This window comes from Canis lupus, chromosome 11, assembly GCF_003254725.2.
Source record: "Canis lupus dingo isolate Sandy chromosome 11, ASM325472v2, whole genome shotgun sequence".
NCBI classification, from domain to species: domain Eukaryota; kingdom Metazoa; phylum Chordata; class Mammalia; order Carnivora; family Canidae; genus Canis; species Canis lupus.
The window spans coordinates 525,719-763,745 of record NC_064253.1 but is presented as its reverse complement, the minus strand read 5'-3'; the positions used below and the strand labels follow the sequence as shown (position 1 = coordinate 763,745).

Below are 238,027 nucleotides of genomic sequence, written 5' to 3'. Positions count from 1 at the left end.
TAGGAAAATTCTTTATTTCTTTTATTTCCAAGTTCATAAGCCAATTTTGGGATGTAAAAACGCATAATAATGTCATGGGTTAATAGTTCCAGAGGTAAAAATTCTAAGGAATTTTGTATAGATCAGCATTCACATATTAGTTCACAGTAGTCAGAATGCTTGCTGACTGAATTTTCGGAATAAAAGAAATTTATAAATAATAATTATAATTCTATAACTTATTGAAAATTTATTATTGCTATACACTTGCAGGTGCTGTGCAATTTATCCCACTTAATCCTCAAAGCAGCCCTACGAAGAAAGAGGATTATATTCTCTTTCAGAAATGAAAAGATTGCTGCAGAGGAAGTTTATAATCTCAGTCTGAGTACTGACAAGTCCTGGTTCAAACTTTGAGCTCCTTGGGTAGATTCCAGAATGTACAGTCCTGAGTATTACTCAATTCTGTGGTTGTGCTTGGATGGCCAGAAATCTCTTGTCTTCAGTCCTGAGGTTGAAAATTTCTGTAAAATGACTTGATTTTCATCCTTGATTTTTTGTGTATAACTCAATTTTGCCTCCATGGAAGCATTTCAGTGTGGTAAAGTTCATGTCCAGGTATTGTTCTTATTCCAGAAGACCACACATATAGGAAATTAGGTTGAATTTGTAATTATACCAACATCTGGAAATTTGTTAATAAATAAATATTTATCCTAATATTTTCCCCTAAGAGTATAGTTCATAAAAAACAATATTTGAGAACAGTTTTATTTAGATGGGTCCTGGCCAATGTGCTTTAATTCAATGCAGTGTGCCCTGCAATCCTAAAAGGATTTCAAATGACCAGTAACAATTTACATTTGGTAATCTGCTACAGTGTGAAGATAGTGGAATACATTTTTGCCTGGGAAGCATTTGGGAAAATCAGTCAACTCCATGCAACTCAGGAAATACTACTTTTTAATTTAAGACACTTGCTAGAATGTGGAAATCCCTACAAAAAGAACAGAAGGAATGAGAGGGAACTTGAAAAATTAATAGAATTACAATTTTGAGGCTTCATTAAACTCTCACTAAAATATACTTTTTGGCATTTTTTCTGGTTAGGCTCTAACAGTACCTTTATTGATTTTAAGTTTGTAGCATAATACTTAGAAATTATGACTGGAGGCAAAATACTCATTGGATAAATTTACCTTTAAGAATGGCTAACCATATAAATTTAAATGTTTGTAAACTAAATTGAAATGGAAATGGGTGGGTAAAATGGGAATCAGATGAGATGCATGCATGAACTACAGTACTACAGTGTGGATTGCTTACTTAGACTAGTAAGTGTGGGGTCTTACACAGCTTATGTAGTTACATGCAGTAACAACTGGAATAATAAACCTATTGAGTCTGTGGGTCCTTGGAAAAGCAAAAGGAAATAAAGTAATTACTGTGACTTATACATGAAGCAGTTAACAGAAGGCTCATGATGATGTCTTTCTCTGATAGTACTTCACATTTGGGGAAAAACTGTCAATTATAGCAGTCGCTACAAGTGGCCATTATCGTAGTATGTTTTCAGTGATATGTTTCATCCAGCAGTGTGGGAATATCAAAGGCTCATATTAAAGGGAAACATCTTAAGCATCACATTAGCTACTTAATTAATGCAACAGCTTTGAGTGATGATTAAATAGATGCCTGAATCAAGAATGTGTATTGTTAATAATTAAAGTAGCCATATCTCTCCATCCTGACCATTCATGATTTAAAAGTCAGTTTATGGTTCTCCAGAGCAGTTGCTGAGGCAATGAATCTAGTCTGTGTCTTTTGTTTTCACTGGGCATTTGCTTTTAAATATCATAGCATTTGCAGCAGGGAGTGCTTCCTGTTGTAATATATGGAGAAAGTAATAGATGATTGCAGGATTATGGCTAGAAATAATTAAAATGACACTACTAAGCTCTGTCCTTTCATGGAGAGAAGTCCAATTAAGCCATATCTCCTTTCCATTATCACCCTACTGCCAATTAAAATCTGATCTATTTTGTCAGTTTTATACAGACGAAGCTTTTAGTCTTTCATACACTCAGAATTTACATTCTGGCAGGATTATAAAGGGCTCTGTCATTTAAATTTTATATGTCTATAAAAGACTCCACTCAGACCTTCCTTTTTCCCACTTCCCAAACTTCTCTCATTGTCACCAATATCAAAAAATGTCTTTTATTGTCACAGCAATGTGATGCTTGTTAATGTTTAACATTTACATTTTCTCAGAATGCAATTATGTAAGGAAGATAAATTAAGAGTAGTTAAACAAAAAGTACATCGTATACTATAGAACACTAATTTATATATTCTTTTAGGCATCACAGTTTTGTGTGAGTCAAGTGTGAGGCAGAGCTGCCTTTAGTCTGTATTCTTCAAGGCAGCAGTGAATGAGAAGGACATACTTATTCTTAGGGGCTGGTGTATTTGTTTGTTATCTACAATAATGGTAGGATAGTTTTTAGGGGACTATGGATAGTAGAAAAGAACATGAAGGGAGAGAGCTCTTTTAGAATTGTAGATAGGCTTAATCTACCTGCAGAAAATTCGTGGCAGAGAAACACCCCAGCACGTTGGAATGAGGTATGTTCTGGAACTGAGCAGTTCTGAATTTGAATCTCCAGCTCTTATCTTACTAAATTAGGAGGCATTTGTCAGGTTATATATTTTCTCCAAGGATCAGTTTCCTCATTTTTGGTATGAAGGTGATAATATGCCATCAGAGGCTTTTGTGAAAGAATAGACAATGCTTGGAAAGCACCAAGCACAGCAAGGAACAGATATCAGATATCTGGTAACTGGTAATTGTGGGGTTACGGTTGGCATTACGTAGTTCTATGTCTCTTTTTGCTTCTTGCCCTTATTCCTAGAAGAAGCAGAGTATGGGCTCTCAGAGAAACATTTCTACTGATAATTCATATCAAAATTTTAAGCTAATTACTAAGAAATCAATTGGAAGAATACTATACTTGATCTCAGCCTAAAAGTTGAGAAGTGATCAGCTGCTTGGAAGAATAAAGCATTATGCAACCAAAGATAAACAGATATTCATATCTCTGTTCTCCTTGTCCACTGATCTCTTTTTCTCCCCAATTTATTGATGTAGATAATAAAAAATTCACCGGAAGACCAAAGAAAATACAGTGCATCTTTTCATTCAACTCTAAAGAGAATTGTGGCAGACATGAAATCTACAAATATATTGCCTTTAATATTTGAAAATGAACTATTTTAATCCTTGTGTTGATAATACAGATACAAATGTTTGAAATTATTCATAGGTTGGTGGTCTCTTTGTTGTTTGTTTTACTGTTGTTTTGCAAATGAAACCTTTTGTACTTGACCATTGATTGCAGAATGTTCCTGCATTTTTGGCATACCAGAGAATATTGGATACTAGTAGCCCTATGGCAAATATTGTAAATGATCCTGTGGCTACAGAATAGTCATTCATTTATTCCACTTAGCACACAAATAAGTCTCTTATTTAAAGAGAAACCCTCTTGAATCCACTTTTTTTTTTCTAGTCATGCTGTTCTTGTCTCTATGGCTCTTTGTAGAAAACTTTCTTTGAAAAGTTGGTCAACACTCAGTGACTCTACTTCCTTTGTTCTTTCCAAAATTCTGTATAATTGTGTTTTGATCCTATGTTTCCATCAAAATATCCCTTATAAGTATCAGCAATGACCTCCATGTTGCCATATTAAGTGATTAATCCTTAGTGTTACCTTACTTGACTTGTCAGCTTCATTGGGCAAAGTGATCGCCCTCTCCTACTTAGAACACATTCTTCATTATCTTTCAGAATATCGCTTTCTGTTTATATTTATTTTTTCACTCCTGTCTTTTCAGTTTTTTTTTTGGGGGGGGGGGGTTAAATTTTTATTTCAAGAGCTTGGATAGCTTCAATATCCAGATCGTGGCAAAATCAGGACACGTAAAATACCTTACAATATATTAGATCCCCAAAAGGTACCAAAAAGTACAGTAAAATTAACACTTCCATTAACAGGAAATGTATGACACAAATAATATAAAACTAAAAGGTGAAAAAAAGGTGACACTGGTTTTCTAGAATACAGTTTACTCTTTACAACCAGGGTCCACAGGTGCAGGCTGCAGCGCGGCAGCAGGAAGCAGACCCTCCAATCTGGCTCTGGGAACCCGGGAATAAAATGAGCCCATGATGCCGCTCTGGCCTCAGAGACCCCACACGCTGCCTACAAACTAGAGCTCTGGAAATAGCAGGAGGTTGATTTCCAGGGGGGAGATTTAAATAAGATGCCCATGGGATAGATGCACATGGGCCAGGCCACAGGAAGTACGCCAAGTCGGATTTGGTACCGAACTGTGTTCGCTCGATACCCAACCAAAGCGTCCCGACGGCCGTCGGGCGTCCTGCTGCATCGAAGAAGCCTCAGTATGGCTTGTAGGCGTCGCGGTGGCCGCGGGGCTGCTCTCCCGCCGTGCGGACTACCCCGACTGCGCTTGTAGCCGGGCCGCGGCCCCGCGGGTGGCCGTCGCCCTGGTTCCCGGTGCCTGGACTCTGGCCTCCGCCGCGCCCAAGCGCCGCCGCCGGGTCCTGGGCTGCGGTTCCCACGGCCCCCAGAGCCGCCCGAGGCTGCGCACAGCCCTCCGCGTGGGCCCCCTGGATTGCACACTTGCTTCCGCTGATGGTACGGGACCTTTTCTCCAGAACCTTCTTCACAGGTCCTTCTTCTTTAAAGGCGACGGAGACAAAACCTCGTCTTTTATTCGACTTTGGATCCTTTGGAAGCTCAATGGCCTCGATCTCCCCAAACTCGCCGAAGTATTCTCTGACCTTCTCCTCAGTGGCTCCGGGATTCAGACCCCCTACAAACGATTTTCTTTACCGGGTCCTTTTCCATGGCCATGGCCTTCTTGGGGTCAGCGACGCGGCCAGGCAGCCTGTGTTCCTTCTGCTCTAGGACCTTCTCCACACTGGCCGCATCTTTGAGACGATAAACCCAACCCTCTTGGCCGGCCAGTGTGTGGGTCCGATTTTATGGGACAGTCAACGACCTCCCCAAATTTGGTAAAATGATCCTTTAGGTCCTCTTGGCTGGTATCCCAGCGCACGCCTCCAAGAACATTCTTCCCGCGCCCTCCGCGCCCCCCGCGCCCCCGCCGCCCCCGCGCCCCCCGCCACCCCCGCGCCCCCCGCGCCCCTCGCGCCCCCCGCGCCCCCCGCGCCCCCCGCCGCCCCCGCCGCCCCCGCGCCCCCCGCCGCCCCCGCCGCCCCCGCGCCCCCCGCTGCAGCCGCCCCGCGCCGCACAGACCCACCGACCGACAAGCCCACTCGGGCCCCGGCGGTGCCGCCGCCTCTTTTCAGTTTCTTTTGCTAGTTTTTCTCCATCTTCCCAAATGAGAACTTGGTCCTGGGGCTTCATCTGTTTTGCTTCTTCTCGCGCCCTAGGCGTCTTATTGAGGGTGTCAGTGACTCACCCATGAATACCTACATTCTGAATCTTTCCTGCCTTCTCCCAAACGGCAGATTGGTTATACACCTGCTTAAACGACGTCATCACTTGAATGATTCTAGTGTATGCTGCTTTACTTTCTGTGTCTTTCCCATGCTTCTTTCTTCTTTTGCACTGTTCCTGATGTTAGTAGCACTCATCTAGTTACTTAGATTAAAAAAATAAAAAAAAACTTGGAGGCATTCTTGATTTTTGTCTTTTACATCCCATCTGTTATAGATTCTGTTGGTCCTACCTTCAAAATATACCCGAAATTTGACACTCCTTGCTATTTGGAGTCAAGTCTAAGCCACCATCACCCCTCATCCTGTGGATTACAACAGCCTAGCAGGTGTCCTTGCTTTGACAGCTGCCCCTGCCCCCCTACTCTTAGCACACAAATTTGGGTAGGTAGCCTGCATATGCTTTCCTCAAAGCTTCCTTTGGCTTTCCATCTCATGTAGTGAAGTAACTAAAGGCCTTGCAATGCTTGCTTCCGAGGCCCCATTTGCTCACTAACCTCACCTCTCCTCTTTTCCTTACTCTACTTCAGCCTTACTAGCTTTCTTGCTGTCCCTTCAGTAGGGCAAGCTGTGGGGTGCCTGGGTGGCTCAGTGGGTTAAGTGTCTGATTCTTAATTTCAGCTCAAGTCATGACCTCAGAGTCCCATTGTTGGGCTCTGTAGGGGGTCTGCTTGTCCCTCTCTCTCTCTCTGCTCCTCCCCACATCCACATGCTTTCTCTCTCAAATCAATCAATCAATTATTTAAGTAGGACAAGCAGCTAAACTCGACCATCTGAGGGCCTTGCCATAAGATCTTTTCACTGTGTGTGGCTCCCTTTCTTTCACTTTGCTCATGCCCTCATTTATTTCAAGTCTGTGTTCAAATGCCATCTTCTCTATGAACTACGTTCCCTGACATCCCATCAGAAAATATCACATCTTGGGATCCCTGGGTGGCGCAGCGGTTTGGCGCCTGCCTTTGGCCCAGGGCGCGATCCTGGAGACCTGGGATGGAATCCCACATCGGGCTCCCGGTGCATGGAGCCTGCCTCTCCCTCTGCCTATGTCTGTGCCTCTCTCTTTTTCTCTCTCTGTGACTATCATAAATAAATTTTTAAAAAAATTAAAAAAAAAGAAAATATCGCATCTTGATTTGACACATCCTATTCCCCTTATTCTAATTTCTTTTTTCTCCAAGGCACTTATTCTTACTTGATATATTATATGTATTACCATTAATAGATGTTAATTATTATTAAATTTTCTGCCTATTCCATTATGACATAAATTCTTGGGGAGCTTGGGCTTTATCTGTATTACTGAATCTCAATGCCTAGAACAGAGCGCTGTAGGCACTCAACAATTCTTGAGAGAATAAATGAAATGTAGATTACTATTTTCATTTGTAAGAAAGGACCTGATCCAAATTTAGGGAATCTGGAGAAATTTTTTAAAAGAAAAAGTGACTTTAGCCTAGACCTAAAAGATGTGTGGGAGTTAACCAGATGACGAAGAAGAAAAAGAGTGCTCCAGATGGAGGAAATGAATGTGCTAGAAAGAATGGTGTGCTTGAGGAATTAAGGCAGTTTATTCTAACTGGGGATGCATTTGTATTTGGGGCAGGGAGTGGGAGAGTGGCAGTTGGATATGTTTGAAGATATAACTACAGAGCAGCTCACCGGGAAGGCTTTATGTCCATGCTAATATCTTGGGAGTTTTATCTGAAGGAAATGGCTGCCTCTAGAGTTTTAAGGAGAGAAGTGACATGCATTTTGGAAAGATGACACCAGCTGCCATGTATAAAATTGATATGGGAGAGAGAAATGGGAGAGGGAAGAGAGATAGAAGGCCAGTCTGGAAATCTAGGTGAGAAATCATGGCTTCTGACCTGGGAAGTGGTGTTGGGGTTAAAGAGCAGGAGTGGAGTCTGAGAACTTACAGGGACTGGATGTGAGTATGAAGAAGATGGAGAAATCTAGAATGTTTTATAATATCTAAACGTGTATTTATACTTAGATAGTATGATAGAATCTCCAACCTTTCTTTGCATTTCTGAATTTCTAGTAAATTCCTGAGATAACTGTAAAATATATTTTTGCAGTGTCCTCTGCATATTTTCTTTGTAAAAGAGTTATAAATTGTGGAGAAATATTTGCTTATAGAGACCAGATTGAATTATGATTTGTTTGGAATAAAACCCACCCTAGTTTACTGAGCATTTAATTTGTGCAAAGTGTTGTGGCTATTGGACTGCAAAAAAGTATAAGAAATAATAATTTTTCTTAATGCATTTAAATGACAAAAATAGTTGTCTGATCCTTCATATCTTAAATATTTCAGTATTGCAGAGTATGAAGTGGACCTAGAAAGTCTAGTCATCTTCCTGGCTCAGCAGTATTTCTGCAATTTGAAAAAAACCACAAGAATGTAAATTCATAATGGCAGGTACCACTTATTAGCCCTGTGTCTCAAGCATTGTGTAAAGTATCTCACATGCATGTTATTTCATTTAGTCTTTATTACAGTCCAATGAGGGCAGGTACTATTATTATTCCTATTTTGTATGAGAGAAAAAAACCCAAGACTCTGAGAGGGTAAGTAACTTACCTTATATCACACAGTAAGTAAATGTACAGCCAAGCTAGAATTTCCAGTGTCATGTGACTCCAGATCCTGCTCTTTCCTTAAACCTGTGCCTGTCATAATTTCCTGGCTTATTAAAAGAAGCATGGAAACAATGTGGATTTATCAACAGCTCTTAAGAAAAGTCTAGAACTTTGTACTTACCCCTCAGTTCTTGTAATTAGTGCCCTCTTAATGTTACTAATTAGAACTCATCTCACAATAATATTCAATAATGTATTTCATTGAGTTTCGTGTCCGTCACAGATTTATGTGCTCCTTTCAAGTTCCTCAATTGCTGCTGCATAGCTAAGCAATACTCATTTTATTTCTCAAATCTGACAAATGTGTAATGTGAAAATCAGCAATAGTGTGGAGACCCTTAACTTGCTAATGTTCTCTTTGTTAATTTTTTAATGTTTCCAATGCTTACATTTCCATTGCATTTAGTATGCATCATAGAAGTGTCTCTTTGCAAGTTCATTACATATACTCTTTGATTGCAGTTAGAGCCTTTGGAATTGCTGTTAGGCATAGTGGAAATAATTAGCAGTTTAGTTCTATGCTGATTTTAGAACAAATAACTGCAGTCAGTTTCTCAAATAACTTAATTACTGTTAATCAGTATAGTAGTATGATCCTCTATAGCATTGTCATTGGAGGGTAACAACTGTCCACTCTGCACATATTTCCTTTCCTCTGGCAAAGAATAAATTAATATCTTTTAAAGCTCAAAGCAGATAAAGATAAGCTTTTGATGTGTCTGTATTTTTAAAAAGAAGTATTTAGAAATTTTACAGAAAACATTAAAGGAAATTGCTGAAATCTTTTTGTGACCATCCAGAGTTACTGGATAATAGAGAACTTAAGTGACAAATAGCCTATGTAATAAAATTAACTTGAGGCCTTTAAATTCATTCATTCCTTCATTCATTGAAACTATTTCTTTTGAAAAGTGAAGCAGTTAATAAACTTAAGCAAAGGGAACCTGGAAACATCTCTCCCAAACAATCAAGTTAATAAGAAAAAGAAAAGAGCAAAAACCTGTCAATCTTTTTTGTGTTTGGAACAAAAGAAGGTGACCTGTGTAGTGATGCTTAGTTATGGGTGAAGTATGGAGGTTCTCAGTAATGAAGTCATGGGAGGGGCATGGAGATAAGCACTGAGCAGGGCTTTGTGAATTCACATCTCCTATCTCCACTACCTGCACATGGGTTCATGTTTTGGGATACAGATATGTAAGCAGAACTTTCTCTTTACCTGACAGAAATGATGTCTGCTAATAGTGATATATTCTGTGCATATTACTTTTGATACTTTCTAAAAGCTTCATCAGAAGTTAGATATCTATCAGTAGCATTAGTAGCAAATGCTATGTATGCTTTAAAAATGAGTTAATATCATTACTCTATTGGAAAACTTGTCTAATACAAACTATCTTTATACCTTTAAACTTGCCTGGATATTTAGCTCAACAGAGAAATCTAGGCTGAAAAGTATCCTTTAAATTTTTAGTTTTATCCTTTTACTGTTTTTTTTTTTTACAACTTTATTAGGTAAAATTGATGTTCAGTGAACTGCACATTTTAAAATTCTATAATTTGATGGTTTGACATATGTATATGACACCATGACAATCAAGATAATGAATGCATCTATAACCTCAAAATTTTCCTTGTGTCCATTTGTAATCTGTTCTTTATTTCATGCCTTTGTTCGGGCATGTCCCTCTCCTGTCAACGTTACTCTGAACATGAATATTTTAACCTGAACAATTCAAATAGGACTGCTATTCCCGTGCTGCTTTTCAGACCTGTTCAATGTCACGCTACTTTCACAGCTGCCTCTCCCTCGGCTCTGCCCATGAACTCACCTGTGTGAGAGCAGTTACCATATTCAGGGCTTCCCAGCCCGAGGGCCACACAGAACAGGTGTCCATCCAGGGCAGAGTAGCCAGGCTTTTGGGAAATCACCTCAACAGAGAAAAACAGAACAGAACCTGGCCTGTGGTGGTTTGACTTAACACACCACTTCAAGAATGGGAAAGTCCTTGTACTAAAATTCTGGCTGGCTGTAACCTAGCCTTGTGGAAAATGAAGAAACGAGTGGCTTACACTGCAGAATGCTCTTTTCTTAAAAGACAGCCTGGGGAGGTTAGTCGGAAGGATGAGGGGATTAGGTAGTAAAAATGCTGACTCCTGATTGCCACTAAGTGATGTCACCGGCTTCTGTGGCCCTAGTACCTCACCTTCAAAAATATGGTGAGTCTCAGATTTGGCCATTTTTAACTATATGGGATGGATGAGGCATGGCCCCTCTTGAAAGAAAGGAATAAAAAAAAGAAAAAAAAACACATAGTCACATGTTATGTGACTATAAATTAGTTTTCACTTTCTAGAATTTTAGATACATGAAATCATGTATACTCCTTTTGTTTGGTTCCTTTCACTAAGTGTATTTTGAGATTTATACATTTTGTGTCAGTAGTTCACTTTTGCTGTTTACTATTTCATTGTACACATTTTTACTACTGTATGTTTATCCCTTCTGCTGATGACTGCTTGATTTGTTGCCAGTTTTTGGCCATTCCAATAAAACTGGTGTAAATATTCATGTGTCTGTTTGGACCTCTGGTTTTGTGTCTCTTCAGTAAATACTGAGGTGTGGAATGGCTGAGCAACTATTTAACTTTCTCAGGAACTTAAAAAAACTTTCCAGAGTAGTTGGCTTAGTCAGTTGAGGCAGCTATAACAAAGTACTATAGACTGAGTTACTTATAAACAGACATTTATGTATCACATTTCTGGAGGCTAGAAGTCCAAGATCAAGATGCCAGTAAGGCTGTGTTCTGGTGACTACCCTCATCTGGGTTGCACAATGTCTATCCTTTTATCCTCACATGGTAGAAAGAGTAGTGGAGAGCTGGCCTGGGTCCCTTTTAGAAGGGCATTGATCTCATTTATGAAGGCACTGTTCTCATGACCTAATCATCTCCTAGAAGCCCCACCTCCTATTACCATCATATTGCAGGTTAGGATTTTATCATATGAATTTTGGAGGAAGATAGACATTCAGTCCATGATGGTAAGTTGTACAGTTTTAATTCCCACTGGTAGTGCATGAAAGTTCTAGTTGTTGCTCATCTCCTCAACACTTGTTATAGTCAGTCTTTCTAATTTTAGCTTTTCTTGTGTCTGTCATGGTAATTCATGAGGTAACCAGTTGATCCTGTATCATTTGTTGAAAAAACTTTTATTTCCCCATTGAATTGCATTGACACATTATTTTCACATTATTTGAACATATATATTCATGGAACTGTTTGTGAACCTTCTGTTCTGTTCTATTAATGGTATATTTATCTCTTTGGCAGTACCCAAATAGATTGGTTACTGTTGTTTTATAGTTAGTCATGATATCAGGAAGAGTAATTCCTTGCACTTCATTCTTCTATCTTTTTTTTTTTTTTCATTCTTCTATCTTAAAATATCTTTGGTTATTCTAGATCTCTTGCATTTTTATAAAAATTTTAAAACAATTTGTGATTTTCTACACACACAAAAATACTGCTACTGCTGAAATTCTGATTTGGATTATACTGAATCTAAATATCAACTTGGCTAAGTTGGCTTTTAAGCAATATTGAGGCTTATGACATGTCAGCATGATGTATAACTGTTTACTTAGGTTATTTTTATTTTTGCTCAATAGTATGTTTTATTTTTTAGTGTATACATCCATGTATCTTCTGTTTGATCATTATGTATTCTATTGTTTTTCGTTGTCATTGTGTGTGAAGTTGGTTTTTAAGTGTCATTTCTCATTTGCTTTCTTATCAATGTGTAAACTTGCATTCCATGACCTTGCTAAATTCACTTAACTACTTTTAGTAGTCGTTTTGTGGATTCTCTGTTAGTATCTACATAAATAATCATATCTTCTCTAAGCAGAAACAGTTTTTTTCTTTTCATTATCTATGAACTTTTAAGTTATTTTTTGTTGTATTATATTGGTTCTGACCTCCAGTTAGTGTTGAATAGAAGTGGTAATAAAGAAGATCCTTGCCTCATTCACAATCTTAAGGCAAAAGCAACCACTTTCACTGTTAAGTCTGACAGTAGTGTAGGATTTTTTTAGGGATGCTTTTTATCAGCTTGAGGATATTACCTACTATTCATAATTTGTTGAGAGTTTTTATCATTAATGCATCTTGCATTTTGTCAAATGCTCTTTCTGCATGTATTGAAATATAAGTATTTTTTCTTACTATATCAGTTGCTAAATTGTATAGATTGATATTTGAATATTAATCCAAGATTGTATTTGTATCATAAAGCCTACTTGGTTATAGTATATTATCTTTTTAAAAAACAACTTGGATTCTAGTTAGTAACATTTTGTAAGGAATTTTTACATCTATATACATCATGAAAATTGGTTTGTGGTGTTTTTTCTGCCTTTATATTTTGGTTTTGATATCAAGTTGATGCAAAACTCATAAATGAGTTGGGAAATGTTTCCTTTTCTATAATTTGTGTGTGTCTGTGTATGTGAGAATTGATACTGTTTTTTCTTTAACTATTTGATAGAATTCACCAGTAAAGTGATCTGGGTCTGGATTTTTTCTTGTTGGTAGATTTTAACTATAAATCAGTATCTTTAATAGATACTGGGATATTTGGATGTTCTATTTGTTTTTTCTCAAGAAAAAAAAAGTTTGTGTTTTATAAGGAATTTATCCATTTCACCTAAATTTTTGTATTAGAGAAAGTTGTTCTTAATATTCCTTTATTATTCTTTTAATATCTCTAGAATCTGTAGCAGTTTCATCTCTCCCAATTTTGGTAATTTATCTTTTTATTTCTGATGATAAGTTGTTTGTAAATTTTTCTCATCTCAGAAAAACAGCTTTTGATTTTATTGATTTTTTTCCTATTGCCTTAATTTTTTAATTGATTTCTAGTGTAGTCATTATTATGTTCTTTCTTTTACCTCCTTTGGGTTTATTTGCTCATGTCAATTGTATGTCAATAGAACTAGGGAAAAATAAAATCTTTTTTCATTTCTCTTTTCCTATTTTATTTCTTCTTTGATGTGGGTATTATTTAGGCATATATTATTTAGATTCCATATATTTGGTATTTTCCAGATATAATTCTATTACTCATGTCTTAATCAGTTCCACTGGGCAGAGAGCATACTTTGTAGACTCAAATCATTTTCAATTTATTCAAATTTGTTTTTATCTCCAAAAGTATGATCTTTCTTGCTAACTATTCCATGTAAAGCTGAATAGAATGTGTATTCTCTTACCGGATGAGATGTTTTATAACTATCAATTAAGTCAGGCTGGTTGGTAATGCTTTTCAGCTCTTCTGTATACTTAGTGAATTTTTGTATGTTTTCTATCAATTATTGAGAAAAGAAGGTTCAAATATCTGAATATAATTTTGTAGCTTTGTTTGTGTCTCCTTGGTGTTTGGTCAATTTCTGTTGCAAGAATTTGAAACTCCCTTAGGTCTTTTTAATGAACTGACAACTTTATTGTAATGAAAAGACTTTCATTATCCCTGGAAAATATTTTTATCTGAAAATTATTTTGTTATTGCTTTAGCCATGCCAACTTTCTTGATACTAGTGTTACTGTGGTGTATTTTTTTCCAAGTATTTTAATTTTATAACTTAGTGTATCTTGATATTTAAAATGTGTTTCTTATAGTTGGCTATGGTTGAATATTGCTTTTTATCTAATTATAATTTTTAAAAAATCTTTTATTTATTCATTCATGAGAGGCACAGAGAGAGAGAGAGAGAGAGGCAGAGACACAAGCAGAGGGAGAGGTAGGCTCCATGCAGGAGCCTGATGTGGGACTCGATCCCAGGACTCCAGAATCACACCCTGGGCCGAAGGCAGGCACTAAACCGCTGAGCCACCCAGGGATCCCAAATTATAAATCTTTTAATTTGGGTAATTAAGCCATTTATATTTAATGTGATCTTTAATATAATGAGGTTTAAATGTTTAAATCTACCATCTTAATACTTATTATTTGTTTTTATTTTTCCTGTCTTTTCTCCTCAACTGGCCATCCTTTTCTTCTTTTCTGCCTTTTTGTTTGACTTATTGATTATTTTTATGTTTCTGTTTTATCTCTTTTGTTGTCTTAATAGGTATAGTTCTTTTCTGTACTATTGCAAAGTTGCTTTATAGCTTATAGCACACATATAAAACGTATCACAGTCTGCCTCCAGGTGATAGTTATGTCACCTCACATATAGTATAAAAATGTTAAAACATTATTTTTCTGTTTTTCCCTTTTGGAGCTTATGCTATTATTGTCATACATTTCACTGATATATAAATGCTATAAAGCCTTCATTACATTCTTACTGTTTTTGTTTAAATCACTTTCTTTTAAAAATATTTAAATAACAGGAAAAATCATATATCCTCACAAAATTACCATTTCTGGTGTGTTTACATTCCTTTGTATAATTATATATTTTCATCTGATAAAATTTCCTGTGCCTAAAGAGCTTTATTTAACATTTGTTACAGTCAAGTTGTTGCACATGAATTATTTCAGTTTTTGTCTGAATGAAAAGGTATTTATTTCATCTCCTTTTTGAGAGATAGTTTGGGCATAAAATTCTAGGTTGATGGTACTAAAATACTTTAAAGTATTTCTTAAAATACTTCAGAGATATTACACTGTCTCTGATAAGAAATCTGTTGTTATTCTTATCTTTGTTCTTTGTGTAATGTCCCTTTTTCTCCTAGTACTTTTAAGATTTTCTCTTCATCACTGCTTTTGAGCGATTAGATCATGATACATCTTTTTGTAGTTTTCATCATGTTTCTTGTGCTAAGGTTTCTTAAAAATTTTTATTTAAATTCAATTAATTAACATATAATGTATTATCGGTTTCAGAGATCAGTGATTCGTCACATGCCCTCCTTAATGTTTATCACCCAGTTACCCCGTGCCTGCACCCCTCTCCGCTCCAGCGACCCTCAGTTTATATCCTTTGATTAAGAATCTTTTATGGTTTGTTTCCCTCTCTGATTTTATCTTGTTTTATTTTCTCCTCTCTTCCACTATGATCCTCTGTTTTGTTTCTTAACTTTTACATATGAATGAGATCCTATGATAATTGTCTTTCTCTGATTGACTTATTTCACTTAGCATAATATCCTCTAGTTCCATCCATGTCATTGCAAATGGCAAGATTTCATTAGTTCTGATGGTTGAGTAGTATTCCATTGTGATATATATATAGCCATTTATTGAAGAGACTGTCTTTTTTTCTGTTGGATATTCTTTCCTGTTTTGTTGAAGACAAGTTGGCCATATTGTTGAGAGTCCATTTCTCAGTTCTATGTTCTATTCCATTGATCTATATGTCTGTTTTTGTGCTAGTACCATAGTGTCTTGATGATTACAGCTTTGTAATAGTCCAGAATAGTCCAACTTTGAAGTCCAGAATTGTGATGCTACCAGTTTTGGTTTTCTTTTTCAACAATCCTTTGACTATTCAAGGTCTTTTCACATTCCATACAAATTTTAGGATTATTTGTTCCAACTCTGAAATAAGTTGCTGGTATTTTGATAAGAATTGCACTGAATGTATAGATTGCTCTAGGTAGCATAGACATTTTCACAATATTTGTTCTTCAAATCCATGAGCATGGGACATTTTTCCATTTTTTTGTATCTTCCTCAGTTTCTTTCATGAGCGTTCTATAGTTTGTTTTTTTTTTAAAGATTTTATTTATTCATAGAGACACAGAGAGAGAGAGAGAGGCAGAGACACAGGGAGAGGGAGAAGCAGGCTCCACGCAGAGAGCCCGATGTGGGACTCCATCTAGGGTCTCCAGGATCACGCCCTGGGCTGCAGGCAGTGCTAAACCGCTGCACCACCAGGGCTGCCAGAATGTTCTATAGTTTTCTGAGTATAGATCCTTTGCCTCTTTGGTTAGGTTTATTCCTAAGTTTCTTATGGTTTGGGGTGCAATTATAAATGGGATGGACTCCTTAATTTCTCTTTCTTCTGTCTCATTGTTAGTGTATAGAAATGCAACTGAGTTCTGTGCATTGATTTTATATCCTGCTACTTTGCTGAATTTCTGTATGAGTTCTAGCAATATTGGGGTTGAGTCTTTTGGACTTCCCTTATAGAGTATTGTGTCATCTGCGAAGAGTGAGAGTTAGACTTCTTCTTTGCCTTTGTTTTGTCTGATTGCTGAGGCTAGGACTTCTAGCACTATGTTGAACAGCGATGGTTGTGGCAGACATCCCTGCCATGTTCTTGACCTTGGAGAGGAAAAGTTCTCAGTTTTCCCCATTGAGAATGATATTTGCTGTGGGCTTTCTGTATATGGCTTTTATGATAACAAGGTTGTTCTCTCTATCCCTACACTGTGAAGACTTTTAATAAAGAAAGGATGCTATTCTTTGCCAAATGCTTTTTCTGCATTTATTGAAAGAGTCATATGGTTCTTATCCTTTCTTTTATGAATGTAGTGTATTACATTGATTTATTTGTGGATGTTGGACACATAAATTTAAATGTTTGTAAACTAAATTGAAATGGTGGGTAAAATGGGAATGTTCATCAATCTTATTAATTTTTTTCAAAGAACCAGCTCTTAGTTTCTTTGATATGTTCTATTGTTCTTTTGGTTTCTATTTCATTGATTTCTGCTCTAATCTTTATTACTTCTCTTTTCCTGCTTAGTTTGGGCTTAATTTGCTGTTCTTTTTCCCAGCTACTGTAGGTGTAAGGTTAGGTTGTATATTTGAGACCTTTCTTATTTCTTGAGAAAGGCTTGTATTGCTATATACTTCCCTCTTAGGACCACCCTTGCTGCACCCCAAAGGTTTTGAGCAGTGGTGTTTTCATTTTCATTTCATTTCATAGTCATTTCCATGAATTTTTAAATTTTCTTTAATTTCCTGGTTCATCCATTCATTCTTTAGTAGGATGCTATTTAGCCTACATGTATTTCAGTTCTTTCCAAATTTCCTCTTGTGATTGAGTTTCAGTTTCAAAGCATTGTGGTCTGAAATATGTAGGGAATGATGCCAGTCTTTGGTACTGGTTGAGACCAGGTTCGTGATCCAATATGTGATCTATTCTGGAGAATGGTCCATGTACACTCAGGAAGAATGTGTATTCTGTTGCTTCAGGATGGAACGTTCTGAAACTGCTAATCTTTCTTCTGTTGATCCAATTTTATTATGTGGGCTGCCACAGTGAACACTGAGATGATTTATATTGCTTTATCTTCTAGTTCACTAATATTTTCTTCTAGAGTGTGTTTAATTTGCTATGAGTGTATTTTGGTGTATTAGAAGACATCAAGTGTACATCTCTTTTCAGATATAATTTTATTTCATGTCATTAATCTCACTGTAGTTTTAGTCATAAATTCAGTTTGGTCTTTTTTATAGCCTCAAGGTTTTACTTAACATGTCCAATCTTTGGGCTTTTTGAACACAGAGAATACAGTCATAATACCCATTTTAATGTTCTGGTCTGCTAATTCCATCAGTGCTGATGCTGATTGAAAACTATTAGTTTTCATTGATTGGTTTTTCTGCTCATTATATGTGGTTCTTTTCTCACTTCTTATGCCTGCAAATTTTTGATTCAATGCCAGACATTGTGAGTTTTTACCTTGCTGAGTGCATGAACATTTTATATTCTTATAGTTGAATTTTATTCTGGAATGTGGTTAAATTATTTGGATACGTTTTGTTTCTCTGATCTTGTCTTTAATTTTTGTTGGGCAGTACCAGCATAACATTTAGCCTAGGAATAGTTATTTTTTACATCCGAGGCCAGACTCTTTTGAATCTTCTACCCAAAGTCCTGATGAGTTATGAGGTTTTCCATTCCAGCTCTTGGTAACAGGTATTATTCTCAGTCTGTGTGAGTGTCTATTCTTGTTTCCCCTCATTTTTCAGTTACATTTTTCCTCCTACCCTCTGGTAGTCTCATCACAGGAAAACTCTGATTAATACTGAATAGAATCTTTATGAAAATCTTTGGAGTTTCTTCTTTTCATGCCTCTTCTCTTTGATACTCTGCTCTGTGAATTTAGTGTCTTTGTTTTCCTGGTCTATCAGACATGTCTCCTCATCTCAGGCCTACCCCAGGTTCTCCCTGTGTTTCAGCCTGGAAACTCTCTCAAGGAAATCAATAGAGACAGTCACAGATTCTTGTTTCTCATGTCTTCTTTGTTTTGGGATGCCTGGTTGGCTTAGTGCTTGAGTATCTGCCTTCAGATCAGGGCATGATTCCAGGGTTCTAGAATCAAGTCCCACATCAGATTCCCCACAGGGAGCCTGCTTCTCCCTCTGCCTATGTATCTGCCTCTCTCTGTGTGTCTCTTATAAATAAATAAACAAACAAACAAATAAATATTTATTTATTTTATTATTTATTTATTATTTATTATTTATTTTTAAATATTTATTTATTTATTTATTTCAATAAATATAAATAAATATTTATTTATATAAATAAATAAATATCTTTAAAAAGATTAAAAACTTTGTTTCATATCTTTTGCTCAAGTTCTTATCTTTTTAGTTTATACTGTAAATTCAGGCCTCTTCATTTTGGGCAGAATTGGAAGTCACAGATTCAATGAAAAAAATAAGCATCAAGTTGTTTTATAGATTTTGATTATATACAGATTTTATGTTAGAGAGCAGAAGTTATGTGTTCCAAGTAGTTAAATAATTTATGATTATAAATCTAACCAGGAATTGTTCATGAAGGAAGATCTATATGACAAATAACGGAAAAGAGTTAGTTTGCTATTATTGGTTATTGCATTTGTGGGTATCTGTATCTATATTTGTATTACATCTTTAGCCGTAATTGTTTGCTGTCCCAAATGAGAATTTTTATGTGAACAAAATACTTTTGTACATTGAAGTCTGTATAACTTTCAACAGTATATGTAAATTGTATATATAATATACATATAATTTCTTTGTACAAAAAAACCTGTGAAATTAGCAAACATGAAAATTAGTGATAACACCTGACTTAATTAAAAACTTTAAGATAGTAACATTGTGTGAGGACAAAGCACTAAGCTGATTCTTGCAATATTTAACAGAAATCTTTCTGGGCTAAAAATTGGAATATATCATGGGTATGGTAATTAACAGTATAACCTGTAGAGATTCCTCATGCTCAAGACATAGATTGTTTAGCACCTTTGCCAGTGAATGTTTGTCAACTGTCATTTATCCATGTTGTCAGATTTTTTGTACCAGTGGAGAAATGAACTTGTTCATTTTATCCTAGGGCACATCCTTGCCTCATCTTATGTTGAAGGAAAAACTTTGGCTTTTAGTTTGTACTAGAACCCCAACTCAGTAAGTTTGATGTTTCTCTGAACCAGTATTCAAAAACAGTTATTCAAAAACATATGAAATGTATCAAATCAGTTCAACAGTTGTAACAAATATAACATCATAGTGAAGGATGTCAGTAGTGGAAGGGGGTTTGGGGTGTGAGGAAAGGAGGTACATGGGAACTTTTTGTACTTTCCACTGAATGTTGCTATGAACTTAAACATTCTTTAGTGAATTAATTTTGTGAATTAAAAGATGGCACAATTTATAAATTTCTAATAAAACTGTCATTGGGCAAATCATTTGACCCCAAAGAGTTTTGCCGCTTTCCCATGCTCCCAGTCACCAGAAATGAAAGTAATAACCTGCAGTAAATATGCAAAATTTGAAAGTTGTAGTATAGACTCCCCCAAAGGTTCCCTAATATCTCAGCTTATAAAAATGAACTGCATTATTCAGTTAAATTGTTTCAATTTACAGTATTGGGACAAAGGAAGCATGTGAATTAAAACTGAATTGCCATGAAATTTGATACTGAAATTGAATTGAAGAATTTTATAAATTTTTGAGAGATATTGCCTTAATATTAAGACTATTATATATTAACATTTTGAAGTATACATGACAACAAATGCAGTATATTGTTAAGACACTGAATGAAGTAAAATATTGTACATTTAAAGGTCATAAGAACGAATGGTGTGCTGTGCATCACACTGTGAAATACAAGACTAATGTCACCATCTTAGCACATAAAAATTACACATTTTGTTTTTCACATACACAGGAAACAATATTCAATAATCAAAAATAACTGATAAACTATTTTTGTACTTTCCAACGCTTAGTTTTTAGACTTAGATTTGACAATAAAACTAAGGTTGTATATATTTTATATATTGTTTTAGGTCCTAAAACCATATTTTCAGTGGTGTGCTAGAGTCAGTTAATACTGTTTGTTTAGGACAATTTTTAAATATTCAGGGTTTCTTGGAATTGTAGTAAGCATACTTAAAATGAGATCTACCCTCTTAACAGATTTTTAAAGTTCATAATACAGTATTATTGACCATGAGCACAGTGCTCTTACAGCAGATCTCTAGAACTTATCAACTCGTGTAATTGAAGCTTTGCCTATTGACCAGTAGCTCTCCATTTCCACCTTCTCCCAGCACTTGGCAACCTGCATTGTACTTTCTATGAGTTTGAGTTTTTAGATACCTCATGTAAGTTGAAGCATGCAGCATTTGTCCCTGTATTTCACTTAGCATGATGTCCTGACCTAGTTGTTAATTATTGGCAGCTTGAAATAGTCAATGGTAGGAATATTTACACCATGGAAAATGGAAAACGCCGGAAGTCAGATTTTTGTTCATTTGTTTTGTTTTGTTTTCTTTCCAGAGAGCTAGATTACCAGCACATTTCTAAATACTTTAGTGAAAATATCTGATGGTTGATTTTTTTCTTATACATTGTCAGGGTCAGTCATTTTTTATACTCTATCAGATCACTGTAGGCATTTGGGGTTCTGATCTGTGACTAGGGAAAGACACAAACATTTTAGTAGGCAGATCAGAGAATGCTGGGAGCAGTACTCCCAGCAGATTGAGGACCATGAAGATTTGCTTTAATTGGATGGTTTATTGCCTGGTCTCTTCTAGCCTGGAGATCTACCAGTGGATGCATGACACAGAGTTAGGGCAGGCTACCAATCAGGAGAGTAAGAGCTCAGGAGAGTATGAAGTTTAAGATAGTATGAACTAGCATTAAAGATGGTAATTTGAAGTATCATTAAAGAAAGACCCCAACATGTAGTGACTCTAGAACCAACACCTGAGCAAGGCAGATTCAGTTTCCTAAGAGGAAGAGGTTAGTGAAAGCTAAGTTTGCTGAAGAGGAGTATTACTCCATTCTCTGCTGGACACAACTCCTGTGCTTATTTTTGGACACACACGTACCTTTAAGATCTAATCCATTTTATGTGGAACATCTGTTACTCTCCCTAGATGGAGATTGAAGATACATAGCTTATACCATTGAGAAGAAAAAAAAGTCTCTCCTAAAAATTCAAATGAAATGCATCAACTCCCATGATTGGTCCTGAGATAGATCTGTAAAGAGAAGAAATCTCTGAGGCATTGACTGTAGGGGAAGGGTTAGGGCAGGAGAGCATCTCTGAATCAGGTTTCTGGACTCTATGGGAAGAGGAGGTCATGGTAGCAGGAGATTCCAGAGATATCATTCGAGGGTAATTAATTATTCTAGGGGGTTGTTTTTATTCTCTTAGAATAAAGTGCATTGGAAGAAACAGTGTGAAGAAACAGTGTGATGAATCACCAAAGTATGGTTTACTGTGAAGCCAGAAAAGCGTGAGCTTACATTGGAGATGCCCTAGCAGTGATTCAGATGGTGGTCATATGCTTTTGTAGAGCTTAAAATAATAGACTATTTTGACTGTATTTGATTGAGATCACTGTCTCTTTCTACTGTAATTTTTCTTCCACCACATTTCCTGTTCTTGCAGGTAGTGGCCCTTCTAAGGGGAAATTGTATTGCAGATATATTTTTAAAATACAACTTGAAAAGATGTATTCTTATTTGATCTTATCTGATATAAGATCAAAATATTCTTATTTTGAAATGACAGAAAGCAGTTTCACTTGATTATTAATAATTCCCAAGTTTCTTTTTTATTAAGCCAAAATTTATTTTGAAAATTTTTGCCGAAGGATCTTTAACATTCAATATCTATCAGTAAACTCATTTAGAAATAAAATAATATGTTGAAAGTATTATCTAAGTAGCAAAATAACTCCCAGGTAAATGCCTGGCTGTCTTCAGTGAGTGTTGGGATACAGGGCTTCCTCATCTCGTGGGAGGGCTGAGTGTTGACAGAGAGCTACATTTCTCTATATGAAGTGCTTGAGATGATAGGGGTAATAGATGCATATATCTAGTCTAGTTTGATTTGGTTAGTTGAGGAAAAGAGGAAAAAAGACACTATATTGTAATTGAATGAGGAAAGCTTTTACAAAGGCTGGTAATTTGAAAGCTATAAAGGAAAACATATTATGTGAATATGTGGCTGTATGCATTACATATGTGTTTTTTTGCATGCCAAAGATATCATCAACAACATCAAAGCTTAAGGAATATATTAGGAAATTTACCTGCATAATATATGAGAGGCGAATGGACAATATCAATAAAGTACAAAATACAGAATAGTTCTTACAAAATAATGGGAAAAAAGATATATAATCCCATGAAAAACATAAGCAGTGAATATAAAAAATAACAATTTGTGGAAAAGACAATGGCTGGTAAACTTATACTTGGTCTCAGTGTATTTAGAGATATGTGAGCATTCATTTCACTTCCATAACTTTGGCAGGTAGTTAAATTAATGATAATTCCTTTTGTTGGCATGGATACTGGGGGAAACTGTACACTCATGTAATTGTAGTAGAAATATGAGTCATTATATCCTTTTAAATGAGCTATTTGGCAAGATCTATAAAATTTAAATAAACACATAGACTTTGACCCAGCAATAAGGCTCTTGTGAATCTATTCTAAACAAATTAGAACACTAGGGACTCATACATACGTGTTTAGTGCTATACAGTTGACGATGACAACAAATTGGAAATGGAATTAGTGCTAATTAAATAGGTGAATGATTGAATAAACTGTGGTACATCTGTACATTGCACAGAATACATTCATTATAAGGAGTAGGTTAGTGTTTTACCCATTGACCAGCATAAATTTCCATGATGTATTGTTACATGAAGAATGAAAGTTGCAGAAATGTATATAAAATAGGATTACATTAGGGATCCCTGGGTGGCGCAGCGGTTTGGCACCTGCCTTTGGCCCAGGGCGCGATCCTGGAGACCCGGGATCGAATCCCACATCGGGCTCCCGGTGCATGGAGCCTGCTTCTCCCTCTGCCTATGTCTCTGCCTCTCTCTCTCTCTCTCTCTGTGACTATCATAAATAAAAAAAAAAAAAATAGGATTACATTAAACTTAAAGTGTCAAAGAGCTCTTTGATTTTATTATATATGCATGGAAAAATATGGTAATAAACACATAAGGTTATTTGTATTGGTTATTAGACATGTGTTGATTAGGCAAAGGAAAGAAGGGAGGGGTCAAAATAAGACTGTAAGAAACAGGAAGTTCCCAGATTAAAAAAAAAAGGACAAGGGATCCCTGGGTGGCGCAGCGGTTTGGCGCCTGCCTTTGGCCCAGGGCGCGATCCTGGAGACCCGGGATCGAATCCCACATCAGGCTCCCGGTGCATGGAGCCTGCTTCTCCCTCTGCCTGTGTCTCTGCCTCCCTCTCTCTCTCTGTGTGACTATCATAAATAAATAAAAATTTAAAAAAAAAAAAATAAACTAAAAAAAAATAAAAAAATAAAAAAAAAGGACATGATATATGATTCAGTTCAATTTGTACAAAAGTTTAACTGTATGTGTGTAAAAGTGTATACATGTGAGAAAGGAAAGATGTTTTAAAATATGGTCACTATTATGAATTCACTTGTATCTTCCCAAACTTCATATGGGAACCTCCAGCCCTTGGTGTGACACTCTTTGGAAATAGGGTATTTAAGGAGGTACTTAAGGTTAAATGAGTTCACAAATGTAGAGCCTTCATCCAAGAACACGGGAAATCAGGGATGTGTGTACACAGAGAAAGCCATATGAAGGCACAACAAGAAGGTAGCCATCTGCAAGCCGGAGACGCCTCAGGAGAAACCAAACCTACTAATACCTTGATCTTGGAATTCAGCTTCCATGATTCTGAGAAACAAATTTATGTTGTTTAAGTCACCTAATCTGCAGTCTTTTGTTATGGCAGCCCTCACAAACTAGTACTATCAATCAAATTATTCATGTGGTTTACCTCAATATTTCAGGTGATTTTGTATTTTTTTCTTTAGATGTGTCTATGCTATGTGATTTTTTTTTAACAGTGAAAATAAGTTATTTTTAGGGCTATTATTTTTAAAACATTTAATTAATTAACAGAGAGAAAGAGAGAGCTCAAGTGTCACGGGAGGGGCAGAGGGAGAGTGAGAGGGAGAGTCTTAAGCAGGCTCCACGCTGGGCTGGGCATGGAGCTCCTTGTAGGGTTTGATCTCATGACCCTGAGATCATGACCTGAGCCAAAGTTTAGAGGTTGTCACTTAACCGACTGAGCCACGTAGGCATCCCATTTTTAAAACATTTTAAATGAGATAAAAAGGAATAAGAGGTAGTAGGCCCTGGAATTAAAAGGTCATGTTACCTGACCAAATTCAGCAAAATGGAAAATGAAAGGTACGTCTTATATAGTGTTGGAGAGGGGCAGAAACACCCCAAGGGAGCATAGAAAGAATGGGTATAGACAGTGAGAAGATAACAGAATAGCCTCTCAGAGGGAAGCAGAGATGCAGAACAGATAGGCTCAGAGGAAATAAAAGACCTTTTGGCTTCAGTCTCTTTATGGACTGGTAGTACCTTATTATTGTTTTCATATTTCCATGAGATTTCACATATCTTTCTAAAATATTTTTTTCTGATAACTTGAATCAAATCTCTGCCGTGTATCCTAATGTCTACTAGAAAAATATGCAAGACTTCTATTTTGTTACAGAGAAATCTGATTGCCATGGCTTAGAACGTTTCATCCCGAGTGTTGCCCAGCACTGCACTGAAGACCAAGGGCTCTAAGATCTCCGAAGTTTTCACATTTAAGTCTGTATGTCTTCTCTAACATTGCCATACTGTGAAGCTTTCCTTGTCACTTATTTGGTTTTGAGCTTGTGGTAAGAAAAAGGGTGAATGACTCCCCCAGCTGAAAGATAAACCGAAGCCAATCATTATTTGAAAAAAAAAAAAATTAGTTGAAGAAAAGATTTCAGAACGGAAGTATTCTCCTACATTTGTAGAATAAAAGCTTGCTGTTCAGCACCATCACAGTTTCCTTGATGGACTACAATGAGATCAGCATTTGGCTTTGGGTTTGTCATTGCTATTTAGTTTGTTTTTTAAAAGATTTTATTTATTTATTTATTAGAGAGAGAGAGAGAGCACACATGAACAAGGAGAGAGGCAGAAGAAGAGGGGGAAGCAGACTCCCTACTGAGCAGGGAGCCGTACTTGGGGTTCAATATGAGGACCTCAAGATCATGACCTGAGCGGAAGGCAGACACTTAGCCGACTGAGGCACCCAAGTGCCCCTGGGTTGTTTCTGAAGTAAGCTCTTGTTTTCTGCCTCATCTCTAATTTATCTCACCGTCTGTTGGACTGAAGCACCTTTGTCAAGATTTTCTCCCTACCCAAGAGCTTAAAATGGCTCATAGTCCTTGGTGCTCTCTGATGGGTTTGCCAGTTTTTGTGCTTATCTTATCCATTAGTTCTTCAGCAATGTTTAGGAAATTGGGTCACGCTTTGCTATTCTCTTTACATGTCATTAATGTTTTACCTCAAACATTGTATATTCTACAGGCTTCTCTTCCCCCTTTGTCTTTAGTTACTTGAATTCTTTGTGGTTGACTTCATGTCTTTCCCTTATTCTGAAGCATTTTCTGATCAATCTCATGCTAAAAGCGAACACTTACTTTTGACTTTCTCACGTACTTAGAATTTATCCCACACAGGTTAGCTGGACATTTATTTGGCTATGAAAATAAGAGAGCCTGTTTAGAATACTCTCTAAAGTGGGGGAAAAAAAACAAAAAATTCCAAGCCTAAATGAAGGATCCCCATACAGACCTATAGATGAGCTACTCACTGGTCTCAATACCACAGCTTGTGATATACTCAGGTAGTCACACAAGAATGTTAATAAAATCCCTTGTGCCTGAAAGAAGGGAAATGATGGTATTCTGACTACAAACATCCATAATACTAGATCCTTAAGATGGCTCTGGTATATTTACTCTTAAATAAGACTGTGTCCTCAGGACAAATTATGATGACTGTACATCAGGTAGGAGTCCCAAAATGCTTAAAAAGTTCTCTGTTCATTTGACAGGCTTGGATGTGACAGTGCGTATAAGGTTAATTAATTCCCTTCCCTAAAACCCAACTATTAAATATAAAATATTAAAAAACAGGGAAGGATTTTCATCCTCATAAAACTAGCAACTGAAACTTATAGTTTGTGATAAAATTTGGCCAGATACAGAGACATGGCTCCAGTTGAAAAAGGAGGCTGAAATCTGATTATAAGGCTTCATTTTTTTCCTTTACACATATATTTCCCTAAATACAACTTTTTATATGCTAAAGAGAAGAGAAGGGAAGAAACTGGAAATAATAATATGTTAGATAATTTTGGAGATATAAGAAAAGACAAATGAACAAAAATTAAATAATCCTATGTGTCTGAACTTGCTAACAATGGGACTTCCCTGGGAGCTATGGGACCATATACGGACCTGGCTTTTTGCCAAGGAGAGTGGAGAACAGATTGGGGCACAGATATATGTAAGCCATATAGGGCTGTACATCCCAATGCAGCTGCTTGTTTTCCTATAACCTATTATCAAAATGAGGCCCAGCATGGGGAGGCCCTCAATAAGTGCCAGCATATAAACTGAATTCTTATTGTGCGTTTACCAATGGCACATGTGCAAACATATACATGATTGATACTTTACCAGTGTGATTTGATAAGGCTGCATATATTATTTATTTTTGTTCCTTCATTTTTTTCAGTAGTTCATTCTGATTGGTCAGATAGGTTGTACTCTTTGTACTTTTTTTTTTTTTTTTTTTATGTTTCTTCATCAATAGCTTTTGTTTTTTTGTTTTTTTTTTTTTATTTTTTTTTATTGGTGTTCAATTTACTAACATACAGAATAACACCCAGTGCCCGTCACCCATTCACTCCCACCCCCCGCCCTCCTCCCCTTTCTTTGTACTTTTTTACTATGACCTTCATACAAACATTACTCATATACCACACCCACACTTTTCAACCAACTTACTATAACACACATTCTTCTACCTTTTTTTTTCACATTCTTCTACCTTAAGAACAATACTGCCAACCCACACAACATACCACACCCAAAGCCTCTCTTTATTATACCCTTCACCAAAACATGAGCACCCAGCGAAGCCCTAATATAAAACTTCCTCCAACATATTCACCAGTCACAATGATCATAGATTATAGAGCCCATGCAATAACCAAGATCATTCACCTTAAGTAGTTATTGACCATTTACTTTAAATCACATATGCATATGTGTACCTATGTTATTTTAAAAACTGGAAAATATTTTTGTCCTCTGTGCTTGATGGTGTGTGTATGTGTGCGAGAGTCTGTTGGTTGGAGGAGGAAACTGGGGAGACAGATGAAGAGTAGAGAAATTGCTGACTGCCTCTTTAGAGAACATGCATCTTGAGTCCATCACTAACTACTAATGTCCAGGGATCAATACTGTAAATATGGATTCTTGTCGCTTTACAAAAAAGTCATAAAGTCATTTCTGAAATAGGTCTGAGTGAAAGGAACACTGTCTGTCATAGTTCTGATAAAGAATGTGAGTTAAGCTTATGGCCATGCTAATAAATTCTATAGAATTATTCAAAGGGATCCAACATTCTTCATGAACTTTGTGAGCAAAGCATGTTTTTCAAGATTGTCTCTGCTAAAAAGTCTAAAATAGCTTCTTCTTGGTTCTGCTTAATGGCTAATTTCCCTTATTGGTACTCCTTAACCTATTAATATAGTAAAAGTAGACAGATACTTGCCAAAGTGCTCTCTGAAAAGCAAAAATTGATTTTGTTTTGAGGAATGGTTACTGAAGATAATGCAGAGATTTTTGAATTTTTTCAAGGCCATATAGAAACTTTTTAGACTATAGTAAATCTCTGTTGTTTTTGCTTAAGGGCATCCATTTCTCACTCTTCTATTACTAGCACCTCAACCTCTTTTTGGAGATACCATTTCTCTTGAACTGTGAGTACAGGGGAACCATAGCTACCCCAGGATGGGCATGTCACTCAACATAATTTACTCTCATTTCCCTAGAGATACAAATTGTTTTACAGATAACATCAGAAACTAATATTTTGGGGATCCCTGGGTGGCTCAGCAGTTTAGCGCCTGCCTTTGGTCCAGGGTGTGACCCTGGAGTCCCGGGATCGAGCCCCACATCGGGCTCCCTGAATGGAGCCTGCTTCTCCCTCTGCCTATGTCTCTGCCTCTCTCTCTCTCTCTGTCTCTGTCTCTGTCTCTCTGTCTCTCATGAATAAATAAATAAAACCTTAAAAAAAGAAACTAATACTTTGATAGAACTTACTGGCTGCCAAGCACTGCTGCAAGTACTTTAGGTGTATTAAGTAATATAATCCCACAAATCCTCCAGTTGTTTCAGGCAATAAGGACTATTTTAGAGATGACAAGATTAAAACTCACAAAAGTTAAACAACTTGATCAGCGAGACATAATTAGTAAGCCCTGACCCATGATATGAACCAGTTTTTCTAGCTGTAGAGTCTGTCGTCTTAACTCAAAGGCTTGCGTCCTTAGTCAGTCTAATTATGGAAGTTGTGCTGGAATTATTGGGAAGGAGATGTTTTCTTTTTTTTTCTCTCTCTTTTTTTAAAGATTTTTTTATTTTAGAGAGAGAATGAACAAGTTGTGGGGAGGGGCAGAGGGAGAGAGAGAGAGAATCCTGAAAACAGACTCTCTGCTGAGTGCAGAGCTGGATGTGGTGCTTGATCCTAAGACCCCAAGATTGTTACCTGAGCCGAAATCAAGAGTCAACTGTTAAACCAACTGAGCCACCCAACTGCTCAAAAGAGATGCTTTCATATTGTGTGGGCTTACTGGGTTGCTAGGATGCAAACCTAGAGATGCTAGTAGCCATCTTGCCATCTCTTTGAGAGGCTGTTGAGAATGTAGTAATGGAGGCACAGGGACAAGAGATAGATTTCACCACCTCATTCGAAGCTGATATCCCTCTGGAATTTTAGGTACATGAGTTATTTAATCTCTGTTGTCAAACATAAATTATTTAAGCCAGTTTGAACTGGGTTCCTATCACATGTCATTGGGATGTCCTAATCCACAGATATGTACTTAACTTGATTCCTAGGCTATTGAGAATTGAGGGAGGGTTGATGGGAAGAAATGAAAAATAAAAAATGCCTAGTAAACCTGTCCAGGGCCACATAATGGAAGCAGTTGTGCCTGTTCCAGACACACAAGAACATGGGCTGGGGTTCATTTAGTTTGGATTATTTTTTTAAGTTTATTTATTTATTCATTCATTCATTCATAGACACAGAGAGAGAGAGAGAGAGAGAGAGAGAGAGAGAGAGGCAGAGACACAGGAGGGAGAAGCAGGTTCCATGCAGGGAGCCTGCCATGAGACTCAATCCCGGGTCTCCAGGATCACGCCCCGGGCTGCAAGTGGCGCTAAACCGCTGCGCCACCGGGGCTGCCCATTTAGTTTGGATTTTAAACTGTAACAATATGTGAAGTGGTTATTTTCTAAGTTAGAAAAAAGAGGAAAATATGATAAACAAGTATGTTCTCATGCTAATAAGTAACAAATGGGAATTTTAGTTTTGAAAAGAAGGAAAAGTAGTATCTCTCGAGTGTTAAAATATACCAAACACTATTCTAAATGCTTTCTTGTATTTTATTATTTAAGTGTCCCAACACAATGCAGAGGAAGATATTTTCCACGTGTGGAGACTGAGGTTTGGGATGTTAAACTATCCAAAGTGAAGATGAAAGTATTCTATCTATAGCTGATACTTGGTCAGAAAACCAAATGACTTATCCTGATTACCTGTCTCTTTTCTCCCTCCACACAAGAGTCTTGTACAGCTTAATGTCCAATCTCCACAGCAGCTAGAAGTGGGCATATGACATACTTTATGCTAATGAAGTTTAACCAGAGGGACGCCAGGGTGGCTAAGTGGTTGAGCGTCTGTCTTTGGCTCAGGTCATGATCCTGGAGTCCTGGGATCGAGTCCCTCATGAGGCTCCCCGCATGGAGCCTGCTTCTCACTCTGCCTATGTCTCTGCTTCTCTCTTTGTGTCTCATGAATAAATAAGTGAAAATCTTTAAAAAAAAATTTTTTAAGCAGAACTCTTACTGAGGATTCTGGAAAGTACTAAAAGGAACATATGTATCTGATGCCTTGCAGTTCCCTCTTATATTCTGAAGTGAATATGGGCTCAATTCTTGGGGCTTTAGCAGCTATTTTATAACTATGGTGGAAGAAGCAAATTCCTGAAAGGGTGGTAGAATGTAAAGATAGAGGGAACCTGGGATTTGTGGACATCATCAAAGACTGCCTACCTCCAGATTTTTTTCTTAGGCTAGATGATTAAATGTCTTTATTGCTTATCCCATTATTACTTGCAGTCTACCATGTATGCATGATTATTTTCTTATTTGCCACTGAATGTACTTCTGATATATAGACCTTAGATAAACCCATGGCTAATGCCCCTGCTGTTTTTCTTATAATACAACCTTTTTGGCCATTATTTTCTTGCTTCATCAGTGAAAATGGTTGTGGTATTTGGAGTTGGTTATATGTAAAAAAAATCTATATTTAGTATATAAGTACTATATATATGTATATATAATATATATTATATTTTGAACACAAAAAACCATTGCTAGCTAAATGTAAATTACCTTATCCTTTCTTCAAACTCTTTTTTCTTTTTTAAGATTTCATTTATTTATTCATGAGAGACACACAGAGAGAGGTAGAGACATAAGCAGAGGGAGAAGCAGGCTCCATGCAGGGAGCCCGATGTGGGACTTGATCCAAGGACCCCGGGATCACGCCCTGGGCCCAAGGCAGATGCTAAACTGCTGAGACACCGAGGGATCACCTTTCTTCGAACTCTTGCACTTAATTTTTCTCTTTGAATCTCTCCTACTCTTCTCTTTCCACTTGTAGTACAGGAGTTAACAGTAAGGCACAAGAATTAGTAGTAGAACAGGAAGATGATGCTAATTTTCTGTTAGGTTGAAAGAAGATAATGATAAGATTATTTTGTGCCAATATGGTGTTTACATATAAAAACTTTTAACAAGATCCAAAAGAATGCATGAAGCAAAAGACTAATTGCCTGTTTTTAAGACAGGATCAGAAGTCTGTGACTTCCTAGCTTTTCATCACACTCATGTCAGACTTTTATTTTTATTTATTTATTTTTAAAAGATTTTATTTATTTGATAGATAAGCCTCATGTATTTTTTTAGATGTTCCTTTTCATTTCAATTCTTAAAAGCTCAATAGTAATTTAGAATCATCTCTTTTTGAAAATACCTATCAAACAATAGTTGGAAGCAGGTTGTCATGCTTTAACTAATTAATTAATTTATTAATAATTTTGGGTCCCCAACCTGATGGTTGAGCTGCATGTATTTGCAAAAATTGATAACCTGCATGTTTCAGGCAAACAGCTTAGCCAAATTCTCAAGATATAAAATGAGACAAACAAGAGGGACGTAGAAAGGATCAACAACCAGTGGTTACTCCAAAACCAATTCACAGGAGTCTGAATTTGGTAGGTAAGGGAAAATGTGAAATTTTACCTTCTCTCTACTGGGCAATATAGAGATCCGGGAGAGCAGACTCTGGTAAGAATTCTCACCCTTACCAGCATTTTCAAGTTTTTCTAGGATTCTACCTGCAGTCTCTGAAGTGAGTGGGATTTAAAGTAGAGAGTATAGCCATAGTATTTACCAGAATTTGGCAAGAGCTTCACTGATGTTTTTTTAAAGGGCATTTGTGACTTAAAAAAAAAAAACAAACCAGATCGGCTCTACACTCAACGTGGGGCCTGAACTCATGTCCTGAGCTCAAGAGTCCCATGCTCTACTGATTGAGCTAGCCAGATGCCTCAACTTTTCATTAATTTTTAATTTTACCTTTCCCATGGCTGTTTAAGGGAATAACTGGTAGCAGTTTACGGAGAGTCCCTTGGAGTCCCATCAGCCCTGGGAGGGGCCCATATCAGGACCCTTCCTTGAGGCTATGAGAACATTGGAATTGGTGTCAAAAGATGACACAAAACCTTTGAGGACAATCTTTTTTCTAGTTGCAGAGTTGATTATAAAAGAGACATTGATTTCTGGGTCAGTGTTTTAATTATGGACTCCTAGGAGGTTACAACAGGTGAGGCCCAGGTGTTTTAGTTTGCTGGGTTTGGAGCTATTGCAGTTATAAGGCCATTCGTGTGGTGGACTTTTGTTTATGGTCTTGTGGTCTCTTAAGAGTGGAAAGGTCATTAAAGGATTAGTAGATTCTGAATATTCAGGTAAAGAAGGAGAGAGGGGAGTAGTAGGAATCACATCAGTCTTACAGTCTTGTTTTAGGTAACTTTTGTGTCTACCTTTTCATTAGTCTTTTGCAATTAATCCTTCATTGGAGCTATTTTGAATTTTCGAAGACTCTTAGAAGCTTCCGCATACCAGTTAAAATAGTTATCCCATTTTGTTTGTTTGATTTGGGAACTCTTGCTTTCAGGTACACTTCTAAAATGAACAGTCTTGTAGAATTGGAACATTCCCCTAAAAGCTGTCGCAATTCTAGGTTGTCTTAGTAAGATGCTGCCATTTTTGTAGCTATATAGATTTTCTGGGACCACAGTTCTTGACATAAAATAAGCATTTGAGCTGGAAGATGACACGTTCAATTCTTTGAAACTGGAAGATCAGAATTCTTTAGCTAAGCCTTGTCTCTTGAAGCCAAATAAATACTGAAGAAGGATGTGCCAGTGGGTTGGGAGTTTTGTTTTACTCTGTATCTTGTTGCACAGAAATTTTCTTGTGGTTGGTGGGTGACCTAATGTCAATCTAACCCATTCCACGACTAACTTATCCTAGCCAGACATTATAGAGTTAGATAGCGAGTTCTCTAATGGCTTTTAAGTGCTTAACCCAGGCCCGCCAGTTTTGTACCTTTGGGTTTTGAGGTTCCTGTTAGCAAGAGCTCTATTATTTCTTTCACAAAAACATTTCTCTATAGTTAAAACCCTAATGGCTTTAAAACCCTAAATGGCTTTTAATAGTCCAACTTGTGCCTACTTAGATTTTGATGTGCCATTGATCAAAAAATTCTGAATTTCTTGTCTTGTTTTTATAAGTCCTCCAGCAGTTTGTGCTCTGGACTTATTCTGAAATTTCATGAGTCCACTAATGGCTGCCACCTGTTGTGGACTGACAATATAGTTACCTTGGAACCTTTCCAGGATCCCAGAACCTTTCTGGTAACTATAGATTTATATATTTAATATAAATTTATCTATAATATGTCTTCTTGAAACTCATTTTAATAATATTCAATATATATTTATATTTTATGTTGTATAGCCCACATTATATATTTACACATTTATTTATATGTTTAAATAATAATTTATTTTGATATTTACATATTTTATATGCATTTATATAGTGTATTTATTTATTTATTAAATATTTTATTTATTTATTATGAGAGAGACAGAGAGAGAGAGAGAGAGGCAGAGACACAGGCAGAGGGAGAAGCAGGCTCCATTCAGGGAGCCCGATGTGAGACTCGATCTCGGGACCTTGGGATCAGGACCTGAGCTGAAGGCAGACGCTCAACTGCTGAGCCACCCAGGCGTCCCTATAGTATATTTATATAATTGAAAATATTAATTATATTTTATATATTTAAATACTTATTTAAGTATTTAATACTTGAAATACTTTATATATATTAAATATATCAGTATTTTTGATATCAAATAAACATACTGATATTTTTAAGTATATAGTTTCTTTGGATTAGAGAACAGCATGCAGAGCTCAAATTCATGTGTGACTTACTCATGGCCTTTTATATCAACTAGAGAAACAGTGAAATCACACATTCAGCAGGCACCTGTGTGACTTTTCGTCCCATAGGCTGTTAGCAGTTAACTTCAGATCCCATTCTTCACTGCCCCCAACTGTAAAAGAAATGATCAAAGAAGATGATTTAGGAGATAACGAACATACTTTTTAGTTAACACTTCATGAAGGAGACACAAAGAACTGCACAATAGGTCAGAAGGCAGGAAGCTTTTATAGGGTAAAGAATAAAGAACAAGGAAGGGACAAATAGATAGCCTGGGGGCATGTCAACTTGTTTGGGGTGAGAGGGCCCAGGGTTGACTTGGTGTCTGAGGGGATTGGTGGACTGGTTGTACTGCATTTTTGGTCAGAGAGTTTACAGGGACACAAAGTTATCCAAGTTTTGGTTTGCTTCCATGACACCCTGATTGGGAGCAGCTCCATCTTGGGCCTAGAAAATTATTTCAACACTCTCTTTGATTTTCAGCAATTTGACTATGATATGTATAGGTAAGAGTTTCTCTGTGTTTTCCTTTTTTGTTAAACTTTTTGCATTTGTATCATTATGTTTTTCACTAAGTTGTGAAAATTATCACTCTCTTATTTCTTCAAATACTTTTCTGCCTTGTTCTCTCCCTCACCTTCTTGTGGCACTTCAGGTTTGTCTAGGATAATACTTATTAATATTGTTCCAGAGTTTCACTGAGGCTCTGTTAATTTATTTCAATCCGTTTTCTCTCTGTCCTTCAAAATGGGTAATTTCAATTGATTGAACTTCAAATTGATTGATTTTTTCTACTGTTATGCAGTCTTCTATTCAGTTTCTCCAGTGAAGTTTTCATTCCCAGTTATTATACATTTCATTTCTATTATTTCCATTTGTATAGAGTTGTTGAATCAATGTGTTGTGCACTCAAAACTAAGATAAAGTTTTATGTTGATTATTCTTCAATCAAAAACCCGTGTATAGGGGGATAAACTCCAGGCTGGAGGAGGGAGTTGCTATTTGCAGGGATCACAAGAATTTACTAGGCTGATGGTCACTCCCATTTCTTTTTCCTCTTTTCTTAAAATGATAGTTTTATTGAGCTATAGTTCACATAGATTTTATTTCTTGATCTACTTGTCAGTAAAATCGACGTTTGTTTGAAAATACATTAGTAAAAATAATTTTAATGGGAGGAGTTTGGTGACGACTGGGTGGCTCAGCAGTTGAGCTTCTGCCTTCAGATCAGGGCATGATCCCGGAGTGCTAGGATCAAGTCCCACATCAGGATCCCTGCATGGAGCCTGCTTCTCCCTCTGCCTCTCTCTGTGTCTCTCATGAATAAATAAATAAAATCTTAAAGAAAATGGGAGGAGTTTGGTGTGTGCTTATCTAGAACAATTACCAAATAGCAAATGAAGAGCCCACGGTACAGAACACTGTGTAGAAAATGCTGCCATTTTGTAAAAGGTGAAAATAGTTGTGCATCTTTGCTCATAGGTTCATTAAATAGACCTGCTAAGATGACATGATCCCTCTGGTACAGACACTTGATGAATGGTCATTGCATGTGAAGGGAATTATTTTTTTTTTAATTTATTTATGATAGTCATAGTCACAGAGAGAGAGAGAGAGAGAGGCAGAGACACAGGCAGAGGGAGAAGCAGGCTCCATGCACCGGGAGCCCGACGTGGGATTCGATCCCGGGTCTCCAGGATCGCGCCCTGGGCCAAAGGCAGGCGCCAAACCGCTGTGCCACCCAGGGATCCCTGAAGGGAATTATTATTGTATATGTATATAGCCCTTGAATTATAAACTCTATAGAGGATTTCTATTCAACAAATAATAAAAGAAAAATTAAAGCCAAAATATCACTACAAATGATATAGGTCTACTCCTTATTCAGTTTCCACCCTGACTGGGTGTACTTTTACTTCCTGCCCTGACCACCCAGAGTTAGCAAGGACTCCACAGGTTTCAGGGCTCAGTCCTTGAGAAGACTACCCTCACTTCAGTCACCAGCTGCACTTGGGGGAATTCCCAGGTCATCTGGACCCCAACTGTCTACGAATTAGAAGGGCTTGCTAATTGATTAGAATGATTCACATGAGTCAGGAAAATTTTATACTTACACATACAGTTTTATTTAAAAAGAAGACACAAAGGCTGAGGTATGGGAGGGAATACACAGCTTCCATGCCTCTCTTCATTGAGCCAGTGTGTGCACCCTCCCAGAACATCAATGCAAACATCAACCCAAAAGCCCGCTGACCCTTGGTGTTCAGAGTTTTGATGGGAGTTTCATTACATAGACATCATTAGCCACTTGATTGAACTCATTCCCCACTCTCCTTTGCCTTCCCAGAGGTCCAACTGGCCCAAAGTCCCACCGTCTGTTCACATGGTTGGTCTTTTTGGTGGCCAGCCACTAACCTGAAGCTACCTAGGATCCTGCCAGCAATCACTTCATTGTTATATGGATAGATGTCTCTCTGTGATTTGTCCTGCATAACCAACCGGGACTTGCAAGCAAACTAAGAAATGTTGTTTGAGAAACTCATGCTATGTAAATAATCATGGGAACCTTGTTATTTAAAATAGATTATTTGTCCTCCAGGACAGAACTGACCATTCTGTTCTGGACACCAAGAGCTACAAATCTGGTCTTACATGCCCTCCTACTGCAGGCTGGCCAGGCCACATGGAATGAAATCCAGGAGAGGAGATAAGCACACATACTCCAGGCTCCTTGAAAATATAGAAACATAGTCATCAGAGAGGGAGAAAAAAGCATTAGAGACTATTAACTATAGGAAACAAACTGAAGGTTGCTGGAGGAAAGATGGGTAGGGGAATGTATTAATTGGGTGATGGGCATTAAGGAGGGCACATGATAGGATGAGCACTGGGTGTTATACACAACTGATAAATTATTGAACACTAAATCTGAAACTAATGATGTACTCCAGGTTGGTTAATTCAATTTAAATAATAAAAAAAGAAAGAAAATATAGGAACAAAATGACATGGAAATGCAGCTCCCTATAAACTGCACCTAGGCAAATAAATGTTTAATTTCAAACACTGTCATTTGCCCTATAAATATGGCCCTTATGGGGACAGTCAGTTGGAAGTCTCACCTGAGGGAGCACATTCTGCCAAGCCCCTCAATCAGAACTCTAACATGGCTGTTTCCATGGGGCTTCCCCAGATGTATCCAATTTGATGTAACTTTGCCACATTCCTATTTATTGCCTACTATTACCTCAATCTATGTGTAGATTCCTTTCCTCTTCTGTTTCTATTAGGTTTCTATAATAAAAGTAAAGTTTTCTTTTTTATTTTTCAAAACCAAAATATGGTTGCTGTGAATCTTTTGTTCAAGAATAAGCATAACAAAGTAAACTCGGGAAATTCCCATATTTTCTGAAGCTCTGTACCAGGAACCAGGGACAAAGATGAGATACACTCTTTATTCGACTTCACTCTCCATAGAATTTGGGCTGTTCAAGGTTAACAGGGGGGCCATGAGTGTCGTTTTTCCAAAACTCAGGTCTGTGTTCTCTGATTCTGGATTCAATTTCTGTCTGGAGCCTGGGGCCTGGTTGGAGTGTCCTTTTGGGGTCACTGAGAAGCCTCCTGCTGGGGTCCCTGTGTCCAACCCTTACTCATGATGCCCAAAGCATACAAAATAAATAGCCATGATGTCTTTCAGTTTCACTTCCTGGCAATGGCTGTGTTTCTCAGAAAATAAGCCTACTGAACTTTTATTTCACTTTCTGTTCCTGGAAATGCAGGGCTCTACAATGTGCTGGCTGCCTCTTTACTATTGGCCAAATTCCTGTGGGGGTGGAGGAAAGGCCAGACATTATTTAAATCCTGCCAGCTCCTCACACACAATTTAGACGTTTCAAGTCACAGTTGGCTTTTTAATCTGCAGAGGGACCATCGCACCACACAGGACCTGTTCCAGTGCGAGGCCAGTCTTCGCAGAGGAGTGTTTCTGCCTTGGGCTGCAGGGAGCACTTCATCCAGGCTCTACATTTCCTGCCCTGCCAGGGGACACATTCAGAGCTCAACTCCTTTTTTTCAGGAGCTGGTAAGCAATAAACCACTTTGGATTGAGTATGGGTCTAAAAATAGAATTACAGATCTGTAGGTCTAAGGTTGGGAGAGCCTGGATGCTCCATTTTGGGTGCTGTGGACTTAAAAGTCTGAGGCACAGAATGTCTGAGGAAATATTTTTAAAGGAAGAGAAAGTGGGTGGCTTCAGCCAAGTAGAGCACTTAACTATTTGGGACATCTTCAGAGGGCAGTTAACAAATTTTATTCCTGTGAGCTGCAGAAGGATCATGTGAATGTCAGGGGTGTCAGTGCATAGGGGCTTTCCCTAAGAGCTTCTGCCATCCGACATCCCCCATCTCATACCAAAATACTTTTCCCTGGGGAGACAATGCATATTATCTGTTAAAAAATAAAATTCAAATCAATAAATTTTAAACAATGGTTGGCTTTATTAAATGATTCACAAATTAGGCAGCATCTTATCTAGCAAATACAAAGGATTCCACTGAGCTGTAAGAGAGGAAATATTTATAAAGGAAGAGAAGACGGGAAAAAGAAAAATTATTAGCAAAGAATCCATTGTTTTAGTCAGAATTGCTCTCCTAAGTTTAAGGGCAATGGTCTATTAGCAAATTCCCTAGTGCTAACCTGGAAATACCTATGTTCACTGGTTAAAATATGCATTGCTGGGGGACTGAAACTATAGTTAGGTCCAGTATTAGATTTTGGTTTATTAAGTCAAGGCCTTAACGTAAGTGGCTCCTATGGCCCTGTCACCCTGTGACCCTGTGCTACTTCATTTTCACAGTTCCCCTATTTTGATCAGACTCTGCTTAACTTAGAGATGTGATCAAAATGTAAGGCATTGGTGCCACTTTCAGCTACTGTTTAGTGTTGCAGCTTTTGTTGATCCTTTGCATGGTATTCACATGTCATGATGTTTTTGCTTAATCTCTGTAATATTCACAGATGATAACTTCAGGTTCACAATTTTGGTATCTGCTATCCTCTGCCTAATTTTTCTGGTGTTTCAGTCTCAGGAAGATTACTTGTTTTAAAGTTTGATATTGGGATCCCTGGGTGGCGCAGCAGTTTGGCGCCTGCCTTTGGCCCAGGGCGCGATCCTGGAGACCCAGGATCGAATCCCACATCGGGCTCTCGGTGCATGGAGCCTGCTTCTCCCTCTGCCTGTGTCTCTGCCTCTCTCTCTCTCTCTCTCTGTGACTATCATAAATAAATAAAAATTTAAAAAAAAATTAAAAAAAAATAAAGTTTGATATTAGTGAACATGCATTAAAAAATGTTAAGAGTATACAGTATACCAGGCAAATTATTATTATTTTTATAAACAGAATAATTTTCAATGGTTGGAGTGCACATTGAAGCCATGGTACCCAAGACCCAAGCACTCAAAATCAAATAAGTCAAAGAAAGACCCCATTGAAGAAGTCATCTTTTTAAGCCAAGTGGCTTAACTTATGTAGTTGTGTTTCAACTTCCCCAGACGTATTAATCTGGATGCACCTGGAGGTGTTGGTCATAGTATAGACAACTCTTGCTAGGCTAAAAGATAATCAAAGGATATTTTTTTGTCAAGAGAATCTTTGACCAGAGAGTCTAAGGATCTTTGTGGGGCAGCTCCTGCCTTAACAATGCATTCTGCAATATCTTTAGGAATTAAGGGAAGTTTCTGGATCAAATTATTGTGTATATTTACTATTAACTAGAGAAGCCTGGCTCCACCAAAGGAAACAAATCCTATGTCATGAATATCTCATGACTGGCCTTTTTTAACTCAATGATATAAATCCAGGGGAGTCAACCAATGAGATGTCTTTATTTGCTTGAAAAAAAAATTATGAACATAATTAAATTTTCTTTTAGCTTAAAGTAAAAGGTTGCTTTAAATTCTGGAGTTTACTCCCCCTTCTGAGCAATGGGCTGGGACATATAGCTAAGGGTATTATTTTTCTAGGACTCTGCCAGAGTAAAGGAGAGAAAAAGATGGAGAAAGAGTTTCACTTTTGTTAGTCTGAAGACTTGATCTATTGTCTTGGATGAAAGCAGTCAACCTCAATCAATATCAGCTACTTATCTTCCTATTCAATTGATTTAGAGATTTCTAGTATCTGTACAACAGGTATAAGATAAAGCCTTCCTTAGCAGTGAAATATGTACTCAAGATTCAACACCTTCTAGTTTTCTAGGAATGTCAGTGGTTGGGAGCACTTGGTACAATTCCTTTCAATGGAGTTCAGAATGACAATTCCAGAATACCCAGTCACCATGCTCTAGACTATGGCCAGCAGGACCCTTTGAATTGGGATCTGGGGAGACATCTTTAAGCTGCTGATAATAGGCTTAATGGTAAAACATGAGAGACTTTGCCATAGTTGGTCATACTAGCATGATACAAGGGATCAGCAGAAAGTTGTATACCAATAGACATTGGTTTGCCAGTGATTATGTTGTGTGAGGTGAGTTTACATATCTGAAGGGGGTACTGCAAACAGCAAGTCCAAAGGCAACACTTTAGGGCAAGGAAGTATAGTTTAAAGTTTTTAAGTATAAGGATCCAGTTACTTCTTTTAATCTTGCCTGATAGATTGAGGGTGATAAGGCCAGTGATGATTCTAAGAAGTTTGCAAGGTTGTTAAAGCTGGTATGATTTGTCCAATGAAATGACTGCCTCAATCACTGAAGATTGTAGAAGCTAAATTGCAAGTGGGAAACACATTTTCTAACAGATTCTGTGTCACTGTGAGGTCATCAGCCTTCCAGCAGGAGAAATCTTCAACATATGTGAAAAACATACATACAACATCAAGAATATATAAAAACAATCCTCAAGTGCTCAAGGTCCAGAGAGAATAGGTGTGAGGCCTCTGATGGTAAAGCATTTTTTTCTGATTCAGATGCAGAGGGTTGCCATGTTACTTTAGCATCAGAATAGCGAACATCTCACAATGAAGAGACATTTTTGCAGCAGCAGAATGGATTTTGTCCACAGGTGCCACAATCTTTATAGATTCTTTTGCTAGCTGCCTTTGCATGAGAGTCAACTGGGGCATTTCCTGATACTCTGGGGTAGTCCTTTTTTGTGGCCTCAGTTTTGATGATAGCAATTTCAGAAGGTAAAAGAATAATTACAAGTGGTAACATTAGACTAGGACATATTAAATTTCCCATAATTTCACATGTGTTTTGTTTTCTAGGAGTATAACCTAAATAGTAAGGGAACTTTTATAATATTTTAAAAAACATTTTATTTATTTATTCACAAGAAACACAGAGAAAGAGGCAGAGACATGGGCAGAGGGAGAAGCAAGCTCCATGAAGGGAGCCCAACGCGGGACTCAACCCCAAGGACTCCAGGATCACGCCCTGGGCTGAAGGCAGGCACTAAACCCCTGAGCCACCCAGGGATCCCCGAAACTTTTACAATCTATTACCAAAACTAGATCAAATTTAAAAACAAAAACTTTGTCCTCTCAACAGATAGAAAACCAAATTCTAATTTTGCACCAGCTTACTTTTGTATTAGAACATATTCTTTCCACAAATTGAACTCCAATAAAAAGAAATTTAAAAAGAACATATTCTTTCCAATGTGAGTCATTCCTGATTGTGAAAAAAATTCCTTTCCTAAGATTTCTTTTTTACAGTCTTTCTACAACTTGTTCTTCCTCTTTTTTTCTTTCCAAAAGCACATGTTCTATTTTTCTTCATTCAGGGATGTTTCCTTTTTTAATTTTTAGTTGCTTTAACCACAAACATTAATTAGAGTTCTTAACCCTTAGAAACTTTAATTTCTAGGGAAAGTAAGTAGTAAGCACTGGTTAATTGTGTGTTATACCAGTATTCTTTAGATTGCAAATTCATAAATACATTTCATCATTTCTGGTAACATAAGCTTTTTTATACTACAATCTTTTGATACACATGCCAAAAAAGTTATCAGGAGACCTACATTTATCTCTAATTTCCCTGTAATAGAGAACCCAAAATTAGAGAAACGAATGTTTAGTAATTAATGTTTTGTTATTTTATTTCACCTGGAAATGACCTAGATATTTAATGAATTTAACTTAAACTGTTACCTAATCTAACTCAGTGATTATCTTTTTGATAATCAAAAAGATTTGGGGAAAGGGGGGAAAAGGGAGAGAGAAACGAACTTTTTTTTTCAATAGGAAAGGATAACTATATTTACTCATTAAATACCATTTAAGTTTTCTACAGCACAACTTGAAAATACCCAGCATGCACGTTTAATCTCAGTACAATGGATTTAAGACCAAGTTTACAGGTTACAGCATCAAGGCGAGATTACAAATTATCATAGTCATCATCGTCATCATCATCGTCATCATCATCATCTTCTCGTTTTCTTTTCAATGCATTTGATGATTCATTGGAAGTATTTTGTGATGACACCATGTTTGTAGTGATAAGAATGTTTTTGGACCCAATTAATGATGGATTAATCAGAACATTCTGAACTGCGGATGTGGCAGGAATTGATGCTTTTACAGTTGGGGATTGTGATGTGGGCATCTGTACTGTAAACCTCTGCCCTGTGAGGGACATGGGAGTCCCTACTTTAGTTGACACTGACATGGTTTGTGGGGTTGGTGTACCAAGAGTGGGAGTACTTGGTCTGCTAGTAACAGAACCAACACTTAACCGTGGAACTGTAATTCTTCCCGCAGAAGTTGATGCCTTTTTTTGTAGACTTAAGTCTATAGTTTGGAGCCGTCAAGCAATATCTATCAGGTGGCAGCCTGGGGCCTGAATATGGCTTGATTAACGGCAAAGGAGTTTGATTTCTTTGCCTTGCAATATCCAATAAAAAATCTCTTGGGGGAGGAGAGGTAAAAGACTGATCAGCACGACACTGAATGGCCAGCCGCACATCGTCTGCATCAACAGTAGCCTTCTTAGCATGGTTTGAATAAATTTTTGCATCATCTAGGATTGTGGTCACATATCGGAACGCAAACTCCAACATCTGATTTATAACTCTTGGTTCATATTTTGTAATCCCCATATCCTTCAGGATTTGTGCCATCACCTGTGCATCTTTCGGCATGCTCTTGGGAGAAGCCATCTTGCCAGACTCCATGATATCTGTTGATCAGACTTCTTGAGTTTTTTTTTTTTTCTCGCGCGCAATCAATGCAAAGAAAATGAAACAGCCCGAAGAGAAAGTAGAGGAGGAAATCAGTCGGCCAAAGCATGCGGAATTGGGGGTCTGGGTTCCAGTGCAGAACTTGCTTCTAGTATAAAACCCCTTTCAGCTGCAATACGAAGAGAAGAGCTTAGACTATAGACTATAGACTATAGACTCTTGGCTATAGAGAACAAACTGAGGGTTGATAGAGGGAAATGAGTGGGGGGTGGGCTAAATGGGTGATGGATATGAAGAAGAGAACTTCACTTTTTTTATGTAGGCTTAATGCCCAGAATGGGGCTTGAACTCATGACACTGTTGATCAAGACCTGAGTTGATATTAGGAGTCAGATGCTTAACCTACTGTGCCATCCTAGAGCTCCAAGGAGGGCACTTCTTATCATGATTAATGAGTGTTATATGTAAGAGATGAATCATCAGTTTCTACTCCTGTTTTTTAATTTGTCTCTCTCCTTTTTTTTTCTTTTTTCCATTTGCTCATTTGTTTTACTTCTTATGTTCTACATATGAATGAAATTATATGTTGTTGTTGTTGTTTTTTACTGATTGGCTTATATGACTTAGCATTATACTGTCTTGCCCCATCATGTCTTTGCAAAAGGGAATATCTCATTATGTTCATGGTTGAATAATATTCCATTGAGTAGATAGATATAGATATAGATGATATAGATTTAGATAGATATAGATACAGATACAGATATAGATATAGATATAGATATAGATATAGATATAGATATAGAATCTTTTTAATCCATCTCTAGATGGACACTTGGGCAGCTTCCATAATTTGGCTTTTGTAAGTAATGCTGCAATAAACACAGGGGTGCATGTATTCCTTTGAAATAGTATTTTTTTTATTTGTTGAGTAAATAGCCACTAGTGTAATAGTTGGATGGTAATACAGTTCTATTTTTAACTTTTTGGGAATCTTCCATACTGTTTTCTACAGTGGCTGCACCAGTTTGCATTCCCACCAACAGTACACCAGGAGTCTTTTTCCTATACATCCTCCCCAACACTTTTGTTCCTTGTGTTTTTAATTTTAGCCATTCTGAAATATCCGTGAGGTGATATCTCATTGTGGTTTTAATTTACATTTCCTGATGATAAGTGATGATGAGGATTTTTTTATGTGTCTGTTGATCATCTGGATGTTTTTAGAGAAATGATTGTTTATGTCTTCTGCCTATATTTTAGTTGGATTTTTTTTTTGGGGGGGGGGTTGTGTTTTTTAAGATTTGTTTATTTATTTTGAGGGAATGAGGGGCAGACAGAGAGAATCTTTTAAGCAGACTCCCCACTCAGCACAGAGCCTGACATGGGGCTCAATTTCACAACCCATGAAATCATGACCTGAGCAGAAACCAAGAGTTGGATATTCAACTGACTGAGTCACTCAGGTACCCTTGTTTTTAGTTTTAAGCTATATCAGTTACTTATGTATTTTGGATATTAGCTCTTTCTTACATATGTCATTTGTATCTGATCTCATTCGGTAGTTTGTCTTTTAATTTTGTCGATAGTTTACTGTGCATAAGCTTTTCATTTTGATGTGCTTCCAAAAGTTTATTTTTGCTTTTGTTTCCCTTGCTTCATGAGACCTATCTAGAAAAATGTTATGACCAATGTCAGAGATATTACTGCCTGGATTCTCTTCTAGGATTTTTATGGTTTCAGGTTTCACATTTAGGTCTTTCATCCATTTTGAGTATATTTTTTGTGTACGGTGTAAGACAGTGGTCCAGTTTCATTTCATGGCATGAAGTTGTCCAGTTTTCCCAACACCATTTGTTGAAGAGACTGTCTCTTGCCCATTGTATATTCTTTTCTTCTTTGTTGACTATTACTTGACCATATAATTGTGAGTTTATTTCTGGGTTTTTTATACTGTTCCATTCATCTCTGTGTCTATTTTTATGCCAATACCATACAGTTTTGATTACTACAAGTTTGTAATATAGCTTCAAGTCTGGGATTGTGATACCTCCAGTTGTTTTCCTTTCTCAAGAATGCTTTGGCAATTTTGTCTTTTGTGTTTCCATACAAATTTTATATTATTCATTCCCTTTCTGTGAAAAATGCTTTTGGAATGTTTATAAAGCTTGTATTGAATCTGTAGATTTCTTTGGGTAGTAGAGACATTTTAAACAATATTTGTTCTAACCCATCAATATGCAGTGTCTTTACATTTCTTTCCATTGCCTTGAATTTCTTTTATCAGTATTTTATGGTTTTCAGAGTACAGCTCTTTCACCTCTTTAGTTAAGTTTATCCCTAGATATTTTATTGTTTTTGCTGCAATTCATGTTTGTTTTCCTAATTTCCCTTTATGCTACTCATTAAAAGTGTAGTGTAATGCAACAGATTTCTGTACATTGGTTTTGTATTCTATAACTTTATTGAATTCATTTATCAGTTCTAAGATAACTGATCTTTTTGGTGGAATCTTTTGGGCTTTCAGTGTATATTATCAGTTCATCTGTAAATAGTGTAATTTATACTTCTTTCTTACCAATTTGGATGCCTTTGATTTCTTTATGTTGTCTAATTGCTGTGGCTAGGACTTCCAGCACTATGTTGAATTAAAGTGATGAGAATGAACATCCTTGTCTTGTTCCTGACCTTAGGGAAAATGCTCTCATTTTTTTTCTTCAAAGAGTATGTTCACTGAGGGCTTTTCATATATGGCTTTTTTTTCGGGGTGTGTTCCCTCTAGATCTCTTTTGTTGAGGTTTTTAAATCATAAATGGATATCATACTTTGTCAAATACTTTTTATGCATTTTTTAAAATGATCACATGATTTTTATCTTTTCTTTATTGATGTGATATGTCACATTGATTGTTTTGTGACTATTGAACCAACTTTGCATCCTGTAAATTCCACTTGATCATTCTCCTAATCTATTTTTAAAAAACATTTTGTAACAGAGATAACATCAGCATATTTACTTGACTTCAGCTAAACACATGTAGAATAAAAATGTTACTTTTAATGCTTATAATTCTAAACATGTGTTTATTTTATTTAAAGATTTTATTTATTTATTTGAGAGAGAGAAAGAGATAGATGAGTGAGGGGCAGGGTCAAAGGGAGGGGGATAAAGCAGACTCCCCACTGAGCAGGGAGCTTGATATGGGGCTTGATCTCATGATCTGAGCTGAAGGAAGATGCTTAAACTACTGAGCCATGCAGATGCCCAACACATGTTTATTTTAATTAAATCAACAGCCTTAAATTAGCTTTAATACTGAATATTTTTCCAAATCACATGAACTTGAAAAATGTTGAGGTTAATTTCCTTCTTTCTGAGAGTTTTAAAATGCTCAATCCTTAGAAGTTCTTGCTTTCAATGCAACTAATTAGAGATCTTTTACAACAAAATTTTCCAGAGGTAGAAATATCACACACACACACACAAAAATATATCACATATTTACAACATATATATATATGGACACACACACTAACACAGAAAGACCTTATGGTTACCAATATTTGTGGAGAAAGTTTTTAATCTTGAAATTAAACATAAGGACTCTGTGCCAGAGTTTAGGCACAACATGCATCATTTGGCAGTTTGTGTTATAAAGCACAGCTTTCCCTTTTTCCTTGCCTATGTTCCACTGATTGTATGTTTATATTTCAAAGACATGATAAGATGTATAGCTTTAGGGGGCAGAGAAAGAATGCAGCCTCCTTTGTGAAAGATTTAGGTTTCCTAAGACCAATAATTCATAAACCCTTTGAGATGAACAGGGGAAGTTTTGGGGCTGGATAAGGAATAGGTGAACTTTGACTTGCCTCTGGAGTTGACTTTTATGTTTTCTGTAAAGGCAGGTCAGACAAAGGATAACTTAGAATGAGTATTCATATAAAGGAGGATAGTGGAAAGCTGTAAAAATTACATCAGTTTTATAGTCTTTTGTATTGGGTACTTTTGTTGTACATTTATATTTCTCTCTCTTTTTTTTTTACCAGCTTTTTGCAATGACACATCCAATGGAGCTATTTTGGAATTTTGAAGCCTTTGCTTTTAAGTGTACTTCTTTTTAAAAATTTTTATTTTTTAATTTAAATTCAATTAATTAACATATACTGTATTATTGATTTCAGAGATAGAGGTCAGTGATTCATCAGTCTTATATTATCAGTGCTCATTATATTACATGCCCTCCTTAATGCCCATCACCCAGTTACCCCATCCCCTCACCTACCTCCCCTCCAGCAACCCTCAATTGGTTTCCTATGATTAAGAGTCTCTTATGGTTTGTCTCCCTCTCTGATTTCATTTTGTTTTATTTTTTCCTCACTTCCTCTATGATCCTATTTTGTTTATTAAATTCCACATATGATGAGATAATATAATTGTCTCTCTCTGTTTGACTTATTTTGCTTAGCATAATAGCCTCTAGTTCCATCAACATCATTGCAAATGGCAAGATTTCATTTTTTTATGACTGAGTAGTATTCCATTGTATATATGTATCACATCTTCTTTATCCATTCATCTGTTGATGGACATCTGGGCTCTTTCCACAGTTTGACTATTGTGGACATTGCTGCTATAAACACTGGGGTGTAGGTGCCCCTTCAGATCACTACATTTGTATCTTTGAGGTAAATGCCCAGTAATGCAGTTGCTGAGTCATAGGGTAGCTCTATTTTCAACTCTTTGCAGAATCTGAATACTGTTAAAGATAATTAAATACCTAATTGGAATGTTCCTCATAATGGCCATTGTAATTCTAGGTTGTAATTCTCCTGAGTGCTGAAACAGTTTGGTAGGACCCTAGCCATAATTGGTATTTACACATATATCTGTCCAATCATGTCTAGTTACAAATAGGGGAGAATTCACACATTTTTGTCTGACCTTATTTTGTGGCTCCCAACCTGAAAGTTATTAAGCCAGGTTATTTGGGAAACAAAATAGACTTGTAGATTTTTACAGCTTTGAGAACCATATTTTATTTAAGCTTTTATTTAAATTCCAGTTAGTTAAAATACAGTATAATTTTAGTTTCAAGTATAGAATTTAGTGATTCAACACTTACATACAATGCCTGATGTTCATCACAAGTGTCTCCCTTAATACCCATCACCTATTTAATTCATCCTCCTACCCACTTCCCCTCTGGTAATCATTAGTTTGTTCTCTATAGTTAAGGGTCTGTTTCTCAGTTTGCCTCTTATTTTTGATCCCTATGATCATTTTTTTTATTTCTTAAAAAAAACACATATAAGTGAAATCCTATGGTAATTGTCTTTTTCGGATCGACTTATATTATTTAGCATAATACTCTCTAGCTCCATCCATGCCATTGCAAATGGCAAGATTTCATTCTCTTCATGGCTAAGTAATATACTATTGTGTGTGTATGTGTATGTGTGTGTGTATCTCAATATCAATCACATATTCTTTTTCTATTCATCAGTCAATGGACATTTGGGCTCTTCCCATAACTTGGCTATTGTATATAAGGTTGCTATGAACATCAAGGTGCAGTATTTTTGTATACTTTGAGTAATTACCTATTAGTGCAATTGCTGGATCATAGGATAGTTCTATTTTTACCTTTTTGAGTACCCTTCATACTGCTTTCCAGAATGGCTGCCCCAGTCTGTATTCTCACCATGAGGGTGAGGCATATTTTAGATATAAAATAAGCAATGTGCTAGGGGGTAGAGCACTTTACTCTGGATTTTAAGGATCTCACTTACTTATTTGTCTAGTAATTTATTTACTATTTTTCTTTTTCACCTTTACCTCATGTACATATTAACAGAAACCCACAGTAATGAGGTAATGGAACTGTGGACAGCAGCAGTTGCAAAAGAACTAGGGACTGGGGCAAAGATTGAACCAGCAGATCTTGAAGAATGGGGATGGCACCTGATTCCACACACATGGAGAACTGTCGCTGCCACCAACAGTTACCACCTTGGAATCTGAGTTCTGAATCAGGGGCTAGGTTTAGAAGTTACTTTGGACTGTTCAATAGAGAGCCCCCTACACATCACCACCAGTGTCCATCATGGACAAAACCAGAAGGTTTGATTAATGAAGACTGCAGACAGGAAATGGGGAACAGCCTAAGACAGCAAAGAGCAGTGAATATAGACTGTGGACTGGAACTGGGGAAAGAATTCCAATGTGGACTTGTGGATTGAGCCAAGGGCTAAGGACTGGTGCTCTGTCACAGCCTCTGTGTCAGTGACAGAGTGATCGTTACATTTACCCTGGGTTGGAAAGACAATTCAATTAGGAACTCTAATACAAAAAAATAGCAGAACTCAAAGCAAGATGGACTTAAAACGGCCTTGGAAATGTTGAGAAAGATAGTGAACTCCATAGGATTCATAGGGCGCTATGTTTGTATTTTTTTGTCCACAAAAAGAGACAGAAGTTAGCATAGAATCTAGACATTGCCATGAAATCTATTAAAAAATAAAAGTCAACCAAGTGAATTCTTAAAGACCTAATTGACTTTATTAAATAATTTTTGAATTGTATAGTATCCCATCTAAGAAAATAAAAAGGAGCTCCATTGAGCTGTAGAAATGGAAAGGTTTTTAAGTGAAAAGAGAAAGCAGAAAAACAATAATAACAAAGAACCCATTGTTTTAGGCAAGGTTGAAGTCCTAAGGAGAGAGAAGGGGAACTCGTAGTACAGTTTTAGTGCTGATCAGGAATATGCCATGTTGACTGCTGAGAGATTACATCACTGGGGGTTGAACTGCTCTTAGATATTAAGTCTTGATTTATTGACTTGGGGCTTTAACTTAAGTGGCTCCATTATAGCCATGTGGTTTTCTTTGTAACAAATCTCGCCAAAGAAATATAAATCCCATGTGTCTCACACTGACTTTATTTTGAGTCCTAGTTTCACCTCTGCCAACCAAATTTTGTGCCCTCCCTTTGTTTCCTGAGATACAGCTGTGCCCTTGGATGAGGGCCCTCGCCTTGAATCCTAGCTCTGACCTTTGCCAGTGGTAGAACCTCATTATCTGTTTCTCAGTCTCATCATTTATTTTATTCTTAATTCATGGTGGAAATGATTATAGAAGATGAGAATGTATGGAGAGATGCACATCTATGGTTTATTCACATGGATTTCTCACATTCCCTCCCTTTTCTACCCAATTGAAGAAGACACACTGCTAGAAATTAGAATACAAGCTCCCAAGGATAGCATTAAAAGTACTCTGCCACTGCTTCCCCTGCATTGCTGTTTCATTAGAAAATAAAACAGAACTTCACAGGCAACATCAGGTGAGGTACGGAACCTTAAAACTAGGGTATGGCTTTCTGTGTTAGAAATTTACTCAGCACACAGAATTTTGTTCTCCACATCTGCTTGCCATCTAACTTTGTCATTTGGTTCCCTCTTTGTTTGTTCCCTTCTTTAGGACCTATATCTGGGACCCCTGGGTGGCTCAGCGGTTGAGCATCTGCCTTTGGCTCAGGACATGATCCTGGAGTTCCAGGATCGAGTCCCACATCAGGCTCCCTGCGTGGAGCCTACTTCTCCCACTGCCTGTGTCTCTGCCTCTCTCTCTGTGTCTCTCATAAATAAATAAAACCTTAAAAAAAAAAAGGACCTGACTCTCAGAGATTTCCCCAGCCTCTTGTGTATTTTCCCACATCCTCCAAGAATGCACAGGCATGAGCCTACAACTGATAGGGTTGAGATCTCACCTTGTTGGCTCCTCCTTGACACTAGGCTGTATATGCCACTTGCACACTCAGGCTTGCCCATTCTGCTTTGTGTGCTGTCTGCTCCCCAAAGTGGTGGTAGGGTGGTTTGCTCTCCAAACAGCACGATGTTGTCCCTGCACATGCCAGATGCTCAGGATTTCCACTCTTCTGTATGGCAAAATTATTCCTTCTGGGTAGTCAGAAGTGCTGGCACCATGATTCTTAGTTGCTTAATAGTTGCCCTTTGTACATCTGATAAGCTAGATTCCCACACTTCTCTTTTCTAAGGAGAATGTTTGCTTATCCCATTGATATGTGGGACAGTCCAGACCTTGTACACTTGCTCTGAATATTTCCTTCCAAAACATTTTTTGCCATCCTCTCCTGAACTGCAGCCTGTGGCTACCAGGAAGCCCCTGGAGGATGTGTCTGATCCCTCACTTTTAGTCTAAGGACACTTCTCCAGTCTGCATGGTGCCCAGACATCAGTGCTGACTTGAGGTAACTTGTCTCCTGGTCTGAAAACTCTGCACCCAATCTCTGCAGGGGATAGTATACAAATATTTCATGTTACATTTAGTCCTGAGTATATTATTTCTTCTGGTGCCCCATCTCAAGGTACAAGTCTCCAGTGATCAGATTGGTCCAGGATTCCAGAACCAGCTCAGTCTGACTGACAGCAGGAAAGGTGACAGAGGGACCTCCTTTATCATGGCTGATTTCTTACATCCCTTTCAGGGCCTGCTTCAGTCTTTACTAATACCATCTTTTACATCAATGACACTTATACATCAGCAAATCCTCCAGTGGATTATCTCCCTACCTGATTTCTGTTCTCTATTATACACAGGCATGAAACAGGTGATGGGTGGGGTCTCAGGACAGTTGGGGTGGCTCATAGTAAGCCCCACTTGGATAGTCCAACACAGGTTTTTAGAACATGGGAATCCATGACACCTACTGTTTCTACTCCAGGAAAAATTTTAAAAGGCCTTTCAACACCTTGTTTCATGAGCCAGTACATTTTCTAGATAAAAGAAAGCACATTAACAATTATTATAATTTTCTATCACCTAATGAAGATATAAGGCATCTTTTCTGAGAAAGAAAGAAGCCACTCATCCTTATTTAACTGCCTCATAAAGGAACCAAGATTTATGATACGATGATGTTAGAGGTTATCAGAGTGCATATTCTGGGGGTTCTTAAATTACAGGCAGGAAGGGATAGGATGCTATCTTAGATTTGCAAACATGAAGACATTATTTTCATAACGTTACAAATAAAAGAAAAACTAAGGCAAGATTAATAAAGAGTAATGTGGGAAGGAAAGTTTGAATAGAAGATTCAGGCTTTAAATTAGTCTAGAAAAATGAAGAGGATCTTAAAGAAAAAGGGCTTTCCAAGATTAGGGAAGAGACTGAGCAAGGGCAAACCTTGCATCCATATCAGAAGTCCACACAATGCCTGGACAGAAAGAGAAGGGCTCCTGGATACAATGTCGTGGCCAGGACTGATGTTATATCCATCCGTAATGGCACAGTCAAAGCCATTAATTGTAGTACTAACTCTTTTTCCTTCCTTCTTCTCTCCTCCCCATAGTGCCTCCTACTGCTCCAGCCATGGGTCAGTCCTCTTCCACACCCTCTCATAAAACAGGTGGTGATTTGGCCTCCAGTTTTGGCAAGTTTTTTAAGGACTTTAAACTGGAAAGCAAAATCCTTTCTCAGGAGGCCATCACTTCGATTGAAAAATCCTTGAAGGAGGGGAACCTTCAGAAAGCAGTGTCTGATATTAATAAGGCACTGAAAGACATTGACAATGCCCCTCTGAGCATTGCTGTGACTGGGGAGTCTGGGACAGGGAAGTCCAGTTTCATCAATGCCCTGCGGGGAGTAGGGCATGATGAAGAAGGGGCTGCCCCCATTGGGGCAGTGGAGACAACTTTTGACAGAACCGAATACAAACACAGAAAGTTTCCCAATGTGACATTATGGGACCTGCCAGGTGTAGGGACCACTACATTTCACCCACAAGAGTATTTGGAGAAAATGAAATTTCGTGAGTATGATTTCTTTATTATCATCTCTTCCACACGCTTCACAATCAATGATGCACAACTGGCTACAGCAATTAGAAAAATGAAGAAGAATTTCTACTTTGTCCGATCTAAAGTGGACAGTGATTTATATAATCTAAAAAGAACTAAACCCAGTGATTTCAATAAGGATGAAATCCTGCTAAAGATCCGTAATGACTGTATAACTCAGTTGCAGAATGTCAAAGTGTGTGACCCTCAGGTCTTCTTAGTCTCCAACCTTGATTTGTCTAGCTATGATTTCCAAAGCCTAGAGACCACCCTTCTGAAGGAGCTCCCAGCCCACAAACGCCACATCTTCATGCAATATCTACCGAATATTACTGAGTCTGCCATTGACCGGAAGAGGGATTCCCTGAGACAAAAGGTCTGGCTAGAGGCTGTAAAGGCTGGAGCATCGGCCACTATCCCTTTCATGGGCTTGATCAATGATAACGAGGTGGAGAAGCTGGAGGAGACTTTACACCTCTACAGGTCTTACTTTGGGTTGGATGATGCATCCCTGGAAACCATAGCCAAGGACTTGAATGTGTCAGTGGAGAAACTCAAGGCAAACCTTACGTCTCCCCATTTGCTATCAGTTGAGAAGGAGGATGAGTCGTTAGGGGAAAAACTACTGAGATATGTGGAAAAATTCTGTTCTGTTAGTGGAGGACTAATTGCCACTGGTGTTTACTTTAGGAAGATTTTCTACTTGCAAAATTATTTCCTTGAGGCTGTGGTGAGTGATGCAAAAGTTCTCCTTAACAAAGAAGAGATTTTTAAGGAAACTGTAGGGTCTGGGCAAGCTTATCTGCTTCAGGATGTTGGGATTGAAAATAGGAAAAGTGATGCAACCAGTTCCTGAATTATTCTCAGTGCTGGCACTGGTGCCTGGAAAGTGGATTTAGGGCTTCCCTGAAGCAATCCTGACCCACTGCCTTCAAGATGTATCACAAATATTTCTGTAATTCACTCTAGAACAAACCATGATCTTAATGACTGTTTTTTTGAAGTGAGAGTAATCAACTCTAATGAATCCTTTCACATGATCCTTCCTGGGAAAATGAAGGACAGGAATCTGGAGTTTTCTGACCAGTGGAGGGCATAACACTTTGTGTAATGGTTACTACATACTCATATTGACATAGAAGTAAAAAATGGCTGTTCATACAGTAGATACTCAAAACAGATTTTTAAATAAATGCATACATACATAGTCTGGTTTGCATTCCTGTCATTCTGTTATGAATGCATAAATTCTGATCATTAATAGATCATCAAGTAATGTTGAATTACCTCCTTGACCTTTCCGGGATTATCATCTACCAAAAAACATAAAAGATAGCTGAACACATGTCGCGGGAAATGAAAAAGAAACATTAGCTAAGGAAAAATTGTATTTGAAGTACACTGTGAGAAGGACAAGTGTATAAGATGGGAATATAATCCAAGGTTTGCATCTCCAGGTCTAGACACTCCTTGGTTGCTAGCAGCATTTTTTGTGCCTGAACTTGAGAGGTTAGGGAATGAGAGATAAGAGGATTTTGATAAATCTAAGTGGAAATTAAAAAGCTGGGAGGAAGAACAAAAATGCCAGAAAAAAATTTTAAAGATACATCCTTAAAATTATTAATTGCAGCACTTTTGAAGTGGTAAATCCCAAAATTAAATATTCTTCAATAGGATATTACAACCACAAAATAGATGACTTCACAACTATACAAAGGAGCGAGTAATATCCTACATATTGCTATGCTCTCAGCTCCAGGATATACTGTTTGTTCAATCCAAAAAACAAGATGGAGAATTATGTATGTGCATAGTATGTTACTAATATAAAAGATGAATATATATTTGCATATATTCTTCAATTAAACATGAGACAATTTCTGTAATAAAATTCTATTATCTATAGTGGAAGGGATGGTACCACACAGAGAAGCAGTGTAATGGCTGAATTTTAATCAATGCAATTTATTTTACATTGGAACATGCAAATGTTTTACAAAGCTACATAAGTGTGTAATTAAGCAAAAAGACCCAACATTTATAGAAATACAAATCAAAACAAATGAATCTAAGCTTTGTTGATATGACAAAAACAGAAGTTATTATAAGACTTTATTTACTTTTAATTTTTAATTCCAATATGATTAGCATATAGTGCTATATTAGTTTCAGATGTACAATATAATGTTTTAACACTTCTAACCATTACTTGATGCTCATCATGATAAGTGTATTCTTTGATCCCCATCACTCATCCCCTCACCCACCTTACCTCTGATAACCATCAATTTGTTCTCTATAGTTCAGAGTTTATTCTTTTTTCCCTATGATCTGTTTTTGTTCCTTAAATTCCACTTAGGAGTGAAATCCTGTGGTGTTTTTCTTTCTGTGACTGACTTATGTCACTAAGTATTATACTCTCTACCCCCCATCCATGTCCATTGCAAATGGTAAGGTTTTATTCTTTTTGTGGCTGAATAATATTCCATTTCATCTGTCTACCACATATTCTTTATCCAATCATCTCTGGATGGATACCTGACTTGCTTCCATATCTTGGCTACTGTAAATAATGATGCAATAAATGTTAGTGTGCATTTTTCATTTTGAATTAGTGTTTTCATTTTCTTTGGGTAAATACCCATTAGTGGAGTTATAGGACTATATAGTAATTCTACGTATAATTTTTTGGGGAACAACCATACTGTTTTTCACAGTGACTACAACATAGTAGTAGTCACTACTACACTGTTGGTTGCATTCCTACCAACAGTGTGCAGGGGTTCATTTTCTCTAAATCCTCACCATACTTTTGCTTTTTGTGTTTTTTATTTTAGCTGTTCTGAAAGGTATGAGGTGACAACTCATTGTGGTTTTGATTTACGTTTCTTGACAGTTCATGCTATTGAGCATCTTTTCACGTGTCTGTTGGCCATCTGGATGTCTTCCCTGAAGACATGACTGTTCATGTCTTCTGCTCATTTTTAAATCAGATTATTTGGGTTTATTTTCTGCTCAGTTGTATCACCTCATTATACATTTCGATATTAACCCCTCATTGGATATATCATTACAAATATCTTCTATTTAGTAGACTTTTTGTTTTATTGATGATTTTCTTCACTTTACAAATATTTTTATTTTGATGTGGTCCCAATAGGTTTTTGTTTTGTTGTTGTTGTTGTTGTTGTTTGTTTGTTTTTTGCTTTTGTTTCCTTTGCCTTAGGAGACATTTCGAGAAAAATGTTGCAATGGCTGATGTGAGAGACATTACTGTTTATGCTCTCTTTTAAGATTTTTATGATTTCAGGTCTCACATTTAGGTCTTTAACCCAATTTGACTTTACTTTTGTGCGTGGTGTAAGAAAGTGGTCCAGTTTCATTCTTTTGCTTGTTGCTGTCCAGTTTTCCCAACACCATTTGTTGAAGATACTTTATCCCTTTACCTAGATTAATTGAGCATATACTTGTGGGTTTATTTCTGGGCTCTCTATTCCATTGATCCTGTGTTTATTTTTGTGTCAGAACCAAATTGTTTTGATTACTACACTTTCTTGTATACCTTGAAATCTGGAATTGTGATTTCTCTAGTTTTTTCTTTGTTTTCAAGGTTGCTTTTGTTATTCAAGGTCTTTCGTAGTTAGTTCCAATTTAGTTTTTAGGATTACTTTAGGATTCGTGGAGAGGAGGATTACTTATTGGTATTTTAATAGAACTTGTATTGAATCTGTAAATTTCTTTGAGTAGTATGGGTGTTTTAATTACATTAAATTTTCCAGTCCATGAGTGGGTTATTTTTTTTAAGACTTTATTTAATCATGGGAGACCGAGAGAAAGAGAGATAGAGAGAGAGAGGCAGAGACACAAGCAGAGGGAGAAGCAGGCTCCACGCAGGGAGCCCGATGAGGAACTCGATCTCAGGTCTTCAGGATCAGGCCCTGGGCCGAAGGTAGCGCTAAACCGCTGAGCCACCCCGGCTGCCCAAGTGGGTTATATCTTTTCATTTGTTTATGTCATCTTCAATTTCCCTCATCAGTGTTTTATAGTTTTTAGAATATAGGTCTTTTGCCTCCTTGGTTAAGTTTATTTCTAGTTATTTATTCTGTGTGGTGTACTTGCAAATGGTATTAGCTTGTTAATTTCACTTTGATGGTTCATTGTTAGTGCATAGAAATGGGACAGATTTCTGTATGTTAATTTTTTTAATTTTTAAAGATTTTATTTATTTATTTATTCATGAGAGAAAAAAAAAGAGAGAGAGAGAGAGGCAGAGACATAGAGGGAGAAGCAGACTCTCTGCAAGGAGCCTGATGCAGGACTCTATATCCTGACAAGGATCATACCCTGAGCCAAAGGCAGACACTCAACTGCTGACCAACCCAGGTGTTCCTGTATACTAATTTTGTATCTTGTGACTATGGAACTCATGATCAATTTTAGTAGTTTTTGATGGACTCTTCAGGGTTTATTTTAAAGATTTTATCCATTTATTCATGAGAGACACACAGAGAGAGGCAGAGACATAGGCAAAGGGAAAACCAGGCTCCTGGCTGGGAGCCTGATACAGGACTCAATCCCAGGACCCTGGGATCACCACCTGAGTCAAAGGCAGATGCTTAGCCACTGAATCACCCAGGCACCTGGAGGGCCTTTTACATATAGTATCATGTCATCTGCACATAGAAAAAGTTTTACATATTCCTTACCAATTTGGATACCTTTTATTTCTTTTTTTGGTCTTACTACTGTGGCTAGGACTTCCAGGACTATGTTGAATAAAAGTGATGAGAGTGAGCATCCCTGTTTTGTTTCTGATCTTAGAGAGAAAGCTTTCCATTTTTCAGCATTCAGTATGATGTTTATTAGGGTTTTTCATAGATATCCTTTGTTATGTTAAGGTCTCTTCCCTCTAAACCTACTACACTGAGGGTTTTTATCCTGAATGGATATATCAATACTTTGTCAAATGCATTTTCTGCATCTATTGAAATGATCCTATGGCTTTTATCTTTTCTCCTGTACATGTGATGTATCATTGTGATTGATTTGCAAGTGTTGAACCATCTCTGCATCTCCAGAATAAATCCCACTTTGTTGTGGTAAATGATTTTTCAGTGTATTTTTGGATTGGGTTTGTTAATATTTTTTGGGGATTTTGCATCTATGTTTACCAGAGATGTTGGTCTGTAGTTTTCTCTTTTTTTTAGTATTATTTTCTTTTTTCTTTTCTTTTCTTTTTTTTCCTTTCTTTTTCTTTCTTTCTTTCTTCTTCTTTTTTTTCAGTTCTGGATGCTTTATTTTTTTTAATTTTAATTTTAATTTTTAAAGAATTTTTTTTTGGAGTTCAATTTGCCAACATATAGCATAACACCCAGTGCTCATCCTGCCAAATGCCCCCCTCAGTGCCCATCACCCAGTCACCCCAACCCCCTGACCACCTCCCCTTCCACTACCCCTTGTTCATTTCCCAGAGTTAGGTGTCTCTCATGTTTTGTCCACCCTCACTGATATTTTCACTCATTTTCTCTCCTCTCCCTTTATTCCCTTTCACTAATTTTTATATTCCCCAAATAAATGAGACCATATAATGTTTGTCCTTTTCTGATTGACTTATTTCACTCAGCATAATACCCTCCAGGTCCCTCCAGTCGAAGCAAATGGCCGGTATTTGTCGTTTCTAATGGCTGAGTAATATTCCATTGTTTACATAGACCACATCTTCTGCCCTACGACCCAGCAATTGCACTGCTGGGGATTTACTCCAAAGATACAGAGGCAGTGAAACGCCGGGACACCTGCACCCCAATGTTTATAGCAGCAATGTCCACAATAACCAAACTGTGGAAGGAGCCTCAGTGTCCATCGAAAGATGAATGGATAAAGAAGATGTAGTTTTTAGAATTATTTTCAACTGCTTTTGATCTCAGGGTAATGCTGGCCTCTTAGAATAAATTTAGAAATTTTCTTTCCTCTTCTATTTTTTTATTGTTTCAGAAGAATAGGTTATTAACTCTTCTTTAGCTGTTTAACACAATTCACCTATGAAGCCATCTGGTCCTGCACTTTGTTGGGAATGTTTTGATTACTGATCCCATTTCATTGTTAGGTATCAGTCTGTTGAAATTTTCTATTTCCTCTTGAATCAGTTTTGGAAGGTTATGGATGTCTAGGAATTTATCCATTTCTTCTAGGTTATCCAATTTGTTGGCCTGTAATTGTTCATAATATTCTGTTTAACCCTTTAAATTTCTGTGGTATCAGTTGTTATTTCTCTGCTCTCATTTCTGACTTTGATTAGTTGAGTCCTCTTGTCTCTCTCTCTCTGTCTCTGATGAGTCTGGCTAAACATTTGTCAATTTTGTTGAGCTTTTCAAAGAACTAGCTCCTGGTTTCATCTACCTTTCTATTATTTATTCATCTAGGTTTTTAGTTTCTTTTTTAAAATATTTTATTTATTTATGTTAAGAGAGAGAGAAGACTCCCCATGGAGCAGGGAGCCCAATGTGGGGCTCAATCTTAGGACCCTGGGATCATGACCCAAGCCAAAGACAGATGCTTAACTGACTGAACCAGCCAGACACTCTTTTTTTTTTTTTTAGTTTCTATTTTGTTTATTTCCACTCTAACCTCTATCATTTCCTTCCTTGTACTAGTGTTGGGTTTTATTTGTTGTTTTCCTACCTCCTTTATTTGTAAATTTAGGCTGTTTCTTTGAGGGTTTTTTGGCTCTTGACATAGTCCTGTATTGCTGTATCTTCCCTCTTAGAACAGCTCTTGCTTCATCCCAAAGATTTTTGGCCATTGTGTGTTTCTTTTCATTTCTCTCCATACATTTTTTAATTTCCTTTTTGATTTCTTAGTTGACCCATCCATTGTTTATTAGCTTGTTATTTAACCTCCGTGTATTTATGTTCTTTCTATATTGTCCTCTCATACTTGATTTCTAGTTTCACAAGTTTTTGGTCAGAAGAGATGCATATTATGACCTCAATCTTTTTTAATGTATTGAGATTTATTCATGGCCTAATGTGTGATCTATGCAGGAGAAAGCTCCCTGTAAACTTGAAAAGAATGTGTATTTTGTTGTTTTAGGAAGCAACCTTCTGAATATATCCATTACATCCAACTGGTCCAATGTGTCATTCAAAGCCATGGTTTCCTTGTTGGTTGTCTATTTGGATAATCTACCCATTGATGTCAGCAAGGTGTTCAAGTCTTCTACTATTATTGTATTCCTTTGATTTCCTTTATGTCTGTTAATAGCTGGTTTACATACCTGGGTACTGCCATGTTGGGTGCATACAAATGGTGTGCGATTGTTATATCTTCTTGTTGGATTGTTTTCTTTATATTATGTATGTCCTTCTTTGTCTTTTGCTACAGTCTTATATTTAAAGTCATTTTGTAAAAAAAAAAAAAAAAGTCATTTTGTCTGATATAAGTATTGCCACAGGGGTATTCTTCTCATTTCCATTTGCATGATAAAAGTTTCTCCATCTCTTTTGCATTCGATCTTCATGAATTGTTAGGTCTGATGAAATGGGTCTCTTGTAGGTAGCATATAGATAGGCCTTGCTTTCTTATCCATTCAGTCACTTACGTCCTTTGTTTGGAGCATTTAGTCCTCTTACATTCAAAGTAGTTATTGGTAGGTATGTACTTATTATCATTTTCTTAATAGTTTTTGCTTGTTTTTCCAGTTTATTTCTCTCCTTTTTTTCTCTTGCTATCTTCCCTTGTAGCTTGATGGCTTTCCTTATTGATATGTGTGGATTTCTTTCCCCTTATTTTTTGCACACCTATTGCAGGTTTTTGATTTGTGGTTACCATTAGGGTTGCATAAAAATGTTCCACATTTAGCAGCCTATATTAAGTTGCTGGTTAAGTTGACTTAAGTTTCAACCCATTCATTACTCCTCTTGCCACTATGTTTTACATATATATGGAGTCATACTTTAAATCCTTATATTGTGATTCCCTTGAATGATATTATAGATATAATTGATTTTACTTCTTCGTGCTTTAAACTCAAGATTGGGCAGCCCCAGTGGCACAGCGGTTTAGCGCTGCCTGCAGCCCGGAGTGTGATCCTGGAGACCTGGGATCGAGTTCCACATCGGGCTCCCTGCATGGAGCCTGCTTCTCCCTCTGCCTGTGTCAATGCATCTCTCTCTCTCTCTGTCTGTCTGTCTCTCATGAATAAATAAATAAAATCTTAAAAAAATAAAAATAAATAAACTCAAGATTGGTTTTATAAAGGATTATTCCACTACATTTATTATGTTTGCATTTACCTGCGAAATTTCTTTTTTTTACCAATTTTCTTAACCCTGGTTATGGCCTTTACTTTCCACTCAAAGATTTCCCTTTAGACATTTTTTTATAATGCTGGTTTGGTGCTGATGAACTCGTATAAGTTTATTTTGTCTGGGAAACTATCTCCTCTTCTATTCTGAATAATAGCCTTACTCAATAGAATATTCTTGGCTGCACATTCTTTTTCTTTCAGTACTTTGAAAATATTATGCCACTTTCTTCTGCTCTGCAAAGTTTCTGATAAAAAAATCAACTGATGTTCTATGGGGATTCCCTTGTATGCAACTACTTTCTTGTCTCCTATTGCTTTTAAAATTCACCTTTTATCATTATTTTCTGCCATTTTAACTATTTAGGTATCTTGATATGGACCACCTTGGTTTGATTTTGTTGAGGGCTTGCTGGGTCTCCTAGACGTAGATGTCTGTTTCCTTCCTCAGATATGAGAAGTTTTCAGCTATTATTTCTTAAAATAAATTTTCTACCCTCTTTTGTCTCTCTTCTCCCTCTAGGATTCCTAGGTGTGAATGTCATTACACTTGGTGATATCACTGAATTTCCATGACCTATTTTCATTTCTTCTTCTTCCTTTTATCCATCTTCTTTCCTCCTCTTCCTCTTCCTCCTCCACCTTTTCTTCTTCTTCTTCTTCTTCTTCTTCTTCTTCTTCTTCTTCTTCTTCTTCTTCTGTTTCTCCTCCTCCTCCTCCTTTTCCTTCTTTTTCCATTTATCTACTTATTTATTTATGTTTGTTCTTCATTACTCTGTCTTCTGAGTCACTGATCTGTTCTTCTGTTCCTTCTAGTCTACTATTTCTTCCCTCTAGTGAATTTTTAATTTAATATCGAGTTTTCATGTCTGGTTCTTTATGATATTTTCTACCTTTTTATTGAAGGCATCCCTGAGTGAAATCTACATTTTTCTCAAGTTCAGCACCTATATCTATGTCATTACTTTGAATTGTCTATCAGACATATTGCTTAACACTATTTCAGTTAGCTCTTTTGCTGTGATTGTGTCCTGTCTTTCATTTTTCTCCTTCTCCTTATTTCATTAAATACTCTGTGATTCTTTCTATTAGGAAACTCAGCTAGGTCTCCTGACCTTGAAAGCTATGTCCTCATGAAGAATAGGCCCTGCCCTATAGTGCCTTATAGTGCAACGTTCCCTACTCAAACAGAACTAGGTCCATCTGTGGTGTCTCATATGTGTTGTGTGTGCCCTACTTGTGATTGAAATGCATTTGCCTTCATTCTGGTTAGCTGCAGTGGACTCCTTTGCATTTTGTATTGTCCCTGTGCTGCTAAGGAGCCATTCTGGGACTTCCTGGCCCTGTATTTGTGTCAGAGCAGAAGTTTACTCACAGCCCACTTACCAGGACTACTGTCATACCAAACATCAGGGTATTCACCCTAGGTCATCCCCTGAGGCTTTAGTTGCTGTGCATAGCCAGCTGTCAGACCAGGTATCTAGTCTGTCTGTCCTAAAGTTGTAGTGCCCCCCCACCCCATACAAGGCTTTCCCTTTGTGCTGTCACCACTGAGGTTTTTGTTAATGGGCTGGAATAGAAGTCATATCAGATGTCTGTCCCAATCTACTGTTACGTCTGTATTTGAACTTGTATGTTTGATTATCCTCCCTTCTCTGCAGAAGAAAAGTCACTCTGGAGTGGAGTAATGCACTGTTGGGCCTGCTTGCAGAATGATATTCATCAAGAACTTCTTTGGAGGAACTCCTGCTGGGTGGGGTGGATTGATTGAGGCAAGTCCATTAGAATACATGGAGGTGGAGTGCATGGTATTTGTAAGGTAGGTGTTGCTCCATGGTACCTACTGGGGGTAATGTAAAGGATGAGACCTAACTGGGGATACTTTGGAGACACTCCTGCATAAGTGAGGTGTGTTGGATAGGGCAAACACACTACAGCATGTAAGTATGGGTCACGTAGTGTTAGCAAGCTCTGTGGAAAGTGTTCATGCTAGTTCCCTAAAGTGTTCTGGTAACTAGGAGTGGGTGGGGAGAGAGATGTCACTCAGCAGCTCATCTGTTCTTGGAGAAGTCTCCTAGAGATGCCTGTCCCTCCAGTGCACATTCTAATATTAGTAACAAATAACCCAGGGACATTTGAGACCGCTGCTTCTATGCTGTTATCTCCAAAGGGTTTTTTATACTGTTTAAGGTTTGGGGTCAGTATCCTATTGCCCTCTGGCTCTTCCAAAGCTGAGCCAGTTGATTTCTAAAATATCTGATGTTAAACACCACTGATTGTAAAAGCAGAAACAAAAACAAAAACAAAAACCAACAACTCCTGAAGTTAAGCTCCACTAGTTTCAAAGCCAAATGTTATGGGGACTTGACCTTCCAGTGCAGATTCCCCCATGTCTGGATGGATGAGAAATGTGCTACACTTCAGTTTATCTGGAATATATAAAATGTTAACAGTGACCTGACCCACAATTAGCTTTCAATATACAATGGAATATTACTCAGCCATCAGAAAAGACAAGTACCCATTTGCTTCGACATGGATGGAACTACAGCGTATTATGCTGAGTGAAATACATCAATCGGAGAAGGACAATTATATGGTTTCATTCCTATGTGGAATATAAGAAATAGTGAAAGGGATTATAAAGGAAAGGAGGGGAATTGAGTGGGAAAAATTAGAAAGGGAGACAAACCATGAGAGAGTCCTAACTCTGGGAAACAAACAAAGGGTTGTGGAAGGGGAGGTGGGTGGGGGAGGGGGTAACTGGGTGACAGGCACTAAGGAGGGCACTTGATGGGATAAGCACTGGATGTTATACTATATGTTGGCAAATTGAATTTAAATAAATAAAAATTAAAAAAATAAAAGTAATCTGTCATAATTATGCATCCCAACAAAGATCATTAAGTTTACTTCCTCCTTTCTTCATGATGACTCCCAGGAAATGAGTTCATTTGTCCCTTGTATGTAAATTTAGGGCTGATGTGTTAGGAGAGAGGCCTAAGTGGCTTGATAGCTGGAGTTTTCACATGACCATTCTAACAATGCCCTAGTTCTAAGAAGCAATATGTCATCTCACAGCTCCTAAACAGGAGAGAACTTAGGACAATGGTTGGTTTCTGTTTTTTTTTTTTAATATATATTTTATTTATTTATTCATGAGAGATCAGAAAGAGGGGCAGAGACATAAGCAGAGGGAAAAGCAGGCTCCCCACAGGAAGACTAATGCAGGACCTAATCCCAGGACACCCGGGTTATGCCCTGAGCTGAAAGCAGATGCTCAACCACTGAGCCACCCAGGCATCCCGGACAATGGCTGTTTTACCACTGACTCAGCTGGTAAGAAGACTATATGATGCTTTCAGACAGGAGCATTGAGGATTGGGGGTGAGGAGTTTCCACCTACAGCAACTCTCTGGTGATCCAAGCTACTATCCCCAAATTCAGGTCATTAAAAGGAGTTCTGTGTTCAAGAGGAAGTCTCATGGGAAATAAAATATTTCAGGCACAGTGAGATGGTAGTGAAAATGCTGAATGACATGGACTCGCTCCAGATGCCAAAAGTTATGGCCAACAATTACAGCAGCTCTGAAGGAGCTTCAGAAGCCACCTCAGACAGAAACTGGTTGAGTCTTGGATGATGAGCTGATAATGACACCAAATCGCTCACAATCATTGGTCAGCTGGACCTATAGGTCTTGGTCTATAGGTACCTCACAACTCTGTCTCCTCCCCTAGGACCCTAACACTTCTCTACCCTTTTAACAAACCCCTCTTTCACATTATGCATGGCCAGGAGAATCTTTTAGATCTTTCATAAATCCCAGCCAGACACATAAATGCTCTTGTTCACTCTAGGATAAGAATGATAAAACCAAAGCATTAAAACTTATTCCCCTACTTTCACCTTCTACTAAGTTCTTCCTTCTCAAATGGAAGATTCATTTGCCTGTCTCTTCTGGAAACAAGGGAACTTTAAAGAGAACCCCACCACTGTTAAGTATTTGATAACCTTGGTTTTATGATAAATGTTTTCCCAAAGGGACCTATACAAGACTCATTGGATTTTCCTTTTGCTGTTTTAATGAAAACCCATTGGATTGGGAGGGAAAGGCCTAGGGATCTTGAAAAGGTCATAATTTCTAGAGGAAAGGAAGGTTGTATGAGTCCCAGTGATGCCCACATCTGGTTGATGAGGTGAAAAAGGTGGATTTCCTCAGTCCTTACTCTTGTGAGGATAGATGATATCTGGTGGCAAGATGATAAGCAGCCCAGATCATGAGAATGTTAATCCTACATCAGGATGCTTTGAATATCTAAGGCCATTTTAAATGCAATGTGGCCACAAAAATAAGGTCAAGATCTCCCTCCCTTTGAATATTTCACACATTTGTTGTGCATGAGGCAGCACAAACAGTCTTTCATGTTCTGCCTTACTGATTCTCTTCTTTCCTCCTGCAGACCTTTCCTGAGCAGAGGGGCAGCACAGAGTGGTCAGGGAATTGTGGAACACTAGTGCCCTCCAACCTCTGGGGAGAGACTTCAAAGTAATTAGAGGTTTGAAAGACAGCATCCCTATGTGCACCTTTTAAATGATAAAACATCCATTTTATACCAGGAATGGGCAAAGAAGAGGGAACAGTTTCAATCATAGTAACAGCAGGAATAAGAATCCTTCAGCTTTGAGACTGCTATTGCTGATGTTTACCAGCTCCTGTTTCACAGTTTTTTGGAGTATTTGAGTAGAAGTAAAAAACATTATTCTTCCAGCTTACCAAATTCAATTCATCTTTGCTTTCAAATTCCTTCTGAATTTGCCTCCACTTTCATATCTCTTGTCATTGTGCACAGTTCACTGATCTCTCAGCCATTTAATGTTGATAAATTTTTAAAAATATAAACTCTGACTTTGCTCCTTCCCTCTGTTCCTCAGTAGTATCAAACTTTGACATCCTGGTACATTTCCCTAATCCTCTTTCAATTTCCTCTTTCCTGCTGTAGTGTCCTGCTACACACTACATTTCTCACTTAGACATGTTCCCTGACTCATGCATTTCCCTTAGATTGGTGAAGAGGGTATTGATATGAGGTCTGAGGAAAATCATTCATAAAAAAACCAAGGAGAACAATCTCTTGATTGTACCTAACGTTTATTATCTGAGTAAATCAAACAAATGTAAACTACCTCGTAACAGAGATTAAGGAAAAATATGGGTGCAAATAGCTAAGGGAATCCACGAAGAGCCTATGGTGAATTCCCCTTTGCATAGCAATGGATTCTGTATATGGAGCAATGGGTTTTCTCCAATGAAGACATTCTCTCCACTTTAGGGAAGATATGGCCTTGGTGGTAGGTTCTACTCATAGAACACATGTTCTATTCATAGAACACAAGATCTGAGAAGCTTTTCTTATTTATTTATTTATTTATTTATTTACTTAATTTTTAGAGAATCAATTTTTTAAAGATTTTATTTATTTATTTATTCATGAGAGACACACAGAGAGACAGACAGAGAGAGAGAGGCAGAGAGACACAAGCAGAGGGAGAAGCAAGCTCCATGCAGGGAGCTCGAGATGGGACTGGATCCTGGGCCTCCAGGATCACGCCCTGGGCTGAAGGTGGCACTAAATCGCTGAGCCCCTGGGGCTGCCCAGCTTTTTTGTTATTTAGTTAGTCTCTGAACTATGTGTCTGGCATCTTCTGAGACTTATGCTCTCTGAAATCTTATGCAAGAAAATTCTAGCATCATCAATCACTTTGTTCATGAATTTCAAATGTAGAAAATAGATTTTCAAAAGCTGGAAAAGATTGGATGACAGGCTTCCATTCATAAAGCAATGGCCTTCAGTACACTTCATGGCCTTGGCAGCTATGCAGTTATTCTTTAGAAGTAACCAGAAATGTAAGGACTTGATAAAACTCTTAATCTCCTCCACAGACATTACCAGCTTTCTGACAATCCCTTTGACTGATTTCTCATCCAAACCAAAATAGTTCTCATAAACATTCAAACACTTCTCTTGTTGGGACTAATCAAAGTCACTGAAGCAGGCCATAAAGGGGATGGAAGTGAAAGCCAGAGATTTCAGGGAATCCAGCCAAATCCTTTCCTTGAATAAAGTTCTCTCCATCTCAATGGAAGCCTCACCCAAATTGGGCAACAGAATCACAAAGATGTAGCACTTATGAACAGGGAGGTCCTTCAGCAGAGTCTCCTCCAGTATTGGGAAATCAAAGTCATCCAGGTCAAACTTGGAGACCAAGAAGTTGCCTGGCTCATGCACTCTGATGTTGCTGAGAGTAGTCAGGCAGCTGTCTCATATCTGCTGAAGCATTCTCTCCCTTTTCAAGGACCTGGCCTTGTTTTTCCCTTCATTATATAAATCATTATCCACCTTGGTTCTATCAAAGTGGAATTTCTTACCTAGTTCCCTAAAATTTTGGTTCAGCAAAACATCATTAAAGTTATACCATGAAGAAGAAACAATGATGAAGAAATCATAGTTAGCAAATCCCACCATTTTGAGATATGTATGTAGAAGGAAATTGGGGGTTCCAGTTCCAGGCAGGTCCCAGAAGGTCATACTGGGATCCTTTGGATGTTGATAGGGGGGTTTCTTCATGGTGGTCTTAAAAATCCCAACAGTTGCAGAATTCTTCTCTTCATGAATATGACCTCAAAGGGCATTGATGAAACTGTACATCCTAGTTCCAGATTCCTGAATACAGCCATATACAGAGGAGTATTCTCTGCTTCCACAAGTAATTCCTGAGTTATATCAGCCACATCTTTTATATTAACCTCTTGATGACTTGCTTGAATTCTAGAAAGGTTTTCTGAAGAGAGGATCCCCCTGTCTTACTGAGTAATGTGATGAGATAGTCACAGGAGAATTTATATGAAGGAGGTAAGGCTAATCACAGAAAAGGAGATGAGATGTTGGAAGCAGAGTTTGGAATGAAAATCCAGAAATACAGAACATGTAAGAAAGGCCACAAACTAGGGAATTCAGGCACCTTCTAATACAAAGAGAAGACATAGAAATGGATTGTATCCTGGAACTTTTTGAAGGAACCAACCATATGGACACCTTGATTTTAGCACCTGTAAGATTCATTTTAGACAACTCACCTCTAGAACTATAAGCTAATAAACCTGTGTTGCTGTCTTAAGCCAATAAGTGTGTATTAATTTGTTGCACAAAAATGAGAAACTAATGCAGTCTTAATTTTCTTGAAGCCTCAATACAGGAGCCCAATACCTTTCCATTCTATAGGAAAAATCATTCTATAAGAAAAATCAGGCCAGCACATTAGGGAGCACAGAAGAATTGTAGACATAGCTCACTTCCAATCCCCAACAGCAAATAGGGGCATGGATTTTCCTTTGGAGGAGCCTAGAGGCAGAGAAAAGCCCACCAGGATGTATGTTCCACAAGGGGATAGCTCAGCACATAGTCCTTGTGGTAATAATTTCCCTATGGCAGCTTAATATCGATTTACCTCAGCTAATGGGAGAATTTGGGTGGGATTTGGAACATGTGACAGGAAGGACTGAGAAGGTAAATAAGAGCGCTAATTCTCCTGATTCAATTCTGCACTTTGTGAAACATAGGTACCCGATTATATCATGGCAATTCAAGGATGCCATTAGATGTTATTTATGGGGCCTCTTTTCAACTATGAGTGAGGAAACCGTGAATTAAAAATATTTGTAATAGGAGGGGGGGCAAAATTGTGGAGGAGTAGGGGTCCTCAACTCACCTGGTCCCACCAACTTACCTACATAACTTTCAAATCATCCTGAACACCTACAAATTCCACCTGAGATTTAAAGAGAGAACAGCCCAAACACTACAGAGGGTTTTTGCTTCTAGCAAGGTAGAAAGGTAGAAAGGACCAATACCCACTATTTGCTTCAATGTGGGTAGAACTGGAGGGTATTTTTTTTTAATTTATTTTTTATTGGTGTTCAGTTTACCAACATTCAGAATATGTATGGGAGTGTATGTGACGGGGAGTGCCCGTCACCCATTCACTCCCACCCCCCGCCCTCCTCTCTTTCTACCACCCCTAGTTCGTTTCCCAGAGTTAGGAGTCTTTACGTTCTGCCCCCCTTTCTGATATTTCCCACACATTTCTTCTCCCTTCCCTTATATTCCCTTTCACTATTATTTATATTCCCCAAATGAATGAGAACATATAATGTTTGTCCTTCTCCGACTGACTTACTTCACTCAGCATGATACCCTCCAGAGGTATTTCATATTTCATATTCTCCAGAGGGCATCATGCTGAGTGAAGTAAGTCAGTCGGAGAAGGACAATCATCATACGGTTTCACTTATATAGTGAATATTAAAAAATAGTGAAAGGGATCATAGGGGAAAGGAGAGAAAATGAGTGGGGAAAATCAGAGAGGGTGACAGAACATGAGAGACTCCTAACTCTGGGAAATGACAAAGGGGTGGTGGAAGAGGAGGTGGACAGGGGGATGGGGTGACTGGGTGACAGGCAAGGAGGGGGGCACTTGACAGGATGAGCACTGAGTGTTATACTATATGTTGGCAAATAGAACTCCAATTTAAAAAATAGTAAAAAAAAAAAATCCAGAATGAAGCCTTGCCATTTGAAATGACATGGATGGAGCTAGAGTTATGTTAAGTGAAATAAGCCAGGTAGAGAAAGACAAATATCATGTAATTTCATTCATATGTGAAATTTAAGAAATAAAACAAATAAGCAGGGGGAAAAAGAGAAAGAGGCAAACCAAGAAACAGGTAACTATAGAGAAATGATGGTCACCAGAAAGGAGGTGGCTAGGGGGATGAGTTAAGTTGGAGATGGCAATAAAGGAGTGCACTTATTGTGATGTTTATGGGATGTTGTATGGACATGCTGAATCACTATATTGTACATCTGAAACTAATATTTACACTGTATCTTCACTAACTCATTTAAATAAAACTTCCAAGAAAAAGAATTTGTGGATTCATAACAGAATGTCAGGAACACCAAAAATGCACTATGTATGCATTTATTTAAAAATTCATTTTTCAGGACCTACTATATGTATTTTCTACTAGTATTTCAGTTATAAGACCAGGGTTTTGTATGAAGTAACCATAACACTGAGTTATTCTCTCTGCTAACTAAAATATTCCAAATTACTGTCATGCCTTTTCACAAGAAGGATCACATGAGGAAGGATTTTTTAGAGCTGTTTTTCACACTGTCAAATAAATCACTAAATTGATATTTGGTTCAAGAGTGAGTTATGGAAATGTCCCTGAGGACAGTGGGTCAGAATTGCTTTAAGGAAAGCCAAGTCAACTTTCCAGGCACCAGTGCCATGCCAGCACTGAGAATAATTCAGAAGCTAGCTGTCCCACTTTTCCATTTTCATTCTCAACATTCTGATGTAGCTAGGTTTGCCCAGAGCCCTCAGGGTCTTAAAAATCTCTTATTTTTTAAGAAGAACTTTTGCATCACTCACCATGGCCTCAAGGAAATAACTTACCAAAGCAGGATGCCAAATCACCACCCTTGTATCAGAGGATGTGGAAGAGGACATGTATGGAGCAGTAAAAAGCACTAGAAGGAGGAGAGAGGAGGGAAGGAAAAAGAGTTCATACAACAAAGGGTGACTTGAGGTATGCTATTATGAGCAGGGAGAACCTTAGTCCTGGCCACAATGTTGTATCCAGGAGCCTTCCTCTTTCTGTCCAGCCATTGTGTGGACTTCTGACATGGGTGTAAAGTTTGCCCTTGCTCAGGCTATTCCCTTATCTTGGAAAGCCCTTCTTTAAAATGTTCTTCATTCTTCCAGAGTAATTTCAAACCTTGATTATTCTATCCAAACTTTCCTGCTCAGATTATTATTTATCTTGCTTCAGTTTTCTTTATTTGCAATGTTATGAAAATAATACTTCTCCATGGTGGCAAATATACGAAGACAGCACCAGCATTTACCCCCATACCCCTTCCCACCTGTGCTCTGAACCCTCCAGAAATCTCACTTCTGATCCCCTCTGCCTATGTCTCTGCTTCTCTATGTGTCTCTAATTAATTAATTAATCAATTAATTAGTTAATTAATTAAAATCCCACTTCTGATAACCTCCAACCTCATGTCATAGACTGGTTCTCATATGGGGCAGCTAAATAAGGATGTGTGGCTTCTTTCCTCTCAGAAAGATACTGTATATCTTCATGAGGAGACAGAAACTTTTAATGGTTGCAAATGTGTTTTCTACTCTCTAGAAAGTATGCTGGCTCATGAAACAAAGTGTTGAAAGGACTCTTTCTGTTTTTTGAGGAGTAGAAACAGCAGGTGGCATGGATTCCCATGTTCTAAAAAGTAATGCTAGATTATCCACCTGGGACTTGCTATGAGCCACCCCAACTGTCCTGACATTACCCATCACCTGCTTCATACCTGTGTGTAAAAGGGGACAGAAACCAGGTTGGACAAATAAGCCACTTGGAGGACTGACTGGTATATAAGGTGCCATTGATGGAAAAGGTGGTGTGAGCTACTGAAGCAGTACCTGAATGGGATGTCATAAGAAGTAAGCCGTGAAAAGGAGGTCCCTCTGTCGCCTTCCCTGATGTTAATCAAACTGAGTTTTTTCTGGAGTCATGGTCCTATCTTATCATGAAGAATTACAAAAACTTGAGATAGGACACCAGAAGATATTATTTAACCAAGACTAAAGGTAATGTAAAAGATCTGTATACTGTCCCCTACAGAGATTGGGAGTAGAATTTTTATACCAGGAAGCAAGTCACCTCTAGTCCCCACTGATGTCATGCCAGCATGTAGGCTGGAGAGGTATGCTTTGGCAAAATTATGATCTTTTATAATTCTGAATATTTATCTCTTTCCAGCTGCCCCAATGCCAATTTCATACTCATTCCTTGAATGATCACCTGAGTGTCTCCATGGAAAATTATAGGAACTCTTCATTTCTGGGGTTCAGACGTGTCACCAGGGACTAGTGACCTGAAGAATATTCACTCACCATTCAGCATTCAGAAGGTTCCTTAAATGACAGCTGACATGAAAAGACATGGAGGAAACTAAAATGCATATCATATAGAGAAACCAATCCAGAAAGGCTAAATATTACACAATTCCAGCTGTGCAACATTTTGAAAAATGCAAAACTGTAGAATTGATGAAAAGATCAGTCGTTCACAGAGAGTCAGGGGAGGGAGGTTTGAATAGGTGGAGCAAAGGCCTTTAAAAATATACTATTTATTGGACACAAGACAGCAGAAGAGTAGGGGATTTCATCTCATCTGGTCACTTGAATTTAGCTAGGTAACTATCAAATCATTCTAAACACCCATGATTTCAATCGAGATATAAGAAAAGAATTGCTGGAACTCTGAAAGTAGAAAAGTGACCTTTTTGCAAGACAGCTGTGGAAAGCCTTCAAGGAACAAAAGCTACACAGAGAACCAAAAATAGTTTACACTGAACTGGCCCCCTGGCAAGGGGCAGTGCAACTGTATAAAGGCAAAGGCACCTGAGAATCAGCTCAGCAGGCCTCTCCCCGAGAAGACCAACTGGAAGAACAGGTGAACAGGAATTTTCTGGACCATACAGTACTGTAAAAATCCAGCCCTGGGGGAAAATAGTATGTAGAATTTGAGGTTTTTTTTCTAATGATATGTTTATCATTCAGGTTAAAAATTTCCATTTCTTTTTTTCTTTTTCCCTTTCAAGTAGTTTCTTATTTTACCAACCCTCTGTTTTAACTCTTTTTTTAAATTTCATTTTTTACATATACATTTTATAGATATATTCTTCATTTTGGCTTCCTTTCACTCTTTTCAATTTTATTTTTGCACACACACACAGACACAACTTTTTCTTTTTTACAATTTTGGCATTTAGTGTCTTCTAACACACAGACTGAAATACATTCAAGCCAAGTGGATCATCCTGTTTGGTCCACCATGTGAGATTATATTTTCTCTCCCATCCTCTTTATTTTCCTTTTCCTTTTCTTTTTCCTTTTCCTTTCCTTTTCTTCTATGCTTTCCGACTTCTTCTGATTTATCTAGTGTGTATTTCAGGTGGGTCATAGTTAATATTTTTGATTTTGTTCAATTGCTCATTCATTCTTCTCTGGGCAAGATGACCAGAAAGAGGAATTCACAACAAAAGAAAGAATCAGAAGTAATACTCTGCCACACATCTAATCGTTGGGAATATAAGTAAAATGTCAGAGATGAAATTCAGGATAACAATAATAAAAGTATTAGCTGAGCTTGAAAAAATCATTAAAAAATCAAGAAAATCTTAGTGCAGAAATGAGATCTCGGGCAGCCCGGGTGGCTCAGCAGTTTAGCGCCACCTTCGGTCCAGGGCATGATCCCGGAGACCCAGGATGGAGTCCCACGTTGGGCTCCCCGCATGGAGCCTGCTTCTCCCTCTGCCTATGTCTCTGCCTCTCTCTCTCTCTCTCTCTCTCTCTCTATATCTCCCGGGTCTCTATGAAAAAATAAAATCTTTAAAAAAAAGAAATGAGATCTCATAATGATGAAATTAAAAATACTCTAACTGGACTTAGTCTAAAATGGATGCTCTAACTGCAAGGGTATTTGAGGCAGAAGAGAGAGTAAGTGACAAGGAAGACAAGTTGATGGAAATAAAGGATACTGAGGAAAAGAGAAAAGTAACTAATAGAATGTGAGGAGAGGCTCTGAGAGATAAGGGAGGGTATGAAGAAAAAAATCTCAATTATTGGAATTATTGGAGTTCCTGAAGATACAGAGAGAGAGAGAGAGAGAGAGAATTTATATTTGAGCAAATTATAGCTGAGAACTTCCTTAATCTGGGGAAAGAGACAGGCATTCATATCTAAGAGATAGATAGAGAAGACCCCTTCCCAAATCAATAAAAATAGATCAACACCCCAACATATGATACTGAAGCTTGCAAATTCCAGAGACAAAGAGAAAATCCTGAAATCACCTTTAGACCAGTGGTTCCTAAATCTCCTAACCTAGAAACATTAAGCTGGCAAAAGAACTATCCACAGAAACACAACAAGCCAGAAAGTGCTGGCATGATATATTTAGGGTACTAAATGAGAAAAAAATACAGTCAAGAATATTTTCCAGCAAGGCTGTCATTCAGAAGTGGAGAGATAAAGAGATTCCAGGATATAGAGAAACTGAAAGAAAATGTGACCACCAAGCCACTCTGGAAGAAATATTAAAGGGGATCCTGTAAGTGAAGAGAGGGCCAAGGAGTAACCTGGACCAGAAAGGAACAGAGATAATCTGCAGAAACAGGGAAGGTACAGGTAATACAATGGCACTAAATTCATATCTTTCAATAGTTACTGTGAATGTAAATGTGAATGGACTAAATGCTCCAATAAAAAGACACAGGTGGGTCCCTGGGTAGCTCAGTTGGTTAAGCATCTGCCTTTGGCTCAGGTCATGATCCCAGGGTCCTGGGATTAAGTCCCATGATGGGCTTCCTGCTCACCAGGGAGCCTGCTTCTCCCTCTCCCTCTACCCTTCCTCCTTGCTTGATTTATATCTCTCACTGTCAAATACATAAAAAAGATCTAAAGAAAAAGACACAGCATATCAGATTGGACAAAAAAAGTAAGATTCACTGATATGCTATCTGACTCATTTGAAACCTAGATTGAAAGTAAAAAGATGGATCACATTTATCATGCTAATGGTGCTCAAAAGAAAGCTGGAGTAGCAATCCTCATATCAGAATAATTAGATTTCACATAAAAAAACATAAAAATATCTTACATACTAAGAGATGAAGAGGGACACCATATCTTAAAGTGTCTATCGAACAAGAAGATCCAACAGTTATAAATATTTATGCTCCTAATTTGGGAGCAGCCAATTATATTCACCAATTAATACACAAATTAAAGAAACACATTGTTAATTATGCAATAATAGTAGGGGACTTCAACACCTTACTCATAGCAATGGAGAGATCATCTAAGCAGAAGATCAACAAGGACAAAAGGGCCTTGAATGACACACTGGGCCAGATGGATTTCACAGATATATAAAGAGCATTCCATCTGAACAGAACTGAACACACATTCTTCTCAAGTGCACATGGAACTTTCTCCAGAATACCACACACTGGATCACAAATTAGGTCTCAACTGATACCAGAAGCACTATTATAAAGCTACTGGTGGCTCTACAAAAAAGCATAAAGGACTCAAGAGACTTCATGACTGCAGAATTTAGATCTAATCAGGCAGAAATTAAAAATCAATTCAATGAGATGCAATATAAACTTGAGGTCCTAACAACAAGGGTTAACGAGGTGGAAGAACGAGTGAGTGACATAAAAGACAAGTTGATGGCAAAGAGGTAAACTGAGGAAAAAAGAGACAAATAATTAAAAGATCATGAGGATAGATTAAGGGAAATAAATGACAGCCTGAGGAAGAAAAAGCTACGTTTAACTGGGGTTCCCAAGGGCACTGAAAGGGACAGAGGTCCAGAATATGTATTTGAACAAATCATAGCTAAAAACTTCCTAATCTGGGAATGGAAACAAGCATTCAGAACCAAGAAATAGAGATATCCCTCCCTAAAATCAACGAAAACCACCCAACACTTCAACATTTAGTAGTGAAGCATGCAAATTCCAAAGATAAAGAGAAAATCATTAAAGCAGCAAGAGATAAGAAATCCCTGACTTTTATGGGGAGGAGTATTAGGGTCACAGCAGACCTCTCCACAGAGACCTGGCAGGCCAGAAAGGGCTGGCAGGATATATTCAGGGTCCTGAATGAGAAGAACATGCAGCCAAGAATACTTTATCCAGCAAGGCTTTCATTCAGAATGGAAGGAGAGATAAAGAGCTTCCAAGACAGGCAGGAACTTAAAGAATATGTGACCTAAACCAGCTCTGCAAGAAATTTTAAGGGGGACTCTTAAAACTCCTCTTTAAAAAGAAGTCCAATGGAACAATCCACAAAAACAGGGACTACATAGGTATCATGATGACACTAAACTCATATCTTTTAATAGTAACTCTGAACATGAATGGGCTTAATGACCCCATCAAAAGGTGAGGATTTCAGACTGGATAAAAAAGCAGGACCCATCTATTTGCTGTCTACAAGAGACTCATTTGAGACAAAAGGACACCTACAGCCTGAAAATAAAAGGTTGGAGAACCATTTATCATTCAAATGGTCCTCAAAAGAAAGCAGGGGTAGCCATCCTCATATCAGATAAACTAAAATTTACCCCAAAGACTGTACTGAGAGATGAAGACGGACACTATCTCATACGTAATGGATCTATCCAACAAGAGGACTTAACAATCCTCAATATATATGCCCCGAATGTGGGAGTTCCCAAATATTTAAATCAATTAATAACCAAAGTGAGAAAATACTTAATAATAATACACTTATACTTGGTGACTTCAATCAAGCTCTTTCTATGCTAGATAGGTCTCCTAAGCACAACATCTCCAAAGAAACGAGAGCTTTACACTGGACCAGATGGATTTCACAGATATCTACAGAACTTTACATCCAAACTCAACTGAATACACATTCTTCTCAAGTGCACATGGAACTTTCTCCAAATAGACCACAAACTGGGTCGCAAAACGGGTCTGAACCGATACCAAAAGATTGGGATCGTCCCCTGCATATTCTCAGACCATAATGCCTCGAAATTAGAACTAAATCACAACAAGAAGTTTGGAAGGACCTCAAACACATGGAGGTTAAGGACCATCCTGCTAAAAGATGAAAGGGTCAACCAGGAAATTAAGGAAGAATTAAAAAGATTCATGGAAACTAACGAGTATGAAGATAAAACCATTCAAATCTTTGGGATGCAGCAAAAGCAGTCCTGAGGGGGAAATCCATCGCAATAGAAGCATCCATCCAAAAACTGGAAAGAACTCAAATACAACACCTAACGTTACACATAAAGGAGCTAGAGAAAAAACAGCAGATGGACCCCACGCCCAGCAGAAGAAGAGAGTTAATTAAAATTCGAGCAGAACTCAATAAAATCGAGACCAGAAGAACTGTGGAACAGATCAACAGAACCAGGAGTTGGTTCTTTGAAAGAATTAATAAGATAGATAAACCATTAGCCAACCTTATTAAAAAGAAGAGAGAGGAGACTCAAATTAATAAAATCACGAATGAGAAAGGAGAGATCACTACCAACACCAAGGAAATACAAACGATTTTAAAACATATTATGAACAGCTATACGCCAATAAATTAGGCAATCTCGAAGAAATGGACGCATTCCTGGAAAGCCACAATCTACCAAAACTGGAACAGGAGAAATAGAAAACCTGAGCAGGCCAATAACCAGGGAGGAAATTGAAGCAGTCATCAAAAACCTCCCAAGACACAAGAGTCCAGAGCCAGATGGCTTCGCAGGGAAATTCTATCAAAGGTTTAAAGAAGAAACCATACCTATCCTACTAAAGCTGTTTGGAAAGATAGAAAGAGATGGAGTACTTCCAAATTCATTCTATGAGTCCAGCATCACCTTAATTCCAAAACCAGACAAAGACCCCACCAAAATGGAGAATTACAGACCAATATCCCTGATGAACATAGATGCAAAAATTCTCAACAAGATACTAGCCAATAGCATCCAACAGCACATTAAGAAAATTATTCACCATGACCAAGTAGGATTTATCCCTGGGACACAAGGCTGGTTCAACACTTGTCAAACAATCAATGTGATCCATCATATCAGCAAGAGAAAAACCAAGAACCATATGATCCTCTCATTAGATGCAGAGAAAGCATTTGACAAAATACAGCATCCATTCCTGATCAAAACTCTTCAGAGTGTAGGGATAGAGGGAACATTCCTCGACATCTTAAAAGCCATCTATGAAAAGCCCACAGCAAATATCATTCTCAATGGGGAAGCACTGGGAGCCTTTCCCCTAAGATCAGAAACAAGACAGGGATGTCCACTCTCACCACTGCTATTCAACATAGTACTGGAAGTCCTAGCCTCAGCAATCAGACAATAAAAAGATATTAAAGGCATTCAAATTGGCCAAGAAGAAGTCAAACTCTCCCTCTTCACCGATGACATGATACTCTACATAGAAAACCCAAAAGCCTCCACCCCAAGATTGCTAGAACTCATACAGCAATTTGGCGGCGTGGCAGGATACAAAATCAATGCCCAGAAATCAATGGCATTTCTATACACTAACAATGAGACTGAAGAAAGAGTAACTAAGGAGTCAATCCCATTTACAATTGCACCCAAAAGCATAAGATACCTAGGAATAAACCTAACCAAGGAGGTAAAGGATCTATACCCTAAAAACTATAGAACACTTCTGAAAGAAATTGAGGAAGACACAAAGAGATGGAAAAATAGTCCATGCTCATGGATTGGCAGAATTAATATTGTGAAAATGTCAATGTTACCCAAGGCAATGTACACGTTTAATGCAATCCCTATCAAAATACCATGGACTTTCTTCAGAGAGGTAGAACAAATTATTTTAAGATTTGTGTGGAATCAGAGAAGACCCCGAATAGCCAGGGGAATTTTAAAAAAGAAAACCATATCTGGGGGCATCACAATGCCAGATTTCAGGTTGTACTACAAAGCTGTGGTCATCAAGACTGTGTGGTACTGGCACAAAAACAGACACATAGATCAGTGGAACAGAATAGAGAACCCAGAAGTGGACCCTGAACTTTATGGTCAACTAATATTCGATAAAGGAGGAAAGACTATCCATTGGAAGAAAGACAGTCTCTTCAATAAATGGTACTGAGAAAATTGGACATCCACATGCAGAAGAATGAAACTAGACCACTCCCTTGCACCAGACACAAAGATAAACTCAAAATGGATGAAAGATCTAAATGTGAGACAAGATTCCATCAAAATCCCAGAGGAGAACACAGGCAACACCCTTTTTGAACTCGGCCACAGTAACTTCTTGCAAGATACATCCACGAAGGCAAAAGAAACAAAAGCAAAAATGAACTATTGGGACTTCTTCAAGATAAGAAGCTTTTGCACAGCAAAGGATACAGTCAACAAAACTAAAAGACAACCTACAGAATGGGAGAAGATATTTGCAAATGACATATCAGATAAAGGGCTAGTTTCCAAGATCTATAAAGAACTTCTAAAACTCAACAGCAAAGAAACAAACAATCCAATCATGAAATGGGCAAAAGACATGAAGAGAAATCTCACAGAGGAAGACATAGACATGGCCAACATGCACTTGAGAAAATGCTCTGCATCACTTGCCATCAGGGAAATACAAATCAAAACCACAATGAGATACCACCTCACACCAGTGAGAATGGGGAAAATTAACAAGGCAGGAAACCGCAAATGTTGGAGAGGATGCGGAGAAAAGGGAACCCTCTTACAATGTTGGTGGGAATGTGAACTGGTGCAGCCACTCTGGAAAACTGTGTGGAGGTTCCTCAAAGAGTTAAAAATAGACCTGCCCTACGACCCAGCAATTGCACTGTTGAGGATTTACCCCAAAGATACAGATGCAGGGAAACGCCGGGAGACCTGCACCCCGATGTTTCTAGCAGCAATGTCCACAATAGCCAAACTGTGGAAGGAGCCTCGGTGTCCATCGAAAGATGAATGGAAAAAGAAGATGTGGTCTATGTATACAATGGAATATTACTCAGCCATTAGTAATGACAAATACCCACCATTTGCTTCGACATGGATGGAACTGGAGGGTATTATGCTGAGTGAAGTAAGTCAATCGGAGAAGGACAGTGTATGTTCTCATTCATTTGGGGAATATAAATAATAGTGAAAGGGAATATAAGGGAAGGGAGAAGAAATGTGTGGGAAATATCAGAAAGGGAGACAGAACATGAAGACTCCTAACTCTGGGAAAGGAACTAGGAGTGGAGGAAGGGGAGGAGGGCTGGGGGTGGGAGTGAATGGGTGATGGCCACTGAGGGGAACACTTGATGGGATGAGCACTGGGTGTTATCCTGTATGTTGGTAAATTGAACACTAATAAAAAATTAATTTATTTAAAAAAAAAAACTCGCAAAAAACAGGAGTGCAGATCCCAATGGTTTCCCAGGGGAATTTTACCAAACATTTTCTTTGTATATTTTTTTATTGGATTTCGATTTTCCAACTTATAGTATAACACCTAGTGCTCATCCCGTCAAGTGCCCCCTTCAGTGCCTGAGAGATAGTCACCCCATCCCCCCACCCACCTCCCCTTCCACTACCCCTTGTTCATTTCCCAGAGTTAGGTGTCTCTCACGTTCTGTAAACTTCACTGATATTTCCCACTCAATTTCTCTCCTTTCCCCTATAATCTCCTTCACTATTTTTTTAATATTTCCCATATGAGTGAAACGATATGATGATTGTCCTTTTCGACTGACTTCACTCAGCATAATACTTTCCAGTTCCATCCACGTTGACGTAAATAGTGGGTATTGGTTGTTTCTAATGGATGAGTAATATTCCCTGTATATATATACCACATTTTCGTTATCCATTCATCTTTCGATGGTAACCGAGGCTCCTTCCACAGTTTACCTATTGTAGACATTGATACTGTAAACATTGGGGTGCCGGTGTTTCGGTTTTTCACTCATCTGTATCTTTGGAGACAATCCCCAGTAGTGCAATTGCTGGATACTAGGGTAGCACTATTTTTATCTCTTTGAGGAACCTCCACACAGTTTTCCAAAGTGGCTGTACCAGTTTGCATTCCCACCAACAGTGCAAGAGGGTTCCCTTTTCTCCACATCCTCTCCAACATTTGTTGTTTCCGGTCTTGTTAATTTTCCCCATTCTCACTAGTGTGAGGTGGTATCTCATTGTGGTTTTGATTTGTATTTCCCTGATGGCAAGTGATGCAGAGCATTTTCTCAAGTGCATGTTGGCCATGTCTATGTCTTCCTCTGTGAGATTTCTCTTCATGTCTTTTGCCCATTTCATGATTGGATTGTTTGTTTCTTTGCTGTTGAGTTTAAGAAGTTCTTTATAGATCTTGGAAACTAGCCCTTTATCTGATATGTCATTTGCAAATATCTTTTCCCATTCTGTAGGTTGTCTTTTAGTTTTGTTGACTGTGTCTTTTGCTGTGCAAAAGCATTTATCTTGATGAAGTCCCAAGAGTTCATTTTTGCTTTTGTTTCCCCTGCCTTCATACATGTCTATTGCAAGAAGTTGCTGTGGTCAAGTTCAAAACGCCTGTTGCCTGTGTTCTCCTCTAGGATTTTTAAAAAATATCTGAAAATTTTATTTTATTTTATTATTTTTTAAGATTTTATTTATTTATTCATGAATGACAGAGAGATAGAGAGAGAGAGAGAGAGAGAGAGAGAGAGGCAGAGACACAGGCAGAGGGAGAAGCAGGCTCCATGCCGGAAGGCTGACGCGGGACTTGATCCCGGGACACTTTCACGGGACTCCAAGATCACGCCCTGGACCAAAGGCAGGCACTAAACCGCTGAGCCCCCAGGGATCGCCTCCTCTAGGATTTTGATGGATTCTAGTCTCACATTTAGATGTTTCATCTATTTTGAGTTTATCTTTGTGTATGGTGTAAGAGAATGGTCCAGTTTCATTCTTCTGCATGTAAATGTCCCATTTTCCCAGAACCATTTATTGAAGTGACTATCCTTTTTCCAGTGGATGTCTTTCCTGCTTTGTCGAGTGTTAGTTGACCATAGAGTTGAGGGTCCATTTCTGGATTCTCTATTCTGTTCCATTGGTCTATGTGTCTGTTTTTGTGCCAGTACCACACTGTCTTGATGACCACAGCTTTGTAGTACAACCTGAAATCTGGCATTGTGATTCCCCTGACTCTGGTGTTCTTTTTAAATATTCCCCTGGCTATTTGGAGTCATTTCTGATTCCACATAAATCTTAAGATGATTTGTTCCAACTCCCTGAAGAAAGTTCATGGTATTTTGATGAGAATTGCATTAAACTTGTAAATTGCCCTGGGTAGCATAGACACTTCCACAATATTAATTCTTCCAATCCATGAGCATGGAATATTTTTTCATCTCTCTGTGTCTTCCTAAATTTCTCTCAGAAGTGTTCTGTAGTTTTTAGGGTATAGATCCTTTACCTCTTTGGTTATCTTTATTCCTAGGTATCTTCTGCTTTTGGGTGCAATTTAAATGGGATTGACTCCCTAATTTCTCTTTCTTCAGTCTCGTTTGTAGTGTATAGAAATGCCACTGACTTCTGGGCATTGATTTTGTTTTCTACCATACTGTCGAATTGCTGTATGAGTTCTAGCAATCTTGGGGTGGAGCCTTTTGGGTTTTCTACATACAGTATCATGTCATCTGCAAAGAGGGAGATTTTGACTTGTTCTTGGCCAATTTGAATGCCGTTTATTTCTTTTTGTTGTCTGATTGCTGAGGCTAGGACTTCTAGTACCTTGTTGAATAAGAGTGGTGAGAGTGGACATCCCTGTTGTGTTCCTGATCTTAGGGGAAAGGCTCCCAGTGTTTCCCTATTGAGAATGATATTTGCTGTGGGCTTCTCATAGGTGGCTTTTAAGATGCTGAGGAATGATCCCTCTATCGCTACACTCTGAAGAGTTTTTATCAGGAATGAATGCTGTATTTTGTCAAATGCTTTGTCCGCATCTATTGAGCCGATCATATGGTTCTTGTTTTTTCTCTTGTTGATGAGACCCATCATGTTGATCATTTTATGAGTGTTGAACGACTCTTGCATCCTGGGGAAAAATCCTACTTGGTCATGGTGAATAATCTTCTTAATGTACTGTTGGATCCTATTAGCTAGTATCTTGTTGAGAATTATTGCATTTGTGTTCATCAGGGGTATTGGTCTATTTTGGTGGGGTCTTTGGTTTTGGAAATAAGGTGATGCTGGCCTCATCAAACAAGTTTGGTAGTTTTCTGTCCCTTTCTATCCTTCTGAACAGTTTTAGTAAAATAGGTATTATTTCTTCTTTAAACATTTGATAGAATTCCCCTAAGAAGCCATCTGGCCCTGGACTTTTACGTCTTAGGAGGTTTTTGATGACTGTTTCAATTTCCTCCCTGGTTATCAACCTGTTGAGGTTTTCTATTTCTTCCTGTTCCAGTTTTGGTAATTTGAGGTTTTCCAGAAATGCATCCATTTCTTCTAGATTGCCTAATTTATTGGCATATAGCTGCTCATAATATGTTTTTAAAATCGTTTGTATTTCCTTGGTGTTGGTAGTGATCTCTCCTTTCTCATTCATGATGTTATTAATTTGAGTCTTCTCTCTCTTCTTTTTAATAAGGCTGGCTAATTGTTTATCTACCTTATTGATTCTTTCAAAGAACCAACTGCTGGTTTTGTTGATCTGTTCCTCAGTTCTTCTGGTCTCTATATCATTAGTTCTGCTTGAATCTTTATTAACTCCCTTCTTCTGCTGGGTGTAGGATCTATTTGCTGTTTTTTCTCTAGGTCTTTTAGGTGTAAGGTGAGCTTTTGTATTTGAGTTCTTTTCAAATCTTGGATGGCTGCTTGTATTGTGATGTATTTCCCCCTCAGCACTGCTTTTGCTGTAACCCAAAGATTTTGAATGGTTGTATCTTCATTCTCATTAGTTTCCATGAATCTTTTTAATTCTTCCTTAATTTCCTGGTTGACCCTTTCATCTTTTAGCAGGATGGCCCTTACCTCCACGTGTTTGAAATCCTTCCAAACTTCTTGTTGTGATTGAGTTCTAATTTCAAGGCATTATGGTCTGAGAATATGCAGGGGATGATCCCAATCTTTTGGTATTTGTTCATACCTGATTTGTGACCCATTACATGGTCTATTCTGGAAAAAGTTCCATGTGCACTTGAGAAGAATGTGTATTCAGTTGCATTTGAATGTAAAGTTCTGTAGATATCTGTGAAATCCATCAGGTCCGGTGTATCATTTAAAGCTAAGAGACTCATTTTGGACCTAAGGACAACTACAGCATGAAAATGAAAGGTTGGAGAACCATTTACCATTCAAATAAACCTCAAAAGAAAGCTGGGGAAGCAATCCTAATATCATATGCTGAGTGAAATAAGTCAATCGGAGAAGGACAAATCAGTCTAATATGTAGTAAATTAGATGGTGATAAGTGCTAAACTAAATTCTTCAGTTAGCTTAGCTAAGCAAAGGAAGGGGTGACAAGGATGCATTTCAGACAGAGAGTGAATATAGATTATGGGGACAGAATTTTAATATGGCTGTAGGTCAAGGATATAAAGGTGGAGAGAAGCCAGAGTCTAGGGAGAACATGGAAGGGTTGAAGCAAGGACTTATATACTACAAAAAATTTAGAATTAACCTCATAAGCACTGAGGAGCCATATAATCCCTAAAAGCAACATTTGGACAGGTGGGAGACTTCCATGGTGCCCACCTCTCAGGGGTTCTTGGGATGTTTTTGATGACTGCTTCAATTTCCTCCCTAGTTATTGGCCTGTTCAGGTTTTCTATTTCTTCCAGTTCCAGTTTTGTTAGTTTGTGGTTTTCCAGAAATGCTTCCATGTCTTCTAGATTGCCTAATTTACTGGCATTTAGCTGCTCCAGTTCGATCCCATTAGAATGTAAGGTCCATAGGGCAGTGATTTTTCTACACAGCTGTACCCTGTACTAATATAGCACCTATTACATCATAGGTTTTTGATAAAATATTCACTGAATAAAGTTCAGCAGATGATAGCCATAAATTCACCTATGTAGTTGGGACTGTAAATACACGTGGTGCTGACGAGCTGATTTATTTTTTTTCTTTGGTACCAAACTGCTTTAATTACTACAGTTTTTTATGGTTGATGTATGGTCCCATACTTCTGACTTGTGTCCTTGCTGTTCCTTCTGCCTGGCATTAGTTTCCCCCTCCCGGTTCAATGTGGGAAACGCTGCTTACTCTTCAAGTCTCATGTCAAGCTCCACCTTTTTGTAAAATTTTTCTGCTTCTGCAGTGCTGAATTAGATGGCCCTCCTCCATTTTCTCATACTCTCTCTGTCATTGTATTTATCACTCTGTGACTTGGTCATCTATTAATACACCTTCTTCCCTTAGTAAATTGTAACTACTTTGAGGGATCAGGATTGATGTTGGTATCCATAGTGCCTAGCACAGTGCCTGGAATTCAGTAGGAGCAGCTGTAATCAGAGCTCAATTTAAATCCAACTATGGAAGGAGCCTCAGTGTCCATCAAAAGATGAATGGATAAAGAAGATGTGGTTTATGTATACAATGGAATATTACTCAGCCATTAGAAATGACAAATATCCACCATTTGCTTCGACGTGGATGGAACTGGAGGGTATTGTGCTGAGTGAACTAAGTCAATCGGAGAAGGACAAACATTATATGGTCTCATTCATTTAGGGAATATAAATAATAGTGAAAGGGAATAGAAGGGAAGGGAGAGGAAATGAGTGGGAAATATCAGAAAGGGAGAGGGAACACGAAGACTCCTAACTCTGGGAAACAAACGAAGGGGGGTGGAAGGGGAGGAGGGCGGGGGGTGGGGGTGACTGGGTGGCAGGCACTGAGGGGGGCACTTGAGGGGATGAGCACTGGGTGTTATTCTGTATGTTGGCAAATTGAACACCAATAAAAAGTAAATTTATTATTTAAAAAAATAAAAATAAAAAAATTCAGAAAATAAAAAATAAATTTATATAAATAAATAAATAAATCTTAGTTTCCTCACTCACAGCCGATGGTGAGAGGCCCCATCAGTAACATAGTAATGACTTCCTTGAATTGCCATGATACATATAGGGGCCTTGATCTGGACCTTCCTATCATCCAGAGCTATGAGTAAAAATTTGCATTTCTAAACCAGCCATCTGTTATATTTTTGCTATAGCTGAATAGAAGAAAAATATGCCCAAAAAAGGTTTATTTTGCCTTACTACTCATGATCAAAACTTATAGGTTTGAAATGGCTCTAGGGTATTGAGGATGGATAGCATTACAATATAGCATAGTTTCCAACATGAGATAATCAGTAAACATTTTGCTTAATTCAAATTTTCTTTTTTTATAATAAATTTATTTTTTATTGGTGTTCAATTTGCCCACATACAGAATAACACCCAATGCTCATCCCGTCAAGTGCCCCCCTCAGTGCCCGTCACCCATTCACCCCCACCCCCCGCCATCCTCCCCTTCTACCACCCCTAGTTCGTTTTCCAGAGTTAGGAGTCTTTATGTTCTGTCTCCCTTTCTGATATTTCCCACACATTTCTTCTCCCTTCCCTTATATTGCACTGTTGGGGATTTACCCCAAAGATACAGATGCAATGAAACGCCAGGACACCTGCACCCCGATGTTTATAGCAGCAATGTCCACAATGGCCAAACTGTGGAATGAGCCTAGGTGTCCTTCGAAAGATGAATGGATAAAGAAGATGTGGTTTATGTATACAATGGAATATTACTCAGCCATTAGAAATGACAAATACCCACCATTTGCTTCAACGTGGATGGAACTGGAGGGTATTATGTTGGGTGAAATAAGTCAGTCAGAGAAGGACAAACATTATATGTTCTCATTCATTTGGGGAATATAAATAATAGTGAAATAATAGTGAAAGGGAATAGAAGGGAAGGGAGAAGAAGTGGGTGGGAAATATCAGAAAGGGAGACAGAACATAAAGACTCCTAATTCTGGGAAAAGAACTAGGGGTGGTGGAAGGGGAGGAGGGCAGGGGGTGGGGGTGAATGGGTGACAGGTACTGAGGGGGGCACTTGACTGGATGAGCACTGTGTGTTATTCTATATGTTGGCAAATTGAACACCAATAAAAAATAAATGTATTATTAAAAAGAAAAAAGACATCAGGGCAAGCCCACACCTCTAGTTTTCTGGGGTTCATGCAGGCCCCACAATGACACCCACTGTGGGGTTCATGCAGGCCCTGAATTCTCCCTGCCATCTAGAATAGATGTGTGTCCAGTGCACACCTTTTTTGAAAACTGGAATCATTTCCAGGAATAGAAGCCAAGCCCTCTCTGAGCTCCTTCCTGCTGGGGCTGGGCCTTGCCATTTTCTTTAACCAGAAATGATGGAGCTCTGCCCAAGAGAGATGCTAGAGCAGTAAAACCTTCAAATTCCACTCTCCTTCCCAGCTTCACTTCCCTCCTTCTCTCTAGGCTCTTCCTCAGGCAACCCCAAGCCAACACAATTCCTTTCCTTCTTTCTAGAGCTACCTGGGGCTAGAACCAGTTTTGGACTATCCCAGAGGGCACTGAGGCTCAGCATTCAATGTGAAAAGGTTCACATTGCCTTGGGCAGAGCTTGCCTATAACCTCAGTGGGAAGGGTGAGTCCAGGCCTTGGGGCTGGTTCAGGCAGAGGAGTCTGGGGGGAAAATGAAGCAAGCAGGATCCATCCCAAAAGAAGTATCTTGGCTGTCCTGAGAAGGAGAGCATGAAGGTGCATGATGAGGCCTACAGATGACTGTTAAATTTTACCACACAGGAAACAATTGGATATGATGGCAGAACAGTGGCAGGTGGGTGTGAGGATGGGTCTCCAGCAGCATCATTGGGCCCCACAGGTTGGCTGAGCAGACAGCCCTTCATGGAACAGAAAGGCCTCATGGGGCTCCCAGGGCAACTCCTCATTCAAGGAGGCAGTCTTGTACTTTAAAAACTTGTATTCATGCATGTAGAAGTGGTAGATTTTTTTTAAGACCTATTAGCTAGTAGGCACTCATAACTTGTGGGATTGTAAAAGCACACAAGGCAAAAGCATTGTGTGTAGCAAGCAGGAGAAGAAACTATTAGGTAATCCCAGCCAATTCTCTTTTCTATTCCTGTCCTAAAAATGCTTGCAATCTCTCTGCAGAGTTCAGCCTACAAGAGAAACTTATACTCATGGAAGACCTTAAGTACTTATAACAACAGACACAATGACAAACAATCATGTGCAAACATGGGTGCTGCTTAAAATAGATGGGAAACTACTTGGGAATTTTGTTGTGACTTAGATGTTCAAGTTAAAAAGGCACAGGCTTTCCTTAGGTATGCACTTTGTATTAAAAGATGTCAGACTGGGATGCCTGGGTAGCTCAATTGTTGAGTATCTGCCTTTGGCTCAGGGTGTGATCCTGGAGTCCTGGGATCCAGTCCCACACTGGACTCCCTGCATGGAGCCTGCTTCTCCCTCTGCCTATGTCTCTGCCTCTCTGTGTGTGTGTCACTCATGAATAAATAAATGAAATCTTTAAAAAAAAAAAAAGATGCCAGACTTTTATGAAGAAATGTCTCAAGAGGAAAGAAAATGCACTTTTCAATATTAATCAAAAGTTTATTCTTGACTCTAAAGACAAATGTAATAAGAACATATAGATCCTAAGCACTGAAGGATGTGGACAGCTGGCACAAAATCATCACTACCCTGCAGGTATCCACCATGTTGTTCTGCTAAATCAGTTTGGGTGGAGGAAGAACCTGTATCTTCTTGAGTCCTGACTGAGTGACCCTCATGATGTTTTGCTGCTTAAATTCTCTCTTGTCTGTAAACTGCTTTGGCACTGACCCTGGCATCACAGCTCAGAGTATTCCTCAATGGTCTCCTTCCTTACATGTGTGCATATTCCTGAATGAGGATTTTACTCACTCTGTACTCAAAACATCTTTGTTAGCAGCGTGGGTGTGGATCTGATGGCCTGAACTTGATGCTGAGGCTGATATTCTTGTTTCTCTGTTCACCCATGCTTCTAACTCCTCTGTTCTTCCTTCTTCAGGTTACTCCACTGGTCAGCAGTGTAATGTAGCCAGTCCTATCCCTTCACACCACATTACCCACATCCTTCACCTCTGCTCTGCCATGCCAGAGGGTGTTATATGCAGCAGGTGCCATGACCATTGAAAAGGCCTTGGGAGAAGGCACACTGCTGAGGGTGGTTTCTGTGGTCAGGGAACCCTGAAGACAGCATCCAGTACCCCAGTGAGCATTGCACTGAGTGGGGACTGTGGCAGCTGCCATATCTCCTTCATCAATCCATTGCAAGGAATTGGGTATGAGGAGGAGGACTCAGCTCCCACTGGGGTGGTGAGGACCACTGACATACTTGCCACTATTCTCATTTCACCAGTGTGGTACTGTGGGATGTGCCCAAGTAGTGGCAGTCATGCAAAACCTGTATAACTGTGAAGGAGATGCAGGTTAGCTGATACGACTTCACCATCATGCCTGCATCCAAGAGTTCCGCATGAATCTCAAGAAGTTTGCCAAAATCATATGTAACCTGGAAAAGTGGTTCCATATCATCAGAGCAAGCTGAACAAGGATCTCAGCACAAGTGCATTCTGAGAGGAATGACTCCTGCAGAATATCTGGGAGATTATCCATGAAAATCCCCCAGAAGAAGTGGGTGTGTGAACCCATCATATCCTAGGTCTCTAGCCTTGACCCTTGATTGCATGACTTCTAAGAACTTAGGAACACCTTGAACAAGGGTCTCTCTGACATCAGGAAACATGTTCCACTAAAAAACCTGTCTACATCAGTGAGAAGATCCTCAATGACAAGGTAATCTCTCTGCAGATGGGAATCACCAGACAGTGTTTGCAGGACACCCTTGGTGTTCAGAATGAAGATGATTTGGAGTAGTGTCTGAATACCTGCTGTTGTTTCTTTGGAATGGGTGATGAATCTCTCTAGAGGGTGGCACAGAGTCTGGGATTCCCATGAAGGAGTACAGCACCATCATGAAATCCTTAGATCTGTACCCTCTCTATAAAATGAACTGGAGACTGACTTCATGACTTCTTCACTAGTGAAGTATTCCTTAGCCTTCTTAGGTACATCCACTTCTTGGGTGACCATGTCATTCTCTGCTTTAGCTGACTGAAGAAATGATGCACCCTTGAATTAGATGCCAAGGAAATGAAGACCATCCTGAGGAAATCCTTTCTTCCAGAGCTAACCACTTGGACATAGTCCAATAAGTTCATTCTCAAGTGGAAGTCAGGTTGCCTTCAGATCCTCTTCCAGGAGGATACAGTTTTTTCTCCACTAGAAAGGAATGGATTTAACCTAACACTTTCTTTTATCTCTAAGAGTATTAGTTTCTTGAAAGCAATTTTTAAAATGATCTGTCTTCCTAAACCCAATCCTAATGCACTGTTCCCTTGAAAAATAACTATTTGTTAAGTCATTAAATAAGTTATCTGGGTTTAGAATATAGAAATTTTGTTTTAAGTTGCAAATTGTCATGTATGTCTGGAGCAGTCTTTTTCATCTCAGAGCCTATGGCAACAGCAAGCACATCAAAACTACTCAGCACTAGTTTCGTGAAGTGCACTCCCCACATGCCACAGAAGATGTCCACCTCCCTAAAGCTAGTTAGAGTTGAGGATCAGACAGGAGGATGGAGAAACTCTACCAGCATCACCCCAGGGTGGGGGAAAAACATGGAATTTCAGGGTAAAGGGGCATGGAGACCTACACAATTGAAGCCAATGATGTATAACAGTGGGAGATAATACATTTTTGTTTGTTTGTTTATTATTAAAATAATAATAATAAAATAAATAATAAAATAAAATAAAATAATTTTTTATAAATTTACTTTTTATTGGTGTTCAATTTGCCAACATATAGAATAACACCCAGTGCTCATCCCGTCAAGTGTCCACCTCAGTGCCTATCACCCAGTCACCCCCACCCCCCTCCCACCTCCCCTTCCACCACCCCTGGTTCATTTCCCAGAGTTAGGAGTCTTTATGTTCTGTCTCCCTTTCTGATATTTCCCACTCATTTTTTCTCCTTTCCCCTTTATTCCCTTTTACTATTTTTTATATTCCCCAAATGAATGAGACCATATAATGTTTGTCCTTCTCCAATTGACTTATTTCACTCAGCATAATACCCTCCAGTTCCATCCACATCGAAGCAAATGGTGGGTATTTGTCATTTCTAATGGCTGAGTAATATTCCACTGTATACATATACCACATCTTCTTTATCCATTCATCTTTCGATGGAAAGAGAAAATCTTAAGCAGGCTCCATACTCAGCACAGAGCCCAATGCAGAAAAAAAATGCTGCAATTCTACAAAGAGAAAAGCCACCACTTTTTCTAAGGAAGGAGGTACAGAGACTTGAATCTGGGCGATATATTTGAGGATATGGTGAGGGGAGAGATTGGCTTAAGGAAGCTACCATAAAGTATTATAAGCATCAGAATGCAAAATTGGAACTTTTAGAAGTCTACTACAGTGAGGGACATCCCTGGCTTAAAGGTGCTCAGGTGATGACGAACTGGGGCAGAATCCCAAGTGGACAGCATGGTCTCAGGATCCCCAGGGTCACAAGAAGAAGGGGGTGTCTGAGTGTAGCAGAGCTCCCAGGCACTGGACTGGGGTAGCTGGCTGAAAACAGCAGATCTAGGCACCGCGTTTCTGCTTGGTGTTACCATAAACTGCAAACAGCTGCGCCGTCCCGGACTGCTTTCCTGGGAGGGGCCCAGCAAAAGGCAGAATCATGGTGAGACCCCCCCTTCCTCCCCCAGGAGGAACTATGCAAGTCTATGCCTCAGGAGTCTGTAAAATTTGGAGACTTGAAACTCAGGTGCCTGAGATAAAAAAAAAAAAAAAAAAGCTCAGTCACAGGGCGTGTGAACAGAGTAGGGATATGACCTCTCACTCACTGGACAGTGGGGATATGACCTTTCAGATACAGGGCTATAGACCCTGGTGCCTCCATATTCCTCCCCTCATCCGTGCTGAAAATCTTCAGGGAGCAAAACAGTGCCACACAGTGGAATCCAGAGCCGATTACATTGAGCCTGGCCTCCTGGCAAGGGAGGTGCATTTCCACAAGTACTGAGGCATTTGAGAATCAGTGCAACAGGCCCCTCCCCCAGAAGACCAGCAGGAACAACTGCTTAGTACCAAGTTTGCCAATCATAGAGAATTGAAAACTTCAGCTCTTGGGGAAAACAGTGTATAGTATTTGTGGGTTTTTTCCTTCTTCCTTTAATCTTTCAGTTTTCTTTTTTTCCCCCAGCTATTTTCTTATTTTTTCAATTTTTTTTTTATTCTTTGTGTTTTTATTTATTGTATTTTATTTTACTTTGGTTTTGTATATATATGCTGTTCTTTCTTTCCTATTTTAGTTTCTAATTTCTTTAAATAAGCAGACCAAAATAAAACCAAGATCTAGTATTTTGTTTTGTTCTGTTTTGTATCTGCCTTGATTTTTCCTATTTTGTTTTGTTTTTGTTTTCTTCTAGTTTGGTTATTTTTTTCTGTTGTTGGTAGTGGTGGTATTGTTTTCTTTTCTTTCTCTTCTTTTTGTACATAATGATCAGACAGAAATTCAACAGAAAGGAAAGAACAGGTGGTAATACTCACAGTCAGGAATTTAATCAATACAGATATAAGTAAGATGTTGGAACTAGAATTCCAAACAATGATTATAAAGTAGCTAGCTGTAGGAAGGAGTCCAAAATGGCAGAGGAGTAAGAGACCTTAGTTTTGTCTGGTCCCAGAAATTCAGCTATTGAATCATTCTGAACACCTGCAAACTCAAGCAGAGATCTAAGAAAAGAATTGCTCCAATTCTACAAATAGAAAACTGACAGAGAAGTGAATCCGAGGTGATATATGGGAAGAAAAACTGTGGGGGAAATGGAGCCTCTATAAGCAGACTACCAGGAAGTGACATAGCACTAGAGCACAAAAGCAGAACTTTTAGAAGTCTGCTCCAGTGAGGGATGTTCCTGCCTGAAAGGTGCTGAGGTGCTGAAAGGAGGCAGAATCTTAGGTGGGACAGTGGTCTCAGGATCCCTGGGATCACAGAAAGAACAGTGGTGCCTGAGTGTGGCAGAATTCCCAGGAATGGGAGCAGGGAGCCTGTCTGTAATCAGTAAGCCCAGGAGTGGGCATTCAGCTAGGTGTTGCCATAAACAAGGAACCGGAGCAGGGTCCAGTGACCGCCCTCCCAGCAGGGGCCCAGCAAGCCTCAAAGATTCTGAGAGACTGCCCACCCTCCCCCCGACTCCCAGGAGGAGCGGCAGGGGTGTGTAATGCAGGAGTCTGCAGGGTTTCCAGAGTTGAGCTAAGTCACATGCCTGAGAAAGAAATGCTCGGTCACAGGCTGTGTGAGCACGGAGTGCTGACCGAGACCAGGGAGATGGGAATGATTGACTGCTTTTCCCTGAGGGTGCTGAGGAGTCTGGGGGCGGGGCGGGGGAGAGTGAGCTTTTGGCTCCAGGGCTGGAGATTGGGAGGCCACCATCTTTATTCTCATCCTCTAAAGTGGCACAGAAAGCCTTCATGGAACAAAGACACGTAGAGCAATAGGAAGCAGATTACCTACCCTGGCCCCCTGGCAAGGGAGGTGCAATTCTGCTTGGGCCAAGACCCCTGAGAATCAGTACAACAGGCTCCTCCCCCAGAAGATCAACAAGACCATCTGGCTAAAACCAAGTTTACTGATTACACAGAACTACAGAACTTCAGCTCTAGGGGTAAATAGTATATAGAATTCATGGGTTTTTTTCCCATGATTCTTTACTCTTTCCATTTTAATTTTTTTTCTCTTTCCTTGTCAACCAACTTCTTATATTATCAACTCTTTTCTTAAGTCTTTTTTAACTTTCATTTTCCAGTTACATGCTATCCTTTCATTGTATTTAATCTTATTTTTGTATATATATAAATTTTTCTTTCTTCAGAATCTTGGGATTCAGTTACTTCTAACAAACAGACCAAAATACACATAGAATCTAGTGTAGTATTCTGTTCTCTTTACCTGTCTTATTATATTCTCATTTCTTTTTAAAGTCTTTTTTGGGATGCTAGGGTGACTCAGTGGTTGAGTGTCTGCCTTTGGCTCAGGGCGTGATCCTGGGATCCAGGATAGAGTCCCACATCAGGCTCCCTGAGCAAGCCTGCTTCTCTCTCAGCCTATGTCTCTGCCTCTCTCTCTCTCTCTCTCTCACACACACACACACAAATAAATAAATCTTTTAAAAAATAATAAAATTAAAAAGGCTTTTTTAATTTTCATCTTTACAGTTACAATCCTTTCAATGCATTTATTTTTATTTTTAGTTTAGTTTTTCTTTCTTTACAATTTTGGAATGTAGTTTCTTCTAACAAACAGACCAAAGTAAGCTCAATATTTAGTGTATTGTTCCATTCTGATAGCCTGTTTATATTCTTTCTTTTTTCTATTTAAATTTTCATTTTTACACTTATATACTATTATATACTATTGTATTGTCCTATGTTCTACTTAGACTCCAAAAGAATATGAATGCCAAATCCTACTGTCCTTTTCCAAACCTGGTCCCATTAGAAGATCCCCAGAGTCCCTTCTGCCATGGGAGGTGACAGGAGGAAATGTTCACCTTGGATATGAGCTCTCAGTAAATACCTAAATCTATAGATGCCTTTAACTGGTTCTTCCTAACTTCCAGAAGTATGAAATATAAATTTCTGTTCATAAGCCTTGAGTCTGTGGAATTTGTTAGGGCCTGAACAGATGAAAAAAGTGTCCAACTAAGGATTGTTTTGCATTGCTATCATTATGAAAACTCAGAGTTTTAAAATAACTCTATGGTATGAATGGCTAATTTCCATGATAACATGACTTAGTTTCCAATTGTAGTCATCTAGTACACATTCTGCTTACTTCAAATTTTCTTACAACATTCACATTTTAAAAATGAAGAAGAAAAGAGACATCTTCAGATAATTGTACTCTCTTCTTCACAGAGGTTGGCATGAGCATCTGGATGAAATCTCTGCTCTCCACTTACCAGCTTTACTGCTCAGTTCTCCAAGTTCAAAGCCAGTATCCCATCATTGCACATGCATAGTTTCTTCACTCACCAGCTCCAAAGAAAAAATAGGTTTCTGATGTCAGAGGTCACACATATTTCCACTAACACAACAGAAAATGCTGAATCTCATGAAGTATCCTCAGAGCCTCGGACACAGAAACATTGCACAGACCTGTCCTCCCTGAAATGCAGGCCCTGGATGCTCCTGAGCTCACCGCACAGACAAGAGGTTGGAGAGCTTAAGTCCTGCCTAGGTAGAGCGTGAAAATAACAGGAAGAATGATAGCTTTTGACTTGGGCCCCTCCCTCCAGAAGAGTTGGCTGATAGTTGTAGGCCCATATTTATAGGATGTGAAAGAGAAACTGTTGTTTCTCAACAGAACAAGCAGTTCCAGGAAAAGAATCATGAAGATCGTGTGACTTCAGTGGCTCAGGCTGCAGGGGAGGGCAAGAGAGACACTGCAGCCATGAGAAGCAGGTCTCTGATGACCCTGTGTGGTCATCTAGCCAAGACTCCCATGGGAGCCCTGGGGATAGACAAGAAAGCTGTGAGCAAGTTTCCAAAGCTTCCAGTGAATGAGAGAATTACTTCCCAACAGGAAGAAGAAGGACTCACTTTTCTGTGTCTTTCTGTTTCTTTCATTTTTAGGGGCCCTGTTGCTGGCTGCCACCTCACCAGACTTGGGCATAGATTTCCCTGGTAGGTTATGGGAACAACTTATGAACAAAATACCAGGAGAGGCTCTGTGGAAACTTGGTAATATACCAAGGAAGGGGACACAAGCAAGGAGAAGGGTGCCTAGATTCTAAGATTTATGTGGAGGATTAAAAGGAACATACCAAAATTTCTTTAGAAGGACAGGAGGAATTGCTGTATCAGACAAGATTTATTTCCATGTTATATAGTATCTAAGACAGTTGGGTGCTAGCACAGGAGTAGACCATCTGACCCACAGAAAAGGACACAGAGCCCTGTATAGGATTCAGACATGTGGGGAGTTCTGAGACATGGGAGAAGCACATGGAATGTCAAGGATATAGAAGGCACCATCTAGTAAATGGAGCAGACTAACCGGTTCTCCATATGGACAGAGGTTACTGAATCTCTGTTTACATCATTTATGATAATCAACTCCTTATCGATTTAAGATCTAAATTTCAAGTGGAAACTGTAGAAAGAAATATAGCTGCTCTTATAGAAAGATTATTTAAATGAGATGATACCTGTATAAAGATAGCAAGACGACAGCTGTATAAAACAGACTGACCAATGTGATACCTTTGACTCTATAAAAATGAAAAGTTTCTCTTTATGGAATCAAATGTAAAAAAAGTCTAAAAATATTCACAAATCTGGAGAAGCTATTTGCACAAATGTAGTCATCTAAGGATCAATGGAAGGAAGGATTTTAAGATTCCAAAAATCACTAGGGAAAAGGGAAAAAATTCGGCTTGGAAGTCGGCAAAAGATGAACAGAACTTTCTCAAAAAAAAAAAAGAAAGAAATATGTTTGGGCCATAAAAATAGAGAAAATACTGCACATTACTACTAAGACAAATGCATCTCTCTTCACTGTGAGATGATATTATTATTAGTTCTATTGCAAAAATTTAAAAGGTAGACAAAATCAGGTATTGGTGAGAATGTAGATTGATAGAAATCTGAAACACGGCTGCTGGGAATGTAAATCAGTACAATCACTTCGAAAAAACCATACGGCTGAATCTTATAAAATGGTACATTCATGCACCTCAGGACTCAGCATTTCCATTCCTAACACTATACCTAGGAATCGCTTTGCAAAAATGTGCAGGAGACATGTAGATGTGTGTGCCTAGCAGCAGTCTTCATGACTGTAAAAAAGGAGAGGATAGGGATCCCTGGGTGGCGCAGCGGTTTGGCGCCTGCCTTTGGCCCAGGGCGCGATCCTGGAGACCCGGGATCGAATCCCACATCGGGCTTCCGGTGCATGGAGCCTGCTTCTCCCTCTGCCTGTGTCTCTTTCTCTCTCTGTGACTATCATAAATAAATAAACATTAAAAAAAAAAAGGAGAGGATAGGCATTTATAGAGAAAAGATAAATAAGTTGAGCTACACAGTATTGAAAAACATGAGCCATACATTCTTTTAGTATAGTGTTGAGATTAAATATTAAGAACCCATAGAATACCCCTTAAATAAAGTTTCAAGAAAACTAAGCAATATATTATATAAACATGCATATGTAAGTGATAACATCACAAATAAAAGAAAGGAATCATAAACATGTACAGCATGAAATTGTTACCCAGGGGCTGTGGACTGTGAACTGGAGTGAATAGGAACACAGAGGGAGGTATATGTTGTTAGAAATGTTCTATTTCTGGGATGATTGTTCAGTGTGTAGTTGGTCATTGTATTACACAAGTAAGTAAAAGATTTAAACTAGAGAAACATCTCAGAAATAAAGAGAAAAATCTCTTTCAGATTATCGTTGCATTATTCTTCTGTGTGGAGTTGGTCCTGAATCTCTCCCTCATGCCATATTTTGGGGACATCAGAGAAATACTGTCGGTCTGACATACAGAGACAATCACTGCTATGATGGGAGAAAGACTGAGAAATCATTCAGAGAGGAAGCAGAGGACAAGAGCCTGAAATTCCAGGTAGAAACAATGGCAAGGCAAAGATGCAAGCTCACACATGAACTTGACACCTAGCTGTGGATGCAGAGGAGCACACACACACATACACACACAATTACAGCTCTCAGTAATAAGGTAGGAAATACCTCTGAGACTCAGGTACCCTGGAAGTGATGGGGCCTTTGTAGTGGGTGACAGAAAGCTCCCACTCGGGGTCTCCCCAGGGCTGGGCTGCTCCCCAGCGGTGTGTGAGAATCACTCTGGGTCTGGTGCTGTTTGGTTGGCTCTGGTCTGCAGTGTCCTCAGAACCCAGTGGGCTGGAGCCCCAGGGTCCAGACTCAGACTTGCTGCTCCTAAGTCAACACTAGGAAATCAGAAAATATGATTTATAAGAATATTGTTATGTTTTCTCTGTTTAGAGAAAAGGGAGATCAATTCTTCTTGGGTATGAATGGCTTAGGAAATCCCTTGTCTCCTAGTCCCACTCAGATAAGTACAAATCCAGTCAGTATAACATACAACCTCCAGACTCTTGTACAATGGAAATCTCCCCTGCCCTGGTGCAGCCTCTCTTCCAACTGAGTGAGACACCTGCAGTAGGGACAGGAAAAAAGTAGATGTCTCTCCTCTTTCTTCCTCCTACTGCCTCCATTACATGGAGGAGCATGGCGTAGGGGAACTACAAGAATAGGAAAGGACTCACTCAGGACGTTTGCAATCCAGTTGAATGTCTCTCAGGTAAGAGTGTCCAATGAAGGCTCATGCTGATGTCTCCATTGGGGTGATGGAGCAGGCATAGTCCAGACCTTCTAGGCTTCTACATCCTCTGTGATGTCAGAAATAGAAGGGCAGCTCCACCTCTTTCTCTTCACCCTACCCAGGAAGACCATGTGCAGCCCTCATTGTTGGGCATGTCCCTTGAAACAAACTCACTAAAATAATCCTTGCCTTCCCTCTCCTCAACCTGTCAGCTGTGTTTTCCTGACCCAGGATGGGAATCCAGGATGGCAATGATGTATTAACAATCTCTTAGCCACAGAGGATTTCATAACTTGTTATGGGCATTTGCAATCTTGGCAGAAACTTTGTAAAACAGATCTTCTTTTTCGCCCTGTCACAGTCACGTAGTCCCCTCCCTTGGGCCCCTCTCCTGAACACAGACACCCTGGGGAGGTATCACTGCTGCTCCCACATGAGAATGAGGACATCATAATCACTGAGAGTTTAAGCAGCTGTTAGAGTCACCAAGTCAGTAGGGAGCTGTGTTGAGTTCAGACCCTCACCTGGTTGGGGCAGGTGCATTAACTCCAGGGAAGGTCACAGCTGGGGTCAGGAAGAGAACTCTACCACAGATGTAACTTCTGCAGTCTGATCTCTGTGGGCAGAAGTGAGTTAGCCCTTGAACTGGGCACTTGGGCAACCCAAGGAGCAGCTTTGCAGGCAGTGTCTGCACCCATCTGAGGGGCCAGCCTCAAGAGGGCTGAATGTGGACTCCTCACTGGTCAGGGCACTGGCCTCCAAGTAAGATTATCAGGTGTGAGGTGGCTGGTCTCAGAGCATTCCCACACACCCCCCTCCCCCGGGGTCTCTGGGCTGAAGGTGCTCAAATAGCCCTGCATAAGTCACAGGCAAATACTGCAGCACCCCACTCACTAGAATGAAGAAATTGAAACTGGTTCAGGCCTATTTTGAGAACTGGAGTCTTTTCCAGGAATAGAAACTGAAAGTAGCCCTCTCTGTGGTCCTTCCTGCTGGGGCTGGGGATCCGGCCACTGGCTTTATTCAGAAATTGCACAGTTCTGAGCAGGAAGGGACTAAAGCAGAAAACACTGTAAGATTGCCTTCTCCTTCCCAGTTCCTCTTCTCCCTCCTGTCTAGGCTCTTCCTAGGCCAACCCCACGCAGCACAACCCCCTTCCTTCCTTCTGGAACAATCTGGGCCTGGAACCAGTTTTGGAGCATCTCAGAGGGAACTGTCTCTGACTGAGGGCTGGATTCATCCCCAGGGAGGGGAAACTTGCCAGGAGGACCACTGACATCTGCCTGATCACGGTCACCCTGTGCTTCCTGGAGCAGGTAAGTGAGAGAGCTCCTATAACCCAACCTGGCTAATAACTCTGCTGCAGTAAAGACATGAAGGATGGAGCCTGAAACCAGGGCAGGGGAGCTCGGGGACTGGCTTACCCAATTTAGTGGTATTCACAGCAGGGCCCCTCTCTGACATTCTTCAGGGACAAAATTCAGCACCCCTACTCTTTGTTTGCTCCAAACCAATTCTACCTTCCGGCATGGAAGCAATGGGCCTTTCATCTCCTTGTTCATGGCAGTGGGGGTCTTTGATGGGACCAGGTTTGGAAAAGGAGAGTAGGATTTGCCATTCATATCCTCTTGGAGTCTAAGTAGAACATAGGACAATGGCAAATTCTGTGCTAATCTGGGATTGGGAGAGTCTATCTGGAGCACCACCTGGACCTCCTGTAGATTAGGGACTAGGGGTGGATTTTCAGGGACAAAGTACCTAACAGACCTTAGACAATGTGTAACAATGCACATGTATATCTGCGTTGGAGAAACTGTCCCTGTTGCTGGACACAAGCTCCATTCTTCACAGATGAAGTCAGTGAGGTGGACTCTTGAATACTCTCTTCCCAGACCAGGTCCTTTTATACTTCATGCCCATTGGTGATGCAGATGTCTATTATACTTTGCTAGAATAAATCAGTATGTAGATTTTTTTTCCTCATCCTTTCCCTATGATGATAAACTGGGAGTGGGGGGTGGAATATGGGGTTTCACATTGGGTTCAAACTCACAAAAATTCCTGATATCTCAGACTTCTAGTCTGGGCCATGGCTGATCCCCACTTCATGGCTCAACATAATTGGGCATGGCATGAACTATCATAGGACCCTGTGTGGGAATTCCACTAATGAGTGCTTTTCATTCTGCTTCTTAAATCATGAAATCCATTTGCTGCATTATAATAAGAGTTAAGAAAAGTGATCCATTGGAATAGATACAGTAGATCAAAATGGAGGGTAGGCAAATTGTTGGTAAAATATTTCTTCATGTGTATGCATGTGTACTAAGTTGATACTTAGTTCCTATGTGAAATGCATCTCTCACTGCTGGTCTCATTCGGAAGAGTTTGAAATATCTGCTCACAGGATCTGGTTCTCCTTGCAAGCACAACTGTCTTTTCTTGTTGAACCTGCTCCCTGGGTTCCCTCCATAAAGGCCTATATTCCTTTATTCAGAGACCTTCAAACTCTGTTCAGAGAGGGGAGATCAGAGGTATAACATGAGTATGATCTGCAAAAAAGTGAGCCTGTGGGCCACTTACATCCCAGGCTGATTTCTGATGGTCTCTCCTCAACTTCTGGGTTAGCCTCAATGCCCTGGAGGCTCTCACACACCCCAACACTTGCACACTGACCATTCCTGGAAGACCTGCATGCTCTCATGGAGTTACCCTTGTCCTAGCCTGGCCTGGCAGCATCACATGGGCATAGTACTGCCTAAAAGGATCCTGACAGGGTCCCACGTTCAGGGTTGTCTAGCATGAGGTGCAGGGCATGAACCAGATGAGCAAGTAGTGAGGGGGGCAGGGAGCTGTGGCTAGTGCTGTGGGGCCTCAGTCACCCCTCCAATAGAGTCCAGCACAGGTGCTCAGGTGAGCAGACATGTGAAAGTCCATGGTTGGGTCGGATATGGTCACAGAAATGGTCTGGAAAAGTGTAGGTTTATGCTCATTTCCCATGCCTACTTTGGGGTGAGGAGGGTCATACTCTTCCCCAGACCCTACTTGTTTTCCAAAGGGATGTGGCAGAGATGGCTACAACATTTCAGATGACAGCTTTAGGAAACAAAGTTAATTCATCCATCAGCCAGTAAGTGGGAGATATGCAATGGTACATTGTGCTTCATTCATCTAACAGAAATGTGTCCCATACCTGTTGGCCACTAAGGGTACCAGGCAGAGCCTAGGGAATTATTTACTGTAAGTGCCAAGACCTGTATGTATATTTTTAAGATACCAAGCATCTAACATGGGATAACAAAATACTTTCTGGGACTTTAACCTTTTGAAAAGACAGGGTTTTTTTTCAATCAATCTAATACACAAGAAGTCAAGGTGAAATGGATACATGTGGAGGTTGAGATGGGATTTAAACAAACCAGGGAAAGGATTGAAGGGCTCTAGCCCAGTTCCTATGTTCTGGATCTCCTAGGCCCCACTGGCGGGCCAATTAGTACATCCAGCTTTCTCTATCCTATACTAGGGGCAAACTTACAGGCAACCAGAATCCAAAGTATGCTCAGGGGCAGAAGAAAGCCCTTCACACAATCAACTCAGTGAGCCTGGGATTCATCCAGAAGATTGTCTCCCTGGAGCCATGATGGCAGTTGAGGCCTCCTGGAACCTCTATGTACTCCATAAACTTGGGCTATTGTTGGGAAAGGTCAAGAGAGGTCTTAAAGTAGGCTTTGAGCATAAGGGCAAGGGAGGGCTACTCTTAGGTATTCTTATTCCAGAATGTTCCTCCAGCCTGTCCCAGGCCAAGGCCCTATCTTTCTAGCTTTTAGCCAGCTTTGTCCATGCATGTTCTGCCCCCACCACCATGTTGTTCACCCCCTCGGCCAGCTCAGGGTGCCTCCACTCCTGCAGGAGTAGACATCACCCTCACCAACCTATTGCATTTCAAATTTGTCCAGGGGCTGCTGGGGAGACCTGAAGACTTTATGGGCACAGACCTCAAGGGATTCTGGTCTCCAACCAGATGAGAAGGTGATCACATCATAATCCATCAGCTTTCCTCCCTCTGAACTCCCAGCATCTCCTTATCATTTCATTAGGGATCTGTCTCCCAAGGAGGGGGCGGGGTTCAAGTTCCTTGCAGCAGTTTCTAAAAATTGGGGACACTTTGTAGGACTTTTCCTCATACTTGTGAGGCAGTAAGTTTCCCTTAACGTGTAGTGAGGATGGGAGGTGACAGAGGACTGTGATTTTCATTCTCTTCCCAAATTAGGAAGGGTGTATTGAGGGAGGGGTAAATGGCAGTTGATAGCAGTTGATAGCAATAAGTGGACACATATCCCCAGGAGAAGCATCTCAGCATCCAGCCAACCCTCAGCCCAAGGCTGGAGATTCAACATTAACTAGGACCATCCTGCCCTATATATAATGTATTATTAATTACAGGGATAGGATTTCATAATTCACCACTTGCATATAATACCCAGTGCTCATCCAAACAAGTGCCCTCCTTAATGCCCATCACAGATTTAGCCCATCCCTCCACTCCCCTCCCTCCAGCAACCTTTAGTTTGTTCCCTATAGTTAAGACTCTTATGGTTTGCCTCCCTCTCTTTTTTATCTTATTTTACTCTATTTTATTCAAATTCAATTAATTAACATATAGTGTATTATTAGTTTCAGAGGTAGAGTTCAGTGATTTATCAGTCTTTTAATAAGACCTAGTGCTCATTACATGCCCCTCTTAATGCCCATCACCCAGTAACTCCATCCCCTTACCCCTCTTCCCTCCAGCAACCCTTAGTTTGTTTTTTATGGCTAAAAGACTTGGTGGGTCTCCCTCTCTGATTACATCTTGTTTTATTTTTTCCCTCCCTTCTTCTATGATCCTTTCTTTTGTTTCTTAAATTCCACATATGAGTGAGATCATATGACAATTGTCTTTCTCTGATTGACTTATTTTACTCAGCATAATACACTCTAGTTCCATCCACGTCATTGCAAATGGCAAGATTTCATTTTTTTGATGACTGAAAAGTAGTCAACTGTGTGTGTGTGTGTGTGTGTGTGTGTGTGTATCACATCTTCTTTATCCATTCATCTGTCCATGGACATCTGTGCTCTTTCCATATTTTGGCAATTGTGAGCATTGCTGCTATAAACATTGTGGTGCAAGATACATCTGTATCTTTGGGATAAGAAACCAGTAATGCAATTGCTGGGTTTTAGGGTAGCACTATTTTTAACTTTTTGAGGAATCTCCATACTGTTATCCAGAGAGGGTGTACCAGCTTGCATTCCCACCAAAAACACAAGAGGGTTCCCCTTTCTGCACATCCTCACCAACATTTGTTGTTTCCTGTTTTGTTCATTTTAGCTATTCTGACTGAGGTGAGGTGGTATCTCATTGTGGTTTTAATTTATAATTCCCTGATGCTCAGTGATGCTGAGCATTTTTTTGTGTCTGTTGGCATTGCTATGTCTTCTTTGGAGAACTGTCTGTTCATGTCTTCTGCCCATTTCTCAACTGGATTACTTGTTTTTTGGCTGTTGAGTTTGCCAAGTTCTTTTTTTTTTCTTATAAATTTATTTTTTATTGGTGTTCAAATGGCCAACATATAGAATAACACGCAGTGCTCATCCCATCTTGGAGAAGATGTGGAGAAAGGGGAACCCTCCTGCACTGTTGTGGGAATGTGAACTGGTGCAGCCACTCTGGAAAACTGTGTGGAGGTTCCTCAAAGAGTTAAAAATAGACCTGCCCTACGACCCAGCAATTGAACTGCTGGGGATTTACCCCAAAGATACAGATGCAATGAAACACCGGGACACGTGCACCCCGATGTTTATAGCCAAGCTTTTTTCTTAATAATAAATTCATTTTTTATTGGTGTTCAAATTACCAACATACAGAACAACATCAGTGCTCATCAGGTCAAGTGCCCCCCTCACTGCCCGCCGCCCACTCACCCTCACCCCCCGCTGCCCTCCTCCCCTTCCACCACCCCCAGTTCGCTTCCCAGTTAGGAGTCTCTCGTGTTCTGTCTTTCCCACCCACTTCTTCTCCCTTCCCTTCTATTCATATTCCCCAAATGAATGAGAACATACACTGTTTGTCCTTCTCCGATTGACTTATTTCACTCAGTAAAATACCCTCCAGTTCCATCCACGTTGAAGCAAAAGGTGGGTATTTGTCGTTTCTAATGGCTGAGTAATATTCCATTGTATACACAAAACACATCTTCTTTATCCATTCATCTGTCGATGGACACCGAGGCTCCTTCCACAGTTTGGCTATTGTGGACATTGCTGCTAGAAACATCGGGGTGCAGGTGTCCCGGCGTTTCATTGTATCTGTATATTTGGGGTAAATCCCCAACAGTGCAATTGCTGGGTCGTAGGGCAGGTCTATTTTTAACACTTTGAGGAACCTCCACACAGTTTTCCAGAGTGGCTGCACCAGTTCACATTCCTACCAACAGTGTAAGAGGGTTCCCTTTTCTCCACATCCTCTCCAACATTTGTTGTTTCCTGCCTTGTTAATTTTTCCCATTCTCACTGGTGTGAGGCGGTATCTCATTGTGGTTTTAATTTGTATTTCCCTGATGGCAAGTGATGCAGAGCATTTTCTCATGTGCGTGTTGGCCATGTCTATGTCTTCCTCTGTGAGATTTCTCTTCATGTCTTTTGCCTATTTCATGATGGGATTGTTTGTTTCTTTGGTGTTGACTTTAAGAAGTCTTTATAGATCTTGGAAACTAGCCCTTTATCTGATACGTCATTTGCAAATATCTTCTCCCATTCTGTAGGTTGTCTTTTAGTTTTGTTGACTGTATCCTTTGATGTGCAAAGCTTCTTATCTTGATGAAGTCCCAATAGTTCATTTTTGCTTTTGTTTCTTTTGCCTTCGTGGATGTATCTTTCAAGAAGTTACTGTGGCCGAGTTCAAAAAGGGTGTTGCCTGTCTTCTCCTCTAGGATTTTGATGGACTCTTGTCTCACATTTAGATCTTTCATCCATTTTGAGTTTATCTTTTGTGTCTGATGCAAGAGAGTGGTCTAGTTTCATTCTTCTGCATGTGGATGTCCAATTTTCTCAGCACCATTTATTGAACAGACTGTCTTCCAGGGAATAGTCTTTCTTCCTATATCGAATATTAGTTGACCATAAAGTTCAGGGTCCACTTCTGGGTTCTCTATTCTGTTCCATTGATCTATGTGTCTGTTTTTGTGCCAGTACCACAATGTCTTGACGACTACAGCTTTGTAGAACAACTGAAATCTGGCATTGTGATGCCCCTAGCTATGGATTTCTTTTGAAAATTCCCCTGGCTATTCGGGGTCTTTTCTGATACCACCCAAATCTTAAAATAATTTGTTCTAACTCTCTGAAGAAAGTCCATGGTATTTTGATAGGGATTGTAATAAACGTGTAAATTTCCCTGGGTAACATTGACATTTTCACAATACTAATTCTGCCAATCCATGAGCATGGACTATTTTTCCATCTCTTTGTGTCTTCCTCAATTTCTTTCAGAAGTGTTCTATAGTTTTTAGGGTATAGATCCTTTACCTCTTTGGTTAGGTTTATTCCTAGGTGTCTTATGCTTTTGGGTGCAATTGTAAATGGGATTGATTCCTTCATTTCTCTTTCTTCAGTCTCATTGTTAGTGTATAGAAATTCCACTGATTTCTGGGCATTGATTTTGTATCCTGCCATGCTGCCAAATTGCTGTATGAGTTCTAGCAATCTTGGGGTGGAGGCTTTTGGGTTTTCTACATAGAGTATCATGTCATCAGCAAAGAGGGAGAGTTTGACTTCTTCTTTGCCAATTTGAATGCCTTTAATGTCTTTTTGTTCTCTGATTGCTGAGGCTAGGACTTCCAGTACTATGATGAATAGCAGTGGTGAGAGTGGACATCCCTGTCTTGTTTCTGATCTTAGGGGAAAGGCTCCCAGTGCTTCCCCATTGAGAATGATATTTGCTGTGGGCTTTGCGTAGATGGCTTTTAAGATGTTGAGGAATGTTCCCTCTGTCCCTACACTCTGAAGAGTTTTGATCAGGAATGGATGCTGTATTTTGTCAAATGCTTTCTCTGCATCTAATGAAAGGATCATATGGTTCTTGGTTTTTCTCTTGCTGATATGATGAATCACACTGATTGTTTTATGAGTGTTGAACCAGCCTTGTGTCCCAGGGATAAATCCTACTTGGTCATGGTGAATAATTTTCTTAATGTACTGTTGGATCCTATTGGCTAGTATCTTGTTGAGAATTTTTACATCCATGTTCATCAGGGATATTGGTCTGTAATTCTCCTTTTTGGTGGGGTCTTTGTCTGCTTTTGGAATTAAGGTGATGCTGGCCTCATAGAATGAATTTGGAAGTACTCCATCTCTTTCTATCTTTCCAAACAGCTTTAGTAGAATAGGTATGGTTTCTTCTTTAAACATTTCATAGAATTCCCCTGGGAAGCCATCTGGCCTTGGACTTTTGTGTCTTGGGAGGTTTTTCATGACTGCTTCAATTTCCTCCCTGGTTAATGGCCTGCTCAGGTTTTCTATTTCTTCCTGTTCCAGTTTTGTTAGTTTATGGCTTTCCAGAAATACGTCCATTTCTTCTAGATTGCCTAATTTATTGGCGTATAGCTGTTCATAATATGTTTTAAAATCGTTTGTATTTCCTTGGTGTTGGTAGTGATCTCTCTTTTCTCATTCATAATTTTATTAATTTGAGTCTCCTCTCTCTTCTTTTTAATAAGTTTGGCTAATGGTTTATCTATCTTATTAATTCTTTCAAAGAACCAACTCCTGGTTTTGTTGATCTGTTCCACAGTTCTTCTGGTCTCGATTTCTTTGAGTTCTGTTAGAATCTTTATTAACTCTCTTCTTCTGCTGGGTGTAGGATCTCTTTGCTGTTTTTTCTCTAGCTCCTAAGGTTAGCTTTTGTATTTGAGTTCTTTCCAGTTTTTGGATGGATTATTGCGATGTATTTCCCCCTCAGGACTGCCTTTGCTGCATCCCAAAGATTTTGAACGGTTGTATCTTCATTCTCATTAGTTTCCATGAATCTTTTTAATTCTTCTCTAATTTCCTGGTTGACCCTTTCATCTTTTAGCAGGATGGTCCTTCACCTCCACGTGTTTGAGGTCCTTCCAAACTTCTTGTTGTGATTTAATTCTAATTTCAAGGCATTATGGTCTGAGAATATGTAGGGGATGATCCCAATCTTTCGGTATCGGTTCAGACCCGATTTGTGACCCAGTATGTGGTCTATTCTGGAGAAAGTTCCATGTGCACTTGGGAAGAATGTGTATTCAGTTGAGTTTGGATGTAAAGTTCTTAGATATCTGTGAAATCCATCTGGTCTAGTGTATCATTTAAAGCTCTCGTTTCTTTGGAGATGTTGTGTTTAGAAGACCTATCGAGTGTAGAAAGCGCTAGATTGAAGTCACCAAGTAAAAGTGTATTATTATCTAAGTATATCTTAGTGTTAGTTATTAATTGATTGATATATTTGGCAGCTCCCACATTCGGGGCATATATATTGAGGATTGTTAAGTCCTCTTGTTGGATAGATACTTTAATTATGATATAGTGTCCCTCTTCATCTCTGAGTACAGTCTTTGGGGTAAATTTTAGTTTATCTGATATAAGGATGGCTACCCCTGCTTTCTTTTGAGGAAACCTTTTATTTTCAGGCTGTAGGTGTCCTTCTGTCTGAAATGAGTCTCTTGTAGACAGCAAATATATGAGTTATAGCCAAGTTCTTTATAGATCTTGGTTACTAGTTCTTTATCTGATATGTCATTTGCAAATATTTTCTCCCATTTTGTAGGTTGTTGCCTGTTAGTTTTGTTGACTGTTCCCTTTGCTGTGTAGAAGCATTTTTTCTTGATGAAGTCTCAATAGTTCATTTTTGCTCTGGTTTCTCTTGCCTTTGGAGATGTGGTTAGCCAGAAGTTGCTGTGACTGAGGTGAAAGAGATTACTGCCTGTGTTCTCTTCTAGGATTTTGATGCATTCTTGTCTCACATTTAGATCTTTCATCCATTTTGAGTTGATCTTTGTGTATGGTGTAAGAGAATGGTCTAGTTTCATTCTTCTGCACATGGCTGTCCAATTTTCCCAACACCATTTATTGAGGAAACTGTCTTTTTTCCAATGGATATACTTTCCTACTCTATCCAAGATTAGTTGACCATAGAGTTGAGGGTCAATTTCTGGGTTTGGTATTCTTTTTTTAAAAGTTATTTATTTAGATTCCTTTGACGAAGATGGCAACGAAGGTGAAGAAGGAAGCCCCTGCCCCTCCCAAAGCCGAAGCCAAAACAAAGGCTTTGAAAGCTAAGAAAGCGGTGCTGAAAGGTGTGCACAGTCACAAAAAAAAGAAGATCCGCACGTCACCTACATTCCGAAGACCCAAGACCCTGCATCTCCGAAGGCAGGCCAAATATCCTCGAAAGAGTGCCCCCAGGAGAAACAAGCTTGATCACTATGCCATCATCAAGTTCCCCCTAATTACTGAGTCAGCCATGAAGAAAATAGAAGACAGCAACACACTTGTGTTCATTGTGGATGTCTAGGCCAACAAGCACCAGATCAAACAGGCTGTGAAGAAGCTCTATGACATTGATGTGGCCAAGGGCAATATCTTGATCAGGCCTGATGGAGAGAAGAAAGCATCTGTTCTACTGGCTCCTGACTATGATGCTTTCGATGTTGCCAACAAAATTAGGATCATCTAAACTGAGTCCAGCCAGCTATAAATCTAAATATAAATTTTTTCACCATAAAAAGTTATTTATTTATTCATTCATTCATTCATTCATTCATGAGAGACATAGGAGAGAGGCAGAGGGAGAAGCAGGCTCCCCACAGGGAGCCCAGTGCAGGACTTGATCTCCAGTCCGGGGGGGTTAAGTCCTGAGCCAAAGACAGATGTTCACCCAGGCATCTTGAGAGGAAAGAAGATGTACTTTTCACTGTTACCAAAAGTAATTAAATTCTTCTTGACTCTGAAGACATATGCAATGAGGATGTGTGGGTCCCCAGGATTGAAGGATAATTAGTATTGTCACAAGCTTACTTAATGCCCTGCTGACTCCCCAGTGGGACATCCTCCTCATTCATTTGGAGCAGAGGAGTACTTGCACCTGCCTGACTCCTGACACAGAGACCCTCATAATGCTCTTCTGTGCAAGGCCACTCACATCTGTAACCTGCTTTGGTGCTACCTACTGGCACCACAGCTGCATGGCATTCCTCCTCTGAGTCACTAACATGTACGAATCTCCTAATATGGGGATATAATTTACACATTCTTCGATTTGGGCCTTTAAAGTTTTCTGTAGCTTTTAATATATTCACAAACTTGCAATGCCATCATAATCAAATTCAGAAGTTTTAAAAAAAAAAAAATTCAGAAGTTTTCATTATCCAAAATATATCCTGCATTTCTTGACTGCTGCCTCTCAAATCAATGCCCTACGTATCTAGGAAATCCCCAATATATTTTCTATGTCTATGGATTTGCCTTTTCTAGACATTTCACATTAATAGAATCATATAATACATGATGCAATGGGCTGTCTGTTTTCACTGAGCTTATAATGTTTCTGGGTTCATCCATGTTGTGGCAGGTATCAGTACTTCATCTTTTTTTCGTTTTTCTTTTTCCAAATGCTGTTCTCTTGTATGGATAGACCACTTTTATTGATCCATTGAACAGTGGGTGGACAGCTGTGCTATTTCCACTTGAGGGCTATTATGAATAATATTGCTATGAACATTTGCATGCAGGTTTTTCATAGATGTATGTTGTCACTGCTCTTGAGTATATATCTAGCAGTGGAATTGCTGCATCATTTGGTGACTCTATTTAAATTATTTTATCAGTTCTATGGGAATATTATTGATATACATCTCTCTGTAAGTTTAAGGCATACATCATGTTGATTTGATTTACATATATTATGAAATGATTACTACAGCAGGTTCACCTAACATCTATCATCTCATAAAAATACAAAAAAAAAAGAAAGAAAAAAGAGAAAAAGTTTTCCTTGTAATGAGAACTCTTAGGGTTTATTCCCTTAACAACCTTCCTATAAATTATCCTATCGTGTTATCTGCAGTCATCAGGTGGTAAATTACATCCCTGGTACTTACTTTTCTTAAAACTGAAATCTTGTACCTTTTGGACACTTCCTACTATCTCCCCTTCTCTCATTCACTTCCTCCACCTCTCCCCAAGTCTGATCTCTTTTTCTATGAATTTATTTTATTTTATTTTACTTTTAGATTCCACACATCAGTTAGATCATTCAGCATATGTCTCTGTCTGATTTATTTTACTTAGTATGATGCTTTCAAAGACCATGTTGTCACAAATGATAGGATGTTTTTCTATGGCTAAATAATATGTTTAGATTTTTGAGACACTATCAAACACTTTTGCAGAGCCTTGCTGTTTCTCATCTGAAGGTCTTTACAATGAGTTAAATATGGAACTGTTACCATCCATTTGGGATACAAAATCTGATGATTCCTCTCTCACCCTGTGTGCCTAGCCCTCCTAACTCCCCTATTTTTCTTATTTCTGCAGGTTACTGCACTCATCAGATACATGGCACAGCCCACCCAGTCCCTTCACACTCCATCACCTACATCCTTCACTTCTACTGTGCCATACCATAAGGGTGGGAGCATCTTATCTGAATCGGGTGCCATGAATATTGAAAAAGCCTTGGGAGAAGGGAAGTTGCTGGACATGGTCTCTGTGGTCAGGGAGACCCTGGAGACAGCATCCAGTGTCCCAGTGAGCATTGCAGTGACTGGGGACTCTGGCAATGGCATGTCCACATTCATCAATGCATTGCGGAAAATTGGGCACAATGAAGAGGACTCAGCTCCCACAGGGGTGGTGAGAACCACCCAGATTCCCACTTGCTACTCTTTCTCTGACATCCCCAATGTGGAGCTGTGGGACCTGCCTGGCACAGGCGCTGCCACCCAAAACCTAGAGACATATCTGGAGGAAATGCAGTTTAGCAAGTATGACCTCTTCATCATCATTGCATCTGAACAGTTCAGCATGAATCTCGTGAAGCTTGTCAAAAGCATCCAGGGACAAGGAAAGAGGTTTTACATCGTCTGGACCAAGTTGGACAGAGACCTCAGTACATGTGTCCTTTCAGAAGAACAACTCCTGCGGAATATCCGGGAGAATATCAGGGAAACTCTCCACAAGGAGGGAGTGTGTGAACCCATCATATTCCTGGTCTCCAGCTTCAACCCCTTCTTGCATGACTTCCCAGAGCTCAGGAAAAGCTTGCACAGAGACATATCTAACATTGGGTACCGTGGTCACCTAGAGAACCTAACTCACACCTGTGAAAAGGTCATTAATGGCAAAGTGACCACTTTGCAGGGGCAAATAGGCTCCAAGTCTTTCCAGGACATCCTTGGCATCCAGAATGCAAATGATCTTGGGGAGTTTTTGAATGCCTACCACAGGCTTTTTGGTGTGGATGATGACTCTCTCCAGGAGGTGGCCCAAAGTATGGGAAAACCCAAGGAGGAGTACAAGGCCATCATGAAGTCTCAGGATCTGCACACTGCCCTAGCCTGGGACTGGGCATTATCATGGATGAATTGTAATGCAGCCTCTTACTTATATTCAGTTCTGAGCTACATCCCAATCTTAGGTACCACTGGTATCCACTACCTTAAATGGTGGAGTCAGGGACACCTCCTTGAAATAGTTGCTGAGGACACCAAGACCATCCTGAAGAAAATTCTGGAAGATGCCATCATCTAAACAGTGAGGTCTCAAGATCCTTCTTGGAGAAAGTCAGGACATCTGAGGTCCTCTCCTCACACTATACCCTTTCTGAATTCTCAGTCAAGCTCAGTTACTTCCACTTTTATCAGTTCTTAGTTCTTTAATGTAAATGAGCTGACTAGATGATTTTGAACCCATATCTCAGCAAACTTTCAAATACACCCTACTTCTTATCATTTATTAAATGAGCTGGGATCCAAAGGTGGAAACAAATTGCACAGTGTGACATACAGTCTCATTCTGACATCCCCATATCACTTAATGTTAGCATCATTTTTCCAAGGCCTCTTGGGTTGCCCCTGTTCCTTCACTTCTCACCTCTCAGTCCATGGACTTATAGAGGCACACCTAGAGGCAGAGGAGAGAACATCCTTTGGGATATTCCCTTTAGGGAAACATGATGGAGAGTATCTGTTTAGCTGTTCTCTGAAAAGTATTGTGTAATGGTGCCAGGATCCAAGGCCAGTCTGGCATTCTGTAAAGCTCTGCCCTTATACCTCCCCTCAGTAGATGCCCATATCACTTTATCCAAAAAAGGATACAGGAGATAGACTGAAGGGTCGCTATTACTGGCATGGGAAAATTGTTGAGTGGAAAAGTAAACCTGACTATTGTAAATACCAAACACTGACCCTCACACCTCTCTGAGAGGTCTCATGCTCTTCACTTACACATGCTGATAGTAGGCTTGTCATAGGAAATAGTACCTGTTAAATTATGTTTGCTAAGGAGAAATGCTTTTTCACTTAAGGTTATCTGTTATGCTGTGTTATTTGCCAAAGTTACCCCCAATTTTGTCAAAGGAAACTAAATTTGGCCATCAGTTTTGAGGGAACTAACCCACGGTCTATGATCTCACTATTTATACAGTTAACCGAAACTATATAGACTCTATGAAAATTCTCCTAATTGGAAACCATTCCAGACCCTAGATCTAGATTTTTCTCCTTGCTGGGCATATATGTAATAAAAATGGCTTTTTATAACAATTTTTTCAGATAAAATTTGAAACCTCATTCTCCACCTCCTGGTGGAGAAGTATCATAACTGGGTTCTCACCACTGTGGGAATTATTCAGTCCTCACAAGAACAACTGTCCTTCCCTGCATCAGTCCCCATCACCACCATCACCTTACTCTATTTACCTGGGAATATTTCCCCTAGTGTGGAGTCCAATCTGGATTTGGTAGACATCTGAACTAGCCTAATGTGTAAAATTTTGGACAATCTTCAGACTTCTGCTCAAAAAGGAGTGTTTATCAGAAGTTATCATAAATATTCACTGGGATGGAGAGTGAAATTAGCATTGAATGGAAGTGAATTGAAAGAGGCATAATGGAGTGGTTAAGAATCCTATGGTCAAATCCTGGCTCCAGCATGCCCTTGCTGTGTGACCTTGGGCAAGTCAGCTGACATTTCATTGTCTTAGTTTCCCAATAGTTAATATGGTGATAATATATCCATCCACATCCAGGCAATGTGAAGATTTAATGAGTTAAAGCATAAAGGACTTAGAATGGTGCTAAGCATGTAATTCTATATATGTTTGGTATTATCATTCCTTCTTTTCATGGCTAAGAAGGGATAACACTGAAAGACAGCTTCACCAGAAAGTGAGTGTCCTCAGATTGTCCATCCAGTGGAAAAGGAAGAGTCTGCTGGGAGAAACCTGCAATCACATTAAAGCCTTGAAGGCATAGTTGCATCTTTCTTTTTCAATTCACCTTGTTCAGTTTTCCTTTAGAGAATTCAGGAAACAGATGACAGTCCTATACACAGCATTATCCTGCATCCTGAGATCACCAGAGAATGAGGGAAGAGGGAGAGAATTGTAGATGAGTGGTCAAAGGATTTTAGAGGTCACAGTGGTTATAGGTGCAGAGTTCTTAGAGTAAACCCAACCCTAACCTGCTTCTCCTGGATGATCATGATGAGAGGGGGTAAAGAAGAACTCAAACCCACTGGAGCCTCCCATAGCTGAGCCAAGAAGAAAACCAGGTCAACACCAAATACTGGAAAGCCTGAGGTCTACTGGGCTACATTTGAGACCATGTATTTTACCACATAAGAAGCTAACATAGAAAAGCAGTCAAAGACAAATTAGGAGAGATAATCAAGAAGACAAAGTGATCAGAACCTCTGATGAAAACTTCCTCCTCAGTGTCACAGGGAATCCCAGCAGGGGTGGGATCAAATAGAAATGGAAAACACAACCTAGACCTGCCCCTAGGTCAGTGAGGGGCATTTTTAGACGACCTCCAACATTATCTCCTATTTTCATGGCTTTGTTTAATCCTTCCCTGGAGTGACTAATGGAATATGGCAGCAAGAATGGAATGTCCAAGAATTCCAAAATTTTGTTATGAAAAGTCTGCAGCTCCTGTCTTATAAATACTCTCTGTTCACACACTCACTTTCTTTTACCCCTGTTCCTACTCTCTATCCCCTAATCTCACCCTTTCTTTCTCCCTCTTCCTCTCCCTCTCTCTGTCCAGTAACCGTAGAAAGTTTAATCACTTGCCATCAGGGAAATACAAATCAAAACCACAATGAGATACCACCTCACACCAGTGAGAATGGGGAAAATTAACAAGGCAGGAAACCACAAATGTTGGAGAGGATGCGGAGAAAGGGGAACCCTCCTGCACTGTTGGTGGGAATGTGAACTGGTGCAGCCACTCTGGAAACTGTGTGGAGGTTCCTCAAAGAGTTAAAAATAGACCTGCCCTACGACCCAGCAATTGCACTCTTGGGGATTTACCCCAAAGATACAGATGCAATGAAACGCCGGGACACCTGCACCCCAATGTTTATCGTAGCAATGGCCACAATAGCCAAACTGTGGAAGGAGCCTCGGTGTCCATCGAAAGATGAATGGATAAAGAAGATGTGGTTTATGTATACAATGGAATATTCCTCAGCCATTAGAAACGACAAATACCCACCATTTGCTTCAATGTGGATGGAACTGGAGGGTGTTATGCTGAGTGAAGTAAGTCCATCGGAGAAGGACAAACATCGTATGTTCTCATTCATTTGGGGAATATAAATAATAGTGAAAGAGGGAAACGAACTAGGGGTGGTGGAAGGGGAGGAGGGTGGGGGTGGGGGTGAATGGGTGACGGGCACTGAGAGGGGCACTTGACGGGATGAGCACTGGGTGTTATTCTGTATGTTGGCAAATTGAACACCAATAAAAAATAAATTTATTATAAAAAAAGAAAGTTTAAACTAATCCCCTAGAGAGGCCCTAAAGAATAGAGACTATGTGGAGGAGAACAGAGGCAGCCTGCATTAACAGCTACCCATGTAAGTCATCTTGAGAGTAAATCATCCAGCCCCAGCAAGACTTCCGAAGATGCAGCCCAGCTAATAGTTTGACTACCAACATTTCAGGAGAGACCCTTATCCAGAGCCACACAACTAAAACCGCTCCTAGATTTCTGACCCCTAGAAACAGTCAGCAAATAAACACTTGTTTTAAGCCACTAAGTTTGAGGGTATTTGTTCCACAACAGATAACAGATAATACCAACAAGAAGCTCCTTACAGAACTGGTAGTTGTGAGTAACATCTTCCCTCTGTGATACTTACTCCTGCATGGACTCAGCATGAAGGAGGACTTCAATCACAGCCCTTCCCTCCTTGACCCCTGGATATGTCCTTCCCTGCTTCCTACTGAAGGAGCAGCCACTGCCAACATTCACAGGCCATTTCATCAAGCTTCAGGCCACACAGAGTTATCTAGTTTGAAGCTCTATATTTAAGAAGAAAAAGCAGGGAAAAAAAGAAAGTGATGCTTTGTAGTGGGAGGGAGAGTAAATGACAGTAGAATCTGAGCACTTCCTTGAGGAAGAGCAGGCTAGGGTTCTTGCTGAAGTTGTTCTGTGTAACACATCCAATTCCCATTCTCACTTGGACTAGTTGCTCTCCCAGCCTGAAGCACAAGCCTCACTCATATCTGTTCATTACTTTGGTGGGGCTGGTGCTTCTTGGATTCCCTGTTCATTTACATTGCATCCATTCTCAAAGTGAGAAAAAAAGTTCTCTGTGTTGTAAACTTTCTGAGTCTTCATATTTCCAATTAATGTCTTTATTTTGTGATCACTTTATCAATAAATAGTTTAACTGACTATAGGATTCTGGATACAACATTATTTTCTCTTAGAACTCTGAAGATCTATCTCTTTCCAGCATGCCCAATGCCAATTCCATATTCATTCCTTGGATGGTCAGAGGGTTCAGAAGTGTCACCAGGGACTAGTGACCTGAAGGACTTCCACTTACCATTAAGCATTCAGAAGGCTCCTTAAATGACAGCTGATGTGAAATGACATGGAGGAAACTGAAATGCATATTACCAAGTGAGCGAAACCAATCTGGAAAGGCTATATACTGCATGATTCTAACTGTATAACATTCTGAAAAAGCCAATAGAGCTTTTATTAGATAGAGTCAATAAAAATACCAATGGTTCCCAAGGGTTCAAGAGAGGGAGGGATAAATTGGTGAAGCACGGAGGCCATTTGGAGCAGTGAAACCACTTTGTGTGACATGATAGTGGTGGATCAGTGGTGGATAAATTATACTTTTGTCAAATCCCATAGAATATACAACACCAAGAGGGAACTTAATGTAAACTATGGGCATAGAGGAATAAAGATGGGTCAGTTTTGATTCATGAATGGTACAATGGTGTGAGTTGTTGACAGTGGGGAGATTGTATTTCTGTGAGGGCGAGGGGTACATAACCTTCTGCTTGATTTTGCTGTTTACCTAAAACTGCTCTAAAATATAGTCTGTTGAAAAAGATAATGTCTGCTGACAATGTTCTTCACCCTTGGCATTGTCTTTTATTACATTTTCTAAGTGTAATACGGATTCAGCAGCTAGCTACAGTAGGATATATATGATATTACTCCCATACATACACACAGAATAAAGCAAGATATAAATACCTGTGAACTCAACTCCCAAATTAGGAAGTAGAGGTTTCTTATATCACTGAATATTCCCACAAGCTTCACCTCATATCCTGTCTCTCTACATCTATTCTCAGAAGTACAAATTCTTCAAATTCCTATGTTGAAGCCCTAACTCTCATTGTGACTGTATTTATAGGAGGTTCTTTAAGGAGATAATGAAAGTTAACTGACCTCAGATGGGTGGGACCCTATTCAATAGGACTGGCATCCTTAGAAAAGGGAGAGACACCAGGGATGCACACATAGAAAGGCCATGTGAGGACACAGCAGAAGGTGGCCATCTACAAGCCAAGGAGAAAGGCTTCAGGAGAGGCAAAAGCTAGTGGTGGGTGACTGGGTGATGGGCACTGAGGGGGGCACTTGGCGGGATGAGCACTGGGTGTTACGATATATGTTGGCAAATTGAACTCCAATTTAAAAAAAAAAAAGGAGTAAGAACAAAACAAAACAAAACAAAAAAGCTAGTGGCACCTTGATCTTAAACTTCCAGCCTCCCTAAGAGTGAGAAAATCCACTTCTGCTGTGTAAGCCCCCCCAGTCCATGGTATTTAGTTGTGGCAGCCCTGGCAAACGAACCTCCTGAAATTAGAAACAGTTTCCAGAATACAGTCTGACTCCCAGTAGGTTTTTATTCCATTTCAGTACCTCCCTTCCCCATTTCATTGGATGTGTGTTTTTACTCAAGTTTGAGGAGGGATCCAAAGAGCTAACTCCCTATTCCTTTGTCATCGAAGCCTTGAAAACTCTCCTTCTCTGCCAGCTAGCACCATGGCCAGTCTTGGGGAGCTGCACTCTTGGGTGTATGGGTTCAAGAGGCACCTGGCTTGCCTCTACCCAACTTCCCACAGAGGCTCTACCATCATTCCTTCACCATCACCATCCAACACTGGTTGGGCTCCTGTGTGTGACAGAGCCAGTGGCCCACTGAGACCCTGAGTGTGCTCTGAGTGCTGAGGCCACAGGGCTGAGTTCATGGCTCTGGGCCATCTCTGGAAGCATGGTGAATGCAAAATACCCTGACAATGGCAGCTATCATTTGATTTGACCAAATAGTTTGTCATTCATGTACCATAAAAGACATTTTATGTCTTTTGCCTTCTGCCAATTTGAGAGAAGCCAAAAGTTGACTACCCAAAAGACATGACATCACCTCATATTGAGTACCATTTTCAAATTTAAATATAGTTAAGTCCCATGAAGTCAGTGATAGGAAAACGAGTGTGTGATCTGAGAAGGAATCTAAATGACTCAAGAAGCCCAGAGAAGCAAATGTTGGTAGTCTAATTGCAAGATAGGTGTGGAGTGGAAATGTTTCCTATCCTTCCTAAGGTCTGAATAGAACTTTATTTCAGACCACCATATTTGCCTTCATTTCATAAACCAGCATGTGACTGTGATCCTCAGCACCTCTGTATAAGGGAAGATGGTGACAATGGAAATGTTTCCTGCCCTCAGTATTCTCAGAGGCCAGTGGGAAGAAGTAGACAATAGAAATGTACACAAAACATTCAGAATGAGGTTACCCAAAGCAAACTCTGCTGTTCAGGGGAGGAACATATCTCTCAGGTTAAAATTGTCTCAGGACTAATAGTAGTTGCACTGTAGGGAAAATGGTCAATGAGATTGTAGTAGTGGTGTATGGTGTCATCTTGTAACTACACTAATAATAAGCACAGCAGAATATATAGAGTTGCCAACTCATTATGTTGTACACCTGAAACTAGTGTAACATTATGCATCAACTATATCAATTATGGAAAAAGTGTATTGCAGCAATTTAATTAAAAAGCAAAATGAGGGAAGACCTGGCTTTGGGGATATGTGAAGTCCAGATGAAGCCTATCTCCTTCCCTGCTCTCTACAGTGATCAATCCTCCAATAATATAGGACCTAGAGGCCTCCTGGCTACCCCCAAAAGCAGCTGCCTCTTACTCTCTTTCCTCTAACACCAGATCTGGCTCAGGTCCTTCACTGACCAGGCCGGTCATAACACCACCCCAGATTTCATTACTTATGCATAAAATAAGGAATTGGAGGATTAAGCTATTTGAGAATTCCTCCTACATCAAAGTTTTTTGTTCTGTGACTCTTGAGACCACAAGAAGACAGTTTCCCTGCACACCTGGGTATAGATTCACATACCTGTTGACAGCAGGCTGGACTCAGTCAAGGGCTTCAGCTGCCCTTAAGGGCTTGACACTTTACAGCTGGAACATACAAATACCTAAGGACTGACTTGAGATTTTCTTTCAAGTCTGTGGATCCAGAGGCCTGCTTCAAACAGAGCAGCCTCCCTCCTAAGGTCAACTATAAGGGCACAGGGAGTGATGACAACCGCTCCCTTCTGTACAAGCAGCAGTAAGACCACCCCCAATTCTTTTCCTCCTTCCTCATTTGCCTCCAAAAATCCTGTGTCCTTGTATAGACATGGTTTAGCTAGTTTCACTCCTACAAGTGGGTTCACCTCAGCCTGATTACCAGACATCAGCACTAGTCCTTTCATCAGTATTATTCCTGTTGCAAGAGCTTTGTCTGCTCAGACTGCCATAACAAAATCTCACAGTTTGGGTAGCTTAAACAACAGAAGTTTATTTTCTCACAGTTCTGAGGCTAGAAGTCCTAGATCAATGTGTTTTCAGGGTTGGATTCTTTGAGGCCTCTCTCTTTGATTTGCAGAGGGCAACATTCTCCCTCTGTTCACATGGTCTTTCCCCTGTGTACCTGCTTGTCTGTGTCCAATTTTCCTCTGATTGTAAGGAGTCATACTGGATTTGGGACCATCCTAAAGATCTCATTTTAACTTCATTGCATCTTTGAAGACCTTATCTCAAATTTTGTTACATTGTTTTGTTTTAAAATATTTTGTTTTTTCAAAGATTTTATTTATTTATTCATGAGAGACACACACACAGAGAGAGAGAGAGACAGAGGGAGAAGCAGGCTCCATGCAGGGAGCCTGATGTTGGACTCGATCCCAGGTCTCCAGGATCAGGCTCTGGGCTGAAGGCGGCACTAAACCGCTGAGCCACCTGAGCTGCCCTAAAGTGTTTTATTTATTTGGTCATGAGAGACACAGAGAGAGAGGCAGAGACACAGGCAGAGGGAGAATCAGGCTCCCTGCAGGGGAACCCCAGGAACCCCAGGATCACATCCTGGGCTGAAGGCAGGTACTGGACCACTGAGCCACGCAGGCATCCCAAAATATAGTTACATTGTAATGTATTGGGGGTTAGGATTTCATCACAGGAGTTGGGTTGGGAGCAGGGACACAATTCAGCCAAGAATGGCCTTCAAGTAACTCCAACGTACTAAAGCACAGAGAAACAAATGGGGCTACCTCATTCTCACGTTAGGGTTTTACTTTCTTAGACTAACTAAATCCCTTACCACTCACTCATCTGTTTCCCAGCTTCCCTCATTGTCTTTTTGCTGTCTTCTCCCCTGGATAGTGTGTGTGTGTGCGCGCGCACACACGTGCACGTGCATGTCCATGTATCACTATTTATTTGGAATGGCTTTGTCTGTATATATAGGAAAGGGAAGTCAAGGATCACAGCCTCTGATTAAAGCCCCTAACAGTGCACAGCCTCTGATTAAAGCCCCTAACAGTGATGGCAGCAACACAGACTGCAAGGCTGTTGCAACTCAAGAGGTATCAGAGGTAAATGAGGGAGCAAGAGGAAAACAAACCTCTCATTAGTGTCAGAGAGATAAGAAATTACTACACTATCCCCACACTGAAGTCATTGTCTGGCACATAGTAGCCATTCAGTAAATACTAGCTGGTTAAAAATTATATCCACAAAAATCAGAGGCCCATACATAAGGAACATTCTGAGAACAAGAAAAAAACCCTTGAAAATACAAAAAGGAGAATCAGAAGGAAAGAAACTGTACAAGGCTTGGAAAATCAGGGAATCCTCTTGAAGGTAAACATAAAGTTTAAAAACAATGGCATTTTCCAGGCCTGCCAAGTCCAGGTTGAGCCTTCAGAGCATTCTTTTGATAACTAATGTTGCATTGATGGGACAACTATGCCTCATACCTCTGACCCATGAAGTGGGATTTCCATGCATTCTTCTGAGTGCTCATCCACTCCTTCCTCCTTCCAACAAAGGTGTTTGGAGGGAAACAGTCATTGGTTCTTTATCTAATGAAAGATCTTTTAATCAAAGGCCTTGGGTTCATGGAACTAAGGGTCTCTTTTCCTTCTCTTTCACCAGGACTGGCAAGAGGCAGGACTTTATCTCAAGAGGACTCTTCCAGTTACACATTGGGAGGCAATGGATAGCAGGTTCTCTTTAATTCTCACATGAACTTACCATCTACAGCCTATTCAGTATCTACAATTACTTAAATGATCTATTTCTACAGAACTAACTACCCCAAAACTTGGTGGCTTAAAATTAGGAACAGGTCATTCATTACATCTTATAATTTTGGGATTAGTAACTCAAACAGGGATGAGCTGCTCCATGCAGCATCAATGGCAGTCACCAGGGGTTCAGCTGCAAACATCTGGTATAGAGAGTCCAAGATATCTGCATTCATGTGTCTGGCTTCTTGGCTGGCATGACCAGAAAGCTTTACTCAGCCAGCACTGTTACAGAGGCATCTACATGTGCCCTCTCCAAAACACCCCACATGGCAGAGCAGGCTCCTAGAGAGACTATGCAAGAGATCCAGGTGGAAATATTTCATGCTCCAACCCCAGAATTCCCAGAACATCACAAACATCACAAATCATTAAGGTGAGACCAGATTCAAGGTGGTGAGAAACAAATAACTTGTTGGCATGTTAGTTGAACCAAAATTTGCTTCGCTTGGAGATCCCAATGAGATAGATGAAAGCTAATGCAACTAATGATCTATCCTATTTTGGTGAATTGAAAGATATATTCCACCATCATGCAAAGCAGATGTCAAGACACATCTGATTATAGAAGAAAAGGATTTACATTCTGTGTTTCTAAATTAATATGCTATAAACATATCTCTGATTTTTAATTTTACAGCTAGAAGTTTTGAGGCTAAGATTTAAGGAATTTCCTGATTACATACTTGATGTAGCCATGATTACATTAAGCTCAGATCACCCAGCGGTCCTGTCACAAAGCTTGGGAGAAAATGTGATTTTTTTGGTCATGCATCAATTATTACATTAAATATAATAGTAAAAATCATCCAAAACTAGAATTAGTGCAGAAACATGATTACATGTCCTTTCAATATCTGCTAGAGTCATCTGACTTGGGAAAGTAACTTACACAGTTAATAAAGGCTCAGATATTTTATGATTCAATTGATGAGGAACAATAAAAAGTAATAAGAGACTCATTTGCTTTACACTCAAGAAAACACAATTCCAGATTTAAAGTTACATATCAAAGCTGTAGTGATCAAAATAGGATGGTACTGGCACAAAAACAGATACACTGATCATTGAAACAGAATAGAAAACCCAGAAATGAACCCACAAGTATATGGTCAACTAATCTTCAACAAAGTAGGAAAAACTACCCAATGGGAAAATGATAGTCCCTTCAATAAATGGTGTTGGGGGGCTGCCCCGGTGGCACAGCGGTTTAGCGCCACCGGCAGCCCAGGGTGTGATCCTGGAGACCCGGGATCGAGTCCCATATCGGGCTTCCTGCATGGAGCCTGCTTCTCTCTCTGCCTGTGTCTCTGCCTATAAATAAATAAATAAATAAATAAATAAATAAATAAATAAATAAATAAATCTTTAATAAATGGTGTTGGGAAAATTGGACAGCAACATGAAAAAAATTAAACAGGATCACTTTCTTACACCATACACAAAAATAAATTCAAAATGGTTTAGAGACCTAAATGTGAGACCTGAAAAAACCTAGAAGAGAACACAGGGAGTAACCTCTTTGACATTGGCCTTAGCAACTTCTTACTAGATACCCTCCTGAGGCAAGGAAAACAAAAGCAGAAATAAACTATTGAAACTTTGTGAAAAAAAAAGGTTTCTGCACAGTGACAGAAATATAATTAACTACTTCAAAAAACAGCCTATGGAATGAGAGAATATATTTACAAATGACATAGCTGATAAAGGGTTAATATCCAAAATATGTAAAGAACATATAAAATTCAAACAATCTGAAAAAAAAATAATCTGATTAAAAATTGGATACAAGACATGAACAGACATTTTTCCGAAGTAGACGACCACATGACTAATAAACAGATGCTCATTATCACTTATCATCAGGGAAATACAAATCAAAACTACAATGAGTTATCACCTCACATTCATCAGAATTGCTAAAATCAACAACACAATAAACAACAGGTGTTGGCAAGGATGTGGAGACAAGGGAACCCTCTTGCACTGTTAGTGAAAAGTCAAACTGGTACAGCCACTATGGAAAACAGTACAGAGATTCTTCAAAAGTTAAAAACTATCTCTATGGTTAGGAACATGAGAGGGATGTCCACTATCACCTCTGCTATTCAATATAGTACTAGAAGTCCTAGCCTCAATAATCAGACAATAAAATAAAAGGCATCCAAATTGGCAAAGAAGTCAAACTACCACTCTTTGCAGATGAAATGATACACTATATGGAAAACCCAAAGACTCAACCCCAGAAATGCTGGAACCTATAAAGCAACATAGCAAAATATAAAATCAATGCACAGTAATCAGCTGCATTTCTATACACTAGTAATGAGACAGAAGAAAAAGAAATTAAGGAATCAATCCTATTTACAATTGCACCAAAAACTATAAGATACCTAGGAATAAACCTAACCAAACAGGTAAAAGATTTGTACTCAGAAAACTATAGAATACTCAAGAAAGAAATTGAGGAAGGCACAAAGAAATGGAAAAATGTTCCATACTCATGGATTAGAAGAACAAATATTGTTAAAATGCCATGCTACCCACAGCAATCTATACATTCAATGCAATCTTTTTTTTCTAAAGATTTCATTTATTTATTCATGAGAGACACGGAGAAAGAGAGGGAGAGGCAGAGACATAGGCAGAGAGAGAAGCAGGCTCCATGCAAGAAGCCTGATATGGGACTCCATCCCGGTACTCTGGGACCATGCCCCGAGCCAAAAGCAGACGCTCAACCACTGAGTCACCCAGGCATCCCTCAATGCAATCTTTATCAAAATACCATCAACTTATTTCACAGAGTTTGAAAAAATAATCCTAAAATTTGTGTGGAACCAGAAGAGACCCGGAATAGCCAAAGAATAATTGAAAAAGAAAACCAAAAAACTCACAACGCCTGACTTCAAGCTATATTACAAAGCTGTAATAATCAAGACAATATAGTACTGGCACAAAAACAGACACATAGATCCACGGAACAGATAGAGAACCCAGAAATGACCTCAATTCTATGGTCAACTCATCTTTTAAAAAGCAGAAAAGAATATCCAATGGAAAACAGTCTTCAACAAATGGTGTTGGGAAAATTGGACAGCCACATACAGAATGAAACTGGACCATTTTCTTACACCATACACTAAAATAAATGCAAAATGGATGAAAGACCTAGGTGTGGGACAGGAATCCATCAAAATCATAGAGCAGAGGGGAGGGGGCAAGACGGCGGAAGAGCAGGGTCCCCAAATTACCTGTCCCCACCAAGTTACCTAGATAACCTTCAAATCATCCTGAAAGTCTACGAATTCGGCCTGAGATTTAAAGAGAGAACAGCTGGAATGCTACAGTGAGAAGAGTTCGCGCTTCTATCAAGGTAGGAAGACGGGGAAAAAGAAATAAAGAAACAAAAGGCCTCCGAGAGGGAGGGGCCCCGCGAGGAGCCGGGCTGAGGCCGGGGCGAGGGTCCCCAGGACAGGAGAGCCCCGTCCCGGAGGAGCAGGAGCTGCACCGACCTTCCCGGGCGGAAAGGGGCTCGCAGGGGGTTGGAGCAGGACCCAGGAGGGCGGGGATGCCCTCGGGCTCCCGGGGACACTAGCAGACACCTGCGCCCCGGGATAGTGCGCTACACCCGGTGCAGAGCTCCCTAAAGGGCTGCAGCGCGCGCCCTGCTGGACCCGGCAGCAGCTCAGCCGCGGCTCCTGGCGGCGGGAGCTGCGCGGCCCGGGAGCGCGATTCCAGCAGTGCAGTTCCGGGAGCCCAGGGCGCCGGAGACACAGCCCAAGAGCCGGAGCTCCCCCCAAGGACAGGCAGAGGCTGGGAGGGCACGGACAGCAAGGACGCTCCTGCCACCGGGAGGCCCCAAGCTGTGCAGATCAGCGGGCCCGCCCCCCGAGCATCCAGGCCCCTGCGGACTGAGAGCTGCGGTAGTTACTGCGGGGGCTGACTCCAGGACTGGAGAGCTGGCCCCGGCCACTGTTGTTCTTCCTAGGGCCTCACTGGATAAACAAACCCCACTGAGCTTCACAGTGGCCTCACAGGATAAACAGGATAAACAACGTACACTGAGCAGGGCACCTTGCAAGGGGCAGAGCAGCTCCCCCAAGTGCTCACACCTGAGAATCAGCACAGCAGGCCCTTCCCCAGAAGACCAGCTAGACGGACAGGGGAAAAGCAAGTTATTGACCAAGCAACACTAGAAAGTTCCAGGGGAAGTCAAGGGATTTACAGTATATAGAATCAGAGGATACTTCCCCCTTGTTTCTTGTTTTCTGTTTGCTTCCCTCCCCCCTTTTTCTTTCTTCTCTCTTTTTTTTAATTTCTTCCTGTTTTTTCTTTTCTTTTTTTTTCTTTTTCTTTTCTTCTTTCTCTTCTCTCTTTTTCTCCTTTTCCCAATACAACTTGTTTTTGGCCACTCTGCGCTGAGCAAAATGACTAGAAGGAAAACCTCACCTCAAAAGAAAGAATCAGAAACAGTCCTCTCTCCCACAGAGTTACAGAATTTGGATTACAATTCAATGTCAGAAAGCCAATTCAGAAGCACTATTATAAAGCTACGGTGGCTCTAGAAAAAAGCATAAAGGACTCAAGGCACTTCAACACTGCAGAATTTAGATATAATCAGGCAGAAATTAAAAATCAATTAAATGAGATACAATACAAACTAGAAGTCCTAACGAGAGGGTTAACAAGGTGGAAAAACGAGTGACATAGAAGACAAGTTGATGGCAAAGAGGGAAACTGAGGAAAAAAGAGAAAAACAAAAGATCCTGAGGATAGATTAAGGGAAATAAATGACAGCCTGAGGAAGAAAAATCTACATTTAACTGGGGTTCCCGAGGGTGCAAAAGAGACAGAGGGCCAGAATATGTATTTGAACAAATCCTAGCTGAAAACTTTCCTAATCTGGGAAGGGAAACAGGCATTCAGATCCAGGAAATAGAGAGATCCCCCCCCTAAAATCAATAAAAACCTTTCAACACGTCGATATTTAATAGTGAAGCTTGCAAATACCAAAGATAAAGAGAAGATCCTTAAAGCAAATTTATTTTAAAAAATAAAATAAAATGAGAAAAAAAAAAGGAAAAAAAAAAAAAAAGAATTCAGTTTCCACCCGGGAGTGAAAGTGCATAAGCTCTGTTTTCTAATGGCCTCTGGCTCCATTTTGGGAGCTCCTCCCCCAACAGTTATAACTCTATTTTGTATTTCTCTGTTCCCACTGTCCTCACAGCAAAATGGACGTAGATAGATCATAAAACTGTGAAGGGGACACTTGACGGGATGAACACTGGGTGTTATTCTGTATGATGATAAATTGAACACCAATAAAAAATTAATTTATTAAAAAATAATAAAATTAAATAAATAAATATTAAAAAATAAAACAGTTATTTTATCAGCAAAAATTGGATATTGAGGCATAGCAAAGAATTACAATTCAGGACAAGCAAAGCTGTGGTAAAACCATAGGTAAGGGATCCCTGGGTGGCGCAGCGGTTTAGCGCCTGCCTTTGGCCCAGGGCGCGATCCTGGAGACCCGGGATCGAATCCCACATCGGGCTCCCAGTGCATGGAGCCTGCTTCTCCCTCTGCCTGTGTCTCTGCCTTTCTCTCTCTCTCTCTCTCTCTCTGTGTGTGTGTGACTATCATAAATAAATAAAAATTAAAAAAAAAAAGAAGACACAAAGAATTCTAGGTAGCCATGTGGAGATGAAGGTAGGCAGGGATTGGGGTGAGGCTGCCACAAACCAAGGAACAACTGCTTAATGGCTACAAGGTTTCCTTTTCAGTTCATGAAAATGTTTTGGCATATTTCCCAAATGTTCATTGCCAGTGAAAATATTTGGAACTAGTAAGAGGTTGCATAACATTGTGAATGTACTAAATGCCACCAAATTGGTCATTTTAAAATGGTAAATTTTATGCTATGTGAATTTCACCTCAATTTTAAAATAGTAATAAGTACCATATGATTTTATTCATATGTGGAATTGAAGAAATGAAAGAGATGAACATAGGGGGAAGAAAAGGATAGAGGCAAACCATAAAATGGGTTCTTAACTATAGAGAACAAAAGAGGGCTGCTGGAGAGAGGTTGGTGGGGGATGGGCTAGATGGGGGATGGGCATCAAGGAGGGCATGTGTAATGATGAGCACTAGGTGTTGTATGTAAGTGATGGGTCACTAAATTCTATTCCTGAAACTAATATTACACTACATGTTAACTGGAATTTAAATTAAAAATTAAAATAAATTAGAAATAATAATTAATAAGTAAATAAATAAATAAATCATGCTGGGGTTTCAATTGGCATTGAACTGAATCCATAGAATAATTGAGGGGAATTAACTATTTGAGACAACATGGACAGACCTAGATGGTATTACGCTAAGTGAAATAAATCAGACTGAGGAAGACATATATCACAGATTCCACTCATAATTAGAATCTTTTAAAAATGAATGGACAAATAAAAAGCAGAATTGAACCTATAAATATGTAGAACACAATGACAGTTACTAGAAAGGAGGGAGGTATGGGGTTGAACAAAATGGATGAAGGGGCATGAGAAATACAGACTTCTAGCTATGAAATGAATAAGTCACAGGAATAAAAGGCACAGTGTAAGGAATATACTCAGTGGTATTGTAATAGCAATGTATGGGAACAGATGGTAGCTATGCTTATGGGGAACATAACATAATATACAAACTTGTCAAATCACTAAATTGTACATTAAAAAATTAAAAAGCATTCTCTGTCAACTACACTCAAAAAGAGTGAAAAAATAAAACTTAAGGATTTTTTTTTAAAGAATAATTGAGAACTGACAGCTTCAACAGTGAAGCTGCTGATCTGGGAATAGGTATAAGTCTTCTATATATGACAGCTTTAATTTGTTACCAGAGTGTTTTTTCTATAATGTCCTTATGCACATACAAGAAAATAAATATGAATTCTTATTTTTCCCCAGAAGAAGTAGCATAATAGACACCTATTCTCACAATAGATAGGAGCACAATCTTTCCACGTTCATACATACGGAGCATTCTCATTTTTTCATGACAAGTAATATTCTACCTACATCCATAATGTATCATCACATATGCAGCCAGCCCCCACAGATGTACGTTGAGTTTGTTTCCATCTATACTGACACAATAATGAATGATGTTGGTTATTCAAGCAGCACGCTCTGACTCCCTACTCCTCTAATCTGGAGTATGGGCCACAGCCTTATAGGGGCCAAGGACTAGAAAACAGTCTGGCTCTGGAAGAGGTTTCTCCTAATCAAGTCTCCTATTTTCCAGCTTATAAGAGTGGGGGTAAAGCTCCAGGGTACAGCCCTTCCAGTCTGTGCTTACCTTAACCCCATTTCCCCTGGTCCACTTCCAGTTTCCCATGAGCACAGGTGATTACACACACATGCATACACTCACCAAGATGCAAAAGAAACCATCTTAAAGCCTGAGCTCTTGGCTCCTTCCCTCAAAATATCATGTTTGGAGGACTACTAAACAGGAAAGAGCTGACCCAAGATCCAGAGCACATGGAGACATGGTCTAGGAGGAGCCTCCAGATACCAGACACACCTGCTAGAAATGAGTGACAGTGGAGGCTGTACCCAAAGAGGAACTGAGATATACCTACCTGATGACATACCCAGGCCTTGTAGGAAATTTTCCCAGAGTGGAGAGTGGGAAGGAATGAAAGAAAAAAAGAAAAAGGAGGAGGGATCTGGGATTGCAGCACAAGGCAAGCAAGAACCTGGGGGCGCTAGGCTCCCTGTCTCTTCCCTTTCTAGAACTGCCAGTGTGCCCTAATGTATACTGCTGTCCCCAGCTGGAAGCAATCAGACCTGTGCTTCCCTGCAAGTCTGAATACATATTCACCTAATGCTGGGGGCACTATACCCCCAGTTCCACTTTCAGGTTAGCATGGGCACAGGGTGTAGCAGGAGTGGCACAAAGGTCCCCTGACCTTTAAAACCAGATGATCCTCATTACCTGAGCTTGATTTTCCCCCATCAAAATACATTTAGCCCCAGCATGGGACCACTCCTCCACCTCAAGGAAGTTTACCCAGCTTCAAATTTCCTACCATACACATGCACACACTGCCACTTTGAAAGCTCCTGCCACTTTGAAAAGCTCCTCCTTTGGACAATCTAGCCCTTTCTTGGCCTCCTCCCAGAAACCACTTGTCCCCGTTATTGCTCTGATGGTGCCATTAAAACTCCATTTCTCCATTCCCATTCTCTTTCTAGCATTTACAGATATTCTTTCCCACAGAAGGGATAAAAACAAGTACTCTGGCACCAAGCCAATGTTGGGGGAGAGAAGGAAAGATCTATGACTAGGGAGCTGTCACACTGCTGTACCAGAAAAAGCTAAAGTTCATTTATTGCTCATTTACTTGGTAGACTAACTGCGGGAGACCAAATAAATATTCCACAAATGAGTAAATTAACAAACATGAATTACACTCTCTTTTTTCTAAACTGTTAGGACCAATCCAACCTGAAAACTGTGATATGTTTATATTTTCCCTAGTGTAATTAGGACTAACCTGCCTGGTAACTGATGATGCATGATCAGTTTGGCTTTTGCCTTTCATTGGACAATGTGGTTCCCACTGGGCCAATCCTTGGGCCCAGAACTGGTTTTTACCCACTGCTGTCACCATGGGGGTATGGGGTGGGTGCACGGAGTTTGGACCTAAGACAGAGTCCAAGGAACCTGAGAGTAATAGAAGGGTTTTACCTCTGCCTGTCCTGAGGGATGCTGAGTCATAGTGCCTACCTTCCCTCTAATTCTCTCCTCTCAGTCTTTGTCTTTCGGTCTCTATGTCCCACCTCTTACTTCCATCTTCTCTTTTCTATCCATGAGATCCCAGAATTGTTTCATTTGAGAGGATTTGGGGCAGCATCCTTCTGAGCCAGTTGTCACCTTTTCTTGGTCAAATATCTTTTGAGAATATTGTTAAATCTTTAACCAATAATATCCCCCCGCCCCCTCAAAAAAAAGCACACATGCAGAGGGTAATCCACTGGAGCCACAGAACCCAGGAGACCTTGTTAGAATCAATTTTCTCTCTTTCTCTTGGGAGACATCCCAGGTTCTGGCCTCAGCTCTTCCAGAGACAAGAATGTTGCCTCTGGTAAGGTATAAACAGCCTCTGAGTAAATAACAACAACAACAACAACAACAAAAGCAATCTTCTTCCATGGCAATAAATTATTAGAAAACAGAAAGCAAAAGTGGACTCCAGAGCTAATTTTCACATGAAGAAAATACAAGAGGTGGAAAAACAAGTTTAATGATCCCTCAGAAAAGCAAACAGCCAAATTTTTAGAACAGCACATCTCCAGGACCACTGGTCCTGGCTGCATTCTCACATGTAAGGGCTCCTTGGGGGGCCCAAGGGGTAGTCATAAGGCACCCTTCCTGGTTGGATAGATTTCCATGAGGCTGGGTCTCCTTCTCTTCAGAAGGACTCTAGGTCGTCCCAGAGCCTGACCACATGGCCAGCCATCTGCCTGATAATACTTTCTGTGGTAAGGACTAGGTTCTAAGGAAGAATCGCTGGCCTGTCCTCCTGCCCTTATAGAAGTCTCTGTGGGACCACTTCCTTTAGCTTCTGGTCAGCATTGGGTCACTCATTCTCCTTTCCTCTTCATCCTCTGACTTTCCTTCCTCCTGTCCTGCTCCTCTTCATCTGCCTGTACTTGTCATTCACCTGTCCTTCAGTCCTCCTGTCCTCTTTGTTCTCCTCTTCCACCTGTTGTGCTGGGGTAATTTAAAATGTAGGAGAAGGAGGGCTCTACCAAAGGAGGAGAGGAGCAGGGTCCTTCTTGCAGAGGAGTGACCTCCTACCATAGATGGTCAATGACCACAATTCTCTTGTCCAGTGCCCCAAGACCATCCCCACATTAGCCGGAAGCACTCTTAACTCTCCCTCTCATCTGCCTCCCAGCTGCCCATCTTCTCCCCATCATTGTGGGAAACCACTGTGAGCTGTATCATGGAATAGCCAGGTAGAGTCACTGTTTAGGGTCAAAGGATCACAGGATGATTTTCCTGGGTTGCAGACACTTAGGCAGGGCTGCCTATAGTTTCTCAGTCCTCCTGTCTCTCTTCTCTAGAGGGTCAGAGATAAGTGCCTGCTTCCCAACACAGGTGTTGAGGGGCAGTATTGTAGTAGAGGTAGGTAGAGGATGGGCCTTCTCCAGCCAGGCCAGGCATGGGGGCAGGAGTGCTGACTCAGACTTTCCCTTCCAAGAGCTTAACCTTCTAAGAGGTCTGTGAGCTTTGAAAGACTGTATGTCCCATCAAGGTTGCAGGGTCCCAGCCATGTCCCTTGCTATCCTGGGATGGCTTGCTGCCATAAAGCATGAGGTTGCCAGAACCATGGTCACTTTAGCTTTTGCATCCTCACCAGCCAGTAACCCTCATCTGCTTCCACTCCTTTCTCTTCCTCCACCCCACCCATCCTCCAGCATCTCTCCTGACTGTGGACCTGGACAACCTTTAGTATTTCTTCTCTTGCTTCTCTTGCCTCATCCTTCTCTAAAGGTGGGCTAAGCAGACCCTGAGAGGTAAGTGAGGCATGAGAAAGGGCAAGGGCTCTGTCCCAAAACACTTTGTGGTTTCCTCCTGCTTTTGGGCAAAAGTAGACAGCCATCCCCCACAGGAGGATACCTCACTCCCTGAAGCCAGCAGACACTACCTAAAAGAAAGGTGTCCTGTTTGCCATCTTCCAAGTTTCTTCCTCCTCTCAAATGTCTCAGGCCAGAGCAGTGAAGATGTTGGCCAAGGAGCCTATTTTTGGTAGATGACACCTTAGTCAAAAGTTGTGAAGGATGAAAGTTTATAACTCTCACATGGAACCACCAGAACCTGTTTTCAAGCTGTGTGATCATTCATTGGTGACAATTTGCCCCAATGATCACTCTTTTTTTTTTTAGTATTTATTTATGATAGTCATACAGAGAGAGAGAGGCAGAGGCACAGGCAGAGGGAGAAGCAGGCTCCATGCACCGGGAGCCCGACGTGGGATTCGATCCCGGTCTCGAGGATCGCGCCTTGGGCCAAAGGCAGGCGCTAAACCGCTGCGCCACCCAGGGATCCCATGATCACACTTCTTAAAGTCAGCTCATCAGCAACGGAAACATATCAACCACCACTCTCAAACTGAACACAAACACTCAACTCTGAAAATCCTCCAATCCCTGAGCATTGTGCTTCTCAAAAATGTACATCAGATCACTTCTGCTTTGCTCAAAGAGACTGTGTCTTACAAGCTCTCTAGCACTTAAACACAAAATAGATTCAGCTTTCCATCTCAGCTTTTGAATGGTCCTTTCTTCCTTCAACAAGGGGTTTTGACAATCAAAAGAAGTCTCAGAGAATCCGGGTCTCTCAGCAGAAGCTGGCATGTGCTGCAGAAGCCTATGAAAGTCATGACCCGAGAAATCTTGGCCCAGTGCACTCTGTTGTCCCTGATTTTATTGCTAATTTCAGGATTGTTAGTTATCTTATTAACTGACTTGTTTTTAGCTTACTGTTTGAGCTATACAGTAACCAATTTTAACAACTTGACTTTGATGATGAGCTTCCCCTGCTAGGAGTGGGCCTAGGATTCTACTCCAGTGTCTGGGCTCTCAGTCTTGAAAGGTGAGCTATGCCACAGGGAGGAATCTGGGATCTGAGAGTCTCAGGCACACCTACAGGAGAATTCAGCCCTTGGCTTCTTGTGGGAAAAACTTGAAGGAGGATCACCCTGAATGTCTGAACAAAAGGAAAGAGTAGAGCCAGGGATAGGGGAGTGTTTGGCCAGTGTCTCTGGAAAGAGAGACCCCAGGGGAAGCAGTGAGTGCACAGCAGGATGCCTGGGTCGGTGCCCAGACCTCTCAGCAAAGCCCTATCCATGAAGATATTGAGTGAGGCTGGCCTCATGGGGTCTTTCTCTTCCCCTCTCAGAAAGCCCCATCCTTCCCTGACAGGAAGACAGCAACCAGGACACCCTTTGTAAACTCCCATTAGATGCTGGCCACTCCCTCCTAGTGTCCCCTCTGAATCTCTATTATAGTACCCAGGGTGCTATATATCCCTTCTCAATTCACAAATAAAATAGTTAACAGCATGATGTCTGGAGCCAGACTGCCTGGGTTCAAATGCTTGGGACCCAGGAAACTTAACAAAAATCCCCTACCCCTGGACAAGCAGAGCAGGACTGATTCCATTTTGTGCTACACCTGCCATCTCCTATATGACCCCCACATGACCTGCTTATTGCTTAAGGTGCTCCCCTACCCTAGTCAAGCCGCTGAGCACACCCTTATCGGAAATCGGCTCATAAAAATGTAACCCCGCCTTGTGCCCGCCAAAACTGCACGCCAATTTTGACCAGAGTGATAGGCCAGTTAAATGGTCACTATAGGGTAAATTGTGAGTCAATTGGCCAACTGCGTGCGGACCGACATGACTGTGCAACTTTTTATGTGTGTTACAATCCCATGGGCCACTGGCCCCTATAAAGCTGCTACGCCCCTTAGCCTCAGGGTCCAAGTCCCTGCTCTGCTGTGTCGGGTATACTTGGACCCAAGCTCGAGCTTGTAAATAAACCCTCGTGTGTTTGCATCGGTGTCGGCTCCTTGGTGGTTTCTCGGATTTGCATCTTGGGCACAACAATGCCAGTCCAGCTTTTAACCAGCTGCCTGACTTTGGGCAGGATACTTAACTTCAGTCTGTTTCACTTTCCCCATCTGTAAAATAGAGATAATGATGGTCCTGTCTCGAGGTATTATCGAGCAGCCTGAATAACGTTTCAGCTATAAGGAAAAGCTTTTTAGAACAGGGCCTGTACAGCCCATCCTCAGTTATCTAAGTGTTGGTGTTGGCTCTTGAGATTAGGATAATTAATGAAAATCTACCTCCTTCCAGACTGTGCACTTTGTACTGTCAGGGACCCCACCCAATTTCTGCCTGTCCCAAGTACCTGATGGGGTACCTGGTGCAGAGCATACACACCTGCCAGATGAATAAATGGGCCTTGAAGCTGGCGTCCAGATCCCTTAGCCTGACACTCAAGGCCCTCTGTGGTTGGGCTCTTACAACCTGCTTGGATGCATGGCCTTCCTTTCCCCATCAGCTACCTCATCTCACCACACACCTCTCTACCTGCCTTGATGTATACCTGTATTTACCTCCCCAAAACTGCTTTTCTTTTTAAAGATGTATTTATTTATTTAAGAGAGAGAGAGAAAGAAAGTACATGAGTGGGGGCGGGAGGGGAGGTGGGGGGTAGAGGGAGAGGGAGAGAGAAATCCTCAAGCAGACTGTGCTGAGCAAGGAGCCCAACTTACGGCTCAGTCTTAGGACGCTAATCATGACCAACTGAACCACCAAGGTGCCCCCCAAAACTGCTTTTCATCCTACCTTTATCTTCCTTACCTTTCTGTGAAGACTGAGGTCAACTGTTACCACCTCTGAGAGGCTTTCCACTACCTGCCCCTCTTCCTGCTCAGAGTTCAAGTTTCACCTGTGGTGAGTATGGGTGTATGTCAGAGCCCCACCAGAAAAGCTCTCCTTATTACAAAGGTTGTGTGGGCACTTGGGTGGCTTCGTTGGTTAAGTATCCGCCTTCAGCTCAGGTCATGATCTCAGGATCCTAGGGCTGAGCCCCATGTTGGGCTCCCTGCTAAGTAGGGAGTCTGCTTGTCCCTCTCCCTCTGCCCATCCCTACCCTGCCCCCACTTTTTCTCTGTCTCTCAAATAAATAAATAAAATATTTTTTAAAATTGGGGGGCGGGGCAAGAAAGTGTTAGAGTCCTCAAGTCACCTGTCCCCACCAACTTACCTAGAAAATGGTCAAATTATCCTGAAAACTTAGGAATTCAGCCCTAGATTTAAAGAGAGAACAGCTGGAACACTACAGAGAGAAGAGTTTGCACTTCTAACAAGGTAGGAATACAGATAAATAGATAAATAAATAAATAAATAAATAAATAAATAAATAAATAAATAAGAATCAAGTAGGGGAGGGACCCCCACGAGGAGCCGGGCTAAAGCCGGACAACGAAAGCCTCCAGGACAGGAAAGCCCAGCCCCGGAGAAGCAGGAACTTTAATATCCACACAGATTCTTCCCGGATGGAAAGGCGCTCACAGGGAACTCGGGCAGGATCCCAGGAGGGGCAGTGGAGCCACCAGGTTACCGGGGTCACTAACAGAGGAAGTGCGCCCCGGGGAAGAGCAAGCCACAGGGCCTCCAGCACGGTAAAGGGCTGCAGCGCGACCTGGCAGGGCCTCGGGAGAAGATCAGGTGGCGGCTCCGGCGGAGGGGGCTGCGCCGCTGGGGAGCGCGATTCCGGCCGCACAGGCCCCAGATCCCAGGATGCTGGGGGACACAGCCAAGGATCCTGCGCTCCTCTAGGGACAGGCGGAGGCCGGGAGGGCACGGGACAGCGAGGACGCTCCTGCTCCCCCAAGGTGTGCAGATCAATGCCTCCCGCCCCTAGGAGCATCCAGGACAGGGCTGACTGGGAGCTGTAGTAGTTACTGTGGGAGCTGACTCCAGGGCTGGAGACCTGGCCACCACCAGTGTGGTTGTTCCTCCTGGAGTAACCTGTGCCTGGGATGGAGCAAGGCCAACAGGGTACAGGGGCCTCACAGGATAAACAGCCCCCACTGAGCCGTGCACCTGGCAGGGGGTAGGGCAGCGCCCCCAGGTACACACGCCTGAGAATTAGCACAGCAGACCCCTTCCCCAGAAGAGCAGCTCGAAGGATAGGGAAGAGCAAGTTCTTGACTGAGCAGATCTGGAAAGCTCCAGGGGAAGTTGAGGGATTTACAGTATATAGAACCAGAGGAGACTCCTCCTAGTTTTTTGGGGTTTTGTGTGTTAGTTGGTTTGTCTTTTCTTTTTTTCTCTCATTTTTTTTTCTTCTTTTTTCTGGTACAACTCGTTTTTAGCCATCCTACACTGAGCAAAACGACTAGAAAGAACTCACCACAAAAGAAAGAATAAGAAACAGTCCTCTCTCCCACAGTTACAGAATTTAGATTACAATTAAATGTCAGAAAGCCAATTCAGAAGCACTATCATACAGCTACTGGTGGCTCTAGAAAAAAGCATAAAGGATTCAAGAGACTTCATGACTGCAGAATTTAGATCTAATCAGGCTGAAATTAAAAATCAATTAACTGAGATGCAATCCAAACTGGAGGTCCTAATGATGAGGGTTAATGAGGTAGAAGAACGAGTGAGTGACATAGAAGACAAGTTGATGGCAAAGAGGGAAACTGAGGAAAAAAGAGAAAAACAATTAAAAGATCCTGAGGATAGATTAAGGGAAATAAATGACAGCCTCAGAAGGAAAAATCTATGTTTAATTGGGGTTCCAGAGGCCGCTGAGAGGGACAGAAGACCAGAAAGTGTATTTGAACAAATCATAGTTGAGAACCTCCCTAACTTGGGAAGGGAAACAGGCATTCAGATCCAGGAGATAGAGAGGTTCCCCACCAAAATCAATAAAAATCATTCAGCACCTCGACATTTAATAGTGAAACTTGCAAATTCCAAAGATAAAGAGAAGATCCTTAAAGCAGCAAGAGACAAGAGATCCCTAATCTTTATGGGGAGAAGTATTAGGGTAACAGCAGACCTCTCCACAGAGACCGGGCAGGCCAGAAAGGGCTAGCAGGATATATTCAGGGTCCTAAATGAGAAGAACCTGCAGCCAAAAATACTTTATGAAGGCTCTCATTCAGAATAGAAGGAGAGATAAAGAGCTTCCAAGATAGGCAGAAACTGAAAGAATATGTGACCACCAAACCAGCTCTGAAAGAAATATTAAGGGGGACCCTATAACAGAAAGAGGAAGCCCAAAGAAACAATCCACAAAAACAAGAACTGAATAGGTATTATGATGACACTAAATTCATATCTTTCAATAATAACTCTGAATATGAATGGGCTTAATAATCCCATCAAAAGACGCAGGGTTTCAGACTGGATAAAAAAGCAAGACCCATCTATATGCTATCTACAAGAGACTCATTTTAGATCTAAGGACACCGACAGCCTGAAAATGAAAGGTTAGAGAACCATTTACCATTCAAATGGTCCTCAAAAGAAAGCAGGGGTAGCAATCCTCATATCAGATGATTTAAAGTTGATCCCAAAGACTGTAATAAGAGATGAAGAGGGACACTATATCATACTTAAAAAATCTATCCAACAGGAAGACCTAATAATCATGAATATTTATGTTCCTAATGTGGGAGCTGCCAAGCATATCAATCAATTAATAACCAAAGTCAACACAAACTTAGATAATAATACACTTATATTGGGGGACTTGAACACAGTGCTTTCTGCAAATGACAGATATTCTAAGCACAACATCTCCAAAGAAACAAGAGCTTTAAATGATACGCTGGACCAGATGGATTTCAGATATTTACAGAACTTTACATTCAAACACAACTCAATACAAATTCTTCTCAAGTGCAGATGGCATTTTCTCTAGAATAGACCACATATTAGGTCATAAATCAGGTCTTAACTGACAGCAAAAGATTGGGATTGTCCCCTGCATATTTTCACACCATAATGCTTTGAAACTAGAACTCAATCAAAAAAAGAATTTTTTTAAAAAAACATTTAATTTATTTATTCATGAGAGACACAAAGAGAGAGAGAGGCAGAGACACAGGCAGAGGGAGAAGCAGGCTCCATGCAGGGAGCCTGACATGGGACTTGATCCCAGGTCTCCAGGACCAGGCCCTGGGCTGAAGGCAGTGCTAAACCACTGAGCAATGCAGGCTGCCCACAAGAAGAAATCTGGAAGAAATTCATACATGTGGAGGTTAAAGACCATCCTGCTAAAAGATGAAGGGTCAACCAGGAAATTAGAGAAGAATTAAAAAGATTCATGGAAACTACTGAGAATGAAGGTACAACCGTTCAAAAATTTGGGGATACAGCAAAAACAGTCCTGAGATGGAAGTACATCGCAATAGAAGCATCCCTCCAAAAATTGGAAAAAACTCAAATACACAAGCTAACCTTGCACCTAAAGGAATTGGAGAAAGAAGAGCAAATAAACCCTACACCAAGCAGAAGAGAGTTAATAAAAGATTCGAGCAGAAATCAATGAAATAGAGACCAGAAGAAATGTACAACAGATCAACAAAACCAGGAGTTGGTTCTTTGAAAGAATTAATAAGATAGATAAACCATTAGCCAGCCTTATGAAAAAGAAAAAGACTTAAATTAATAAAATTATGAATGAAAGGAGAGATTACAACCAATACCAAGGAAATACAAACGATTTTAAAAACATATATGAGCAGCTATACACCAATACTAGGGAATCTAGAAGAAATGGACGCATTTCTGGAAAACCACAAGCTACCAAACTGGAACAGGAAGAAATACAAAACCTGAACAGGACGATAACCAGGCAGGAAATTGAAGCAGTCATGAAAAACCTCCCAAGACACAAAAGTCCAGGGCCAGATGGCTTCCGAGGGGAATGCTGTCAAACTTTAAAGAAGAAAAAATACCTATTATACTAAAGCTGTTCTGAAAAATAGAAAGGGATGGAGTACTTCCAAACTCGTTCACCTTAATTCCAAAACCAGACAAAGACCCCACCAAAGAGGAGAATTATAGACCAATATCCCTGATGAACACAGAGGCAAAAATTCTCAACAAGATACTAGCCAATAGGATCCCACAGGATTTTTAGAATATTATTCACCATGAGCAAGTAGGATTTATCCCCGGGATGCAAGGCTGGTTCAACACTCATAAAGCAATCAAATGACAAATCATATCAACAAGAGAAAAAACAAGAACCATATGATCCTCTCAATAGATGCAGAGAAAGCATTTGACAAAATACAGCATCTATTCCCGATCAAAACTCTTCCGAGTGTAGGGACAGAGGGAACATTCCTCAGCATCTTAAAAGCCATCCATGCATTGGAACAGAATAGAGAATCCAGAAGTGGACCCTCAACTTAGAATGATATTTGCTGTGGGCTTTTCATAGATGGCTTTTTTTTAATAATAAACTTATTTTTTATTGGTGTTCAATTTGCCAACATACAGAATAACACCCAGTGCTCATCTCATCAAGTGCCCCCCTCAGTGCCCATCACCCATTCACCCCCACCCCCCGCCCTCCTCCCCTTCCACCACCCCTAGTTCCTTTCCCAGAGTTAGGAGTCTTCATGTTCTGTTTCCCTTTCTGATATTTCCTACCCATTTCTTCTCCCTTCCCTTCTATTCTCTTTCACTATTATTTATATTCCCCAAATGAATGAGAACATATAATGTTTGTCCTTCTCTGACTCATTTCACTCAGCATAATACCCTCCAGTTCCATCCACGTTGAAGCAAATGGTGGGTATTTGTCGTTTCTAATGGCTGAGGAATATTCCATTGTATACATAAACCACATCTTCTTTATCCATTCATCTTTCAATGTGCACCGAGGCTCCTTCCACAGTTTAGCTATTGTGGACATTGCTGCTAGAAACATCGGGGTGCAGGTGTCCCGGCGTTTCATTGCATCTGTATCTTTGGGGTAAATCCCCAACAGTGCAATGGCTGGGTCATAGGGCAGGTCCAATTTTAACTCTTTGAGGAACCTCCACACAGTTTTCCAGAGTGGCTGCACCAGTTCACATTCCCACCAACAGTGCAGGAGGGTTCCCCTTTCTCCACATCCTCTCCAACATTTGTTGTTTCCTGTCTTGGTAATGTTCCCCATTCTCACTGGTGTGAGGTGGTATCTCATTTTGGTTTTGATATGATTTTCCCTGACGGCAGGTGATGCAGAGCATTTTCTCATGTGCATGTTGGCCATGTCTAGGTTTTCCTCTGTGAGATTTATGTTCATGTCTTTTGCCCATTTCATGATTGGATTGTTTGTTTCTTTGCTGTTGAGTTTCTTTATGGATCTTGGATACTAGCCCTTTATCTGATACGTCATTTGCAAATATCTTCTCCCATTCTGTAGGTTGTCTTTTAGTTTTGTTGACTGTTTCTTTTGCTGTGCAAAAGCTTTTTATCTTGATGAAGTCCCAATAGTTCATTTTTGGTTCTGTTTTCCTTGCCTTCATGGATGTATCTTGCAGGAAGTTGCTGTGGCTTAGTTCAAAGAGGGTGTTGCCTGTGTTCTCCTCTAGGATTTTGATGGATTCTAGTCTCACATTTAGATCTTTCATCCATTTTGAGTTTATCTTTGTGTCTGGTGCAACAGAGTGATGTAGTTTCATTCTTCTGCATGTGGCTGTGCAATTTTCCCAGCACCATTTATTGAAGAGACTGTCCTTTTTCCAGTGGATAGTCTTTCTTTGTTGAATATTAGTTGACCATAGAGTTGAGGGCCCATTTATGGGTAGTCTATTCTTTTCCATTGATCTATGTGTCTGTTTTTGTGCCAGTACCACACTGTCTTGATGATCACAGTTTTGTAGTACAACCTGAAATCTGGCATTGTGGTGCCCCCAGCTCGGTTTTCTTTTTCAAAATTTCCCTGGCTATTCAGGGTCTTTTCTGATTCCACACAAATCTTAGGATGATTTGTTCCAACTCTCTGAAGAAAGTCCATGGTATTATGATAGGGATTGTATTAAGTGGGTAAATTGCCCTGGGTAGCATAGACATTTTCACAATATTAATTCTTCCATTCCATGAGCATGGAATATTATTCCATCTCTTTGTGTCTTCCTCAATTTCTTTCAGAAGTGTTCTGTAGTTTTTGGGGTATAGATCCTTTACCTCTTTGGTTAGGTTTATTCCTAGGTATCTTATGCTTTTGAGTGCAATTATAAATGGGATTGACTCCTTAATTTCTCTTTCTTCAGTCTCATTGTTAGTGTATAGAAATTCCACTGACTTCTGGGCATTGATTTTGTATCCTGCCACACTGCTGAATTGCTGTATGAGTTCTAGCAATCTTGGGGTGGAGTCTTTTGGGTTTTCTATGTATAGTATCATGTCACCTGCAAAGAGGGAGAGCTTGACTTCTTAGCCAATTTGAATGCCTTTTATTTCTTTTTGTTGTCTGATTGCTGAGGCTAGGACTTCTAGTACTATGTTGAACAGCAGTGGTGGGAGTGGACATCCCTGTCTTGTTCCTGATCTTAGTGGATGGAAGTGAAGGGTATTATGCTGAGTGAAGTAAGTCAATCAGAGAAGGGCAAACATTATATGGTCTCATTCATTTGAGGAATATAAAAAATAGTGAAAGGGAATAAAGGGGAAAGGATAGAAAATGAGTGGGAAATATCAGTGAGGGTGACAGGACAGGAGAGACACCTAAGTCTGGGAAACAAACAAGGGGTGGTGGTAAGGGTGGTGTGAAGGGGGTTGGGGTCACTGGGTGATGGGTGCTGATGGGGGCACTTGATGGGATGAGCACTGTTATGCTATATGTTGGCAATTGAGCTCCAATTTAAAAAGAAAGACCTCAAAGTTTTTATAACATCCTTTCCTGTCCTGAAGAAATCCAAAGATAATTTAACCTACACGCCCATAAATTAAAAATTAAAATAAAAAATTTTTAAAAATAAAAATAATAAAAATTAAAAGCAAATTAATGCCCTAATTGTAACAAAAAAGTGTTCAAAATTCAATTATAATACAATCATAACATGTTTTTCAGTATGTACATCTTTGGCTTGACTATATAGAAAATATAATGATTAGTCAGGCACTTGAATGGATATGCAAAACGTCTATAAATACAACAGCTATAAACACCACTGATCGAGTGTGCTGTGTGGGCAATCCAGAGTTCAGCTGTGGGATGACACAATGCAGCAGGAGCTAAGCCACTGTCAGTAAAGTAGCCACAATACAAAGTACCACCTCCCTTCCATCCCCAGCATAGCTGCCTTCCTGGAAGATTCAGTGTATACTGTGAAAGCAAAAATGCCATTTGCCTGCTTCCTTATGACTAGGCCCATCATTCCCCACAGCCAACTGTCCTGGTTTGCTCAGGACTGAAGGGGCTCCCAGGATGTAGAACACTCAGTGCTAAAACCAAGACAAGTTGGTCAACCTGCTTTATACCTTGAAACAAACCAAGACTAATTGGGTTGCTAGAAAAATAACTTTCTCCTTGAGTTTTCAATGCTAATCTGCAGATATTCCACAACTTTTGTGAGTATAATAAGCATATAATGCAAACATTAATTTTACTGCTTTATTCCTTTAAATATTTTTATTTGATTAACCAGACTTTTTGATACCCACCTTCCCTGCAACTCTGCTCTATCCTCTCTGAATGTTCCTTTGACAATTTTAAAACTCAAATGTGTTCTAGACCTGGATCATTACAATCTGGTTTCTTCCTTGGTTAAGGCCTGGCAAGATACCATGTGCATATGGGCTCCAAGACCGGGTAGGGTAGACTTCTGGCATTCCTGGCCTCGAGCTCTGATTTGTGAGGAGATTCCCCCACACATGCCAATCAGGAGGGCCAAAGTCCTCCCCACAACTTTTCAAATACCAGAAACCACCCAGGTGAAAACTATTATCCAGAATATGAGTGTCTCTGGTGAGCATTCAGGGGGTCTGTGAACCTGGATAGGAAAAATAACCTTTATTTTCACTAACCTTTAGCAGAAATTTAGCCATTCTTCCCCTAAGGAATGGAAGTAGCAAAACTCAGCAGTATTAGCAAGATTTGTGTTTTTGTCCCCAGTGAAAACCTCAGGTATTTTTCAGTCACATAATAGTTGCTGCAGACACCTGCCTAAGTTTGCAAATAACAGTAACCTTAGATCCACCTCTGGGTCTCATTCATTAGAAAGTGAAACATCAAGCAGCCTGGGTGGCTCAGCGGTTTAGTGCTGCCTTCAGCCCAGGGCATGATCCTGGAGTCCTGGGATCGAGTCCCACCTCGGGCTCCCTGTATGGAACCTGCTTCTCCCTCTGCCTGTGTCTCTCATGAATAAATAAATAAAATCTTTAAAAAAAAAAAAAGGTGAAACATCATAAAAGCTATATTTGACAATTACCAACAAGTCTGCTTTTCATATATATAAATATATAAAATAGTATATAAATATATAATATATATCTTATTTAATATATTATTATTTATATTATATATATTATTTATATTATTTTTATATTATTTAATCTATACATAATGTATATAGGTATATATAATTTTTCTCTTTTTTTTGGAGAGGGGAGCGGTGTTCTACTTCGGGCCCAGCAAAGGGGACCGTTGAGTAGCTGTGCGGTGGGGTGGGGGAGCCGGAACCCAGAGGGAGCCCGAGCCAGGCGGGGCTGGAACACCAGCGGAGCCTGGGCGGCTGAGGTCGCTGGTACGCCACCTTCGTAACACCGAGCGCTGCCTCTCCGGGTCGGCACCGAGCCACCCCCCACCCCCGGGTCGCCGAGGACCGACTCCGCCGAGACCTACGTCCCGGGGGCTGAGCGCAGGCCGGCTGAGCCCGGCCCGCGGATCCTCGGGAGCGCGCGCGCCTGGACGCCGCTGCCGCAAAGCTGCTGCTCCCGAGGCTGCTCCATCTCGTGCCGGAGCCTCCGCGCAGCAGGTGACAGGGCAGAGGCCCGGGCCCCGCCGCAGAAACCAAGGAGTCGCCCACCAGAGCGCTGGTGGGGCTAGGGGAGGCCAGGAGCCCGGAGGCCACCGCCGGGTTTGGGGAACCAGGATGGTGAGTTGGAGAGCCGACCCAAGACCGCAGGAGGTGCTGAGCCCTCGCTGAGAGCCCCCGTCCCACTGTGGCACCCGGATCTGGCTTAGTCCTGCGGGAAGCCGGCGGGACGGGGAGGGCTGGCGGTGACCCCAGCCGGGATGCAGCCGACGCCGTAGCTTCTCGGGAGTCCTCGGACGCCGCTCAGTTCCTTGGTAGGGGTCTTCCAGGAAAGCCCTGGGGAAGTTCTGTGGGGCAGGAATCTAAGGAGCGGGCAGGTCTCCCGGCATCTGGCTCGGGCAAGCGCCCGCTCCTCACGGTGGGTGTCCCTGGAGCCCTGGCCAGGGTCTCTCGAGTTCCCAGAGCGTCCCCTGGCGTAGTTGCTGGGCGAGGAGGTGCAAAGAGTGCTCTAACCTGGCTCGGAATTTCCATTCTTTCCCGTTTTAAATTCTTTCGGCATTGTAGCCGGTCCTGACCTCACGCGGGATTCCCCCACCGCTGCCACGGGGCACCGCCCCTTCCGGACCCACAGATGCAATAACATTTACTAGCACAGACAGGCAAGTGTCCACCTTCACCTAGTAGCAATTGCTGGTCACTCTCACGCCAATCTCTGTTGTAAGTGCTTCACATACAAGAAGCCAATTCAACTCAGAACAATCCTCAATTTACCATTTATAAATTTAAAATAGGGCCCTGAGAGGACGCTTCGTGGCAGGATCTAAAGTCGGAGTTCTTAACCTTTTCTATGCCTTGGACCCGGTCTCAGAATATTTTTTATTTTATTTTATTTTATTTTATTTTATTTTATTTTATTTTATTTTATTTTATTTATTTTAATTATTTTATTTAGAGGAAGCACAAACAGGGCGGAGCTGCAAAGGCAGAGAAAGAAGCAGGCTCCCCAAGGATCAGGGAGCCTGTTGCTGGGTTCCATCCCTGGACCCTGGGATCATACATGAGCTGAACCAAGGCAGACCCTTAACTGACTGAGCCACCCAGGCGCCCTCAGAATGTTTTTAATACATAAGATGAAATATACAGGGGGGTGCCTGGGTGGCTCAATCGGTAAGCTTCAGACTCTTGATTTCAGCTCAGGTCATGATCATAGGGTCCTGAGATGGAGCCCCTATAGAGCTAATGAGTGTGAGATGGAGCCCCTTAAGATTCTCACTTTCAGAGACTGGGTGGCTCAGTGGTTTATGCCTTGAGACTCATATTTCCCTCAGCTGGTTAAGCATATGCCTTCAGCTCAAGTCATGATCCCAGGGTTCTGGGATTGGTCCACTTCAGCCTGGGGAGTCTGCTTCCCTCTGCCCTTTTTTTTTTTTTTTTTTTAAGATTTTCTTTATTTATTTGAGAGAGAGAGATAACAAGCAGGGGGAGCTGCAGAGGGAGAGGGAGAGGGAGAAGCAGGATCCCCACTGACCAGGGACTCTAATGCAGGTCTCCATTCCAGGACTCTGGGATCATGACGTTAGCTGAAGGCAGACACTTAACTGACTGGGGCACTCAGGCACCCTCCCCCTCTGCTTTTTCTCTCTGCCTGTGCTCTCTCTCAAATAAATAAATAAAATCTTAAAAACAAAAAAAAGATTCTCACTCTCCCTCTCTCTCTGCCCCTCTCCCACTAGTGTGCTCTCTAAATAAACAAACATAAATAAATAGAAATACATAGGATTACAAAGAAATATAATTATGTTTCTATAAAGCTATTAAAAATATTTAACTAGAAATATGAATGTGTGAGATGTAGTATGCATGCTTTTAAGGTAATATTAGATAATGCACTAAATAGCAACAATTCCCAGAATTTGGAAGTAGTAAAGTGTATTTCCAAGTGTCTGCAACAACTGTCATGCAATTCAAAACACCTGTGGCTTCTGTTCAAGTCCAAAGCACAGGTCCTGCTAATTCTGCTGAGCTTTGTTGCTTCATTCATTATAAAAGAAAGGCTAAATTTGAGCCAGAGATTAGTGAAAGTAAAGAGGTTCTTTTTTCCCCCTAAGCTGATGCTCCTGAAGTCAACAGGATGGACCTACAGGAGGATTCAGCTCTCAGCTCCCCATGGAAAACACTTGAAGGAGAATCACCTTGGATGTCTAGAAAGATTGGAGGGGGGTTGGTTCTTGGAACAGGACCCCAGGGGCATGAGCCACTGTATCTCTGGGCCAAGACTGTATTGGTTTTCAGGTTCATACAGCCCCCCCCAACCCTTCCTGGGTGTAATATTGGGGCATATAGGTGATTCTGATTCTGTGTGACAGGGATACTTATGGATGTTTGCACATATGCCCTATAGTCTTGTGGAGAGAATGGCCAGGGTTGACCTAGGGAGTCAGGACCCCAAGCCAAGGAGGGAAGGAGTGGAGAGATAACCCCAGAGCGTACCAAATTATAGAAGAGAGATGGCGCATGGAAAGGAGGTAGCCAGGGGTTTGGGGCAGGCACCATCACAACACTCTTGGATGCCAGGCTTTCCCTTCAGAAGCTAGGGAGTGAGGAAGTGGCTTTCATGGGGCAGTTTGAAGTGGCTCAAACTTCAGAATCACCTAGATGGCTTGTTGAACTACAAAAAGCTGGACCCCACCTCCAGAGCTTCATATTCAATAGGGCTAGTTTTGGTCCTGTGAATTTTCATTTCTAGCAAGTTCCCAGGTGATGCTGATGCAGCTGGTCCTGGAACCACACTAATTTCACTAGCCTAGAATGTTCTTTCTTCCTTACCCACCCCACTGCCTCCTAACTCACAGCTGGTGAGGTCCCTTCCAGGTTTCAGGCCTATAAGGCCCCTGACCCCAACACCTTCTCACCCCAGGGTGTTCCTGGTACCTGGTACTTCCTGCACCACAACACTCATAAACCTTGCTCATCTTATTGGACCTATTTATTTATTTGTTCAATTATGTCCTCCCTATCAGACCTGAGCTTTTTCAGCCCATGACTGTCTTGGTTTCTCTGTCTCCACATACGCCCCCACCTAGCTCAGTGCCTGGCTTGTAGTAGGTGCTCAACAGATGTTTGCCAAATAATATTGCAAGGGCCGGCACAGCTGAGCAAGTGGACAGAGCTGGGCAGGACCAGCAGAACCAAGTGGGCTTGGACTCTCCACCTGGCAGCACATGAGCATTAGCTGGGAGGTTTCAGTGCCTGCTTGTGTCCTCTCCTCTTCCCTCCAAACCAACTAAATCCATGTCATGGTAGTCATGGCTGCCAGGAGGTGCTAGAGCAGCTGGATGGAAAACTCTGACAGAGGTAGGGGCAAACCAGCCCTGGCTTCCCACTTAAATGAAAACAGTCAGGGCCTACCTCACAGGAATGCAATAAAAAGCCATGAATCGATATTTCTAAAGCTCTGGCACCAAGACCCAGAACTCAGCCCTGTTGGTTTTACACCTACATGCTAAAGAAGTTTCCAGTCATTCTTGAGACACTCCCTGGTGGTCTAGTGGTTAGGATTCAGCACTCTCCAGTCATTCTTGAGACAAGGCTCCCATGTCCCTCTTCCGTTCCAACACACCTCTCCTTGTCATTTCATACCATCTGTCCAAGCAGAGATGAGGATGTGTAGGATATTTATACCTTGAGATTCACATTGCCCTCCTCCATTTCCCCCTTACAGGGAGTCCTTGGGGACTGCCTGAGGTAGCCAATGGCTCAGCTTCCTTAGTGAAGGTGGTGATGGCAGAACTAGCCAACCTGAAGCTAGAAGACAAGCCATGCCCTGGAGGTAAGGCACTGCCTATCTTCTGAAAAGGGGGTAAGATGGCAGAGGCCAGGAGCCCCCAGCATACAAGAGGGTACCTCAGTCTGGGAATCTGGTAGACTGTCTTTGCTCAAGTAGGGGACAAAGAGGCCAGACCCTCAGGGGGGTGCCTGGGGGGCTTTACTCAAGTATCTTTCCCCAGCCTCACCCCCCCCACACACACACACACACTCCAATTCTCTTTTTCCCATGCCCACCTCTCCCTTCCAGATAGGAAAGGACTAAAGCTATGCAAATCACGTCTGCTGCACCCTTCCTCCATGCCTATACCTTCTTTATTTTTATTACCTCACTGAATCCTCCAGTGCTGTGGAGCAGGTCAAGTAATTGCCCTCTCTTACAGGTGAAGAAATCAAAGCCTGGAACTGTGGAATAAGTCCACACAGCTAGAAAGTGACAATGCCACATGGAGTGTAGGGAGGTAGATCACAAAAAGGTCTTCTGCACAGGGGTGGGGGGTAGACAGGAAAGGGGTGGGGCACCTCACTTCCCCACCACAGTCAAAGAGAGAAGCTGTGCATAAGAGGGCAGGACTACCCCTTTTTGAGGGGCTGGTGATGTGTGGCTCAGTGACCAGGATGCAGCAGTGAGGAAGGAAAGGGTGGCTGAGGCAGGGCCTGAGACAGCAATGGACATGTGGCTACTTAAGCCATGTCACAACAGGAGCAGATTCCTCTGGACACCTGCCATGTGACCCCTACCTCCCCCTGCTGTGGTCTCACAGTGCCTGGCACTGATCCCAGCCTGGCAGTGGTGTTACCTCCAAAACTACAGAGGTTACCTGATGATGGCTCAGCTGCTTTTACCTCACTCTGGGCTGGAGCGCAAGGCATGAGGATCTCTCTTGGATCTAATTAGCAGGTAGGAATCTAGTCTCAGTTCACAGCTAATGCTCATGTGCTGCCAGGTGAAGAGCCTGGCATCCTGGAGCAAAAAGACAGGTGTGGGAAGCATGTGAGTCCCTACAGAGAGCAAGCTGAGCTCCCAGGATCATCCAGTAGGTAGAGTAGACAGCAGTAGGATTTTCAGGGAAGAAGGAAAGGTGGCCCCCTCACTGGCTATGTGGGAGGCAGTACCTGGAAGCCAGCTGAATGAGGGGCCACAGTCATCAACCTGTCTTTAAATAGTTTCTAACTCCCAGGATGGGCACCAGATGCCAGGGTATAGACCATGGGTGAAACAATCCAAGGCAGAGCAGATGCCTGAAACCAGAGCCCCCATGGTAGGGAGGGGTAGGCCAGAGACTGCATCCAGGCCATCCAGATACCATCTGGACAAGTCTAGGAAGGATTTGGGATTTAACCCTTTCTCTCACCCCTACTGATACCATCTACAGCTACTGAGTCATACTGCCATTTTATTTTTCTCCTATGTTATTGCAAAAGCCTCAGAACACCAGAATACTACTGCCTCAGGACCCTTCCACTGGCTTTCCCTTCTGCAGACCTAGAATGCTCTTTCCTAGACCTTTACATGGATGGCTCCTTCAGATCTTTAGTCAAGAGCTTCCTTAGGGAGGGGGTCTTCCCTGCCAATTCTAAAATTTTAAACTCCACCCCTAACATTTTGTATGTCTCTGCTTTATTTTCTTTCCACTCAGAACTTAGCACTGTCCAGTGCATCATACATTTTATTCATTTACCTTGCTTATCCTATGTTCATATAAACTTCCTAAGAGCAGGCACTTGGGGCTGTTTTGCCTTCCCAGCATCCCAAGAACCTCCAAGAGGGCCAGACAAACAGCAGGGGCTCAGAAAGTCCTTGCTGAGTGGAGCAACAGGGAGGGCCCCACCTGGCCATCTGGGCGAGGGTGGGCTCTGCCCACTTTTGTAAAGTGCTGAGCCCATTTTTTTTTTTTAATTTTCATTTATTTATGATAGTCACACACAGAGAGAGAGAGAGAGAGAGGCAGAGACACAGGCAGAGGGAGAAGCAGGCTCCATGCCCTGGGAGCCCGACGTGGGATTCGATCCTGGGTCTCCAGGATCACGCCCTGGGCCAAAGGCAGGTGTCAAACCGCTGCGCCACCCAGGGATCCCGAGCTGAGCCCATTTAAGCCATGTCCAGGGTGGTGTCTGTGGAGGTCAGAGAGTGGGGAGATGCCATGGGGAGAGGGCTGCTCATGTGTCCCCAGCCAGCCACACAGTGTCAGCCTTTTGTGGCCTCTCATGCCACTTTGGTCACCATGCCAAAGGGCAGGTACAGGCCAAGGGACATCTTGAGAATCTGGGTGTGCACTCTGGCCCTTTTTACTACTGGTGTGAGCTTGGCAGGTGACTCTCCCCTTTTGGGGCTCAGCTTCCCCAACTTGCATAGATTAGCACAATAGTACCAGCCTGATAAAATTGTTGTGAGAGTTAACTGAGCTAAAATTTTGTAAAGTGCTTGAGACAGGGCCTGGCACCTAAGTGCTTTAGAACTATTTTGTAACTTTACAAAATAACACATTGAGAGACTTCCCTTCCTTTTTAACCAAAAGTAACTGGCCATTAAAGCAGCTAACATTAATAGTGATATTACCTAGCAAGCAAACTGTGTACCTGCCCCAACAGAACAACCAGATGTGTGTGTTCCCTTTCCTGCAGGCCCAAACTTGGATTACTTGCTCTCTCCCACCTTCCCACACCAAAGGAAGAACATCTCAGCACCTTCGTGGCCTCTTTGCTTGGGCAGTGGGAATACCAGGGTCCTTGCACCCTTACTCTGCAGCCCTCAGGCCTCAGGCCTCCCTCTTGGTGGCAGCTTGAAGACTGACACAGCTTTCCAAGGACATTGTCCTTCCCAGGCTGTGCATCCTCCTGTCTCAGGATGGCAGGACCTCCAGAACCCATGGGTTAGAACTACCCACCAAACTCACAAGACACAACAATCTCATATGATGTGTATTTGTTTTCAATACCTGCTGTAACAAGAGGATCACAACTTGGTAGCTTAATGATAACATACATTTATTCTCTTACGGTTCTGGAGTTCAGAAGTCCAAAATGGGCTTCTCTGGGCAGAAACTAAGGTACTGTAGGGCAGCTCCCTACAAAGGCTCTTGGGAAGAACCCATTTCCTTGCCTTTTCCAGCTTCTAGAGCTGCATTCCTTGGCTCATGGCACCTTCCTGCCTTTTTCTCTGTTACATGTTCACATCATCTTCTCTGATAGTCATGGAATGTCCCTCTGTTCCCTTTCATAACAACAGATTTAGGGCCTGCCTAAACAATCCAGGATAATCTCCCCATCTCAAGATCTTTAATTTAATCACATCTCCAAAACCCCTATTACCATATAAGGTAACATTCATCCGTTCCAGGGATATCTTGGGGCGGGGGGGGGGACAGAATTCAGCCTACCACACTGTGCTCCCTTAGCTGTGGAGGAGACAGGATAGAAAGTACAACATGCATGGCTTCCCCACCACCCAGGAGGCAACTACCCAAGGACACAGGCCCTTTCCCACCCCCACACCCAGGACAGATAGCTGCCATGGATCAGAGCCAAGGAGCAGGTGGGTCACTTTAGCACAGAGAAGCCACAGCCTCTGTTCCTTTAAAGGCCTTCATGCCTGTTCACAGCTCCCAGTCCAGGAGCACCCCCACTAATCTTAACTCTGTGGTTTACAAGGAAACAGCACCCTGAGCGTCAGTCATTTCCCAGAACACCTATATCAGGTCTGATATCAGCCCTTTAGTCAAACACTTTCAATGTTGATCCCTCTTGCCTCACAGGTTTCACGAGTGCAAGAAGAGAGCTCCTTCTCCTTTTCCTAAGCTTAGAAAAAACAGGCTTTGGGGAGAGAATCCAGGTTCCTTTCTAGTGCATGACTTTGGATGCTTTACTCGTCCTCCCTTGGGCCTCAGTTCCTTCATCTGTGAAATGGGGCCAATTACACACCAACTTCTTAGGTTTATCCTAAGGATCATCTGAGATAGTAAATGAAAAGCACTTAGTACAAGGCACACAATGGTTACTCTCCAAACATGACAGCTGCAATCATCACCATTGCCTTTCATGCTCTTGGGTTTTTTTGTCCAACTTGATAAATGCAGTCAGTGTCCTCTGTGTGCCAAGCATGATCTTCTTCCCAAGACCCATGGAAACAGTGGTGACAGTCAGGTGTATTGCCTGCCCTCACTCAGTCCACAGTTTCCCAGGGAGCACAGAGATTGTTCTGAGGGATATCAGGGTGGAATCAGGAAAGCGTCCTGAAGGAAGGGACACCTGAGCTGCAACCTGAGGGATAAGACAAATTGGTTGAGAGAAGAGGGAGCAGCCTGAGGCAGAAGGAACTGCAGGTACAAAGGGCCTAGGCAGAGTTTGCTGTGGTTACAATGGAGCTTAAACTGAGCTATGAGTGTGGAAATGCATTTGACTCCCCCTTTCACACTTGAATACTCAAATGTTGAGCACCTATTGTGTTCCAGAAGCTGTTCTAGGCTGGGAAGGCACAAGGATCCTTAGAGAAATCTCTGCCCTTAGGGAACTGACATTACAGGAGAGAGACAGAGAAAAACTGGGGAGTGCTGGGGGTGTAAATATTTAATAGAGTGGCCAAGGAAGGCTTCACTGAGAAAAGAGCATTTGAGAAAAAACTTTTTTAAAAAGATTTATTTAGGAGGGGCGGGGCAAGATGGCGGAGTAGGGTCCCCAAGTCACCTGTTCCCACCAACTTACCTAGATAACTTTCAAATCATCCTGAAAACCTATAAATTCGACCTGAGATTTAAAAGGAGAACAGCTGGAACGCTACAGAGAGGAGTTTGCCCTTCCAACAAGGTAGGAAGGTGGAAAAAATAAAATAAAAAAGCAGTGGGGGAGGGGCCGGACTAAGGCCAAGCAGCAAAGGCCTCCCGGGACAGGAAAGCACAGAGAAGCAGGAACTTTAAAAATCCGCACCGAGGGATCCCTGGGTGGCGCAGCGGTTTGGCGCCTGCCTTTGGCCCAGGGCGCGATCCTGGAGACCCGGGATCGAATCCCACATCGGGCTCCCGGTGCATGGAGCCTGTTTCTCCCTCTGCCTGTGTCTCTGCCTCTCTCGCTCTCTCTGTGTGACTATCATAAATAAAAAAAAAAAAAAAAAAAAAAATTTAAAAATCCGCACCGGGTTCTTCCCGGACAGAAAGGCGCTCAGCAGGGAAATCGGGCAAAATCGCAGGAGCGGCAGCGGAGCCTCCAGTCTCCCAGAGTCACTAACAGGAGGAGGGGCAAGATAGCGGAAGAGTAGGGTCCCCAAGTCACCTGTCCCCACCAAATTACCTAGATAACTTTAAAATCATCCTGAAAACCTACGAATTCGGCCTGAGATTTAAAGAGAGAACAGCTGGAATGCTACAGTGAGAAGAGTTCGCGCTTCTATCAAGGTAGGAAGACGGAAAAAAAAAAAAAAGAAAAAGAAATTAAAAAGCATCCAAGGGGGAGGGGCCCCGCGAGGAGCCGGGCTAAGGCCGGGCAGCGACTGCCCCCAGGACAGAAAAGCCCAGTCCCGGAGAAACTTTACCAATCTTCCCAGTCGGAAAAGTGCTCACAGGGAACTCGGGCAGGATCCCAGGAGGGGCAGAGATGCCCTCAGGCTCCCAGGGGCACTACCAGAGGAACTGCGCTCCGGGGGAGAGCGCGCCACACACCACAGGCCGAGCTCCCTAAAGGGCTGGAGCGCGCTCCCCGCGGGGCGGGAGCAGCTCCAGAGCGGCTCAGGCGGCGGCTACGCTGGGAGGGGGCTGCGCGGCCTGGAGTGCAATTCCAGCAGTGCAGGCTCCGGAGCCCAGAGCACTGGGGGATACAACCCAAGATGCGGTGCTCCCCCGGGACTGGCGGGGGCCGGGAGGACACAGGGCAGCAAGGACGCTCCTGCCGCCGGGAGGCCCGAGCTGTGCAAATCGGCGCCCCCCCCCCCCCAACCCCGGAGCATCCAGGCTCCTGCGGACTGGGAACTGCAGTAGTTACTGCGGGAGCTGACTCCAAAGCTGAAGAGCTGGCCGCCGCCACTGTTGTTGTTCCTCCTGGTGTCACCTTGTACCTGGGTCTGAGCAGGGCCGCCAGGGAGCAGGGGCCTCACAGGATAAATAGCTCCCCCTGAGCGGTGCACCTGGCAGGGGGCTGGGCAGCTCCCCCAGGTGCACACACCGGAGAATCAGCACAGCAGGCCCCGCCTCCAGAAGACCAGCTGGAAGGACAGGGAAAGAGCAAGTTCTTGACCAAGCAGCACTGGAAAGTCCCAGGGGAAGCGAGGGATCTACAGTATATAAAATCAGAGGATACTCCCCCTTGTTTTTTGTTTTCTGTTTGTTCCCCCACCCCCACACACCCCGCTTTCTTTCCCTCTATCTCTTTTTCTCCTTTTTCCAGTACAACTTGTTTTTGGCCACTCTGCACTGAACAAAATGACTAGAAGGAAAAACCACAAAAGAAAGAATCAGGAATGGTAATCTCTCCCACAGAGTTACAAAATTTGGATTATAATTCAATGTCAGAAAGTCAATTCAGAAGCACAATTATAAAGCTACTGGTGGCTCTAGAAAAAAGCATAAAGGATTCAAGAGACTTCATGACTGCAGAATTTAGATCTAATCAGGCCGAAATTAAAAATCAATTAACTGAGATGCAGTCCAAACTAACGACAAGAGTTAATGAGGTAGAAGAAAGAGTGAGTGACATAGAAGACAAGTTGATGGCAAAGAAGGAAGCTGAAGAAAAAAGAGAAAAACCATTAAAATACCATGAGGAGAATGGGAGAAGATATTTGCAAATGACATATCAAATAAAGGGCTAGTTTCCAAGATCTATAAAGAACTTATTAAACTCAACACCAAAGAAACAAACAATCCAATCATGAAATGGGCAAAAGACATGAACAGAAATCTCACAGAGGAAGACATAGACATGGCCAACATGCACATGAGAAAATGCTCTGCATCACTTGCCATCAGGGAAATACAAATCAAAACCACAATGAGATACCACCTCACACCAGTGAGAATGGGAAAAATTAACAAGGCAGGAAACAACAAATGTTGGAGAGGATGTGGAGAAAAGGGAACCCTCTTACAATGTTGGTGGGAATGTGAACTGGTGCAGCGACTCTGGAAAACTGTGTGGAGGTTCCTCAAACAGTTAAAAATAGACCTGCCCTACGACCCAGCAATTGCACTGTTGGGGATTTACCCCAAAGATACAAATGCAATGAAACGCCGGGACACCTGCACCCCGATGTTTCTAGCAGCAATGGCCACGATAGCCAAACTGTGGAAGGAGCCTCGGTGCACATCGAAAGATGAATGGATAAAGAAGATGTGGTTTATGTATACAATGGAATATTACTCAGCTATTAGAAATGACAAATACCCACCATTTGCTTCAACGTGGATGGAACTGGAGGGTATTATGCTGAGTGAAGTAAGTCAGTCGGAGAAGGACAAACATTATATGTTCTCATTCATTTGGGGAATATAAATAATAGTGAAAGGGAATATAAGGGAAGGGAGAAGAAATGTGTGGGAAATATCAGAAAGGGAGACAGAACGTAAAGACTGCTAACTCTGGGAAACGAACTAGGGGTGGTAGAAGGGGAGGAGGGCGGGGGGTGGGAGTGAATGGGTGACGGGCACTGGGGGTTATTCTGTATGTTAGTAAATTGAACACCAATAAAAAATAAATTAAAAAAAAAAGAAATATGCTAAGCATCGGTGTTAAAAAGAGAAAATGGAAATTCCAGTCTAGTAGACAAGCTATCCGAACAGTGTTTAGGAAAGATGGGATACTAGGGGAGAGCACTGGAGAGGTGCCCAGGGTCTAAATATTATAGAAAGCTTCTTGGAGAAGATGATATCCACACTGAAACCTGAACAAACTCCTCAGGTGAAGGGTGTAGGCAAGATCTTTGTTGCAGACAAAGAGAATAGAATATGCGAGGGCTCTGTGGCCAATAGAAGCATATGTGGCACATTCCAGTTACACTATATTTAATTTTAGTACAACTAAAAATAAAATAAAGAATATTTCTGACATGTTAATTATAGGAGGGGGACAGAGGAAAAAATAAATAAATAAATAAATAAAAATAAAATACCATGAGGATAGGTTAAGGGAAATAAATGACAGCCTCAGAAGGAAAAATCTATGTTTAATTGGGGTTCCAGAGGCCGCTGAGAGGGACAGAAGACCAGAAAGCATATTTGACAAATCATAGCTGAGAACTTCCCTAACTTGGGGAGGGAAACAGGCATTCAGATCCAGGAGATAGAGAGATCCCCCCAAAATCAATAAAAATCATTCAACACCTCAACATTTAATAGTGAAACTTGCAAATTCCAAAGATAAAGAGAAAATCCTTAAAGCAGCAAGAGACAAGAGATCCCTAACCTTTATGGGGAGAAGTATTAGTTAACAACAGACCTCTCCACAGAGACCTGGCAGGCCAGAAAGGGCTAGCAGGATATATTCAGGGTCCTAAATGAGAAGAACCCACAGCCAAGAATACTTTATGAAGGCTCTCATTCAGAATAGAAGGAGAGATAAAGAGCTTCCAAGATAGGCAGAAACTGAAAGAATATGTGACCACCAAGCCAGCTCTCCAAGAAATATTAAGGGGGACCCTGTAACAGAAAGAGGAAGCCCAAAGAAATAATCCACAAAAACAGGGACTGAATAGGTATTATGATGACACTAAATTCATATATTTCAATAGTAACTCTGAAGGTGAATGGGCTTAATGAGCCCATCAAAAGACGCAGGGTTTCAGACTGGATAAAAAAGCAAGACCCATATATGTGCTGTCTACAAGAGACACATTTTAGACATAAAGACACCTTCAGATAGAAAATGAGGGGGTGGAGAACCATTTAACATACAAATGGACCTCAAAAGAAGGCTGGGGTAGCAATCCTCATATCAATTAGATTTTATACCAAAGACTATAGTAAGAGTTGAAGAGGGATACAATATTATACTTAATCAGTCTATCCAACAAAAAGACCTAATAATTATGAATATTTATGCCCCTAATGTGGGAGCAGCCATTATATCAACCAATTGATAACAAAAGTAAAGAAACACAACTATTAATGTAGTAGGAGACTTCACTCCACTCTCAGAAAAGAACAGATCTTCTAAGCAGAATATCAACAAAGAAACAAGGGCTTGCTTTGAATGATACAGTGGACCAGATGGATTTCACAGATATATACAGAACATTCCATCCTAATGCAACTGAATACACATTCTTCTCAGATGTATATGGAACTTTCTCCTGAATAGACCACATACTGGGTCACAAATCAGGTCTCAACTGATACCAAAAGACTGGGATTATTCCTGCATATTTTCAGTCCACAATGAGTTAAAACTAGAATTCAATCACAAGAAGAAATGTGAACAGAACTCAAATGCTTGAAGATTAAAGAGCATCCTCCTAAAAAATGAATGGGTTAACCAGGATATTAGAGAAGAATTAAAAAGACTAATAGAAACTAACAAAAATGAAATCACAACTGTTCAAAACATTTGGGATACTGCAAAGGCAGTCCTCAGGGGGAAGTACATAGCAATACAAGCCTCTCTCAAAAATTAGAAAAATCTCAAATATGCAAGCTAACCTCTCACCTAAAGGAGCTGGAGAAAGAACAGCAAATAAAGCCTAAACCAAACAGGAGAAGAGAAATAATAAAGATTAGAGCAGAACTCAACAAAATAGAGACCAGAAGAAAAGTAGAATAGATCAACGAAACTAGGAACTGGTTCTTTGAAAGAATTAAGATAGATAAACCCCTAGCTGGACTTATTTAAAAAATACTCAAATTAATAAAATTATGAATGAAAGAGATCACGACCAACACGAGGAAATACAAACAACTTTAAGGACATATTATGAGCAACTATATGCCAACACATTAGGCCATTTGGAAGAAATGGAAGCATTCCTGGAAACTTATAAACTATCAAAACTGAAACAGGAAGAAACAGAAAACCTGAGCAGGGATCCCTGGGTGGCGCAGTGGTTTAGCGCCTGTCTTTGGCCCAGGGCGCGATCCTGGAGACCCGGGATCAAATCCCACATCGGGCTCCCGGTGCATGGAGCCTGCTTCTCCTTCTGCCTGTGTCTCTGCCTCTCTCTCTCTCTCTCTCTCTGTGTGTGTGACTATCATATATAAATAAAAATTTAAAAAAAAAAAAAAGAAAGAAAACCTGAGCAGACCCATAACCAGCAAGAAAATTGAAGCAGTCATCCAAAACCTCCCAAGAAACAAGAGTCCAGGAGCACCTGGATGGGTGGTTCAGTGGTTGAGCATCTGCCTTTGGCTCAGGTCTGATCCTGGGGTCCTTGGATGGAGTCCTGCATTGGGCTCCCCTGCTCCCTCTGCCTATGTCTCTGCTTCTCTCATGAATAAATAAATAAAATCTTTAAAAAAGAAAGAGAGAGAAGAAGAAGAAACAAGAGTCCAGGGCCAGATGGCTTCCCAGGGGAATTCTACCAAACATTTAAAGAAGAAATAATATCTATTTTACTGAAGCTGTTTCAAAAAATAGAAATGAAAAGAAACTTCCAAACTCATCCTATTAGGCCAGCAGTACTTTGATTCCCAAAACCAGACAAAGACTCTATCAAAAAGGAAAGCTACATACCCATATTCCTGGTGAACATGGATATCAAAATTCTCAGCAAGATACTAGCCAATAGGATCCAACAGTACATAAAAAGGATTATTCACCACAACCAAGTGGGATTTATCCCTAGGATGCAAGGGTGGTTCAACATTAGTAAATCAATCAACATGATAGATCACATTAATAAAAGAAAAGACAAAAACCATATGATTCTCTCAATGGATGCAGAAAAAAAATTTGAAAAAATGTGGCATCCTTTCTTGATTAAAACTCTTCAAAGTATAGAAATAAAGGGAACATACTTCAATATCATAAAAGCCATCTACCAAAAGCCCACAGTGAACATCATTCTCAATGGGAAAAAACTGAGATCTTTTCAAAACCCTCTGGTCAGGGACATGACAGGGATGCCCACTCTCACCATTGTTGTATAACATAGTAGTAGAAGTCCTAGCCTCAGCAATCAGACAAAAAAAAAAAAAAAGAAATAAAAGGCATTCAAATTGGCAAAGAAGGAGTCAAACTCTCACTATCACAGGTGACACATTACATATGGAGAACTCAAAAGACTCCACCCCAAAATTGCTGGAACTCATACAGCAATTTGGCAGTGTGGCAGAATACAAAATCAATGCCCAGAAATAAGTTGCATTTCTATACACTAGCAAAGAGACTGAAGAAAGAGCAATAAAGATCCCATTTACTTTTGCATCAAAAACCCTAAGATATCTAGAATAAAACTAACCAAAGAGGTAAAAATCTGTACTCTAAAAACTATAGAACACTTGTTAAAGAAATGGAGGAAGAGGGACACCTGAGTGGCTCAGTGGTTGAGCATCTTCCTTCAGCTTGGGTCATGATCCTGGAGTCCCGGGATCGAGTCCTGCGCCGGGCTCTCTGTGGGGAGCCTGCTTCTCCCTCTGCCTATGTTTCTGCCTCTCTCTGTGTGTGTCTCTCATGAATAAATAAATAAAATCTTTTTTTAAAAAAAAAGAAAGAAATGGAGGAAGACATAAAGAGATAGAAAAACATTATATGCTCATGGGTTGAAACAATAAATATTGTGAAAATGTCTATGCTACCTAGGGCAATTTACATGGTCAATGCAATCCCTATCAAAATACCATCAACTTTCTTCACAGAGTTGGAACAAATAATCCTAAGATTTGTATGGAACCAGAAAAGACCCCGAATAGCCAGAGGAATGTTGAAAAAGACAACCAAAGCTTGAGGCGTCACAATGCTTGACTTCAAGCTATATTACAAAGCTGTGATCATCAAGACAGCATGGAACTGGCACAAAAACCAACACATAGATTAATGGAAAGGAATAGAAAACCCAGAAATGGATCCTCAACTCTATCATCTAGTATTTGACAAAGCAAGAAAGAATATCCAATGGAAAAAAAGATAGCCTCTTCAATAAATGGTGCTGGGGAAATTGAACAGCCACATGCAGAAGAATGAAACTGGACCACTCTCTTATACTATACACAAAGATAAACTCAAAATGGATGAAAGATCGAAATGTGAGACAAGAATCCGTCAAAATCCTAGAGGAGAACACAGTCAACACCTTTTTTGAATCTGGCCACAGCAACTTCTTGCAAGACACATCTCCAAGGCAAGGGAAACAAAGGCAAAAATGGACTATTGGCACTCCATCAAGATAAAATGCTTCTACACAGCAAAAGAAACAGTAAACAAAACTAAAAGGCAATCTATGAATTGGGATAAGATATTTGCAATAACATATCAGATAAAGGGCTAGTATCCAAGATCTATAAAGAATTTAGCAAATCAACACCCAAAAAACAAACAATTCAGTCAAGAAATGAGCAGAACAGACATTTCTGCATAGAAGACATACACATGGCCAACAGACACATGAAAAAATGCGCCACATCACTTGTCATCAGGAAAATACAAATCAACCACCATGAGATACCACTTTACACCAATGAGAATGGCTAAAATTAACAAGAGAGGAAACAAATGTTGGCAAACAAACAAATGTTATACTCTTAAACACTGTTGATGGGAATGCAAGCTGTTGCAGCCACTCAGGAAACAGTGTGGAGGCTCCTCAAGAAGGTAAAAATAGAACTACCCTATGACCCAGTAATTGCACTACTGGGGATTTACCCCCATGGATACAGATGTAGTGAAATGCCGGGACACCTGCACCCCAATGTTCAGAGTAGCACTGTCCACAATAGCCAAACTGGAAGGAGACACACTGTCCTTTGACAGATGAATAAATAAAGAAGATATAGTATATGTATACAATGGAATATTAGCCATCAGAAAGGATGAATATATACCATTTACATTGGCATGGATGGAAGTGGAGGGTATTATAGTGAGTGAAATAAGTCAGTTGGAGAAAACAATTATCATATGGTTTCACTCATATGTGGAATATAAGAAATAGTGAAAGGACCATAAGAGAAGGAGGGGAAACTGAGTGGTGAAAAATCAGGAAGGAAGACAAACCATGAGAAACTCCTAAATCTGGGAAACAAAATTGTGGAAGGGTGGGGGATGGGGTAACTGGGTGATGGGCAGTAAAGACGGCATGTGAAGCAGTGAGCACTGGGTGTTATACTAATGTTTGCAAATGTAATTAAATTAAAAAAAAAAAGAGAGAGAGTATGTCTGGGGATGGTCCAGGTGCCTCACCTCCGAAGTTTCAGTGATTCAGAAACCCCATGTCTCCTTTGTGAACAAGAATCTCCTAGGCACACAGATTATCGTTTATTGAGAAAGCAGTTCCAGTCTCATGGCCACCTGATGTGCGAGGAGAGAAGACTCCAGAACCACAGCAGCAGGGCCACTCCACTCTGGACCCAAGGCTGGAGCCTCTTTTGGGACTTCTAAAACCTACATGTCTGCATCCCTGTAATGCCCCAAGCCCAAGAATATGAAAGATTTGTGATACTAAGAAATAGTTAAACCTGCCCTGGTGGCCTGAATGGCCTCAGCAGTAATCTAACTATATGATTGTACTCAAAATGTGTATTAAATGTCTGTCTGCCAGGCTTCATGAGGCCATCATGATCCATGCATACAAAGCAGCGTTCTTAACACTTTACATGTACTAAGCTTTCAATCATCATGGTACTCCTGTACAGAATAATCCTCTACTATAGGAGAGGAAATTGAAGCCAAAGGTCCTATGGCTGGTTCATGCCAGAGCCAGAACATGAGGTCAGGAAGTCTGGCTACCGTCTGGGCACCTCACCATTGCACCGAAACAGTGTCATTCTGTAAATGGGCATGTAAGTAAGGGTCTGCAATCTCTTATTTCAGTTCTGAAACCCAAAACTCAAAACCAGAAGTTTCTTCCTAATTCTGGAATCAAAACCCAACCATTGTGCCTTTTCACAATTTTCCACGTAAGTCTTTGATTATGGAGTGTCACCCCAGACAACTTCTGGAGATGTTATGTAATGTTCAGCATCTGCACCTTGGCACTTTCTAAAGCCCAAACAATTCTATATTCTTAAATATGTCTGGCCCCAAGGGTTTCAGGTAAAGGCTGTGGACCTGTATTAAGGTTTTGTGGCAATAAAGGTTTTATTTTTACAGTTGTCTGACAGTACAGTGTAAAAGTTGGAGCACAAAGTGGGTCTGGCCCTCACCAATGGAAGGGCATGAGTGCCTGTATTGGTCCCCAAAGATGTACTTAGGGCCTCCTGAGCAAAGGTCAAACTTCCCTGAGGCAGGGTGAAGGCCTAGTCTATTTGTGGAGAAGCAGATGGTGGAGAAGCTGTTCTCCCCTTTCCTGAGTCCTGTTTGTCCTTCCTCTGCTAGAACAGTTCACACCCCTGGCAGAATCTGGTCTTCCTGCTGCCAAAGGGAGGGATCTTCAGGGAGTATCTGCTCTGTAACTGGATTATGAGATCTTGGAAACTGAGCATCCCTATGGCTTTATCTTGTTTCATATTTCCCTTACAGGCTACTTCAGTGTTTTGCCCATGGAACCATAGAATACATTTTAGACCTTAAGGTCTAGATGTAAAGCATCTCTACAAATCCCTGCTAATTTGATACTCTCAGTCCCCTACAACCCCCACCATCATACTGCCTCCCTCTGCCTCTCACATTAGAGTTCCTCCTGTCCAGGATATCCATTCTCTCCACTGCACCTCTCTCCCTCTCACCCTCACCTTCTACCCATACCCCAAGCATAAATTTGTTCAACTGTGGCATCTGCAAAAGCTGAAGCAAAGGAACATCCTTCAATCAGCACTCCACACCCCACAGCCAGATCAGAAGTAAACTTGAGAATACTGAGTCTAATTTCACAGAGAGATGAACAGGCCCAGAAAGTATGGCAGTCTGCTCTAACCCAGGCCTTGCTCCTATCCTGAGCAATGGCTGGTCAGTGATCTCAACCAAAGACAGGGGCCCTTGGCCCAGGGACCAGCCCAGATGCCTGCCTTCCTCAGCACTCCTGCCAGGAGAGAAGCTTATGACAGGACAGAAGGCAAACACAGAGGGAGTTTGTTTTAGCCTTGAGTATTCCTGGAAGCCCCCAGATAGCTGCCACAGTCTTAGCAGTGGACAGAGGCAGGAAGGAAAGTGAGAAGGGCTCTGGGCACCCTTGGAAGCAGTAAAGGGACTTACAAACCTGGCAGGGGCAGGATGGCAGCTTTGCAAAAAATTGCAGACCTGCAGGAAAAGCATCCTTCTCACCCAGAAGGACATCACTTCCACTAGCTGCTCCTGAGAACTGCTTCCCTTTCTCAGCCCACACTGGGCTGGCCTTGGCTCATAACCATGGGATCTCCACCTGCAGACCATCCCCTTGCTCACAGGGACCAGGATGTCTCCCCTGTGGGAGGAATGCTACATCAGACTTCTAGTCCTCAGGCTTCCCTGACATACCCCTACAATGACACAAACCCTACATGCTAACCCTCTGAAGTCTGGTCCCAGACCACAACGTTTTTTAGGCCACCATATTTAGGACAGAATTTATTGTACCCTAGCTGGAACCATGCTTTGTGATGATATGTCAAAGGAATGAATGCATTGATTAATAAATAATTAATATTCAGGGAACCCTGGGTGGCGCAGCGGTTTAGCACCTGCCTTTGGCCCGGGGCGTGATCCTGGAGACCTGGGATCGAATCCCACGTCGGGCTCCCAGTGCATGGAGCCTGCTTCTCCCTCTGCCTGTGTCTCTGCCTCTCTCTCTCTCTCTGACTATCATAAATAAATAAAAATTTTAAAAAATTAAATAAATAAATAAATAAATAAATAAATAATATTCAGTGAATGATATTAGATTCTATGCCCACCAAACACAAGGCTTTCTCTTTTCTTTTTTTAAAGGTTATTTATTTGAGAGAGAGAGAGAGCACATGAGCAGGAGGGGCAGAGAGAGAGAAAATTTGAAACAGACTCCACACTGAGCACAGAGCCCAATGCAGGGCTCAATCCCACAACCCCGAGATCACAACCTCAACAGAATCCAAGAATTAGATGCTTAACCAACTGCACCACCTAGGTGTCCCCAAATATAAGGCTTTCTTACAAGCCATCTCCAATGCAGCCTTAGTCTCCTCAAGTAACTGCACTGCTCCAAACCCAAAATGCTATGCCCATGCCCCTACAGCCTCCAGGAACTCTCTGAAACTTGTGCTCAAGCCACCCTCCTAGAAATCCCTGCTCTGAGGTCCCACAATGCCCACAGCATATGTGTCTGGGGTATCTCCAGAGCATGTCCAGGCAGTCAGGGTCTGGCCAGCAACAAAGGTCAGCAGGAAGGGTTAGTCTTTTTTTTTTCTTCTAACTTCCTGAAGAAGCTCACAGACCAACGTAAATATTGAAGACACAGGCTGTTTCACTGGTGTCTTTTTAGCCTTGTCCCTATATTGCCACACAACTGAATAGAAAGTTCCAGAATGGAATCACAACAGCGTCACCTCAAGGCAAACAGTGGGAGAGAAGGGAATCAGCCTACCAGCTCCCTATGTCAAATGGCTGACCATCAGCCAGGCTTCTCCAGGCCTGCTTGCGGGCTGTGTTGACAAAGTCACATACTAGAGCAAGTCCAGGACAGGAAGAGACTCAGAGAGTCAAAGCATTGCTGTGGGGATGGAAGAGAAGTTGGTCCTGAGTTAAGGAAGAGGAAGGCTGTAACAAAATCCACTTTCTGCCCGCAGCACCAACTCAGAGAGAAGGCAGAATAGATCCTTGCAACCACGTCCTGAGGCTTTTGCCTGGGAAGAAACAGAGAAGACAGACAGTGGGAGGGAGCTGGGGAGTGTCTGGGAATATTGGTGGGGCAAGAATCCTGCAGGCTCCCAGGTGAGTCTTTTACCCAGGTTAGGCCCCTGCCTGACCATGTATCAGATGGGGCTGGGACGGGGGCCAGGGAGGTTCTTCTCAGGAGTTCTCCAGCAGATTCTGACACACAGCCTCCCTGCTTTTCTCTGCCTGAGCACCAGGGAAGAAGGCACAGGGGGAACTGTCCTGAATTACCTGTCCTCCATCCAGCCTTTATCCCCATCAGGAGATGAGGTGCCTGGAACTCATCATCTTCAATTGTGAAGGCTAGCTGGGCAGGAGGTGAGGAGAAGAGAAGGCCCTTGAGAGAAAAGAGTTGGCGGACGGGCTAAATTTGAGGACTCCCCTAAAGTTTCTGATGATGAGAACATGCTGCTCCTGAGATCCTTGAGTCTGCGTGCTGCCTGAGGTATGGTGTCTCATGCCAGCTGGCCTGGCCTACTCTGGGGAAATGTCCAGCAAAGAGAGGCCTGGGGTAGCACTCCAGTGGCCTAGTTATAGCCTCTCACTCAGCCTCAGTGTCCCACTCTTGTCCAGCCCAACCCATCCCAGTGAAACAACCAAAGTGCAGGGGGCTCTAATTCCAAAGTTTAAATAATAGTTAAGTCAGATGTACTAAAAACATATGTATCTCTTTGACTCACTAACTCCACTCCTAAATCTTATGCCCAGGAGAAGAAAATGCAAACTTATGTACACCCAGTGACAGGTTCAAGTGTTCAAAGTACTGTTCATCATAGCCCCAAAATGAAATGCCCATCAATGAAGAACATACAAATCCGCTCTACTTACACAATGGAATGTTTGTAGCAAATTGGAATGAAGAATTTATTACAATGACATGGATGAATCTCCTGGACATTAAGTAAAATGAAAGAAGCCAAGCATAAAAGCATATACTGTATGTTCCATTTCTGTGAAGTTCACAAAAAAGTCAAAATTAATCTGTGGGAGGAGGGGCAGGATGGCGGAAGAGCAGGGTCCCCAAATGAACTGTCCCCACCAAATTACCTAGATAACCTTCAAATCATCCTGAAAATCTACGAATTCGGCCTGAGAATTAAAGAGAGACCAGCTGGAATGCTACAGTGAGAAGAGTTCGCGCTTCTATCAAGGTAGGAAGACGGGGGAAAAAGAAATAAAGAAACAAAAGGCCTCCAAGGGGGAGGGGCCCCACGAGGAGCCGGGCTGAGGCCGGGGCGAGTGTCCCCAGGACAGGAGAGCCCCGTCCCGGAGGAGCAGGAGATGCACCGACCTTCCCGGGCGGAAAGGGGCTCGCAGGGGGTTGGAGCAGGACCCAGGAGGGCGGGGATGCCCTCGGGCTCCCGGGGACACTAACAGACACCTGCGCCCCGGGAGAGTGCGCCGAGCTCCCTAAGGGCTGCAGCGCGCACGGCGGGACCCGGAGCAGCTCGGGGGGCTCGGGCGGAGGAAGAGGCTCCGCGGAGGGGGCTGCAGAGCGGGAGCAGCTGCGGGGGTGGTCTCGGGGGCGGCTCCGCGGAGGGGGCTGCGGGGCGGGAGCAGCTCGGGGGGGCTCGGGGGTGGCTCCGCGGAGGGGGCTGCGGGGCGGGAGCGCGAATCCAACGGCGCAGGCCCCGGAGCACAGGGCGCCGGGACACAGCCCAGGATCCGGCCTCCCCCGGGACAGGCAGAGGCCGGGAGGGCCCAGGACAGCGAGGACGCTCCTGCCCCGCAGATCAGCGGCCCCGCCCCTGTGCCTCCAGGCCCTGTAGACCCAGAGCTCCGGAGTTACTGCGGGAGCTGAATCCAGGGCTCCAGAGCTGCAACAACCAATGGGGTTGTTCCTCCTGGGGCCTCACGGGGTAAACAACCCCCACTGAGCCCTGCACCAGGCAGGGGGCAGAGCGGCTCCCCCAAGTGCTAACACCTGAAAATCAGCACCACAGGCCCCTCCCCCAGAAGACCAACTAGACGGACAAGTTCCAGGGGAAGTCAAAGGACTTAAAGTATACAGAATCAGAATACACTCCCCCGTGGTTGTTTTTTTTTTTTCTTTTTGATTTCTGATTGCTTCCCCCACCCTTTTTTTTTTTTCACCTTTCTTTCTTTTTCTTTCTCTTTTTCTTCTTTTTTCCTTCCTTTTTTCTTTTTTCTTTTTCATTTTTCTTTCCTTCTCTCTCTCCCTTTTTCTCCCTTTCCCAATACAACTTGTTTTTGACCACTCTGCACTGAGTAAAAGGACTAGAAGGAAAACCTCACCTCAAAAGAAAGAATCAGAAACAGTCCTCTCTCCCATAGAGTTACAAAATCTGGATTACAATTCAATGTCAGAAAGCCAATTCAGAAGCACTATTATACAGCTACTGGTGGCTCTAGAAAAAAGCATAAAGGACTCAAGAGACATCATGACTGCAGAATTTAGATCCAATCAGGCAGAAATTAAAAATCAATTGAATGAGATGCAATCCAAACTAGAAGTCCTAACCACGAGTATTAACAAGCTGGAAGAACGAGTAAGTGACATAGAAGACAAGTTGATGGCAAAGAGGGAAACTGAGGAAAAAAGAGACAGACAATTAAAAGACCATGAAGACAGATTAAGGGAAATAAACGACGGCCTGAGGAAGAAAAACCTACATTTAATTGGGGTTCCCGAGGGCGCCGAAAGGGACAGAGGGCCAGAATATGTATTTGAACAAATCCTAGCTGAAAACTTTCCTAATCTGGGAAGGGAAACAGGTATTCAGATCCAGGAAATGGAGAGATCCCCCCTAAAATCAATAAAAACCGTTCAACACCTCGACATTTAATAGTGAAGCCTGCAAATTCCAAAGATAAAGAGAAGATCCTTAAAGCAGCAAGAGACAAGAAAGCCCTGACTTTTATAGGGAGGAATATTAGGGTAACAGCAGACCTCTCCACAGAGACCTGGCAGGCCAGAAAGGGCTGGCAGGATATATTCAGGGTCCTAAATGAGAAGAACATGCAACCAAGAATACTTTATCCAGCAAGGCTCTCATTCACAATGGAAGGAGAGATAAAGAGCTTCCAAGACAGGCAGGAACTGAAAGAATATGTGACCAACAAGCCAGCTCTGCAAGAAATATTAAGGGGGACTCTTAAAATTCCCCTCTAAGAAGTTCAGTGCAACAATCCACAAAAACAAGGACTGAATGGATATCATGATGACACTAAACTCATATCTGTCAATAGTAACTCTGAACGTGAACGGGCTTAATGACCCCATCAAAAGGCGCAGGGTTTCAGACTGGATAAAAAAGCAGGACCCATCTATTTGCTGTCTACAAGAGACTCATTTTAGACAGAAGGACACCTACAACCTGAAAATAAAAGGTTGGAGACCCATTTACCATTCAAATGGTCCTCAAAAGAAAGCAGGGGTAGCCATCCTTATATCAGATAAACTAAAATTTACCCCAAAGACTGTAGTGAGAGATGAAGAGGAACACTATATCATACTTAAAGGATCTCTCCAACAAGAGGACTTAACAATCCTCAATATATATGCCCCGAATGTGGGAGCTGCCAAATATTTAAACCAATTAATAACCAAAGTGAAGAAATACTTAGATAATAATACACTTATACTTGGTGACTTCAATCTAGCTCTTTCTATACTCGATAGGTCTTCTAAGCAAAACATCTCCAAAGAAACGAGAGCTTTAAATGATACACTGGACCAGATGGATTTCACAGATATCTAAGGACTTTACATCCAAACTCAACTGAATACACATTCTTCTCAAGTGCACATGGAACTTTCTCCAGAATAGACCACATACTGGGTCACAAATCGGGTCTGAACCGATACCAAAAGATTGGGATCCTGCATATTCTCAGACCATAATGCCTTGAAATTAGAACTAAATCACAACAAGAAGTTTGGAAGGACCTCAAACACGTGGAGATTAAGGACCAAACTGCTAAAAGATGAAAGGGTCAACCAGGAATATAAGGAAGAATTAAAAAGATTCATGGAAACTAATGAGAATGAAGATACAACCGTTCAAAATCTTTGGGATGCAGCAAAAGCAGTCCTAAGGGGGAAATACATCGCAATACAAGCATCCATTCAAAAACTGGAAAGAAATCAAATACAAAAGCTAACCTTACACATAAAGGAGCTAGAGAAAAAACAGCAGATGGACCCCACGCCCAGCAAAGGAAGAGAGTTAATTAAAATTCGAGCAGAACTCAACGAAATCGAGACCACAAGAACTGTGGAACAGATCAACAGAACCAGGAGTTGGTTCTTTGAAAGAATTAATAAGATAGATAAACCATTAGCCAGCCTTATTAAAAAGAAGAGAGAGGAGACTCAAATTAATAAAATCATGAATGAGAAAGGAGAGATCACTACCAACACCAAGGAAATACAAATGATTTTAAAAACATATTATGAACAGCTATACGCCAATAAATTAGGCAATCTAGAAGAAATAGATGCATTCCTGGAAAGCCACAAACTACCAAAATTGGAACAGGAAGAAATACAAAACCTGAACAGGCCAATAACCAGGGAGGAAATTGAAGCAGTCATCAAAAACCTCCCAAGACACAAGACTCCAGGGCCAGATGGCTTCCCAGGGGAATTTTATCAAACGTTTAAAGAAGAAACCATACCTATTCTACTAAAGCTGTTTGGAAAGATAGAAAGAGATGGAGTACTTCCAAATTCGTTCTATGAGGCCAGCATCACCTTAATTCCAAAACCAGACAAAGACCCCACCAAAAAGGAGAATTACAGACCAATATCCCTGATGAACATGGATGCAAAAATTCTCAACAAGATACTAGCCAATAGGATCCAACAGCACATTAAGAAAATTATTCACCATGACCAAGTAGGATTTATCCCCGGGACACAAGGCTGGTTCAACACTCGTAAAACAATCAATGTGATTCATCATATCAGCAAGAGAAAAACCTAGAACCATATGATCCTCTCATTAGATGCAGAGAAAGCATTTGACAAAATACAGCATCCATTCCTGATCAAAACTCTTCAGAGTGTAGGGATAGAGGGAACTTTCCTCGACATCTTAAAAGCCATCTATAAAAAGCCCACAGGAAATATCATTCTCAATGGGGAAGCACTGGGAGCCTTTCCCCTAAGATCAGGAACAAGACAGAGATGTCCACTCTCACCACTGCTATTCAACATAGTATGGGAAGTCCTAGCCTCAGCAATCAGAGAACAAAAAGACATTAAAGGCATTCAAATTGGCAAAGAAGAAGTCAAACTCTCCCTCTTCGCCGATGACATGATACTCTACATAGAAAACCAAAAAGCCTCCACCCCAAGATTGCAGGAACTCATACAGCAATTTGGTAGCGTGGCAGGATACAAAATCAATGCCCAGAAATCAGTGGAATTTCTATACACTAACAATGAGACTGAAGAAAGAGAAATGAAGGAATCAATCCCATTTACAATTGCACCCAAAAGCATAAGACACCTAGGAATAAACCTAACCAAAGAGGTAAAGGATCTATACCCTCAAAACTATAGAACACTTCTGAAAGAAATTGAGGAAGACACAAAGAGATGGAAAAATATTCCATGCTCATGGATTGGCAGAATTAATATTGTGAAAATGTCAATGTTACCCAGGGCAATTTACACGTTTAATGCAATCCTTATAAAAATACCATGGACTTTCTTCAGAGAGTTAGAACAAATTATTTTAAGATTTGTGTGGAATCAGAAAAGACCCTGAATAGCCAGGGGAATTTTAACAAAGAAAACCATAGCTGGGGGCATCACAATGCCAGATTTCAGGTTGTACTACAAAGCTGTGGTCATCAGGACAGTGTGGTACTGGCACAAAAACAGACACATAGATCAATGGAACAGAATAGAGAACCCAGAAGTAGACCCTCAACTTTATGGCCGACTAATATTCGATAAAGGAGGAAAGACTATCCATTGGAAGAAAGACAATCTCTTCAATAAGTGATGCTGGGAAAATTGGTCATCCACATGCCGAAGAATGAAACTAGACCACTCTTACATCAGACACAAAAGATAAACTCAAAATGGATGAAAGATCTAAATGTGAGACAAGATTCCATCAAAATGCTAGAGGAGAACACAGGCAACACCCTTTTTGAACTCGGCCACAGTAACTTCTTGCAAGATACATCCACAAAGGCAAAGGAAAGAAAAGCAAAAATGAACTATTGGGACTTCATCAAGATAAGAAGCTTTTGCACAGCAAAGGATACAGTCAACAAAACTCAAAGACAACCTACAGAATGGGAGAAGATATTTGCAAATGACGTATCAGATAATGGGCTAGTTTCCAAGATCTATAAAGAACTTCTTAAACTCAACAGCAAAGAAGCAAACAATCCAATCATGAAATGGGCAAAAGACATGAAGAGAAATCTCACAGAGGAAGACATAGACATGGCCAACATGCACATGAGAAAATGCTCTGCATCACTTGCCATCAGGGAAATACAAATCAAAACCACAATGAGAATGGGGAAAATTAACAAAGGCAGGAAACCACAAATGTTGGAGAGGATGTGGAGAATAGGGAACCCTCTTACACTGTTGGTGGGACTGTGAACTGGTGCAGCCACTCTGGAAAACTGTGTGGAGGTTCCTCAAAGGGTTAAAAATAGACCTGCCCTATGGCCCAGCAATTGCACTGTTGGGGATTTACCCCAAAGATTCAGATGCAATGAAACGCCGGGACACCTGCACCCCGATGTTTCTAGCAGCAATGCCCACAATAGCCAAACTGTGGAAGGAGCCTCGGTGTCCATCGAAAGATGAATGGATAAAGAAGATGTGGTTTATGTATACAATGGAATATTACTCAGCCATTAGAAACGACAAATGCCCACCATTTGCTTCAACGTGGATGGTTCTGGAGGGTATTATGCTGAGTGAAGTGAGTCAATCAGAGAAGGACAAACATTATATGTTCTCATTCATTTGGGGAATATAAATAATAGTGAAAGGGAATATAAGGGAAGGGAGAAGAAATGTGTGGGAAATATCAGAAAGGGAGACAGAACATAAAGACTCCTAACTCTGGGAAACAAACTAGGGGTGGTGCAAGGGGAGGAGGGCGGGGGGTGGGGTGAGTGGGTGACGGGCACTGAGGGGGACACTTGACGGGATGAGCACTGGCTGTTATTCTGTATGTTGGTAAATTGAACACCAATAAAATTATTTTATTAAAAAATATTAAAGAAGATGTGGTTTATGTATACAATGGAATATTACTCAGCTATTAGAAATGACAAATACCCACCATTTGCTTCAACGTGGATGGAACTGGAGGGTATTATGCTGAGTGAAGTAAGTCAGTCGGAGAAGGACAAACATTATATGTTCTCATTCATTTGGGGAATATAAATAATAGTGAAAGGGAAAATAAGGGAAGGGAGAAGAAATGTGTGGGAAATATCAGAAAGGGAGACAGAACGTAAAGACTGCTAACTCTGGGAAACGAACTAGGGGTGGTAGAAGGGGAGGAGGGCGGGGGGTGGGAGTGAATGGGTGACGGGCACTGGGTGTTATTCTGTATGTTAGTAAATTGAACACCAATAAAAAAAAATATTAAAAAATAACAAAAACCTAATCTGTGGCTAAAGAAGTGAGGATATTACTTGCCTGCTGTGGAGAATGAGTGGAAATGGACATGGGATTTCTAGGGGTGCTCCATTTCTTGCTCTGGATGTACACTTTGAAACTTTTGAGGGCTACAAATTTATGATTTATGCATTTCTGTATCGATGGTACATTCAAGTGGAGCAGAGAGAAAGAACCAGCAGTTATTTCTGGAGTGTATAACGGGAAAACCACCCACAACTAGACTCAAGGCAGATCCACTGGTTACATTCATCCTGTCCAGCCAGGAATTTTGGAATCTGACTCAAGAGGGGAGTGCTGAGAGTAGAGGAATACCCTGACTCTTGAACCCAGGTGGAAGAAACAAGCCAGAATCCCAACATGAAAAGGCAGTCTGGAGGTCCTCTATTCCATGCCTCCTAGCCCAGACATCAGCAAATTCTTTCTGTAAAGTATGAGATAGTAAATATTTTATATTTTTCTGGCCAGTTACAGTCTCCATTCACATATTCATCTTTATTTTTTTACATCTCCTTTAAAATTTAAAACCATTTTTAACTTCTTAGGACTTACAAAAAGAAACTGAGGGCCAGATTTGCCAACCCCTACACAACTTAGGCAATGCTAAACTGCCTATTACCTCTGACAGATGGTCCCCAGTGTCTGTGTGGCAAGGGCTTTGCCTCATCACCATAAACTAGAATTTAATTGTCTGCAGCTGAACTCATGTGTGCGCTTCTCCAGCCTAAAAAAGCTGATGTGAAGGGTGTCTGGCTGGCTTGGTGAGAAGAGTATACAACTCTTGATCTTGGGGTTGTGAGTTCAAGCCCCACTTTGGGTGTAGAGATTACTTAAAGATAAAATATTAAAAAAAAAAAAAAGCTGATGTGAGTTTCCACGGATAAATTTTCTGAAAGTCCTGTGAAAAATACACAGGCAGCTACCAATATTGCTAAGTTCCAGCTCCTGAGCACCCCCACTGCTGCCATTTCCCCAGTAGCCCAAAGCCCATGGCCTGATGCCCTGGGTGTGCCAGGTGACCTGCTCTGACAACCTACAGCTCCAACTTGGATTCAGGAGATGGCTAGCAGTCCTCCTACAAATAGGAGCATGCTTTGTTGCAGCGATGCTTGGTTCCAAGAGGGCTTAAAACCAAGGCTCTCTTCTATCCTGGAAAAGATCAGATAAGCTTTACAACAACCTGAGGGAATATGAAGAAAGCCCCTTCCAGCTTGTACTTGGATTTGAGGAAGGATCATTTAGAAGAGAAAGAATGGTAAAAGAAATAGGTATTAAAGGTTCTTATACACCTATTCTTCAGAATGGGTGTCCACTATATGCTCCTTTTCAGTCTTACCAGTTCCTCCAAGACACCTCCTCCAGCCTTCTCTCAGCATCCTCTCCCTGTACATGCTCCCCCTTGCTCTTTTCCTCTTTCAGCTCTCCTTCTTCCTGCATAGGTTCAGCCTCCCCCACCCCCAACCCTCACCCCCAGGGCAGGCAAGAATTTGCTTCTGAGCAGAGCCCTCTTTTCTTATTCTGCTCCCCAGCTGCTTCCACTATGGTTCCATCTGTAGGGTAGAACCTGCATTCAGAAATGGGAAAGTATTCCAGCCCTGAAACATAGTTCCAGTTCTTGTTGCTCAGACTTCCCCTCATGGCTCCTCAGACTCAGTCAGGACCTCTAGGAAGGCTCCCAGATTGTATACTGGGAATTTACTTGTTAGTTTCCTAACAAACTCTCCCAATAGGTATGCCCCTGTAGTCAGGTCAGGCCTGGGTTTCAACTTCCTCCCTCTCCAAGAAGGCTCTCAGAACCACTAAACGACAGATACTACTTTTCACCACAGGGTCCTAATCTAGTGATCCTAACAAGAGATGGGGTAAGTTTCTTCTATGGTTCATCTACTACAGGAAAGGAATATTATGGTAGGTGATAGGAATAAAAAGAAAACCCCACTGGGTACTGTTCTAATTACTTTACAGATGTCAACTATTCCAGCTTCACAGCAATCCTAACGTGTGTACTACCGTCTTTATTTTGCAGATGGAGATGTGGCAGCACAGTTATTAAGAAACTAATCCATGGTCACAGAAAAGTGACACAGTTGGGGTGCTAACACAGCCTGGGCCCAGCCCAGATTATGCCTGGGCAGAGACCTGAACGATAAGTAAATCTGAATGAAGGAGTGAGACAAAACCTTTCCAGGTGGGAGAATATGCCCAAAGGTATAGAGGCAACAGCCTGGCACAAATGTATCAAACTTCCATTTCAGGCAGATGGTTCTGGTGGCTGCAGGATGGACTGAAATGAGTGCAAATTACCCTTTAGGAAACTTTGTGTCCAGTTGAAAGCTGATGGGGTCAGATCTGGGATGGCAGGAACAGAGATAGAGAAGGTTGCCTAGATTTAGAGATAAAAATCAGCCGGGGGCAGCCCCGGTGGCTTAGCGGTTTGGCGCCGCCTTCCGCCCGGAGCATGATCTGGAGACCCAGGATCGAGTCCCCCGTCAGACTCTCTGCATGGAGACTGGTTCTCCCTCTGCCTGTGTCTCTCTGCACCACCACCACCCCTCTCTCTCTCTCTCTGTATCTAATAAATAAATAAAATCTTCAAACAAAAATCAGCAGGACTTGATGGTTGCAATTTGTTGGGTTTGTTCATTCGTTATTTACTCAGCAGAGACGTAAGAAGTACTTGCTGTATTCAGCACCATGATAAAAGAGCTGCAAGCACAGTGTTGACAGCACATTTACCATCCTTCCTCTGTGGAATCTATGGTTCAAGTTCAGGACCAGAGAGGGAGAGAAGGGGTTCCATGGTGCCTTGAAGATTCCATTAGGGCAGGTGGTGTTCCTCAGACCAAACAATGACCAATTAATGACGGGTTAATGAGGGTGCAATCACACCAGCAGATCTTGAACAGCATTTTACTGAAGCAAAATAGAACAGAACGTATCGGGGTGCCTCGAATGCCATAAGGGAAAAAACAATTTCCAGAAATTCTGTTATGTATGTATGTGCAAGTCTGTATTGCATTAACACGTGCAAGGCATTTCTTAGTGAGGGCCAAGTACAAACGGAAAAACGAACCTTGTAGAAAGCTTGAGTTAATGATACTACACGCTTATCGCTCTTAACTCCTCCACGGGACTGCGCACGCCTTATTCATGGTTTTGTTCCTGTAAACTGGACGGGTTGTGCATGTACATGACGGATGGATGAATTAAAATGAATGCATGGATAAGTGAGTGGACAGTGAATGACGTTATTCTCGATGAAGGCAACAAGATCTACAGAATAAGTCAGTGTAGGGCACGCGGAGTCTGAGGTACCCGAGAGGTCCCCGGACAGCGCAGATGGACAAAGAAGTAAAAGTCGCGGGAGAGAGGAAGGCGACGAAGCTGAGGCCCTCCCCGCAGCGAGAAAGGGGTTGGCGGGCTTGAGCTGAGGGGTAGGTCGGCAGACGCAGGCGTCCCCTCGCCGGTGCCTCTAACCGCACGCACGGCCACGGCGCGCCCCCGGAAGCCCCGCCCCGCCGCGCCCCGCCCCGCCGCGTCTCCGCAGGCCACGCCCCCGAGCGCCGTCCCGGAGGGGCCCGCGTTCTCGTCCCCACGGGGTCTCTGGCTGGAGGGGCCGGAAGTGCGCGAGGGCGCTAGCGCGGCCGCCGTGGGCCCTTGGTTCGGGCCGGTTCCTGGCTCCTGGCTCCTGGCTCCTGGCTCCTGGCTCGGCTGAGAGACTCCCGGACCTTGTGTCCGGCTGGCTGGAGCGGCGCAAGCACCGCTCCGTGGCTGAAGTGGACTGATTCCCTTTCCACTCCTACCTCTTCTCACCCGCCTTTCCTCTCCTGGCCGGCTAAGTGGCCGGCCGGGCTCCCAGCCGTGTCCCGTCCCGAGGCATCGTGGAGATGTGGCCGTCCGTCAGCTCAGTCTACCCCTTCCCGAGCGGGTTACGGCGCCTACGTCACTTTCTGTTGCCTCAGGCTGGGTGAGAGGCGCCGACACCAGAGGACGCCGCTGGCCGGGCAAACCCGGAGGGAGGCGAGAAACGTGTCTGGACCCGAGTTTGCAAGCTGAGCCTCAGAGGAAAACAGAGGCTGCAGCCTGGTCCTGCCCTCACTGCCCTTGGAGGGCGGCTGAGTCCGGACCGAGGGCTTTCGCGCCTTGAGCTGGGAGAAGCCTGTGGAGGAGAGGAGCAAAGCATCTCTGCGGGCCTGGGGGGAAGGAGCGCGGTTGAGAACAGCCTTGGGTCGCGAGCGTAGCTGGGAGGCCGGCCTGCAAGCCGGCCCCCAGCCCCTCAGCTCCGGGCTGACGCATCCGCATCCTCAGGCTGCGCTTTAAAATGGCTGGCTATGCTGCGACTCCTAACCCCATAAAGACCCTTCAGGAGGAGGCGGTGTGCGCCATCTGCCTCGATTACTTCACGGACCCCGTGTCCATCGGCTGCGGGCACAACTTCTGCCGAGTGTGTGTAACCCAGCTGTGGGGCAAGGAAGACGAGGAGTTGGATGAATGGGAGAACGAGGACGACGACGTGGAGGGGGCCATCGGTGGATGGGACAACTCTATTCGAGAGGTTTTGTACCAGCGTAATGGTGATGAGGCAGTGTTCCAGGACCAAGAAGATGATGAACTCTGGGTTGGTGATGGTGGGGTCAGGAATCGGGACAATATGGACTATGTGTGGGACCAGGAGGAAGAAGAGGAAGACCGGCACTATTACCTGGGAGGCTTGAGACATGACCTGAGAATTGACGTCTACTTAGAAGAGATACTGGAAGAATACAACGAAGACGACCAAGAGCTGTATCCTGACACCCATCTGCCTCCACCCACCCGTCCACGTCAGTTCACCTGCCCCCAGTGCCGAAAGAGCTTTACCCGTCGCAGCTTTCGTCCCAACTTGCAGCTGGCCAACATGGTGCAGATAATTCGCCAAATGTGCCCCACTCCTTATCAAGGAAGCCGGGGGAATGATCAGGGCATCTGCTCTAAACACCAGGAAGCCCTGAAGCTCTTCTGCGAGGTGGATGAAGAGGCCATCTGTGTGGTGTGCCGAGAATCCAGGAGCCACAAACAGCACAGCGTGGTGCCATTGGAGAAGGTGGTGCAGGAGTACAAGGTGAGAGGCAGGAGGAAAAGGCCCTGAGGGGTTGAAGGGAGTGGACTGGGAGAGATAGGTACTCACTAGTTGAACCTTTTTTTTTTTTGTGAGATGAGTGCACAGTAGTGGAGAGACATGGACATATGTCCACCAAAGAGACAAATTGCTCGAGGCTGTTCAGCTTCCCCAGGAGAAACTGAGCAAAAAACACAACAGTCACTAGAAGCTGACTACTTTGGTTATTCCCTTTCAATCTGACTGTATGTAACATATCCCTAGTACTTGATTTCCCTCTGTTGAGTCCTGAGTCTGTACCTAACACCAAGACTCCAGGACCCTTAACACATAGGAATGGAAAGCCATAGTACTTGAAGATAATATGACATTTGGAACCTCAGAGCACAGTGTCAAAACATGACTGGGGAAGAAACACACACGCACACACACACACACACCAAAAAACAGATGACTGTATTGGTAGGGTGAAATGCTAGGTGTGAGTCCTGGACTGACAAGTGCAACTGGCCTCACCCCCTTCCCAAAGTCTGAGGTTGCTTCCTCATTTTTCAGTATGGTTAGTTTTCCCTATAGAGGGAGACTGGCAAAAATTCATCTTTTTGATGGATCAGAATAAACCTCATGTCCTGATCACTCTCCTTTCCTGTATTTTATTACAGTGAAAGGAGTGAGGGATTTAGGTCAGATGACCTAGCTCTGCCACTCACTGTCTAATCTTGGGGAGGTCCCTACCTCTTGGCTTTACTTTTCTCCCAGGTTTAAGATTAAGAGAGCATGTATGTGAAAGTATTTTATAAGCCATAAAGCACTAAACAGATATCTGCTTTTTTTTTTTTTTTCTTAACTTGATTTTCCTCTAACTCGTCTTTTTTTCTTTGGGTTCTGATTTGGTAAATACAGTGCTTTCCTGATCTGAGTATTACCGAGTTGTCTCAATGACAGCCTGAATATGGTCTTCCTTACCAAAAGTCTAGGTGAAAGTGAGTCCTAGCAGTAGCCAAAGAAGGGAGAGGATGTCTCAGGCCCATAAGTTTTATCCTGGATGGTCATTAGCAGCTGCTCACATCTCAGGGTGCTTTATAGTTTACAAAATCTATTTCCTCATGTTCTCCTATAGCAGTGGTTTTTAAATTGTGGGTGTTGAACAATTAGTGGGTCTTAAAATAAATGGGTCATGCCCAGCATTATTTTAAAATTAAACAAAACATCAGAGTGCATGGAACAAAACCAAGGTAAACACTGTCTTAGGAAATTTTTTTTTTAATTTTTTTTATTTATTTTATTTTTTTAAAATTTATTTATGATAGTCACAGAGAGAGAGAGAGAGGCAGAGGGAGAAGCAGGCTCCATGCACCGGGAGCCCGATGTGGGATTCGATCCCGGGTCTCCAGGATCGCGCCCTGGGCCAAAGGCAGGCGCTAAACCGCTGCGCCACCCAGGGATCCCTTAGGAAATTCTCAAACTATATGTGCATGTATGTGTACCTGGTCTGAGAGTACAATGTATTGCTTACTCTGGGTTTCAGTCAAAATATAAACAGAACATTGTCCTAAAGCATCGTAAGTTAGCTATTATCATCATCCTACAAGTAAGATGCAAATCTTAACTACAAATTACTGCTAAATTCATATGAACCTGACTTTAAGGACACACTCTAGCACCATGCTTTCCCCAGGATAACAAAGTTTGCCTCCAGGAGAAACTGTGTCCTATACTTCTGGGGTTTAGTACACTGAAGTTGAAGTAAGAAGGTAACCTTTCATTCCTCTGTTAGAACTTTTTGTAAGGATTCTGAAACTGAAATTTTAATTGAAAGCCAACTTAGCCAGGAGATTGTTTTATTTTTTTTTCTTTTCTTTTCTTTTCTTTTCTTTTCTTTTCTTTTCTTTTCTTTTCTTTTCTTTTCTTTTCTTTCTTTTCCTTTCCTTTCCTTTCCTTTCCTTTCCTTTCTTTTCTTTTCTTCTTTTTTTTTGTATATTTTTTATTGGAGTTCAGTTTGCCAACATATAGTGTTGGCACACACCCAGTGCTCATCCCATCAAGTGCCCCGCTCAGTGCCCATCACCCAGTCATCCCGTCTACCCACCCACGTCCCTTTCCACTACCCCTTGTTCGTTTCCCAGAGTTAGGTGTCTCTCATGTTCTGTCTCCGTCACTGATATTTCCCACTCATATTCTCTCCTTCCCCTTTATTCCCTTTCACTATTTTTTATATTCCTCAAATGAATGAGACCATAAGGAGATTGTTTTTTCAACTGAGGAAGCCAGATGACACTCATTTGAAACTTGAGAAGTTACTTAATAAAGCACACCAGTAAATATAAACACCAAAACCAAATAGAACAAATTGAAGATAATCCCTTTCAAAATATAGAATATTTAAAAAGAAATAAAACTTTTATTTTTAAACATACACCAGAATTTAGGTAGATGGTATTGCCAAACATAGGAATTACACTGCAGAGGTAAAAACTTTTACGTATGTATAAACTTAGTAATTCATGACATAGTTTTGTTACTGCCGTTCATTGGTCAACAGATACATTACAGTAGCATAACTTAGAATTTTACTGAATAAAACTCATAATAATAGTTAAAATTATAAGGAACCAATTTTGTATAATGATTTATTTAATGTTAAGCATTAGCCATCACACGGTTCTGGTTACAAAGAATTCTTGTCAGCTACCAATTCAACACATTTTTAAATCTATTTTGGAGGTGAGCAGGCTTTTTAATTTTAGGGACTGAGTAGGGGGTTGTTACTCAAATTCTTAAGGAGTAGTCCGTGATTTTCAGAAATAGGAGAGAAAGGCATTTTCTCCCTCCACAAATTATATTAGCATTGCAGATATGGGAATTTATAGTTTATAAAATTATATTTAGTGTGTTAAGAACTCTTTGGCTGGTGGGAATACAAAGATAGAACAAGAAGCATTCAGAGTGAGGCCTATAATTAATGAGGTATGACAGGCTGGGTAGCCATAGATGTTTACTGTGGGTATAGTGCTATTTATACTGCTATTTTTATAATATATCCAAGATGATTAATGTTGTTTTGAGGTTAATATTCTTTTAAAGTTTAATTTTGTATAAAAAGAGGCTTTTTAGCTCTGAAAAACTTACTTATTTACATCTTCCATTTTGTCCATCCCATGAGAGTTCATCTTGACTCTGAAATTCAAGCTAGAATCAGAAGATTATGAAAGTGGGATCCCTGGGTGGCGCAGCGGTTTGGTGCCTGCCTTTGGCCCAGGGCATGATCCTGGAGACCCTGGATCGAATCCCACATCGGGCTCCCTGCATGGAGCCTGCTTCTCCCTCTGCCTATGTCTCTGCCTCTCTCTCTCTCTGTGACTATCATGAATAAATAAATAAAATCTTTAAAAAAAAAAAAAAGAAGATTATGAAAGTAAGATCATTTATATTTGACCAAGGACACCATTAAATGGTGTCAGGTTTTAGGCAGCAGATGGGTGTATAAAAAAGAAATGAACAACGATTTCACTTCTTGGGGCACAGGCATAACTGGATGCCTGTACTTCTCTGCCACCAATAAAATCATTCATCGTTTGGCAAGAAGGACCAGATGCTTCCATAATCAATACTCCTCCTTTTTCTGTTTTCTCCTTTGAGGTAGCTAAAGATGGCAACCAAAAAAAATTGTTAAGGCTTTTATCAAGTATATATTCATATTATGATGCAGAAGATAGGGTCAACTTCTTCAGTTGAGTTACCTGAAAATGTTGGGCAGTGACACCATGCCAAACACTGTTAAATTTATGACATAAAAACAGTGGCATATTCTGCAAAGCACAATTCTCTGCAGCTTTAAGACTGGACAGTATTGGAATACTAACAGCAATCTTCAAAGGCTATGAAAGCATAATATTAAATAGCCCTTCTAACTGCAAGGGAGAAAAAAATGGAGAAACTTGCGAAGTGTTGCATTCCAAGTGCCGCCACAACGTTGAGAGCAAATTGAGGAATTCCAGACTTTGTTCATCTACTTCTATAATCTTAACTCTGAATTAATGACTGAGTATATGAAAACTCAGTTTTTAAAAACATTAGCTCATCCTTCTTTGCTTAGTTGAGAAGAATATCCTGATAAAAATGTGCTTTGCTTATGTTTGAAATAGGCTTTAAAAACTGTGAGTGTGCTGGTTTCATAAGCCTAATACTTGTTCACTAAAGACAGTATTTTTGAAGCTATAGCAAATGAACTGATGGAGGGAAAAAGGTATACATTGGTAGTGCTACAGCAGTGGAATGCTTTCGACCTTGGTTTTTGGCAAAGAAACTGAAGAAAACTGTATTGTAGCCATCACCACCAAGCATCAACTTCCATCAATAGGCCAGTAATCTACTGGAAATCCTCACCTTGCTGTCAGCATAACCCTGGTTTGATCCCAGTTTGCCTTGATTTTTGAAGATCAGTTTAGAATGCCTTTGAGAGTATTTGCTCCTACAAACTGAGGTTCCCTGGTTGTCAAAGAACTGTATTCAGCTGAATTTATGGACAGAACTGATTTTGGAACGCCAATGACAAAATAACCCTCTGATTTTGGAACATCATCTAAAGAGAATCTATACTTTAAAATTTCAAAAATTAAAACTCAGCAGAATTTAATGCATTGAAGCTTAAGATACCATGACCATGAAATGTCAAAAAGCAGTCACCAACATCACTGCTTGTTACAAAAAACTTTAAGCAAGATTGGCCAGAAATCCAGCTACACATAGCAAACTCATACTAAATATGTCTAATTTGCTTGGCCAATCTTTCAAGGACTAGATTCATAAATGTTATTACAAAAAAAAAAAAAAAAAACTTAAATAGCCAGAGCTATTTTGGGTTACTGTTCTTAAAACCTACTTGTGGTGTTTTAAGAAAGAATGTTTTCACTGATATTTTGTTCTCACTTAAAGAATTTCAAGGGGACTATGTGTAACTCAAAGTCTGATTGTTTTGACTAGAAACTTTCATATAAGTACTCTATAGAGAAACTGGGATGTAAAATGTCTAAACAGATGAGAAGAGTTTATTCCATTTTCTCTTTACATCTTAAAAGCTCTTATGGGGGGGTATATATCTTGCTGCGGGGAGAAAACAATACAAGATTATTGTTAAAGCCGCTTGTGTTTTGTTACATCTTCTATACCACCCAGGAAAGAAAAGTTAAAGCTTAACAGTAACATGGTTATCACATCTTCTGAATAAATTTTGCTTCCCAAAATTATCACTGCTTTGATTTTTAGTCATGATACTTAATTGTGAAATTTTAAATAACACTGAAGGTGACAGAATGTGAGATTTTTAGGTGTATGAAAAGTAGAGGTATGCGTTACAGAAACATTCAGAAAAACTGGTATATCCACATTCACCAGATTCTAATGTTTATTGAATGTTTTTCCTACTAGGTTCAGCTGTTGACTGCTGTATCACAAGTCAGAGTGTTTAAACTTGCTACAAGCTGTTCCTGTGGGTGTACCTGGGACCTCATCTTTACACAGACTTGCTACACATCTGAAATCCTCACCTCCAACTGCACTATGACCTTAGCTCTTAGCCTTCTAGTGTAGTCAAACACACTCCAATTATACCTGCCCTTCGGTTTTATGGAGGCCACAGTCCCACTGATTGCTAATTTTCTTCCTTCTCAATTTAACAGACATTTGCTGGCCCTAATTATTATCTCACTGAGCCTGGACCTTATGAGTACTCTTGGCTTTAAGAACTTCCATGCTGTAGTCTAGACCAGTGTTTTTCAGCCTCAGCACTACTGACATTTTGAGTAAGGTAATCCTTTGCAGGGGGTGGGGGGGCATCCTGTGCATTGCAGGATGGCTCACAGCACCCTTGGATAGAGTAGGATGGAAGTCAGACGTAAGTAGCACCTCTCCACCAGCTGTGAAAACCACAAACGTCTCCCAACATTTCCAGATGTCTTGTGGAGAGGGTTGAGGGAAGCAAAATCACCCATGTTTGAGAATCATTAGTCTAGACTCAGGGTAAGTGGTCAAATCCACAGATGTGCCATTACCAGCTTTACTTATGCCCTATAGCCAGTGACTGAGACCTAGGTGTTTAAAAGTGTTCAATGGAAGAACAGCTCCACCTAGCTAGAACCTTATTAAATGCAGTCTTAGTAAATTGATTAATTGATAGGACTCCTACTTCTCTGAGCTCTTGGCAGGCAGGTGTCAGAGTCAGCAAACCTTTTTTTAAACCAGAGCTGCCTGTCACTGCCATTTGGGGGAAAAGGACTATGACAGATAAAGCAGTATATGAAATGAAGATCTAGAAATGAATGATGAGTAAGAAAAGGAAATCAGCAAACATCAGTTCCAGCAGGATCATAGAGCAGTTATTTTTTTTGCTTTGGTTTTTAAGCATTATGCAAAACTTATAAAACCAGAGCCTGTCTGCTCCTGTTAGAGTGGGGTAGTCCTGGGTTAATACATATAACATCAGCCCCTAAAGCACTTCCTTGAAACCGAAGTCTCCTCTGCCACTGGCCTCTATGCCATGCCTCCAGAAACCTTTACAGGACCTACAGATTCTATGCTATTTCCCATCCCCAATCCCTGACCCACTCTGAAAGTTACCCTGCAACGGTGAAGTTATTACAAACATTTATTGACTGATAAAATAGGATAACAAAAAGGGGGACACAAGACAGCCTGCCATACCAGGTCTAAAAGGACTTTGCAACAACGGAAGTGTTCTAAATCTGCTGTTTGATATAGTAGGTACCACTAGCTACATATGGCTTGAGCTCTTGAAATATGCCTAATGCAATATGGAACTGAATTTTTCATTGTATTTAATTTTAATTAATTTGAAATCGCCATATATGACTGGTGGCTGTCAAATCACATTTAATTGTACAGTTCCATAGAAACAAGGCAGGTTGAATTCTGATCCTTTCTAGGATTCTCAGGAGTAGAGCCAAGTCTGAAGGGGAAAATGAAAAAGAAATGAGACAACTCTTTTCCCAATCAAGAGAGGTAGGCTCTGGGATCCCTGGGTGGCTCTGCGGTTTAGTGCCTGCCTGCAGTCCAGGGCGTGATCCTGGAGTTCCGGGATCCAGTCCCATGTCGGGCTCCCTGCATGGGGCCTGCTTCTCCCTCTGCCTGTGTCTCTGCCTCTCTCTCTCTCCTCTTTCTCTGTCTCTCATGAATAAATAAATAAAATCTTTAAAAAAAGAGAGAGAGAGAGGTAAGCTCGAAGGTGGTATTTTTAGGCATAGAAGAAAATATTTAAAAGAAGGCCTTCTTGTACTTTTTTTTAAAATATGACTAAAACAGTCTTGAACTAGCTCTACTTGTGATTCATATGGATCACATGTGGGAAATATGATAGGGGAGAATTCTAATAGGAAAAAGCTAAAAAACAAGCTGCATTACCCTCTTCCCAGAAAAAGAGCCAGGCTGGGGCCTCAAAATAGGAGGAATATAAGTATAAATAATTAGTTACTTGGTTCCTGACTTTTTGACAATGGGATATGGGGGAAAACCTAGCATTAAAGTAGGTTAGTGGGTTCTTCCCTTTCTCCTCTCACACCTAAATCCTGACAGAGGGTGGTGGTAGAGAGATCATGGAGTCCTAGAAAGGAAAGCAGTTTGCTAGCAGTGATAATGAGAAAAGAGAAAGTGAGAGGTTGTAGGAATAACAGGACTGAAAAGGAGGAGACTGTGAGAGCTAAAAGTGGTGACAAACTTAACTTTTAATGATACAGTCTTTGCCCACAAACCAGAGTCCTCAGAAGTAGAGAATGAGAACCCTGGGTATGGGGAAACAGCTCATCTAAGCATATGAGTTGTAGGAAGAGATGTGACAGTAGACGAGCAAAGGAAGAAAATGGCTCTCTTGGCTCTCTAAGTTACTACTCTTCTCCCACCTCTACCCGTCCCAAAGGAGGAAGAAAATGGCCTTAAATAGATTTGAACTAGAAATAGCCTTAACAAACAGGGAGGGGCTTATTCTTCCATATCTACTGAAGTTCATGCTTAGGCCTTCATAATCTTTTACCTCATCCTAAAGGACTCAGATGCAGAGTTGGTCAGAGACTTCTGATTGACAATTCCACTTGGTACCCAGCAGGGCCCCACAAAGATGAAGGACCAAGGTCACCTGGAAGAGGATCCCTAGAGGTCACACCCCCTTTTAATCTGCCATTTCCTAAGTACATAGAATCCTCTCCTCTACCAAAGGACGGAATTTCTCAACAAGCTCTGGCTATTTAACCTGAGTATGAGCAGGAAGGATTATTTCCTCTTCAGCCCTCTTATCTTGTGGTAAGCTGGCCAACCTCATAGTTCCATTTCAACATATTAGAATATGTTCTATCAATAGAACATATATCAAATTCTCTTCCAGGTAAAAAGTTGAAAAAAGGCACCTTGTGTCACCTCTTGTTTCTCCCTACCACCTAATGCTGTTTTAAATCCTTTAACGAGCCAGAGGCTTGCATTCTCCTAGCATATCTTATAATTCTACCTGGACTACGGTCCATACCTGCCTGGATCATGCCCACCTCCACAATCTTCGACTGCATATCTGCTGGAGCACTTAAGGCCAGGGGGAATCCTACAGTCCATCTCCCAGGGAAAACCCAACAGAGTTCCTTAGCAGTTTTCCAGGGGACTGTTAGAAAATCTGACTGACTGCAGATTCCTGCCTAAGATGGACACTAAATATTTACTAAGAAACATAAACGATATGTGATTTCTTTGTAACATCTGTTTCTGGCATTGACTTAATATCATATCCCACCTCACCAGGATAATGGAACAGGACCTACAAGAACAACAGAACTTTCTATGTTTCCTTCCAACCTTTTTGAGCTTAATTCTCTAGGCCTAGATCAGGAAATAGTTTCTATAATCAGAGCCCAATTCTAGATACTGGAGTGAAAGAGGTATGGTAGGAAGGATAGAAATAGATTAGAGGAGATGCTGAATCCCTCACTCAAGGCCATTGGGAAGTCCTCAGTCCCTCCTTTTGTAGGGCTCTCATGACCATCCTATAGACCCTCCTGTCCAGCTTCTGAATTCCTCTTATTTCTTGTCTTACTCCTCCAACCTACCTTCTACTGACAACGAATGACTGTCAGCAAAATCAAGTCTAGGCAGGAGAGGGATTAGATAATACTGATGAGGCAGTCCTAGGCTTCAGGACAAAATTCTTCAGCAGACAACTCCTTCCCAGTAGGGGCTCCCTGAACACCTTGGGTTTCACTCTCCTACCTTCCCATTTGAAACGATCCCCCAAACTTCTGCATGCAAACCACTCTAATACCTCTTCCCCATGGTGATCCCTCCACCTGAAACACCCTTTAAATACTTGGTTTTAACTATTCAGCCTATGAGGCTGGTGACCAAGGTTAGAATCTTCCACAACCAAACCCTGTACCAGCAACAGCATATGAGACAAAACAGACCAGTCCCTGACCTCAGGGCACTGAGTAAAGCCCTGACAGATTCAAATAAGGGCAGATTGAGTTAAGTTTGTGGAGGCCCCACACACCACACAATCAGGGCATGAAACAAGGAGCCTAACCCAGACTTGAGAGTCACAGAGGGTTTCTCTGAGGTACAACCTGAATTGAGACCTGAGGAAGCTTAGTTAACTAAGGAAAGTGGGGGTGGGATATAGTGGGCCTCCTGTGTGGGAGAGAACTGATGGAGGAATGGGGAGAGCCAGCGTAGCCATAAAAGGAGTATGGTGCCAACCATACTGAATCTACAGAGGAACAGCAAAATGAAGGGAAGACACTTGCTTTAGCTGACAGAGGCCCTGTAGTCTTGGCCGCAACCTTTTCCCTCAGCCCCTCACCTATCACCCACAACAGTACTCATCACTTCATTCAAGGGAAGACCTGTCTCACCTCCTGAATGCTGGCAGGAGGGAACAGAGGCCTCTGTTCCTAGAAGAGGTCATGGGCCTCTAGCAGGGAAACCAGAGGGGCTTCTCCCCGCTGTGCTGATCTTAGGGATTCCCAGCAGAAAAGGAATGGTGAGACAGACTTCCTTAGAAAAGAATCTCCAAATTCTCTTTTGGGATGTTTACCTTGTGTGGGAATGGAAGTGCTGCCAGTGGGGACATGGGAGAGGACAGGCAGCCCAGAGGACAGGCTGCCAGTGGGGACAGAGGAGAGGACAGGCAGCCCAGGGCATGGGACCAGTGGGTGGGGAACATACGAGAGGGGTGGCCTGGGGAGCTGAAAGAAGGCTCTGCAGAGTAACTTTCCCCAATTTCACCCAAGGTCAGGTGGAGCCCTCCAACAGATTTCTGCCTCCTAGAGGGAAAGATCAAAGACCCAGGATGAAAAGGCCCAAAGGCCGGACCCAGGCCTGCTTGGGCAGGCAGCAGACTACTGTGGAAAGCACAGGCTTATTCTTAGGATGCGTCTAGCAGCCAAGAGAAGTCAGCCCCCTGGAAAGGGCCAGGCTTGAGGAGTCCAGGTGGGTCCACATGCCTAGCAGGGAGCCTTGGGGCCCCAAACGGAAGCAGGCATGTATGGGGCTCAACTCCAGCTTGGGCTGAGAGGGAAAGGCTGCTGCTACATGCCATCCCTGCCCCTAGCTATACCCAAAGTGTCCCCAGAGTCAGGGTCAGGCCTCCCTCAATTCATGAATACCCCTCAGTGGTTTTGTGGCTTGCCAGAATCTTCTCCAAGAGAGGAGAGACCAGGTGGTGATGATTGGAGAAAAACTCCAAGGTGGAAAAGCCCAAATCCTACAGTCTGGTCATCTGGGAACTCCACTATATTCCATTTCTCCCTCTCCTCTGCTGACATTGCCAGATGGGTATTGGTGGGTTCCAGGGGAAAACCCGAGATTCCCCCCCTTGGCCCCAGAGGAGGGGGCACTGCCAGGGGCCGGTACAGGGAGACGCCCATGGAATTGCGGGAGGCCAAAGACACCTACAGAAATCTTGGTCTCTGTGGCCAGAGGACTCTGGGAAAGGGCTGCGCAGAGGTGAGCCTGGGGAGGACGAGGCTAGCCGAGGAACGGCCCCCTCTGGAAAGGGGCCTGGTGGTGACGAAAGGTCGAGTCCTTGAGCATGCGTGAGAGACCTGGGAGGCTTGTTTTAAACCTGTCCTCCTGGCCCTCTTTCAGAGATGTTGATTCCACAGGGGCTCCTTAGCAAAATTCAAGAATACAGAGAGCCAAATGAGATTTCTCGAGAGGAGTAAATATAATATGACTAACCAAGGATCTCTTGGGTGAAGGCAGGAGATGAAGGAACGCGTATTCTTGAACTGAGAGGAAATCCTCTGCATGTACAGGCCAACACAGGGGAGTGTTTGCTCTGTGCATTTCCACAGCGTGGAAATCTCTCACCTCTCTATTTGTCCCAACCGCCCAGGGCACTGGCACGACCCGAGCTATGAACAGTGAACTGGATACTGGTGTGGGTGAAAGTAAGGGTCTCCCATTACCAAAACAGGTCAGGGTTGGGGTCGACTTCGAGTTTAGTGTTAGAAGAAAAAGACAGCTAATTGGGGGTGCTACGGAGGCATTTAAATGACCTTCGCAACTGGAGCCCTTGAAGCCTACTCAGAACAGCAACCACCCTGAGGAGCCATGTTCTTTCCCCCAGACTGCGGGCCCTCTGTCAGCTGCCCCTCACGCCTATCTCACTGTTCGGTTTTCAGCACTTCCAACACCTCCAGGATGTTTTGCACTGAGCATCCCTGCCCCCAGAACCTTATCCTCCCGTGTATCCACAGGGCTGTCTCCTTCTTCGTCTCTTTGCTCCAATTTCCTTCCCCCTCACTCCATCAAATGTAAACTCCAAAAAAACCTGGTCCTCACCCCCCTCTTGCTCACAGCTGTATCCCTCAAGACCTAAAACAGGGCCTGGTACCCAAGAGGTGCTAAGTTTGCCTGCATTTATTCTGCCAAGCATTGTTCTGGGCCCTTTACCTACCATAACTCATTTACTCTTTTCAACACCATTTTGGGTGGGTACTATTATTTCCAACCTCATTTCACAGATATGAAACTAAAATTAATACATGTTACAAACAGAAAATAAATACTTATTATGTATAATTCCCCCCCCCCCCTTATTTTGCTTAGATGATAGCGAATGGTACCACCCTGGTACCTCTCCCCCTTCAAAAAGTATGTGACAGGAGCGCTGCCTGCCAGCATCGTCTCTCAGTTATCAAGGAGGCACTACATATTCACGTACCATGCGGCTAAACAGGAGGCCGGTAGGCAACCTGGGAACCCTGATCCACGGTGTCCCAGGCAGGTGGAACCTCCTTAGGGGCACGTCTGGACTCCCCAGACCCGCAGACCTGCCTGAGAGGCGGTGAGGCTCAGAGCCCGCTTTCACTCGAGACCCGTAAGTCAGAACCCGGAGGCCTTTGCTCTCGGGGTCTCTGTCTCTGCGTCGGCTCTCCGCGCTCCTGCCCAGGTGGGAGCCGGGGACGGACATGCAGCCCACGGGCCGATTGTTCGTTCCTCCCCGGTTTTCCGCTCCGTAACCTGTTCCTGTGTTTACTTCTGCCTGGACTAGGTCCTTCCGGACAGGGAGTGCCTCAGCCAATTCCCTCAAAGCAAAAACCTCTCCAGGGAGGAGTTGCCCTCTGCGAAGGAAATCAGTCAGAGTTTACTGGTTCACCTAAGTACAGTGTATTTCAAAAACTGAATACCATATTTTTCATATTCCTTACCGTTACTGGCAGTTCTCACCTCGAAATTGAGCTCCCTCAGCCTGGCCCTTCAGACCACCAAGCGGAAAAGGCAGGGCTCGCGCTGTGCCACGTGGGGGCAGGGAAGGCGCCGGATGTTCCTTATGGGAACATGCTGTCTGTGCCCGTCCCCTCTTCGTCTTCTTATACATCACGCCTCAGTGGATGTTTGAGGGGCCTTTTTAAACACCTGGTGGAGTTGGTTTCAGAATGACTTGGCATGGCACTGCCAAATTATGTTGCATGGCGGAGGCGACCATAAAGTTTTGCCATTTCATCTCGCCTTTTGACTTACGAGGCGCCGCCATCTTAGGCAGGAGTGAATAACGGGGGCCGCCATTTTTGCTCGAACGGGAGGGTATTTCCGGTTCCGGCGGGGACCTTTTCCTTCTTTTCCTCTGGAGGGCCTTGTCGGGAGCGGCTGTGCTGCTAGTCCTTCTGAACTATCCATCTCCATCCTTGTCGCCGCGGCGACACTCGCTCTCGCCGCCGCTATGACTGAGCAGATGACACTTCGTGGCACCCTCAAGGGCCATAATGGCTGGGTGACTCAGATCGCCACCACTCCCCAATTCCCAGACATGATACTGTCTGCTTCTCGAGGTACGGGCTAAGGTGCGGGGCAAAGGATTGAGGGATAAGTGGGTTGCGCGTGTCGCTTGGCGACTTGGAATACTCCGTCCGGGTGTGAGTTGGGGCATGCGGACCCGGGCCACGGCCTCCGCTTGGATAAACCCGCGAACCATCCCCGCTTGGCAGAGACGGAGACCTAGGTCAGCTCGTGGTCGCCAGGAGGATTGCAGGGTTGGGGTTTTATTTCTTGCCCATCTTCTCGCAGATGTGTGTAGGTGTGTAGCTGAGTGTGCTCAGGAGATACGGGGTCGGGCGGAGCGGTGATGATGCCAACATGCCATCTGAGTACCTGTGCTGAGAACCAGAGGCTGTTTCTGAGCTTACGCCCGGCCCGTGCTTAGTGGATAGACTGCAAGAACTCCCCTCGTTTCTTTTCATTCACTGAACCTGGCAGCATTCGGAGGCTTCTTGTGCCTTTTGCTGGCCCCCACACTATTAAAAAATAGTCTGAGGCCAGGATCATGTTTGGAGAGTAATTGGAAAACTTGTTGTTACTAACACGTTTCAGTGAAAGCATCCAGTCAGGTAGGATGTAAAGCAATTTTTCCGAATGCAGCCATTAGTGATTGTAGGAATCCCACAGCCAAGCAGCAGTGTTTATGCTTTAGACCTCAGATCAGACTCCAAGAATTGAATTGATCTGTCAGAAAGGGGCATCCATAATATGCTAAAGTTCTGCACACCAGAGTTTAATTTTCATGGCATTGCTTAGTTCTACTTGAATCTTTTTTGAATAGCCAATCACCTTGGCCTTGACTAGTAACAGCTCACACCCTGTAGTTCTTCCCCCTTGAGAGTCCTTAATTTGTTACCTTTTAAGTCCACCGATGACACTGAGGGATCCTGGATTATCCAGTAGGTCAGCAAGTGGGCTGTTAACTCACTGAGTTTTCTTTTTTACCTCTCCTTAGATAAGACGATCATCATGTGGAAGCTGACTAGGGATGAGACTAACTATGGCATCCCACAGCGTGCTCTTCGGGGTCATTCCCACTTTGTTAGTGACGTGGTCATCTCCTCAGATGGCCAGTTTGCCCTCTCAGGCTCCTGGGATGGAACCCTTCGTCTCTGGGATCTCACAACGCAAGTAGCTGCTCATTTAACTCTGGGACACTGGGCAAAGGCTAGGCAAAAATGAGGTAGATGCTGTTGGGCGGTGGTTTCCAAGGGAGATTGAGGTTCATTGTGGGTACTTAAGGCAAGAAAGTACCTAGAAAAGGTAGTTGGGATTGTTTGGCTTCTATCCTTGCTGGTTTAATTAGTTATGCAGAATTGTTAGAGGAGTGGGCTGGTTGAGTTTTACCACATACTGTGGTTGGGAGTAGGCAAGTGTTGAACATGTTTTATCTTGGGAGCTCAGTACTTGGATGGCCGGGCATAATGAGCATCCCAGTGATGACAGATGACATTGTCAGCCAATCCCTACGTGGGAGTGAGGACATGTCCTGCAATTCTGAAGGGATACTCTCATATATGCTCAACCATGGGCCTGTTGTGATCAGACCTATGTCCAGGGTCATGTGAGTAATGGCAGCTCCAGTGAGACAGGAACAGACCAGGGAAACATTCTGATGTGGAAGAGTGTTTGAGGCATCTAGAGACTGACCACGTCCTCCTCCTCAGGGGTACCACCACACGCAGATTTGTAGGACATACCAAGGATGTGCTGAGTGTGGCCTTCTCCTCCGACAACCGGCAAATTGTTTCTGGGTCGCGAGATAAAACTATCAAGCTATGGAATACCCTGGGTGTATGCAAGTACACCGTACAGGTAACTGAAGGCACATGTAGAAACTTCTCTCCCACCCTTCTTAACCTTGGCTTTAAGGTGATTTTAAGCCTGGCCTGGACTCTATAAAGGGAGCTCTTGATATTAATGGTTTGGGTTCTAGGGTTGTGAACACTTCCATGTAACTGAGGGAAGGTGAGGTTCTGGTTTCATGGAGACAGGATACTTTCTCTAATTTCTTTTCCATCCTCTGCAGGACGAGAGCCATTCAGAGTGGGTGTCTTGTGTCCGATTTTCACCTAATAGCAGCAATCCCATCATTGTCTCCTGTGGTTGGGACAAGTTGGTCAAGGTGAGCTTGGAGCCAGGGTATAGGGCCTTCACCAGCCAGAATGTTCTCCCACTGCCTCTCAGGTGGTCATAGGATCTAAGTTTGAAAGCTTTGTCCCTCGGTTCACTTTTCCTGTTGCACTCTTCTAAGTACAGGCCAGTGGTTTTTGATATTTGGTCTGAAGTAGCTCATGAAGCCCAGTGTCCCTCATAAAGCAACACATAGAACATTTGTTACCTTTTTTAATCTTGATTGTCCCTTAGGTGACCAAGACAAATTCTTTTTAACATTTTTGTTACTGATAGAATGAAAAATGGTCACCCTGTCCTGGAATGCTTTTAAATTAAGTAAATCGTGCCTTTTTTGTCCTGAGCAGTCCTGACCCCAGTTGGTTCAGAGCCAGATTCTTCACCTTTTACCCTCCACCTTACCAAACCTAGGTATGGAACCTGGCAAACTGCAAGCTGAAGACCAATCACATCGGCCACACGGGCTACTTGAACACCGTGACCGTCTCTCCGGATGGATCTCTCTGTGCTTCTGGAGGGAAGGTATTCAGAAACTGGGAGTTTACTACTCAGTGAGGGACTGTTTTAAAAAGATATTTAAGATATTGAGGTAGCAACCAAGAATAAATATCTTAAGATTGCTTCCTGGAAATGACATAGATAAGGCATACTGTTTTAAAGAAAAAGATTGTTTTCAGTAAAGCTGGTTTCTTGAAACTGTTCTTTTCAGAACTGATTGTTCTTTTCAGAACTGATTTATTTAGAAGTTGTCAGAGACATCGTAGGGTTGGTGAGGTGCCCTGCATTAAAGGAAAGGCATTCAGAGATAAATATTGGTATTTGAATCATTCATTAGTTTTTGGGAAGTTTGCGGGGGAAGGGGGACTGTTAAGTAATAAAAAAAATTTTTGAGGCAGTTAAGATTAACAACTGCAATGGGTTTCATATTGCCCTGACTCACCTTTCCTGTCTTCCCAGGATGGCCAAGCCATGCTGTGGGATCTCAATGAAGGCAAGCACCTTTATACACTTGATGGTGGAGACATCATCAATGCCCTATGCTTCAGTCCTAACCGATACTGGCTATGTGCTGCCACGGGCCCCAGCATCAAGATCTGGGTGAGTGTGGGCTACAGTTAAGGCTGAACACCTGGCTGTACTCTCTGAGTCCTGGTAATGTTGTGATTTCCTGATCTGTCACTGCTGGGATTTGAGCTTTCTGAATACCTGCTAACCATGCGGCTAGCAGTGGAGATCCAGGAAGAGCAAGGTAACAGCTTTCCAAGACTGGGATCTGCAGTGGTGGCAGACACTTGTCTACTAAGGGGGATGACAACTTACTCAACTTCAGCACAAGTTGATCTAGACTGTTCTGGGGGCAGGGGGAGGCATTCCTGTATTTTAGGCTGTTCAGTAACATACTCAGCCTCTACTCCCAACTGGATGCCTGTAGCAGAGTCCCTCCTTATCCTGATTTTGCCCATTCCCCAGGACTTGGAAGGCAAGATCATTGTAGATGAACTAAAGCAAGAAGTTATCAGTACCAGCAGCAAGGCAGAGCCACCCCAGTGTACCTCTCTGGCCTGGTCTGCTGATGGCCAGGTAAGTGAGTCTCTGAAGTGACTTGGCTTCTACCTTTTCTCTCTTCCTTTATTCTTGGTGTGTCTTTGACATAAAGTAAAGTGATAAAATTAGCCAGGTTGATTTGGGAGGACCAGATTAACTGTCAGTGAACAGAGTACATGTTCTGGCATTGGAAGGAAAATTGATCGATCTAGCAGTGATTATTAATTACCTTCTCTTGGAATACATACCACCTACAACCTGATGGTTCAAGGATTGGTGATCTTAAAAGGCCATCTTTTTACTAGAAATGCAGAGTTCTGTGACTCTGACATGACCTGTCGCTGTCCTTTCTCCCTTGCAGACTCTGTTTGCTGGCTACACCGACAACCTGGTGCGTGTGTGGCAGGTGACCATCGGCACCCGCTAGAAATGATGGCAGAACTTTAGGAATAAAACATTGGTTTTCTGACTTGTTTGTTTTTCTCTGATAAGCTACCTTCTAATGCTGTATTGCATCACAATGACTTGTGTCTCAGGTATAAATCCTCTAAGCTTGCAGAAAATGTTCTTTAGGAATCGTAAAACCTCAGTTCTAGCTTTATGACATAAATAATTGAACAGATAATTCCTCAAAGCAGTATTATAAAACACAGTATTTTGAACTCTTAATCACACCTGGCTTTTGCTCAAGTGGTAGCTATCTAAGTAATATACTTTTGAAATAGCCTATAGAGATCTTCCATTTCCATTTCCTTCAATTTTATCATGGTATTTCAGCAAGATACAATCTCAGATTTGGGAAATGTCAAGAGTCTTAGGAAAACTGTAGTCCTAAAGCCTCAGAGCATTAATATACACAAAACAGCAATGATCAGCAGATGATCTTCAACTGTATCCTGAAGAGGGAGGGTGCCAATTAAAAAACTGGGTCACTCAGGGGGTGTGTGTGTGTGACTATCACAATATGGAAATAAGATTGCACTAGGTTTAAAAAAAAAAAAAGGACTTCCCAAATGTGACCAGTGCAAAAGGCAGTTATCACTGAAATGCATCATTTATTAGGCCTGGCTTATGGAAGAAATTGTTCTCATTCTTTTTTGCTCATCTAAAGGAAAGGACTCCACAAAAGAAGCAAATAAACTTTTTTATTTCCACAACACAACCCCTCTTCCCTTTTCCCCAGGAACATAAATTGACCTCTGCCATCAAAGTAGAGGACAAAAGCTGACAAGTGACAGAAGGCAAAGGGTTACTAGAAAAATATATTATACCCAAGGCTCTTCTGGGGATCCAAACCCCTGTCCCCAGGCTCCTGGTCAGGGCTCACCAAATGGAGAGAACTAAAGACATGAGGCTGAAAACTGACACAAGGAACTCCACTGAACAAAGGGGAAAGGAGCCTGGCAGTGAAAAAGACCTAAAGGAGTTGGGTGGGGTGAGCTTTATTCCTAGTTTGAGTGCTGGAAAAAAGGAAGGGGGAGAAAATAATTTATTGGGTGATACAATGGTATCTAGTTTCGATCATGTCAACCAATCTATATCTCAAGCTAAAATGTGGCCAGTCTATGGAGGTAGAATTTGGGGATGGAAGGAGTTTTGAATCCCTCCTACTTCCCCTAGAGTAGACATTTATTACCCAGCTCTACCCTTTTGCCCAACCTGCCTCCCCCAAAAAAGCTTCCAAATCCCTCAGCTAAAATTTGCATCAGAAAACGGAATTGGAATAGGGGCAGACCTGAATCTTGCCCAAGTACCCCAGCCTGGGCACTAAGGTTGAAGAGCAGGGAAAGGGAAGTTAAGTAATGGAGTTAAATCTCCCTTCATCCCCTACTCAAAACTCAGACCCCTGGGTGGACAGAGGGAAGGAAAACCAAGCAGCTGTTCTCATCAGGGACCCATGCAGACCTGTTGGACAGACATTGCAGGTGAGAGAAGGCCGAGCTGCAGGCCAGGAGGGTTCTTTAGGCTCCTAGAGGGAGAAGCGGGCCTGGGTCAAAGGAGCAGGAAGCAACAAACATTGGAAGGAGCCTTTGAGCCCCCAAACTTACGGGCCACCCTCCACCACCACCCGCCCCCCAAGTGCTAACCAGAGGGGCCCCTGCGGGTGGCAGGCTAATCAAGGGCAGAGCTTGATACGGGTGCCCTTGGAGAGCACCCGAAAGAAAGGGAAGACACGCTCGCCCAGGAAAGCAGCTGAGAAGGTATGCACATGGGCTAAAGTCTCCGCATTGTAGAAGCCCAGGCGCCCAGCCTCATAGTCCAGGTATACACCAAAGCGCCGTGGTTTCTCACTTGGGCTCAGCAGTGTCTGCTCCGTTGAGCTCTGTGCCTGGTAGCGTTTGCCGTTGGTGCCCACACACCACACTTCCCTCTGGAGCAGGGGCTGTTGGGGTAGGTGGAGGCGGCGGCGGCGATGGTGATGGCGCGAGGAGCTGGCATCCCCACCGCCCACAGAGGACCCCCCAGAGCCCACTTTCTCCTTATGATGGGTCGATTCACGGGCAGCGCCCACCGCCCAACCCCGCCGCCCGCCCACCTCTACCTCCCAGTAGTGCCGGCCAGAACGGAAGCCTTGGGCCCCTAATACACAGCAGTCGGCTGAGAAGCGTTTGGAATGGTCAGCAACCTCCTGCCGCCGCTCTGCCAGACGAACCCCCCGGCGGTCAGGGGACAGCATCAGGGCTGGGTGAGCCGTGTCAGGGTCCAGCGTCAGGTCCACTTGAGAAGGGGGGAGGACAAATATGCCAAGGCTGGAACAACTTGTTCCCCAATCAATATAAACTCTTTTTAAGATTCGGCCTTTCCTGTTGTCCTCCCCTCTGCCTTCCTGCCTCCTTCCTGCCTTCCCCCTCACTTTTTCTCTCCCCCTTCTAGCTGACCTCACCCCACCCCATCCTAAGAGGCCAGAATTGAGTTCCTGTGGACAGGTCCTCCCTCTGGCCCTGGCTCTTCTTGCTACCCCTCCTCCTCTTCCCCCACCACTACCTACCCGGACTAGGACAAAAGCTACTCGTGGCTTAAAGCCCCATATGGCCTGCCTGTACCCTGCTCCACCTCAGCCCCAAGCTTCCCTCAGGATTCAACTTCCCCCTCAGAACCTAATCTCAGGTGTGTGAAGTGAAAGGCAAAGGAAGGTCGTACAGGTGACCTCCCTACCTCGGGCAGCCTGACAGAACATCCGGCTCATTTTCCTCACGATGGCATCTGTCAAGAAGTCATGGCTATGGGGTTGACACGGGTCAGGGGACCAGACCTCTGGGGGCTGCAGCTGTACCTCTTCACACCTGGAGGAAGGGGGACCGGGCAGGGGGTGGGACCATGATATTCCCAGAGGGAAGAGCAGAAGCTGAGGGGAAGGAGAGGAGGGTCCAGGAGGCAGAAACTCGGGTCCTGGGGAAGGAAAGGAGCGGGATATCCAACAGAAGTAGGGATGGGGAACCAGATGCCACTGGGTCACAGAGGATAAAGGGTGGCAACACACCTATTGAAAGTCTCCTTGATGTCCTGGGAATAACAAAAAGAGGGAGAGGGAAAAAAGAGACAAAGAGAGAGTCAGCTGCACAGAGACAGCTCCTTTCTCCCAATCTGATTCCAGCCAGAGAAACGACTGAACTTGAACAGGGAGTAAGAAAAAGCACCCTAAGGCCCTCAGTAAGCATATATCTCAATCATCCCTATGCCTCAACACAGCTGATTCATTCATTCAGCAACTCTTGCTCCAAAACCAATAGCATAATTTTCAACCCCAGTAAAACAATGTTCACAAAGTGACTTGGTCATCTTTTTCAGGATATCTGTCAAAAATTCTTCCTTAACTCTCCTTTAAAACCCTCATCTACAATTGAAACTTCTTTCTTTTCTCCTGCCACACACTTGGCATTAACTCTGTCCCCAGCCTCAAAAAAACCTTTTGGTCATTGTGGGTTCCTCCCAATGAGAAGAAAGGCAGCTCTGGACAGATGTTTAGTAAGCACTGCCTGACAGAGTAACTACAGGGTTTGGTGGGAGGGGGAGAGAGGGAAGGGAGCACTGCTCACCTGGAGCAGCCGTAGACCCCCCTGCTGGCTCCGCTCCTGGGCCTCCGCCAGCAGGCGGCTCAGCTGGGCAGCCTGCTCCGCCAGGCGGCTGGCCGCTGCTCCTGCACGCCCTAGCTGGGCTTCATGCATCTCCCGGAGGCGCCGCTCCAACCCTGCCTGTTCTTCAGCCAGAAACCGTGTCAGCCGTCCAAACTCCGAGGCCACAGCTGCCAACTCTGACTTCATCTGGCTCTGGGATGATGCAAAGGGGATGGTGGATACCACCTCAACACACAGAAACATAAACTTCCAATTTTGCAACTGCTGCCCCTCAATCCAAGGTATCGGAGCCCTACATCCCAAATGGAAAGTAGCCCCTAAACCCTTCCCCACCTCCCAGCCTTACCAGGCACCACTCCCACACCCCCAGCACACTAGTCTCAAACTCAACAACTCCTGCTTCCAACTTATCTCCACACTGGCTAATTAACTTGATTTGTTCGTCAGGTCTAAGCTTAAAAATATTCCCTGAGGGAAGTCTTCCCGCCCCTCTATATCTAAATTAGGGCCATGCCCATAAATATCATTGCATATCATGGCATTAATCTTAATTTGAAATGTTGTATTTAGCATCCTTTTCCACCACTGCATAAGCTCTATCGCTATTTGTCACAGGGTCCTCAGACCTGGAAGAGTGCCAACCACAGAGTAGGTACTTAGAATAAGTCACCTAATCCTTCTAGATGAGGAGTCTGGCAACTTTTCTTGTAAATGGCCAATTAACATTTTATACTTTAAGAGCCAAGAGGCAAAATCATGGGTATCATTGTAGGTACTTCTATTTGTAAGGAGAGAAAACTTCTGCCCACTCACACCCCATCTGCCTGGACTGGGCAATCCCAGACAGTGGGCACACATTCCACCCAGATATCATCAGCTAATGACATTCTTGGGACAAAGAGTGACAGGCCAGAGAGGGGAAGGAAGTCAGTTTCACCCTCAGTGACACTCAGATCCTGACAGCTCTCTGTAATTCAGGACCCCAGGAGTCTCAATCTGAGCATCTGGCTAGAGGCAAGAAGACTCCCTGACTCCCAATCTCAGATGCCACCACTCAGTGCCTGGCAGTTGCCAGCAACAGAATTCCTAACATGTAGGTGACAAAGATAAGCACAAGACCTAGGAAGTGGCAAGACCCCCCTCCTACCTCCCCCACTCCCTCCCCTGCACTGGCCAGGGTGGTAGGCATGGGAGTAATGAGGAAAGAGGTCAGATTAAGAAGGACATCCTGGCTTTGTCTCCAAAGCTCAGTGCCAGGCCATTCTCAGTGCCTGCTGACCTTACAAAAACAGGTACAAAGTTGGGGGTGGGGGTGATGTTTGGGGAAAAAATATCTAAAAATAATCCTTGGGGAGGAGTAATCAATGATGAAAAACAGCTGAGAAACACTGGACCAGAAAAGACTAGGTCTCTGCAATGCTAACATTCACAAATTTCTATACTCCATGAAACACCCTGGCCCCCCTTCTTCTGCTCAGGGCTGCTCTGCCATCTATTCTGGGACCTGGGACTTCTCTGACAGCTGTTAACAGCTGTTATGTGGATTTTCCTTGTCCATTTCTGTCCTCTGTGCTATCTGGTGTGGTGGGCACTAGGCCTAGAGTGAGGTGTCTGGGTGGTAAGCCTGCTTTGCAACCTTGGGCCAGGGCCCCAACCTCTCTGTACCAGATCTAAATTAGGCATTTTGGAACCTAGGAACAAACACGCCCCCTACTTCTAAAGCCCCTCTCTCTTCAGGATCCTGAGAAGGTGTCTACTTCTCTCCTAGACTTTGGCTGCCCGTTTCAGGGAATCTAGTCACTGCTTTTGAGAGTAGGTAGCCCAACTTCCCTGCCCACAGAGCCAATCAGCCCCATCAATGACATCCACCCACCTTCAGCTCTGTCACCCGCCTCTCCTCCTTGGCCTTCATCTTCTGCACAGCCTCTAGGTGCTTCCTCAGTGGTTCCACATGCCCCTGCAGTTTGGCCTGAGGGAATGGGAAAAGGAGATTAGAGGCCTGGGAGGGGATGGCACCTGCTTTCAGAGCCCACTTCCCCCACTCCCCACCTGCAGTGCACTGGGGCCCAAACCCTGATCCCCAACATGGGCATCAAATGAGCATCATACTCCCTTCCTCTCCTTGCTTCTCTTTAGATGATAATGAAGGCGTCCAACACTCTGCCTGCACTTGTGTGCAGAAGCCCCAGGTGTGTTCTCTAAAGGTAGGATCCCATACTCAGGGTGGACCTGGCTTGAGCCCCTCACCACACAAAGTCCTTCCAAATGAACGTTCCTACCTATGGTTCCCTCCCCCTCATAAGCAATCTTCCTCGTGACTTTCATCTCTAAATACTTCTCTGGTGATTTTGTGCCTGTGCTAAAGATCCTTCATTGGTTCTCACTGCCTCTAGCCTCTTCTCCTGTACTTACCCTTTCTAACACAGACTCTTGGTTTTAACCACATAAAACTACCTGCCTTTTCCCAAGTGTAATTCCATATCTTTATTCATGCTGTTCCCTCTGCCTGGGATTGCCTTTCTCCACTTGGCCCAAGGCATTCTTCCTTTAAAACCCAGCTACCTGACCACGGTCCAGATCCTCCCTGCCCCCAACTTCTTGTCATCCCAAGGAGCATGAATACAGCCTTTATAAGACTTCCTAGGCACTGTAATGATTTTCCAGTATGACTCCCCACAACACACGTTCCCCCTGCCCCCAGGAACCCCACTTAATTTCTATGCCTGTTCATCTGCTTTCTTTCCCAATTACTTACTAAATGGAAACCCAAACCCCTGTCTTCCTAAGGTTTTAACCTTCACAGCCAATATGCACTTCACCTCTTGTTCTAATCACTTGTAACAGAATCTTTTTCTTTAAAAGGCTGTTAGAGACCAGAGATGGGCTCAACCTGTTTTCTTTCCTTTTTTATGTCTCCTACTACTTCTGCCTTTCTCTTTCCTTTTCCTTGAGGGGCAATACAGGGTAGGAGAGCTCAAGCCTAGACTTCAATCTAAACTGGACTGTAGCCAGGTGACCTAAGGAAAGCCACACTTCCAATTTTCATCTTACATGGGAATTGGAAATAACAGAATCTAGCTTATGGACAGTATGCTTCACACAGTGTCTGGCATGTAGCAAGGATCAATAAATGTTACCTAGTATTCTCTACCTCTGTCTAAGCTGCCCATGACAACCTTATAATGACCCCTGAACCACGAGGTTACTGACCCAGGGTACAAAAGGCTGCTGTTACACAGGATAAGTGGTTGTAGAAAAAATTATGTTAAAAATATAATCAATCCCTAATGTGAAAATAACATAAACTACAAAAACCTTTGCCTTTTAATATTACTCTCTACTTTTCTCCAACTCTATTCAGAATGTATGATGCTTAAATTTCTCAATTTTTTTTCCTAAATAACTGACAAAAAAATTAATGAGCTCAAATCCAATAGAGTACTATTTAAAAGAAATTTTCAAGGACTCTCAACTTTTTAGGAACTTTATTTATACCTCATTTGTATTATTATCTATTCAATAAAGAAATATTTCTACAAAACAACAGTGTTCTAAGCTAGTGCTAGTTAGTGTACATACTTGAAGGGAATAAACTACCTGCCTATAAAATAGCCCATAAGTTAGAAAAGGAATCAGTCAAATTAATTCTGTATAATGAAACTTATGTATTTATATTTGCTGATCACTTAATAGATTATTTGCATCTATGTGGCCTCCTCAAACTGCAGAGCTCTTCTGGGCTGGCATACAACAGATGTGGCTAACACAAATTAAAATCCAGTTTCAGAAACCTCTTCACAAGAGTCCTGTAGGAGTAGGGTGAAGAAGTGGTGGAATGCCCATGAATACTCCACACCAACATTCAATTAACAAATTGCCCATTGATGGGTACAGTTAACTAAGAGCCAAAAGGAGATGAAAAAAAAAAAAAATGGACAAAAGGAGATCACAACCTCCCCAAACAACTCAGGGCCTACAAAGCAGGTGATATTACCAATGCAGTGATTCCCATGCTAGGCTGGACTTCCTTAAAGATACTCTGATATCCTCCCTGTCTCTGACTCAGAATCTCAAGTGGTAGGGCCCACTGTACTTTTGAAAACTCCCTTAGTAATGGGGACAATCACTGTGTGGATGAAATAGTTACTTGTCATAAGATGTAAGTCTGTCTTAGCTGTACTCTAGCTCTAGACTCTCTACTCTAAAATGGAGGTAACGATAAGATTCCCTAAATGACATTACTGTGTGAGAAGGTGTGGAAATACAGGTCATAAAACAAAAAAGTTCTGCACAGGCCACATAGGAGCTACCCCTTCTTCCTCCCGGTCCCACTGTTGCAAACCTGTCCCAGCCTTCCCTAAGTAGTGCTAACTGTGCTGTCTTACAGGCAAATCTTGACCCATATCCCAAAAGAGTAAGGGCCAGAAGTAGGGTGCAAAGCATTAACCAAACTAGAATCACATATCAGGAAAGTCAAACTAACAGATATCTAAATGGTGGTGACATTGTTAACAGTGTGCAGGGATGCAGGGGAAGGGGTCACAACCAAGCCCATCTGTGTGGCCCTGTGTATATTACTTAAATCTGCTTCCTAATCTATAAAATGGGGATAGAAACCACATCAAACTTAACAGGATTGTTTTGAGTTTTAAATGAGATAGTTCCTGAAAAGTGCTTGGTACAGTGCCTGGTGTACATAGCAAGTGTTCAGTAAATATTAACTTTTAATCCTTGAGATATTAAAGTTCCAAGACTTTTAAAGATGCCTGAGTGAATAAGTGTAGAGCCAGCCCAGTCTTCTGACTTAGAAGCCTCTCCCTTGGGGATCCCTGGGTGGCTCCGCCGTTTGGCGCTTGCCTCCTGGGGTCCCGGGATCAAGTCCCACATTGGGCTCTCTTCATGGAGCCTGCTTCTCCCTCTGCCTGTGTCTCTGTCTCTCTCATGAATAAATAAATAAAATGGTTAAAAAAAAAAAAAAAAGAAGAAGAAGCCTCTCCCTTTTTCCTGCATTCTCAGGAAAGGTTAAGTTCTAGTCAGTACATTATGCTGATGCAGATCCAACAAAAGTCTTTGATAAGAGAACCAAGCCAAACCATGAGGTAGATGAAAAATCCATTAAAAGGCAAGTGGCAGAGCACCTGAATCTGACACTAGTCATTCCTTAAGGCCCTTTCCTGTTCTTTGAGGCCCCAAGTCCTTCCCATCTCCAGGCATCTGAGTCAAGGACAGGCTGAAGGAAAGGAAAATGAGACTGGTGGTAAAGCCAGAGGGGCCTGCCACCTGCACGCCTACACTTAGGGACAACGGAAGTGTGAAACGGCAGTGGCTTTCCCCAAGAGATGCAGCCCAGTGATGTGACATCACCTGGGCTTTGCCCAATTTCTCTAGAGGAAACCAATCTTCCTGCTCTTCTTCACTGGTCTGCTTCGTCGTGTACAGGATCCTTCTTAATCTAACCCACCTTGATGCCAATAAGTGCTTAGAAAAGAAGAATAAGCTCATCAGTGCACGAGGTTCTGGGGGCAGGAGGGGACAGGTTTCCTTTCCCAGCTCCTCTTACTTCCTCTCCACCCCCACTTAACTCCCATCTTCTACTTCTCTCACCTTGTACTCCTGCACCACCTCCTCCAATGGCACCACGCTGTGCTGTTTGTGGCTCCTGGATTCTCGGCACACCACACAGATGGCCTCTTCATCCACCTCGCAGAAGAGCTTCAGGGCTTCCTGGTGTTTTGGACAAATGCCCTGCTCGCTCCCACGGCTCCCTCGGCCAGGAGTTGGGTGCATCTGCCGAATCACCTGGACCATGTTGGCCAGCTGCAGGTTGGGGCGGAAGCTCCGCCTGGGAAAGCTCTTTCGGCACTGGGGGCAGGTGAAGCACCTCCGAGGGGCTGGAGGCGGGGGCAGTGGGGTGACGGGGTCTAGCTCCTCTTCCTCGTCCTCCTCCAGTACTTCCTCCTCGTCCTCCTCATCCTCCCCTCTCAGGTCCTCCTCCATGTCCCCCAAGTAGTAGTCCAAATCTTCCTCCTCGTCCTCCTCCTCCCACACGTAGTCCATGTTGTCCCAGTTGGACCCGCCCATGCCACTGGTCCAAAACACACCCTCCTCTTCCTCCTCGACCTCCTCCTCCATGTCGCCCTCATAGTCTTCATCCCGCATGGGGGTGTCCCACCCCCCACCGGCCCCCACTGCCTCCACTTCCTCCTCCTCTCCGTCCTCCTCATCCTCCTCCCGGTCTAACTCGTCCCTGTCTTCCTCATCCTCCCCTCCCCACAGCTGGGTTACACACACTCGGCAGAAGTTGTGCCCGCAGCCGATGGACACGGGGTCCGTGAAGTAATCGAGGCAGATGGCGCACACCGCCTCCTCCTGAAGGGTCTGCACAGGGTTGGGTGCCATGGCAACGGCAGCCATCTTAGTGTCCAGTCAGCCAGTGTAGATGGGCGGTGGGGGGGCGGGGGGGCGGGGGTCTTCCCTCTCAGACTCCCTGACGACCCGGCCCCACCCCCACCCCGCCTCTCCACACCTTGTCTCTAGCGCAGACAGAGGAAGGTCCTCCGACAACCCACCCTTCTACACAGAGTTTCCTACTCCTAGACGACAACCGTGTCTCTGCGAGGGGAGGGGACAGAGCGGAGCGCTACAGCCAAGTCCCTCAGGTGGCCCTGAGTGCAAATCTGTCCCAACGCTCCCTTGGCCTCCTCATAAGCCCCCGCCCCTCCTCACTTCCTGGCTCCTCCCCCTCACTTCCGGCCTCCCTGCCAACACTTCCGGTGTCTGAGCGTCGCCCAAGCTCGCAAGGTCCCTCCGTGGTAGCGCTACGCCCCCTTCTTTCCTCCCGGGCCTCTGGGCGACAGGAAACGACGAGGAGACGCTCTAGCAGGCACACGGGAACAGGGCAGGAGAGCTAGAACGATGGAGGCCCACATCTCTGTAATAGGAAGGAGCAGGGAACGCGGACGACCCGGAAGAACCGGCCTCCCCCATCCCTCGCCACTAGGGATAAACTTTGGGGGAGGATGGGCGCGCTTAGCGGCCGTCCGCCCTCGGTACTATGACCGCGTCGGCCTGGCGCCATCCTACTAACCGAACACGGAGGACTGCACCAGGGCCTCCCCACAGCCGATGCCGGAAGCGGAGGGGCGGGCTCCGCTGAGCGCCCTCAAGTACTTCCGGCCCTTCTAGGCCGAGGACTTTGTTGTTTGGCAACTCGGAGTTCCTCCGAGACGGATGGGGGCCGGGGCCCGGGGGCCGGGGCCCGAGACCCGAGACCTTCTCCGTCCTCCTCACTGTGGCTGGCATTCCCATACGCATTCTAGCGCTGTCGTCTGGTCACTGTCGTGTCCTTTGGATGAACCTCTCTAGCTGCCCTTCAGCAAAGGAATAGTAAAATTACCCGAGCCTCCACCCAGTGCAATACTCGTAGCTGTAAAATGGGAATGCTCTCCAAGATGTATTGTGAGGTGAGAAAAGCAGGATGCTGAAAAGTGTGAGCTATGCTACCATCTGCAAAAAGGGGAGGAGATGGTTTGTATTGGATGACCTCATGGCCCTGTATTTACTCATTAAAATAGGGGTTACCCTATCAGAGGCTTTTGTGAAATGAGGGTCAATAAAATTTCAGAGCGATCAGTATGCTTGCTGCCTGGCACATGGTGGGTTCATTCAGATCCTTCTGAGCTGCGCGCCACGCTTGCTCCGCGCCCAAACGGCCTGGAGGCCCGACTTGATGGAGTCCGGGTCAGAGCAGGGGCTCAAACTGGGTTTGTCTTACTGGTTTTACTTGAGAGAATCCCTGTAGAACTAACTCTATTACCAAAGGTTCCGCTTTGGTACGCAGAGCATCTCTGCCAAAGAGATTATTTGGGCAAGAGAAATAATCCCCGAGACTTAAAAAAACCATCTTTAATGAAAAAAAAGGAAAACTGCAGGGGCAGCTCGGGTACGTAATTCAGGTACAGAATTCCCGGGGTGTGCGGCCTCTGCGGGTTGGCTGCGCTGCGGGCGCGGAACTCACCCTGCTCTGGAGGAGCTCTCCTGCCTCGCGGGGAGACCCGCTGGACGCCGGCTTCCTCGAAGGGTGGCCGAACCGCAGGCACCGCCAGCCCGGGTGGGGGAGCAGCCACGTGAGGCCACGCCAGGCCACGCCGAGAGAAGAATGGCCGCTAGCACCGGGAGCGCCCGCCCCTGGGAACTCCGGCTTCTTTTCCTCGTGGCCTGGCCCTGTGCGGCTTCAAGTCGGTACTCACCTGACGCTGCGCTGTCGGTTTCCGTAGTGTAGTGGTTATCACGTTCGCCTCACACGCGAAAGGTCCCCGGTTCGAAACCGGGCGGAAACATCTTTTGGCCTAGATCTCCTCATCCCCGCCCCTTCTGCTCCCGAAGAAGAGCGCTCTGGCTGCAGTCGCGCAGAGGCAGCACGTTGCGTGTCTGTTTCCCTTTCTTGGGGACCGCAGCAGGACGGCTCAGCAGCGCGCTCTCCGTAAAGGTTCAGTGTAAATCCAGGTTTCGCAGCTCAGTTCAGCTGTTGTTCTTCGCCGGTAGGAGCCTGCAGAGCCACCTGCCCCCCTGGTGCGGGGTCGTGGGGCTTCGATCCTCCAGCTCCGGTCATCAGGACACTCAGACACACAGCGGGTGCCCCATGTTCGCGCAATTATATTTCAGTGTTCCTTCATCCCTACGTATGGATTTCAGTCTTCTAAGACAGAATAGGTTAGGGTTGCTGTGTGCCCGGCTAGCTCAGTCGGTAGAGCATGAGACTCTTAATCTCAGGGTCGTGGGTTCGAGCCCCACGTTGGGCGCAGTTCCGTTTTGTGGGCGAGGGAAGAATTTTTGAGGGGAATGTAAAAATATCCCTTATTTTGGACCCTCCCAACATGAACATCCTCAGTTTACTGGTCTTGTCAGGAAGTTCTTCTATCACTTCAATTTAAATTCGTTCCTTATATCAGAAACGGAGACAGAACATGAGAGACTCCTAACTCTGGGAAACGAACAAGGGGTGGTGGAAAGGGAGGCGGGCAGGGGGTGGGGGGTGACTGGGTGACGGGCACTGAGGGGGACACTTGATGGGATGAGCACCGGGTGTTATGCTATATGTTGGCAAATTGAACTCCAATTTAAAAAAAAAAAAAAAAGAAAGAAAGAAATTCGTTCCTTTATGTGAACTGCTTTTTTAGTTCTGCAAAATCAGCCCGTTTTCTGTTTTCCGAATGTAGTCTCCCTCCTGTACATGGCAGACCACAGGATAAGTCTACTGGTCATGTAAAGCTGGTTTATTCAACTTGCTAAGCAAAGGACTGAATCACCTTGTCTCAGAAGTGTGTGGAAGGCGAATTAGGGAGAGTCTAGTATGACACTGTAAGGGCAGTCTGGACAGGAATTGGACAGTTTATAAAATAGGCGGATTTGCTGGTACAGTCCTAGCATCCAAGCTCACTCAGGCCTCGCTGGACAGTTATTGCTACTATGGCTCTTATATGATCTTATCTTAAAATTAATGGGTCTAAATAAGCTTATGTGCCAGGAGTTTCAACTTTGACATTTTCTCTTGCACAAATACTTGTGGATTCGTTTGCAAATTACGGTTTCATTTGCAAATTGTGGTTTCAGGGTATTTATTTGTTTTACCACCTTCACTGGAAATGGAAAACATTCCTAAAAGATCCTGTGGCATTTCATTAAGGGGAAGCCAAAGAGAACAGGCTTCTTGTTGCCATCTCCCAACAAGCTTAGGGTCATCCCTGCTGGAGCTTTTTGCTACAATTCCTGCTTCTCTTTCATCTTCCACAATTGCCCCTCCAGCCAGGCCCAGTTTGGAATCCTCTCTGGTAAGTGATCCACTGCACTTAGCACAAAGGAGTCGAGCATTGATCAGTTCAGACATTCACAAGGGAGCACAAGGAAACAAACACAAGGGAAGCTAGTAGGATCCCTCCTTGGTGATGGAGGCTGTGGAGGGAGAAGGACTGATTTATATTTCAGGAGGATTCCTTCAGGAACAATGAGCAAGACATATGATGGGAGTGAGACTGAATCAAAGAGAGGAACTGGAGGTACACAGTCAGTCTAGACAGGAAGTGGCTAGCACTGCAGTGGGGAGGCAGCAGCCGGATGGGAGAAGTGGGTGAAGGAGCTAGGTGCACGTTTTATAACTGGGCAAGAGAGGGGGTTCCCGGGTCTCTGGTTTAGATGGTTTAGTAACAGATAAAAGATGTGTAGGAGTATGGACAAACCTGACCCTCCCTTTGGTCCTCCATCCTCTTCAAGCTGGAGAAATGACCTCTCTCCCAATAGGTGTTCCAGGCCTGTGACATGGAATGTAGGAAGACTTGTTCTGATCTTTCCTAAATTGGCACCACTTTAGGTAACTAGGAGAGATCCTTTGGCTCACACATGGCACCACTTTAGGTAACTACCCTATGCCTCACCACCAAACCCCTCATTGCATAACACCTAGGGATTAAGGTCTGGACTGGGCACAGAATAGCTGTGGAGAATGGCCCAGCACCACTTGGATGGTCTGTCCACACCCATACTCCCTGTCACTAAGTTACCTTGAATAAAACCCTGTGTGAGCAATATGGAGAGTCTTGCTTCCTTTTCCCCTTTTAACGTGCCTTCTCAGTCTAAAGAATACTTTACTGACTCTCTTCCACCTTCTAACTGAGGAGTGGGATGAAAAGTGAGAGAGAAGTAATGAGTTCAATCTTGAACAGGTTGGGAGATGTCTAAAAAGACATGTCCAAGACACATGGATCTGAAGCTCAGGGACAGTGGTGATTGTTGGAGCCACAGGTAGGGAAGGGGGTAAAGATTGGGTCAAGCCGTCAGTCTCAATGTGACTCTCCAGGGAGATAGCCTTGGATAGAAAGAAGGAAGAGTTAGAATGGGAGTAATGCCAGCAGCAAAGCTTCCATCCACTCCAAGGGAGTTAAGATGTGCAAAAAAAGAGGGACAGATCAGTCAAATTCTGTATATGGTCTAATAAAGGAAGATAGTAAGGAATCTATGGATTGGGCCACCTGTGGACCCCTGGTGACCTCGATCAGAGAACTAGACTTGGACAAGAGGACCTCCCGCCCTGCGTTCTGGTGGAGAGGGGCTTACAAGTCGCAGATCACATCAAGGATCCCTCATCAGCAGTACTCAACCTCCTCCTCAGGTCTTCCAGAATCAATCATCGTAGGCCACTGAAAAGAATTTTTTTTTTTTGCAATATTAAATCATAGATACTAATTTTACATCTGTATATATAAAGGTCTACATATAACCATGCATTAAGCCTCATCCCAATTCTGGACATTCAGTGCAAGAATTGATTAGTTTTATTTTTAGAAGATACTTAAAAGATTTGATTACATTTCAAAATTTCACTTTTCACCTCTATTTAAATGACATTGACTTAAAATTTGATATAAATTTCCATTCCCTTTTTATTTTTAGTAGATAATTTCACATAACTTAGAAGAAACACAGTTATTTTGAAAGCATAGGTAAAACTAATTTTATTTTTGGCTTCTTTATATCTACATTTTGACAAAGTATATTCAAATCTTGTATTCTTTGAATGTATTTAACATTTCTTTAATCCTTTAGATCTTTAGTATCAGTCCAGCACAAAATTGGTGAAAATTTAAACCCTCCAGCTGTTTAAAAGATAAAACGTCGAGAATTATCTGGTCTCAAACCTCCAAAGCCACATTTACCTTCCTTGCTGGGAGGCCCGTTGTTTTCCTTCACTGTTTTGTTTTGATTGCTGAATGTGACTGGTTTCACGACCTATGAAGAGATTAGGCTCGGCAGTTAGACAACACTATTACCGAAGGCCAACGTGAAAGGGTTCCAAGGGCTCTGCCTCCCAGGTCGAGCGCAGGAACCCGGGCCCTGCCCATGACTACACATCTTACAAGGATCATGGAAGAGCGCCTCCCCCGTCGGTTTCCGTAGTGTAGTGGTTATCACGTTCGCCTAACACGCGAAAGGTCCCCGGTTCGAAACCGGGCGGAAACAGCAGCGGGCACTGTTGCTTTTAATTTAATCTGATTGAGTTAATTCGTCTACTTAAGCCATCTGCCTTTGGAATGTATGTACATATATGTATGAATACTATTTATAGTTTTCCACGTACTCTTGTCTTTTCCAATTGATTAGCAGTTCATTTCGACCAATACAGCCCACTTCTCTAGGTCCGTGATATAAGAAGGTGGTGTATGTCTTTAGAGCATTCCTTCAAAAAACTAACAATCCTGAAGGGTTAAAAGGCAACAAAAAGCAGGAATGCCACGCATCCATATATGAAATATTAAAAAGTGCAACTAGGAATAAGCTGGAAATACGTGGTCGAAGTCGGGTCATGTCGAGCTATTCGCAGGGAGATAGCGGTGGTAATGCAGGGACCGCACTGCTAAGCATTGTGTCTGTGGTGTCCGCCTCTGTTAGGGGTCTGCCTCGACGGAACCGAACAGTCCTGGGATGCGCATAATATGGTCGTTCCCAGCTTCCAGACGATGCCGCTGACGCGCAGAAACATCACAGGCGAGGAAACAGAAGTCGCAGATAACGGATGGAAAAGAGGGAAAGAAGCAGGGCACCGAGGGTGGGCACAGCCGGGAACGCAGCTGCGGTGCTGCCAGCGGACTGCCAGCGCCGATGGGGCCACCTCCACAGCACCGACACCATCGCGAGCGAGTCTGAATGTGTGTACCCTGACTGGTTTCACTCCGGTGAAACCTGATTTGGGGCCTTCCCATCCACCCCAGGGGGGCCACGTCCGCTCCTCGCGGGGGCACCTATGTCGCTCCCGCGCTCCCTCTAAGGCAGACCCACCCAGAGTCTTACCGGCATTCCTCCCCGTGCCCAGTGCTTCCTCCGCGGCTGGCTCAGGCCCAGGGACCTCAGTCTCTCCAGGTGTGTGGGCCAGCCGCCTCTTCCCGGACTCTCCCGCGCAGCTGGTTGGTCTGGAGCCTGTAGGATCCCGCAGGTGAGTTGGGAAGTAGGGTCTAGAGTTCAAGGCGAACAGGCAGTGAAGGCTTCAGAGAAGCAGCCCAGGGACGCTCGGTGGGGGGCCCCCAAATCAGGGTTTAATAGATGTTGGTAGAGACGCACATCTGTGGACCTCAGTAGTGCAGCTTGCTTTCACGCCTGGAAAATAGGGCTCAGGTGTTCGCACCTGCTGGGGCACACTTAAACATTTGACAAGCAACTTCTATCAGAGCAGGAAGCCAAAGAAAACATCAACGTTGTAAATCAAACTGTCTTTAAAGTTTCACACATCTTAAATGCAGACAAAGCATAACCAAAAATAGCATAAGGTACTAAAAAAATTAATATTTCCATGTATCATTGGTCTTTCATACGCATTTGTTTATTGTTTACTTTCCCAGAATTTACAGATGTAACTCACCCAACCAAGAAGGCTAGGGATTAGCATGGAATTTAGAGACCCAGAGGAGTGAAGAGTGAATTCTGGACCTCACCTGAAAATTCTCTCTCTCCTGCTGACCCAATTTTGTGTGTGTGTGTGTGTTTTCTTTTCTTTTCTTCATGTTTTACTGAGTTGAAGTGACTCAGTCAGTACATGCCTCTCACCCCAGGCTCCATACTGCTTAGAGTATCCCTTGCGCCCCTTACAAACTGACTTTCTTGGTGGCCCCAGAACTCTGGGAGGTCAGCACTATCAGTCAGTCAATCTTGCCAGGTGGATTTTGGTTTGTGCCTCAGCTAACCTAAGAGTTTTCATCCCTGCTCCTTGTGGAGACAGTAAACAAATCCAAAGCAATATAATTAACACCAAAAAACCAGCTGGGCTGGGCAAAAAGCCCAGCTGTCTGATTTGAGTCATATTTCTTTTAGGTTATACTTAATGCTAACTTGTCATTCTGGTTTTAAAGCTTTCCAGACCTCATCTTGTTTCAGGTATTGCTATTATTCTCTTTTTAAAATTTTTATTTTAAATATATATACAATTAATTAACATATAATGTGTTTACTGGTTTTGGAGGTAGAGGTCAGTGTATTATTTCTTCTCTTTTTGATGCTTAAATTGTAGCTGCTTGTCAGTGGGTGCCCCTTCACATTGGCCCTTTTATCTTTTCAGCATAGTCCTGACAATTTTTTTAAAATTTCATTTATTTATTTATTTTTTAGAGTCCTGACAATTTGAAAGTATCTTTGTTTCTTGGCAGGTATTTCTTCTGCCTTAGGACAAAGGAGAATGTACAGGGATCTTCTTCTTCTTCTTTTTTTTTTTTTTTTTTTTGGAGTGAAGAGTAAATAAAAAAGCCAATGTAAGTGCCAGGCCAGTGCATGGAGTCCAAGGTCTCTGGCTCCCCCACTTCCTAGTACCCTAGGGTAATAGTTTAAAGGATGTGAGTTAACACTAAGGGTTTATTTAATTGTAGTTTTGCTAGATCTTTACATTTTTCAAATCAGGCTCAACATTATTACTCCATACAAAATTATCTACCAAATTTTTAAATCTGTCACTCATAAGTAATATATACCCTTATGCTTTATTTTTTTAAAAGCTTTTTATTAGTAAATTTAAAGTTGAGCTAATGTTATTATGAAAAAACAAGTACCTATTTCCCAGTTTCATCAATTTTCTCTCTTACACAATTCCAGTTTTATCTCTAACTCCATCACTTCCCACCCTACTGGCTCTGTCTCAGAGGGTAACAAGGACTATTTAACAAGGACTATGAGAAAATTAACGAGGGAGCTCTGGTAGAGTGGCAAGCAAACAGGACAGATGGGCTAAGATGTATCAGAAGAAGAGAATGAACTAAGTCAGGAAGATCAGAAGAAGCCAGCCTTTCAAAGATCCTGGGGAAAAGCCTTTGGGAGAGGGTTCAGACTCTGAAGTACGAGGGTGCTTGGTGGGCTCAAGGAGGAAAGGAAGAGCAGGGACTTGGGGGATAAGGAGCCACAGCAATACCTCCTTGGCTCTGCATTCTGATTACTCCATCCCCACCAGTTGCTGTTTTTGTTTACAAGTGTATAGAAAAAATTATGGAGGACACCGGATCTGTGTCTGAGAGGACTCTCAATAACAGTGTAATGAGAAATACAGCAGTACCTCAATGTGGAGTTTTAAAGGACAGATGAATGAACACATTCATTCAGAAGATTGCAAATAAAAACACACCTGGTGTTTCTAACTGCTTGAGTTGCTGCTTAAAGCAGAGAGACTACAGCAGGAACCAAGGTTCAGGTACTGGCTCTGCACTCCGGCTGTGACCTAATCAGTGCCTCCCTCTCCTCCACAGTCAATGAAGGTCCAGACAGATAAGTCTGTAATTGTCACCTGGAATGTCTAAGAGAAAATATCACCAGTGGCTTAGATGTTCAGAGTGACAACTTTTGATAACCATAGTTCATGAAGAAAGTAGTGAAAGGAACTAGTGATTGTTCCAGTCTAAAAATCACTAACTTTATAAGAAAAACAGTATTTGTAAGTTGAACCCAAAACCTTGAGAAAAACTAGGCTTTCACCTTTACAACTGTAATAAATTGAATATTAATCACAAAACAAGTTTGTATTCTTTTCCATATTCAAAAGCCTCTCTTGTCTTTAGACATTAAACATCTCAAATGGTAGCAGAGAAGGTTTCCCAAAATATCTAGTGGTTTTAATCCAGTTGGTCCTGACAAAGAATGGAGGAGCACGTCATTCTCGGTCATCTATTTGGCCACTCTTCCTTTGGCACACAGTCCTCCAGAATTAGGTTGCTCTGGTCAATATTTTATCTTTCTACTTACCCCAAATTTACATTTCCCAGGACACCAGCACGTAACGGACACCAGCCTTTAATTGAGGGGCCTTTGTATCCTTAAACAAATGTGATCTAAAATAAACAGCAATGAAATAACCAGGTAGCATTTGATGGTGGTTGAGCCATTTCACCTGATGTTACATAGACCCTTAGAGAATGACTTTTTCAAGTCTAGTAAAGGGAAACCACCAACTGTTAAAGAAAGAGCTGAAAGTGGAGTATTTTTAGACTAGTTACAAAATAGCCACAAATATCTTAAACCTGGAGATAATTTTCTGTTTCAACTGAGGTTTTATTTTTTTAAAGATTCTATTTATTTACTCTTGAGAGACACAGAGAGAGAGGCAGAGTCATAGAAGGAGAAGTAGGCTCCCTGCAAGAAGCCCAATGTGGGACTTGATTCCGGATCCCAGGATCATGCCCTGGGCCAAAGGCAGATGCTCAACCACTGAGCCACCCAAGCATCCCTAAAGTGATGTTTTAAATGAAAATATTCAAGTGCATGGTTGATTAATAAATTTATATGTAAGTTATATATAATTATTATCATACATGCATGATTTAATAATTTATATATGCCCCATATGACACCAAGATCAAAGAGAAAATCACATACAAATTTAATTTCTTGTATTTGGTCGAATTCTTCCTAAGTAAGCTCCTGTGAGAGACCAAAGGAGGGTCCCTCTTCCTGTCAGACAGTGCCCCATAGGCCCTGCAATGGGCATCACCTTGTCTTGTGGCACAGGCAGCAGGGGACTATGGCAATTTTAAGGGGGATAGAGTCATATTAGATTTGTTGAAGTGACCCATTGCCACCAAAGCAGTGAAGAAACAGGCAATCTGATTCATGGCTGGTCGGAAGGAATAATCAGCCTGTAAGGTCAACAGTGATCTGTCTGTTTCTATAAAGTTATACTCCGTATACACCTTGACCCAGCAATCTCACTTCTAGGAATTTGCTCCACAGATATGAGTGAGAAAGTGCAAAATAACAACACTACATACTTCTTAACTGCAGAATTGATCATAATAACAGGAGTTTGGAACCACTATAAATATTCATCAGTAGGTGATCTATTAAATAAACTATGATTTATCTATAGGGGAATATTATTCAGCTGTAAAAAAGAAGATTTAGAAAATGTCCTGCATCTTGAGATGGAAAGATCTTCAAATTAAAGAATTGTAATTATCTTTTTGTATAAAATAAAGGAAAATAGAAATATATTTGCATCAAAAATATATATAATTGTGCAAGAATATGTATGCAGGTACAAAAGTTGTTACCTAAGGAGGGAAGGTGACAGATGGTTTTCACTGAATATTTTTATATATGGTTCAATTTTTGAACAGTACAGTGTATAACCTATTCAAAAGATGTTTTAAAAGCTCATTTTGTGAAACTATGGAAAATGGTATGGTGGTTCTTCAAAAAATTAGACATAGAAATACTTGTTACGCTGGAATTAAAATTAGAAAGAAAAATAAGAAAAAAATAAATATTATGTTCTGCAATTCCACTTCTAGGTATATATTCTCAACAGAATTGAAAGCAGGAACTCGAACAGATACTTGCACATCCATGCTAATGTCACATTATTCACAATAGCCAAAAGGTGGAAGGAACCCAACCAAGTGGTTATAGACAGATGAACTATTAAAAAGAAAGTACAGTATATATATATAAAAGGACTGTAATATTTATTATAATTAACATATATTAATTATATATTATAATAATATATTATAATTAATATCATAATATTTATTGTAATATTTATATGTATATATAATATATTATATATATATATATAATGGAGACTAGTCATAAAGATAGTAGAATGGTGGTTGCCAGGGGCTGGAGGAAGGACAGAATGGGGAGTTAGAAATTTCTTGGGTAGAATTGCAGTAGGGGAAGATGAAATAGTTCTGAGATGGATGGTGGTGATGGTTGCACAACTGTGTGAATGTGTGAAAAGCTACAGAACTGTACATGTAAAAATTATTGAAATAGTATATTGTATTGCACATATTTTAACAATTTTTAAAACTAAAAATTTACATATACCTAGATAAAATTCATTTTGTTAGCAGTAATTCATAAATTAATTGATGAACAAATGTAAAGCCACAAAAAAATACCCAACTGAATACCACACACAATGAAACTCCAGAATGGGATCTTTTTATTTGTAAATCCCAGAGTGAGTCAAGTACTGAACCAGTTGTTATTGAAGAAAAACAAGCCTCGCGCCCAACGTGGGGCTCGAACCCACGACCCTGAGATTAAGAGTCTCATGCTCTACCGACTGAGCTAGCCGGGCACCTGGAATCCCTCCTTCAACAATTCATACTTTAAGGTAGGATTCAGGCTACGTGTAGCTTCAGATTTAAAGGTAGATTCATTTGCAACGTAGACCCGGCCGCTAAACAGCCCGGAAATTCAAACTTCGCAGGTCCTACCTGACCGCCCCTCCCACCTAGGTCTGTTTAGTGCTTGCTCTGCTCTAAACATCGACCTAACATTTTTCCATTCCCGGAAAGCGCAGGACGCGAGGAAAGGAAAACAAGAGCCACCTAACGCCACTAGCAGGATCACTTCGTGAAACTTTCATCAGGAGTTTAGATGTAGGGTCTGGGGATTGTAGTGGGCGGGTCCCGCCGCCTCCCCTTCCGATCTGGGAAAACTCAAAGATACGGGATTTCCGGGCTCTGCAAACATTTAGCGTTTAAATACTTAGTAAGAGGAAAGTAAAAGCAACGCACACCGGCGCTGGAGATGCCGGGGATCGAACCCGGGGCCTCATACATGCAAAGCATGCGCTCTACCACTGAGCTACATCCCCACGTTACTAGAAAGTTTCCCAGTATGTTCCCTTGGCTGTTTATTAGCATAGAGAGCGTGCAGCTATCCTGGCAAGACAATCCAGCTACTGCAAAGCCGGTCTGGCAAAGCCTGTCCCGCAACGCCAGGAGCCGTGTTTGGGTTCTCTACTGACTGCAGGCGAGCGGATTTCCACTGAGGGACACTCGCGGGGACATCGAGCTGGAATAAACATCTGAAGGCAGCAGTGGAAAGTGTAGGAGAAATCATCAGGCACGATGCCCAAAATGAACTCAGCGGAAGAAGGAAAGTAAGGAAGACTGTGCAGGCTGCTACCGTTTGTTAAACAAGAAAAAGGAGAGTGCACCAAACTATACAATATCTGTATAAAATAATTCAGAATTGCAAAGTTGTTCTCTTGGGATGGGGAGGAGACTGGAATGCAGACGATGGGCACACTTTTCGCTGTGAAACTCTTTGTATATCTGAATTTTGAACAACGTTTAAATCAGTTCAATCCAAGAAAAGTTTACCAGTCTCTTACTATGTAACAAGAACCGCTTTAGAAGTCTGAGGGGTCCAACCCGTAACAAAACCAACTCAGTCATCCCCTTAACATCTCAAATTCCAGAGGAGGTAGTGTTATGAAACAGCCAGGTTGAAGGACAATGTGTTAAGATGCAATTTTAAACAATGTGGTTAGGGCAGGTTCTGCTGAGAGGATGACATTTGAAACAGGACTTGAAGGAGGTGGGAAGTAAGCCAAGCAAGTATGGGAAAAGAGAAGTGCAAGTACAAGTAAAAGCCAGTTCAAAGGTCCTGAAGTAGGAGCTTGTTGGCATGTTGCAGGAATAGCAAGGAGGTCCCTGTGGCAAGAGAGGAGTGGATCAACAAGGAAGAGTGACAGGAAATGTAGGTAGAGTCTGGGTGCAGGGGATGGGGTCAAAGAATGGGTAGGGCTTTAGGAGGATTACAAAGACTTCAACTTTTACTTTGAGCAGTGGGAGCCAATGAAGGGTCTGAGCAGAGGGGAACCTAACCTTGCTCTGACTTAACATTTCAACAGGACTGTTCTCACAGCTCGATGGAGAAGACAGGGTAGGGCAGTGTGTGACAGAAGGGGATAGAACTGTTGTGATCATCAGATCATGGAAGGTGGTACACAGATCATGGAAGGGTGTGAGAGAGTGAGGACACAGAGGGGACTGAAGGTGGAGTCTGTGCAATGTGTTCCTCTTGGGAGTCACAGAGGACTCCCTGGTATGGCCTGAACACCTGAAGGGATAGAGTTGCTGTTAACTGGGGTTGGGTGGGGAAGGCTCTGGAAAGAACAGGTGGAGGGCAGATTTGAAGTATGGTGTTGTTTATGGTGAGTGTGTGATAGTCCACAGAACATGCTGCTGGGACTTGGATGTGGAAGCCAGACATAGTAGGAGACACTGGGTGGGGATGTGTATTGTGGCCTCAGCAAGAATAGGGTCTTTCAGGCCAAGAAAATGGAAGAGATCAGTAGTATAGGACTGAGCAAGTGGAGGAAGAGGAGGAAGAAACCACAAGAGTGGCCAAGAAAAAGGTAGGAGGCCACGGATGCAGTTGGAGAGCCAGGGCCTATGGCATCCTGGAAGGTGCCAGGGAAGTGGCAGCAAGGAGGAAGCATTGGAGGAAAGGGCAAATGAAGTGAGGCCTGAGAAAGAGCCTTTGCCTTTGAGTTAGGATCTCTGAGGTCACTGGTGACCTTGACAAGACTGGTTTCTGAGGAGGGTGGTGTCTAAAGCCTGCCCTGGGTGACCTCAGGAGTGAGGAAAGAAGTGGAAGCCAATATTCCTGGCAGTTCTGGAGGGACCGCAAAGGGCTGGGTTATTTTGGTGGAGATTACAGTAGGGAAAGGTATTGTAAATGTTTTATTTGTTCAAAGCCAAAAATTGAATAAACAAGGAGGGGAGAACCACCGTGGGAAAAGTAGCCACAGACGTGGTTACAAAGCCAGGATTGGGGGTGGGGGCAAGAGCCACCTTCCAGACACTAAATTTAGCTCGCCCCGGGTCAGGACAAACCTGTACTGCGGGAACCTGACACTGTGGCCAGGGCGCTGGGCCCTTGGACATCCCGGCAACCGGGAGTGGCGCCCAGCTGGGTGTGTGCGCCCACCTGTCCGGGCCCGTTTCCCACGTCTGACTGATCCAGGCAGGGGGTGGACAAGGGGGGTCGCGGAGGGGCTGCGCAAGGGGGGCGCCGGAGGAGGGTGCCAGGAGACCAGCGGAGCCGCAGACCACGGCCGGGGTTCACGCGGCCAGGGCGGCCCAGGGCGGGGACGCGCGGCGCTGGCCTGCACTCGGCCCGCCTACAGACACGCTCTCGCGCTCTCGTGTCCCAGCCCGGCAAGCTCGCGGCTCGAGTCTCTGCCAGCCCGACTTCAGCCCCGCCCTTCCTCTCCCAGCGGGTGCTCGGAGGCCTCCTCGGGCCTCTGCACCCCTCGCCCCTCGACGTCCCCGGCACCGCCCGACCCGGGGCGCTGGGGGAGCGCATGGCGGCGGTGGGGCTGCGGACGGACCCCGGGGCCGGGGCCGAGGCGCTGGCCCTGGCGGCAGAACTGCAGGGCGAGACCACCTGCTCTATATGCCTGGAGCTCTTCCGCGAACCCGTGTCGGTCGAGTGCGGTCACAGCTTCTGCCGCTCCTGCATAGCGCGCTGCTGGGAGCGCCCCGGCCCCGGCCCCGGCCCCGGCCCCGGCCCCGGCCCCGGCCCCGGCCCTACCGCAGCGCCGCGCGCGCTGCCCTGCCCGCTGCCCTGCCCCCAGTGCCGGGAGCCAGTGCGGCCCAGCCAGCTGCGGCCCAACCGGCAGCTGGCCTCGGTGGCCACGCTGCTGCGGCGCTTCAGCCTACCCGGGGCCGCGCCCGGCGAGCGCGCACTCGCGGAGGCGGCCTGGGCGGGTTGCGCCCTGCATGGCGAACCACTCAAGCTCTACTGCCAGGACGACGGTCGCGCCATTTGCGTGGTGTGCGACCGCGCCCGCGAACACCGCGCGCACGCGGTGCTGCCCCTGGATGAGGCTGTGCAGGAGGCTAAGGTAAGCGCCCGCGCCCCCCGTGCAGGTCCCCAGGGCCCCAGCCCGGGTTCCGCCTGCCTGCATGTGCGGGGCAGAGGGCAAGCAGGCAGGCCTGCGGGAGGCCCGGGTGAGACCCTGCCGCTTCTCTCCTCTGCCACGCTAGCCAGCCTTGCCCTGGGACTCAGGGCAGCGCTCTCCGTGTCACCGCTACATCATTAATACCATCCTACCCGCCACCTCGAGTTTCCCTCTGGGCTCCTTCCTGGACCACCTTCGCGATACCTCTACAGACTTGGCGATTTTCATCCTGCTTGTCAGCCCCTGGCTTCTAGCAGCGCTGCCATCACACCCACACTTCCTCTGTCCACCCTCTCGGCCCTTTCCCTGCGGTGGCTCTGTGCTGCGTCCTGGGCCGAGTGGGGCGACTTTTCCAGGAGACTGGGGTAAGGCAGCGGGTGCCTGCTGCCTGGTTTGAGTGGAGCAGCAAAAGCTGTCGGTGGGCTGTGTCAAACATGTGGATCTTGGGCACTCTCTTTCCTGCCTCCTTACTGCCTCAGCACACAGCCCCCAGTCTTTTACTCTTTATTCCACTTCAGCCCTCCCACCCAGATGGCTTTCTGGTTCTGGGAGGGGTTTAGAGTTTTTTAAAATTTAAATTCAATTAGCCAACATATAAGTACATACTTAGTTTCCGATGTGGCATTCAACAATTTATCAGTTGCCTATAACACATGGTGCTCATCACATCCCATGCCCTCCTTAATGCCCATCCCCCAATTACCCCATCTCCCACCCACCTCCCTTCTAGCAACCCTGTTTGTTTCGAATAAGTAAGAGTCTCTCGTGGTTTGTCTCCCTCCCAGACAGCTTTCTGATGGTGAGGAGGAAAACAGAGGGGAAAACTAGGTAGGTTGGGCTGCTACAGGGCCTGCCTGCATTTCGGCTTGGATTGTGAACAGATGGTCTGGAGAAGTGAGACCTTGGGGCCTTAGGAGTCACCCTTCAGTTGCCCCGTACACCTATGTACTTCTGTGCAGGCTATAGCCATCTGGATGTCCAGATATGGCTTCAGCCCTGCCTCCTATTCTTCAATGAAGAGGGTCTTCTCTTTCTCCTAGATGGCTCCAGAAAGGCACATGTAGGGGTTTCCAGAGGCCTCTTACCATAATGTCTCCTTTCTCACCCTTTTGCAGGAACTCCTGGAGTCCAGGCTGAAGGTCTTGAAGAAGGATCTGGAGGACTATGAAGCATTTCGTTCCACTGAAGAGAAGGAGAGCAAGGAGCTTCTGGTGAGCGGGCATCCTCCAGGTGGATCCTCTTTGGGTGACAACAGAGGACCACCCACCATCCTGGGCCTGTGTGTGCACTCTTTAAAAAGAAGTAAAGTGAAGAGTGAAAGTTGGAGGAGTAACAAATGTTAAAGGACAACATTTAGCTGAGTAAAATTTGCAGGTATTATTGGCTTTATTCAGCAATTCATGAATTGAGCAGCATTCCATCTGGCAGATAGAAAAGAACTCTGAAAAGCTATACAAAGCAAAAGAATTTATAGGCAGACATGAGCAGGAACAAGGAATTTATACTAGGCCAAAAAGCAGATTGGTTATTGCAGTTACTTTCCCTGTTGGGGAGGGTAGAGGTTTATCAGGCAGTTACTTAACCAATACTGATCAGGTAATTCCTGATTGGCTGATGTGAGATTCTCTTTCTGAGAAAACTGAAACTGTGATTAAGTCTCTGTTTCCTAATGTGGGACTTAGCATCAGTGACTCCATTTTGAGCCTCTTGTGTAGTTTCTAACTCAAAATAAATGTGTTTGGGGGTGGAAAGGAAGTGACCTCAGTTTAATCTTTACAGTGGCTCTGGGAGACATTAAGTAATGTCCTAAATATTTCTCCTACTTTCCAAGTGAGACAGCTGCATCCCTGGGTGGTTCTGGGGCAAATCTGAAGTTGCCCTAGGTAGGTGGGAGAGCACATTTGTGACAGGGAACTCGAGAGCATGTGTTGAAACTGCTGTGTAAGGATATCTAAACTAGAGGATGTGTGTGGTGGGTATGTGTAGGTGAGCCTCTGACCCCTGAACAGTGAGATGAGTGGAATTCTGTCCTGTGGAATGGCTCAGATGCTACTGTCCAAATGCTACATCTTGACATCCCATTGCCTATCCCAATTCTCCCCTCCTGAGACAGAAGCAGATGGCAGCTGAGCGAGAGAAGGCGGGCGCGGAGTTCCAGGCACTGAGGGCCTTCCTGGTGGAGCAGGAAGGCCGGCTCTTGGGCCGCCTGGAGGAGCTGTCCCGGGAGGTGACACAGAAGCGGAATGAGAACATAGCTCAGCTTGAGGGTGAGATCACCCAGCTCTCCAAGCTCAGCAGCCAAATCCAGGAGACATCTCAAAAGCCTGACCTTGAATTTCTCCAGGTGAGTCTGGATTGGCCAAGAAGTATGAATCATTTATCCCCAGGCATCACAAATGGCAAGTGAGAACAGAGTCAGGTTCTGTGAATTTAGTAGAATCACATACTCAAGCAGAAGGGGACTGCAGAAAAGTGCCCTTCTTCTCCTGGGTTTAAAGGTCTAAAAAGATGTGGTAAAACTGTCTTGACCTTGAGCCGCAATAAAGATCTTATTGGCTTTACTCAACAATTCATGAATTGGGCTGAATACAATCTAGCAGACAGAAAGGAGTTCCAAAGAGCTGTATACAAGGTGTACGTCATATTCCAGTATATAAACCTTGTGACAAAAATCTCAGAAAATAATACTTATCTTTAGTACATGTAATGCGTTTTTTGACATTTTCTATTTTATTTCCTTTTAAAATAGTCACAGGGACGCCTGAGTGGCTCAGTGGTTGAGCTTCTGCCTTTCGCTCATGGCGTGATTCTGGGATCTGGGATTGAGTCCCACATCGGGCTCCTTGCAGGAGCCTGCTTCTCCCTCTGCCTGTGCTTCTGCCTCTCCCTCGTGTTTCTCATGAATAAATAAATAAAATAAATAGTCACAATCCACAAATAAACTTCACAAGGCACAAATGGGTCAAGCATACTCATTTAGAAGATACTGGTCTGAGTGGCCAGTCATTGCGGAAGGGCTATGACTTCCCTGGAGTGGTGTCGGGAGCAGAGGCAACACTGGATACCAGCACATGGCTCCAGTGATGATTCAGTAATGAAGGGAGCATTTGCAAAGCCCTGGGAAGGGAGGCGATGAGACACCCAGCAATCAGGCACAACAGGAAGCCACTGCCCTCTGGGCCACATGCAGGTGGTTGGGGGTGGTACACCTTATTGCTTACTCTCTAGAAGTAGGGCAAGAGGCCAGTTTTATTTTCTCAAAGGTGACTGGTGGTTACGTGATGCTGAGTTGGTTTTCTTTCATCTTTCTCACCAGGAATTCAAAAACACCTTAAGCAGGTGAGTGGACCTAGGAGTGCCTTAGGCCTCTACAAGCTGGCTCTTCTTTTCCACTGAGGTCTCTCTCTTCATTCCCTCACTGCTGACCTCTCACCTCCCAACTCCCACACCTCCTTACCAATGTAACTTCTAAGGCAAATGTCCACCTGACTGGCTGTGGATATTCTGTTGTAAGACCAGCCTCTTCTTTCTTTGCCTCTCCCCACCAAAGAGGACCTTGCCATCCTCAGTCCGGTGGGAGTAGGACAGTATTTGCGGGCTTCCTCTGGGTCTTTGTCCTGCAGGTGCAGCAATGTGCCTGGCCCCAAGCCCACCACAGTCTCTTCTGAGATGAAAAATAAAGTCTGGAATGTTTCCCTCAAGACCTTTGTCTTAAAGGGGCTGCTCAAGAAGTTCAAAGGTAGGGGCCTGTGCTTGGGGCTGGGCCACTCAGTGCTGGAGGCCATGGTGTGTTTTGGTATTTTGGGGTCCCAAGGATGTGCCTTTCCAAAAGCTGTGTGAGAAAATTGGAGCTAGAGTGTGTCAAGGCCAGATTGGTGCACAGAGATGAGGGTGGCAAATCCATTCAGCAACAATCCCCCTCAAGCCACCCCCCTAACCTCCTCAACACAAAGATACCCCCAGGGACAGGTGGGGTAGTGGATTAGGGGCAAAAAGAGGGATGAGGAGGAAGAGTTCAGGTCAGACTAGCTCAGGCTAAAGAGAGGAGACATGGGAGAGGTAGAGTTAGGATACTGCCCCTTCCCTATCCCCTACACTTGACCCAGTGTCTGCACATCAACTCTCAGCCTCTGGGGTATCTGGGGAGTGAGTGAGCCAGTGGGGCTGTAAATGTCAGAGGAGGTGGTATCACCGTCATTGCCAGAGAGATAATCTCCTAAGCCATTGACGCATACCCCACTTTGTTTCTCCTCAGAGGATCTTCGAGAAGAACTGGAGAAAGAGGAGAAAGGTATGATGGTTGCTCTGATAGTGAGTTCCCAGGATTTGTCCATGTAGAGAATCCATTCCCTGCCCATGGCTGTTTCTCTGGGCTTTGCGCATGGTTGGTTCCTTCTGCTGGTATACGGCCTACGTCTGCCTTCTGCCGTCTGCTTCCTTTTCTCCCTCATCCCTGCCTCCCAGTTCTGGCTCCCTCAGGCTGCAGGGGGACCTACAGGCCTATAAACTGTGGGTCAGTCTCCCCTCCCGGACAGGCTGTCTCCCCTATTCCTGCTCCCAGACAGAGACCTCTTCTGGGGACAGTGGTTGTGTGCAGGGGTCAGGGGAAAGCAGAGGGAGGAGGCTGAAGACAGGAAGGGAGGTGGTTCTTACTATTGCAGAGCTCTGGGTTGAGTGAGATCCAACCCCACAGGAAGGCAGGGGAAGTCTCATATTCCTGATACTCTTGACTGAACAAGCTAAGTCAGAATTTACCTTGGAAAAATCTAAACCAAGTCAGAGCATGCCACTCCTCTGCTCAGGACCCTGGGACAGCCCTTTCACTCAATATAGTCCTCACTGAGGTCTTCCAGGCTTAGGGATCTGGCCTCACTGCACACTCTTCCCTGGTTTACTCTGCGCAGCCACAACAAGCCCTCCTTGCTGCTCTTGAAATGCACCAAGCACACACTCACCTCAGGGCATTTGCACTGAGCTGGCTGGGCCTCAGCCTGGTATATGTGTCCTCCAGACAGCTGAATATCTGGCTTCCTCATTTCCTTTCTGTGTTTGCTGTGAATTACATAATGAGACCTTTTTGCCTTCCCTGGCCACTCTAGATGAAATTACAGCCTTCTTTCCTGATTCCTCATATTATCTATGTCATTTATTGTCTCTCCTTCCCTTTCTCCCAGAAAGGAAGCTGATGGAGGACAGGGATACTGAACTGTGGGATTCCTGGGGCCTGTGATAGTCCTGGAAGATAGTACTTAGGACAAGTGTGCATATTTTAAGTTTTTATTATGAAAATTTTTAGCGTACACAAAAGTAGATCATAATGAATAATTACGTCATCATACACCTTCAGCTAATATTTTTCATAAACACTCCTACCCACTTCTTCCCACTGGAAGCAAATCATGAATAAGTGATTTCCATAAATATTAGCATGTTATCTCTAAAGATAGACTTTTAAAAACCCCCACAAAACCATAATCACAATTAGAAAAATTAATGGTTCCTTCCAATATTTAGTGTTCAATATTTTGCAATCGTCTTTTAAATTGGACTTGCCAATCTGTTTGAATTGGGATTCAAATTGGGTTCATTCTCCCTCCGGTCTGACCTCGCCATGTACTTGCGGGGGATCGGTGGAGGGGAAGGAACCGACAGAGTTGTGCCAGGGGCTTGCATGGGACGCCTCTCTCTGTCTCTGCCTTCAGTGGAGCTGACCTTGGACCCAGACACCGCCAACCCCCGCCTCATCCTCTCCCTGGATCTTAAGAGCGTGCGCCTCGGGCAGCGGGCGCAGGACCTGCCCTGCCACCCATGCCGCTTCGACACCAACACGCGAGTGCTGGCGTCCTGCGGCTTCTCCTCCGGCAGGCACCACTGGGAGGTGGAGGTGGGCTCCAAGGACGGCTGGGCCTTCGGTGTGGCGCGGGAGAGCGTGCGCCGCAAGGGCCTCACGCCCTTCACCCCGGAGGAGGGCGTGTGGGCGCTGCAGCTCCACAGCGGCAAGTACTGGGCGGTGACCAGCCCCGAACGGACACCCCTCAGCTGTGGCCACCTGTCCCGAGTGCGCGTGGCGCTGGATCTGGAAGTGGGGGCCGTGTCCTTCTACGCCACGGAGGACATGCGCCACCTCTACACCTTCCGCGTCAACTTCCACGAGCGCGTGTTTCCCCTTTTCTCTGTCTGCTCCACGGGCACCTACTTGCGAATTTGGCCTTGAGGGGAGGCGTCCGCTTCCCAGGGAGGGTGAGTCACTCACAGGTGCCTTCTTCCATGTTCAGGCCGCCCAGGGGAAGCACTGTTGCGCTCTGTCGCAGCCCCCCAGTTCCTTTGGGCCTGCCCTCCAGACACGGCCCCGGAGGCCCTAGACCACAACATTGGAGTCTGCAGAGTGGGCGCTCTGCGGTCAACCCAGCAGGGGAAGAGGTGCCTTGGACCCTGGGGGCCTGTCCTCTACCTGTTGTCTGCATGTGTATCTGGCGCGAGCTGTGAGGCAGTGGAGGCTGGTGAGGACCTGAGCCCAGCTCCTGACAGAGGTACTTCCCGTCACTGGGGCTTACTGTCTGGTCTTAGCAGGTCTCCCCTTCTGTGGAGCAACACCAAGCCCAGTGCTGTCCTCAGGGCATGCAGGAGCGTGTGGCCCAGACAGCCAAGTTCATGATCACTTCTGCTTTCCCTTCTTGTCAACTGTCAGCCCTGCCTTCAGACACCTGATCCATCTGGCCTGTGGTCTCTACTCAGGAAGGAGCATTGTACTCCCAGCTGAAACAGCCTGAGCCAGAACTGGAAGGAGATTCTTGTCTTGACCTGTATGTAAGAGGAAAGCCCAGGACATTGGCATTTGGTGTGGCTACCTTCCAATACCCTTAACCCAATGATACAGAATGATATGTTCATTCTTGGCCACGGTGACAGCCTTGTGTTCTCACAGATGCCTAAACGCCTTTCAAATACAAAGTATAGTCTCCCTTGAGTAAGGAGACCAAAAGTTAGGGAATTTTGAAACATAGAATAGCACTTAAAATTTTACAAATGTGACTAATATGATCATGGGAATTCACAGAGCACAAATATGCCTCTCACATACCCTTTCTGGAACTTGCTAAATGTATGCCAACAGCAGAGGACCCTGCTGTCAAGGTCTGCTCAGCCTATGCCCTGCTTGGGGTGTTACTCCCTTGGCTAATTGTTTGTTCCCTAGCTTTTGTTGGGTTGTCCCCTGCTTGGTACTTCCCAGGGAAGTGGGATGAGGAGATGGAAATATAGACTGAGCTCATTTCTAGGGTGGCTTAGCTCATTCTTGACTCCCACAGTCTGAGTGCAAGAGCACAGTAGGAGCAAAGGTTTCTGCTAGACTGGGTGAGCAGATGTGTTTAAGTGTGTGAAGAATGTGTGCATGTGTGTTTGTATCTCAGATTGAAGGGGCAGGGGTGTGTGCGGATTTTGGAGAGGGCATTTATCAGCATGTGCATAGGGTTTAGGAAAATAGACCCAGGTCATTTTGGTAATATCCTATTTTTCATTTGTTGTTAAATATTAACCAACCCCTATTTAGGTGAGGGCCATAGTTTCCTTCCCCACTACCTGGCTACTTGGCTAGATGAAAGCCAGTCTCAGACCTATTCTGTCCTGCACAGGTTGTTTAGACAGATGTGTTGGCATGTAGGGACAGTGACAATTGAACAATCTGGTCTGCAAGTGTCATGGAGTTTTTGTACTCTATCCCTGAGATGCTTCAAACTTCCATATAAGGGTCTTATAGGGTAGGCATAACACTGTTCTAGAGGCAGACCCAGTCGACATAGCATGGTAATCAGAATCCAGTGTCCTATGGGCTGGGGACAGGATCATCCAAGAGTCCAGCCTACAGGGGTGGCTCAGTCAGTCAAGCAACTGGCTCTTGATTTTGGCTTGGGTCTGCACTGGGCATGGAACCTGCTTAAGATTCTCTCTCTCCCTCTCCCTCTGCACAACTCCCTTCACCCCAGCTTATACTGTCCCTCTCTCCAATAAATAAATAAATCTTTAAAAAATGAGTCCAACCTACAATATCATTGTATCATTCCAGAGGGTGAATCCTATATTGTGTTCATACACAGAGAGTAGGGTTGGAACACTGTAGCAGGTGTTTGCATACCACTAATTTCCACAAGGAAAGCCCATTTTTAACATTCACTTGCTAATTAAATTGGCTAGTGTTATCATCAAGCCCTAATGTTATCTGGGCTTGTATGGCTTTTGAATTGAGTATCACAGTTAAAGTCACACAACTGTGTCGAAATACTGCAATGCATATTACAGGTCACAGAAAGTGGATGTCTGGTGGAGAAGCTTGTAGGGCCAGGTCTGGGGACTGCTGGGGTGTCTGTCTGTGTGTATATTTTCAGCTTTTGTGTTTGTGTTTGTGAATGTGATTGTGTGTCTACCAGACTGTGTTTGCAGAATAACTACATAGATACCTATATATCTGAAGAAATATAACAACAGTTACAGTAATAATCACACACTTAGGGTAAGAGATGTTCTCTTTTTGTCACTAGGGCAGTGCAGTGACTTCAGATGACACAGTGCTGGTGTGAGGATATGTGTGATCGTGTGCATTTTTCCCTACCAACCTTTGGGCATCCTAAGATCTGTGAAATGTTTGGATCTTTGAAAGCAATGACTGACTTAACTTGGGTCTTCCTGATCCCACCTATTAATCCCAGATCCTTGTGATCTGCATGAGGAACCGACAGTTTGCTCACAACAGACCCTCACGTGGCTCCTCAGCTTGCAGACTGAGGGGGCACCCATAGATCCAAGTCACCTGGCTTTGCAGGGACCATAGGGCAGGTCGGGCCACCAGGTCAAGGCCTGCCACTTACAGCCACCACTTTCTTTTTTTAAGTTTTAATTTTAATTCCAGCTAGTTAGCATACATTGCTTCAAGTGTACAATATAGTGATTCAACACTTCTACACATCACCCTGTGCTCATCATGACAGGTGTACTGTAATCCCCATCACCTATTTAACCTATTTCCCCACCCCTTCCCCTCTGATAACCATCAATTTTTTCTTTAGAGTTAAGAGTCTGTCTCTTTTATTTTTTCTCTTTGCTCATTTGTTTTGTTTCTTAAATTCCACACATGAGTGATATCATATGGTATTTGTCTTTCTCTGACTTACATCCTTTAGTATTATACTTTCCAGCTCCATCCACATTGTTGCAAATGGCAAGATTTCATTCTTTTTTTATGGCTGAATAGCACTGCACTGTGTGTGTGTGTGTGTGTGTGTATATATATATATATACACAGTGACTTCTTTATCCATTCATCAATGATGAACACTTGGGCTGCTTTCATAGCTTGTACAGCCGCCACTTCCTGATCCTTGCAGGGCAAAGGTTTCTCTTGTCCCTCACCTGGGCTCTCACCCTCCCCATGCCTTGCATCCCTGTGCCTTCAGGGATTCTTAGGGAACCAGCTCCACAAGAGTTAAGGCGGGCCCCAAGGGTTTGCCTTTTCCTAACTTGCTGAAAGGTGCAGCAAGGGCTAGGGCTACCCACAGCCCTGACCCAGTCCTTCTCTGCCCAGCTTCTCCTCACGACGGACCTTCTGATTTCTCCAACATCCTCTCTCACTGCCCACGGGCAGCCCACCTTAGCAGCTGTACCTGGATTCCTTCAGGACAGGCTTATTGATACCCTTCCCCTAACTCCTCCCTTGGAGCCCTGACCTCGCACCCTCATTCTCATACACTATAAGACTGTGACCTCTCTGGCCAACGGGTCTTCACCCCTGACCCCTAAGCCCCCGGAAAACTCCCGGGTCTCCTAATGCTCCGCCCCTGGAAGCCCCGCCCCTGCTCGCGCAGCGTTGTGCCCGCCCCCATCCCTCCCAGCCAGGGCAGCGCAGCGTCAGCCGTCTCTCGGCGGGGCTTTCTCCTAGGATTTGCGGTTTGGTCTGCGGCATGGACGCTTATTGACGTTGCTGGTGAGGCGGCGGCGGCGGCGGAACTAGGCCTTCTTCGGCCAAAAGGCGCCGGCCCCCCTCTCTCTGCTCGGCTCATCCTTGTGGTTCTCTGCGGCTGCGCGGCGGACGGTAGCGCTGTCAACTGCTCTAGCGCGGAGCGCCAGGCTGTGGTCGGCTCCATAGCTCAGGGGTTAGAGCACTGGTCTTGTAAACCAGGGGTCGCGAGTTCAAATCTCGCTGGGGCCTGTCTCTGTTTTTCCACCCCTCCTGGGAGATGGAAACGTGGGAGACGAGTGACAACACGAATTTCCGTTCTTTCTGCGAGGTCTGGCCCTCGGCCGAACGGACTGTCCGTGGCCCCTAGATTCCCGCCGACGGGAAGTGGCGTTGTTTCGGGAAGAGCTGGCTCCCTGTGCCCGTGGCCTTGCGGTCACAGGCTCCGCCGGCTCCATGCGACTTCACAGCGGCCCCTCGCCTCCTTCGCGTGCGCTCGGAAAGCCCGTGGCAGATCTTCCCGTGCCCCTCCTCTCACCACGCTCGGGCCAGAGGCGAGTCTTCATCTCTTTGTTTCTTCCGCGTAGTGGGGAACACCTGTCTACGCCCACCTCCCCACAAGGCGCCCTGGGAATCTTTAGTCGGGAGGGGTGCTAGGTTTAAGCCCCCGCTTAGTTCGCCGTGTCCCCACAACGTAGCTTCAGTAGTGAGGTGGCCGTCCAGTAGGGCCGCCGCGGAGGAGTCCGCGAATCCCGGGAGCCCGGGACGCGCAGGGCTCTGAGGGTGCGGGTGCGCTCCTGGCTCGTGCAGGGCTCGTGTGTTCGGGTCTGCTTGGATGCAGCCTTGGCCCTTCGGCTGACACGCTTCCACCTCTGCCGGAGCCAGGCCGCCCGGGCAGGTCGTGCGGGCCCCGGCGGTGGCTGCAGAGGTCTCCAGACCGCGGGCGAGCCTGGCTCTTACGGGGCAGCGCCCCCACTGCCCTCTGGGGATTTAATTTCATTTTGCGTACGTGACTTCTTTTAACAGCATAAATAAATCAAAGCCAAAAGGTCACCATGTATTAGTTGTGTTTTTATTGTTTAAGAGAAAAACTAAATGGTTAAAAGAAGAAGAAGAAGAAAAAAAAAAAAAAGACCAGAAGCAAATATGGCAGTTCTAGCCTTTTGGGCAGGTGTTACCAGTTGTGGACGTTTGTTCGCACTTTTCTTCTACAATTCCATAGAGAAGAGAAGCAAATGCTTACAACACGGAGGGGGTAGCAACCCGCCCGAGGATACACGGTGGCCTAGGACAGAGCCTGTCCATCCAGCACGGTGTGCGCGACAGCAGGCGAGGACAATGCTCGGTGGGAAGGGGCTGGTTAGCATCGTCTTCTCCAGGGAAAGAGCTCGGAAAGGAGCAGCGAACGAAGCAGAGGGCTGAGCCGAGATCGTGGAGTGGCGGTGAAAAATTACCACTTTCTTTCCTTGAAGTGGGTTAGCCACCGTTCGTCTCCCACTCTGTATTTTAAGTCCTCTGTGTAGGGAATTTTTCTGCTGGCGGCACAAAAATAAACCTACGAACCAGCTCTGAGTGGCTGGCTATTCGTGAATTTTACATCAGGGAATAAGAATCGCTGTTTTGGGTTTGTTTGTTTTTTTTGTTTTTTTTTTTGTTTTTTTTTGGTTGGTTGGGTTTGAGTTTGGGTTTTTGTTTTTTTTTGTTTTATTTTACTACTGAATGACTCGGTACAATTAAGCCCTTTTAGGGAGAGTAGGTCCAAGACGAGGGAGGAGGCCGCTCTCAAGTCCGGGACCCCGGTTCGCCGGGAGCGGGGGACTGCCCCCAGGCAACCCCAGGAGAATGCCTCGAGGGAGGTGGGCGCGCTCAAACCCCGGGCCCCGGTTCACAGGAGCGGGGCGACCCCCAGGCAACCCCAGGAGCACCCAGCTCGTGCAGCGAGTCAGGGGCTGGCGCTCGGGCTGCGCACCCGGCCACCGCAGCCGGTCATCTCGTTTCTGCCTTACACTTCCCCGAAGTTTTTTTCTGAAGCTTTTGCAAGTACGTATGTGTTGCTTGTCGTATTTCCATGAGAAAAATAAAGCCCTCGTCCTTTTACCAGGAGCCCCACTGAAGGGGCCCCTCGGGCTTTGTTTGGCTCGTCGCGGCTCAGGATCCAGTCTCCAAAGCCCGCCTGCCCTTCTCCCCGGGAGTTGCACCCGGACCCTGGGCCTCCAGACTCTGGCCTTCCTCGGGCTGCCCCGGAGGGCAGGCGCTCCCCGTCTCGGTGCCTGCTGCCGGAGGCGCGCCGGCAAAGACACGTCCCTTCGGATTCCAGATCACAGAGCCGGGCCGAGGGATGCGAGCTGCCGACGGATGAGGTTAACGGCGGATGCGAAGACTGCTGAGCAGGGACTAATTGGGCATGGAGACGGAGATCCAGGGGTAATGCCAACGCACCGAAAGTAAGGTTTCCTGTTAGTGACAACGCCCCCAGGCAGACGCAGATTACAGACTGAACCAAGCACGGAGGCACCGGACGGCTCGTTGGTCTAGGGGTATGATTCTCGCTTTGGGTGCGAGAGGTCCCGGGTTCAAATCCCGGACGAGCCCGCCTTTTCCCTCCCCCCCCCCCCGGTACTTTTTACCTACATTTTTTAGATGGACGGTTCGCGTCTTGGACGAGCAGATGGCGTACGCAAGGGCTCCGAGTGGCCTGGAGCTCCGGAAGACGAGCAAGCAGAAGTGTGAGTCGCCTCGGAACCGAGGGTCGCCGATGAAAGACGATGCAGAGCCGCTGGCGGTTGTTTTTTTTGCCAATCTGAGGGATGATGCCATTTTAGCCGTGGAACTTTGTATCCACGGTCCCCAAGGAAGGCTTGCTTAACCCTCAAGACCATTATAGGGAGAGCGGCGTGCGGCGGTTTCCGTAGTGTAGTGGTTATCACGTTCGCCTAACACGCGAAAGGTCCCCGGTTCGAAACCGGGCGGAAACACCGAGACTTGGTTTCTGTTTTCCTTTTTCCCGTATTTAAAAATTGGAGACTATGAGCCAGTTTGGTCCTGTTTAGAACATCACCCGCCAACTACTATTTGAAAATTATTACATTGGGGGTACATTTGGAGACTCTGGAACAAACCTGGCTCCGGTTCAGGACATCCACTCACCGTCCTCTCTGTCTGGTTACAGACGTGGGCGGTCTTCCAGGATGGAGAAAGAGGTGGAACACCGCCAGTTTCCACCTCAGCCACCGACCCTGTAAATACTTGATCCCAACCCACTTGCTGCCTAGGACGTAAAACTTAAAAGCTAGCAGTGGTGGAACTCGAACCCTCGCCCTCAAAGAGACCAGGGGTTTAAGCCAGCACCTTAGACTGCCCGGTCACATCACGCCGCTTCAACAGGGTTTGGGACGCCTTCCTTCACTGCTGATAACTTTCCAAGGGTCTTCAGGAAAAGAAAGTGTTGGGAGGAATCTATAGGTTAGAGAACTACATCCCAGCCAACAGGATTAGTTTGACCGGAGCCACTGGGCTCCATGAGCACGCAGAGGGAAAGATTCGTGCAGTGCACACCACCTCATGCCTTGGTTTTAGTAGGGATTCTCAAGTCATTCCCACCTTTCACTTTGGGGAATGCACGTGAATGCAGAGGAAGTCTTCTATAATCTCAACTTTGTTGTTGTTTTAAAATTTTTTTCAAATTAAACCGTGAATGTGTATTATTTTTAGAAATTAAATAAAGGAGAGGAAAACCTTCCACCCTCCTCTCAATTTTTTAAAAAACCCATAGCTTTTTTTCCCCCTGCAAATAGCACCAGCACTTTCAGAAGTGGCTGTGATCTCAGAGGCTTCCACCTGCTCCATTCCATTCTGCTGCCTGAGTTTTCCATCCTTTTAAACAAGTGTTCTAACTAGAGATACCAAATCTTGACAAAACACACTTGACTGAATATCATATAGAGAATCCTCCCTTCCCTTCCCACTATAAAAATCCACTTTGAAGAGGAGAAGGAGGAAGAGGAGGAGGAGGAGGAGGAAGAGAGGAGGAGGAGGAGAAAGAAAACAACATATCCAGGAAAAAAATAGAAAAATAAATTGATGGGAAAACCCACAACTTAGAGATAACTACCAATATGTGGTAAATTAACCTCGTTTGTTTTTCTGTTAATTTTCCCCTGCTGTAGTATATCTATCTGTTATAGATACAGATTTGAAACATGCTTTTTAAACTTAGATTATAAATTATTAAGTCTTCCCAAACCTCTTTTAAATGGCTGGCTCTAAATTCTAAAAGATGAAAGTAGCTTGAATTCCATCCCTGGGGCCTGACTTACCTGGGGCATGATTTGAAGACCGGTGGGTAGCCAGCCAGTGCTAGAGAGTACAGGATTACTGCAGCATCCCAGTAGATTTATTTTCTCTTCTTTGGCTTCTTAATATGAAGATTGCTGGTGATTCTTATAACTGTATATAGCTATGTGTTTTCAAGCCAAAGTGTGTATCTTTCAGGCCTCATGGGCATTTAGAGATGGTTTCAGCTGAGTATCTCCTGTTTTAATAACAGGACCTCCTGCTTAATGAGGATCATCTCTTTCCCATATAGGAAATACCATATCCTCAGTGTAGATTAGAAAATGTGCCCCCCCGCCAAAAAAAATGTGCCCGCAAAACCACAGGGAATTGTAAATTGACCACAGCCCCTGCTATTAGCAGGTCTCTGATGGTCTATACATCTCCCCAGCTTAGAGTATCAAGTTCTTAGAAGAGAATGCCAACCAGTTTGGAATCTGGGATCTTCAAAACAAAAAACAACCCTCCCTCCCATCAAAATTTTGAAATATAGATTTCACATAGAATTGCAAAAAAAAAAAAAAAAATGTGCAGGGAAGTCTCATGCCACCCTCACCTGTCCTCCCACTGATGACATCTTTCTTGCATTCTATAGTACAGTAAGAAAACTGGAAATTGACTTTGGTACAGCCCACCGGTCTGAGTTTATTCAAATTTCTCCAGTTCTCCATATGGCAATTTTGTCACATGTATAGCTTCCTGTGACTGTCACCACAGTCAAAATACAGAAGAGTTCCATCACTATAAGCCTCCCTTGGGGTATCCTTTTCATAGCCACACACAACCCCTTCTAATCTCCCCAGGCCTAGTGCCTGGCCACCACTAATCTGTTTTATGTTTCTATAATTTTGTTAGGACAAGAATTCCATATAAATGAAATGAGTATGTAGTCGCTAGGGATTGGTTTCTTTACTCAGCATCATTCCTTTGGGATTCATTCCATGTGTCAATAGTTCATTTCTTTTTATTGTTCAGTAGTACTCCTTGGTATAAATGTACCAAAGTTTGTTTAACCATTCAACTGTTTCCTTTTATTCCTAGTTTGTCAAGTATTTTTATCATGAAAGGGTATTGAATTTTGTCAAATGATTTTTCTGCATCAGTTGAAATAATCATGTGGGTTTTTCCCCTCTCTATTCTGCTAACATGGAGGATTTTTTCAATGTTGAGTTTTGATAGTTCTTTGTATACTTCACCTTTGTCTTTTGTTATATGTATGTAGTTTGCAAATAATTTCTCCCCAACTAATTTTTGACAAAGGTGCAAAAAAGCAATTCAATTCCTCTTAGAAAGAATAGCCTTTTCAATAAATGTTGCTAAAACATCCTATGGATGGACAAAGAATATATGTCCCTAAGCAAAAGAATGAATCTCAGCCAAAACTTCCCAGTTTATATAAAAATTAATTCAAAAGAGATCACAGTCTTAAATGTAAAACTATAAAATTTTTAGAAAAAAATAAAAAAATAAAAAAAATAAAATTTTTAGAAAAAAACAAAACAAAACTTCTTCATCTTAGAGCTGGGTGAAGAGTTCCTAAATTTGATACCAAAAAGGAAAAATTTATAAATTGGACCTCATCACAATTAAAATTTTTTCCCCTGTGAAAAATTATGGTAAGAGGATTTAAAATTTTTGAAGAAAAACAAAAGGCCTACATAATCATACTGTTTTGCAAAAACAGCAATCTTCAACCTGTCCTTCCAGATGCCTGAAAGAACCACCTTTCTATTTATGAGTCAGAACTCAGAATCTACCAAATGAGGGTACCTCAAAATACCTCTCTCCCCCACCATTTCCACCTTCTACACTTGTAGGGTTTTTTAAATATTCATTTATTTGAGAGAGAGAGAGTACACGAGTCTGGGGACAGGTTAGCAAGGTCCTCTCTTCATGTTTCGCCAGGTGAGATCATGTTGTTGACACTGCTGCCATATTCTCCAAGATTTAGGATTCTCTCCCAACCTTACTAGCTGTTGGCCGAATCCAGTTCCTTGTGATTGTAGAACTGAAATTTCCATTGCTTTGCTGGCTCTGAGTTAGATGCTGCTCTCAGAGTCTCAGAGCCCCCTGCTGGCTCACGGGCCCTGGAATAACAGTTTACTTCTCCCTTGAGGCCACAGGGCAGCCTCTCTCCAGTACTTAACCTTTGCCTGAAGGATTCACCTGGTTAAGTAAGGCCCACTCAACCTAATTTGCCTTTTGACCAGTGAAAAAAAGCCAACTGTCTAGTGACATTAATGACATCTGCAAAATTGCTTCTTCCATAAAACGTATCATGATCATAGGCATGATATCCTTTCATACTCAAAGGAAGGGAAGGGATCCCTGGGTGGCACAGTGGTTTAGCGCCTGCCTTTGGCCCAGGGCGCGATCCTGGAGACCCGGGATCAAACCCCACGTCAGGCTCCCGGTGCATGGAGCCTGCTTCTGTCTCTGCTTCTCTCTCTCTGTGTGACTATCATAAATAAATAAAAATTTTTAAAAAACTTAAAAAAAACAAAAACAAAGGAAGGGGAGTATACAGGGCATGTACACCGGGGAGGAGGGTGCTTTTAGGGGTTCATCTTTGAATTCTGCCTGCCACAGTTATGGACACAAGAACCAGATGTGGGAGCAACTTCCAGCAGAAGAGACTTTCCAACTTCCTTCAGTCTTTTTGTTTTAGTAACTTGTTAAAAACATGAGTGAGAGGGATTTCTGGATTTCCCTCCTTCCTGTGTGTCAACTCTAACTTTCTGTTTTCACTTGGCCACATGACATTAAGTGGGCTTGCTGTTACATTGCACCAGAGTGGCAGAGGCACCCTTGGCCAG

The 238,027-nt window shown here is 42.6% G+C and overlaps 6 protein-coding genes, 10 non-coding genes and 3 pseudogenes across 36 annotated transcripts; 14 read left to right on the top strand and 5 right to left on the bottom strand.

Annotated features, from left to right (window-relative positions):
- Window positions 1-4,441: 4,441 nt before the first annotated feature.
- LOC125752162 (heterogeneous nuclear ribonucleoprotein A/B-like) lies at window positions 4,442-5,145 on the bottom strand (annotated as a pseudogene).
- A 32,989-nt stretch (window positions 5,146-38,134) lies between these two features.
- On the top strand, window positions 38,135-54,607 carry LOC112659664 (T-cell-specific guanine nucleotide triphosphate-binding protein 2-like). Of its 2 annotated transcripts, none has more exons than XR_004803741.2 (2): window positions 38,135-38,446; window positions 41,697-42,007. XR_004803741.2 is itself a non-coding variant. In XM_025446732.3 (2 exons), exon 2 carries the CDS (start codon window positions 52,934-52,936, stop codon window positions 54,254-54,256), a length of 1,323 nt encoding a protein of 440 aa, XP_025302517.1. In that variant the 5' UTR covers window positions 38,196-38,446; window positions 52,914-52,933; the 3' UTR covers window positions 54,257-54,607. The 2 variants fall into 2 exon arrangements, 1 of the variants encoding a protein (XP_025302517.1); XM_025446732.3 differs by lacking the exon at window positions 41,697-42,007 and adding an exon at window positions 52,914-54,607 and having other exon boundaries at window positions 38,196-38,446.
- Window positions 41,696-191,206, bottom strand: LOC112659669 (transcription initiation factor TFIID subunit 9-like; annotated as a pseudogene).
- LOC112659665 (immunity-related GTPase family M protein-like) lies at window positions 99,036-116,885 on the top strand. 2 transcript variants are annotated; one of them, XM_025446733.3, is made up of 3 exons: window positions 99,036-99,538; window positions 100,030-100,226; window positions 111,514-116,885. In XM_025446733.3, the coding sequence occupies exon 3, from the start codon at window positions 111,535-111,537 to the stop codon at window positions 112,726-112,728; it is 1,194 nt and encodes a 397-aa protein (XP_025302518.1). In that variant the 5' UTR covers window positions 99,036-99,538; window positions 100,030-100,226; window positions 111,514-111,534; the 3' UTR covers window positions 112,729-116,885. The 2 variants fall into 2 exon arrangements, with proteins under 2 accessions (XP_025302518.1, XP_025302519.1); XM_025446734.3 differs by lacking the exon at window positions 99,036-99,538 and adding an exon at window positions 102,867-102,939 and having other exon boundaries at window positions 99,717-100,226.
- LOC112659670 (60S ribosomal protein L23a-like) lies at window positions 109,184-109,654 on the top strand (annotated as a pseudogene).
- On the top strand, window positions 176,600-186,892 carry TRIM52 (tripartite motif containing 52). 2 transcript variants are annotated; one of them, XM_025446738.2, is made up of 2 exons: window positions 176,600-178,147; window positions 183,572-186,892. In XM_025446738.2, the coding sequence occupies exons 1-2, from the start codon at window positions 177,368-177,370 to the stop codon at window positions 183,731-183,733; spliced, it is 942 nt and encodes a 313-aa protein (XP_025302523.1). In that variant the 5' UTR covers window positions 176,600-177,367; the 3' UTR covers window positions 183,734-186,892. The 2 variants fall into 2 exon arrangements, with proteins under 2 accessions (XP_025302523.1, XP_025302524.1); XM_025446739.2 differs by lacking the exon at window positions 183,572-186,892 and adding an exon at window positions 181,308-183,390.
- Window positions 191,207-191,220: 14 nt separating the features above from the next.
- Window positions 191,221-195,599, top strand: RACK1 (receptor for activated C kinase 1). Of its 2 annotated transcripts, XM_025446737.3 has the most exons (8): window positions 191,221-191,466; window positions 192,408-192,579; window positions 193,120-193,267; window positions 193,482-193,577; window positions 193,997-194,107; window positions 194,543-194,683; window positions 195,056-195,166; window positions 195,492-195,599. In XM_025446737.3, exons 1-8 carry the CDS (start codon window positions 191,358-191,360, stop codon window positions 195,555-195,557), a joined length of 954 nt encoding a protein of 317 aa, XP_025302522.1. In that variant the 5' UTR covers window positions 191,221-191,357; the 3' UTR covers window positions 195,558-195,599. The 2 variants fall into 2 exon arrangements, with proteins under 2 accessions (XP_025302522.1, XP_048972414.1); XM_049116457.1 differs by lacking the exon at window positions 191,221-191,466 and having other exon boundaries at window positions 192,407-192,583.
- LOC112659741 (small nucleolar RNA SNORD95) lies at window positions 191,751-191,818 on the top strand. The gene has a single exon (XR_003136483.1). It is a non-coding gene; the product is annotated as a small nucleolar RNA SNORD95 (small nucleolar RNA).
- Window positions 192,882-192,960, top strand: LOC112659740 (small nucleolar RNA SNORD96 family). The gene has a single exon (XR_003136482.1). It is a non-coding gene; the product is annotated as a small nucleolar RNA SNORD96 family (small nucleolar RNA).
- A 659-nt stretch (window positions 195,600-196,258) lies between the features above and the next one.
- Window positions 196,259-207,553, bottom strand: TRIM41 (tripartite motif containing 41). 14 transcript variants are annotated; one of them, XM_035696975.2, is made up of 8 exons: window positions 207,224-207,553; window positions 206,294-206,576; window positions 204,811-206,113; window positions 201,080-201,175; window positions 199,168-199,398; window positions 198,612-198,634; window positions 198,287-198,414; window positions 196,259-197,848 (listed from the first exon to the last, which is right to left on the bottom strand). In XM_035696975.2, the coding sequence occupies exons 3-8, from the start codon at window positions 205,618-205,620 to the stop codon at window positions 197,247-197,249; spliced, it is 1,890 nt and encodes a 629-aa protein (XP_035552868.1). In that variant the 5' UTR covers window positions 205,621-206,113; window positions 206,294-206,576; window positions 207,224-207,553; the 3' UTR covers window positions 196,259-197,246. The 14 variants fall into 14 exon arrangements, with proteins under 14 accessions (XP_035552868.1, XP_025302503.1, XP_025302504.1 ...); XM_035696979.2 differs by lacking the exon at window positions 207,224-207,553 and having other exon boundaries at window positions 196,961-197,099; window positions 197,423-197,513; window positions 197,667-197,848; window positions 199,168-199,431; window positions 204,811-207,163; XM_025446724.3 differs by lacking the exon at window positions 207,224-207,553 and having other exon boundaries at window positions 196,961-197,099; window positions 197,423-197,513; window positions 197,673-197,848; window positions 199,168-199,431; window positions 204,811-207,163.
- Window positions 207,473-207,545, top strand: TRNAV-CAC (transfer RNA valine (anticodon CAC)). Its single transcript has one exon. It is a non-coding gene; the product is annotated as a tRNA-Val (tRNA).
- A 381-nt stretch (window positions 207,554-207,934) lies between the features above and the next one.
- Window positions 207,935-208,007, top strand: TRNAK-CUU (transfer RNA lysine (anticodon CUU)). Its single transcript has one exon. It is a non-coding gene; the product is annotated as a tRNA-Lys (tRNA).
- A 3,138-nt stretch (window positions 208,008-211,145) lies between these two features.
- On the top strand, window positions 211,146-211,218 carry TRNAV-AAC (transfer RNA valine (anticodon AAC)). The gene has a single exon. It is a non-coding gene; the product is annotated as a tRNA-Val (tRNA).
- Window positions 211,219-217,236: 6,018 nt separating this feature from the next.
- TRNAK-CUU (transfer RNA lysine (anticodon CUU)) lies at window positions 217,237-217,309 on the bottom strand. The gene has a single exon. It is a non-coding gene; the product is annotated as a tRNA-Lys (tRNA).
- A 450-nt stretch (window positions 217,310-217,759) lies between these two features.
- On the bottom strand, window positions 217,760-217,831 carry TRNAA-UGC (transfer RNA alanine (anticodon UGC)). Its single transcript has one exon. It is a non-coding gene; the product is annotated as a tRNA-Ala (tRNA).
- A 2,305-nt stretch (window positions 217,832-220,136) lies between these two features.
- TRIM7 (tripartite motif containing 7) lies at window positions 220,137-228,963 on the top strand. Of its 4 annotated transcripts, XR_003136426.3 has the most exons (8): window positions 220,150-220,876; window positions 222,049-222,144; window positions 223,047-223,277; window positions 224,250-224,272; window positions 224,557-224,672; window positions 225,189-225,224; window positions 226,636-227,463; window positions 227,622-228,963. XR_003136426.3 is itself a non-coding variant. In XM_025446728.3 (7 exons), the coding sequence occupies exons 1-7, from the start codon at window positions 220,334-220,336 to the stop codon at window positions 227,145-227,147; spliced, it is 1,557 nt and encodes a 518-aa protein (XP_025302513.1). In that variant the 5' UTR covers window positions 220,150-220,333; the 3' UTR covers window positions 227,148-228,963. The 4 variants fall into 4 exon arrangements, 3 of the variants coding, with proteins under 3 accessions (XP_048972413.1, XP_025302513.1, XP_025302515.1); XM_025446728.3 differs by having other exon boundaries at window positions 226,636-228,963; XM_049116456.1 differs by lacking the exons at window positions 224,557-224,672; window positions 227,622-228,963 and having other exon boundaries at window positions 220,137-220,876; window positions 226,636-226,834.
- Window positions 228,964-231,058: 2,095 nt separating this feature from the next.
- TRNAT-UGU (transfer RNA threonine (anticodon UGU)) lies at window positions 231,059-231,131 on the top strand. Its single transcript has one exon. It is a non-coding gene; the product is annotated as a tRNA-Thr (tRNA).
- Window positions 231,132-233,399: 2,268 nt separating this feature from the next.
- Window positions 233,400-233,471, top strand: TRNAP-UGG (transfer RNA proline (anticodon UGG)). Its single transcript has one exon. It is a non-coding gene; the product is annotated as a tRNA-Pro (tRNA).
- A 310-nt stretch (window positions 233,472-233,781) lies between these two features.
- On the top strand, window positions 233,782-233,854 carry TRNAV-AAC (transfer RNA valine (anticodon AAC)). Its single transcript has one exon. It is a non-coding gene; the product is annotated as a tRNA-Val (tRNA).
- The last annotated feature ends 4,173 nt before the right edge of the window (window positions 233,855-238,027 follow it).

Coding starts and splice junctions, on each gene's coding strand:
- LOC112659664 (XM_025446732.3), top strand. CDS start 52,934: ATGGGTCAGTCCTCTTCCACACCCTCTCATAAAACAGGTGGTGATTTG.
- TRIM52 (XM_025446738.2), top strand. CDS start 177,368: ATGGCTGGCTATGCTGCGACTCCTAACCCCATAAAGACCCTTCAGGAG. Junction 178,148..183,571: donor AGGTGGTGCAGGAGTACAAG/GTGAGAGGCAGG, acceptor TTTTCCTACTAG/GTTCAGCTGTTGACTGCTGT.
- LOC112659665 (XM_025446733.3), top strand. CDS start 111,535: ATGGCACAGCCCACCCAGTCCCTTCACACTCCATCACCTACATCCTTC.
- RACK1 (XM_025446737.3), top strand. CDS start 191,358: ATGACTGAGCAGATGACACTTCGTGGCACCCTCAAGGGCCATAATGGC. Junction 193,268..193,481: donor TATGCAAGTACACCGTACAG/GTAACTGAAGGC, acceptor CATCCTCTGCAG/GACGAGAGCCATTCAGAGTG. Junction 194,684..195,055: donor GCCCCAGCATCAAGATCTGG/GTGAGTGTGGGC, acceptor CCCATTCCCCAG/GACTTGGAAGGCAAGATCAT.
- TRIM7 (XM_025446728.3), top strand. CDS start 220,334: ATGGCGGCGGTGGGGCTGCGGACGGACCCCGGGGCCGGGGCCGAGGCG. Junction 220,877..222,048: donor AGGCTGTGCAGGAGGCTAAG/GTAAGCGCCCGC, acceptor ACCCTTTTGCAG/GAACTCCTGGAGTCCAGGCT. Junction 225,225..226,635: donor ACTGGAGAAAGAGGAGAAAG/GTATGATGGTTG, acceptor CTCTGCCTTCAG/TGGAGCTGACCTTGGACCCA.
- TRIM41 (XM_025446718.3), bottom strand. CDS start 205,620: ATGGCTGCCGTTGCCATGGCACCCAACCCTGTGCAGACCCTTCAGGAG. Junction 201,176..204,810: donor AGGTGGTGCAGGAGTACAAG/GTGAGAGAAGTA, acceptor CCATTCCCTCAG/GCCAAACTGCAGGGGCATGT. Junction 198,415..198,611: donor ATCAAGGAGACTTTCAATAG/GTGTGTTGCCAC, acceptor CCCTTCCTCCAG/GTGTGAAGAGGTACAGCTGC.